General features: G+C 47.6%; 7 protein-coding genes and 1 pseudogene across 14 annotated transcripts; 6 read left to right on the forward strand and 2 right to left on the reverse strand.

Moving 5' to 3' along the window:
* The first annotated feature begins 13,769 nt into the window (after nt 1-13,769).
* On the forward strand, nt 13,770-14,497 carry LOC123933078 (annotated as a pseudogene).
* A 9,641-nt stretch (nt 14,498-24,138) lies between these two features.
* Nucleotides 24,139-36,716, forward strand: ZNF502 (zinc finger protein 502). The gene is made up of 2 exons (XM_045991207.1): nt 24,139-24,200; nt 33,496-36,716. The coding sequence occupies exon 2, from the start codon at nt 33,501-33,503 to the stop codon at nt 35,067-35,069; it is 1,569 nt and encodes a 522-aa protein (XP_045847163.1). The 5' UTR covers nt 24,139-24,200; nt 33,496-33,500; the 3' UTR covers nt 35,070-36,716.
* A 622-nt stretch (nt 36,717-37,338) lies between these two features.
* On the reverse strand, nt 37,339-56,310 carry KIAA1143 (KIAA1143 ortholog). 5 transcript variants are annotated; one of them, XM_045991208.1, is made up of 5 exons: nt 56,155-56,310; nt 52,169-52,313; nt 51,091-51,301; nt 48,267-48,349; nt 37,339-41,341 (listed from the first exon to the last, which is right to left on the reverse strand). In XM_045991208.1, exons 1-5 carry the CDS (start codon nt 56,260-56,262, stop codon nt 40,884-40,886), a joined length of 1,005 nt encoding a protein of 334 aa, XP_045847164.1. In that variant the 5' UTR covers nt 56,263-56,310; the 3' UTR covers nt 37,339-40,883. The 5 variants fall into 5 exon arrangements, with proteins under 5 accessions (XP_045847164.1, XP_045847165.1, XP_045847168.1 ...); XM_045991209.1 differs by lacking the exon at nt 48,267-48,349 and having other exon boundaries at nt 41,065-41,341; XM_045991212.1 differs by lacking the exons at nt 37,339-41,341; nt 48,267-48,349 and adding an exon at nt 43,077-43,365.
* Nucleotides 56,311-56,417: 107 nt separating this feature from the next.
* Nucleotides 56,418-129,079, forward strand: KIF15 (kinesin family member 15). 3 transcript variants are annotated; one of them, XM_045992018.1, is made up of 35 exons: nt 56,424-56,538; nt 67,894-67,936; nt 68,455-68,638; nt 70,554-70,630; nt 75,174-75,211; nt 78,372-78,469; nt 79,973-80,152; nt 82,898-83,107; nt 85,141-85,266; nt 85,432-85,554; nt 89,004-89,127; nt 91,455-91,531; nt 91,765-91,974; nt 93,112-93,289; nt 95,208-95,349; nt 96,775-96,916; nt 103,369-103,566; nt 104,624-104,731; nt 105,151-105,256; nt 106,363-106,528; nt 109,033-109,183; nt 109,391-109,476; nt 110,434-110,503; nt 110,904-110,990; nt 111,593-111,697; nt 112,964-113,086; nt 117,273-117,419; nt 117,965-118,066; nt 118,379-118,543; nt 120,340-120,446; nt 122,853-122,925; nt 123,595-123,632; nt 127,611-127,776; nt 127,999-128,130; nt 128,465-129,079. In XM_045992018.1, the coding sequence occupies exons 1-35, from the start codon at nt 56,520-56,522 to the stop codon at nt 128,525-128,527; spliced, it is 4,164 nt and encodes a 1,387-aa protein (XP_045847974.1). In that variant the 5' UTR covers nt 56,424-56,519; the 3' UTR covers nt 128,528-129,079. The 3 variants fall into 3 exon arrangements, with proteins under 3 accessions (XP_045847976.1, XP_045847974.1, XP_045847975.1); XM_045992019.1 differs by lacking the exons at nt 122,853-122,925; nt 123,595-123,632; XM_045992020.1 differs by lacking the exons at nt 122,853-122,925; nt 127,999-128,130; nt 128,465-129,079 and having other exon boundaries at nt 56,418-56,538; nt 127,611-127,745.
* Nucleotides 129,080-131,451: 2,372 nt separating this feature from the next.
* TMEM42 (transmembrane protein 42) lies at nt 131,452-135,705 on the forward strand. Its single transcript, XM_045989874.1, has 3 exons — nt 131,452-131,685; nt 134,207-134,353; nt 135,065-135,705. The coding sequence occupies exons 1-3, from the start codon at nt 131,494-131,496 to the stop codon at nt 135,203-135,205; spliced, it is 480 nt and encodes a 159-aa protein (XP_045845830.1). The 5' UTR covers nt 131,452-131,493; the 3' UTR covers nt 135,206-135,705.
* An 11,560-nt stretch (nt 135,706-147,265) lies between these two features.
* On the reverse strand, nt 147,266-201,602 carry ZDHHC3 (zinc finger DHHC-type palmitoyltransferase 3). 2 transcript variants are annotated; one of them, XM_045990519.1, is made up of 7 exons: nt 201,366-201,602; nt 183,870-184,199; nt 169,918-170,042; nt 164,259-164,355; nt 163,511-163,592; nt 159,488-159,618; nt 147,266-149,426 (listed from the first exon to the last, which is right to left on the reverse strand). In XM_045990519.1, exons 2-7 carry the CDS (start codon nt 184,173-184,175, stop codon nt 149,169-149,171), a joined length of 999 nt encoding a protein of 332 aa, XP_045846475.1. In that variant the 5' UTR covers nt 184,176-184,199; nt 201,366-201,602; the 3' UTR covers nt 147,266-149,168. The 2 variants fall into 2 exon arrangements, with proteins under 2 accessions (XP_045846475.1, XP_045846476.1); XM_045990520.1 differs by lacking the exon at nt 147,266-149,426 and adding an exon at nt 155,352-157,055.
* Nucleotides 201,603-201,693: 91 nt separating this feature from the next.
* EXOSC7 (exosome component 7) lies at nt 201,694-235,455 on the forward strand. The gene is made up of 8 exons (XM_045991703.1): nt 201,694-201,728; nt 212,733-212,834; nt 213,148-213,242; nt 221,171-221,336; nt 224,070-224,140; nt 230,404-230,527; nt 231,985-232,140; nt 235,210-235,455. Exons 1-8 carry the CDS (start codon nt 201,696-201,698, stop codon nt 235,312-235,314), a joined length of 852 nt encoding a protein of 283 aa, XP_045847659.1. The 5' UTR covers nt 201,694-201,695; the 3' UTR covers nt 235,315-235,455.
* Nucleotides 235,456-244,217: 8,762 nt separating this feature from the next.
* On the forward strand, nt 244,218-252,073 carry CLEC3B (C-type lectin domain family 3 member B). The gene is made up of 3 exons (XM_045991347.1): nt 244,218-244,485; nt 248,913-249,011; nt 251,509-252,073. The coding sequence occupies exons 1-3, from the start codon at nt 244,377-244,379 to the stop codon at nt 251,907-251,909; spliced, it is 609 nt and encodes a 202-aa protein (XP_045847303.1). The 5' UTR covers nt 244,218-244,376; the 3' UTR covers nt 251,910-252,073.
* Nucleotides 252,074-258,408: the final 6,335 nt, after the last annotated feature.

Genomic DNA, 258,408 nt, shown 5'->3' on the forward strand with positions numbered 1-258,408 from the left:
TCTGTCTGCAGTCCCCTAAGTCCTTCTCTGCATAAGCAGGACACAGTCCTGAGCGCACACTCTACCTCAACACGGAAGGAGGAGAGATGAAGCTGTCCAGAGTGCTGGAAAACACTAAGGTTGTCTGGAGCCCTGTCTAGCTGGAGGGACAGTGCCTTCTATGTCCTTTGGCACACAAGTGGGCGTCCCTGGTCTTAGAGCCTGAGCCAGATCCAAATGGATCTAGGGCGGCGCCACACAGGGTGGCCTTCACTCTCCTCTGCTTCATGTCGAAATCTTATGAGCTAGAAAGCAAATGTAGGGTGATGGCTTCCAGATAAGCTCTTGTATATTTAGAACTCACTTACTAGACTCAAGAGCCCCTTTATCCCAATCCTCTTTATTTAGATACAAACTAATTAGAACTTGCCTGAGGACACCCACTCACCCCTGAACTGCTGGGTCACACCTCTGCCCAGGGGATCTGCTACAGTGTGCTCCGGACCTCTGTCCTCTTAGGCACCAGAAACAGAAATTTCATTTAGGGTGAGATTGGAGCTTTTTCCAGAGTCACACTGCTTGGTAAGGTCTCTGAAGAGTTTTGGGATGGTCCTTAATTGAAAATTCTGTGGCGGTTTTTTTTTGGGCATGTCCTCTAGGTTGAGGTGCAACCCTTTGGCATAGGCTTTCTTGATTATCATAGTGCTTGGCAAGTAACAGTGCTCCACAAATAGCATTTTTGCCTTTTCCTGCAGGAGAGTTACAAAGAAAGGATTGCAGGGAAATTTTGGAAGGGAGGGAGAGACAATTAGGTACAACTGGGATGAGGATCAGGAATTGTTTTTGTTCTTTTTTTAAATTTTATTAATGTATTTGATAGAGATAGAGCCAGAGAGCATGAGCGGAGGGAATGGCAGAGGGAGAGGAAGAAGCAGGCTCCCCACTGAACAGGGAAGGCAATACGGGGCTCAAACCCAGGCTCCTGGGATCATGACCTGAGCCAAAGGCAGATGCTTAGCCGTCTGAGCCACCCAGGTGCCCCCAGGATCGGGAATATTTTGTGGATGAGGCAGATTTGAAGCTGAGGCCCGACCAGAACTCCTGGGACCCTGAGTCCTCATGTGAGGCGGGTCACAGATTCTTCTGAGGGCTGTCATTTCTCTTCCATGGCAGCTGCTGGTGCCAGTTCCTAGGCTGGCCGCTGGGGGAGGGCAGTTTTGAGTCTGTACACAACACAGATTCATTGGTGGCGGTTGCCTGGAGCCCTGGCTGAAAAGAATCCTGAAGTCAAGGTTAGGCTCAGCAGTAGAAGAGTACAATTTTTCAGGTACCTGTAATTACCTGTAATAGTTACAGTTCCTAGTACTGCCTTCATTGTGGCTTCCCTTGTAATGAGATGATGTTAAAGGACTCCGGGGCAGTTAGGAGGGTGAACATAACTGGTCAGTACAGGAGCTTCTGGGTCGGAGAGCTCTCTGATCACCGCTGCATATATCTGGGTATGCTATATTTGTCAGTGCGTGTTATTTATAGGCACTGCAATTGTGTTTTAGATTTGCACTCTGATCCGGGCATTAATTTATTAAAAGAGTATTTTAACATTTTCAAAGAGGTGAGCACCTTTAAATTCCCTATTTCTGTTATTTCTAATTTTATTGCACTAGGGCCCAGAAATGTAAGGTGTTAAAATTATTGTTTATATATATATATATATATATATATATATATATATATAATATAAATATATTTTAAATATTTATTTATTTGGCAGGATAGAGAGAGAGAGAGAGAGAGAGAGATCACAAGAAGGCTCCCTGCTGAGCAGAGAGCCCAATGCGGGACTCCATCCCAAGACACTGAGATCATGACCTGAGCCGAAGGCAGAGGCTTAATCCACTGAGCCACCCACCTTCCCCTGTCCTTTTATATTTACTAAAGATATCTTTTTGTTTTCAAAATATAATGAGAGGTATTTCTATTTCTTTATCAGTTCTCTTGGTTTGTTAAAAAAAAATTCACTTTGTTATTTGTTACTACGTTCTTTGGGGTAGGTACATACAGATCAGTTGTATTTTCATTGTTTTGCATATTTTTGTGTTTTTTAATCACTGAAACCTTCATTCTCTCAAGACTTTTCCTTCCGTGCCTCCCATGCTCTAGATTCTATGATTTAATATTTATTTCTCAGTTAAGACTGCTTTTAGTTCTACATACCTGAAAATCTGACACACAATAGTGTGAACAAGAAAGGATAAGAGATGAGGCCAAAAAAGTAGGGGCCAGGTTACCTGGTTATCCAAGCATTAATTTCATTTTATGTTCTCCCCACCCCTCTAAGCTTTTATTCTGCTGCAACAAGAAGCCAGTGGGAGGGTTTCACAGGGGTGGGAGGGAGTGAAGGGGGAATTGTGGGGGGTGCGGGGTTAAGATATATCATGTCTTTCATGTTTTCTATGGCACATTCTGGATGATGACTGGAGAATGGACTGTAGGAGAGTAAGAGGGGAAGCAGGGAGTTGGGTTGGGAGGCAGTCTTTGCAGAAGACCAGTAAGAGGGGGCAGTGGCTGAAACTGGTACAGAAGTGGAGACAGTGGGGAGAGGCTGCCATCAGGATGCGTGGCAACAGAACTTGCTGGAGGGCTGCATGTGGGATGAGAAGGGAAAAAGAGCCAATGATGACTCCTGAGTGCTCTCCTCAGAAAAGAGGACCCAGGCCTGGGGGTGCTCAGCAGATAGATGGTATTCAAAGCTGGGAGCCTCTGTAGGTTCGCCCTGAGAAGAGAGGACCCATAGGAAAGAGAAGGGGGCTGAGGATCTCAGAGAACTGGTGGAGGAGGAGGAGCAAGACGAGGAGGACAGAGTAAAGCGGGAGTGAATCTGGAGGGAGGCAAATCCAGAGAGTTTTGAGATGGAAGAAGTTCTCAATCGTGTTTCAAAGGCAGCTGAACAACTGAGAGAACAACTTAATCTTGAATTTAGTACAATGGCAATCATTGGTGACCCCCCTGAAAGCCATTTTGGTGAAGTGGTGTGGAGGGAAGCTGGACTGGAATGGGTTTAGGTGAGAAGCTGAGGAGAGGTAACTTGAACGGAGCAGAGAAAAATGGGAAATGGAGAGGACCAGGGGCGGGGGGTGGTCAAAGGAGGTCTGCGTTTAATACACAACATTAGGGCACGATTGTATGCTGAGGTTGGCAGAGGATCACTACTGACTCGGGACTGCAGAACTCTGGAGTCAGAATCTGAAAGGACTTCTCAGCCCCAACTCTTACTAAATCTTTAAAAATCAATGGGATTTTTGCCATCTATTTCATGATACAGGCATACCCACAGAATATATCCCCAAGTAATGTTTTCCTGGAAGAATGTTTTAATTTTTTAAAAGATTTTGTTTATTTATTTGAGGGAGAGAGAATAAGAGAGAGAGAGAGAGCATGAGGGGGAGGAGGGTGAGAGGGAGAAGCAGACTCCCCATTGAGCAGAGCGTCCAGGACTCCAGGATCACCACCTGAGCTGAAGGCAGTCGCTTAACCAAATGAGCCACCCAGGTGCCCCAAAGGTTTTAATTTTTAATACCCAAATTGTAAAGCAGTTATTTCTCTCTCAACATTTTTGGCATGATATATATATCAAGTTTACACTGAGTCTTCAAAATACACATTTTAAACAAGGAGAAGTTTCACGTTGCTTTCAAATGCAATCAGCAGACCATCAATCACACTAGTTACTTTGCAAATCTTTGGACTGACAGCAAGATGTACAGTATCTGTTGCTCCTGGTCTACAAAACCCACTGCTACTGCACAAAAAGCAACAGTATATGTTAACAACTTTTTAAATTTAATTTTTTAAGTATGATGTGGAGAACAAGAGCAAAAGAAATACAGAAAAAAAATTAATTTCCTTACAACTTACAGCCCATTGACAAATCCTTGAGACAGGCAGAGCAACCTTCCTTTAGAAACTTAACCCAATACTTTGCTAGAAGCAAAAGGCAATCTTAGCCTAATGTTAGCCCCACCTCGAAGATCTTGTAAGTCTTCTTTAACATATAAAAATTACTTTGGAAGTTTCCTGTATCTCTACTACCCACCCCCACCCGCCAAGATACATGTTTGCAATCATCCTCCAAGCATATGGCCCACTGATACACATCTGATGGGTCTCATGACTAAGGTTCCACTAGACAGTAGTAAATGTCCTTTTCTTAACAACAATTGACCCTTGGCTTCCAAATTCCTTAAAGACTTAAGCCCTCTTTAACTCCCTCGCAACTTGAAAGTATTTAACCGGCTACTACTCACCAGTGCAGTTCTGCCCAAGGATCCTGCCCCCTGTGCTTTAATAAAACCATCTTTTTTGCACCAAAGACACCTCAAGAATTGACTGTTCACTCTGAACCTCAAAATTTTCACATCAAGTAAACTCTACCCCCAACATGGGGTTCGAACTCATAACCCGCAAGAATTGCAAGCTCTTGTGACTGAGCCAGCCAGACACTGAGAAATTGGCAGGGTTTTTATTTGATGGACTTTGCTATGCCTTATAATTTTTTCTATTTAAAATAATGAGAAGTAAGATCTCCTTAGAATTTCTTCTCAGAGAAAGTCCTAACATTTCAGGCACAGACTATTAACTATCACTAATGGCATATGACTTCCCAGCTTCGCCTTAGTTTTAAGTTTTTAATTACTTACCTTGGAAATTACCTAACTTTATTTCTTCCAAAACTGGCGGTAGGATTGATGCTCCAGAAAGTCGTACCGTGGATATTTTGCTTTCTTTGCCTCCTCCCTGCACAGAATTGGGAGCTTTGCATAAGTGAGTTTGAGGCGTGTGTAGTGATGGAGTAATTGTAGTCAGAAAAACTAAATGGAAAAATGACTTGGGAAATTATCACTATAACCCCCAGCAGCAACAAACTGTTCAATTATTTGAAAGGATATTAAAGGTTCTGAAAGGATATTAAAAAAGGGATATTTAAAGGGGTTCCAAAGGAACGGGACGGTAGGGCAGAAGCTGTTGTTCTACCTTCCTCCACGAACTTCCCTGATCTTTTGGGAAGGAGCAAAGGGAGTCTGTGGTCCTGCTGGCCTGTGTGAATGAGGCTAAGAGGGCCACCATAGGTTAACCAGATGGGAGCGGGGAGTCAGAGACGTGGCCTGGGCGTGGTCCCCTACGGGGATTAGGTCACTGACCTGCCAGCCTAACTTTCCCAACTGTACCATGCAGCATTGGGCCTGTCCACGTCCTGTTTCTCCTTTTTCCAACACCGCATTGGGCAGTCCCCCTAAGAGGACTGACGAGATACGGTCTGCTCAGCCAGCCCAGGGGTACAAGGGGCACTCTGGGCAGCCACACCACGTAGGGTCCATGGGGACGATTATGGTAGCCCCGACGGACAGAAGTGACGGCGGGAAAGGTGGCTTTGAAAAGGCTAGGTTTCCAGGTACCGGTATTTACATCGTACCCGGCGCGTTTACGTTTCAAATACCGGCTTAGTAGTTTCCACGCGGGTTCCAAGAACCCTAAACAACCGCCAGGTGCGACGAGTCGTTAAGCCCCATCCCCACAAGGGGCGGTTTCAACGTGCGCGGCCCGGTGGTACTACGCATGCCCGAGGGGGCGTGGTTTGGAGGGCTTGGCGAGTGGAGGGAGGGAGAGAGGAGGTGGGAAGGGCGGGGCGTGCTGAGCCCGGGAGTCTGGGCTGCTCTCGGGGTGTCTGGTGCGCCGGCCTGCGAGAAATCCGGCTTCGGCCGCAAGAAGTGGCGCCATCGACAATTCGTGAAGATGCTCTGTCGCGATTACAACGCTAATCAGGCGGTCCGCTTTGTCTCTGGGGGCGGGGCTTGGGGAGCTCCGCGCTCCTCTGGGCGTGGCGGGACCGCCCCTGTACGCGGAGGGGCGGAGCAGAAGGAAAGGTCAGCCTCGGGCATTCTGGGAGCTGTAGTCTTTCAATTGCCCCCAGCCGGTTGCTTTCAGGGTTGCAGGACTACAACTCCCAAGATGTGCTGGGCGCTGGGTTTTCTTTGTGGTTTACTGTCTTCTGGTGAGATTTTGTGGCTCTCTTTCTTAACCCCATTCCCTTTTAGTTGCTTTGTTGTTGTTTCCTAGGCGCCGTTTGGTTGTTTCTATATCTTGCAGTGTTTTTAGGGAGTCTGCGCTCAGTACATGAGTCACTGTATAGTAAGAACAATAGCTACCTAGTTGGAGCTCTCATGTTTGTCCTCTCCAGTGGAGATGAGAAGAATCTTTGTGGCGCAGTTCTCATTCCCATGCAAATGGAACCACTTACAAACCTGGGCATTTCATCTTGGATCTCATGGATGTTATTCTTTTCATCAATTTTGAAATATACTTTTTTAATAACATGGATACTGACAGGCATTTTTACCTAACATCTTTATGAAGTAGGTCTATGATCCCCATTTTACAGCTGTGGAAACTGAGGCCCAGAACGGGTTAAGCAGCTGCCTGAACCTCACATAATTTCTCTGCACATTTTGAATCTTAAGGGAGCTCTGCCTCCCCAGTGTATACACTTCGTGTGAAAGAAGATGAGTGTCTGCAAAATTTTGGCAGAAGGAGCTGAAAGCAACTTAAATGATTTTAATTTGAATACAGCTTTTCACGAGTTCTTTCTGTCTTACTTCAACCTCCTGAATGCCTGTAACTCTCAAATATGCGTTGGGTGTTTCAGGAATTCACAAACTTTTTTTTTTTTTTTTTACAGTATTCAAATGGCCTTACATGGTGTGTTTTAAAGTGCAGGAGAATCAACGGTGATGTTATAATTTTTCAATTATCAAATTTAGGACCATCAGCCAACTTAGCACTTCACAGCTGGACCGATCTGCAGTGCCTAATGTTGCTGGGCAGTGAGCTCTGGGAAAGGGAGAGATGTCCTATAGCGCTGGCAGCTGCTCCTCTGGTTGGGCACTGTCTTCCGTCGGTAACACTGGCCTATGGGTATGTGTGCTCCTGGATCATCTTATATGGCTCTGGCTGGCTTCTTGGTTTTTTTTTTTTTTTTAATAATGTTTTCTTTCTTTCTTTTTTTTTTTAAGATTTTATTTATTTATTTGACAGAGAGAGAGATCACAAGTAGGCAGAGAGGCAGGCAGAGAGAGAGGAGGAAGCAGGCTCCCTGCGGAGCAGAGAGCCCGATGCGGGGCTCGATCCTAGGACCCTGAGATCATGACCTGAGCCGAAGGCAGCGGCTTAATCCACTGAGCCACTCAGGTGCCCCATAATGTTTTCTTTCTTTTTAAGATATTTATTTATTATTTGACGGGAGAGTGAGACAGCGAGAGAGAGAGAGAACACAGCAGGGAGAGTGGGAGAGGGAGAAGCAGGCTCTCTACTGAGCAGGGAGCTTGATGCAGGGCTTGATCCCGGGACCCCAGGATCATGACCTGAGCTGAAGGCAGATGCTTAATGACTGAACCACCCAGGTGTCCCTTGTTTTTTATTTTTATAAGGAAAGTGAAGTTTAGATATGTATTTATTTATTTGACAGAGCGAGAGAGCTCAGAGGGAGAGCAAGAAGCAGACTCCCTTGCTGAGCGGAGAGCCGGACATGGGACTTGATCTCAGGATCCTGAAACCATGACCTGAGCAGATGCTTAACTAACTGCGCAACCTAGGTGTCCTGGCTTCTTGTTTTTAATAACAGTTTAGTAGTTTGAAAGTGATCATGTGTGGATATGTGTTTTCTTTCACATATGTGTGTGGGTGAGAGAGAGAGAGAGAGAGAGACAAATAATGAGCCCAGTAATTTCATATGAACCCATGGCTGTTCTCAACCAAGGACAGTGGTGGAAAAGCTGATTTATGTATAATCACCACCTTCATACTTCATACAGAGACGACTTGTCTCCTACTGGAATAGCTGTGGTGAGAATTCTTTGCCATTTATATCTTGCTCGCCTGTGCCAATGTGCTATTTTAGGGGCTATTTTAGGAATCTAATGGTTCAGATTATAGAGTTCCCTCACATACATTTCCAGTTTTTCCCTTGTTTGGGCTTAAAATGTAATAACATTATTATCTTAAATGGCATAAGTATCTTTGTTGATGAAGAAATTCTATTGCTGGGGCGCCTGGGTGGCTTAGTGGGTTAAAGCCTCTGCCTTTGGCTCAGGTCATGATCCCAGGGACCTGGGATCGAGCCTCGTATTGGGGAGCCTGCTTCCCTTCCTTTCTCTCTGCCTGTCTCTCTGCCTACTTGTGATCTCTGTCAAATAAATACATAAAATCTTAAAAAAAATTCTATTGCCAAATACTTGTCCTTTTTAAAAAATATTATTTATTTATTTGACAGAGAGGGAGCACAAGCAGGGGGAGGAGCAGAGAGAGAGGGAGAAGCAGTCTTCCCTCTGAGCAGGGAGCCTGCTTTGGGGCTCGATCCCAGGACCCTGAGATCATGACCTGAGCTGAAGGCAGACGCTCAACCGACTGAGCACCCAGGCAGCCTCAAACACTTGTCCTTATGAAAAGAAAAAGCAGGGTCAGAGAATCTTGATGCAGTGTCCTGCATTCTGCATGACCAAACAGGCTTTATATACTGAAGGATGGTCCTAGCCTGGCCCTTTTATTTTTTTTTTAAAGATTTTTTTTTATTTATTTATTTGACAGAGAGAGAGGTCACAAGTAGGCAGAGAGGCAGGCAGAGAGAGAGGAGGGAGCAAGCTCCCTGCAGAGCAGAGAGCCCGATGCGGGGCTCAATCCCAGGACCCTGAGATCATGACCTGAGCCGAAGGCAGCGGCTTAATCCACTGAGCCACCCAGGCGCCCCTAGCCTGGCCCTTTTTGAAGACAGTTCTCTCCCTTCTATTTTCTCTGGGACCTTACAGCTTCCACTATCACTGTTTCTCTTATAACTTCATCCTCTCTGTTCACGGAGTAACAGAAACCTTTTTCAATGAATTCAGGTCTTTCCATTCCCTCAAAACTAGCCAAAAAAATTTTTTTTGTTGGGGAGGGGCAGTGGGGAGAGAGAATCCTAAGCAGGCTCCACACCCAGCTGAGAGCCTGATACAGGCTCCATCTGACAACCCTGAGATCATGACCCAAGTGAGCTGAAACCAAAGAGTCAGCTGCTTAACTGACTGAGTCACCCAGGTGCCCCTGGCCACATTTTCTAAATTTTATTCTACCTATTATATTTCTTCTCGATGCACTTCCAATATTTAAAAAAAAAAAAACAACTTTCTATAGATTACTGCCAGTTTCAGGACAAAGATTATTTATAAAGGGGCAAAAATGGGTGGTTTGGAACAAGGATAAAGAGAAATATTTTCGGGCTCTCTGCTCAGCAGGGGGCCTGCTTTCCCCTCTCTCTCTCTCTCTGCCTGCCTCTCTGCCTACTTGTGATCTCTCTCTGTCAAATAAATAAATAAAATATAAAAAAAAGAGAAATATTTTCTTTATATTTTTAGTTTTGCCAAATATTCAACTGTATTCTAAGAAAACAAAATTAAAATTGAAAAAAAAAATAAAAGCAAAACTGACTCTTTATTGTCCATTCAGGCCCAGTCCTTTATTTTTTTGAAAGATTTTATTTATTTATTTGACAGAGATCACAAGTAGGCAGAGAGGCAGGCAGAGAGAGAGAGGAGGAAGCAGGCTCCCTGCTGAGCAGAGAGCCTGACGCGGGGCTCGATTCCAAGACCCTGAGACCATGACCTGAGTCGAAGGCAGAGGCTTAACCCACTGAGCCACCCAGGCGCCCCAGGCCCTGTCCTTTAGAAGTGCCTCTCTTCCTCCTGCTCCCTCCATCCTGCACAGACTTCATAGCAGCACATGGAACCCTGGACTGACAGAACTCACCTGCCAATGCACCTGCCTGCCCAACTAGACCTTTAGTAATCTGCACTTACTCGTTCTTCCCACCTGTGTCCAAAACATGGCCTAGCTCACTGCAGTCAGAGATGTGGTTAAGGAGTCCATCATTTCTATATCAAGGCCATGATCTAGAGAGAAAATGTAACCTCTCATATTCCCTCCTTGCAAGCATAGCCTTCATGGAAACTGGGACACTTAGTACAAATGTTGGAAAGGAACTGATTTCCCCATCAGTCCCTGACCCAGTGCAATCATCACAGAGACATGGGACAATGACTGTAGCTCAGAGCCTTGGACACTTTCCAGATGCACTTAGAAGATGCACTTGATCCAAGTGGAGACACCTTCCTATCTACTGGAAACAAGTTTTCAATTCAGAAGAAAGAGAAAGGCCCTGCTGACCTGTAAGTGACAAGATATTTCATGGATAGAAGTAGAACTACAGATGAGTTGAAGAGCGAGACATCCCAAGGACAAGGGCTCTATCGGCTCAGTCTGTCACCGCCCTCAGGAAGCTCAGGCTCATCTTTTCTCTCTCTCATTAAGTCCATCTACTGGTGTCTCTGCTACTGTTACTGACCTCTCTTTCCATATGCAACTTTCCCCAGTCCATGCCCTTCTTGTCCTAAAGGCCCCTTGGGCTTCTGAAACTCTTCTCCCTCATTAACCCCAGGTTTGTGCCTCAGAAAAGGTGTGTGGGAAAGTATTTTTGAGCAGAGATTTTTCAGATGGCCTCAGGACAAGCAAGGTTAATCCTGCTTCAGAGGGAGAGACTTGGAGCAGGTGACAGTGATCCTTTGAGCACGTTAGGCCTCAGGGTAAAGCCCAGAACTTGATATTGGAGCAGATCTCTGACACTGAATGAGCCCATTCAACTTTATGTATGAGGAAACCGAGCCCAGAGAGGTCAGGGGAATTGCCCATCCTCACACAGCCTGTATATGACGTTGCACCCAGGAGTAAAGTGCCCTTCACACTCCATTGGCCTGTGTGCTTGTCTTCTTCCACACCTTTACCTGCTAAAATCAGATTGAGATGAAAACTGGCTAAGTTCTGGGGTATAACAGTGGTTCTGAAACTTTGTTGCAGATTAGAACCACTTGGAGAGTTTAAAATAATATTGACATCTGGCTGCATACAAGATCAGTTAAATCACAACTTCTGGGCTAAGTTCCAGGTGACTGGGTACTGGAACCAAGGCAAATAGCTCGACTTGTCTGTGCCTGGGAGTGGGGAAGGGTAGGAGAGGACAAGTGGCCTGGAGGTCCAGTGCCCTTCTGGTATCCTATGGACCTATCATTCTGGTAGGGGGAAGGAGTGAGGCAGGGGGATTGCTTGGGTCTACTGGGATTTAGGACTGTTTTCAAGTGGGACCTGAACCTACCAGAGAATTTTGATGGTCTACAAATTATTTCTGCATCGAGAGGAATTGGACCAGTCCACCAGGCTCTCTCAGTGCTGCCATTTAGAAATAAACACCCTCACTGCTTGGAGACAGGGGAAGGGCTGAGTATGTGACAGGAAATTTCTCCTTGACCTCTGGAGAGTATTCTGACAGTGTCTCTGAAGATGGAGACAAATGTCTTCTTTGGTTAAGAAGCCTTTGGATGATTTGAACATAGGTTTACAAGTACTTTTTTGGTAAGGTAGAAAACTGTAGTATTTAAAAATTAAGAGCCAATTTTACAATTTTAGAACCAAAGATACTTAGATTGATAAATTGTTAAATGCAGACACTGGTAAGAATAAAAGCTAAGGGATAAGGGGCTTTAACAGTAATTTCTATTTTTGTAAATTTTACATTCATTATCGTCTAAAACTGGAGCCTATATACCTCTATATATTTCTATGTATCTCTGTATCTCTATGTGGCTTTGAAATGTGTCACTATATGGTAGGTGCCAATTCTCCTGCCTCACCCATATTTTCTTCCCTTTGGAGAAGTTGTCACACTTGTTCATACTAGTGTAAGCAAAGAAATAATGTTTGGAGTGGGCTAGGGCCTCTGTAACATGGCCAAAGAAGAGAGGGAGTTGGCGAAGAGGGCTGATCCCCAGCTCTTTGGGCTTCTGCTTTGACACCTTATTCATTCTTGACCAAGTAATAGGGCACCTAAGGAGTGGGGTGAAACAGCCCTAGCCAGCCAGATGTCCTCCATGCAATTCTCTGAGCTTACATCATAGATGTGGAGTACCCTCAAAGATCTTCAAAGTTCTGGGTTCTTCTGATTTCTTTAGTTTTCCTGGGAGTCTTGCTAGGGATGTCACAAAATAACCAGTCTACCGTAAGATTTTATAGAATGATTATATATTTCTATGTCTGTCTGCCATGATCATCTGCCCCCTCAGTCTCTGAGATAGCTCTTTGCTTTTGGTGAGAAAATATGTTAAAGAATGGTTATATATTATTTTACAATGTACAATTTTATATAGTGATATTTTATAGTTATTAATCTCATTTTATTTTTTTAAAGATTTTATTTATTTATCAGACAGACAGAGATCACAAGTAGGCAGAGGCAGGCAGAGAGAGAAGGGGAAGCAGGCTCCCCACTGAGCAGATGGCCCGATGTAACCTGAGCCAAAGGCAGAGGCTTTAACCCACTGAGCCACCAAGGCGCCCCTTAATCTCATTTTATAGAGCAATTATGTACATATGTATTTTTGACAGAGAGAGCGAGAGCACATGAGTGCTTCCTGGGGGTGGGGAGGATGGGGCAGAAAGAGAGAGAGAGAGAAAGAGAGAGAGACAATCTGGGTGGGGCTGGATCCCATGATCCTGGGATCATGACCTGAGTCAAAATCAAGAGTGGCATGCTTAAACTGACTTAGCCAGCCAGCCACCCCAATTAATATTATATACTAATATTATAACATTATATTATAGTGTTACAGACTTTGCTGCAGGTCTCCTGCAAGGTCAGCTTCCATCCACAGGGCAGCTTCACCCAGGGATGGGGCCTTTCCTGGGGCTGCTGAATCCAATGGCCCAGTGTGGTGCGACAGTGGCCCAGTTGCAACAACTGTCAACTGTGATGGCCACAGGATTCAGCCTTCCATAGCCCGCACCACAATTTAACCTCACCCTCTGATCAATCCTGCTTCCTCCCTGCCCTGCCACAGAGGTCGAGAGCTAATCCATATCCTGCTTGCCAAAAATCAATCTCGAAATCTGCTTCCAGAGAAACTAACTCGAGACAGCTGAGAGTGGGAAGGAAGGCAATTTGGAGGGATTTTGGAGCTAGATTTCATCCCATCTGGCTGGCAACAAGAATGCCTTCATGGACTAGGTGGAACAACCATGGCCCAGATACAGCTGGCAGTCTAAGCATTAACACTGTCACGGGCAACGGGATAGTAATTGCTCATTGCCAGTGAAGCAAACAGAGATGCTTCGTGTAGCAAGAAAGCTGAGACCCAGACCCAGGATTAATTAGAGTGGTCAAGCTCTGGTAAGGTCAGTCAGCTACCCACAGGAGACCTATTAGGCTGTGTGTGGGGTGTGTGTGTGTGTGAGAGAGAGAGAGAGACCCTAAAACTTGCTCTGGGGGCTTCAGATGGATGCCAACCAGATTCCTCTGAGCCTGCAGCAATGGCCCCCCATGTCCCTATTAAAAACAAGTGCTGTCTCTCCATTTTCTTCCTACAACCAGAACGATTGCTCTAGCTCTTCTTTATTCTCAAGTCCTGCCCTTTGAGCTACCGGTTAGGGAGAGAAATTGGTACCCCCAAATAAGCAGGCAAAACGGGGTCGGATTCAGAGGAGCAGAAGTAGAGAGTTTTCGTTAGAGCCGTAAAGTGCGGCTGACTGTTTCCCTTTCTGGATAACAACATCTCCGACTCTCACTGTGGGGCTTTCCGGTGTCAGGGAGCTGCCCAACCCTTGCTAATTCAGTTTTTCCTATTCCAGCCTTTTCCCTATCGTCTCCCCCTTCGCCCTGGATCATGTTCAAGAAATTTGATGAGAAAGAAAATGTGTCTAACTGCATCCAGTTGAAAACTTCAATTATTAAGGTTATTAAGAATCATGGGGTGCCTGGGTGGCTCAGTGGGTTAAAGCCTCTGCCTTCTGCTCGGGTCATGATCCCAGAGTCCTGGGATCGAGACCCACATCAGGCTCTTTGCTCAGCAGGGAGCCTGCTTCCCCCCCCCCCCCCGCCTACCCCTCTGCCTACTTGTGATCTCTGTCTGTCAAATAAATAAATAAAATCTTTAGAAGAAAAAAAAAGAATCAATTGATAGAGCAATTTCCAGTTGTGGAACCATGGCTTAATCATAATGCCGAGGCTGTCAAAATAGTGTGGTGTCATGAACATATAGAAATCCTTACAGTGAATGGAGAGTTACTATTTTTTTAGACAAAGAGAAGGACCTTTTTATCCAACCTGAAACTTACTTCACAAATATCCTTTTATGCTGTGGCACCAGCAGGTTGATAAAGGAGCTTTCAGATTTGTACTCAGTGGAGCAAATATCATGTGTTTGGGCTTAACTCTTCTCCTGGAACAATAGCTGGGATTGTTGCAATCGTGGCAGAAGGAAAACAGCATGCTCTGTGGGTTGGAGTCATGAAGATGTCTGCAGAAGATACTGAGAAAGTCAACAAAGGAGTTGATATTGAAGATGACCATTGTTTAAACGATGGTCTGTGGCATGTAAAAATGCATAAATGAGCCTCAAAACAAATACAGTTGGGCAAAATGTGGATATGGTGCTTTATCCGTGTTTTTGTCTGTGTGTGACAGCATGAGGACAACACTCCTGTGGTTATGCTGAATAAATTTAATGGATGCTAAAAAAGAAAAAAGAAAAAAGAACTTGTTATCATCTTGCTTGGAGACAATGCAGGCATCTCTCTGCAAGGCAGCATCACTTTCCTAAGACCTGTATCCATCTTCTCTCCCAGCCATCAGGCTATACTCCCCCAGAAGAGCTGCATGACCCAGCTAGGAGAAGACATGTGGGACTGAATTCTCAGGGTGCTTGACCTATGAGCTATGGCCAGACCACAAAGATGGGAAGCTCTCCTGAAATACAAGATTTAACACCCTGGCAAATGCCCCAGAAAATAGTGTGATCTCACTATTGGGGATGGCTCCTGGAAGGAGAGGGCAGAGGAAGAGGGAGAGTGAATCTGAAGCGGATAGGGAGTGTGGAGCCTGATGTGGGGCTCGATCCCAATACCCTGAGATCAGACTGGGGCCAAAATAAAGTTTCAGCCACTTAGCCAACAGCGTCAGCCAGGCACCCCAAGATTATTGTATTTTTATTTTTGCCGGGAGTTACTTCACTTGAAACCAGCGGCTATTTCTGGAAGGGGTATGAATTAACCAGCACACTCTGGAATGAAAACCATCTTCCTTTTCAGAGGACTCAAACAGGCCATTCTGAAGTATGCCAGAATATGCCTGCAGAGAAATATATTTTGTTTAAAAGTAAAAATAACAGAGCGCCTGGGTGGTTCAGTCATCAAGTGTCTGCCTTCCACCTAGGTCATGATCCCAGGGTCTTGGCATCAGGCTCCCTGCTCTGCAGGGAAGCCAGCTTCTCCCTCTCCCACTCCCCCTGCTTGTGTTCCCTCTCTCACTGTGTCTCTCTCCGTCAAATAAATAAAAATCTTTTAAAAAATAATAAAAATAACCAAAATTCGTCAGGGAATTGCTTTTCTGTTTAGCGGAAACTTCTGCAGGGCCCAAAAGCCTTAGCCATCTGATCTGCAAATCAGGGTTCTATGCTACCAGAGACAGGGAGGCTGGAACTGCTTCAGGCCTGGGAATGAGCCTCTCAGGAATGCTGGGCATTCAAGGAGGACCTGTCCAAGGAAGGTAGGTTCATCCGGCTGGTTAAAATGGTACTATGTGTTTTAATCTTTGAAGACTTAAAAATAATATGTTTAATTTCTTGAAATTTCTGAAGAGTTTATAATTCAGATGCATGGTATACCAACTCCCCTCTTTGCCCAAGACCTCCTCCCCTTCATATTAGCCGCTGTGGTTGGTTTCCTGGGTACCCTTCCAGAATGTTGTATGTATATGCAAGCAGGTATGATATATTTTATATATCATATATATATGTGTGTGTGTATACATATACACACATATATTTTTATATATTATATATTATATCTATATACCTATGTCCTTCACCCCCTCCCATTTGAAGGCACAAATGGTAGTATACTAGGCACAGTTTTTTTTAATCTTGCTTCTATTCATTTAATAATATCTTGTAAATCTTTCAGCACATAGTTTATCATTTTCTTTTTTTAAAAAAGATTTTGTTTATTTATGTGACAGACAGAGATCACAAGTAGGCAGAGAGGCAGACAGAGAGAGAGGGGGAAGCAGGCTTCCTGCAGAGCAGAAAGCCCGAAAGCAGAAGGCTTGATCCCAGGACCTTGGGATCATGACCCGAGCCGAAGGTAGAGGCTTTAACCCACGGAGCCACCCAGGTGTCCCTCTTTATCATTTTCTAAGGCTGTGTGGCAGTCCAGTGAGTAGATTTACTGTGATTCATTTTAGATGCTCACATTGGAATTAAACACTCATACTCATAGCTTTTTGATATTACAGACAATGCTGCAAGATATAACCTTGGCTTATGTTATCCCACTGCTGGCAAATCTTTTTTTTTTAATGATTTTATTTAATAACTTTTCCACAAATTTTTTTCACAAAATCTATTTTTACAAATTTTATTTATTTCCTTGTGAGAGAGGGAGAGAGGGCGTGAGCATGAGCAGGGGGCAGGGGCCAAGGGAGAGGGAGAAGCAGACTCCCTGCTGAGCAAGGAGCCCGAAGTGGGGCTCAATCCCAGAGCCCCAGGATCATGCCCTGAGCTGAAGGCAGATGCTTAACTGACTGAGCCACCCAGGTGCCCCTTAAAAATTGCTTTTAAAAGTTATATTTATTTAACTAATCTCTACACCCAACATGGGGCTTAAACTCATGACCCCGAGATGAAGATTCACACTCTTCAGACTGAACCAGCCAGCCGCCCCTCTACATGAAAAAGTTCTAAAAGATTTGTAACTTGGGGTATTTCTAAATAAACGAGTAGTTGATATTACCAGTAAGATATGCTGATCCTGAATCCTTCTGAGGCTTCTAGCAACAATCCTTTCTCTCTTCAAGGTCAATCTCTCTTCTACCAGGTTGTTTCTCCATCTGTGTTTAGAAACATTGTCTAATCTCCTCTACCCTCAGAAGCCCTCTGTAATCTGCCCTTCTTCTCAGCTACTGCCTTTGTTCTCATACCCATCACCAACTCACCGGGTCCATGCTTTCTGTCTCTACTTTTCCCTCTGCCCATCATTCCTCAACCCACTCCTCTTGGAGCTAGAGTCAACATGGCCAGACAACTTCTTGAACCTAGGACAATAGATCATGGATGATTCTGAACCATTGAACCTGGGTACCCAGGAGAGAGGGGGCATCCACAGTGGAGTTTGAAGTAGCTGGTGGAGGAGGAGAGGGAGAGAAGTGTGCTTTATCCATGATGACCATTCATATGAAGATGCTACAGAGCCCGGATGTGAGGGCTGGAGAAATCAGGGTTGGAAGATAAGTACTTGGTGGTCGGGGCCTAGAGATAATGGTTGAACTGAAAGGTAGGACCTTCACAGGTACCAATACTTCTCTGTCCTCTAGAATGTTCTGATTCTAGGTCAATCACAACTCCCACACTCATTCCGTGTATAACCTTTGGCCTGAAGCCTGGCCTCCAGAAGCACATTTCTTCATCTGGGAAGTGTGAAAACTCTACCCATCTTATGAGGTCTCTGAGGATTTAGTGTCATAGTACCATCATCATTGTTACTGCCCTTTCCTCTCCATGTGGAACAGAGCAGAAAACTCAGCACATTTCTTTCCTCCCTTGAGCCTCATCTCCACTCTGTGAGGTTTGGTCCATAGGCATTAACTGTTTCTCATATGAAGAGACAGAGTCCCAAAGAGGGACAGTCTTGTTCAGGGGCCCACAGCACAGAGGCCATTTGCCCCTCCCTGCTAGAGATCATGCCCCAGATACCTTCACCCTATCCCCAGCCCTACCACTGATGAGAGTCCTGTTCATTGAGCTCTTTATGTGTGTCTTGAGCCAAGCCGTGTATGGAGTGAGATGGGGTGTCTTGGCAGGCTGGTTGAGTGGCACCTGCCTACCCCATCCCTACTGGAGTCTCTGGCCCCCAGGCTGGAACTGGGGCTATGTCAAAGTCTTCACCTCCCTGGAGAACTCCTTAAGCCATGCTCTGTCCAGTGGAGTGCCTCAGTTCACTCCAGAAAATTTCCAGATGAGTAGGTCTCTCCCTGTAGAAGAACCAGAGTGGATGAGGAAGAAATTCTTGAAGATTCGGCACTCCTGAGTTTGGGAAGAGAATGAGCTGTGTGCTGGGGAGCTGGAGCCTTATTTGTCCAAGCTTCAGTCCCCCTCAATTTAAATCATCTCTCCTGGATGCCCAGGGAGTCCCAGAAGGGCCTATTCAGGACCCAAAGAATAACACTCCCAGGCAGAAGGATTTAGCTCATGCCCAGGAAGGAGCCAAGTAGGAAGTGACCATCCCACTGCTGGGACATGCAAGTCAAGGTCAGGATGTCCCCCGAAGGAAGAGCCTAGAAACAGTGCAAGGGCTTACGCAAGAAGCTTTAATCTTGAGAGTCAATAAAGGAGAAGGGGGCAATTCCCAAGCCTCAGGAAAGCAACTTGGCTAGGTCTTCCGTAGCATACCCTGGTCACCTTTATCCAGTGCTCCATTGCCTTGGTGCTGTCCTTGCTTGGGTTGTCAAGGCAATTGGCCACACTCTTGAGCTGGGTTATGGTGACAGGGACTATGGGTTCCAGGTGTTCATTGCCAGGCTTATTCTTCTGGGATCAGATGGGGCCCAGGCACTGATGTGGGCACCACCTTGAACAGAACCTGGGGAACAAGGGGAATGTGACTCAGCTCTGCCATACCCCAGCTTAGTGTCCCAGGCAGGGGTCACAGGTCAAAGCTGGAACTCAGGAAGCTGAAGATGTAGCCTGAGCCTTTTGGGAGTCTCTGGGTTTAGCCCTCTTTTCACGGTAAGCACCCACTACAGGATGACCCAGGACACATTGCTGGCAAGGAAGGAAGAAAGACATTCGTATGCTGTCCATCCTCACTAACCCCAAGCTCCAGAAGGTGATTCAAGTCAGCTCTTCCCAAAGGGCCATCTCCCACTCCTCCTGATCACCTCTCTGGTCCTACCTCCCAGTCAGATGCATATTCCAGGGTGGCTGCTACAATCCTGGGTTGTTGTTGTTGTTTGTAGGTCTTCCTAGATGCCTAATAAGTGCTGAGGCTGTTGAGTGGGCAGATGCATGGGTGACCGTGTGGACCTGGCCGTGTGCAATGAGTTTTCCTCCCCCAACCAGCTTTCTATTTGTTCTTCCTCATTAAATCTGCACAGCCACTCTGTACAGTAGATTCTATGAGTGTCCATCTTTCCTGTCTGCAGGCGGACAGTAAAGGCTTCAAGGTTAAGAATGTTGCCCAGGTCACACAGTTGATAAGTGGTGAAGCGAGATTTGGACCCAGATCGTAACAGTCTAGATCAGGGAGAGACAGGTCTGGGGCAGCTTATAGCAGAAGGAAATCCTGCCCCAGCCCCTTCCCGAGAGCCCAGCTGCTCACGGCATCCATCAAGTCGACTACTCTGTCAACAGATGGGAGGGAAGTCCATGAGGTCAGAATTCCCTTTTAGCTGGTTCTTCCTGGTAACAAGCCAGGGGCAGAGAGGCCCTGGGGCTGCAGCTGGCTCTGGCTCTGTCTCTATTTTTGGAGCTAGAGATGGAATTCCCACTGCAGCTGGTATTTGAGATGGAGCTGACTCCATCTCCAGACCTGATACATCCATGCTGAAGAAGATGTTCGCACTTGCCCCAGTTCGAGAGAGCCTGATGTAGGGGACACTAGCTCTGACACGTGGGAGTCGTGGTAGAAACAGGTCTCGAGCTGCCTCTGGCTCCATGGTAGGCCCTGTTTCTGGCTCTACATCTGGAAGGAGCCCCCGGAACTGGTGCTGGAGCAGAATAAAGAGGAAGGTTTACCGACATAACTGACTTTCTATGTGTCCTTCCCCAAACAGGAATGATCCTACTCCCTTGAAAGGAATACCCACCCCGTGAACCCCACCCCAGGTGGCCTCTCCAGTTCACAATCCCCTTTACCCTGTGACTCTGCCTCAGTGGGCTCTAGAGGTTCCATAAAAGGAGCATGGTTCTTCAGGTCTTAGTTACGCAAATTGACATGCACAAAGGGCACCTTTAGCTTGAAACATGGATGGTCCAGGGACTGCTAGATATCCTGCAAATTCTGGTCAGGCCAGGTACTCAAGATGGGAGTGAGGGCACTGAAGAGAGTCATATGTAGGGCAGAGTCAGATGTCTGGCCTGGCACTCCTCACTAGGCTCTTTTAGCACATTTTTATCAGTATGGGTCCCAGAGGACAGAGTCAGCACACCTCCAACTCCTCTGAGGCTGTCCTTGTGATGGAAGTCTTGGTCATTCATCAGACCTGACAGAGTACGTGTGGACATCTGGTCTTCCCAATGACATTCTTCTCCCCATGGTCATGGAAGAACCTACCCCATCCTCCATGCAAATAGACATCAAGACAAAGGTTTGAGGCAGTTTTGTGAGCAGACCACTCACCGTATCTCTGTTCTGGGCCCCAGTTTTGGAGGCTAGGTGATGGAGAGGGGCAGCCAGATCAAGATGGGACTATGGAAAGGATGGGTCTCTCAGGAATCAACTCATCCCACCCTGCACTGTGCTTCCTGGGGTGGAGTGTTGAAACTACATTCATAGCTCTTTTTAATTCATTTCCTCATGCAGAGAAAGGCCCCAGACCTCAGCCCTCCCATGAAATCAATGAGATTTGATCCATGAGATCCAGGGTTCTGCCAGTCCCTCCCCAACTAGAACCCCTATACTCTCCCATCCTTCTCTGTGGAGACAGGAGGTCCCATCCCCTATCTGAAGCTCAAAAACCAGCTGCGGATATGACTACTTAGAATGCCTAGAGTAATTGTCTGACTCAGACTTTAACTGAGTCCCAGGGATTGTGTTGAATTATCTTAGCATCTAGGAAAGTGTCTTAAGTGCTGATTGCCACCTTTGTGTGAAAAAAGCAGCACGTGATGCTATAGTGATTATGTTATGCATTATATCCCCAGTACTGATGTAACTTACAACTGGAAATTTGTACTTTTGACTATCTTCCTCCAATTCCTCCTCCTGTAGGTGTGATTATTACTTTTTAATTGTGTGTTGAGTTTGGGGTATCTCACCATATCTTTTTATTTTATTTATTTATTTATTTATTTATTTATTTATTTATTTTTTAAAAGATTTTATTTATTTATTTGACAGAGAGAGATCACAAGTAGGCAGAGAGGCAGGCAGAGAGAGAGGAGGAAGCAGGCTCCCTGCTGAGCAGAGAGCCCGATGCGGGACTCGATCCCAGGACCCTGAGATCATGACCTGAGCCGAAGGCAGAGGCTTAAACCACTGAGCCACCCAGGCGCCCTCACCATATCTTTTTAATACTTAGTGCCTCAGAAGATCTAAAATCTAGCACTGACTATATTCTGTGTTGTCCTCTTGGGAAGAAGACCTGAGTTACTAGCATGGGTATCTCACTTAGATTTTACATATATGTACATAGTGTGTTGTTCATATTGCTTGCTTTGATGAAAACCAAAACCAAGCCCCACCCCGAGTTCTGAGTCATTGTATCCTACAGAGAAATTTCTCTCTGTGGACTATATATTTCCTGTAACCTGGCTGGGTTGAAAAACTGAATTACAAGTATTTTCTAGAGAAAAAAGTTTTAGGTGCACAGACCATACCTTTTCATATATTCTCCTTGTGGAAGTGAATCAGTTGGGAAAGCATTTGACTGCATATAAAGGAAACTCAACTAGGGCAGACAGTCCAAAATAGGTTAATTTTTTATCACTCAGTAGGGTGTCCAGGAGAGGCAGTTTGTGGCTGGCCATGCTCTTTTCCTTCAGTCATCCTATTCTTACAATGCGATTAACATCTTCATATTTGCATCTCATGGTTACAAGATGGCTGCTGCATCATCAGCCTCAAAACTGTGTTCCAAGAAGGGAAAAGTAAAGGAAAAAAAATTTCCAACTCAGTCTGTTCTTTTTAATTAGGAAAACAATGGTGTTCTGGAAGCTCCTATATATTTATCTCTTAGGCCAGAACTGTGTCACATGGCCAGCTCTAGCTGAGAAGAAACTTGAGAAATCTGGGCACAGTGCTACCATGAATAAAAATTTGGGTTGGTTAGTAAGGAGCATTATGAGAATGGATACTTTATGGGCAACATGCAGTGTTTGCCATGGTATCCTTGCTAAAATGGTGATCATTGGATCTAAAATTTTTGTACCTAGTTCTGGCCCCTTTAGAAATGGTATAAGGAAAAAGGAGAAGATCTAGACAAGGACAACTTAAATCATGGAAAGGGAAGGGGAATTGTCTGCTGTAACCTGCAAAGGGCATTGGATTTGGAGTTAGAAGTTCTAACCTTCTGATCTTATTCTTTAACTTACAATCTGTGTGATATTGGTTGCATCCACGTCTCTTAGCCTTTTTTCTTTGATGGTAAATTGGGCACAGAGTGTTACAGAGAGAGAAAGAGATATTGGGTAAGCAACTGTGAATGGTACTGGTGGTTGCATCTTGCATAGAAAAATGATATCTTTATGGCATATTCTTCATGTAATCTCTTTTGAAGGGTAGTTAAATATGATTTACCAGGAGTTTCTATTTCCCAAAGGGGTGTGACATTCAACTATTTAGAGTGTGTGCCTTAGGTAATCTGGGGGAAGAAAGATGATCTTTCCAGCAGTTTTCTCTCCCATGTACAAGAAATACACATCTACTTGGAGGAACTACTTCATGTAACTTGTTAGAACATCAACTGTAACCAGCTATCATATCTCCTATGAATCTGGTAATGATGCATTTGAAACTCTTTCTCATGTATTGTTGGTATTCCTCCAAAATTTCATGATTTTAGTGACCTACTTATGTTTAGAGATGAAACTCTAGATGGATCAGTATCAGTAATGGGAATGTAATTCCTCAGCTCAAGGAAGAATTCTCATTTTGGTGGTTTAGCCAGTCATTCATGACATATCTACTGAGTGCCTAGTATATGTCAGCCACTGTTCTAGATGTGGTTAGACAGTGTGAATAAGAGAAAGAAGGTCCCCACCTTCCTAGAGCTTATATTCTACTGAAGGATACAACAGATGTATAAAGAGGTGAGCTAGATGGTCCTTCCTTTTGGATGTTCAGAAACTTGTTTCCTGGATGTAATTAATGACATTTACATTTTTCAATTTCTCAAAAATGCAAATATCTGAACTTTACTTTTGTATTTGATTAACAGATTCAACACATATTTATTGAATACCTTCTTTGCCAGACACTGCTAAACACTATGTATCTGCTTAGAGTTGTATAGAGATGAATTGGGTCCTTTGTAGTCACCCTTGGGTGGTATAGCTCACAAATAATGTTTGAAAGTGGACAAGTGTGTGTGTTTAGGAGGCCAGCTAGAGCTGGAATTACTCGTAGGGGTGACAGTGGAGTGTAAACACTAATGAAGGCCAAATAAAGATTGGCCTAGGGTCTTGAAGAACCAGTATGACCTGAATGGCCAGCGTGGCAGACAGTAGGTAGAGGGGAGGGAGAATATTCCAGAAGGGCAAATCCTGGAAAGAAGATCCAGTGTCAAGAACAAACAAGAGATTTCAGGGGACCAATGGGAATTCACTTAGGATAGAATGTGAGTAATAGCAGAATAAGAGATATTGCCGGGTGAGGTCAGTGTGTGGGGGCCTAGAACGGGAATTTGCCCATCATTCCCACTAAATAGTGGATCCTTCAAGATTCTTTTTTAATCAGCGGCTATCCTTTAGCAGATGGCATACACTAGTGCCTCCATGAGACAGCAGATTCTGACTCCTATCAGCAGTCTCTCCAACCCTAACGCCCACCCCAACTACAGTTTTCCTGAGGGATGAGGTGGTCACCGTGTTCCGAGCAAAAGTAGTGTTTAATGGGCCCTCAGGCACTTGGCTGGGTGGGTTTGGAGGGAAACCAGGTGACCCCCCCACATCGACCGTCCTTGAGGACCCCATCGAGACTCTCCTCCCGCTTCCTGGAGAAGCGGCGGAAGGATGCGCGAGACAAGAAGCGAGGAGCCGCTGGTGACGCACTACCGGCCGCGCCACTGCTTTTCCGGCTTGGGGGGAGGGTAAGCCCGTGCCCTGGGCCTGCGCGCACCTGTGGGACCGTAGTCGCCACCCCGCGGGGAGCCCTCGGACCTCACGGTGAGCGGGCGGGGCCTCAGGGAGGGGAAAGGAGGGGCTCTAGGCGCCTTCAGCTGGGACGGCGGGCGGGATGCTTCTGTAGGAAGCCTGCCGCGGCCCCGCGCTCTTTCGGACTGCTGTCTGCGCGTGCGGCCCAGAACTCCCAGCGGCTGCCGCACAGGGCCGGTCCCGGAGCTGGCGTCTAAGAAGATGGTGGCGGGAATGAACGAATGAGTGATGACTGAGTGAGGGATAGATGAGCAAGAGCTAGGACCCGTGTTCGGAAACGAAGTCCCGGGGCTCAGAGTTCTCGGTTTGGATACCACCTACTCCCCCGCCATTAGTCCTGCTGCTCAGAAACTTTTTCAGGGACCGTCGTACTAGGACCCGGCAGTAGTGTAGAGCGCACTAGGTGGCGAGTCTCGAGTCTCTTGAGTTATAATTCCTGGGGACACAGAGGCTGTTGCTTCATTTCTAAAGTTGGACTGTCTAGTAGTCCTTGCCTGCCTTTCTTTACGAGGTTCAGTTGACAGCATGTCTGGGATAGCACGTATGGAAACGTGATTGTTTCGCAACGGAATTTTACGGTGCGTAACTTGCCAAATAGTACACAGAGCTCGGGGGCGGGGCTACAGAATGAGTGACGTTGGAACCTGCCAAGTGGGAAGATGCTTCCTTCCAGTCTAACAATGGACGTATATAGATAAGTATGTAAGAAGATTTTTGTGATAATTTAAACTTAGTGCAAAAGAGCACTGTTCGAAGCAGTTGGGCTCATCTATTTAACCTGCACAACTATTATCTGTAGTTTTTAATGAGAATATTGAGGTACGGAGAGAATAGATGACTGTCTAAGGGGGCATGGCCCCTTAGTGATCCAAGGCTGCAGAAGAGAGAGATCTAGTGCGCTGCTGCAGCCTGGATGAGTATGTACTTTTGGCCAACTGACAAACCCAAGAAGGGCTTCAGAGAGGAGTACGTTTGAGTTTGGTCTTATTGAAGGAATTGTGTTTTCAAATTCGTGAAATATTCCACCTGGCTTGTCCACAATCCTTTAGCTCATTATTGAGAGATAAGGAGGTGGCAGGGAGGAGAAGGCGTTTACAAGGCAAGAGGAGAGAGCTAGGTCCCTGTTAATCTTAACAGGATTAAGCTATTAAAAAGTTTCCATTTTTAACTTTTTTTAAAAAGATTTTATTTATTTATTTGACAGACAGAGATCACAAATAGGCAGAGAGGCAGAGAGAGAAAGAGGAGGAAGCAGGCTCCCCGCTGAGCAGAGAGCCGGATGTGGGGCTCGATCCCAGGACTCTGGGATCATGACCTGAGCCGAAGGCAGAGGCTTTAACCCACTGAGCCACCCAGGTGCCCCTCCATTTTTAACTTTTACCCTTCACCATAATACCTATCTCTCTCCTAAACCTGGGTTCGGACAGATCCTTTTATCATCTTAAAATCACTGACAATTAGAATATTCTACACTAGGCATTGGTGGAAAAACCTTCCTCTGTGCCTTCCTCTCTGGGGAATTTATAGACTAGGAGTCAGTACACTATGGCCCACAGGCGAAATTTGGTCTGTCACCTGTTTTTGTTTAAAAAAAAAAAAGTCTTACTAAACGCAGCCAAGTTCATTTGTGTATGTATTGTCTAGTTGTTTTCAGACTACAAAGGTGAAGTTGAATTGTTGTGACAGAGACCATATAGCCTATGAAGCCTAAATTATTTATTTTTTAGCCCATTACAGAAAAAGTTTCCAGTTTGACATAAACTGCTTACAGCTCAGATCATCCACAGTTGGAGGAGAGGGTTGTCACTAATATGTCTTTTCTTCTCCATAGATTTTAGTATCAAACATAATAATGCCTGACCCCTGTGGAATGCCTGCCATGGGGCGATATCTTTATAAATGCTTTACATGAATTAACTCATCAGTTAAGGAGTCAACGGAATGTTAAAGCTGAAAGGACTCATGGATACTCTCTCCACCCCAATTAGGATATTTTAAAATTTGTCAGCTTTTTGAGATAGATAGCTAGTCATGTAGGTCCATTCACATGGGCTATGACAGAGCAGTTTCCTGACTCCCATTTTAGTCCACTTTAATCTTACTTGAATAAGATCTTACTTGATTAAGATCCATATTCATTGGACCTAGCATTTTTTGTTGTATTTGCTTTTGTTTCTGGTTTTTTGTTGCTGAAACCCGTGAGCAAGGACTGTCATTTTTTTACATGTTTATTTCTTTAATTATAAAAGTAATATGTGTTTATTTTAGGGAAAGTGAAATATATAGACAAATATAAAGGACAAAGGAAAGTAACCCATTAAATGTTCTAGTCATCAATATGTTAACATTTTGGTGGATTTCTTCTGTTCTTTGTGTCTTGTATATATCCCTCTATTAATAATTGTTCCTGTTTATTGAATGTTTGCTTAGTGCTGATGTGTGTATGCATATTTTTTATTTTAGTGTTTTATATTCTGTTTTAACATCCTGTATTTTCTCATTGATATTCTTTGAAAGCATTTTTTTTTTTAAAGCTAAGGAACTCTAAGAGAAGGAAAAGGTGTAATTCATTCATTAAAAGGATGCTTATTTTTTATTTTTTAAAAGATTTTATTTATTTATTTACAGACAGAAATCACAAGTCAGCAGAGAGGCAGACAGAGGGGGGGGGGAGCAGGCTCCCTGCTGAGCAGAGAGCCTGATATGGGGCTCGATCCCAGGACCCTGAGATCATGACCTAGGCCGAAGGCAGAGGCTTTAACCCAGGCGCCCCTAAAAGGATGTTTAAAGAAGCAAATCCTCCCACAAAACTGCCTCTTGTATTAAGGATGTAAAAGACCCCAGTATATACATTTATCCTGTTGCCTCACACTGGAAGGCTGAGGGTTAGTTGTGCAGCTCACCAAAATGATCTTTTTAAGGTCTGTTCTTCCAGAGTATAGCTCTTATACTAACAACCTTTACATCTACATATCAAGACAGATTGTTCCAATTAGTCAGTGAGGTCCAAGTTTTTGAGGGCTGTTAATATGTACATGAGCCATCACTGTAGCAGAGTTAAAAGGTGTGCCTTTGGGAACTTTAGATTATTGGTTTCATTCACGAACTAAGGCAGGAGCCCTGAGAATTACGTGCTTCATTTCTCTGCAGATTCATTGACTAGAAGGTCCTCCAGTGCCCAGACACAAAAGTTTTGTGAAGAGTCCAGATTCCTCCGCTCTGCTCCAGCCTCATCCCGTCCTGGAGCAGTAATCATTGAGAATCAGTCTTCCTCTGTAAGCATTGAGAACCGGACATTTTGATAGCATTGGAAGTTTTGTGAACAAGACATACAAGTCCCTTAACTTCGTGATACCTAGGAGACCAAGAGAGTGAGTCTCAACCAGAATTTACATCAAAATCAAGCAGGCATTTAAATTTTCCAAAATCAAATTTACAGAATTTTCACTTGTTCCTTTTTATTTATGAGTCCAGTATTGTTAGCATTCAGTATTATATTCGTTTCAGGTGTACGATATAGTGATTCAGCAATTCTCTGCATGACTCCATGATCATCGCAAGCGTACACTTTAATTCCCCTCACCTTGTTTACCCATTCCCCCCATTCCCTCCCCTCTGGTAGCCATCAGTTCTCTGTAGTTAAGAATCTGTTTCTTGCTTTAGCGTTCTCTCTCTCTCTCTTTTTTTTTTGCTTGTTCCTTTTTTCTTAATCCCACATTGATTTCTTAAATCCCACATCTGAGTGAAATCATATGGTGTTTGTCTTTCCCTGACTTATTTCACTTAACATTATCCTTTCTAGGTCCATCCATGTCTTTGCAAATGGCAAGGTTTCATTCTTTTTTTACGGCCGAGTAATATTCCATTGTGTGTGTATATCACATCTGCTTTATCAGTTCATCTGTTGATGGACACAGGCTGTTTCCACAATTCGGTTATTGTAAATAATGCTGCAGTAAACAGGGGTGCATGTATCCCTTGGAATTAGTGTTTTTGTATTTTTTGGGTAAATACGCAGTAATGTGATTATCAGATGGTAAGGTAGTTCTATTTTTAACATTTTGAGGAACCTCCACACTGTTTTCTACAGTGACTGCATCAATTGGCATTCCCATCAACAGTGCACAAATGTTCCTTTGTCTTCATAGTCTTCAACATTTGTTTCTTGTGTTTTTGATTTTTGATTTTCTAATGAATATTTTTTGAAAACATGATTTTTAATAGTTACAAAAGCTATCATATTGCTGTGCTATCAATATTTATTTGCTTGTTGTTTTACAATTATAGTAACAGTGTGATCTTTGTACATACATTTCTGTGTTCATCTCTGATTGTATTTTTTCACTTTTTAAAAAAAAAAATCTGATTATAGAAGCTGTTTATTCCTACAGGAAAACTTTGAAACATTACACAAAGATAGGCCCTAACATAAAAGTTTGCCGTAATCCTTTTCTTCAGAGATGGTCATGGTCAACAATTTGATACATATTCTTGAGATTAGAGTTGGTTTTTAAAAAAGAAAGCATAAGGGCACCTGGGTGGCTCAGTGGGTTGAAGCTCTGTTTTCGGCTCGGGTCATGATCCCAGCGTCCTGGGATTGAGCCCCATGTCGGGCTCTCTGCTCAGCGGGGAGCCTGCTTCCCTTCCTCTCTCTCTGGCTGCCTCTCTGCCTACCTGTGATCTCTGTCTGTCAAATAAATAAAATCTTTAAAAAAAAAAAAAGAAAGCATAAAAAGAAAGCATGTTTTAACATGCATATATATGATGTACTTGAAGTCCTCCATTTTTTTCATTTACATAGAGATAAGTATTTTTCCAAATGATCTCATTTTCATTTTTAGTTATCTTAATGTCTGTGTAATTTCCACCAAGAGTCAGTACCATAATTTCCTAAGCCTCAGTGTCCACTGGTAGGAAGATTCTGTTTTCCAGCAACATTGCAGGGTAATTTTTTTACAGGTAACAAAGGAATTCAGCTTTTTTCTTCTGTGGGAAATTACTTTTTCTTTTTCTTTCTTTCTTTCTTTTTTTTAAAGTAGGCTCCACATTCAGCATGGAGTCCAGTCTGCGGTTTGTACTCAGGGCCTTGAGATCAAGATTCAAGCTGAGTTCAAAAGTCAGACACTTAACTGAGCCACCCAGATACCCTGGGAAGTTGCTTCTTTATGAAAAAGTTCTAATAGTAGAATTACTAGATCAAAGAATATAGACATTTTATAGGCATCCTGATGATTTTGAGAATCTTCTGAGATACACTGTAGGTGTTGTATATACTTAGTATTCTTTTCTGAGTTCCTGTACTTACAAAATGATGATCCCAGGATTCCAACTGCAACTCAACCTACAATTTTAAAACCTGATGTACATTGCCAAGTTATCTCTGGAAGGATTATACTAGTTTACATTCCCACTGCTTGTGTATGGGAAGCCCTCTTTCCCCATACCTTTGTCAGTGTTGACTTTTAACACTTAAAAAGAAAATTTCTAATTTGATATAAAAATAGATTCTTTATTCTTTTGGTTTCCATTTCTTTGATTACCACCAAGATGGAACTTTGTTTTGATGTTTATTGGCCTTTTGTAATTTTGCTGTATGCGTTGTATATCTCATTGTTTTATGAGTTTTTCTTTTTTCCTTACTCTTCATTTTATTTTTCAAAGATCTTATTTATTTATTTGAGAGAGAGAGTGAGTGACTACACAATCAGGTGGAGCTACAGGCAGAGAAAGAGGGAGAAGCAGACTCTCCACTGAGCAGGGAGCCTGACATGGGGCTCCATCCCAGGACTCTGGCATCACGACCTGAGCCAAAGACAGACGGTTAACTGATTAAGCCACCCAGGCGCCCCTTTCCTTACTCTTTAATAAGAAGTCTTTTATCCATTAGGTGCATCTACTTACTCCTTGATGTATAAATCAAAAATACTTTCCCTAGATTGTCTGTTATTTAATTTTATTTGTATTTTGGATAGAGAGATTGTTGTCTTTCTGTGACCAGATTTATCCAGTTTTGTCCTTTGTGGTTTGTGTTTTTTTGCATGTTACTTAGAAAAGCCTATCCTATCCCTAAAGTCAATTATTTCTTAGTATTTTATTTTGTGATTTCATTTTTTATATTTAAACCTTTAACTAGTTTAGATTTATTTTGGTATGTGGTGTGAGGTAGGAATCTCACTAAGTGTTTTTTCCAAGTAGTTAAGCAACAGTTCCAACATAATTTATAAATACTTAATTTTTTATGACTAGGGATGCCAATTTTATCACATATTAAATTCTTTTATTTATTTCTCTCAGGGGATTAGGAATCTCTAAAATCAAAATCCAGAGTTAAATTTCCTTTTAATATGTAAAGTTGAGGTTTTCCTAGCCACACTCCTTTGATGTTTTTATCTGTTACTTCCAGAATGGTAGTTACTTTCTTCATGACACCTCTCTCCTCTATTCCAGATATGTATGCCTACTTTCTCTTTGGATATTTGAAAACTAAATGTATCTTCTTTCTCCCTAAACCAGTGTTCCCATTCTCTCTAAAGGTTGCTGTCATCACTCAAGCCCCAAACCAGCAAATTATCTTGACTTCTCCCACTCCCTCATACCTCTACCCAGTATTCATCCAATCCTGTGGATTTTGTCTCTTAGTTGGTCTAATCTACTTACTGGACTGCTGAAACAACTTCCCAGCGGGGACTTCCAGCCTTCACCTTGCCTCCCCACATTCCACCATTCATACACAGTTTCCCTCTTTGCTATGGGCAGAAGGATGTGTTTTTTTGTTAACAGCAGATACGCTCATGTCACTTTTTCCCCCAAACCCTTTCATATTCCTTTTGTGGCTTTCTACTCACTTAGAATAGTTTACAGGTTGTATTTGATCTGGTTTTTGCTTGCTTCAGTCTTCATGTCTTATTTTTGGTGCTTAATACTTTGTCTAACTGGATCTTTTTCATTTTTCCAAAGTACTGAGCTTGTTTCCTTTTGTATATTGTTTCATATCTCTGGTCTATTCTTTTCTATCTTCACCTGTTTCCTATTTACCTTTTTTTTTCAGGAAGGATTTCTTGCTGAGACTACATTAGGTCCCATTTTCTCTACATTCCCGCATCCCATATTTCTACTTTTATAATTTCCATAATTGTAACTACACTTTAATGTCCAACTGTAATAGAAGTTCTAGGCAGGTGGGGGCGTGTCTGACTTTGTCTGCTAACTCTGATTATACTGAAACCCTACTCTACTAAATGGTTTTCTGTAGGATTGTGTGGTAGGTTCTTTTTACTCTTAGAGGTGGGGAGGGGCAGAGGGAGACAGAGACAGAGGATCTTAAGCAGCCTCCACTTTGGGCTGGATGTGGGACTCCATCCCACAACCCTGAGATCATGATCTGAATTGAAATCGAGTTGGATGCTTAACCCACTGAGCCACCCGGGAGCCTCCCAGATAGGATCCTCCTAAACCTTTAAAACTCAACACAGAGGCGCAGACTTTGATGAGAAGCCCATAGTACCAGCCTTATTACGTATGTACTTTAGCAGACTCATGCCATTCTAATTGCCTTCTGAGCTCTTGATTATGGTAAAATCATCTTTCTGTCTTCCTTTTTCCTTGAAATAATGCTGCTGATTCTGCTTCTCAATTCAGGGTTATATGGAGAGACATTTTTGGATGAACAGTTGTGATTTAACATTCCAAACTTCAGAAACTCTACTATTTTTTGTAACTTTCTTATAAGTCAAAAATTATTTCACAGTATAAGTGTTTTTTGTTTTGTTTTTTAAGTAGATTCCACACCTAGCATGGAGCCCAGTGTGGGGCTTGAACTCATGACCCTGAGATCAAGACCTGAGCTGAGATCAGGAGTCAGATACTTAACTGCCTGAGCCACTCGGGCACCTCTTTTTTCTTTTTTAAACTGCAGCCTGCACTCTTAATGTTGAGCTGTGCCTGAAGAAAAACTGTTTAGTTGATCTGACATCTAGAAGAATGGGCAGTCAGTGTATCTCTAAGTTGTACAAATAGTGTTCCCTAACTTGGCAGATAGAGAAGAAGGGTGGATCAAACTTATTGCATTAGCCTTGCTATGAGTCCACCTCCCCATGCAATTTCTTTCTTTCTTTCTTTTTTTTTTTTTTTAAGATTTTGTTTATTTGAGAGAGAGTAAAAACAGGGGAGGGGCAGAGAGAGAGAGAGAGAAGCAGACTCCGTGCTGAGCAGGGAGCCTGATGCAGGGCTTGATCCCAGGACCCAAGGATCATGACCTGAGCCGAAACTAAGGGGCAGATGCTTAACCAACTGAGCCACCCTTACGTCCCTACCATTGCAACTTTTGATTATGTTCATTGGCCTTTCATATTGATTGTTGTATAAAGACATGAATACTTGATAGATAGCTTTATCATTATAAATAGCATTCTGATTTATCCATCCAGCACTTGAGTGTTTGCTGATATATCACTCTGGCAATCATTTTTTACACCGCTGACAAATGGAATTTGTGAAGCCAGAAGGCTAGAAGTCAACCATGCGGTCACACGGCTATCTGAACAGATTTTGTGTGAATTTTTAGATAGTATCCCTAGGCAACAATTCTTTGTCCTTTTCCTGTTTACTGGGACAGTGATATCCCCTTCCCCACCTTTTTTTCCCCCTATGAGCAGGGCTCCCAGTTTTCCAACTCTGAAGTGTTTGCCAGTCAAAACAAAGAGAAGGTGTGTGGATGTTAAATATGCAAGGAGCTGAAGAGAGAGCACTTGGAAGATAGGTTTGTCCAGGTGAGTGAGTGAGTAAAAACCAGTGGGAGAAATAGCAGGGCTTTGGAAATTTTACAAGAGAAACTGATTGAAACTCAGGGAATGAAATTATCCTCCTTTTAGGGATGTTGGAGGGCAGATGTGGGTGAGCATCTCCAGGGGCCAACTTTCCCCCAGTATTCATTTTGTCTCATTTCCAGCATTTGGTTTTACATTTATTCTCCCACTGTCCACTCTGAATACAAACCATCCATGTTTCTTCTTTTGACCTAATCCTAGCTTTCTGTTGTTTGTTATTTTCCCTTTATTTGTATTGTCTCTGGTTCTGTGGCTTCCTAAATTTCTGTAGGTGCCCATTCCATGGGGTTCCTTATTAATGGTGAACTCCACTCTGATACAGATATCTTCTAGTACTTGTAATTGAGTTATGTGCTCTACTTGCTTTTATTGGGCCTTGTTTATATGCCAGTATTGAGATATGTTAGAGTTAGGCCCCTGTAACCTCAGGGGCTTCCATTCTGTCCTGCGTAAGAAATACTCACTCTGATGTTTTCTTTCAGGTTTGATGGAAAAGTCTGTTCCAGAGGAGGATGTCTCTGAAACTGATTCACCAGGGGTAGTAGCAAAGCGATTACCAAAGGATGCAAACCAGGGTTCTGTATTTGAAAAAAAATACACATGCAAAAGCATAAAGGAAAACCCTTCTGGAGAGGTTCCTGGACCATGCCTTTTCCAGGAAGGAGATTTTGGGGAAATAACTCTTATCCACAAGGAAGCATCTCCTGAAACAATTAGTCAAGAATATGATTTTGAGAGAAGCTTGCTCTTGACCTCCAGCTTTGTTACACATCTCAGGGTTTCTACAGAAGAGAGCCTACATCAGTGGGAGACAAGTAGTATACACACTGATGAGAGTTCAGACCAAAGTAAATGCCCAGTTCTCTCTACTCAGAAAAAGTCTTGGGAATGTAATGAATGTGGAAAAACTTTTACTCAGAGCTCATCCCTTACCCAGCATCAGAGGACTCATACTGGAGAGAGACCCTATGCCTGTGAGGAATGTGGGAAAGCCTTTAGTCGCAGTTCCTTCCTCGTTCAGCATCAAAGAATTCACACCGGCGTAAAACCATATGGATGTGAGCAGTGTGGGAAAACATTTCGATGTCGATCATTTCTTACTCAGCATCAGAGAATCCATACTGGAGAGAAACCTTACAAATGTAACGAATGTGGGAATTCCTTCCGCAATCATTCACATCTCGCTGAACATCAGAGAATTCACACTGGAGAGAAACCTTACAAATGTAATAGATGTGGGAAGGCATTCAATCAGAACACACACCTCATTCATCATCAGAGGATTCACACTGGTGAGAAACCTTATTTATGCAATGAATGTGGCTCTTCTTTTCGCAAATATTCAAATCTCACACAACATCAGAGAATTCACACTGGGGAAAAACCCCATAAATGTGATGAATGTGGGAAAACTTTCCAAACAAAGGCAAACCTCTCTCAGCATCAGAGAATTCATACTGGAGAGAAACCCTATAAATGTAAGGAGTGTGGCAAAGCCTTTTGTCAGAGCCCATCCCTTATTAAACACCAGAGAATTCATACTGGAGAAAAACCCTATAAATGTAAGGAATGTGGCAAAGCTTTTACTCAGAGTACCCCACTCACTAAGCATCAGAGAATTCATACAGGGGAGAGACCCTACAAATGCAGTGAATGTGGTAAAGCCTTCATTCAGAGCATTTGCCTTATTCGGCATCAGAGAAGTCACACTGGAGAGAAACCCTATAAATGCAATGAATGTGGGAAGGGCTTTAATCAGAATACCTGCCTCACTCAGCATATGAGAATTCATACTGGAGAGAAACCCTACAAATGTAAAGAATGTGGGAAGGCCTTTGCTCATAGCTCATCTCTTACTGAACATCACAGAACTCACACTGGTGAGAAGCTCTATAAATGTAGTGAATGTGAGAAAACTTTCCGCAAGTATGCACACCTTAGTGAACATTACAGGATTCATACTGGTGAGAAGCCTTATGAATGCATTGAATGTGGAAAATTCTTCAGACATAGTTCAGTCCTTTTCAGACACCAGAAACTTCACAATGGTGAATAACCCTGGCATTCAGGTTGTGATAGCTTCTCTAGAAAGAGTGGCTGGGAATCTGGCTGTGGGCAGTGGGGCAAGCAGAGTTCCTGGAGGGAAGGATGAAGGAACACTGACTATTACATTCGGAAGTATTTCCACTTACGGAGGTAGGAGCTTGGAGAATGCAGAGCCTACTCCAGCTGGGCATCTGGGAATATAGGGTAGAAAGGAAGTTCTTGCTTTTCGGATAAATCCTGCCTACCTACCACTCCTCCTTCCCCTTGTGACTCTCATGACTTTAGGGGCCATTTGTTAAGTTAGCACCTGTGTTTCCCTTTCTGCATTCCTGCCCCACCTTCCCAGCTTGTAACCTGTGTTCTCTGGCCAGTAGGCTGAGGTGCTTTTCCAAATATTCAGTGTGCATGTGGAAGCAATTCTGAGGTATTGCTAAGTAGCCTTCTGATATCTGAGAACCTGCCATCTGTTAGAAGCGGTCTCATGAAGGGGCATTGGAAATAAGGGAGAACGAAGAATCCTTACTCATTCATTCAACAAATAAGGGAATATATGGCAAGAACTGGGCTGATGTCTACAGATAGTTCGTGAAGAAGGCTTTTATCAGGGTAAGCGAGATCTTTCCTGATCCTTTCAAGCTGGAAGGCAATTTGGGGCCAAAAAGGAAGTAGGAGGTCAAGAGAAACTTAACCTTAAATGATGCCAGTTTGTGGGAAGAGAGTCAGATCTGCTCAGAGGGCCAGGAAGAGGAAGGGCCGACCTTTGTCCTGAGGAACACTCACCCATGAGGAAAATGGTTTGTGCTGGGAACACTCACCCATGAGGAAAATGGTTTGCGCTAGACTGCTGGTGCCGAGGCTCAGCGCAGGAAGTCTGTGAGCAGGTTACCTACATATCCCAGCCCTGGACTAAGGTGTACACCTGTCTCATAAGTTTGCCTGGGCCACTGGTTTGTAGGGTCCAGGGGAGAGAGACCCACCAGGGTTAACTATGTCCAAACAACTGTTAATTGATGTTTAGGGAGGAGAAACCATTAGTGAAGAGAGCAGTCAGCCTTTTAGGTTGGCCAGAGTTGGGGCTGCTGGACTAGTCCCTAGGAGAGTGTTGGTCATTGTAGCAGGGAGGTCTAGGTTTCATGTAATTATGCCATTGGAGGCTATAAACAGATTTTTTAGATTTCAGATATTTCTCTTTTTATTGGAACTATCTTAATTTAGTTTTTTTACCCTTGCATATTTACTTGGATATTTACCCTTCCTTGCAGGTTAGGAGTATCTAGGGAAAGAGTTTCATGGAATAAATTTGGAAATTTACCCTTCCTTGCAGGTTAGGAGTATCTAGGGAAAGACTTTCATGGAATAAATTTGTAAAGTATCCTACCTCTTTTTCAAGTCCCTGAGTATTGAGATAGTACAGTTTGCCACTGTGATGGTATTTTATTCTTTTAAGAAAAAGGGCATGGTTTCTCCCTTTATTTTCTTACTCCCTTTCATGTTCTTTACTGCTACCCAAAGTTTGAGCTCTGAGAGATTAGGTGAGGATTACCTTTCACTGCTATTTGGAATAGTTTCTATGCCCTGAAGCTTATATCGTTTTTAAAATAATGACTGTTTTTTTTTGTTTTTTTTTTTTTTTTAAAGATTTTATTTATTTACTTGACAGAGAGAGAGATCACAAGTAGGCAGAGAGGCAGGCAGAGAGAGAGGAGGAAGCAGTCTCCCTGCAGAGCAGAGAGCCCGATGCAGGGCTCGATCCCAGGACCCTGAGATCATGACCTGAGCCGAAGGCAGCGGCTTAATTCACTGAGCCACCCAGGCGCCCCTAAAATAATGACTGTTAAAAAAACAAAGTCAGTTGATTCTGGAATGGTTGGTTATTTAGAACTCAGCATTAATTTTTTTTTTCCAGAACAGCTATCTTGTAAGCAGTGGTTTGAGCTATTAATTACCCTTAATAGGAACATGGCAGAAGCAGCACTCTTTCCCTCAGAGCGTGAAGATTCTATTCCCAAAACCTGCCACAGGGCAGTTCATAACTGAGTAAATTAATACCCTGTGGACAAAAATAACCCTGTTAGAATTTTATGCTCCTGAAAAAATTATAGTATTCAAAGGAGATACTGATGTATTTGTACCTTTTTTTTAAGGTTTTATTTATTTATTTATTTATTTGAGAGAGAGAGAATATGAGAAGGGAGAGGGTCAGAGGGAGAAGTAGACTCCCTGCCAAGCAGGGAGCCCGATTCGGGACTCGATCCCGGGACTCCAGGATCATGACCTGAGCCAAAGGCAGTTGCTTAACCAACTGAGCCACCCCAGGCGCCCGTATTTGTACTCTCTAAATGAAAATGACACTAGAGAATTCATTGCTGGCACATAGGAAATATTCAATCAATATTTGTTGAATTAATATATTTTAATCAACCTGTGCCCACCAGAAACTTTAGCAACTTCCTGATATGTAGGTATTTAGCGTAATATTTATACAGTACTCTCTTTAGAGTTCTTGAGTTGAGATTAGAGAGAGTTGGAAGTTTTCTTAAGGAAGAAATGGGACCTCTAAGGATGAACGATCTCTCCAAGATCTTGTTAGGAGATTTTCTAAAAATCCAAAAATGTTTTAATCCTCAGTTTAAGAGTCTGATACCATTTTCACTTCCTGGGAAAACAGGAGGGAAGAGAATTTGTCATCTTGCTACTGTCCTCATCCCATAGCCTCATACTGGGAAATATTTGTTCTCGGTTTTCTCTCAATTACTGGACAGCCAAGTGCCCAGTCACTGTGGCGCCAAATCTTGGAATTGTTCTTGGTCAGTCTTTTACTCAGTCCTCATATCCAAGCAACCTCTGTATCCTGCTTATATCTCCCAAGTCTGGAAGCCATCTCCACCGCTGTTGCTTTAGTCCACATCCTAGTTTATTTCCTAGACCGTTTTCCTACTTTCCCGGCCAGTCTTCCAGTTGCCTGCCCCATGAGGCCATCTTCCACATTTCTTCTGGATGGTCTTTGCAAAGCACAACTGGCAGCTCTGTTATCTCCGAATATCTGAGCCCCTTAGAAGGCATCTAAAGCTCCTCCATATGTACAAAAAATTAAAATAAATAAATAGAGCTCTTCCAGTGGCCCATGCCTACAGCATCCCTCTCAGCTGCCTTCCCTGCATTGCACACATCCGTATCATTGCTGGCCTCAACTTTGGTACCTTTTGCACAGCCTCTTCCTGTTGCCTCGATTGCCTGCCTGCCTTCTGCTTGCCTGGAAACCTCCCATGAGTCACTTAGGAATATGTTCATGCAACATCGGCTTTGAAGCTGTCTCTGACCTCACATGTTTTTTATTTCTGTATTTTGATACCTTCATTTTATTTATGTTCCATTGTAGTGTCTAGTTTCCAAATCTTTCTCTTTCCACCGAACTGTCAGCTCTGTCAAAGCAGGGGCCCTGTGATATTTATTCATCTTTGTATCCACAGTCCCTGGCACTTCAGATTTGCTCAGTAAATATTTGTTGAGCTCAACTAAAATACCGAGTCAGACACTTCTCCACGCCTGCCTGCAGGTTGTGACTTTAGGTCCACAGCTGCCAGCAGAAGGGAGGCATGGAGAGGATATGAGTGTGCCCATGAGGTGTTTGCCAGGTGCAAGCATTCTGAATCTTTCCTCAAGGTACAGATTGTGTGGTTATATTAAGCAGAGGGCCCCTTAAGAAAAAGTAATATTTTGTACAAAACAAAACCTTGTGTTAAAAATGAGCTATTTAAATGTCCCATCACAGTTTAACAAAGTACTTTCGGGTATGTTGATGTCAGCATCACCAGGAGGAGGCAAATGGTTGCATCTGTAGAAGCAGAACCATGTCAGCTGGAATATCTCTGAAATAAGGAGCAGGAGCTGAATACGGATGCTGGTGTAGCAGGAGAGCTTTTGAGTTTAGCAGTCCCAGTGTGGAAGCACTACCTGAGCTCACAGCTTTCCTTGGCTCCAGATGATAAAGAACTGGAATGTGGTGCTCATTCTCAGTGTGCTGAAACTTATTAAATTTGTGGTTTCACAAGGACATGAGATGAGGCCACATCAGATCCTCAGAACAATAGTAGAGAAAACAGGTGGTTGTACTTGCCCAAGGTCTCACAGCTAGTAAGTGACATGTGAAATTTAAACTCCCGTGTCTTTTCTCACTTTCCCTTCAGATTTCTCTTTATTGGTCATACCTCTGCTCCATGATTCCTCTTTAGTTGTGTTTATTATAGATTTGACTGCATAGGACTCCAATCTTGCCCTGCTTGTGAGGATGGGAGGAGCTCATTTTAAGATTTTATTTTTAAGTAATTTCTACACTCAACATGGGGCTTGAACTCAAAACCCTTAAATCAAGAGTCCTGTGCTCTACCAACTGAGCCAGCCAGGCAACCCTGGGAGCTCATTTTAAATCAAAAAGCTTTTTTGCCCTCGGACTTTCCATTGTGTGAGTGTGAGAAATAAATTGGTTTCACATTTTCATTTCACCTTTCTGCCTACTTAATGCAGAAGTCTAGCTTTGACTCTAGGTGGCTTCAGTTTCACTCCCCTTTAGCTACTGGTCACTGCAGGGCTAAGGTCACTTTAGGTTTGTGGAATGTTTTTGGTGTCCACTCTTCCCCTGCCCACACCCCCACTGCCTCCCGACCCATTTTCCACCTCACTGAAAGAAGCTCAGCCCAAATTGTGTTAAGTCCCAGACTAATGTTTCTAGTAAATTGTTCTACTTAGGGTACGCCACTCTAGAGTTAGTTCCTACACAGCAGAGCCTGCTGATTTAGATTCTTTGAAGCTTAAAAGTTAGGGAAAAAATGATTAGGCCTAGGCTCTTTGGCCTGTGAGATGTTAGGGCTTGGGGTGGGGGGGCGTTGGACAGGACGAACTTGCTATCTGATTCCAAAGTAGGGCTGAGAATGTGACTCTTGGTAAAAAGCAAGGTGAGCTCAACATTATTGTTTCCTGTCATGTCAGCTGACAGTTCTATGAAGGGTCCTCTTTTAGCTGAACAAGGTTAATAATGGCCTTAGACTGGGGCATCTACACTCCTAATTTCAGCCTCCTAAAGGGACTTCATTTTGTTAAACTAGCCAGTCTGGAAGTTTAAGCAGATAACTTCTCTGCTGCATCTCATTCATTTTTTTCAAGGGTTTGCTGAGGGCTCCTTATTAATTGTACAGTGGGGATATGGTAAGCAGACAACCGTTATTTCCCACAGCGTGCACATCCGTAAGAATGCCTGGAAGTGGATCAGGTACCCTGCTACCCATGCCTTCATCCCGGGAACACAGTCAAAAGGATTCCGTATGTGCAAGTATTCCCTGCGTGAGTCTCAGCAAGATCTGAAGTTTTGCAGCCGTGGGAATGAGGGCCTTGAGGGCTGGCAAGGTCCCTTGAAGCCAATGCAGAGGACGAGCTGGAATTTGCGGAGCATGACAGAACAAATATTTACTGAACTTTTAAAAGATGTTGGAACGTCTTAGTAATTACACACATTAAGCCCATTTAATCTTTATGATAACCTTTGAAATTCGGTACCATTATTTATTTATGTTCTCTAAATCAGGAAACAGGTACAGAGAAATAACTTGCCCAAGTTTACACACTGATAATCTGGGACTTAAGCTGAAAACAGAGCTCTTATGTTCTCAGGGCCAGTTGTCGAACAAAAACCTAAAGCAGAGGGTGTTTGGGGTTCCTGTGAAGAAACCAGTTTCCTGGCAGGTGAGAATGTAAGGAAGGTTAATCCAGCTTTGTGAAACCTTTGGGAAGACCTCCAAAAGGCAGTGACGTGGAAGAGTTTTTAGAAAGATCAATGTGGCCAAATTGCAGAATGAATAGTAAGAGCGACTTGTGGTCGGCCACGAGTCTCCAGTTCGGTTTCCTTACTCTGGGAGCGCGGTGAGGTGGGTTTGCGGGCTGTTTCTGCAAGAGCGTCTGCGGCGTCGGGCTGAACCCCCAGCTCTGGGCTGGGGAGGAAACACCGAGACAAAGCCGCTCCCGCCTTCCTAGAGAGGAGACCAGTGTTCTGACCGCGGCGCGGGCTGCTGACGTCACGCCGGCGCGGCGGGGACTGGCTACGAGTTGTCCTGGGTCTCCCAGACGCCCGAGTGCAGCTAGGTGTGGCGGAAGGCCAGCGGGAAGCGCTCTGTGTGTCGAGGCGCTGTGCTAGGGTGCGACGGTCTGGTCTCGAAGACCGGTCTGGCCCGCGGCTGCTCCTCTTCCCGGCGCGCGGGAATCTTTGGAGCGAGGGGTCGGAGCCACCTGGCCCTGAAGAGGGAAGGGAGAAGCTTGTTGGAGAGCCGTGTTCGGGGAGTCGGGAGACCTGGGTTCCGTTTGTATGTACTTAACGGAGGAAGTGAACTTCTGATTGCTTCAGTTGTCTGATTTCCAGAAGCCAATGCTATTCCTTGCTTTGCCACTTGATAAAGTTGCGCGGGTTGAATGACTATATGTAAGAGTTATCAACTTCCTTTAAGCTCTTGTCGTAGCAACAGAATAAGTAATGTATGAAGACGTAGACTCAGTACTGTAATAGCAGATACTATTTATTGACGGCATTTTTCTAAATACTTCCCATGTATTATTTATGCATCATCACACCCTTATGAAATAGTTATTATCTACTCCATGTAACATTTGAAAAAGGGCCTCAGAAAGGTTAGGTCATTTACCCAAGATCACTTGGCAAATAAATCTGGAACAGGGATTCAAACGCAGGGAGTTCTGGTCCCAGAGCCCATGCCATACTTCAAGTTTACCGGAGGAAGACATGTAATCAGAGCATCAAAACAATGGGAAGGATGGAACTGGAGGGTATTACGCTGAGAGAAATAAATCAATCAGAGAAAGACAATTATAATACAATCATATCATATCCCTGATATGAGGGATTTGAGAGGTAGAGGGGCGTTTGGGGGGTGAGGAAGGAAAAAAATGAAACAAGATGGGATCGGGAGGGAGATAAACCTTAAGAGACAATCTCACAAAACAAACAGGGTTTCTGGGGGGTGAGGGGGTAGGGATAGGTTGGTTGGGTTATGGACATTGGGGAGGGTGAGTGCTGTGTAATGTGTAAGCCTGATGATTCACAGATCTGTATCTTGGGGCAAATAATACATTATATGTTAATTAAAAAAATGGGAAGTGCTACGGTAGAGCCATGTAAAATTCTTTGGGACTATAGAGGAGAAAGGGCCTTGGAAGTGAAGAATTATGCACCTATAAGATGTGTAGTGGTTCACATTTGAGCTGAATATTAAAGTTGAGTAGAAGTTTGAAAAGAAGTAGTTTGTTCAGTGAAAAACAGGGGTGCTAGTGGATTGGGATGGATTAGACTGGTGACCAGCCTTTTACTAGTATTCAGAGGGAGTTCTTAAAAGCTTTCCTCCTAGGAGGGGTCCTTAACATCTTCCAAAAGATTCCCTCATCCTTTCTTGGAGATTCTGCTTCACATAGATGTGGTTTTATTTTCTTGAAATTCCTCCACCTCTGGTTGTGGTAAGATTACTGTGGGGGAGTTTACTTGATGTTGACTCAGCCTATTCTCAGAAGAGCTGATCTCCTTGTTTGACACATAGTACCTGACCAGTTAGTATTTTTAAAATAAATGAATAACCATCCTCAATCAAAGACGGACTGAGGTTTTTGCTCTTTCCCCGTGTTTTTTTTTTTTTTTTTAAAGATTTTATATTTCTTTGACAGAGATCACAAGTAGGCAGAAAGGCAGGTGGGGCGGGAGTGGGGGAAGCAGGCTCCCTGCTGAGCAGAGAGCCCGGTGTGGGGTTCCATCCCAGGACGCTGGGATCATGACCTGAGCCAAAGGCAGAGGCTTTCACCCACTGAGCCACCCAGGCACCCCTCCCATGTGTTTTTAGAATCAAAGGATCACAGAATGTTGGTATTAGTTTTCCAGTTTCATTTCACAGATACGAAAACAAATCACAGATAAGACCAAGTGACTAGCTTTAGGTCATTGAACACATTCAGAGCCCAGACTCAAACCTAGACTTCTTGACTTAGGCCAATGTTTATTTTAATGCCCTCTACCATAACCCCAGTTTTTGACTTTTGAAGTCAATGGCTTTTCCAGTAGTTTTTTTGGGGGAGGGGGGCCCTTGGCTCCAACTTTCTCTCTTGTGGAGGAAATTTTACCCCAGGATAGTCCTTAGCAGCACCTGCCCCTTTTCTTTGTGCATTGTCAGGTCTCTTGGAAGACAGTCCACTTACTGACTTTTGTCGTTGGTGATACTACTTTTTTTTTTCTTCTTCTTCAGATTTACTTGAGAGAGTGCCTGTGGGGGTGGGGGGCAAAGGGAGAGGGATTGCGAGTCTTAAGCAAATGCCACACTGAGCTTGGAGGCCAATGCAAGGCCTCACCACCCTGAAGTTACAACCTGAGCTGAAACCAAGAGTCGACCACTCACCCAACGGTGCCACCTAGGCACCCCATGGGTGATAGTATTTTAAGAGAATAATGATATTCTTCATTCAGACTTAAAATAGTTATTTCGATAGGGATTGGCTATTCCTGAGTTCCTCTGAATTCCGAATAGGAAGGAAGTCGGCTGACAATTTATGGGTGCTTTTTTCTCCTCCCTCCATGCCTCAGATTCCTGCCCTTTCTCAAAAGAAGGCCCCAGGAGACAAACTAGTGTCGCTTGTGTTCCTCACAGCTTATCTCTGGGTAAGTGAAATCTAACTAGAGAGCCCAGGATGGGTTGTTACAGGGGTGCTCATTCCAAAATGGTGGCAAACCTGTAGTGGGACCCACCAGTGACTACTACACCTAAACCCTGCAGACTGAAAACACAGAACCACCGGAAATGGCCCCACCTTATTAAAATCAGAGTGAGTGTGGCCCATTGTGGAAGCAGGCAATGGAGTAATTGGTTATAGGACAGATCAGAGAATGTAATAATCTTATTTTTTTTTAAAGATTTTATTATTTGTCAGAAAGAGAGAGAGAAAGCACACAAGCAGGCAGAGGCGGAAAGAGAGGCAGGCTCCCTACCCAGCAAGAAGCCCAGTGCAGGACTCGATCTCGGGACTCCGGGATCATGACCTGAGCCGAAGGCAGCAGCTTAACCCTCTGAGCCACCCAGGTATCCTGAGAATGTACTGATTTTATATCACATGTACTTAAATTGTAGCAAGAACAGCTCCCCCTGTGCAGTTACCTGGCAGCTGCTCACTGAACTGCTAAAGGTAATGCCTTAATGGGGTAGCAGACAGACATGGGAAACCTGGTAGTAAATTACTAGAAGACTTATCGCAAAGGTGATTTAAATGTTTCCTCAGAGAATATGAATGGGCTCCTGGCTCTGTTTGGAATAAAAGCCCAAGTAATAGCAATTTACCAGAGATCAGAAGGCAACATGGAGCCTGCGGATCTGTTAAATTCAGTAAGAACAGTACTTTATGAACTGGATTCTTAGGCTATGGGAATTCTATGAATAGATTGTGACCATTTATGGCCTGAAGAATTCAGTCTAGTTTAATATGTATGCATAATATATGTACATGTGTGTCTGTGAATGTGTATGTGCACTGGGAGATGCCTTGAAGAAAAGATTGTCAAAAAACTAACAATTTTCACGTGGTGGTAGGATTTTAAGTAATCTCCTTTGTGGACTGTTTTTTAGAATGAGTATGCATTCTTTGTATGGCAAAAAAAAAAAAAAAAAAAAAAACCAAACCAAAAAACAATTTTGAGACACTAAAAATAAAGGAAATAAAAGCATGGTTAGAGTTTTGGTTTTATGTTTAGCTATTTAAACCACCTGGCATTAACTTTTGTATATACTATATCTACACTGGAAGTTTATACAGAAGATAAAGATAGATACGTTCTGGAAAAATATTCAATATATTTAACAATCAGTGCAGTACAGTACTGCCTAATCAGATTGGTCTTTGACTGTAAACAGTTTGTGCAGAAATACCAATGTGTAACAACTAAGTCTTAGCCAGGGTAGATCTGTATGTACCAACAAGAAATTATCTTGAAGACATATTCTTTAGTGGGGTGGGGGGGGGGGAAGCAAATAGCACAAAAGAACCTATAGAATAATTTTATTTATGTAGAGAGAGTCAAATAGTGTGTATAAAAATACGTAGAAAAAAGACTGAAAAGGGGCTTCTGGGTGGCTCTGCCTTTGGCTCAGGTCATGATCCCAGGGTCCTGGGATCGAGCCCCACATTGGGCTCTCTGCTCAACGGTGAGCCTTCTTCCCCCTCTCTGCCTACTTGTGATCTCTCTCTGTCAAATAAATAAATAAAATCTTTTAAAAAAAGACTGAATGAATATACTCCAAACTTAATGATAACTTCTGGGAGGGAAATGGGCTTTGTTTTGTTAGGGTGGGAAGGTGATAAAAAAATGACTAATCTATCCTATATCCTTCTGTAGTATCTAAATATTATAAAGTGAGGTTACATTTATGCATAACTTATATTAAAAAACTAAAATTAAAAGGGGCCTCAGAGAATCAGAATGTGTCAGTGTCTCCAGCACCATTCAGGGAAGACGTTGGTGATGTGTGGTACCTGAGTATCTGTTCTCAGATTCCGTGTGCCCTTTCTCAGAGCATCAGGGTTTCAAAGTCTGATGCCATTAAGATCATCTAAGTATTTCTCTTTCTCGAGTTCTAAGGCGTATCCTGATGACAGTGATTTGGTTCCTAATAGCTTTTTTTTTTTTTTTTGTAGTGGAGAGAGTGTGTCAAGGAGCCAGACATTGAGCATATAAATTTTTCATCATAGATCAGTAAAGTAACTGTTTTCTACATCGCTTTGTGAATTTGATTAGTGTGTATCAGATTCTGAAGCAATTCATTAGTGTCAAAGGTGAGGGCCAGATTCTGGGAATCTCTTCCCCAAGGACCAACCCAACCCTACTTTTCCTGTAAATAAAACAATGATATTTTACTTTCTTTCAGTAAGCAGGGCTCTAGTTTTCAAACTTAAAGATCTTCCAGTTGGAGGGGCGCCTGGGTGGCTCAGTGGATTAAGCCGCTGCCTTCGGCTCAGGTCATGATCTCAGGGTCCTGGGATCGAGCCCCGCATCAGGCTCTCTGCTCTGCGGGGGGCCTGCTTCCTCCTCTCTCTCTGCCTGCCTCTCTGCCTACTTGTGATCTCTGTCAAATAAATAAATTAAATCTTTAAAAAAAAAAAAAAGATCTTCCAGTTGGACATAGCGGGAGAGCTACAGATGCTGTATGTTTTGGAGAGAGAGGTCCAAAGAGACACCTGTCAAGGTGAGTGAATAGGAAGGACTGGTGTGATGGACCTAGTAAAAGTTACGGCCTGGATAGCCTTTAAAAAAAAATTATTTATTTTTAGAGAGAGGAGAGGGGAAAGGGGCAGAGGGAAAGAGAATCTGAAGCAAATTCCCATTCCCCACTGAGTGTGGAGCCCGATCCCAGAACCCTGAGCCAAAACCAAGAGTCAGACGCTTAATCGACTGAGCCTCCCAAGCGCCCCACCTTTGAAATCTTAAAGAGAAACTCTAATTGTCACTAGACAATGATGTAAATCTATAATTTTTCAAACAGCATGAGCAAAATACTGCTTATAGGCAACCTAAGGAAATGTAATTACTTTTCACCTATTCTTTGAACAGACGGTAGATAGGTAGTATTTTTCCGTTAACACTAATTTACCCAAGATTAGTGAACTTATCCTTTTTTTAAAAAAAAGATTTTATTTATTTATTTGACAGACAGAGATCACAACTAGGCAGAGAGGCAGGCAGAGAGAGAGGAGGAAGCAGGGTCCCTCTGAGCAGAGAGCCTGATGCAGGGCTCAATCCCAGGACCCTGGGATCATGACCTGTGCGGAAGGCAGAGGCTTTAACCCCCTGAGCCACCCAGGTGTCCCAGTATATTTACCCCTTTCATATTCTACTATTTATCACTCTGGATGATCCTCAATTACCTGGATCCATTTTTAGTACTTAAGTATTCCAGAATCAATCATAATAGGGAATTTTATAGATTTCCCAACATCTGTCACTACTTAAATCTCTTCTCCCTATTATCTAATCTTTTCTCCAGGTCACTGTGATCTATCTCAATTATTGAGAAGAGGATAAAGTAAAGATTCTACAATGCAGGTCCCCCATTCTGCACAGAGGACATTTTCCTTCGTGATATTTTTTTCAAACAAGAAGATGAAGCCTGATGCAAGTGTTAAGTGATTTTTGGAAGACATGCAGGGTCAGAAAACCTGGTTGTCCAGCATTTGCGTTTGGAGAAGGTGAAAACAAATCCTGAAGAAGGAAGGAGGGGTATCCAGTAGGAATGCCTGAAGGGACAATACATGCACACATAAACACCCAGAGCTTTCCCAGGACAGTGCTACTGTAACCATAATCATCTTTGAGAAAGTTCCTTGTAAGTGTCATGAATTTGAGAGACAGTTTCCTCTAAACCCGCACCTACTGGACAGACATTCCTTGTGTCACAAGCAGCATGAGTTCTAGCCAGATTTCACTGCAAATGAACCCTCAGAGACTTAACATGCAGAAGAAACCTTCAAAGTGTAGTGAATGTGGAAAATTCTTTACTCAGAGATCATCTCTTACCCAGCATCAGAGGATTCACACGGGAGAGAAGCCCTATGTGTGCAGTGAATGTGGAACTTGTTTCCGTAAACACTCAAATCTTACTCAACATTTGAGGATTCACACAGGAGAGAAACCGTATAAATGTAATGAATGTGAGAAAGCCTTTCAAACGAAAGCAATCCTTGTCCAGCATCTGAGAATTCATACTGGAGAGAAACCCTATAAATGCACCGAATGTGGCAAAGCCTTTTGTCAGAGTCCATCCCTTATCAAACACCTGCGAATTCATACTGGAGAGAAACCCTATAAATGCACCGAATGTGGCAAAGCCTTTAGTCAAAGCATTTGCCTTACCCGTCACCAGAGAAGTCACTCTGGAGATAAACCTTATAAGTGTAATGAATGTGGGAAAGCCTTTAACCAGAGCGCATGCCTCATGCAGCATCAGAGAATTCATTCAGGAGAGAAGCCTTACACGTGCGTGGAATGCGGTAAAGCCTTCACTCAGAACTCCTCCCTTGTTGAACATGAGAGAACTCACACTGGAGAGAAACTTTACAAGTGTAGCGAGTGTGAAAAAACTTTCCGCAAACAAGCACACCTTAGTGAACATTACAGAATTCATACCGGAGAAAAACCTTACGAATGTGCTGAATGTGGGAAATCCTTCAGGCACAGCTCGGCGCTTGTTCGACATCAGAGGCTTCATGCTGGAGAATAAAACTTGGCATATAACCAGTGTGGAAAGAGTTGTATGAAAATGCCATTCCTACCCGCCCCCAAATTCTTAGGACTTTAAGGCTCAGTCTTCAGCTGGGATGAATGTTCTGTATGTTGAACAAGACGCAAGGTGTTCTGAAAGTTAAGAAAGTAGACTCAGAACTAGACAGTCTTGAGTTTGATGACTTCTTTGCCACTTAATGGGTGTAAGACTGGATTCTTCTGAGCCTGTTTCCCCATCCTCCTCACAAGAATAATGAGGATACTTACTAGGGTTGTCTTGAGAATAAAATGAGTTGTATGTAATAAGTAACTACCATTCATTGGTTTTGAGCCATAGATGTTCCCAAGGTATATAAATCTGGCTACTGAAAACAAGCAAAGTACAGCATTAGTTTTTGGTTCTCAATGTGTTTTTTAAGAACTTTTTTTTTTTTTTAAAGATTTTATTTATTTGACAGAGAGAGACACAGAGAGAGGGAACACAAGCAGGGGGAGTGGGAGAAGGAGAAGCAGACCTCCCGCAGAGCAAGGAGCCCCATGCGGGGCTCGATCCCAGAACTCTGGGATCATGACCTGAGCCGAAGGCAGACACTTAAGGACTGAGCCACCCCGGTGCCCCAGAACTTTTTTTTTTTTTTTTTAAGAACATTCTTGAAATTGGGCTATGATTTCATGCTTACTCTACAGAAAGTTATTTAAACTATTTCGATGTAAATAGAACACAATTTAAGGCCAGTTTATCCTCGAGAAAATTAAGATTTAATCAGAGAAAAAAAATTATTGGGATTTGATTGGACACTGTGAGGTGTACTTCTGGGTACCCGGAAGAGCTTGCTAAGATCTGGATACCTCCGCTATTGAATCTTAGTTCATGTCAAGCTCTAGACCTGTCTTTCCCATGAACAGGGAAGCCTTGCTGACACTAACTAAATAAAAACTTGCGTTGTAGGACTTTTGTGTGTTTGTGGTGGGGGCAAGGGGAGTTGGTAAGGAGAAGTCATATACGAATAAAGAGAGGTGGAAATAGAAGAGAACATAAGCGTGTTGATTACTATGTGGCTGTATTTGTTTCGAATTTGTGAAACTAAATAAAGAAAATGTCACTTAAAATAGAGTTGGGAGGCCAGAAGGGGGATCTTAGACATACCATACCTTGCAGCCGTTTGCAGAACCAACAGAAAGAGCCACACCTTGCATTCCTAACTAGAAGCCTACTTTACTAACCCCAAGCAGGAAGAAGGAAGATTATCTCCTTGCCTGGCAATAGCCTAGCCAATGAGATGGTCACAGCTCAGCCAATGAAAAGCCATTACGTTTCAAACTCCCAGTGTACTCCAAAGGACATTTTATTTGTAACAACTCCTCCAATTCCCCCTTCCCTCTATAAAAGAGCAGTTCCCTCCTTTGTTTTTCTGACTTGCCTACAGTTTTGTTGTAGCCTGTATGTCCTGAATTGCAATTGTCCACTATTCTCAAATAAACCTATTATGCTGGTAAAATAATTGGCTTTTATTTTTGAGGTTGATTCTTGGAGCACAACACTAACGGTGGCCTCTTAAGGGAATAGGAGGGCAGGAGACATTGAATTCTCAGGTGTCAACAAGCAGTATTACTGACCACAGTTTTTGGTTTATTCTCATGTATCAAGTCCTGAGGTTGGCAGTCTGTGGCTGGTGCAGCAGCTCCTTGAAACATGCTATCAGGATCCAAGTGCCTTGAGTCTTTCCACTAAACCAGCCAGAGAAAGGATCGGCCTTCCTTAGGCCAAAAAATGGCTCCAGTACTCCTAGGTTTCATGTATGTGCTCCTGGATGTAGCAGGATGTAGAGAGGACAAAGGTTCATGCTTGCCAGATCTGCTTTCTTGTATCAAACACCTTGTAGCTTTATAAAGCAGACTTCTACTTGTATCTCTCTTTTCTACAGTGTATTAACTATAGTCTCCACGTTATACATTAGATCCTTTCTTCTGTCAAGATCACTTGTGTTAAAAGCTCACTTGTACAAGATCCACTTTTATCTCTAAAATTGCCAGAGCTGTGATATGGCTACCTTTAGCAGGAGCTGGGGAAGTATTTTTTTTTTTTTAAAGATTTTATTTATTTATTTGACAGACAGAGATCATAGGTAGGCAGAGAGTCAGCCAGAGAGAGAGGAGGGGAAGCAGGCTCCCTGCTGAGCAGAGAGCCTGATGTGGGGCTCGATCCCAGGACCCTGGGACCATGACCTGGGCTGAAGGCAGAGGCTTTAACCCACTGAGCCACCCAGGCGCCCCTGGGGAAGTATTCTTAACTAGGCATATTATCATCTTCCTCCAAAGTGGGCTTCTGCTAATGAAGATGCAATAGGTGCTCTGTTCAATGACAAAATCCTCTGTAGCAATTAAGTTTCTGAATTTTACCCATCTGGAAAAATGCTCAGAATGTAATGTCATGTGAGAAGCAGGACAGAAAACATACACAAAATAGTCTCAATTTTGTTTAAAAATATAATTTACATACATACATACCCCACACGTGGGAGTTCCAAAATGTTAATAATAGTTAGTAACTACAGAGTTAGCCTCAGGTCAAAGGGATATTGACAGACAAAATTTTTATCATACTCATTTTTTTCTGAATTTTCTATAATGAATTTGTGTCATCTTTAAATAGAAATAAAAAAGTGTCACTTTAGAAAACACCCCTTATACTCTAAAGGAAGACTAAGTCCAAAATATTTACACTTACTCAGTTTCATCCTCATTGTCAAAAGAAAGGAGGCAACTGTTTTTGACTTGCTTTTGTGAGTTCTTTTTAACCGAGTCCTGCTTATTTATTTCATCTTCATTTGCCTTCTTCTTTTTTGAGCTTGCTGTTAGACCTGAATATTTTTCATCTGAGGAACGCTTGACCGGTTTTCGATACATGATTCTTCCATCAACTATAGCCGGTTCTTCATCTGCAGCAAAAACAAAGTTAAGGAACTTTCTTCTCTCATTATTTTGTCTTTATTAGAGACTCTAATGGTGAGAAGATCTCACATGACATTTAAGGATGTCCTGAGTCAGTTCCGTCCGGTCTTCTCCACTGCTTCTATTTTCTAGCTACACCCTTAATAAAATTTCATTTCCTGGGGCACCTGGGTGGCTCAGTGGGTTAAAGCCTCTGCCTTCGGCTCGGGTCATGGTCCCAGGGTCCTGGGATCGAGCCCTGCATCAGGCTCTCTGCTCAGCGCAGAGCCTGCTTCCTTCCTCTCTCTCTGCCTGCCTCTCTGCCTACTCGTGATCTGTCTGTCAAATAAATAAATAAAAATATTAAAAAAAAATTCATTTCCTAAAGTAGTCCGTCATATTGCCAGTCCCCAATGAATGACAATCAGGCTGTATTTTTTTACGTATTATGAAAAGTGATTGGAACTCCAGCATTTTTCCTTAAAGCAATGTAATAAGTATTTAGTAAAAATGAAAACTATACCATGTAGCCTATCTCACCTCAGGCACTGATTAAATACACCTCTGTTAACTAATGTGTAAACCTAACCATCAATTTTTTTTTTTAAGAAAACAGGATATTTTAATTTAAGTTTGCACTTAATCCTCATAACAGCCCAGTAAGATAGGTACCATTATAAGTCCCCATTTTACTGATGAGGCAGCTGAGGTTGGGAGGCAAAATAACTCCTTGAGGATCACACACCTGGTGTGAGTTAAAGCCAAAGTTTGAACCTAGGACTCTCTCCTTCGAACATACTACACTATTACATATGACAATTTCATATTCCAGGCTCTCTACAATGTTAGTAAAACCAGACTACTTTCGGACATACCTGATTTGGCAGCCTTTATTTCTGCTTTAATCTTCATGACTTCTTCAACTGACAGGTCTCCCTTTTTTAAAACCACCACTTGGGGCTGTTCATCTTCTTTGTCACTGTGATCACCATCTTCCTCTGGGAGCTGAGGCTGGATTCTCTAGGAGAAAACACAAACACAATATGCAGGCAGCTGACCTTGAACCGAATACAACTGTTATCTCCGTGAGATACTGTGATGACTAAGTAACAAGGGTAACCTGAATCACTAAATATATCTGGCAAAGAATTTTCAAGTAATTCTTAAGGGCCTAACCTTGCCACACTCGGAAAGAGGTCTACTGGCCAGTTACCCTGCAGTGCCTGCCCAAAGGGATTAATTTCCTTCTCAGCAGGACCCCAGCATGCAGTTCCCAGTGGCAGGGGCCTTGGCTTCATCGACTGCCAGCATTCCCAGCCTCCTCAGGGCCTGCCGAACCACATCCGTTCTCTCTACTCTTATCGACTGTTTTCATTTTCATCTCTTCTCAAAGCCTGACAAAAAAAATAACCCCAAAGTAGAGAAAGCAGCAAGTAAAAGGTCGTCTTTCCCCCACCTCTGGTGATCTCTCCTCCCTTTCAAGAGCTTCGGTGGGCATTCTATCAGCTGTTTTCTAAGTGTATAAAAAATGAAGTAGAGAAAACATTCTGTATACAAACAGGATATTATACATAGTACTATGTGACTTGCTTGCTTTTCTTTATGAAATTTCCCAAACATAAAAAAGTACAGAGAATACCAACAGAAACCATGTATTCAGTATATACATGTAACAAGGGGTAACCTTTGGCCAGTTGATTCAGAATTTCAAAAAATGTCAGACACCATAAAAGCCCCCTCCAACTTTTTTACTCAAAAATATCTTTGTATAATGCCTAGGAATTATCTATTAACATGGAATTATCTATTTTAAATATATTCTTAAAAGATTTTATTTATCTGTCAGAGAGAACGAGCGAGTGAGTGTACAAACAGGAGAAGTGGCAGGCAGAGGGAGAAGCAAGCTTCCTGCTGAGCAACGAGCTTGCTGCCCGGCTTGATCCCAAGTCCTGGGATTATGACCTGACCAAAGGCAGATCTTAACCGACTGAGTCACCCAGGTGCCTCTGGAATTGTCTATTTTAAAAATCACTGCCTGGAAATCAGTGCCTCACTTCTCATTCACACTGTGCATAGCTCACAGGGAGCATGCGCCATACTGAGTTATCCACATCTTTCTATCTGGTTCCACCAGGTGAGCTCCTTTGAGGTACTATGTGCTTCATCTCTGTATCTAGAGGCACAGAGCCTGGCAAACAGCAGGGACTCAAGGAGTATTTGTTGATCTACTCATGAATGACTAATAGGATGAAAAATTACGAACCACCCAAAGCCGTGGATGGCAAGTCACTCACAGGCACATTCATTCATTCTGTCCACATCCCACGTCTGCTCAACCACTTGACACAAGTGCATTCTCTTTAATGTTAGTTCATTGATTTCTCATGAGTTTTGCCTATTTTTTTCCTGAAAGATTCCAATGGGTGACCACAAACTACTAGGTAATTAATAGGTATTTTTCACCAATGGAATGGGAAAGTGAAATAAAATAATTCCTAGGGTGCCTGCCCAGCTCAGTTGGTAAAGCATGCAACTCTTCATCTTGGGGTTGTGAGTTCAAACCCCACAGTGGGTACAGAGATTACTTAAAAACAGAATCTTTAAAAAAAAAAATTTCTCGGGTTCATTAGCTTGAGAATCACTAATTCTTCTCCTCTCCTTTTGTTTTTTATGACTGGCTGGAAAATAAGGGAAACGGTCAAAGAAATAGTGACTGTTCAAAGACACTCCTGAATTAACACTCAAGAAGGCGAAAAAGGTAATTTAATTCAATTATATAATCATTTCCCATGAAACTCTTCTTTTTGTTAGCACATCACTAGAACAATGCCTACACTGCCAACCTGATTAAGAGTACAGCTGGTTTCTCAAACACAGAAACAGGGGTTATCCCTCTATGGAAAAGTCCCTTAATTAAGTCAGTCAGTCTAAATCACTGATATGAATTGGAAAGTGTGTCCACCCCAAGTTCTCCTAAAATAGCATTCCAAGCTAGAATCTTCAAGTGTTAACTATGTACACACGATCATCAGAAGGACCTCATGCAAACGATAAAAAGGTCTCATATTCTCCTCATTGCTGTTAGACCTGAATATTCTCTTTTCTCAAACCTCATCCTCTTTGTCATTCTCACTGTTTTTGGGCCTGAGGAATCAGTCACTCCCCGATCATGTTATCTCTAACCAAAAATGGCTCCTTGTTGGCTACTGAATAGGCCATGTGGCCTCCCCTCCAACAGTTCCTCAATCACGTCTACACACAGTCCAAGACTGACCATCATTTTTTTCTTTTTAAGATTTTAGTTTTAAGCAATCTCTAACACCCAATGAATGGCTCCAACCTAGATCAAGAGTCACATGCTCCACTGACTGAGCCAGCCAGGTACCCCACTGACTCACTATCTTTATACCTTCATCCATGCTTCCTCCCATCTCTACCTGCTGTGCTACCCATTCTCAAAATTCAGTCTTAGTATCCCTTCCTCCGTGAGGTCTTGCCTGATAAGCACAGTCAATACAAATGGTCACCTACTACCTGGTGCCCGGCACTGTGCCAGGTGCTGGGAAAATACAGAAAGATTAAGATACTAACTTCGAGAGTTTGGTTTAGTGTTCGAGATACCCCAGAGAGCAAGTAGTTGCACTGCAAAATGATGAATACCCCAGATATGGGGCAAAGTGAAGAGAAACAGAGGAACAGTAACTGTTTGGAGGGGTTTTGAAGAGGTTCACAGAAGTGTAACCTGTGAAGGCAGAGAGGAGGCAGGCAGGGAGGTTTTAAAAGAATACAGTATTTTGGAGATCGATCTCTTTGTCCTTTCAGAGCCCGGCACAAAGTCTGGATTGAGCACATACTCACTGGCTTGGGTAATTTCACACAAGTCAATCTTGTTTCCTTTACTAAGCTCTAAGTGACTTGGGGAGTGGATATTAGTCAAAGTACTAGACACAGAGTGCTAAATAATTCTTTATTTAGCCACACAATCCCTAAGCCTAACAGTCTCTTCCCATTAAAAGAAGTAGGGCAGGTTTTGGTGTGAACCAGTTAGACCCTGGGAGGGCTCGGAAGTTGATTCCCACCGATCCTCATCCCTAAACTGTCCAGGTGTTGCTCCTTCCTGAAGCTCCTATTCTACTTAGATCCAGGATATTCTTTTTTTTTTTTTAATATTTTATTTATTTGACAGAGAGAGATCACAAGGAAGCAGGGAGAGAGAGAGAGAGAGAGAGAGAAGCAGGCTTCCTGCTGAGCAGAGAGCCCGATGCAGGACTCGACCCCAGGACCCTGAGATCATGACCCCAGCGGAAGGCAGTGGCTTAACCCACTGAGCCACCTAGGCGCTCCTAGACCCAGGACATTCTTAAATATGCTCTTTTGGGGGGGGGGGGGGCGGTAAACAACAAAGCATAAAAATAGATCCAAGGCAGTCTTCCAAAGATGCTCCAGACTTCAGGCCTAGGACATCAGATTATTTGATCGAGTGGCCTCTGTTTTTTTATCTGGAAAACAGGACTAAGTTACCACTCACCCTGCTAACTACAGGTTTGGGTTTAGTAAATAAGACGAGAGAGAAAAGTGATCCATTAACCATCTACCAGGGACGAAGCGCTTTACCGGGGTGAAGTCATTTCCAAGAACACAACAGCACTACGATAAACGACAAACAGCGTCCTGGGCATACGAAGCTATAGCTGTTTGACGAAGACCAGCCTGGGGACTGAGGCCCATCCAAATTCTGGGCTGGGCGCAGGTTGACAGGAGGGATCCCTCACTGCCCGGCCTCCAAGTCAAGACAGAAGCCGGAAGTGGAAGGGCAGCCCGCGTTTCTGAGGTAACGACTGAGCGACTGGCTTGGGCTCACCTTGGTTTCCACGGTAGGGCCCTCCCTGTAGCCGACCCGTTCCTTGAAGCGGGCCAGGAACGCCGGTTCGGCTGGCCGCACGTACGAAACCTGGTTCCGCTTGCTCATAGCTGCTCCGGGGAAAACAGGTTCCCGGAGCCGCCTGGTGATGGTACATTGGCGACGGCGCCTGCTCGTGACGTCACGTCGTCCCCGCCCCCTGGCCAGAGGCCGGGCATGGCGGCCTCCTTGCTGGCGTCAACGTCCGACCCGAGCGCCAAATTCAAATTTGCGGCCATCTTGAGCGGGCGGAAACCCCGCGCGCCGCGCGGTTGGAGGTGAGGGTATCCGGTGCGCTGGTCTTGGGATTGAGCGGTGAGGGCGCCATGGCGCCCGGCTGCAAAAGTAAGTAAGGATCCGCAGGCTTCATGACCCCGTCCCGGCCCCTAAATACAGCAGTGAAGGGCGGCCCTCCCCGCCTAGGGTTCCCGGCTGGGCGTGAAGGGCAGGAGCGGACTGAGCTGCGCGGGGCGTTTGGGATCTCTGTGTCCCTCAGACCGACAATGCTTGGCTGGAACACTTGTCTTCCCTTCCATCTGTGTATTGGGCCCGTGCCACGAGTGAGGCACAGTTGTAGACGCTTGGGCTGAGCGGTGAACCAGAGAGCCCTCCTGCAGGAGCTTGCGCCCGGGACCTGCGGGTTTCTTCCTTCCCGTTCACGGTTCTGCGCTTTCGCCGCTGCCCTATTCCCGTGTCCCGATTGGGGCTGCCTCTACGTACCCCTGCCTGAGGTTCTCGGCTCCTTCTGGCTCTCACCACCTTCTGCGCATCTCCACACTACTGACTATCCTGAAGGGGAGAACTTACTCCTGTTCCAAACACATCTTTGTCTTCTGGAGGGCTTGCTGTAGAATCTCTTTAGATAAGCCCAGGGTTATCACAAATCCCTATTTTCTTCTCAAGGGGCCCCGTCGGTTTCTTCCTGTTTTCTTGGAGGGGAGCATTGCCAGTTTTCGCTTTTGATAACCCCCCACTAAATTTAAACCCTTAATTTTCACTAAAATCTTGGTCTTTTGCCATTTTTGTTTATGTGCTCCGTCTCTTAGGTTTCCTAATCCTTTAAGGAATCTTGTTTTTTAAAGCCGATTTTGCGCTAATTCGGTGGATCTCGGTAATGGTACTATTTGGTAATGAGCAGAGGCCTATGTTAGAAGATTGGAGAAATTGTATTTTGGGGCTCAAAGGAGACTTTCAACAACGTTAATGCTTTAAGCTGTCAGTAGTAATTGTGTTCCGATGTCTTTGTTGTTTCATTAACTTTCTAGGTCATCACACTATTCACTGCCTACTCACCGTGCTCTCTTTTTCCGTCTAAAATGTTTCTCTTCTGTCGCCAGTTTCAGTATGCAGGGAATAGTAGCACACAAATTTTTACATTTTTGGACTGAAATGTGCACTGGGTTTCCTGCACAACCACAGTATTTGTTCTGCGAATCTGGACTCAAGAGAATTTTGATACCTGTGATATAATTAGAGCATCGGCTTACATAATGGAAAGTGATGTTTGTATGTCACTGTCTTATTAAAGGACTCTGTCCTGTCTGTGTACATCACTTTCTGGAAGTGATGAGAACAAGGGTATTGCTAACTCCCCTGTGTGAAAATGATCATTTCCATGGGGAACTCTTCTGTTCTTGCAGTCTGTAAGCAACGTTGAGGTTGATGACATCCCAGGTTCATGCCGCGTGCATTCCCAGCAGTCCAGAGATCTGGAGCCTGCATTGGGGAACTCACCTGGTGCTGTCCACAACTTTTACTTCTGTGCCAGTGAAGGTTGTTTCTTGTGACACCATTGGCACCATGGGATGCTGACTGTAAAATCAGAGAAATGAGAATGTGAAGTAGAATCCTATGAAATTAAGTTTAAGGTTCTGTTTCTGAATTTAATCATATTTTGTCAAATGGTCCATAGGTATTTGTCTAGACTGCAGAGTAAAACATTATGGTTGGTGTTTTGTTTTGTTTTGTTTTGTTTTTTTAAGATTTTATTTATTTATTTGTCAGAGAGAGAGACAGAGAGAGAAAGATCACAAGTAGGCAGAGAGGTAGGCAGAGGCAGAGGGAGAAGCAGGCTCCCTGCCGAGCAAGGAGCCCGATATGGGACTCGATTCCAGGACGCCAGGATCATGACCTGAGCCGAAGGCAGCTGCTCAACCAACTGAGCCACCCAGGTGTCCCTGGTGTTTTGTTTTGTTTTGCTTTTTTTTTTTAACAGCAGGAAGACTTTAAAAAAAATACTGCTTTTTGAGGATTAATATACATACAGCAAAGGACACAAATCTTAAAAGACTACTATGTGATGAATTTTTTTTTTTTAAAGATTTTGTTTATTTGTCAGAGAGAGAGAGCACAAGCAGGGGGAGGAGCAGGCAGAGGGAGAAGCATCCTCCCTGCTGAGCAAGGAGCTCCATCCCAGGACCCTGGGATCATGACCTGAGATGAAGGCAGCCGCTTAACCGGAAGGCAGCTGCTTTCCCACGAGGCGTCCTATGCTATGAATTTTACATATGAATACACACTCTTGTCACTGCCACCAAGAACATGAAATAGAATGATTTCTGTGCCCCAGAAAGTTCCCTGGGATCCTTCCTAGTTCATAACTATACTTATTTCCACCACTGTTGACTAGTTTTGCCTATTCTTGAACTTCATGTAAATGGTACAGTATTTATCTTTTTGTTCTGGCTTTTTACTGAACCTTACATCTGAGCACTGTTTATATGTCATCTGTAGCAGGTAATTCTTTTACATTGCTGTTTAGTGTTCCATCCTGGTAGTATGCCACAATTCGTTTGTTCTTTTGATGTACATTTGGGTTTCTAGATGGATTATTATGAATAAAGCTGCTGTAAATATTCCTCAACATATTTTAAGGTAGATGCCTTGAAGACCTCAGAACTAAAAGAATTTTACAATGAAGGACCCTTGTGTCAATCTTTGACGGCAGCCACATGATGAGTTTTTATATTCTGTTTATCCTTTGCTTAAGATACAGTGTACTGAGGTGGTTAAAAGTATGAGTTCTGGGGGCGCCTGTGTGGCTCAGTGGGTTAAACATCGGCCTTCGGCTCAGGTCGTGGTCTCACGGTTGTGGGATCGAGCCTACATCAGGCTCTCTGCTCAACGGGGAGCCTGCTTCCCCTCTCCCCTTTCTGCCTGCCTCTCTGCCTACTTGTGATCTCTCTCTCTCTGTCAAATAAATAAATAAATCTTTAAAAAAAGAGTGTGAGTTCTGGATCCTGAATGCCTGGATGCAAACCGTAACATTTCTCAGTGATAGCATTGCCTCAGAACTCAATTAGGCTTAATGCTAGAACTATCTACCTCTGTGTAATTTTTGGTTTCATTTTATCTCACTATTGGCTTACTAACTTGGCTTTTTTCTTTTCTTTAGTAAATATTTCATTTTGAAGTAATTTTAGGTTTACAGAAAAGTTGTAACACGTGTTCATCTGGTATCTCCTCCACTCCACTAGACCGCCAGGTGCTGTGTGGACTCCCCTCCCTCCACTTCAGACTGGAAACTCTAGGCAGTTGAGCTGGGGCAACTGAAAGGCTCACTGCCTTTGTTTCCCGCTCTCAGGGCCACTTTACTGTGCTGTCTGTTGTCCAGTGTCTGAAACTTACTGTGTGTTTTTTCCCAGTTTCCTAGTTACTTAAGACAGGGTAGTCAATCCAGTCTGTTACTCCATTGTGACCTTAAGTAGAAGTCTGGGTCTGTTTGTGGTCTGTTTGTGGTCTGTTTGGGCTGCTCTAACAAAATCTTTACACACCTACGGTGTGGCCTTTCAGCCTCTCTTTTGAAAGCATGAACATTTATTAGGACCCTGAACCCCAAATTTTGTTCTTCTAATCTGTGACTCTATTCAAAACTACTCGACATCTCAGCCTCTTAGCCCCAGCTTGCAGAATCAGTATCTCTTTGAAGGAAAGAACAGCCCCAGCTGCTATGCTCACACCTCTGCACTTCTGTCCTCTCTCTCGGGTTTTGGCTCTGTATTTGGTGATCACCTTAGCAGGTCTCCAGTGCCCCTAGGTAGATGTTTCGTATACTTTTTTTTTTTGCTTTTCTGCTTTCTTTTAGGCGGGAGGATTGGTCTGAAGTAAACTAGTCCTTTAGTTCTGGACTGTCCAAGTAAGGAAGGCCTTACTGTAATAAATTCAGTTTTATTCCAGAACAGAAAAAAATCTTTTATCTGAGGGAGCATAAAAAGTAGAAACAAGTTTAAATGGCATAAAAAGGGCCAACACTACAGTTTAGGGTAGTGTCATTCTTTCTCCCCACTATACTCCTGCCTAGCACCTCAAATCCTGATTTTATTACTAATGTTAACATGTACAGGTGGCTTGAACCTTTCAATTTTAAGTGGTTAAAAAAAATATATAAAAATGTGTCTTCTGCTGTCATCTTGAGGATTCATGGTTTCATGGTTATTGTAGCTGTCCGTTTTATTAGCCTGTTTGGGCTGCTCTAACAAAAATAATAAACTGGTGGCGTTTATTTTATTTTTTTTCAAAGATTTTATTCATTTATTTGAAAAACAGAGATCTCAAGTAGGCAGAGAGGAAGGCAGAGAGATAGAGGAGGAAGGAGGCTCCCTGCCGAACAGAGAGCCCAATGCGGGGCTCGATTCCAGGACCCTGTGATCATGACCTGAGCAGAAGGCAGAGGCTTAACCTGCTGAGCCACCCAGGTGCCCCAGGAAACACACTTTAGATTCAAAGATAAAAATACACTGGAAGTAAACAATGAAAAAAGATATCTCACTCCAAAGGCAACCACAAGAAAGCTGGAGTAGCTGCACTGGTATTAGACAAAACAAATTTTCAAAAACCACAAAAAAATGTTGATAAAGAGATGAAGGAGATAAAGAAGGACATTCTATAATGATACAAAGGCAATCCTTCAGGATGACAATACAGATGTAAACATATATTCACCCAATACCAGATCACCAAAATACATGAAGCAAAAATGGACAGAAGATTGGGGAGAAATAGACAATTGAACAATAACAGCCGGAGACTTTACTATGCCACTTTGAATAATGAAGAGAGAGGAGTTGTTACTTAGGGCTGGTGGGGCATAGGGAGGTGGGAAGGAAGAGGACTGAAGGTATAACATTCCTTTTGAGGCGAAGAAAATGTTCTAATGGACTGTGTTGATAGTTGCACATATCTGTGAATATACTAAAAACCATTTTACATTTTATGTGGGTGAATTACATGGTATCTGACTTACATCTCAACCAAGCTGTTAAAAAACTGAATGCAATGACAGATCTGGTTCTAGAGAGAAACAGCTATAGAAGATTATTGGGACCCTGGATAAAAGTGAAATATGGACTGTGGATTAGATAAGAGTATTATATCAATGTAAAATTTCTTTTTTTTTTAAAAAAAGATTTTATTTATTTATTTGACAGAGAGAGAGAGATCAGAAGTAGGCAGAGAGGGAGACAGAGACAGAGGGGGAAACAGGCTCCCTGCTGAGCAGAGAGCTGGATGGGGCCTCAATCCCAGGACCCTGAGATCATAACCTGAGCCAAAGGCAGAGAGAGGTTTAACCCACTGAGCCACCCAGGCACTCCAATGTAAAATTTCTTGATTTTGATCACTATAGTGTGATTAGCCAACAGAATACTCCTATTCACAGAAATTACTCACTGAAGTATTTTGTGGGAAATGTATCCATTTTACTCTCAAATTGCTAATAAAAAATAATATGTATAGAGGGAGGGAGGGTGAGGGAGGAGGGAGAGAGAATGATAAAGCAGATGTGGCAAAATACAAAGTGGTTAACATAGGTAAACAGTATTATGCATGGATTCTTCGTACTACTCTCACCATTTTTCTGTAACTTTAAATTACTGCAAAATGAAAAGCTATTAAAGTAAGTAAGGATATGATATGTGCATATCATAGCAAGTCACTCCTCTGTTCAAAACTCCACAGTGGTTGTCCATCTCAATCAGAGTTAAAAGGCAAAGTTCTTAGAGCCTGAAGGAACCTACATGATCTAGAGCCCCTGTGTCCCCCATGACCACCTCCACAACCCCTTGGAGTGTGGAGTAATTTCCTATTACACTCCTTGTTGCACTACTACAAAATTAGATTTCTTCTTATTTCTAGAACAAGTCACAGTTTGGGACCTTCATGCATGCTTCTGCCTGGAACACTTCTGCCATTTCCTTAAGTATTGTCTTCTCAATAAGGCATTCCGTGACCTCGCATTATGGGAAACACCAGTTTATCTCCCCACCCACCCACCTATCTATCACCCTAACTCCTTTCCCTGGCCCTATTTTCCTTCAAAGGACTTACTGCCACCATAATATATATTAGTCTACTCTCTTTCTCTTCCAAATTAACTGTAAAGCATTGTCTAGAGCTGTGCCTGCCACACAATGAACAGTCAGTAAATCTTTGAATTGAATGAATACTAAGAGATAAAAAAAAAAACCCTTAATTTCTACTCTTTCTATTATTTATTTCTATTCTTCATTGCATAGCACAGAAGCTCAAAGTAAATTTTCGCCACTGAACAACTGCTCTGGAAACTACCCTTTGCAGCTATACTCTCAAGCAAATGAAAGTCTGTGAAGTGAAACAGGTCAGATTGCCTAATTCCCCACCTGCCCTTCACAGTTGCTACAAGAGTTGGCAGCAGAGAAACAGTCCCTCTGTACTTTTAGCAAAAACAAAAACAAATAAGAATGCCCGAATACGAAAGGAAGGCTTTCATGTTAGGAAAGCTGAAGTCTGATCCATATGAAGAGTTGGGGAAAGAGGAAAATGGAGATTAGAACAGATGATGTGAGCAGGGGTCACATATCCTGACAAGAGAAGAGGTAAGCAAAAAGTACAAAGGCTTGAGTCAGACAAGTATTCGCATAGTTCTGGAGGTTGTAGGGGGAAGTTCAAAACAGACTTCTACACCTCAGCTATCTAAAGACAGTGTACCACGCTATGGGGCACCTGGGTGGCTCAGTTGGTCAGGCGTCTTCCTTTGGCTCAGATCATGATCTCAGGGCCCTGGGATCAAGCCCTGAATTGGACTCCCTTCTCAGTGGGGAGTCTGCTTCTCCCTCTGCCTCTGCCCGTTTCCCCAGCTCATGCTCACTTTATAATAAATGAAAGATTTTTAAATACGAAAGAAAAATAAAGGCATTGTGCCACACTAAAAGCAGTCAACCTTTAATTCTATACAAATGATGAATAAGTCATCTCTTTATCACTGCTGTGGTATGAATGTTTGTATCTCCCCAGAATTCATATGGTGATAGCCTAAAACCCAGGTTGTGGTATTAGGAGGTGGGGGTCCCTGGAAAGTGATTAGGTCTTGAAGTCAGGGCCCTCATGATTGACACTGGTATCCTTATAAAAGACAATCTCAGTAGCTCTTCCCATCCACTATGTGAGATGATAGCAAAAAGAGAGCCTCGGTGAGGAAGTGGGCTCTCACCAGAAACCAAATATGCAGACACCACGATCTCAGACTTTCCAGACTCCTGAACTGTGAGAAATAAATGTACACTGTTTAAAAGCCACCAGTTTATGGGGCACCTGGGTTCATCGGGCTCTCTGCTCAGCAGGGAGCCTGCTCCCCACCCCACCCCCACCTGCCTCTCTGCCTACTTGTGATCTCTAACTGTCAAATAAATAAATAAAATCTTTTTAAAAAAAAAGTGTGTGTCCTGTAGGTAGTATATAGTTGGAGCATGTTTTCTCAAGTAGTCGGACTGTTTCTGCCTTTTAATTGGGTTATGTAATCTGTTCACATGTTGGATTTTCGTGTGCCATTTTACTTTTTGTTTTCTAGGTGTCTCACATCGTTTATGTTCCTCTGTTCGTCCTTTAGTGCTTTCTTTTTGGGATTTTTTTTTTTTTATTATTAATTGTTGCTCTAGGGTTTAACTTGCTCATCTTATCAAAATTAGCTTCAGATATATTCCAGTGACATAAACATTACTCCTATATAGTTGTATTCCTTCTTACCCCCCCCCTTTTTTTTTAAAGATTTTATTTATTTATTTGACACACAGAGAGAGATCACAAGTAAGCAGAGCCACAGCAGAGAGAGAGGGGGAAGCAGGCTCCCCGCCAAGCAGAGAGCCCAATGCGGGGCTTGATCCCAGGACCCTGAGATCATGACCTGAGCCGAAGGCAGAGGCTTAACCCACTGAGCCACCCAGGTGCCCCTCACCCCCTTTTTTGATATATTGTTAAGCATATTACATTTAATAATGTTATAAACCTAACAGTGTATTGCTATAATCATTATTTTGCCAACTTCAGTCACTTTCGCTGGCTAGTACAGCTTTGCTCCTACCCACCTTGTGTATATATTGTATTCCTATATATGTAGACCAACAATACATTATGTACATTTTATTTTATTTGTTTTCTTTAAAGATTTTATTTTTTAAGTTATTTCTATAACCAGTTTGGAGCTCAGACTCACAGTCCTGAGATCACGAGTCACATGCTGTATCGACTGAGCCAGCCAGGCATCCCCATTGTGTACATTTTAAAGCAACAATACATTATATACATTCTAAAACTTTAAAAATCAATTACGAGAAGAAAGGAGGAAAAATAGGCATTTCTACTGTCTTATGGGCTATTATATCTTTGAAATTTTTTCTGCTATTTATCTTTTTTCTCCTTCTGGAGCTCCCCATTACATGTGTATTGGTGTGTTTGATGACATCCCATGTTTTCTCTGAGGTTTGCTTCACTTCCCTTCATCCTTTTTTCTATCTGTTCTTTGGCTTGTATAGTCTCTGTTGCTCTGTCTTTTGAGTTTGCTTATTTTTTCTTCTACCGGTTTACATATGCTTTTGAGTCCTAGTGAATTTTTATTTCAGTTATTGTACTCTTTGAACTGCAGAGTTTTAATTTTTCAAAATAATGTCTATCTCTATTCTCTATTTGATGGGACATTGTCATCATACCTCCCTTTAATGCTTTAATTATGATTTCCTTCAGTTCCATGACCATGTTTATAATGGTAACTTTGAAGTCTCCCAACATCTGGATCCTATGACAGGCAGTTTCTATTGCTAGCTTTTTTTCTTCTTTTCCTGCTTCATGGCTCGTACTTTCCTATTTCTTTGAATGCCTTGCATTTTTTGTTGTTGTTGTTGTTGGATACTCGACATCTTAGATAATAAATTATAGCAACTTCGAATACTGGTCTCTCTATCCTCTGGGGGTTGTTATTTGCTTGTTTGTTTAATGACTGACTGGATCATTTTAGTGGCATCTCTTTTCCTCTCACAATGTTGAGCCACTGATGTTGCTCCTCAGAGAAGCCCAGCTTCGGGTATGCCCACAGTAACCCTGATGACACTGGTTTTGGTGGGGATTTTTTCCCTCTCTCCCTGACCACATTTAGTTCTTAAACTTCAGGAATACCAGCTGACTGCTCTGTTTTGAACAATGCCTGGAACACAGCCCTACAAATTTGTCTAATTAGAGTCTTCCCCACCCCCCTTTTTTGAGGGGGATAGAGAGGAGAAAAGAGAATTTTTTTAAAATTTTTTATTTATTTATTTGAGAGAGAGAGAGAAAACACAAGCAGGGAAGCAGCAGGCAGAGGGAGAAGCAGGCTCCCGGCTGAGCAAGGAGCCTGATGCAGGACTCAATCCTGGGACCCTGGGACCATGACCTGAGCGGATGGTAGATGCTTAACTGACTGAGCCACCCAGTCATCTGGAAAAAAGAGAATCTTAAGCAGGGTCCATACTCAGCCAGGGCTCGATCTTACAACCCTGAGATCATGACCTGAACCAAAACCAAGAATCAGACACTTAACCAACTGAGCCATGCAAGCACCCCTGATTCTTGCCCCTTTGAAGGAAAAGTTCGTGAAGTCTGTCATGCTTGTTTTGATACCAGTAAAGCTGCTCCCAGCTGTCTGATGCCCCAGTTCTCTCCTGTAAATTAATGGGCCTGTGGTTTTGTTTGTACCTCCTAATGGCCTCTCACCACAACCTTCACTGTTCTTGAGTATGTGATTAGACTTGAACTTCTCCATGCTCTGTTGGAAATGAGGTCAGCTCCTTTGGAGCTATCTGCTTTATGATCTGTTTCTCCCCTGAGGCAAAATCTCTGAGCCTAGACTCTGGAGCTAGAGAGAAGGTAGCCTTCTTTAAGAGTGACACCTCTGCTCTAGTTGCTGAGTATTTGATGGGGAGGGAAGTGTGTGTGTGTGTTGGGGGGGCAGCTGGGGTCCCTTTGACTTGCCTCTCCTAGTGTAGAACCACTGCCTTGTGAGTCAGACCGAGGGTGATCAGGGTCCCAATGTTCTCAGTACACTATGTCCAAGGTATAGCCTCATTCCATGAGTGGAGGCTGAGTGGGAGAAGGAAACCGCCACCTCTCAACCACATTTATCTGGGATTTAGCTTCAGCAACAGGCAGCTGGCTAGAGGCAGGATGAGGTTATCAAACCTACCTGCTCCTGCAAGAAAGCCCTCCAAATGGAAGCTGAAGGGAGGGGAGGAAGATCCTTATGTTCTTGGCTGTGCAGTCTGGAGTAGAGTCACCAGCGTGCTGGGCTGGAAGGGAGGGACCTTGGTTGAACTGCCATAGACTCTCACCTTTATTGTGGAATTTTCGTAGATCTTCTTGGCTAGATGTTTTTTCATTTATCTCTTTACCTTTATGGCTGTTTCTAGAGACCGTAAGTGTTTTTTTGTTTTGTTTTGTTCTCTGTTTTTTATTTCACCAGTTTTACTGGGCAGTGGGTCAGTGGAGTTCCTCATGCAGCCATGCTGAAAGTTGATCTCTGGGTTCTTTTTTAGCAATCATTCTGCCTTCTGGGTTGAGAATAGGTGGGAATCTAGGGATAAGGGAATGAAGAAGAGAAGCAGGGAAACTGTTGTAATAACTCAAATGAGGGATGTTGCTGGCTTGTAACCAGAAGTTACAGAATTCTGGATGCATTTTGATGGTAGAACCAAAGATTGGCTAACAGTTTGGATATGAAGTATGAGAAAGAAAGGGGTCAGGGATGACTCCAAGATTTTTGGCCTGAGCAACTAGAAAGATGGAGTTTTTGGGGTTCCTGGGGTGCACAGTCAGTTAAGCGTCCAGCTCTTGGTTTCAGCTCATGTTGTGATCTCAGGGTCCTGTGACTGGACCCTACGTTGGGCTCTGTGCTCAGTGAGAAGTCAGTCTGTTTAAAACTTTCTCTCCCTCTCCCTCAGTCCCTCCCCACTGCGTGCTCTTTCTTTTTCTCTTGCTCTCACAATAAAATAAATCTTTAAAAAGAAAGAAAGAAAGATGGAGTTGTCATTGAGATGGAGAGGCATGTTTGGGATGGGTGTAGGGTAATCAGGAGTTCAGTTTTGTACACATTAAATTTGAGACATTGCCCATTGGGATCCAGCTGGAGATGTCAAGCAGGCAATTAGATGTGAGAGTCTGCTGCTTAGGAAAGTGGTGTAGAGTTGGTAATCATCAACATATACGTAGCGTTTAAACCCATGACCTTGGGTGTCATCACCAATGGAGTGGATGCAGATAGAATAGAAGGAAGATCAATCCTGGGCCCTGGAAGTCCTGTTGTCAGGAGGTGAGGGAGCTGAGGAGACTGGGGAGTGTCAGCAACAGAAGCCTGGGCTCGATAAGAATAAGATTTTTATAGTACAGTTTAAATGCCTGTAATGACTTCTTGTCTTTTTTTCCTAGCTGAGTTACGCAACGTGACAAATTGTCAGTCTAGCCAACCAAGGTAAGGAAAAAAATCTCGTTGATGAGACCAAAAGAATTAGGGATGTAGTGTTCCTAAAACAACCATTTAGCATAGGTAGGGGTACTTGTTTCAGAATTAAGCTTGGTCCTCAGCCACGTAGAAATCTGGAAAAATCAGACTTCCTCCCCAACCCTCCTGCACATCCTCTCAACCTTCCGGCTAAAAGATGGAATCAGTAACATAATTCTCCCTTGGGGTGACTTATTTTATTAATGCTACTAAGAGGGAAATCAGAGACAAGCAGTGCTTGGAGCTCCATAGAATCAACTCTCTTTGAGTTGATTTCAAATAAAAGCTTATGAAGATGAGTAGCATGAAGCAAATCAGTGAAGGGTGTGAGTCATGTGAGACTCTTTTAGAAGAGGTAAATGTATGTGGGTAGATTTGGGGAATCTTCGTTGGGGAAACTCAGTATGGAAACATTAGAGGCAATGTGAGACTCAAATCCCTTTTTAGTTTTCCCAGTAAACTCAGGCTGGTACATTTCTTGTCTTCAGTAACGAAGGTGATGCCATCAAAGTTTTTGTGCGAATTCGTCCACCTACAGAAGGTTCTGGATCAGCTGATGGAGAGCAAAACTTATGCTTATCTGTGCTCTCCTCTACCACTCTCCGGCTTCACTCCAACCCTGAGCCCAAGACCTTCACATTTGATCATGTTGCAGACATGCACACCACTCAGGTAATGATAGTTTTGGAAACTTAACTTTCCATTTGGATAAGATTCTGTTAATGAAGTTTTCATTTCTGGTCTCTTTAGTTTGATAGATTTCAGATAAGGACACTCAAAGATGTAAATATTTTAGATTTAACATATTTTAAAATATTTTAATTTAAAATTTTAAATTTAATTGCATTATTTTTCTTCTTTCATCAAACTTTGTACCAGAGTGACAGGCTCGCTTTACTTTCACTCACCATCCCGTGATGGAGGTTAGTGGAGGTATATTTTTCAGGGCCACTTGGATGGGTGATAAGTCTAGTTGAACTTCCTAGTTTAGGGAGAGGATCTTAATTGTAGCTGCTATAACACAGTATCAAAAACTGGGTGGCTTAAAGAGCGAATATTTATTTCTCACTGTTCTGGAGGTTGGGAATTCTAAGATCCAGGCCAGGAGATCCAGTGTTTGGTAAGGATGTGCTTCCTGGCTTGTAGACAGCTGCCTTCTCCCTGTGCAGAGAGAGAGAAAGCAAATTCTCTTGTGTCTCTTAGAAGGGCACTCCTCCCATCACAAGGTCTCTACCCTCATGACGTAATTATCTTCCCAAAGCCCGGTCTCCAAATACCATCCCACTGGGGATTAGGGTTTCAGCATAGGAATTTTGGGGAGGACACAAACATTCAGTCCATGGTAGAGAGTAACAGGATTAAGATTACTATGATGTTAGTAACTTTTTCTAATTAAGGACAATTTAGTTAAGATCTAGTCAGTACTTCCCCTTCCATGCTTTCTCTCTCTCACTCACTCTCTCTCTCAAATAAAGATCTAGTCAGTACTATCCATTAGAACTTTCTGTAATAAGACAATGTTCTAGATCTGTGCTGTCCATTACAGTAGCCTCTATCCACATGTAGCTATTTAAGTTTAAATTTATTAAGATTAAATAAAATCTCAAGTTTAGTGTCTCAGATACACTAACTGCATACGACAATGGAGCCCTTGAAATGTAGCTAAGTGGATCTAAGGAACTGACTTTTTTACATTTTATTTAATTTTAATTAGTTTGAATTTAAATAGCCACATATGGTTAATGGCTACTGTATTGGATATCAGAGATCTTGATTATTCCCTTACACACATGGATGTTTTTGGTGAGACATTCAGATATTTAGATCTTTTTTTATCTAGGACATGGCTGGTCAGTGGAAATATAAAGTTAGTCCCATATATAATTTAAAATTTTTTCTAGTAGCCATGTTGACAAAAAGTAAAAAAGAAACAGGTTAACTTAATTTTAATCCTATATTTTATTTAATCCAGTGTATCCAAAATATCACTTCCACATATAATTGATATAAAAAAAACTATTAATGAAATATTTTCCATTCTTTTTATTCATGTTCAGTCTTCTAAATCTGGTGTATATTTTACAATTAAAATATATCTCAAGTTGGGCAACATTTTAGGTACTCAGTAGCTACATGTGGTTCATGGCTATGGTGTTTGACAATGCAAGCTTAGTAATTCTTGCAGTATTGGTAAGATTGCATCTATTTATGTACAAAAATGAAAATAAAAATCAGGTATTGATTATTTAGTATAAGCTGGTACGAAAAGTACCGAAGAACATATAGGGCCATGTATTTGATGCTAGGAGCAGTATAATATTTGCATGCAGCTTGCTGAACAAAATTCTGTATCAGTTGTAGATGTAAGCTTTAAATCTATATTTGTATATGAGATTAGTAGACATACTTGTCTAATGTTTTATCATTTTAGGTGTTGTAGCCTTTTTTCTATAGTGACTGCAATTTTCATGTTATCACTAGTGTTGAAAAATCTAAACACATTTTTTTATTCTGTTTTCAAATATAGTTTAGGAAAAATGTTTTCATTTCTATGAAATGTTAAAATGTTTGGTGCTTACATTTGTAGGAGTCCGTGTTCTCTGCTGTGGCCAAGGGCATTGTGGAATCTTGCATGAGCGGTTACAATGGAACCATCTTTGCCTAGTAAGTTCCTGGCTCTGTCCTTATACAAGGGTACAGTAATAGTGCTACTTACTATAGCTGCTGAAATCAATCACCACAAACTTTCGTGGCTTGAAACAATAAAAATTTATTATCTTTCAGTTCTGTAAGTCTGAAGTCTCACTGAGCTATAATAAAAGTATTGGCAGGGCTGTGTTCCTTTCTAGAGGCTCTAGGGGACGATTCCATTTCCTTGCCTTTTCCAGCTTTTAGAGGCCACTCAAACTGCTTGGGCACAGCCCCCTTTCTCTATCTTTGAAGCCAACAACATGCAATCCTCCAACTCTTCTTCCTCAGTCACATCTCCCTCTGACTATGGCTGGGCCAGTTTGCCTGCTTTTATAGATTCATGTGATTGGATTGGCCCCACCAGGATCATTAAGGTGGAGGGGATTAAACTCCACCTCCGGGAGAGGAGAACACCTACTTATATTATTTGGAATTCTTCTTTGAGGAATATTTGTCTCCCCTCTACTCCCATTTATTTAATTCTACTTGAAGTTATAATCCAATATGTTGTTTTTATCTTACTGCTCATATCGTCCTCGCTTTGCCATTGGGAGCTATTTGAGGTTGGTTTCCATGTCCCTTTGACATGTCATGTTCTTTTGCTTGAGCACTTCCTTACTTTATGATGCTACAGGTTGCTTGTGGCTTATCTGTACTTTCCCCATCCTAGGCCTAAACTCAGCCATTTTGCCAAGGAGCCCTGGTTCCTTTTATTGGAGAATGGTATTTAGAAACCAAGATGTGGGCACTAGGTGTATTTGTTGCTACTGGAGTATCATTGCTTCTAGAGTATAATTGCTTCTAGGTCTTCTCAGCAGACATAGGTAATAAATGTATATAGGCCTATCCATAATTGTTTGTTTATATCCATTTGTATATACATTCAGCTAAGCATGAGTTCATGCTTATGTCTCTAATCCAAGGGTTTAGAATCCACATGGGTTCCTTCTAATTTTTCTTTTTTGTGATTCTGTAACTTCCCTTGCTGGCAGTGAGAAGCCCGGCTCCCACCTTCTATCATCCCTTTACTTATTTGTTCAACCCCAGTATACACATAAAACACTTTAAGAATTGTTATCCTGTATCCCTATGAGAAACAAATTTATTGAGTATAGTGTTGAGGTACAGTTGTTTTTTTTTTTCTTGTTTTGTTTTTTTTAAGCCTTACAATTTCTAGTCAAACTTCCTTTTTTAAAGTTTCTTAAGGGCGTCTGGGTGGCTTAGTGGGTTAAGGCTCTGCCTTCGGCTTGGCTCATGATCTCGGGGTCTGGATCTGGGATCGAGCCCCACATCAGGCTCTCTGCTCAGCAGGGAGCCTGCTTCCCCCCCCCTCTCTGCCTACCTCTATGCCTACTTGTGATCTGTCAAATAAATAATACCTTAAAAAAAAAATAAAGTTTCTTAGGTCATCTCCTTTATTATCCACTCACTCCAGTGCAGTTATGTCGTGCACCTGTCGTGCACTCCATCCTGGGACCGCCGGCATGCTGTTTGATGTGTTTTGCTTGTTTTTTTAGTTTGCGTGCCTTATAGTTCACCCTTTGGGATATACAGAGTCAGAGGGTCATGTATTTACCACTCCAGCACTGAAGAGGACGGTTCTTCACCTTAAAAGTTTCCCATTTGTCCCCCTTATAGTTAGCCACTCCCTCTTCCCCCATCCCCTGACACCCAGGGTACACTGACATATTTTCTGTTCCTATAGTTCTGCCTTTTCCAGGTTGCCATGTGAATGGAATCATACAATATGTAACCTTTTGGATCTGGCCTCTTCCTCTTAGTAAAAATGCATTTAGATTCGCCTGTGTTGTTGCATGCATCAATAACTTACTCCTTTTTTTTTTTTTGTCAATAGTATTTTATTATATGGATGAATCGTGATTTGTTTACCTATTTCCTTGTGAAGGGATAACTTAGTTGCTTCTAGTTTTTAGTGATTATGAATAAATTGCTCCAAATATTTGAATATTGATTTTTGTGTGAACATAAGTTTTCAAATCATTTGAGTAAATCTGTAGGAATGCAATTGCCGGACCATATGGTAAGTCTATGAATAACCTCATGAGAAACTGCCAAATTGTTTTCCAAATGTCGGTTTAAAGTGATTCATGATCCTGAATTTCTAAATGTTGGCAGCCTTAAAATATCGCTGTAGATTTCTGTAGATTTAATGTTGGAATGTAAGATGGCGGTCCAGAAAACACTGTGACCTTGGCAATTATACAAGGTGAATATTAGTATCATTTCAGATTTATTTCGTAAATAGGAATATAACTTGTAATCTTTTTTCTTAGCAGTAGACTTTTAAATTTTATTTAGAAGTAGAGCCTTTTAACAGCGTGGTGAATTACATGAGACATTTGAGCAGCTGCTGCTTTGTGTGCATGTGACCTTGTTCATCTATAATTGGTTCAACGCACAAGAAAATAGAAAACACATTACAAAGTTTAAGTTTTAGACTCATATTGCATATACTTCCTTGAAAATTCACCTTTGCTTTTCATGCTTGCTTCTCAGTTGTGTTCAGGAAAACTGAATATTGTCTAGGAGTGAGACAGATACGTATTTTCTCATCTGTCTTCCCAAGAGAAAAAAGATTTTTTTTTCATAGAATATTTTGTGTGGTAAAGTTCAAAAATGAATTTGAAATAAGAGTCACAGTTGCAGAGATTTTATTATATATAGAACTGTTATTTTTGAAGACCTTGTAGGCATACTAATTATGTTTAATTTGTGATATATTAATAACTTAATGAAACTTGCTTTTGCTAGAAGGTAGAAATGAGAAACACTTGGAGAGAAATGAATGTTTGATTTATTGGTTTGGGAGCATACTTTCTGGTTTACATAAGACAGTCCCAATTCTAGGGTAGTTATTATTTTTTTTTAAAGATTTTATTTATTTATTTGAGAGAGATTACAAGTAGGCAGAGAGGCAGGCAGACAGAGAGAAAGGGGGAAGCAGATTCCCCCGTGAGCAGAGAGCCCGATATGGGGCTCGATTCCAGGACCCTGGGATCCTGACCTGAGCTGAAGGCAGAGGCTTTAACCCACTGAGCCACCCAGAAGCCCATCTTTTGGCATTTAACAAAAAATGAACTTAAAAAAATTTTAAGATTTTTATTTATTCATTTGACAGAGAGAGAGTGTGTGTGTACAAGTTGGGGGAGGGGTAGAGGGAGAAGAAGCAGATTATGGCTGAGCAGGGAGCCCGATGCAGGGAGCCCGATGCAGGGCTCAATCCGAGGACCGTGGGATCATCACCTGAGCTGAAGGCAGATGCTTATCCTACTGAGCCACCCAGGCGCACCTCAAAATTTCTTAATATTTGTGCTATGAAATCCAAGCTAAAGACCCTGATTGACATCTATCTTTAACATAAGCATTTTTAGTTTTAGTTTTTGTTACTCTTGTTTTTTGGGGTAATGGAGAAAATAAGACACTACATACTAAAGCAGGCCTCTAGCATAAGGAATTTTAAAATTGCTATATTTTTAAAAGAAGACATTTTAATATCTTTAAAGGCAGAATTTAGGAAAGGAATTGCTAACTAGAATGGAAAAAGTTGGAAATAAAAGTCCAGTTTCTGGTTAAATCAATTATATATGCATAGAACATCCAATGTAGCTATTACAAATAATGAGGTAGGTCTCTATTTACTGGCTTAGAAACATCTGAGATAAAATTAAAGGACAAAACAGATTACAGAGCAGTATGAGGAGCGTTTCAGTTTTGTAATTAAAAATTGACTGCAAATTCTGATGTCTGTGTTTGTATAATCCTGAAGCATTACCAGATAATGAACAGTGTATTTCCTAGTGGTAGAATAGGAAAGAAAGAAAATGAATCATTCACTTGTCACCTAGTATAATTTTTTTTTTATTAAAGATTTTATCTATTTGGAAGAGACAGAGCTCGCATGAGCAAGAGAAGGGGCAGAGGGGAGAGTGAGAGGCAGACTCCTCACTGAGCATGGAACCTGACATGAGGCTCAATCCCAGAACCCTGAGACCATCACCTGAGCCAAAGTCCATTGCTTTACCGACTGAGCCACCCAGGTGGCTCCAATTTTTTTTTTAATTTTTAAGATTTTATTTATTTATTTGTCAGAGAGAGAGAGAGAGTGTACACAAGGAGAGGGGAGCAGCAGGCAGAGGGAGAAGCAGGCTTCTGAAGGAGCAGGGAGCCCAATGTGGGACTTGATCCCAGGATCCTGGGATCATGACCTGAGCCGAAGATGGGCGCTTAACTGGCTGAGCCACCCAGCCGTGCCCCCAGTTTATTATTTTTTTTAAGGTCTGTGCTCAACATGGACTTGGAATTCACGACCCTGAGATCAAGAGTTGCATGATCTACCAACAGCCTGGCAGGCTCCTCTACCTAATAATATTTTTAAAAAAGAAATAAAATAAGTTTTTGTGGGAAAAATGTATAAACTGTAGACCATATTAAAGTAGGAGGGTATTCTTTTAAGTTTCATGTGTAAAAATAACGTGTAAAACATTTATTTTTACAGTGGACAGACGGGCTCTGGAAAAACATTTACAATGATGGGTAAGTGAGTTAAGATGATCGTTTCCTGGCTTAATCCACACTTTCTCTGATGACAGCACCGAGGCACCTAGTACATTCTGGGGGAAGCCATACTTTCTATATACGATATTGACCTCATAAAGGTAGGGCTGTTTCCCAGGCTTCTGTCAGATTGTGCGTTCCATGATAGCAAAGTCTGTGTTTGCAGCTATGTTCCCAGTCAACGCTCAGTACGGAGTAGGTGCTCCGTAGACAGTTTTTGAATTGGGTTTACTTTTGATTTTTTTTTTTTTTTTAAGATTTTATTTATTTATTTGAGAGATGGAGAATGAAAGAGAGAGCCTGGGAAGGATCAGAGGGAGAAGTAGACTCCCTGCTGAGCAGGATCATGACCTGAGCCGAATGCAATCATTGAACCAACTGAGCCACCAAAGCGCCCTGAACTGGGTTTAGTGACTTTTTATATATTTATAAATCTGTACGATCACCCAGATCAAGATTCCCAATCAGTAACTACCTCACCTCTTCCCCTGAAATATGTATTATTCTGACTTCTCTGTTACCATCAATTTTGCTTGTTTTTAAGGTTCTACAGGAGGAATTTTACTGTGTGTACTCTTATGTCTGGCTTTTTCATCGCAGCATTAAGTTTCTAAGATTCACCCATGTTGTTGGATTTCCTAGTAGTTTATTCTCTTACCCTGTAATGTATCATTGTACGGATATGCCACCTTTTCCATTCTACTGCTGATGGACGTTTGGATTATTTCCAACTTTAGACTATATGTATAATGTGGCCATGACTGCTTTTTCCTGTATGTGGGTTTTTTTTTTTTTTTTTTAAGATTTTACTTATTTATTTGACAGAGATCACAAGTAGGAAGAGAGGCAGGCAGAAGGGTGGGGGGAAGCAGGCTCCCCGCTGAGCAGAGAGCCCAATGCAGGGCTCGATCCCAGGACCCCACGACCCCAGGACCATGACCTGAGCCAAAGGCAGAGGCTTTAACCCATTGAGCCACCCAGGCACCCTTGTATGTGTTTTTTAAAGTTCATTTCTAGGAGTGGAATTGCTGGGTCATAGTTACATGTGTATCAGCTCCAGCAGATAATGGTCATGATAGATATGAAAGTTCTAGGAATTCCACATCCTTGTCTATATGTGGTATTGTCAGTTTTTAAAATTTTAGCCATTCTGGGGGCGCCTGGGTGGCTCAGTGGATTAAGCCGCTGCCTTCGGCTCGGGTCATGATCTCAGGGTCCTGGGATCGAGCCCCGCATTGGGCTCTCTGCTCCGCAGGGAGCCTGCTTCCTCCTCTCTCTCTGCCTGCCTCTCTGCCTACTTGTGATCTCTCTCTCTGTCAAATAAATAAATAAAATCTTTAAAAAAAAAAAAAATTTTAGCCATTCTGGAGTATGCATAGTATTATCTCATTGTGTTTTGGTTTGCAGCTCCCTGATGTCTGCAGACAGCTAAATACCTTTCGCATGTTTATTGGACATTTGAACAGCCTCTCTGTAAAATGCCCATTTAAGCTTTTTTCCCATTTAAAAAATTAGCTTGTCTTTTTCCTACTCATTTGTGGGGATTTTTATAAAATAGAGAGGTTAGTCCATTGTCTACAATATAGGTAGCAGATTTTCTTTAGGTTTCTTATTTGTCTTTGCAGTTAAGGTTTTTTCCTTTGGTCAAGTTTTTAATTTTCTTGTGGTTGAATTTTGGTTGTGTGGTTTTTTTTGTTTTTTTTTTTTTAATGCTTTCTGAACTGTGAGTTGTAGTAGGAAAGAGGATTACTGAGTGAAATGAGAAGGAACCATGAGCCCCTCTGGGAGAAGCACCTTCCGGGCATTAGACTGTGAGTTGGAAGCGTGTTCAAAAGTGTTCATAGAGGGCACCTGGGTGGCTCAGTGGGTTAAAGCCTCTGCCTTCGGCTCAGGTCATGATCTCAGGGTCCTGGGATCAAGCCCCACATCGGGCTCCCTGCTCAGTGGGGAACCTGCTTCCTCCTCTCTCTGCCTACCTCTCTGCCTGCTTGTGATCTCTGTCTGTCAAATAAATAAATAAAATCTTTAAAAAAAAAAAAAAAAGTGTTTCTAGAACAGCTGGAAGACCCATGGGGTTAGAGGGGAGTTTTCCAGAATAAGGGGCCAGCAGGGATGCAAGGTCATGTAGAACATGGTAAGGATTTGGTGGTAAGGATTTAGGATTTTGTTGAGTGGGATGTGAAGTCATTGGAAGGTTTTTTTAAAAAAGAGAACTACATGATCTGATGTATAATTAAAAAGATTTCTGAGGCAGATGAATGGACTAGACTAGGAGGGGCTAGAGTGGAAGCTAAGGAGCTAAGGCATAGAGGAGGCAGGTGATGATGAAGGTAACTAGAGAATATATTGATTATATTAAGTAACAGGAAAGTGTTATAAAGTTATCTGCACACATATTATTTGTCCTCTTTGATTACTTGCTTGCATTTTTCTACCTCCTATATGTGTGTGTGTGTGTATGTATATACACACACATGGTACACTTTACAAGGGCCATTTTTTTGGAAAGCTTTATTATTTTAGAGAGAGCGCAGGGGTGAGGGGCATGGGCAGAGGGAGAGAATCTCGAGCAGCCTCACCACTGAGTGGCTGGGCTCCATCTCAAGAGTCTGAGATCGTGACCTGAGCTGAAACCAAGAGTTGGATGCTCACCTGACTGCGTCACCAGGTCCCCCTACAAGGGCCATTTAAAATATTCCAGGTTAGGGGTGCCCAGGTGGCTCAGTGGGTTAAGCCTCTGCCTTCCGCTCAGGTTATGATCTCAGGGTCCTGGGATCGAGCCCTGCATCAGACTCTGCTTGGCGGGGAGCCTGCTTCGCCCTTTCTCTTTGCCTGCCTCTCTGCCTACTTGTGATCTCCCTCTCTCTGTCAAATAAATAAATAAAATCTTAAAAAAAAATAAAATATTCTAGGTTATAGCAACCAAGACAGTGTTAAGTGGCTCTCATGGGCCCTTCCTTCAGGCCCACTATTCAATCTCTCAGACTAAAATTTAACTTCTGTGGGGCACAAAGAAGGAACTGATTATACAGTGTGTCATCTTATTTCTAAAAATTACCTTCCAGTATTGTCATTTTGAAGGACTACTGTAGAATAAAGATGAATAGCTACTTATGTATGTTTTTTTACATTTCTTTAGGACCATCTGAATCTGATCATTTTTCTCATAACCTGAGAGGAGTAATCCCACGAAGTTTCGAATATTTGTTTTCCTTAATTGATCGTGAAAAAGAGAAGGTAAAACGTAAAAATAAAATGGTTCTATGAAATTCTGGTTTCAAGCAGTTAGCTACTAATAATTAGTTCATAACACACGGAGGGTCGTAGGTGGTACTCTACAATATGGATAAGCTAGTGTGGCATAGAAAAACCTCTCAGTTCTTAAGAAAAATGAAGGATTCTGAGTTTTTAATTTTCTAAAAATTTTTAGTTTCTAAGCCATGCATCCTCCATGAACTCAGAATAAAAGACAGAAAAATGTACTGCTTCTTAGGCCCTTAGGTTTTTGCAAGAGCGAAAGTGTAAAGAAAATCTTAACTGAGGAAAACAGATTTGTTAAGCCCCACCACCTCCCTGCACATAGGCTCACAGTTGAACGCAGGTGTCTCTAGACCCTCAGCGTGCCCTGGAGCGATGGGCCCATCCTTGCCTCCTTTGTGGCACCTTCTGCCACTTGATCATAATTTAGTTTTTATACGACGTGGTATGACTCCATCATCCTGGCGAAGTGAGCTTCCCTCTTCCAATGGCTCTCAGGGTGGGCATTTCTCATGATTCTGCTTCTTTAGCTTGATGGATTCCATGTTTAGGAGCCCTTAGTGGAACATTTTCTCTTGCATGTTCCGCCAAGGAGTCGGATGCACAACATTGGCTTACCATTTGTTCCTTTGCAGAAATGATCCCTAACCTTTTTTTTTTTTTTTAAAGGTTTTATTTATTTATTTGACAGAGATTTCAAGTAGGCAGAGAGGCAGGCAGAGAGAGAGGAGGAAGCAGGCTCCCTGCTGAGCAGAGAGCCCGATGCGGGGCTCGATCCCAGGACCCAGGGATCATGACCTGAGCCGAAGGCAGAGGCTTTAACCCACTGAGCCACCCAGGCGCCCCATGATCCCTAACCTTTACAGTTAGCCATGTACCTTGGGTGCCAGTGAAAGAGCTTCAGCGCACCGCATTCCTGTGGTTAAAAATCCTAGAGAGAGGCTTTTGAGATCAATTATTTTCAGTCTTTTCAAGAACATAACACTTGATGCAAGTAAAACTTTCTGAGTATATGACAAATAAAAAAGGTCTTGCTTTTTCTCATCACTAGGAAAAAAATTTGTAACTGTACAGTGATGGATATTAACTAGATTTGCTGTGGTGATTTTTTTTCTCAACAGATATAAATTCTGAATTAATATGTTGCACCCCTGAAGCTAATATGTTGTTGTATGTCAGTGATCCCTCAGTTTAAGAAGGTGGACTTGCCCGTCTGGATTGCTCAAGTCCCACCTCCCTGTCTTGCTTCTGAGTCACTTCTGGAGACCTAGGCCTCCTGGGATCACAGTTTGATGCTACCTGAAGATGTCACGATATGTTAAAACTAGTAACCTAGATTTGTAACTGGCTTTTATGTACCTTGTATTGTGTAAAGGATAGCATGGAAGGAAATGTAGGCCTTGCGAAGCATGAGAGAGGGTGATGCTCATGAAGGATAGGGATGAACTCAAGAAAAAGTCTAAACGAGGCTTCGCTTTCCAGGCTGGAGCTGGGAAGAGTTTCCTCTGTAAGTGCTCCTTTATTGAAATCTACAACGAGCAGATCTACGACCTACTGGACTCTGCCTCAGCCGGACTGTACTTAAGAGAGCACATCAAGAAGGGAGTCTTCGTTGTTGGTGCCGTGGAACAGGTGGTGACCTCGGCTGCTGAAGCCTATCAGGTACCCGACACCTTGAGCACTTTGATCCTTAGGCAATGTCGCATGCTGTGAAAGCACTTTGATTTAAAAAAAAAAGCAAGAATTAAGATACTAAAAATAATTCCATAAAGGCGTGACTCAGAATGTTCATGAGAAGAAAAAAGAATATGACTGTTACTGATCTCCCCTTAGTTAGAATAGGACTTTGAGCCTCTTGATTTTGCATTATTTTGGCGCTATTCGCTCCAGTCAGGCACCCTGCAGGGCCCACCCGGACAGTTTGTTAGTGTTATATTTCTCCAGTGATTCTCCCTGGGAGCTGCCCCTTTGAGGAACTTATGGGATTGCTGCTTTTTAAACCAGTGGGCTGTTCTCTTCCCTTTATTTTCTACCCTTGTTTAGTTGTTAGGTGTCAAAAGCCAACGTCTTTGGAGCACTTGGCTCAGGGCAAATAAACCTCTTTTTTTTTTTTTTTTTTTTTAAGATTTTATTTATTTCTTTGACAGACAGAGATCACAAGTAGGCAAGAGAGGCAGGCAGAGAGAAGAGGAAGCAGGCTCCCTGCTGAGCAGAGAGCCCGATGCGGGGTTCGATCCCAGGACCCTGGGATCATGACCTGAGCTGAAGGCAGAGGCTTTAACCCAGTGAGCCACCCAGGTGCCCAGGACAAATAAACCTCTTGAAAGGAATTTACAAAATATGGCATTTTTATGCCATCTAATCTGTCCAGTTGATTTTAAACGTTTTTTTATCGTGTGATATTTGACACATATGAAATACTACCACATGCATAGAAGTTACTAGCTTAATGTTAAAATGAACTCAGAGGACCTTAAGAATTCAAGACCCAGATATCATCAATACTATCCTGTCTACCTGTGTGCCCCTCCCTTCCTCATGTCCCTGGCTCCTCCCTAAAAATCAACATTGTGCTGAATGTCATGATCATTTCCTTCCACTTTTTTTTTTTTTTTAAGATTTTATTTATTTACTTGAGAGCGAGAGAGACAGTGAGAGGGAGCATAAGAGGGGAGAAGGTCAGATGGAGAAGCAGACTCCATGCTGAACAGGGAGCCCAATGTGGGATGTGAGACTCAATCCCTGGACTCTGGGATCATGACCCGAGCCAAAGGCGGCAGCCCAACCAACTGAGCCACCCGGGCGCCCTCCTTCCACTTTTAAACCACCTACATACGTATTTCTGAAAATGTTGGTTTTGCCTGTTTTTGAGTTTTAATAAATTGTGTGTATTTAGCCTTCTATAACTTTTTAAAACTCAACGTTTATGAAATTTATCCATATTACATATCACTTATCTTCACTGCTGTATAGTTCATTGTATGAATATTTGTGTATCCGTGTTCTGTGTGTGTGTGTATATGTATATGTGTCACAGTTCAGTAATTTATTCTTCTATCTTCAAACAAGTCTCCTGATTCAAACTTTTTAAACTGTGACTCTCATAGTAAGCAATAGGTTTTACCTATGACCCAGTGTGTGTGTGTGTGTGTGTGTGTGTGTGTGTGTGTTTGTGTGTATATACGTAGCAAAAAAAATTGTGTTGAGATTTTGGTTGGAATTCCATTGCAGTTTTGGCTAAAATCAAGGGTAAAAATTCTGTGTTAGAGCCATGCAGGCATTTTACAAACTCTTCTTAGGTCAGAAGTTTTGGGAAGTTTTTTGTTTCTAGAAAATTTCAGTTTCCAAATATATTCACATAAATCTGTTCTCAGTATTCTCATTTTTAAAATACTTTGCTGTAACTGTAATTTCGTTTTCTTTTTTTACATAGTTGATATTGTTTATGTGGCTTTGCTCTTTTAATGTTTTCTTTGTTTTTCCTTGGGTTCATCCTGCTGTCCTTGTTCCAACTTCTTAAGCTGGGTGCTTAGGTTACTAGGCCCTTTCTTTTGTGGTGGAAGTGTTTAATGCTATTAAATGTTAAATGTTACTACTTATTATTGCTTAAACTTCACACACAAGTTTTATAAAGCTTTTTTTTAAATTTTACTTACTTATTTGACAGAGAGAAGTAGGCAGAGAGGCAGGCAGAGAGAGAGGGGGAGGAGGCTCCCTGCCGAGCAGAGAGCCGGATGTGAGGCTCGATCCCAGGACCCTGAGATCATGACCCGAGCCAAAGGCAGAGTCTTAACCCACCGAGCCACCCAGGCATCCCCACCCACAAGTTTTAATATCTTTTTTTTTTTTTTAAGATTTTATTTATTTATTTGACAGAGAGAGATCACAAGTAGACAGAGAGGCAGGCAGAGAGAGAGAGAGAGGGAAGCAGGCTCCCCGCTTAGCAGAGAGCCTGATGCGGGACTCGATCCCAGGACCCTGAGATCATGACCTGAGCCGAAGGCAGCGGCTTAACCCACTGAGCCACCCAGGCGCCCCAAGTTTTAATATCTTAATTGTCTTATGGATCTAAGTATTTTTCCATTATAATTTTATTTTTTGACCCATGAATCACTTAGAAATGTGATTTGAAATTCCAAACTTATGGTAATTTAAAATTTATTTATCATGTTGATTCTTAATTGCCATGGGATCAGAGAATATGGTCTTATGTGATGCTTTGAAATTTATTGAGAAATGATTTATGAATTAAAACAGTGCCCAGTTTTGTTAGTTTGTGCATGAGAAGAATGTATATCCTTGGATACAGGTTTTTACGCTTTTACTAATATTTTTGTCTGTATACTCTGTCAGTATGAAAATGGCTGTTGTGTCACTTATAAGTTGTGGCAATTTTCCCTTTGCTAGGTGCTGTCTGGAGGATGGAGAAACAGACGTGTGGCATCAACGTCAATGAATAGAGAATCTTCTCGGTCTCATGCAGTCTTTACAATTACAATAGAGTCAATGGAGAAAAGCAATGAAACTGTGAATATACGGACCTCCCTACTCAATCTGGTGGACTTAGCAGGATCTGAAAGGCAAAAAGACACCCATGCAGAAGGGATGAGGTTAAAGGTAAGAATGGAGTTGTGATCTTCAATTCGTGTGTGAATTAATTACTGGAAGTCAGTACCAACGTGAGTGTGTGGAGGTTACAAAGGAATCAGAACGTGCTCCCATTCTAAAGATGCGGAAATTTTTGTTGTGGGGTTGGGACATTAAACATACGTGGGCTAGAATAAGTCTGTCGGTAGCCAGAGTATTTGAATTCATGCCAGAAAGGATGACAGTACGAATATCAGCCAGGGTCAGAGGAAGAAGGGACTGGACTGCTTGGGGGAAGCATGGAAAAGAAGTAGTTCTTGAGTTGGGTTCTCCAAGGGGGCAGGATTTGGATTGGGAGAGAAGAACAGGGCATACATGCCTGGCAGGGGGGCACCTCAAGGGTCATTATGGATGCAGAAGGAGTATGGCATTTGGCATTTCAGCACGGATCAATGAATGGGTTGGATCCTAGGTGCAAGCAGGCCCAGATCACTGAGGACCAGGAGTGCCAGGCCAGGTTTGCATTCAGTTCTCCACACGCTGGGAAACACTGAAAAGTTTTGAGTAATTTCATGCAAAAGTCCGTTTTATAGAAGTTTAGCCATCCAGCCCACCACTACCAGATTCGTGAGGGGAGGGTCTAGAGAGAAAGGAGGGCAGCTGTGGTGGTTAGTATTTTAGGGGGAGGGCAAGGACCTAGTCCTAGGCTGGGGATTGGCAGTGGGACCTGAGGTTCTCAATACATTTTACTACTCTGTATATGTGTGTGGTGATCTGTTTTGTCAGTAAAGGGTGTGGATGTTGTAGGTGAAGGTGTATGAGGGCTGGTGCAGAGAATCAGAAATGGTGAAGGACTGTCTACTGTTTGCATTGAAAGTGAGGATTTGAGCTTCCTGAGCTCTCAGGCAGTTTCAGGTAGACTTAGGCTCATGTTTCTACGGAGACATGAAGCAAAGAGAAATAGCCAGTTTTTACAAAAGGACATATGCTGGGCTTGTTTCAAGTGCTTCATATGTATTAACTTATATAATCTTCCCAGCGTCTCTGGAAAGTAGGTACTGTGATCCTTTCCGTTTTGGAGAAACGGGAGTGAAATTGTCCAGGGCCTCATAGCTAGGAGTAGATCCGGAATTCAAGCAGAAGTAGCCCAGCTCACAGACAGTGCTGTCAACACTTTTCTGATTTACTGACTGCTAAAACAGCTGCACTTGAACTCCACGCATCTTGCTTGAGAATACGCACTTTCTCTCTCCTGTACTCCCAACACTGCAGATCTAGTTATTGAAGTATGATAACTACAATAAAAATCCAGTGTAACATATTCAACCACAACATTTTGCCCTCCCCAAACCACTTTTTTTTTAAAAAAGATTTTAAATTTATTTGACCGAGAGAGATCACAAGTAGGCAGAGAGGCAGGCAGAGAGAGGGGGGAAGCAAGCTCCCTGCTGAGCAGAGAGCCCAATGCAGGGCTTGATCCTAGGACCCTGGGATCATGACTTGAGCCGAAGGCAGAGGCTTTAACCCACTGAGCCACCCAGGCGTCCCCCAAACCACTTTTTAAAAGGGTCTTATTACACTTTACAGAATTAGACTGAATAATCTCTTCTAATAAGTTCATCAGTGACCTTGTGGGATGTGGAGTGGGTTATTATCACACTATTTTAATGTAGCAAACATTTTAACATGAAAGGATTGAAAAATATGCCTATTACTGCACTACTGCCGCCTTTTTCCCCCTGTTCTTTCTTAGCTTTCATCCCTACCTGTAGGTCAATTTAAAACTCTTAGAATCATGAGGTGGCTTTTTTTCCTTTACATAATTTCTGTGTTTGTCTTTGAATACGAAAATTGCAGAGTGGGTCAAATAGGAAAAGGTTAGGGAGTAGTTGAGGACATCTGGTGGAAAGTCAGTTGTCCTTAGTAATATTGTCCATGACCAACAAAAATAATAATATTGTCTATGACTTGATGTTCCATTCAGTATTCACTGCTGGGCTTATTTTAATTCAAAATACTAAAACGAAACCAGTGCATCTCGATTTTTATTCTTTTCCCCTTAGGAGGCAGGGAACATAAACCGGTCGTTAAGCTGCCTGGGCCAAGTGATTACAGCGCTTGTCGACGTGGGTAATGGAAAACAGAGGCACGTTTGCTACAGAGACTCCAAACTTACCTTCTTACTTCGGGTAAGTAGACCTTTGGCTTCCTCGGCCCTTTTTTGGGTTATGTTCACCGTGGTCGACAGACATGCACTCTCTCAGCCTTAGTGGTAAAAATATCCATTTTCTTTCCTTAACAAAGTTCTTGTGGTTTCTTCCCTGGAAATGTGTACCATTCATATCATTTTACAGGATTCCCTTGGAGGCAATGCCAAAACAGCCATAATCGCAAATGTTCATCCTGGATCCAGGTGTTTTGGGGAAACCCTGTCAACACTTAATTTTGCTCAGAGAGCCAAGCTGATTAAAAATAAGGTAAAATACTGAGTACAATTAAGTAAATTAGAAAAATACTTAAGCTTGTAATTGCCCTAATATAAATACTAGCTTCTATTTATTTCTTTTTGAAAGCTTAATTCTGAGCAAGATTTGTTTCATCTTTCCTAGTTTTCTATATTGCTCAAGGAATTTGAGATCTAGATTCGGTCTTATGGTTGGTATTGTTTGGCTTGATTTTTCTTAAAGGAAAGCAGAGTTTTTCCTTTCTAACTGGGTTGGAGACTAAATTTATTTACCCAAACCATTGCTAACAGAGGTGGGTGTGTGTGTGTCTGTGTGTGCTGGGGCTTCCCTATGAAGACGGTTTGATGTTGACAAGCTTTGCCTTTTAAGTTGTTTGTATCTCCAAGGATTCCCCATTTTTCTTTTCTTTCTTTTCTTTTTTTTTTTTTTTTTAAGATTTTTGTTTATTTGACAGACAGAGATCACAAGTAGGCAGAAAGGCAGGCAGAGAGAGGGGATGGGGGAAGCAGGGTCCCGGCTGAGCAGAGAGCCAGACTCGGGGCTCGATCCCAGGACCCTGAGATTATGACCTGAGCCAAAGGCAGAGGCTTTAACCCACTGAGCCACCCAGGCGCCCCTCCCCATTTTTCTTATCTATAAGAAGCTTCCTTGATATTTGTGTACACCAGTGGTCAAAGAAGTTTTCTGTAAAGGTAAATAATTGAGGCTTCTTGGATAGCGTCTGTCGCAGCTACTCAGCTCTGCCTCGGTGGTGAGAAAGCAGCTGTCAGCAGTACGCAAACACAAGGGCATGGCTGTGTTCTAGTGAGCAGTACTTACAAAAACAGATGGCAGACGTATCTGGCACATGAGCAAGCAGCTCTTTAACAGCCCCTGGAGCAGGGGTCCCCCACTTCTTTTGGAAAGGCTGGAGGCCCCTTTGGTTCTAGACAAAAGAATCACAGTGCCATGAATTGGCAGATTAATTTTCTCTTTCTGTCAAAGGAGAAGTTGATCATTTCTGTCCCCCAAGTAGACTCCGTGATCATCTTAGCGTGTAAAAGTAAAGAGGTCCATGTTGCCTCTTGTTCTGGATAAGTCAGAAGAGTATAGGTCTAGTTGTTGATTTATTTTATTGGATTATGACTCTGTAGTGGGGTATTCATAATATAAGGAGGAAAAATCACTAGGGCTTACTAGGAGTTTTTGGAGAGTGGAGAACAGCAGGGATAATTAGGATTATGATGTCACTGATGGGGCAGTGATGTCAGAATGTACAGGGAGTGCCTTGAAATGAGACTGGCAGTAAGCATCAGAAGCAACTAGAAATGGCTGCTGAATACATCAAATGGTAAAACCAGGAGGAGCCTTAGTACTAATTATTAGCAATGGTAAGTCCTATTCTGCAGCCTGCCGGTGGGAAGTGACTAGGATATCTGGGACTCATTTAAAGATGTGCTGTTTAGATTTTTCCCAGTGGGCAGACCTAGCTTAAGACAAGAACACGGGGACCTCGGGACTGTGTCAGAAAGTTTTCCTCCCTTTGTAGGATATTGTGTATTTCACAGCTGGGTCCCTTTGAGCTGATTGGTAGTTAAACTGTTAGCTCTTATTATCACCCTGTAGTTTTTATGGGCCTTTTTGAACCTCTTAGAAGTTGTCTTAACGAGGGGCACTTGGGTGGCTCAGTGGGTTAGGCATTTGCCTTCAGCTCAGGTCATGATCCCAGGGTCCTGGGACTGAGTCCCACATCGCCTGCCTGCAGCTCCCCCTGCTGGTACACTCACACGTGTGCACGCGCACTGACTTTATCTCAAATAAAATCTTTAATAAAAAAAAGTTATGGGGCGTCTGGGTGGCTCAGTGGCTTAAGCCTCTGTCTTTGGCTCAGGCCATGATCTCAGGGTCCTGGGATAGAGCCCCACATAGGGCTCTCTGCTTAGCGGGGAGCCTGCTTCCCCCTCTCTCTCTGCCTGCCTCTCTACCTACTTGTGATCTCTGTCAAATAAATAAAATCTTTTTTTTTTTTTTTTAAAGATTTTATTTATTTATTTGACAGAGAGAGAGATCACAAGTAGGCAGAGAGGCAGGCAGAGAGAGAGGAGGAAGCAGGCTCCCCGCGGAGCAGAGAGCCTGATGCGGGGCTCGATCCCAGGACCCTGAGATCATGACCTGAGCCGAAGGCAGCGGCTTAATCCACTGAGCCACCCAGGCGCCCCAATAAATAAAATCTTTTTAAAAAAAAGTTATCTTTGAGAGCACCTGGGTGGCTCAGTGGGTTAAAGCCTCTGCCTTCAGCTCAGGTCATGATCCCAGGGTCCTGGGATCAAGCCCTGTATCGGGCTCTCTGCTCAGCAGGAAGCCTGCTTCTTCCCCTCTCTGTGCCTGCCTCTCTGCCTACTTGCGATCTGTCTGTCAAATAAATAAATAAAATCTTAAATAAAAAAAAAGTCATCTTAAGTCATTTCTTTTTTTTTTTTTTAATATTTTATTTATTTGACAGAGAGAAATCACAACTAGGCAGAGAGGCAGGCAGAGAGAGAGGAGGAAGCAGGCTCCCTGCGGAGCAGAGAGCCCGATGTGGGGCTCGATCCCAGGACCTTGGGATCATGACCCGAGCCGAAGGCAGAGGCTTTAACCCACTGAGCCACCCAGGCGCCCCTTAAGTCATTTCTTTAAGATAATTTCTTCAAGAAACTTTTCTGTAAAATAACATTTAGTGTGGTAATAAAACAGAAATAGAGCTGTCCAACCAACTCCTCTCCTCAGGAGAGCTGTTAGGAGGTACAGGGGTGGATTCTTTTGGAGAAGGGGGTTTCTGCTAAGCTGATGGAGCTCAGGCCAGCTCTGCTGTTCTTCGTCTCCTTAGAGTGGGCCAAGACAGAGGGGAGGGGATACTCTTTCCAGAGGGGAAGAGCTATTTGCTCTTCTCCATGGGGGTGGGGCTGTCCTAAGAAGAAGGCAGTGTTAAGTGTACACACCCAGATCCCTGGGTGGCCCAGCCCAACAGGGTGGAACCCTAAGTGGGAGCATCCAGGAGGGGTGGTGAGAGGGGAGAGCCCCTGGCTGTAGGTATGAGGCAAAGGGAAGGGAGGCTTCCTCCCCTCTCTAGCACTGTGATTCTAGGGGCCTTGCGACTGTTTGTGGGATGGGAGTGCGGTTTTGTTTGGTGTTTGTCACTCTAGATCCTATACCAAATAGATCCTATAACAAATAGAAACACAAGATTGTATGACTCAAGAGTATTCTTTTTTTTTTTTTTAAGATTTATTTATTTATTTGACAGATCACAAGTAGGCAGAGAGGCAGGCGGAGAGAGAGGAGGAAGCAGGCTCCCCGCTGAGCAGAGAGCCCGATGTGGGGTTCAATCCCAGGACCCTGGGGTCATGACCTGAGCTGAAGGCAGAGGTTTTAACCCACTGAGCCACCCAGGCGCCCCTCAAGAGTATTCTTTTAACGCTTTTTTAAAAATTCCTGAACAGGCAGTGGTAAATGAAGACACCCAAGGAAATGTGAGCCAGCTCCAGGCTGAAGTGAAGAGGCTCAAAGATCAGCTGGCCCAGTTGACTTCAGGGCAGCTACTACCGGAAGGCTTTCTGACCAAAGGTGAGACGAACACAGCGTCCTTCATCCTGAGGAAGAGCACATGCGGATATTAGTTTGAGAACCCTCTGATGACAGGCACAGTACAATAAAGCTACCCCCATTTTTGAACAAGCGTATTTGTTTTACCCACGTAGAAACACAGTACAGGCGTCTCTCAGGGATTCTGCAGGTTTGGTGCCAGACCGTTGCGGTAAAGCTGATATTGCGGTAAAGCCGATACTGCGGTAAAGCCAGTCAGATAAATAAAAGTTATGTTTGCACTATACTGTAGTATATCGTGTACAGTAGCGTTATGTCTAAAAACACAACGTACACATGTAATTTAAAAATACTCAGTTGCTGAAAAATGGTAGCCACCATCTGAGCCTTCAGCAACTGTAACCTCTCTGCTGCCGGAGGGTCTTGCTTGCACGATGATGGCTGCTGACTGATCAGGCTGGTGGCCGCTGCGGGCTGGGGCAGTTGTAGCAATTTCTTAAAATAAGACAAGAGTGAAGTTTGCTGTATCAATTGCCTCTTCCTTTCCTGAATGCTTCCTCTGTAGCATGAAATTCTGTTTGATAGCACCTTACCCACCACAGGACTTCTTTCGGAATGGGAGTCGGTCCTCTCAAGCTCTGCTGCTGCCCTGTCAGCTCAGTTCATGTGACGCCCTAAACCCTTTATGGTCATCTCAGCAGTCTTCACAGCACTTGTCTTCTTCCGCACAAGTAGATTCTAGCTCAGGAAACCTTATGTTCCTTGTTGGTCCATTAGAAGCAACTGCTCATCCGTTCATGTTTTATCATGAGCTTGGAGCAATTCAGTCCCATCATCAGGCTCCACTTGTGGTTCTAGTTCTCAGGCCGTTTTTCCCACATCTGCGGTTATTCCCTCCACTGAAAATTCGAATCCCTCAAAGTCCTCCGTGAGGGCTAGAATCCACTTCTCCCAAATTCCATGTTGACATTTTGACCTCTTCCTCTGAATCACGGTTACTCTTAATGGCATCTAGAAGAGTGAATCGTTTCCAGATTTTCAGTTGACTTTGCCTAGATCCAGTAGAGGAACATTAGCACTTGATGCTTTGCCTTGTACTTTGACATTAGGGAGACGGCTTCTTTCCTTGAACCTCATGAGCCAACCTCTGCTGGCTTCAGACTCTCTTTCTGCAACGTCCTCACTTTTCTGTGCCTTCACAGAATTGAAGAGAGTCAGGGCTTTGCTCTGGACTAGGCTTTGGCTTGTGGCTGGTGTGATCTTCTATCCAGACCCCACTAAAAGTTCTCCCTAAGAGCAATAAGGCTGTTTTGCTTTCTTATCATTCATGGATTCGCTTGAGTAGCACTTTCCATTTCCTTCCAGAACTTTTCCTTCACATTCGCAGCCTGGCTAGCTGTTTGGAGCAAGAGGCCTCGCTTTCAGCCTGTCTTGACTTTCAGTGTGCCTTCCTCACTAAGCGTAATCATTTCTAGCTTTAGGTTTACAGTGAGACATGTGCGACTGTTTTTGTTTTTTTTCTTTTTTCACTTGAACACTTGGAGGCTATCGTAGGGTTATTAAAGGGCCTAATTTCCGTATTGTTGTGTCTCAGAATAGGGAGGCCTAGGAGAGGGAGAGAGATGGGAAGACCCAGGCAGTCAAGCATTCAGAAAACACATTTATTGATTAAGTTCACCATGGTTTGTGGTGCCCAAAGTAATTACAGTGGTAACATCAAAGATCACTGATCCCAGACAGATAACTGTAACAAATATAATAACAATACTGAAAAATGTTGAAATGTTGCAAGAATTACCAGAATATGACACAGAGACCCAAAGTGAGCAAATGCTATTGGAAAAATGGTACCAGTAGACTTGCTCCATGCAGGGTTGCCACAAACTCTCCACTGCTAAAGAATGCAGTATCTGCAAAGCATGTTAGAGCAAAGCACAGTAAAACGAGAGATACCCATACTTTGTAATCAGTTAACAGATACCATATGTCCATGATATCCCCGTATCTGTGGATGTGATGGGAAGGGGGAGTAGAAATAATCTTGAATAATTCATTCCTCACAGGTGCTGAAAAATGATACTAATTTCTTTTAGATCCACTTCCGCGATTCAGTGATATGTAACATGTATATGTTTACTAACCAGGATGAAAGAACTTATTTTTCTTCAAAGAATCGCTAATGTCTAGATAAGATTGATTTGAAATCTGTGATCTGGGAATGACAGTTGGATTCTTTTAGATTGAGAACAGTCTCAAATTGAGCTACAACAGCTCAATACTTGGTCCTAAAATTTGAGAGATAAACATTTTTTTCCATTTTCTTTTCTTTCTTACTGGATCAATTACAGACAAAGATCAGACTAATTACATGAAGTATTTTCAAGAGGCGATGTTGTTCTTTAAGAAATCCGAACAGGAAAAGAAGGTAGGAAACCGAGTCGGTATAAACAGCATTCTGGGTATTTTAGGCTTTTGCTCCATGGCACCTTTCTGAGTGAAATAAAGGGCACAAGTAAATAAAGAAAATGAAGAAAAACTGTGGAAAGTTTAATTTTGCCCTTGGGATTAAGTGTCAAGTTAGTGTTTATTGCTTGGTTTGTGGAAATTCAGGGAGGCTGAATTCCTTTTCATGCTTAACCAAATTATGAATTTCTTAAGTCTCTGGTAGAGAAAGTTACCCAGTTAGAAGACCTCACCCTCAAAAAAGAGAAATTTATTCAATCTAATAAAATGATTGTGAAATTCCGAGAGGATCAAATAATGCGCCTGGAGAAGCTCCTCAAGGAATCCCGGGGAAGTTTTCTGCCTGCGGAGCAGGATCGCCTGTTGTCGGAATTAAGGGATGAAATCCAAACTCTGCGGGAACAAGTAAGTGTATGACATTTGCGGTATTTCTAAAAAGAAGGGAGGTTCGGGGCAAATATGTGTTTGCCACCAAATTCATGTGAGTTAATACAACAGAAAAGTGTTTTTGAATGAATTTAGCTGACTTGTATGATTCCATAACTTCTTCCCCCCATTTTCCATAATGGTAAAATTAAGAGGGAGGGGAGGAACTGTGAGATACTGCATTAGCGTCCCACCCAGCAGGCAAGTGTCCTTTGTCCCTTGTCCTGGTGAGCAGTTGTGGCTGTCTGAATCAGCGGTCTCTTTACATTGGGGTCCTTCCAACTTCTTCCCCACCCCCCACCTTGGGGCCCTTCCAACTTGTTGATGCTGGTTTTCCTTTTCCCTGGGGAGGATGGGTAGTTAATACAGGCACATCATTAGGAAAAAAAAATCAAATCTGTTTCTGGCTTTCGTACTTTTCTGAGGCTTTTTAATGCATATTCAAACTAATATGGATATTTTTACTTTTTTTTTTTTAAAGATTTTGTTTTTATTTATTTGACAGAGAGAGCTGTCTTGTAAGTAGACAGAGAGGCAGATAGAGAGAGAGAGGAGGGAAGCTGGCTCCCTGCTGAGCAGAGAGCCCGATGTGGGGCTCGATCCCAGGAACCTGGGATCATGACCTGAGCCGAAAGCAGAGGCTTTAACCCACTGAGCAACCCAGGCGCCCCTGGATATTTTTACTTTTATAATCATTTTCAACACAAAAGGCAACTTTGTGTACATACTTTTCTGCTGTCCCTTTCACTTAGTATATTTTGGAGGAGGTGGCATCCTGGTCGATAGAGCGTATCCTTCTCACTATAGTGTGTTAATGTCCACAGCCCCCATTGCATGAAGAGTCGGCCACAGTGTACACCCTTGCATGTTTCTTCCTATGAGTCCACGCCTGGGTGAAAATTTCAAGGCACAGGCCCAGACACAGAATAATAGCGTCGTAGGCTACGCACATGCTCGGTGTGGTCACAAATGCCAGGTTGCTGTCCACAGCCCTTGTAGCCGACCACTGCCCGCAGAGCGTGCAGCGTTCCTAATGTTTCCAAATGGCTTGGCGGCAAGACTGGTTATTGAGAAATGTCTGTCTGTCTGTTAGTCTGTAATTGTTCTATGTCACAGATAGAACACCATCCCAGAGTTGCAAAATATGCTATGGAAAACCATTCCCTCAGGGAGGAGAACAGAAGATTGAGATTATTAGAGCCTGTGAAAAGAGCCCAAGAAATGGATGCCCAGACCATTGCTGTACTGGAAAAAGCTTTCTCTGAACTATCTGGCACAGAGAAAAAGGACAAGGGTAAGAAATGATTGTTGTCTGCATGTCTTCTAGGGACACGGTGGCGGAGGGGCGCTGTTGAAAAGGCATTTTATTGCCTCGCTGGTAGGGTCTTCATTTTGGCCTCAAGACCTAGTATGCTAATTTCTTTCTTTCTTTTTTTTTTTTTTCTTTAAGATTTTATTTATTCATTTGACAGAGAGAGAGAGAGCACAAGCAGGAGAAGCAGCAAAGGGAGATGGAGAAGCAGGCTTCCTGCTGAGCAGGGAGCCGGATGCAGGGCTAGATCCCCAGACCCTGGGATCATGACCTGAACTGAAGGCAGATGCTTAATCAACTGAGTCACTCAGGCCCCCGCGAGTGTGCTAATTTTTATGTACATACTTAGGCTTTTATGTTACCAAAAGGCGTTTTCCAAACTTTTTTCTCATAAATCTCGTAGTAGTGAGTTATGTGTATGCAGGCCAAGAGACTTATCAACGAAACTCTTGTTATGGTTCTGTTTTGTTGCTAAAAGTTTGATTCAGATATTTCTCTTAATTTTTATTAAGTGAAATTTTTCCTGCCTTAACTCTCTGAAATGAAAAGTGTTTAACTAATGAACACCGATGAATGTCAAGTGGACGATGTTTACCTGTCTGTGTGACACTGTGTGACAGTGTGAGAGGCGTCTGTAGGTCAGACTCCTGATCCCAGCTCGGTGTTTGCGTCCTGAGGTGGTGGGTGCCGACCAGACCCTGTTAGTTTTACAGGCCAGCATGTGCTGTTAGTAATACATTATTTCTGTCTGCTTTTGCTCTGTGAAAAGTGATTTTAGTTGGCATCACATCTCACTTACACTTTGGGCAGCTACTGGTGTTATTGCCCTGGGACTTGGCAACAAAGTCTATGTTTGCCCCACTCTCAGAGTGAATATTTTCGTGGGCTTTTATCAGATCCCATCTCAGCCTTTGTCATTGCAGATCGAAATTGAGAACACTCTAATCTCATTCTGCAGTCGTAGCAAAGCCTGTTTGTGTCCATTTTAAATTTTTAATTTTTCAAGTCTTCTTCCACTCTGTTATGACTCAATAAAAGAAAAAATATTCGTTGTGGAGAGACTGATTTTTAGATGCAGAGTTAAGGTTGGGGTTTTTGTATAATTTAGCTATTTTTCCCTACAGTGGTCTATATTTTGTTGGACATTTTGACCTCAAATAATTCCTTGACTTACTGCCTTAGAAAGATACTAATAGTCGTTTCTTGATCCCATCATCTTTTTTAAAAATTAATTTATTTTTAAAATTTTATTTTATTTCAATTCAATTAACTAACACATAATATATTATTAGTTTCAGAGGTGGAGTTCAGTGATTCATCAGTTGCACAGAACACCCAGAACCCACCATCTTCTAAACAAAGATCATTCTGTAAACAACTTTTACATGATGTTTTCCCACAGTGGAACTTGTCAGAACTCTCTTCAACATACCCATCTGCTCCTAAGCAATCCCTGAAAATATTTCCTACCAGTTAGATGACCCCCAAGCTCTTTCAACTTGTAGCCTTTGCTCTTTGGTTCCTTTCCTGAGTAATTTATTGACTGTTCACTTTATCTGTTAGCACGAATTTCTGCAGTACTGGCCTGCTGACGTCTCACCGGCCTGATGCGTGCTGTTCTTCATGGTTTGCCCTTTCTCCTGATGGAAAAGGTGTTGCCTTCAATATGCCCCTACATCCTGGGGCTTCTCAGCTTCTCAGAAACAACTTCCAGCACTCTTTGACACGCTGCATTGTGTCTTGTCTTCAGTTGAGTTACAGGCTCTTGTTTTTTGGGGTCCACTTTCCAATCCATCTCTCATTTTCCCTTCTTTGCTTCAAAATTAATACCTGGCAGAGAACTTAGAAAACGGGTTCTGTTCTTTCTCTTTCAAAGACCAAGTTGTTTCCTTATTACCAGGTCAACAAGGATTTTCTCCTAAAGCTCCGAAGGAGCCATGTTCATTAGTGAACACCGAAAAGCTGAAGGCACAACTCTTGCAAATTCAGACAGAGCTGAATAATTCAAAGCAAGAATATGAAGAATACAAAGAACTAACGAGGTAAAGTATAAATCCACATTCATGCTTCCCTGTCTCAGTATTTTTTTTTAAAGATTTTATTTTATTTATTTGACAGAGATCACAAGTAGGCAGAGAGGCAGGCAGAGGGAGAGGGAGAAGCAGGCTCCCTGCTGAGTGGAGAGCCCAATGCGGGGCTTGATCCCAGGACTCTGGGATCATGACCTGAGTTGAAGGCAGAGGCTTAACCCACTGAGCCACCCAGGTGCCTCCTTGTCTCAGTATTTTTGAGTGTGGATTTGTTTTAGCGTTTAACACCGACTATTTATTTTTAAAGGTTTTATTTATTGACAGAGACACAGCAAGAGAGGGAACACAAGCAAAGGAGTGGGAGAGGGAAAAGCAGGCTTCCTGCAGAGCAGGGAGCCCGACGCGGGGCTCGATCCCAGGACCCTGGGGTCATGACCTGAGCTGAAGGCAGACACTTAACGACTGAGCCACCGAGGCGCCCCTAACACTTTACCATTTGATTGAGCATTTTACGTTAAATATTAATTCTCATATAGCAACTACCTTGTTTTGACATGAAGAAAAAGCACCTTAATATATTTAATGAATTAGATGATACAGATGTTTTCTTTTTTTTGAGTCTTTTCTTTTTAAAGATTTTATTTATTTTTTTGACAGAGATCACAAGTAGGCAAGAGAGGCAGGCAGGGAGTGGAGGGAAGCAGGCTCCCTGCTGAGCAGAGAGCCTGATGGAGGGCTCGATCCCAGGACCCTGAGATCATGACCTGAGCCGAAGGTAGAGGCTCAGGTCAAATTTAAATCAATGTTGTTATGAATTAAATCAGAATTTATAGAAATTACAGGTTTGTTAATATTCTTAATGTTCCTTGTGTTAAAAAAAACCAAAGATAAGCCACATTCATAGTATAATTAAGATTATGCTATCCTAAAATAGAAAGAAGTGTTTATTTTATTTTTTACATTTTTTAAAAGATTTATTTATTTTAGAGAGAAACAGAGCACACATGGGGGTAAAGGGCAGAGGAAGAGAGAGAATTGTAAGCAGGGAGCATGAGTATGGAGCCCAGTTCAGGGCTCGATCTCATGACTGAGTTCATGACCTGAGCTGAAAGCAAGAGTTGGACACTCACTTGACTGAGACACCCAGGCACCGCAGAAAGTGTTTATTTTAAAAATAACATGTCATGTGTGGTATCATCACAGACTATTAGCGCTTTTGAATTGGAGCTCTACCATTTATTAGTCAAATACTTTATAATGTAGTTAATTCTCATAGCCAAATATTACCCAAATGGAAATTGAGGGTAATAATCTGAGAATATCTCAGATTTAGAGGGATAAATATCAAGTTATGTGAGAGTATAAAGTGTAAAGTACTCTACAAGTGTATGACATTACTTATTACCTGAAATACTCAATTTTTAAAATATCCCTTAGGAAAAAGCAGCTAGAATTGGAATCAGAACTTCAGTCTTTGCAAAAAGCAAACCTTAATCTTGAAAACCTTTTGGAAGCAACAAAAGCCTACAAGCGACAAGAAGTTTCTCAGCTGAATAAAATTCATGCTGAAACACTTAAGGTAGGTGGTCTGAAGCAATTCTTCAATACTAAGTCTGGTCTTATTTTGTTAATAATGGAGAGACTCTGCACAGATGGTCCCCAGATATGCTACCCTTGCAGGCAGTGCTCCCAGGTTGACTCTCCTAGTGTTCTAATGTCTGCCTCCAGTGGCGGGGTGGGATGGGAAAGAATGCAGCAATTAGAGTCAGACCTGGGTGCAGATTTTAATCTGTCACTAACCTTAGGCAGGGTTTGCTAACTTCTGAACCTCCTATTTATGGTCTCCGAATTGGGGATGAGGAGAATGTGATTGTGGGTTTTCTAGAGTGTTGAGTGAAATAGTAGAGCGCCTGGTAGCGGGGGGATCTCGGCAGCTGTTGCTGTAAAGTGCCGTGTGCTCCCAGCTTGTGGTGCAAGAATGGAAATCCTAGAGCCAGAGACCACTAAAGGATCCAGGGTATCAGCAGTCATCATAGGAGGGTGTTTTTTCCCTAAACAACCATTGCCTTCCTAAAAGAAAAACAAAGTGTGTGGACATGTGAGAATGAGGAGAGAAAAGCCAAAGATGAAGGAGGTGGTGATGCTGATGCTGGGGATTGAGCTTTTCTACCAGATTCTCTGAAGGCTGAAAAATCCTTCCTTATACAGCTTAAACTTAAAAATAGATGTTTCTCTCTAATGCTTATTTTTATTTTTATTGTTTTGTTATTTTTTAAAGATTTTACTTGACAGAGAGAGAAATCACAAGTAGGCAGAGAGGCAGGCAGAGAGAGAGGGGGAAGCAGGCTCCCTGCTGAGGAGAGAGCCCGCCTGATGCGAGGCTCGATCCAAGGGCCCTGAGATCCTGACCTGAGCTGAAGGCAGAGGCTTAACCCACTGAGCCACCCAGGCGCCTTTCTAATGCTTACTGTTCAGAAGTGATATTTTTGGTGTCACTTTTTAGGAGACTGCTTTTAAAAGAAACTCTGTTCATCCGTCTGAATAGGCAATTCACTTGGCCAGAATTTTTAAAGGTACAAAGAATATATAGTGACACATTCCTCTCTGTCTGCTGTCCTTCCTGCCAACCAGCCAAGCCCCTTTTTGGAGGCAGTCACTGTCATCAAGTCTTTCAGGGTTTTATTTTCCATCTTTTAATTTTTCTTCTTTTTTTAAAATTTTAACTGATGTACAGTCGGCACACGATATTACTTTAGTTTCGGGTGTGCAGCATAGTGATTCGACGATTCGGTACATTGTACAGTGCTCCCCAGTGGGTGTAGACACCACCGCTCACCGCAGAGTCATCACAGGATTGTTGACTCTCATCCCTATGCTGAGCATTACCTCCCTGTGGCTTATTTATTTTTTAACTGGGAGTTTGTACCCCTAATCCCCTTCGTCCATCTCACCCATCCTCCACAGCCCTCTCTCTCCCTTCTGATAACTACCAGTTCATTCTCTGTATCTATGAATCTCTTTCTGGTTTGTTTTGTTTTTTAGATTGTACATAGAAGTGAAATCAGTTAGTATTTATCTTTTTCTATCTGACTTATCTCACCTAGCACACTACCCTCTAGATCCATCCATGTTGTCACCAGTGGCAAGACCTTGTTCTTTTTTATGGCAGAGTAACATTCCAACATGTGTGAATGGGGGTGTGTCTGAATACACATATACACACACACGTGTATAAATATGGCACATTTTTATGCATTCATTTGTTGATGGACGCTTGAGTTGCTTACGTATCCTGGCTATTATAAATAATGCTACAAAAAACATAGGGCTGCATGTTTCTTTTCAAATTAGTGTTTCCAGTTTCTTTGGGTCAATACCTAGTAGTAGAATTTTGCTGGGCCATATTATACTTCTATTTTAATTTTTTGAGGAAACTTTGTACTGTTTTCACAGTGGCTGTGCCATTTACCTTCCTGCCAGTATCGCTCTGGGGTTTCCTTTTCACCACATCCTTGCCCACATTCATCATCTCTTGTCTTTTTGATACCATTCTAGAAGGAATGAGGGGATATCTCACCATAGTTTTGATTTGCATTTCCCCGATGATGAGTGATGTTGAGCATTTTTTCATGTGTCTGTTGGCCATCTGGATGTTTTCTTTAGAAAAAGGTCTATTCAGGTCCTCTGCCCATTTTTTATTGGATTATTTGGGGGTTTTTTGGTGTTGCATTGTAGGAATTCTTTTTTTTTTTTTTTTTTTAAGATTTTATTTATTTACTTGACAGAGAGAGATCACAAGTAGGCAGAGAGGCAGGCAGAGAGAGTGAGAGGGAAGCAGGCTCCCTGCCGAGCAGAGAGCCCGATGCGGGACTCAATTCCAGGACCCTGAGATCATGACCTGAGCCGAAGGCAGCGGCTTAAACCGCTGAGCCACCCAGGCGCCCACATTGTGGGAATTCTTTATATATTTTAGATATTAAAGTCTTACTTGATGTATCATTTGCAGGTATCTTCCCTATTCAGTAGGTTTCCTTTTTATTTTGTTGATCTTGATCGTTTCCTTTGCTGTGCAGAAACCTTTTACTTTGGTGTAGTCCCACTTGTTTATACCTTTTTTTCTTATTTTACACAGTGGTAGTATGTTATACAAAACATTCTACACCTGGGTTTTTCTGTTTTTGTCTTTTGTCCCATGACTACAGGGGAAAAGAAAAAGAACTTTCCCTCCTTTTTTTTCTTTTCCCCGTTTTCTGACAGCTGCACAGGAATCTGTTGTATGGATGTATTACCATTTATTTAACCTGGAAAATGCAGTTCTTTTTAAATAAAAGAATTTTTTTCTTGCTCTCTAAAAATTATGGCCTTTTAAAAATCTGTGTAGGAAATTATTTTAAATTGACTGTGGAACGTGGCCAAATGTTTTCTCATCCTGTGTCTGTAACCCCTTAGCACAGTGGAATTGGAGAGCTTGAAGCGTGCGTGGCAGGCTGGTCCTGCTGCTTCCACTTATAGGTCAGCAAATAAGACCGAAGTGATTAAAAGTTTTACCAAGAGCAGCATAGCATTTGAGAGCTTTTGTTGATGCTCATTCTCAGTTACATGAGCGTACTTTATGAATACATTTTTCTTGTTTAAAAGAGATATACATACATATGCAAGTTCCAGTTCAAGGTCATTTTGAACACTGCTGCCAATCTGGTTCTAATGTAGTCCTTCACGCCCCAACTGTGGGGGGTAATTTGTTCTCAGTTTGGGAATATTTTTACTTAGTAGTTTTTTTTTTTTAATTTTAAGATTTTATTTATTTATCAGCAGGAGAGAGAGAGAGCACAAGTTGGGGGGGCAGCAGGCAGAGGGAGGAACAGTAAGAGGAGGAAGAAGGCTCCCTGCTGAGCAAGGAACCCGATGCGGGATTAGATCCCAGGACCCTGGGATCGTGACCTCAGCCAAAGGCAGATGCTTAACCGACTGAACCACCCAGGCATCCTTGCTGGGCAGTTTTGTATATATGTAGGGACTGGGAAAATATGGAGAGTTATTTCATAGATTTTTAGCTGAGCTTTTGTAAATGTAAATGGAATCATCCTACAAATCAACAAAATTTGTAGGATGATCCCAATCATTTTGTTAACTCTGGGATATGCCTTGGGTCTTCCCATATTACATAGTACATAGAACTCTACCTCATTTTAAATCTAGACTTCCATGTTTTGGACAACCCCAGGCTTGTATAGGTGGTTGCCAGTGCGAATGTTCTTTGGGGAGAGTCTGTGAAGGCGTGGTCATCTTCCGATGTCTCAGCGCTGGTGTCCTGCCCGCCAGGTGTCTGCGCTATGCGCTCTCCCAGGAAGTGTGGGAGCACTCACTGCCCAGTGCCAGGCCCCGGAACTGGTGTTGTCTGCCTCTTTAATGTATGACAGTCTGATGGGTGGAAATGGTGTCTTTTGAAGATTTTAATTCTCATTTCCTTTATTTCTGATGAGGTCACACATCTATGATCACTGTCCATTTGTGTATATCCTTTTCTATGAGAAAAAAAAAAGAGTCCATTTTCTTACTGGTTGTTTTGTCTTCTGATCGTAGTTTTTAACATGTTACTCTCTTGTCTGTCATATACTACTGCCAACATATGCTGCCGTGCTACTGCCCTAATGTTGCTTGTCTTTTATCTTTGTATGTGATACTTTTGTTATACAGAGGTTTTAAAATTTTGATAGAGCCAGGTTTATTTCTCTTCTACCTTTGTGACTTACGTATTTTTTTCCTGAGTACAGTAGACTTCACTGATGGTACAAGATAGAGCTCCCCAAGACCCTCCCCTTCTCAGTTAGTCTGGGGTGGAAATTGGGTAGAGGTTGGGAGATTCTCAGTGTGTTGGGGGATGAGTTGGGGCAAGGATTCACCAGCAGCTGAGGGCCTCTCTTCCTCTTGTCTCTCGGGCTGGTTGGCTCTTACTCCTTGGAGGCCCATCTGGACCATAAGATCCACCACCCAGTTGTTGTAGCCAAATTCATTGTCATACCAGGAAATGAGCTTGACAAAGAGGTCATGACTATGCCAGCCCCAGCATTAAAGATGATAGATTGGGTGTCACTGTTAATGTCGCAGGGCAAACATGATCCTCATTGGAGCCCAGGATGCCCTTGAGGGGGCCCTCTGATGCCTGCATCACCACCGTCTTGATGTCATTGTATTTGGCAGCTTTCTCCAGGCAGCAGGTCAGATCCTGACACGTTGCGGGTAGGGACATGGAAGGCCATGCCAGTGAGCTTCGTATTCAGCTCAGGGATGACCTTGCCTACAGCCTTGGCAGTGCCAGTAGAAGCAGGGATGATGCTCTGGGCAGCCCCTCGGCCATCACACCACAGCTATCCATAGACATTGTGGTGACAGTGATGGCATGGACTGAGGTCATGAGTTCCTCTACCATGCCACGGTTGTCATGGATGACCTTGGCCAGTGGAGCCAAGCATATGGTGGTACAGGAGGCATTGCCACCCATCTTGAGGGTGGTTTCATACTTTTCATGGTTCACATCCATCACAAACATGGGGGCATCATCAGAAGGGGCAGAGATGATCACCGTCCCCCCGTCCCTACCCTCCAAGTGAACCCCAGGCTTCTCCATGGTGGTGAAGACCCCAGTGGACTCCACAATATGCTCAGCACCGGCATCACCCCATTTGATGTTGGCAGGATCTCACTCTTGGAAGATGGAGATGGACTTTCCATTGATGACAAGTTTCCTGTTCTCAGCCTTGACTGTGCTGTGGAATTTGCCATGGGTGGAATCATACTGGAACTTGTAGACCATGTAGTTCAGGTCAATGAAGGTCAATGAAGGGGTCATTAATGGCAACAGTATCCACTTTGCCAGAGTTAAAAGCAGTCCTGGTGACCAGGTGCCCAATACACTGAATCTGTTTACTCCGACCTCTGCCATCATGTCATCATGTCTTGGGGACGCGGCTGGAACTGCACCAGAGATGCAGACTGTCTGTCGAATGGGGAGGAGCAGAGAGCCTCTTTTATGTGTTTTTAAAGACAATCTCAAGATCATCAATATATTCTACTTAAACTACTTTTAGGGGCGCCTGGGTGGCTCAGTGGATTAAGCCGCTGCCTTCGGCTCAGGTCATGATCTCAGGGTCCTGGGATCGAGCCCCGCATCGGGTTCTCTGCTCCGCAGGGAGCCTGCTTCCTCCTCTCTCTCTGCCTGCCTCTCTGCCTACTTGTGATCTCTCTCTCTGTCAAATAAATAAATAAATAAAAACTTTTAAAAAAAAATAAATAAATAAACTACTTTTATAATTTTCTTTTTACATTGAGATGTTTAGTTCATCTGCCTTTTTACTTATTTATTAGAATAAGTAAAAAAATATTTTACTTATTTATTAGAGAGAGAGGGAACAGAAGCAGGGGGAGTGGGAGAGGGAGAGACAAACTCCCCACCAAGCAGGGAGCCAAATGCAGGGTTCGATCCCAGGACCCTGGGATCATGACCTGAGCTGAAGGCAGAGGTTTTAACAACTGAGCCACCCTGATGCCCCTGCCTTTTTATTTCTGAATGGTATTACATAGGGATTTAACTTTGAATAGTCCTTGTTTTTCTCACTAATTTGAACTTTCCACATATAAATCACCTTTTCTATGTATTTTCTTCGAGTGTCCTATTTAACTATTTGTATACTGATCACTGTTTTAACGACTGTACCCTTATAATGTATTTTTATGTGGGTCAGGGATGTCTTCCTAAATTTTTAATTGTCTTTCCTTGAACTTTTATTCTTTGTTTGAACTTTGGTATCAGCTTATTAAGTTTCAGTTTTAACAATCTTACTAGAATTTTGCTTGAGACCACATTAAATTGCTATATTTGTTTCTACTTAGGCATTTCTCAGCTGCCTCTTGAGGATACTCTTTTGATGATTAGAATTTCAATTTTATCCTTTCCGTTCACACAATTAGTAAATACTTTTGCTCTTTTGTTCATGTGTGCTAATGCTGTTTCATAATCGCTTTTTGCTACAGATTATAACTACACCAACCAAGGCTTATCAACTTTGGTCTCGACCGGTATCGAAATTAAGCCCTGAAGTGGGGAACTTTGGCCCTGCGAGCACTCAGAGTTCCAGTGAGTTAGATGATAATATCTTGAACGAGCCAGTCCCACCTGAGATGAATGAACAAGCTTTTGAGGCCATTTCTGAAGAGCTTAGAATGGTGCAGGTAATGTTTGGTTTTTTTGGTTTGCGAAAACATAAGTCATTAGACGTTCATTGAAAACAGACTTCCCTTACCATTTCAACTCTGTAATTTGTAGTGTTCAAAGCTATGTAGTATTAAAACTGTGTTTCCAAGACGGGTGTGTGAAAGCCCCTGGCCTCGCAATCAGTCTGCTTTTGCTCTCGTCGTTTGCAGGATCTAGCAAGTCCCACACTATAGCCTCCTCAGGCTTTGGGTCTCTAACATGTGAGGAGACCAGTCTGCCACCAGCTTCAGGTTCCAGAACTGGTTGATATAGCACAGTACTGTATGTGCTAAAGAAAATTAAAATAATGGAGAGAATCTTATAGATCAAATTTCCAACAGTTTTTGGTATATTTGAAAGAACATTTGAAATGTGCTTATCCCAGAGTTCTCGTGACTTATTTATTTATTTGGTGACTTACTTATTTATTTGGATTTCTTTCTTTCTTTCTTTCTCTTAAATGTTTTTCTGCTGTCTAGTGAAACTTAGAGTGAGCCAGACCACCCTCAAATTCTAAAACTTTGTCCCTTCCAAGGCCTGGAGAGCATTCTGGTGAAGTCACTCACATGCAGCCTTAGAAGTCTCAGGATGGCTCTATGACTGAACCCATTTAATTTTAATCACCTTTTCCCTTTGTGTTTCAAGTTCTCCACTTTGACGGACCACAAGCGTAATTCTGAGACATAAGAAGTCTTTTGAAATTGTTTTCTAACTCCAGAGTGGCCTTTGATATCTTTATCCATGTGAGGTTTAAAATTTTTTTTTTTTAAGATTTATTTATTTGACAGAGAGACTCAGCCAGAGAGGGAACACAGGCAGGGGGAGTGGCAGAGGGGGAAGCAGGGTTCCTGCTGAGCTGGGAGCCCAATGCGGGGCTTGATCCCAGGATCCTGAGATCATGACCTGAGCCAAAGGCAGACGCTTAACCGACTGAGCCACCCAGGCGCCCCTGTTTTTTTTTTTTTTTTTCTTCTAATGCAGAAGAGACAGTGGAATGTTTGAGAGTTCCATTAAGAAGTGTTTGTGTTGCTGCAGGAACAGATGAGTGCCCTTCAAGCAAAGCTGGATGAGGAAGAGCATAAGAACGTCAAGCTTCAGCAGCATATTGACAAACTGGAACACCATTCCTTGCAGTCGCAGGAGGTGAGACCGAGAGCACGGCCCCAGGAAATACATGAGCCAAACCCTCAAAGCGACAGTATCGTGAGACGAAAGCGACTTCGCAGAGCCTTTGTCAATGCTTATTTGAGTTGTATTCTTTATTGTTACTTCACACACTGCTCCAAGGATAACACACACACCCCTAGTCTGAATTCTAGCTCCCGTCGTCGATAGTGCAGAGGCGCCTTGTCGTTAGCTCGGAATGAGACAAGATGGACGGCCCAGGTGCTTACAGTGGGCCTTCCCTTTGTTGGTCATCCTCACTGTAATTCATGGCAATGGCCAGTTTTCTCCTATCAGAGACCTTAAATTAGATTTTTAAAACAGACCCAGGTAATGATTTGGAGTGTACCTTAACACGCCAGCGTTCCTTTTCCAGTAACTTTATCTCTTTCTCAAAGCTTTTCTCATCAGAAAGAACTGACTGGGTCAGACAGCAGCAAGAGCATCTCTCACAGTTGAATGCCCTTGAAATGCAGCTTCGGGACACTCAGACTAAGAATGACTGTAAGTTCGAACAACTGGGAGCTTTGGGATCTGAATACTGTTAACTCAGTATCTTTTGATTCCTATGAGTAAATCTTGCCCCTGTGTTTTTGGTGGGTTTTTTGTTTTTGTTTCTGTTTTTAAGATTTTATTTATTTGACAAAGAGAGAAATCACAAGTAGGCAGAGAGGCAGGCAGAGAGAGAGAGGGAAGCAGGCTCCCTGCTGAGCAGAGAGCCCGAAGCGGGACTCGATCCCAGGACCCTGAGCCGAAGGCAGAGGCTTAACCTACTGAGCCACCCAGGCACCCCAGTACTTTTGTTTTTTTTTAATTAGGTGACCAAACTTGAGTCTGCATGACCGTGGTAAGTAATTGTCATGTATCATAAAGGGGAATTTGCACCAGGACAGCTCACAAACAAGTGATCGAACTATTGGCTGAAAGTTTTAATACTGCTTTGGAAATGAAGTATCTTGAAATCATAAGATGAATAATGTTCTGATAGTAACAAAATAGAGCTTAAATTAGATATTTATATATATCCATAAAGGTGGGAGTGTCACTCGATTCCCAGTTATTTCAGTGTATTTCTTCTTTCATCAGTGTTCGCAGCGGTCTATAATAAAGCTGACAGAAGACAGCTGTTGTGTTTCCTTTGCTCTAAAGAGTTACCTAATTTTACCTCCAGTTGGCCTTTCCTTAGAAGACCAGAAGCATTTAACCCATTCTGAGACGTTCTGGTATATTACCAAGGAGTTTTCAATAAGTAAGATCAGGTCACTTAAAATATGCTAAGTCTTTTGATTTCTTTCCCTTATATTAAGTTTTCATGCACGTGCCACAGGAGAAACATAGAACAGTCAGGTGACCTGCAAATCAGGGACATGTTAACTCTTCCCTTTTTCATAGAAATAGATCAAAAATCCTAAGAGGGAGGGAAAAAAATAATCTCCATGCTCCTAGGAACCAGCCACTTGGTTGTTTAACATCTTAACTTAAAATTGGTCTCTTCAACTTGTTTTTGCTGTTTGTGTGAAGATACCCATCAAACTTATTTGCCTACTCTGATTGAAAAAAAAAATCAATGTAAAGAAACCTGTTGAGCATTTGTTTTGTTTGTTTTTTAGTCTTGAAAAGTGAGGTGCATGACCTGCGAGTCGTTCTTCATTCCGCAGACAAGGAGCTGTCTTCCGTGAAACTGGAGTATAGTTCATTCAGAGAGAGTCAGGAGAAGGAACTGAGTAGCCTTTCTGACCGACACACACATGCGCAGCTACAACTGGACAGTGTCAGGTAGAGTTGTTCTGTGACGGTGTCCCCTTGCCTGGTTGGCCTGCAGCCCAGGCCTGCTTGCTGTGCAGGTGCTGCAAGCCCAACCCAAACTAGTTGACAAAAAAGTAAATTACTGGCTCACAATACTGAGGAGACCTAGAGGTGATTTTGGTTTCGGGAACAAACTAGATTGAGTCTCAAAAGATATTGTCAGTGCACGTTCTCTCTGTCTCTGTCTGTCTCTGTCTCTATCTCTCCCTCTCTCAGTCCCTGTTCTGCCTGCCTCAGTATGTTGCCCTTATTCTGTCCTACTGTTGAGGGCCCGCCTTTACATGACAGGGAACAGATTCTCTCACCCAGCAATGAAATTCTCTCTCCCAGAAGCCGTGTATCAATCCCGGGGAAGATCAGAATTGATCTTGCTGGAGTCATCTGCTTATGGACCACGTCACTCATCAAGGGTTTGAGGTGGCGTAGGCCCAACATAGGTGATGAGCCTTTTCCAGAGGGAAAGGTACGCTCTTCCTGGAGGTAGGGGCAGTACAAGGCCGACCAGATCAGTAGCTGTCACTGTTGTCTACAGTGACTGACTCGCCAGAGGCTGGTGGGAGTCAGTGCTGGTAATCTTGAAACACAGGGGTGAAAGATTTCAGTTGTTTGTTTTTACTGTTCTTTTTCTTGCTCATTTCAACTTTTTGTAAAACCATTTTGTGTTTTTAATGCCATCTCATGGGTCTGGCAGTAATTTAATAGTGGATATCTGGGATGTGATACTGTGAGCGTGAGATACGTGGCAAAGATTTCAATCTGCATATATAAGGAGTTAAAATAGAGGAAGAAAACTTGAGATCTGCAGACCATATCCATCCATTGACATGTTTTTGCTGGGCCTGCCCGGCGTGGCTTTAAAAAGTGGAGCATGGGGGCACCTGGGTGGCTCAGTGGGTTAAAGCCTCTGCCTTCGGCTCAGGTCATGATCCCATGGTCCTGGGATCAAGCCCTGCATCGGGCTCTCTGCTCAGCAGGGAGCCTGCTTCCTCCTCTCTCTCTGCCTGCCTCTCTGCCTACTTGTGGTCTCTGTCTGTCAAATAAATAGAATCTTAAAAAAAAAAAAAAAAAGTTGAGCATAACATTCTCAAAATTGAGAGCTTTCTTATAAAAAATCTGTTCGCATCCTCTGAAAATTCCATCCCTGCCACGCGAATGACTCCTTCCCCATAGGACAGCGGTGTGTGCCAAGGTAGCATGCCCTCCACTGCCCCGCGCTCTTTCTCCAACACCACGGCTCTGGCCAGTGGCCATTTGTCACCCGTGATGTGCTGTCATTTTTTCTGACACATGGCATTTGTTTTTAACATCCGAATCTCTGACTCTCATCTTGGCTCTGTTGTAAATTAATTTTTTGTGATTTTTTTTGAAAGGTCACTAATCTCACTGGATTTTCATTTCCTCATGTTTCTATGTCACTTGAACTAGATTTAAAATGTTAAGAAGCCACTGTATCTGAACTGTGTAATTAAATTCTGTCTTAAAAATTGGGAGCATTTCCACACTGTTTAAATTAAATATAACTTAATTTTTCTCGGTGTCTCAGGCTTGACACTGAGTGTGTCACTCTGTGGGCAGCTTATACTCCGTGGCCCTCCAGGCGTTGAGAAGGCCTCTGCATGAAATAGCACGATGCCACTGTGTGTTTCTTGAATCATTTGGCTGCTTTATGTATACAGTTTGTATTGTAAACACAGACATCCCCCCTCCCTCCCATCTCTTGTCTGTATGTCTGTCTTAGCAGCTGATTTATACCACTTTGTAACTTGCTGCTTCTGCCCTGCTTCCATCAGTAAAGCAGATAGATCCCCGTCTAATGACCTGTGTGTAAGCTGGGACACCTGTTTGGATGGTGCAAAGTCAGGTTCATTGTTTATGGGTTCTTGGCTGAGCTCTGGCTGTTTGCGTGCATCACGGCCTGTGCAGAGAGGAACGAGGGGATGAGAACCTAGAAAGCAGGAAATAATATCTGATTTAAGAGATTGTTCTGTCTGAGGGCATTTACTCTCTTACTCAAATCAAAGCCACATTTGCCATCTTAAAATCTTCCTAGAGTTGAGAGAATATGTGATAAATAGATGGAGATGAGCTATCAGCTTAACGGCCAGTCCCCAGTTTACATGAGGGAGGGTTCGGTCCGGAACCCCCTAAAATGAATGCGTGATCCTAACCTGCCCATCATTTCTGCCTGTCCATTCGAGACCACGGGAGGAGGAATGAGGAGGTAGACAGCTACAGGCTAACGTGCCCACCCTGTCTCTTCCATCCCCGTCACACTGCTCTGTGGTTCCGGTGTGTCTTCCGTGTTTGTGCACTGTGGACATTCCACACAAGTTCACGAGGAATTTACACCTGTCAGGGCTTCTGTAAGTTGGGAATGGTCTGTAGATGGGAGAACTGGAACTGCTGATAATCTGACTAGCAGAGCTGCATTTACTGTTTATATTTACCATTGTAAAAATGTTTCCCTGATAAAGATTAGAAAATGAAAAGCTTCTTGAGAGCAAAGCCTGCCTACAGGATTCCTATGACAACTTACAAGAAGTAATGAAGTTTGAAATTGACCAACTTTCAAAAAACCTCCAAAACTGCAAAAAAGAAAATGAAACTCTGAAATCTGATCTGAATGTAAGTTAAGAAGGGTATTGGTTATTGGTGCTTTTGTCCTGGATGTGTGACTCTTGCCTGGAGTGCAGGGCAAGGCCTGTTTTGACCTCTTCTTAACTTCCTGTCCTGGCCCCTCACGCCTGCCAACGTAGAAGGTACTTGATGTGTTTGCTGACTACATGTTGCTAGTAACGATTATTTAAAATCTGATATGACATTGTCTTTTAGAATTTGGTGGAGCTTTTTGAGGCAGAAAAAGAACGCAATAACAAATTATTATTGCAATTTGAAGAAGATAAAGAAAACAGTTCTAAGTGAGTGTTATTTATCTTTTCTGTTAGTTGACTGGAGTATCGTTTATTACAACATTAATTTGAGTTATTTTTTTTATTGCTACTACCCTGTAAAGTTATCTTTTTAACCATTCTAAAATGAATATCAGATTCTTTTGTGTAAGAGGGTATATAGAGAAACTTTACTCAGTAAGCTTGAAACGAGTAGCAGTTGGTGGTGATCAGAACTTAAGGCCTTCTCTAAATAAACCACAGTAATTTTATAACTGGAATGGGGGGACTGATTTTTATTTCTGTCTCTACTATTCTTTTTCTAGCTCTTCTGTTTCTCCTGGTCTCTTAATATGAATGCCATTGTCTTTCTTCCCACTCTCTCTTCAGTTCCTTCCCTTGGTGATATCTGTCAGTCTCTTGGCCTCAGCCAACAGGATGATCATTACTCGAGTGCGAAGAAATTGCATTTGCTTATTCAACAGATACTTGTAGAGTTCTTAATATGACTCAGATTCTCCTCTAGGCCTGGGGATACAGGGGTTTATACATCTAGTGAGCATACAACCTAGTTGGGAGACAGCTAACATTTAGTCTTTGCTCATATACTAGGTGATCTCCCAATAAGCCAGGCACTATTCTGTAAATGCCAGAACATTTCTTTAGAGGTAAGACAGTAAGCAATATATCCCTGTCCACATGAGTTTTGCATTCTAGCAGAGAGAGAGATAGGTAATAAACAAGTGCTGAGGTGCACAAGTCGTAAGTGCTCTAAAGAAAAAGAAGCTCACGGCACAAAATGGGGTCTCCCTTAATAGTCGCTGAAATGGGTAGACGCTTGACTCCTGCTGGAACAGATCATCTCACGCCAAGTGTGTGCCACACAGAGTTCCCTTGCAGTTCATCAAATCTCTTCTGTACAAACACACGGGTTCCTGTTTCCCTTGGAAGAAGTCATGAATGAAAAAGAGCATTCTTTCCTTCCAGAGAAATCTTAGAAGTCCTTGAGGTCGTGCGTCAGGAGAAACAGAAAGAGATGGCCAAGTGTGAACGGCAGGTGAGTGACCTGTGCTCTAAGTCCAGCATTGGAGGTCTGTAACTTCTTCTCTTCCTGGTGTCAGAAGAGGTGTGTTAGAAGCGTGATTTCAGCTGTCAGGAGTCGAAAATTGGTAATAAAAAGGACTTGTCGCTTGGCTGTATTATTTTTGAACTCTTGTTTTCCTAATTCCTAAATGGCTATAATCATACGTTGTTGGTGGTTCCCTAGAGGAAACCCACAAAATCATTGCCTTTTAACTAAGCTTCTCCTTTTCGAGTATTATCCTAGTGAACATTGTATAATGTGAAAAGCAGATTGCATCTCCTTTTTTTTTCTTTGCTCTATGTGTGTGTGGTTAACTTTGTGATTTAATTCTTTTTCTAAAAATATAAAAAAATAAAATTTTTTCCCCCCACAGATGGCAAAAGTACAGAATCTGGAAGAGAGTTTATGTGCTACGGAGAAACTAATACGTTCTCTGGAGAAGTCTAGAGATGCTGACAAGGTTGGCAGAGGCCCAAGCTGCGTCCCTGTGCATTGTCTTTATGAGTGATGCCATAATGGTCCAGACTCCTGCCTCCGGGGTGCCTGGCAGCTAGCTTTTCGTAGACACTTAGGCCTTGTTCATCTTCTGAGATTGCCATAGAAGGAGGTCTTCTATTTAAATTAATTAATTCTCCATGTCACTGCAAGAGCAAACCATTCTGTCCCTTCTGATGGTGCTGTCTGTGTTTGAAATACATTCTTCTCCTTTTAACTAGGATGCTGTTAGTAGGACCATTACTTGTTGGTTCTGAGTCCTGTAATGCAAACTGTCAAATCCCTGCTGTTGATTTTCACCAGAATAGTAAACAAAATATGTAGGTCCAAGTGTAGAATTAGGTGTAAATTCATTATATACCTTCCTCTAATTCATTCAGAAAAAAACAAAATGATTCAGTAAAATAGAATAAAGCTATTAAAATACAAAATTATAATAACATAAGGTGACGTATTTTGCTAAAATAAATTTGATTTCTCTTATTGTCATTAGGAAAGACAAACTATTTGTTGTTTTAATGTCCTTAATGTTTTTGGATATGAAGATACTGTGTCTGTCCTTGTCAGGAAGTTGTAGCTGACCTCATGATCCAGGTCCAGGAGCTGAGAGCAGCGGTCTGTGAGAAAACAGAAACCATAGACACCCTGAAGCAAGAACTGAAGGACTTAAGTGTAAGTTCTGCGGCCAATGAGATGCCACACTTCACAGATTCCTCAAGAGTTTAACAAACACTCCACCAGAAAACAGAGTTCTGTGGTCAAATTGGTTCAGAGCTACTTAAGTTCTGCAGGGTTTTGGCTTTGCAGCCCTGAATAGAGCCCTTACTATGGCCCTGTGCGCCTCTGGGAGGCAGCATGGGCTGCTGTGCTGCCTGGATTGCCCTGACCCAGGAGCGGTGTGTACTGGGTGGGAACCGTTCATGAGGAACAGACTGACCCTGGTCTGTGGGAGTTAAGGGTATGTGGTGTTCCTTAATTGCTTCAAGAAAAAACAATGACATTTTGTTTAAGTTCAGAGACATTCATACATAGTGACTTTTTTCCACTGTTGGACTTTTTGACCCCCTCAAGTAACTACTTTCCTCAAGTAACTACTTTCCCTCCTGCATATCTAGGGGGATTGTTGGTGCTTCCTCCTCAGGTCGGGTCAAGGTGAAGATTATTTGTTTGCAAAAGGCAGTGTCCTGATAAAAATGTGATGGCTGGCTCAGTCAGTGGAGCGTGGGACTCTTGATCCTGGGGTGGTGAGTTCGAGCTTCATGTTGGGTGTAGAGATTACCAAAAAAACAAAAACAAAACCAAAAACCTGGATGTGTTTTCACTGGTATCTATGGGACTTTTTGATGTCTTTTCACCTTTCAAGTGCTTACTTTTCCATCCCTTCATCCAACAAGTACTTATTGAATGATTTGTGGTAATCTCAATCACCTTGGAGCTCTGACTCCTTCTTGTTATTATTATTATTATTATTATTAAGATTTTATCCATTTATTTGACACAGAGAGAGATCACATAGGTGGAGAGGCAGGCAGAGAGAGAGAGGAGGAAGCAGGCTTCCCGCTGAGCAGAGAGCCCGTCGCGGGGCTTGATCCCAGGACACTGAGATCATGACCAGAGCCGAAGGCAGAGCCTTTAAGCCACTGAGCCACCCAGGCACCCCCTTCTTGTTATTTTCATCTAAAAATAAGCACAGTAGTGGCGCCTGGGTGGCTCAGTCAACCATCTGCCTTCTGCCTTTGGGGGTGATCTCAGGGTCCTGGGATGGAGCCCCGTGTCTGGCTCCCTGCTCAGCCAGGAGTCTGTTTGTTCCTCTTGTTCACCTCCTCCCGCTGCTTCTGCTCTTCCTTTCTCTCAAATAAATAAATAAAATCTTAAAATATATATATATAAACATAGTAAAGCAGATAGCTCTTTGTATCATAAGTTTCTCTTTTGCAGTGCAAATACAACTCTGCTTTGGCTGAAAAGGACGAGTTCAAAGTGTTGATTAAGAAACAGGAAGTGGAGATTCTGGATCTGAAAGAAGCTCTCAGACTGAGAATCCTCTCTGAGGACATAGAGGTAGATGTTAACACACCTTAACTCTTTTTTGCTTCTTCCCTTGTTGATGTCTGTATGTGCATGTTGGGGGGAGGTTATTTGTAAAGAACTAGAGGGCTTTTTAAAGGACTAAGTCATAATTAGAGACATTTTCCCTAGGGTTAGGCCATTAACAGGTAACATTAAAATTGTTCTATTTTATCCAGTTGATTGATTTTCATTCATTTGTGCTGACACCTGGGAAGCTCCTAGAACTGACCCTCTTCCCGAAGGGGAGCAAAGCTGTGTGTCCTTGGTAGGGGTGGCGGCAGCAGGGAGCAGAGACAGAGCTGGGTAACAGGTTCACCTCAGGCTTGCCTCCTGTGTTTTTGTTAAAGTAGGTTTTATTTTTGTTGTTGTAAGCATAAATTTTTCTTTTTTAGTATTAAGCCGTACTGTCACATGGTTCAGAATTCAAATTATGTAAAGCAGCATATCCTTCATGTATATTTTAGGCAAGTCTCATATACATTTAGTTTTTCTTTTTTTACATGGATGGTAACCCACTGAGTATATTGCTCTGTGGTTGCTTGATAAGTTTTCGGGGCGCCTGGGTGGCTCAGTCCTTAAGCGGCTGCCTTCAGCTCAGGTCATGATCCCAGCGTCCTGGGATCGAGCCCCACACACATTAGGCTCCTTGCTCAGCGGGCTGTCTTCTCCCTCTCCTTTTTTCCTGCCCCCCCCCCCCCGGCTTGTGCTCACTCGCTCTCTCTGTCAAATAAATAAAATCTTTAAAAAACAAAAAAAGAAAAGAAAAATAAAGTTTTCTTGCTAAATTATGCTATCCATGAAAAAAACCTCACCAAATATCTATTGAGCCCACCTACCGTACATCCTGGCCTGGCTTGGCATTTGGGAACAGAGGAATGATAGAAACACTGTTACTTACCTCCAAATATGCCATCTAGCTTAAGAATTAGATGTAATCAATGATCTGGGAGCACAGGAAGGGAAGGAAGGGAGTGTTGATGCTCGGAGAATTCCAGAGCACTTCCCAGAGGAGATAAGATTTTTTTGCAAAACTTAGCTGGGGGAGGGAAGCTTGGCAGCTGTGGGAATATGTGGAGTTGGAGCATCTCCAGCAAGGGGGGCGGTGGGGCATGTCCGGCTGGAGGCGGGGAGCGTATCACGGAGGGTCTCAAATGTCGGCTGTATCTTTTAGGAAACTAGGGTGGCACAGAATTTAGGTCAGGCCAAAGGGGATAAGGCCCAGGCCAGGGCAGTATAGACTTTAGCCCAGACCAAAGCGGTAAGAATCGGATCCAGAAGTGCTGGTGGGGATAGAGGGCCGAGCTAGAAGTGAGCAGTGCCTCCTAAGTACTGCTGACAGTTGCTGGTGTCTGTAGGAAGGGTGCTGTGGCGGCAGGAGCTATCAGAGTGGGCACCGAGGGCTCCAGCCACCGTGACCGAAGATGGTTCTGTGTACCCCTGGGATGGACAGATAGAGGCCTGGGGCAAGTTAGTGAAATACATTTTGTACACACTAGTTTTGAGCTTTGAGGACCAGTGGGGGTAGATATCCAAAGCCCATACACCCAATAACTTGTACTTACATCCTCCTGTACCCCAGAAGGGACTTGCAGCTGCTAATGCACATACAATGCAAGGAGGTTGAAACGGCAGGTTGGGGCGCCTGAGTGGCTCAGTCCGTTAAGCCGCTGCCTTCGGCTCAGGTCATGATCCCAGGGTCCTGGGATCGAGCCCCGCATTGTGCTCCCTGAGCAGGGAGCCTGCTTCTCCCTCTCCCTCTGTCTCCCTGCTTATGCTCTCACTCTCTCTCTGTAAATAAACAAATTAAATCTTTAAAAGAATAAATACAGTGAAACAGGCAGGTGAAATCCAGGTCAAAGGAAGATAAGACAAGTAATAAGCTGGTGAGGGCACGGCTGTGGAGTTGGACTGCTTGGGAGTCTGCGTCCTGGCTCTGTGACCCTGTGAAAGTTACATTTCCCTCTGTGCCTCATTCATCACATCCCTGGAGCAGAGATACCAAATACTGCCTCGTGCGTAAGAGAAGATGAGACGGGGTCATACGCGGAGAGCGCTGAGGCCACTGCCAGGCAGCTCGTGAGTGCTCAGTCCGCGGGAGCTGGCAGTGGTTTGAAGAGGCTAATTGAAAAGTTCATACCCAAGGTCAACTCTAATTTAAAAAAAAGAAAAAATTTTAAAAGAAAAGGAGAAAAGTGGGCACACAAAAGCCACACCCTAAGGTCTTGTACAGAGTAGAAATTGGGAACTAGATCTTTAGTTGGCCACTGCCTGTCACCAGAGCGAGAAGGGGAACCCAGCTGTGTGAGTGGGGGTAGCTGCATGATGCACGCTCAGTATGACTCACCGAAAAGCCCTTCCTTACTCCCTTTGGCTCCTCATGTCTCTCTTTCTCTTCCTTCCTTCCTTCCTTAAAGAAAGGGTGACTCTGCATATTGAAGTATCTTAGACTCGAGTGGAACTTGCCCCACAGTCAGTTCACATCCCCTTTTTCCGAATCTCCCGGCTTCATTAGCTGAAGTATTTACAGCTGAGGACAAAGGGGTCCTTGCCCTGATCCATACAAGAGCTCTTAGGAGTCCAAAGACGCACAAAAAGATAAACACACCCTCGGGGGGAAGGGGAGATGGGAAGGTGCATGACACACTCCCCCGGAAGGAATAAACCATGCTAAAGTCAAAAAAGCTCGAGTTACAAACAGAGCTTACAACAGCGCCTGGGTGGCTCAGTTGGTTAAGCGACTGCCTTCAGCTCAGGTCATGATCCCAGAGTCCTGGGATCGAGTCCCGCATCGGGCTCCCTGCTCCTTGGAGAGTCTGCTTCTCACTCTGCCTTTCTCCCCTCTCATGCTCTCTCTCAAATAAATAAATAAAATCTTTAAAAAACAAACAAACAAACAAAAAAAACAGCTTGCAGGGGCGCCTGGGAGGCTCAGTGGGTTGAGCCTCTGCCTTCGGCTCGGGTCATGATCTCAGGGATCAAGTCCCACATCGGGCTCTCCGCTCGGTGGGGACCCTGCTTTCCCCTCTCTACCTGCTTGTGATCTCTCTCTCTGTCAAATAAATAAACAAAAATCTTAAAAAAAAAAAAATAGAAGAGTGAATACATGGAAAAGTGTTTGTAGTACATCAGGTGTCTGTGTTTGTGCACATGTACCTGATACATCCACATTCTCCCATGTACTCTTGTCATATCGTTTACATACGTACACAAATCATTTACATAATGTATACATTACTCTCGTATGTGACATGTACATAACATATATCCTATACATGTATTCTCTAAATCGTACATGTTAATTCATATGTAGTTATATAAGCTAATATACATATGTACACATAACACACACATTTGGAAAGTTAGAGTAAGCAGATCTGCTCTCACCTGGAAGGGATTGCATGTTGTGTACGTAGGAGTTATGTATGCAACCTACAGGACTCCTAATTCTCCCTGCTCCTTCCCATCAAGCTACTCCCCTGAAACTGTGATGGCCTATGACCATGTCTCAGTGTCTGGGGACTGCCCAGGCCCTCCCCCAACTGGCGGAGGGGCACTCTTTTTTTTTTTTTTTTAAGATTTTCTTTTATTTTTATTTATTTTTTTGAGAGAGAGAGAGAGAATGAGATGGAAAGGGAGAGCATGGGAAGGGGGAGGGTCAGAGCGAGAAGGAGACTCCCCACCGAGCAGGGAGCCCAATTGGGGACTCGATCCCAGGACTTCAGAATCATGACCTGAGCTGAAGGCAGACGCTTAACCAACTGAGCCACTCATGTGCCCCTCATCTTTACAGCTCTTACCTTCCAGTGTATAAACGACTACTCAGTTGGTCAGTCAGCAGGTAAGGTAGAGACCTGTGGAGTCCTCCTAAGGGAAGAGTGATCAACTTTTGAGATCCTGGGGGTGAGGGGAAAGGTTCGATGTCAGGGGAAAGGGGTAGAATGCAATCAAAGCCCAACAGGGACACCTGTATGAATCTCCTGTACTGTTTCTCTTCAGACCCGTTCCCTTCAATATTAACTGCTTGGTTTGCCTTGGAATGGATTCGCACATAAGCCCCCTCAAAAAAGTATAAGTTCTTAAAACTTTCTTAACCTGTAAAACTGCCCGTTGGGTAGTTCCTCAGTGGAGCACCCAGTTAAGAGAGGACTCTTCCTTTGTGGGGATTGTCCCCTGACAGAGGGATATGCTCTGCGAGGACCTGGCCCACGCCACCGAGCAGCTCAACATGCTCACGGAAGCCTCGAAGAAGCACTCGGAGCTGCTGCAGTCCGCGCAGGAGGAGATGAGCAGGAAGGAGGCCCTGATCCAAGAACTTCAGCACGAGGTGAGATCCGGGGCCTCGGCGCCTTGGCCCGGTAAACAGAAAGGGGGGCCCAGTCAGGCGCTGAGGAGGGCCAGCTGCGCCGCGGGCTCTGAACGATGCAGCTGCTTCCGTGGGTCCTGACTCAGTTGGCTGCCTCTCTGGCTGCCCCCGGCCCCCTGACCTGCGCCAGCGCGTTCTGACCTCTGGGGCAAGGCTATGGCTGACTCTTGTTTTGTATTTTATTTTCCTCGATGACCCTTTGATTACCTGTGAAGCTTCCAGTTTTTTAAAACACTATAAAGTCTGTGAGAGAGGAGGGGATGAGAGGGTCAGAGCAGCAACCAAGGCCCACGGGCACGAGTGGCAGGTGCAAACGCTGCTGCAAACGCTGCTGTGGTCTGGGTTGCTTTTAACACCTTACTGCGTTTCAGATTGTTATGGAAGTCCTGACAAAGTTACACGACCTCTCTACCCTCCTACCTCGGGCAGCTCGTCTGTTCTTAACAGGACCGTGGGCACCATGGGATTTTCTAACACATCATCTCACCTCTGTTCAATTCTCCCAGCTGAACCAGAAGAAGGAGGAAGTAGAACAGAAAAAGAATGAATATAACTTCAAAATGAGACAGCTCGAACACGTGATGGATTCTGCTGCCGAGTATCCGCAGGTGCTTGTCAGAGAAAGGGTGTGCTGTGGGAAGAATGAAGGTTCGTGAGTGATAAACGTTTAGAAATTATGAAGACCACAGCTTCATTTTTTTTTTTTTTTTTTTTAAATAGGAAGATTTTCACCAACACCTTTTGTGCTTTTTACCTGATAAAAAAGCACCGGTGTTTTTATTTGTTTTACTTGGACAGGAATTAGAATAGCAAGCTAAACAGCTGAGTGTTTTCTGTGTGGTTGGCGTATACATTTACAATGAAATCTTTATCAAACCTCACTTAATTGAGTATTCGGATGGAATTTAATTTTTTCGTAGAGCCCTAAAACACCACCTCACTTTCAAACACATTTGGCAAAACTCCTGGAAACACAAGAACAAGAGATAGAAGACGGAAGAGCCTCTAAGATTTCCCTGCAACACCTCGTAACAAAGCTAAACGAAGACAGAGAAGTCAAAAATGCTGAAATCCTCAGAATAAAGGTAACTGCATAATTTTTCCCCATAAACCCAATCTTTTAAAAATAAACAGTATCCAAAATAAATAAGTAAAATAATATCTTTGTGTTTCCTGATGATACAAAATTCAAAAGTCGCAGAACTGAAGGGTACACAGAAAAGCCTGCCTCCCCCTGCTGCCTTGACCCTGCCAAAGTGACTGTCCCTGGCGGCTGCCACTGTAGCCAGATTCCCATGTGTCACCACGACTGGAACCATTGTGTCCCTGCCCATTTGGTTTTTAGGACGGTATCCTACTCGGGCCTCACCAGCTCCTCAGATCCCAGTGCTGCCTGATTCAGATCCTTGCCAGGTTCATGGCTAAGGCATGCTCTCTCAGTAGTTTTAAATTCGTATTTTTCTTATTAGGAGTAAGATGGAGCATCTTCGGATGGCCTTTGCCCCTCTTTCTACTGTCGCCCTTCTCCTTAATGATTCGTAGGCATTCTTTCTGTATTAGATTTGCTTTTGTCTGTGATAGTGAAAAAGACTCTCTTCTTGTTTGCTCTTCCTTTAAACTTCCTTCTGGTTTTGTTTTGGTTTGGGTTCTACCCAGGGACTTGGGGGTGTGGGGGGATTATGTGTGGGGCGAGTGTGTTTAGAGGAGTGTTGAGGGGCGGGAGATGTGTGGAGGAGCGCCTGGGTGGGGGGTGTGTAGCTGCGGGGCGGTGTGGGTAGAGCAGATACGGTGCTTCATACGAGATCACAGTTAGCCTGTGAGGCCATTGCTCCGTAGTGAGTTTTTGTTCAGGAACAAAATTAGCTTACTGTAACCAAGTGACAGAATGTGCACGAAGACAGCATCTCTCTTGAGCTTTGCTGCTCATGGAGGGGATCATTCCTGGCTTTTTTATTTAGGGCAGCTCTCAGTGAGCCGCTATCCTAGGAATGTGGCTGTTGCCCAGATTGGCATGATGTTGGGACTCAAAAGACATTGGGTCAGGTTAAAAGAAATCAAATAAAAGGGGCACCTGGGCGGCTCTGTTGTTAAGCGTCTGCCTTCCGCTCAGGTCATGATCCCAGGGTCCTGGGTTCGAGCCCCAAATCGGGCTCCCTGCTCTGCGGGAAGCCTGTTTCTCCCTCTCCCACTGTCCCTGCTTGTGTTCCCTCTCTTGCTGTCTCTCTCTTTCTGTCAAATAAATAAATAAAATCTTAAAAAAAAAAAAAGAAAAGAAAAGAAATCAAACAGTGGACAAGTAGAAGCAGAGGAGAAAGGGCACTCCCTGCAGACAAGTATTTATTTCTTCTGGATGGTTACGCTCCTGATTTCAACCTAGTGTTCACTAAGGATGTTGAGTGACGGGCTGTGGACACATCAGTCGGATGCTCCGTGCAGCATAGCGATTTGACATTTCCATCCACTACGCTGTGCTCACCACAGGTGTAGCTGACATCTGTCACCAGACAACGTTATTACCGTATTATTGACTATAATCCCTACATCAGGTTTTTTTTTTAAATTAGGATTTATTAAGTAGAATCAAGTAGAACATTTACCAAAGTAGACTAGACTTTTGAACTTGTTTTCTCATTAAGGGATTTTAATGAATTATGTGATACTGATAAGAGACTATATTTAACACACTGTGGGTATGAAAATGAGTCACCGTTCCAGGTCCCTAAGAGCTCGTCCCAGTCTCCTTTTCATCCAGCGACATCCGGTGCAGCGTTCTGTGTGTAGGGCGAGGTTCGCTTAGGTTTGTGTCTCGTGTGTGGCCTTGGGGAGCAAAATCAAGCCGCCTGCGTGTTTTCTGAAAGGACGGGATTTACTGTCTTCCCAGGAGCAGTTGTGTGAAATGGACAGCCTCCGCGCAGAAGCCGAGCAGTTGCGAGAGAGGAACTGGCTCCTGCAGAGTCAGCTGGATGATCTCGAAAGGGAAAAGAACAGGTGAGAAAGAGCGGCTGGAACACCGTGAGCTAAATCTTGGCCTGCCTGGGTGTGGCTATGGGAAAGCGGCTGCGCTTGGTTTCCTGGTTTCTTGGTTTCTGATGAGGGCACTGCTTTTTCCAGAATAGGGGATTAAGGCCTTCATGATCTCGCCTACTCTGTTAACCTTTGTGTTGTTGTGGAGCTATTAAAATGAATTTCAGACATGTGAAGCATTTGAACCCAACTGTCTGCTGCGGTTAGACAGGAAAGGGGGGTGGGGTGAGGAAGCTATGACCTCGACAGGACAAGGTTCCAAAGGTCCAGCAGGAAAAGGGAGGATTTCCTACCAGGTGATTTTGCTTCATGACCCATGGTCCAGGGAGTGCTCCTGCGCAGAAAGGAGCTTTCCAGAGGAGTGCTCCCTTGGGCTTGGGTATCTGTGCACATGGTTTGCCTTTAGCTATGGCAGTTTTCTAGTTGTATTTGCTAATGGCACGACATAGTGTCACGGGCAGTCACATCTGGGCTCTGTCCTGTCTCTGACCCTTGAAAGTCCTATGACTTTGAACACAGTTTTTAACTTCTAGTGCCTCAGTTTCCTGAGGCATAAAAGGAAGAAAATGATGGCTCTCTCTCACAAGGTGTTTTAAAGACCAAAAATAACGTGGGTAAAGTGCTGGTTACGGTGCTTGGCTGAGGGGTGTCATCCAAGAAGTGGCAGATATTACGTATACAGGGTAGACTTATGATCTTGACCTTTTGTGAACTTGCCAGAGGGATTCGAGCTGAGGGTGGTCTGGAAAATTATGCAGCAAATTGAAGTGAATCAAAGCGGGGGACTCCATGTGGGATGAAGGCCCTGACTGAATTCAACTTCCCAGATTAGGGGTGTCTGCTGTTCCTACCGTTGCCAGCGGGTCTTGAGCAGACACGCTCCCTTTCCCCATCCAGAAGCAGCCCTGAGATGCACTGTCTGTGCCTTAACTAAGACAGCAGACGCTCGAGGATGGTGATGGTGGCTGTGCTGACAGGCTGTTCCTGAACCCGTCTCTCTAGGTGGCCGGGGGCGCTGGACATGCTCAGTTTAGTAGCCACGGTTCCTTCTAGCCCATTCCGATGTGGCCTGTCTGCAGTCCGTGCACCTGTTCACACGCTCCCCCCGCCGTGCAGAGAACAGCTGTGTACTCGTACACTGCCTTTTGTCAAGAGCTGGTTCGAACATGGAACATAGAACGTTTCTAGCTCATTTATAAAATCACAACTAAAAATGCTCACAGAGCCACGTGTCCCTTATGAGGAGCCATACAGAGCCTCCTTCCTGAAAGGTCAGAGTGGGGGAAACTGACTCGGGGATCAGATCAGGCCCTCAGCCTGTCTGGTCAATAAGGTCTTACTAGAGCTGAGCCGCATGCTTTCATTTAGCTACTGTGTTGGCGTTATAACAGCAAGCGAAATAGCTGTGACCGGGACACCCATGGCTCCCAAAGCCTAGAACATGTTCTGTCTGGTTCTTGACGGAAAAAGTTTACCCACTTTTGGGCTAGAGCATAGACAACACTTCTCTAATGGTTTTGGACGTTTTCCTCACTGAGGTCTCATTACCGTTTCTATCTAGGCTGCCAGATTCATTAAGTGAAAGAAACTACTGGACCTCCTGTTTTCCTTCAAGAAACGATTTTTTGCTCATCAGTGAGAGATATTTCTAGAGGAGTCTGTGCGTTCAGGCAGGTTCTCCTGGGGGATGTCCCCTTGGTGCAGGGGCTGCCCGCAGAAACTCAGTGTATGCTCCTGCCCTGGTCAAGCTCACAGAGATGGACTCCCATTAATCAGACTCACGTGACAGTGATGCAACGTCCAGAATGTAATTTCCTTTATGTAGAGGAACATTCCTCTTCCACGAAAAGATTCATGTCCGGTGCCCAGGGAATCCACTTCCTCGTGTCGGCATACATGGGATGCCAGAGTGCCATCAGAAAATTGGCAGCTGACGCTGAAATCCCAGCAAAGGGGGTGCTGGGGCTCCATGTGCGAGGCTGGCCTGAGGAGCCCTTCCCACTCCCAGAGATGCGCCCTCCCAGCTGATCACCAGGCGTCTGGACCGCCTGTCCCAGCCCCCTTCGCTTACATTTGATCTTCGTATGGTTCCACTCTTGGTTCCATTTCTGCTTTGCTTTCCACCAGGCCTCGATTGGATTTCCCAGCTCTGTTCATCTCAGTTTTGTATGGGAGGCGTCCTGAGTTCCGGGGAGGTGCCTTATTTCACCCCCACACATCAATCACATGTGTGACCTGTGCTAACGTGACCTAATCACCAGAGTTAGCTTTGCATTGCATAACTTGGCATTGCTGCCTACAGCAGATAGGAAGGTGATGCTTGGATATGCCTAACCACATTTCCCCAGCCTCCCTTTCTCATCTCTGCAGTGAACAGAATCATCCAGATCATCAACAGCTGAAGAATGAACAAGAAGAAATGATCAAAGAAAGACTTGCTAAAGTACGACTTTTTTTTATGTAGTAGTTAGGTTTCTTGTCTGAGAAATGCTTTTCTACTTAGCATTTGTGGTTGTAGATTCTAGAAACCATTTTACTCTTGAAATTTCTGTCTCCTGTATTCTCACTGTTGAGTTTGATATTTACCATCAATATTGAGACCTTGTTGATGAAATAAGAGTGAATTTGTCTTCGTGTTTCAGTGGATAGCCTCCTGCCGGCATCCCCACACAGTTTTCCATGTAGAATAGAAGCAGGTATAGGGTGCCCGTGGGAGGCCTCAGAGGGCGTGGTGCGTGAAGTCTTAAGAGACAGGAACCCCCTTTAAGGGGTACACTGTTGGGATGTGGAAGAGGATGTTGGGTTAAGTGATCTCATAACTATGAGAGAGAGTGGACTGCTTACTATCAATTTTTTTCTTAGCACTGGTAAAAACTTAAGCCATCTTTTTTTTTTTTAAGATTTTATTTATTTGACAGACAGAGATCACAAGTAGGCAGAGAGGCACGCAGAGAGAGAGAGGAAGGGAAGCAGGCTCTCTGCTGAGCAGAGAGCCCAATGCGGGGCTGGATCCAGGACCCTCGGATCATGACCCGAGCCGAAGGCAGAGGCTTTAACCCACTGGGCAACCCAGGCGCCCCATTAAGCCATCTTTCTTTTTATCTTATTACAGAATAAATTGGTTGAAGAAATGCTGAAAATGAAAGCAGAGTAAGTGCATGGTTTTGTTATTCAAGTTCTTGTAGGTCTTTAGTTTCTTCTCCTCTAAGGGAAGAAATACTATATCCACAAGGTAAGTAACTCCTTTCCTTCTTCTGGTTTCCTCCAATTTAAAATTGGATCTCTTTCCTACATGTGTTGGATCCAATTGGATCTCTTTCCTACATGGGTTCTGTAAAGAGGATTTTAATTTTTTCATCTAGTTTTCATATGAATTTATGGAATCTTATAAACTCGCCTCATTCTTAGATGAACAAGATATACTCTGTCCTATTGAGTTCAAAATATGTAAACTGGTTGGTATTAACAAATAAAATGGTAAAACATTAGGAAGAGAGTACACTCTGAATATTCATCCAAAGAAGAGGGCCTCAAACATTTTCACTTGTTAAACCTCCTAAAAGAATGATTGATTGATTTGGCAGAGAGAGAGACAGCAAGAGTGGGAACACAAGCATGGGGAGAGGGAGAATCAGGCCTCCTGCTGAGCAGGGAGCCCGATGTGGGGCCTGATCCTAGGACCCTAGGATCATGACCTGAGCCGAAGGCAGACGCCTAACAACTGGGCCACCCAAACACTCCAAACCACCAAGGAGAATTTTGAAACACCATGTACCCTTGTGCACATTTTTGGAGTCAACTTTATGTCTAAAATTTCTCACTGAAAGTTTAAATTGAAGCAAAGGGTAGAAGTTCCCACATACTGAAAATAGTGCCGTGTAGTAATAAAGTTCTTGGTGTCAGGGTGGCCAAATGGTCTTAGTCACAGACTAAGAAGCTCCTGCTTCTCATGGTCCGGCTTTCTGGTCTCTGCACGAAGGTGTGGGTTCAGATCCCACTTCTGACACGTCTCTAGTTTTGTTCCGGCCATTGTCCTGTAGAGAGCCTCTCCTTGAACTGGCCATAGAAATAAAGCTCCGGTAGTGTTCTCTTCAAAGTATCCAACTGACCTGCTACTTTCTATCCATTTAACAATACAGGAACAAATTCCTAAATCAAAAATTGTACATTGTTCCTTTTTCCTTCCAAATCGAATTTCCGTTCCATACCTACACAAAATTATATCCTAATTAATTATCCTAATTAATATATTGTTTGTGAAATTTTTTGTTGATTATCCTACCATATAACTAGGCAGCAAATATATATATACAAATGGGAAGTAATTTGTAAGTTTCTTGTGTTGTGAAAGTAATTTGTATTTGTATGGCTGGCTCTAGTGCTGTATTTTCTTCTGGATTAAGTTTTCATTTCAATTATTATTAATCATGGTGTTCTTTATTTATTATAAGGTGTTTTTTTTTTTGGTTTTTTTTTTTTGTTTTATATTTTATTTATTTGATAGAGAGAGATATCACAAGTAGGCAGAGAGGCAGGCAGAGAGAGGGAAGAAGCAGGCTCCCTGCTGAGCAGAGAGCCCAACGCGGGGCTCGATCCCAGGACCCCGAGATCATGACCTGAGCCGAAGGCAGAGGCTTTAACCTACTGAGCCACCCAGGTGCCCCTATAAATAGGTTTTTTTTTTTAAGATTTATTTATTTATTTATTTGACAGACATCACAAGTAGGCAGAGAGGCAGGCAGAGAGAGAGGGGGAAGCAGGCTCCCCACTGAGCAGAGAACCCAATATAGGGCTCGATCCCAGGACCATGAGATCATGACCTGAGCCGAAGGCAGAGGCTTTAACCCACTGAGTCACCCAGGCGCCCCTATTTATTATAAGTTTTTATAAATTATTGTATGTAGTAATAGTTAAGTGGAAATTCATCTCCCAGTGCATTTTAGCTTCATGCTTTTGCTTCAGTTACTCATTATTCTGTTATACTTCATTCTGGAATGAGTATTCAGTATCCCCTCTGTTCCTACTTTCTGTTTTTATAGCTGTTAAGTGCTGAGAAATCCCATTCACATAGTAAGTAAATGGCAGCAGCTGGAATTTTGTTTAGAGTCCTGTCATGCAATTACTTGAACTCCCTTCAAGTTAGTGTGTCACAAATTCCATAGTGATCTGTCATCAAAGATTCTTTTTTTTTTTTAAGATTTTATTTATTTATTTGACACAGAGAGAGAGTTACAAGCAAGGGGAACAGCAAACGGAGGGAGAAGCAGGCCTCCCACTGAGCAGGGAGCCCCATGTGGGGCTCGACCCAGGACCCTGAGATCATGACCTGAGCCAGAGGCACATGCTCAACCCACTGAGCCACCCAGGCACCCCAGTCACAAATTCTTTTTAACGATCAGCTGATAAAGACCACCCATTTTGTGTAAAGATTTGTTACCCAGTTATTGGCTTTATAGCATCAGAGAGTATCGATGTGGACCAGAGTCGTTCCATGGTTTGCTCTACGTAGGAGCAGTTCAGGGACTGGCTCCCAGACAGTTAGTCATTGTAGAGCTAGGGTGGAAATGTGGCTCACTTACAGGATCTCTGAGAATCCCGCTGCTCACTTACAGGATCTCTGAGAATCCCGCTGTGCAGTTTGTAGAATTGCAGCTCTTTCAGAAATAATAGCTATTTTAGACATTCTTGCAAAAAGAATAAAAGCTCTCTCAGTTGGCATGTAATTTATTTCATAATCTAGGAACCAAGGGTCTCCAGTGACACACTGTCCCTAGAAGATACAGGACCTCATGCTGTGGCCAAGGGAAGCACACACTAGAAAGTGGCACACCCAGTTTTATCGGTCCCAACCTACAGCAGTGATTCTCACAATAATGTTATCTCTTTATGGGTGCCTGGGTGGCTCAGTGGTTAAGCCTCTGCTTACCACTGAAGCCTCTGCCTTCGGCATGACCTGAGTCATGATCTCAGGGTCCTGGGTTCGAGTCCCGCATCGGGCTCTCTGCTGGGCAGGGAGTCTGTTCCTCCCCCAACTCTGCCTGCCTCTGCTTACTTGTGATCTCTCTCTGTCAAAGAAATAAATAAAATCTTTTAAAAAGTTATCTAGGGGCGCCTGGGTGGCTCAGGGGATTAAGCCGCTGCCTTCGGCTCAGGTCATGATCTCAGGGTCCTGGGATCGAGCCCCGCGTCAGGCTCTCTGCTCTGCGGGGAGCCTGCTTCCTCCTCTCTCTCTGCCTGCCTCTCTGCCTACTTGTGATCTCTCTGTCAAATAAATAAATAAAATCTTTAAAAAAAAATAAATAAATAAAAAAAAATAAAAAGTTATCTATTTGTGTATGTGAGGATGCTTAAAAAGCTACAAGGAACTGAATTCCACACTAACTGGTATAGGCAGGAGATGCTTAATTTCATATCACAAGAGGTCTGGAGGTGCATTGACTGAGTGATGCCATCAGGGACCCATACCCTTCCCATTCTTCGGGTTTGCTTGCTTATGGCCTCTTGGCAGAGAGGCAGGGAGAGAGAGGGAGAAGCAGGCTCCCTGCCAAGCAGAGAGCCCAAATCGGGGCTCGATCCCAGGACCCTGAGATCATGACCCAAGCCAAAGACAGAGGTCTAACCTACTGAGCCACCCAGGCACCCTAAAGCAGTGCAGTTCTATGTAATTCCATGGTAACTTTGTTCCTCGTTTTTCTATTCAATTGATAGTTGTATAGTGTATGAATTCTGAATAGCACGTCCTTGAAAAAATGGTGTTCTATGGTTTAAGAACCAGTTTTTTTTTTAATCCAAAAGAATTAAGATACAGACATTGAATAAACCATGCAGACTATAATAATACTTAAATTACATTTGTTCCAAAGGGGCCAGATCCAGAAGTTTCCATTTTAAATTTTTATTATTTAGAAAATGGTTTGAGTTGTTTTCCAGAATGAAAGTCTTGGGTAAGATAACCCAAAAAAGCCTATCTGCATCCTTTGTTATCTCCCTATGCCGTCACTAGGGGAGGGCCGAATATTTGTGACACTTTCAAATCAAAATTCTGGGCTTGGGTGAAACCTGTCTCATTTGAATACTGTTGCAGTTATTTGCCTTTGGAATCCCACAAGCTGCTGTTTGTTGTTACAGCCTAGAAGAAGTCCAGAGTGCTCTCCTGAACAAAGAGATGGACTGCCTTAGAATGGCCGAGGAAGTCAAGCGAACCCGGACTTTGGAATCTAAAGCGTTCCAAGAGAAGGAGCAACTGAGGTCAAAGCTGGAAGAGCTGTATGAGGAAAAGGAGAGAATATTCCAGGTGCATTTGTGTGTTGCTCGTTTTCATGTGCTCAGGGCATGTCCGGGAGGGGGCGTCGGTGGTTCAGAGTCGCTCTGGCGTGTGCAGGGATGACTGGCTGGGAGTGCCGGGAACCTGGGCCCTCTGGCGCCCTGTGCTCTGCAGAGGCAGGAAACAATGTGATTGTAAAAGCAGAATTAAGAGCAGCTCATTTTCCCCCTCCCTGGATTGATTTGCCTGCAGGAGATGGAAATGTTAAGGAAGCAGGTGGAGTGTCTTGCTGAGGAAAACGGGAAGTTGGTCGGTCACCAAAACCTGCATCAGAAGATTCAGTACGTGGTGCGGCTGAAGAAGGAGAACGTCAGGCTCGCTGAGGTAAGCTCTCACAAGTACCTTAAGTAAACTCAGCCTACTCTTAGAATGATTGTTTTACTAAAGTTTAATCATCGAATCGCTTAAATGCTTCCTTCGGGGAACTTACTGAATTAAAAAACAACATCAGTCCTTATTATTCCAAGCCTAATTCAGTCTTTTGTCAGACTCCCACATAATCAGGTTCTTGTGTAATGTTAAGAGTCTACAAATTGAACGTTGTAGTCTTAATTTTTAATGGAAGCGTAATGAACGCAAAGAGTAACTTCCTGTAAGCGTTTGAGTCTTAATTTTTTTTCTTTTCCTTTTTTTCTTTTTTCTTTAATTTGCTTCTCAGGAGACAGAAAAGTTGCGTGCTGAAAATGTGTTTTTAAAAGAAAAGAAAAGGAATGAATCTTAAAGATCTTGGTCAACTACCTACCTAGGCATCACCTTTCTGGAGACTTTCCTCTTGCAGAAGTAAGCCCTACCCCAGCGCGTTTAACAGCTGAGCCACGGAGTGTAATTACTAGCTGCGCATGCGGCACTGGGGGCTGACCTTCAGGTTTCCGATGCGTGGCCTGCATCCGTCCTCACCTTGTGGCAGTTGGCAGTCTGCTGTTTCAACGTTACCATCCCATTTCAAAACTTTCAGTCAACTGTAAATACTGGGGAAACCTTTTGCCATTTTAAAATAAAAAGCCGTAGTTAAGATTTACAGTGGTTGTTGGCCAGGTTATTTTTTCCTTAGATACTACTCACCAGAATCTTCGAGTCTTGCAGCGGAAGCTCTAATGGTATGTGGTGGCTTCAAAACTTGCCATGATGTTTAGTCCTGTTGTGTAGCATATAGGAAAGGCAAATTTGTTAATATAGATTATTTTTGTATTCTTAACTTTTTACGTCTTCTCTTGAGCATTTTTTCATGACTGTAAATATGGCCATTTTTCAAAATGTAATAAAATCTCTTAAAAATTAACCATTTAATGAAGTGCTTTATTCTCACTTGGGAGCGCCAGATTAAAGACATGTCCATTCACCATGGACTTAATGAGCACCTGTTACCTGCCCTGGTCATCCGTGAACACAGCAAACAAACCCTCCTGCCCTCAAGGAACTTCCGTGTGTCACCACTTCATTCCTTTTCATTGTGAATCATACCCTGTTGTGCGGAGATGCCGCGTTGGCTTTACTGACATTTGAGCTTGTTGGCAATTTGGAGCTCTGATGAATAATGCTGCTGTAAATATTTGTGTACCCGTCTTTCTGGGGACCTGCGTTTCCTGTGGCTTGAGCAGACAGATATCCCAGAGTGGAATTGCTGGTTAAGCTTGTCTAATTTTTATTTAAGACCCTGGCTCTTAAATTTTATTTAAGAGTCCCTGTTTGCTTGCACCGCGCACTCCAACCAGCAGGGGGCTCCGTTTCTCCGCATCCTCCTCAGCTCCTGTTACTGCCAGATGTTTTACTGGGGCCATCCCGGTGCTTGCTCTTGGCCCATCGCTGACATTCTCCTAAGGCCTAATGATACCGAGCATTCTTTACACAGAATAGAACACTACACTCGGCAGTAAAAAGAGGCAAAATGGATGAAGCTCAACAAAGAAAGTGAAAGATGCCAGACCCCAAAGACCACATACTGAGTAATTCCATTTATGTGACATGTCCAGGCAGGGCAGATTGGAGAGGAGCTTGTGGCTGGGGATGGGAGCGACTGACCGGATGGGCACAATGGGAACGTTTTCGATGTGGAAATGTGCTGGCTTGTGATGACTGCACACATGTAGCTCTCTAAATTTACTAAAAATTAAACTTCAAAATGGCTTCATTTTATGGGTTGTCAATTATACCTCCCTAAAGCTGAGGAGAAATGATTTTAAAAATAAATGCACAGTTGAATTCCCAAAGAGTCAGTCCCTAAGAGCCAGAAACAGAAAAAGGATCTAAAATTCAGTGTAGGGGGCACCTGGTGGGCTTGATGGTGGAGCATGGGACTCCTGGGCTCAGGGTTGTGAGTTCAAGCCCCATGTTGGGAGTAGAGATTACTTAAAAATAAATATTTTTTATAAAAAATAAAATTCAGCATAAAGTGGAACACAGAAACTGAGATCACCCTGGAGGTGGGAGAAGGTTGGAACACTGAAGCTGGTACTGAAGAGGCTTGGATCTTACCCACCTATGGGGGTGTCTGGGGGCTGCTGGCGCAAATGACCACAAATTGGGAGGCTAAAAACAAACGTATTCTCTCACCGTTTCTGGAGGCTAGAAGTCCAGAACCAAGGTGTTGGCAAGGCCATTCTCTCTGAGGGCTCCAGGGAGTGTCCATTCATTGCCTTTCTCTTAGCTTGCGGTACTGACATAAGTCCCTGAAACGTATCTTTTCAGGGGGACACAATTCAACCTATAAACTGCAGTTATCAGGGCTCTCCAGGCTTTAACTTGAGCCACAAAACCACCCCGTGAGAGAGAGTGGCAAGGAAGGACTTCCCACGAAAACTTCCTGAATGGAAAAAAAGTGCTGCTCACCAGTTCAGTGTGAGATCATGCTAAATCAAAAAGCCTCAGACAGGTTACTTGAACTATTTTTTAACGTGTGCTGTATATAAAACTGTGCCTAGACAGAAAGTAGTAATGGTCTCCCTGGAGAGTGGAAGTAGCCCTTAATACGCCCCAACATTTCTCTCCCAAAGACATGTACTACTTTTTACACACAAACATTTTAAAAATTTAAGTGCACAGGAAATGGGAAGTCAGGTCAGTCCTTGTTATCTGAGTAAGTGGTTATGGGCGATTTACTCTAATTACGTTTTTTAAATCCTACAAGGAGCGCGCATCTATCTAGGCCTTCTGATTTGTCAGAATCAAATCAGAGGCCTTCTGATTTGTTGGAGCCCGCCTCCACGCTGAGTGAGGAGGGCTCCAGCGCCCTCTGCTGACGCGTCTTTCCACTTTGCGCCTCCCGAACCGGAAGGTGCCGGTGAATCGCCTGGGGCTCTTGTTGAAGTGCACAGTCTGATCAACAGGTCTTGGGCGGGCCCGGGACTCCGCATTTTTAACCAATTCCTGGGGAAAGCGGATGCTGGGCCACACCCAGTGCCAAAGAATGAAACTGCCCGGTCACGGAGTGTTATTCTACAGCATCAACCACAGCTGCTTCCGACCGCAGCCACGGACAGCTCCAGGGTAAACCTACAGAGGCCGCCCTTCGCCCCCCCGGAGGCCCCCGGGGCTCGGCCCCGCCCCTGCCCCGCCCCTCGGAGGCCCGTGCGGAGGCCGAATTTGCCTCCATACGCACGTGGGCGCCGCGTCACGTGAGGCCGCCGCCCAATCGCGGCGCGCGCTCGGTCCCGCTGGTGGCGGGCGCGGGGAGAGGTGGCTGCGGGTACCATGGCCGAGGGGCCGCAGTCCCCCGGCGGCGCCGTGTGCCCGACCGCGTACCCCGACGCCCCCGCGGAATTCCCCCCTCACCTCCAGGCCGGCGCGATGCGGCGCCGCTTCTGGGGAGTGTTCAACTGCCTGTGCGCCGGCGCGTTCGGGGCCCTGGCCGCCGCCTCCGCCAAGCTGGCCTTCCGCAGCGAGGTCGAGCCCGGGGCGCTGCTGCGGCCCGCGGGCGGGTGGGCGCGGGCGGAGGAGGGGCGCTGCGGGGCCTGCGAGGCTCCGGGGAGGGAGGAGAATTGGGGCTGGGGGCTCAGGGCGAAGCCTCACGCCCGCAGGTCTGTTCGCCCTGTCCGCAGCCAGGCGCTGCAGTCAGCTCGGGGGCGGGAGAGCATCCCTGCGTTCTAAACCCGTCAAATCCTCGTCCAGTGTAGGCGGTAAGAGACCTGAGCCTCTTCGCTACCAGGGACCTGCAGTCTGTCCCCCGATTGGACTAGTTCGCTTTCCTACATCCACTCTCTGCCTCTCATTTTAAGCCCTTTGTGCCTGAACATTTCTCTCCACGTGACCCTTAGGTGAGAAGCCTGTTGCCCAGCTCTTCGGTCCGTAATTAACAAGTGTTTTGACCGGTATTACCCCGCTGCCAGGAAAATTGGGAGTTTGGGACATGTAGGCCTAAGAGAGGGCAGAGGAGCATTCTGGACACCACCTCCCTCAACCCACCTCCTTCCTGAGAACCCTTAAACTGCTTCCCCATGTCTGCTGAAGTGGACCTCTGCCCCTCCCATTCCGAGTGGTAGGCCAGTGTCTGCTGCTGGAGGGGTTTCTCTGCCCCAGCACCCCAGGGTTAGGTCCTGACCTGGACAGTGGATGGCCCATGCTGGTCAGCCTGTTTAGGGCGGAACCACCATGCAGTGTCCTGTTGGATATAATTCCTGAAGACCAAAGGAGGATGAGTACCTGAACCATGAGGTTTCCTAGTCTGTTTAGTTGTGTGCCGGGTCTTCATAACTACCTAAGCGAGTTGCACTGGTGCATACAAGGCTTTTGTGGAAATTCTGCAGAGACCCTTTCCTTTCCTTTTTTTTTTTTTTTTTTTTAAAGATCTTATTTATTAGACAGGGATCACAAACAGGCAAGAGAGGCAGGTAGAGGGAGGAAGGGAAGCAGGCTCCCTGCTGAGCAGAGAGCCTGATGTGGGGCTGGATCCCAGGACCCTGAGATCATGACCTGAGCTGAAGGCAGAGTTTAACCCACTGAGCCACCCAGGTGCCCCGCCCCTTTTTATAAAAAAGATTTTATTTATTTACTTGACACAGATCCCAAGTAGGCAGAGCAGCAGACCGGGAGAGGGGGAAGGTGGCTCCCTGCTGAGTAGAAAGCCTGATGCCTTGCGGGGCCTGATCCCAGGACGCTGGGATCACTACCAGAGCTGAAGGCAGACACTTAACAACGGACTGAGCCACTCAGGCGCCCTAAGACATCCTTTCCTTAAGACCCTATATAGTGAACAGCTAGAAAACTGTTACAAGAAATAAGAGTATGAGGGTCATCTAGGTGGCTCAGTCAGTGGAGCATGCACTGCTTGGTCTTGGGGTTGTGAGTTTGAGTCCCCCGTTGGGTGTAGAGAGTACTCAAAAACAAAATCCTTGAAAAAAAGAAACAAGAGTATGATATTTAGATGGGCACCCCCGTGGAGGCAGCTCTGTAAGCAGGTTTCTTTTTTTTTTTTTTTAATATTTTATCCATTCATTTGACAGACAGAGATCACAAGTAGGCAGAGAGGCAGGCAAAGGAAGAGGGAGAAGCAGGCTCCCTGCTGAGCAGCGAGCCCGATGTGGGGCTCGATCCCAAGACCCCGAGACCACAGCCCAAGCCGAAGGCAGAGGCTTAAGCCACTGAGCCACGCAGGCACCCCTGTAAGCAGGTTTCTAACTGAAAACCAAGCAAGGGGTCTGCATGTTCTTTATATAGGAGGCTTAAGATCCTTTCCTTTCTAGGCTCTCACCTTTAAAAAAGAAAAAGGCTGCAAGGACTCCAAGTGATGTCTGGGTTCGCTAGTTGAGTAGCGGGGTTTTTCCCTGAGCAGGGCTGTGTCCTGGTTAAGAGCATGGAGCTACTGCCTGGTTTTCAATCCCGGAGGCTTCCATGGGCTGGAGGCACTTGAGGCAAGTTACTAATGCCTTAGGTTCCTTAGCTGTAAAGCGAAGCTAAGGAGTAAATGAGAATGCACTTAAAACACTGGCCACAGGGCTTGGTCCAGAGTGAAAGCTCCCAAATGCCCAGAAGGACTGGCCTGAGTGTCCTGTAGCCTGCACGGGGGTGAATTCACGCTTTATCTGATCCCGGGAAGTGAGAACTCTGCCCCCCCCCCCCCCGATTTGCTCTCACTATATACTGACTAATAACTGCTTGCCCTCTGTTCCGGTCCTCAACACCAGCAAGGGACTGGTGTTCAAAACAAAGGACTGGTTACCGATTAGCATTTGCTCTGCCCCAGGGCACCTGGCCAGCAAGACGGCCAGGTAAGTCTCAGTTTATTTCAGCTATAAAATGGGTGCGCTGAGCCCAGCGTTAGGTGGAGCGCTGTGCAGGAAAGCTCTGAGGACCACCTACCCTGGCCGTGGCAGGATCTCAGTAGGGGCCCAGCTGCCTGGGAATGCTGTGAGGGGGGCCGCAGGTCCACTGTGGCTGGGCGTGGCCACAGTGACACTTTGTCCCGCAGGTGAACATGGCCTTCTGCATCTTAGGCGTCATCATGATGGCGACCACCAATTCTCTGATGTGGACGTTCTTTAGCCGGGGTCTCAGTTTCTCCATGTCTTCGGCCATTGCATCTGTCACGGTGACGTTTTCAAACATCCTCAGCTCGGTGAGTAGCCCTGGAGGTGGGTCCCCCTGTCCCAAAGCTGGGTTCCGGGGGAGTTGGGGAACTCCCGCCCTCCCAGACAGGAGCCGACTTGAGATTGGGCTGCGGCTTGACCCCGATGGCTGCTCCTCTCATCTCAAACTTGGGCCGAATTCTCAAGCTAGCTGGGTATGAAGTCCAACTTTAAGAAAGGCCTCCCTGCGTGCCGCCCTTCCAGGCTGCAGCCCTCATTCTGGTCTCGGCCGCCTCTGGGCAAACTGATGCCTAGGGCTCTGTGAACTTGAACATGAGACGGGGAGGGCAGACGCTCTTTCCTCTGATAGCCTGATGTCAGTCGGGTGGGTCTGAGCCCAGTCGGTCCTGCTGTTGGGGGAGGGAGGACTTGGCCTGCTGGTTTAGATCAGCAAACACCAGGCGCCTGCTGTATGCTGGGCCTTAGCGGCTGGCCTCTTGCTGGTCTTTCTTGTGCACTTGGCTGGGGGCCGGGGCTGGGAGGAGGGCACCCTCCCCCGCCCCTCCAGGTGAGCCAACCATGAATAGTGACTTGTGGAAGGTGACAGCTGGGCTTCAAACCCCCGACTTCCAGCTCCAGATCTTTCCTTCTGCCCCCAGGAGGGCAGTCGGCCCCAGGGGGAGTGAGGCGGTGCCTACTCACCACGGTCAAGTCCTGCGGGCACTTGTGGCCGTGACCTCACCACGGTCTCTGTCCCGCAGGCCTTCCTGGGCTTTGTGTTGTATGGAGAGTGCCAGGAAGTCTTGTGGTGGGGAGGCGTGTTCCTCATCCTCTGCGGACTCAGCCTGATCCACAGGCAGCTGCCCCCCAGCGGGAAGGCCGCCGAACGCAAGCAGCAGTAGCTGCACGTGCCGGGGGGACCTGCCGGAGAGACAGCACAGCGGCCCAGGCGTGGGATGGCGTGTGGGGACCACTTCCCGGGCCTTCTGACCGTTGGCCAGATGGAGATGTTCCTGAGGGACATGGGTCCCTGACCCAGCAGCCTCGAGGGTGGCCAGCCGCAGCTTCTGGAAGGGGAAGGACAGGCGCACGCGTGTTCGGCCTGAAGCCTTCTCGATGCACATGCATGGTGCTTTCGATGCTCACACCTCTGGGCCCCCCCAGCGCCCCGTGGCAGACGCGGGAGACCCTGGGGTCGGTCTGCGGGGTGTCGGGCCTCGAGACCGCGCTGTACTTGCAGTCCTGTGGCCGGACAGAGGGCCGGCACGTGACACTGGGCGCGTTCCGGGGGAGCTTCCCGACACCTCCACGTGGCTGGACCGGGGTACCTGCGTCATGCTTCTGTAGTTCAGTGGGGGAAGGGAAGCTGGATTAATAAATCTTTTGGTTTGTAAGTGAAAAGTAGCCGGTGTGGAATCTTAATGCTTTCCTACGCGCCCCCCCCCCCCCTTTTCTTTCTTTTCCTTATTTTTTGGAATAAGAGGAAGCAACCAGGGTGAGCTTCAGCCCTTGGAGTTGGGATCTGCCCTTGGGGCCTGGGGCTCAGCTGCCCGCCCAGCTCGAGCTCAAGCACACGGTCCCTTCCTGATGCCACCAGGCTGGATAGCACTCTTCAGTTTCAGCAGCACCTGTCCGTTTTCTTGGTGCGCCAAGAGAAAGGCGTGACCTCACTTTGGGGACCTAGTTTTGTTTTACTTGGTGGGAAAGGAAGCCGGCCCAGAGGCTGCTCTTGCCTCCTCATTTTCCCTGTAGGCCTCTCTGCCCTTTGATTGTCTTTCCCGGATCCCTGTGACTTTATGATTTTATTTTACACAGTGTGAGTGTAATTCCTAGTTCCAGACGGTCTGTATGCTGCTTGTTCCCTCGTGTGGAGCTTCAGGTTCCTTGTGTGGGGTGGGGAGGCTTCCCCTGGATGTCCCAGGGCCCTCGCAGCTCTCTCCAAGGCTGCCTGCCTCCTTGTCGTTTTCAGACACTCCCTGCGGGAGGGAGGGACTTGGTGGCCAGGACGCAGTTGGGGAGGGGTAGGGACAAGGGACACCTCCAGGCTACCCCTCCTCCCCACCCATGTAGGCCCTTGGCCCTCCTTGGCCCTCTAGGACTCAACGGACAGCTGACAGATGAACTTCCAAAAACCGTCCTGTGGCTCCTAGTGAGGGGGATCCGGCCTTAGCGCACCTCTCCAGCCTTCACACCCCCCTCACCACGCTTGAGTTACCCCCAACACTTGCATCTCAACAGTTCTCGAGTCTAGCATGTCCATTCCCACCTCCGTGCTTGGTGTTTTTCTTGCAGGAATAGGAAAGCCCATCCTAAGATTCATAGGCATCCTCGAGGAGCCCCTGAATAGCCAAACCAATCTTGAGAAAGAAAAACAATGTCGGAGGACTTACCCACCCTGATTCCAAACCTTACTGTAAAGCTACATAATGAAAACGGTATAGTACCAACATCTAGACATGAACCAGTGGTAAGGAGTCAAGAACCCAAGCCCGTTAAGAAGGGCATCGAGACCATTCAGTGGGAAAGGGCAGTCTTTTAGCAGCTGGTGCTGGAGAAACTGGATATCTCTATGCAAAAGAATGAAGTTGGACCCTTTCACCATATAGAAAATGGAACTCAAAATGAATCAAAGATGTAAAATTAAGATTTATTTATTTGTCAGAGAGCACAAGCAGGCAAAGTGGCAGGCAGAGGGGGAAGTAGCCTCCCCGCTGAGCAGGGAGCCTGATTTAGGACCTGATTTAGGACCTGAGCCAAAGGCAGTGGCTTCACCGACTGAGCCGCCCAGGCGCCCCTTGAAGACCTAAAATTATAAGAGCTAGAACTATGAGCTCTTAAAAGGAAACCAAGGAAAAGCTTCATGACATTGGATTTGGCAATGATTTTTTGACACCTAAGGCACAGGCAGCACAAAAGAGAAATAAATTGGGCCTCATCAAAATAAAGAATTTTTGTGCATCACAGGACACCATCAAGAGAGTGAATACGAACAGACATTTCTGCAAAGAAAAGACATCCAGATGGCCAACAGACACATGAAAAAGTGCTCCATATCACTCGGCATCAGGGAAATACAAATCAAAACCGCAATGAGATACCACCTCACACCAGTCAGAATGGCTAAAATTAACAAGTCGGGAAATGACAGATGCTGGCGAGGATGCGGAGAAAGGGGAACCCTCCTACACTGTTGGTGGGAATGCAAGCTGGTGCAACCACTCTGGAAAACAGCATGGAGGTTCCTCAAAATGTTGAAAATAGAGCTACCCTATGACCCAGTAATTGCACTACTGGGTATTTACCCTAAAGATAAAAACGTAGTGATCCGAAGGGGCAGGTGCACCCGAATGTTTATAGCAGCAATGTCTATAATAGCCAAACTATGGAAAGAACCTAGATGTCCATCAACAGATGAATGGATAAAGAAGATGTGGTATATATACACAATGGAATACTATGCAGCCATCAAAAGAAATGAAATCTTGCCATTAGTGACGACGTGGATGGAACTAGAGGGTATCATGCTGAGCGAAATAAGTCAATCGGAGAAAGACAACTATCATATGATCTCCCTGATATGAGGATGTGGAGATGCAACATGGGGGGTTAGGGGGATAGGAGAAGAATAAATGAAACAAGATGGGATCGGGAGGGAGACAAACCATAAGTGACTCTTAATCTCACAAAACAAACTGAGGGTTGCTGGGGGGAGGGGGGCTGGGAGAGGGGGGTGGGGTTATGGACATTGGGGAGGGTATGTGCTATGGAGAGTGCTGTGAAGTGTGTAAACCTGGCGACTCACAGACCTGTACCCCTGGGGATAAAAATACATTATATGTTTATAAAAAAACAAGAAATAAGTAAAAAATTTTTAAAAAAGAGTGAATACATGGGCACCTGGGTGGCTCAGTGGGTTAAGCACCTGCCTTCGGCTCGGATCATGATTCCAGGGTCCTGGGATAGAGCCCCACATTGGGCTCTCTGCTCACTGTGGAGCCTGCTTCCTCCTCTCTCTCTGCCTGCCTCTCTGCCGCCTTGTGATCTCTGTCAAATAAATAAATAAGATCTTAAAAAAAAAAGAAGAAGAAGAACTTGTCTCCAGAAGATGTCCCACCAGTGCTGGGGTGTTGGTGGGAGCGGGTTGGTGCTGCTGGGCTCACCTAGGTAACATCACCACCTGCCTTGCGGCGGCCCCGTGTATCATGCTGCCTACACTGTGTTCCCATGAGCCGCCCTGCATTTATTTTCCCCACGCCTCCAGGACATCAGGACATTTCAGGGACCCAGGCAATAGTGGGAGGTGTGGTTAAAGGTTCATAAAAGAGATCGTGCAATTCACCATGCTGAGATAACCTGTTGGCTTTTAGAGAAAAGTAAGCCTGGGTCACTACCTCATGCTGCTGTCCATGATAAATTCTAGAAAGGTCCAAGACGAAACTGTAAAGCAGAGAAGAAAACGAAGGCAGTGTGAAGAACCATCTTGGAGGGAAGATGTTTCCCAGGAAACCAGAAACCTAGAAACAAAGAGGAAAATAGAGAAATTGACTACATAAAAGTTAAAAAAATGTGTAGCAGAAGTTGGAGGGGGAAGGTGATGAATAAGCAGAAGCTACTCTGAAGCCTCAGAAGAGCTCCTGTGGGGCGCCTGGTGGCTCAGTGGGTTAAGCCATTGTCTTCGGCTCAGGTCATGATCCCGGAGTCCGGAGATCAAGGCCCTCATTGGACTCCCAGCTCCATGGGAAGTCTGCTTCTCCCTCAGACCTTCTCCCCTCTCATGCTCTCTCTCACTGTGTCTCAAATAAATAAATAAAATCTTAAAAAAAAAAAAGTGCTCCTGTGGGTCCAAAGAAAATGACCCACATCCGAGCAGTGAGTGGGCAGTATTCTGTAGCCGAGAGTGGTCAGATAAGATACTCAGTCTTACTTGTAATAGGGGTTGTCATGAAATAGCATCGAAACAGTAATGAGAGAGCCTTTTTTTATCCCCCTCATCAGATTGACCGAGATGAACAGTTTAGTAGGAGCAGAGTTTGGTTGGCTGGTTGGCTGGCTGGTTGGTTTTGAAAGGCATCTTCCCGTCTTTCTATGGGAGTCCTGGATGCAGTCTCTGGAAGGTTCTCTGGCAACATTTATGGAAATTCAAGAGGCACATACCCTGTGACACAGCAGTTCGACTTTGGAAGATTTATGTTCTAAATCTTGTCCCTAGTAAGTGCAAAGACATGGGTGCAAGGAAGTTGTCTCATATCAGAAGATTTGAACAATGTCAGTGCCTGGCCGGGGGGCAGTAGTGACCACCGAGGATAAAGAGAACTACCTGGGGGCGCCTGGGTGGCTCAGTGGGTTAAAGCCTCTGCCTTCGGCTCAGGTCATGATCCCAGGGTCCTGGGATCGAGCCCCGCGTCGGGCTCTCTGTTCAGCAGGGAGCCTGCTTCCCTTCCTCTCTGCTTGCCTCTCTGCCTACTTGTGATCTCTGTCTGTCAAATAAATAAATAAAATCTTAAAAAAAAAAAAAAGAGAACTACCTGGATGGTTAAGTAATAAACTCCAAGGTATGTTTTAGAAGGAAAAAAAATGCAAGGTACAGAATGGTAAGTTGAGAAAGTTCCCCCTGGTGTGAGCGAATGTTTATGTTTATGTTTATGGCAGAGAAAACTGGAAAGATACTTCCTAGTGGTTGCCTCTGGAGAGAGGGTCTGAGAGTCTGGGGGGGGGGGTGGGGGAGATATTTAATTTTTACTGGGGGTATTTATTACTTTCCATTCTGTTCGGAGTCTTTGATTCCTGCATCAGAGGATTCACGTCTTTCATCTGTTCCGGAAAGTTCTCAGCATCATCGCTTTGATGCCGCTGTTCCCTTACGCTGGATGTTTCTCCTCCTGGAATTCCTACTGTGTGTGTTTTGGACTTTCTCATCCAAGCCTGCCCGTCTCAGCTGGACCATACGCATGGGGTGAGAACAGCCCTCAGGGTTGATCTCCCTGATGGCCTTTCTGGGGCCTGGGGTTAACCAGTTAAAACCCAGCTCGTGAGCCACGAAGATCTGTCACTGAGAGGCCAGGTGGCTTCCGCAAGTTTCAACTGGGCCCCAGGCATCAATCCAGGAACAGCACAACTCTGGCCAGAAAACTGAAGCTGATCTGAAAGCCTCCCAGGGCAGAGTCCGTGTCATGGGAGGCGGGGTGCCCACATGGGAGGTACGTTCCCCGAGGACCCACATGGTCCCCCTGGACACAGAGCCTGTAGCTGTTCGGGCACCCCAGGGAGGACCTCCACCGGGCAGGATAGGCTGGCAGGCCCCAGTGTGGCCGCCCGCCTGCCCGCCCGCCTGCCTGCCGTGGGGCCTCCTGTCCTAGAGAACTCGGCCCAGACCCGGGACTCCAGGCCAGTCCTCGGTTTCTGAGGGGCCGCCTGCGGTGGTCAGCACCGGCATGGAAGCATTCAGCGTGGAGGGTGCAGATGGCCTGCTCAGTCTGGATGCAGAGCCCTTGCAGCAGCTTGGAAAGGCAGAAAGAAGCTTCCAGAAAGAGGTCCGAAAGCCAAGATCTGGAATGCCTTCCTGCGGCTGGGCTTTCGTTCTTTTTCTGTCGTGACCAAGTCCGTGTATCCCATCCTGAGGTCGTACTTCACATGGATTCAGTTATTCCTGACGCCCTCCCCCCGACTCTTCCTCTGCAAGGGCTGCGTGCGTGAGGGACGGAAGCCTTCTGAACGCAGTTTAACCAGAATGACGCCCCACGCTCGGGAACTGGTCAGGAGGAGGGCGCCTGGCTGGCTTAGGCGGCTAAGCCTTCAGCTTGGGTCCTGGGTTCTGGGTCCTGGGATCGAGGCCTGCTCAGCGGGGAGCCTGCGCCTCCCTCTTCCTCTACCCCTCCCTCCTGCTTGTGCTTTTCTCTCTCTCAAAGAAATAAATAAAATCTTAAAAAAAAAAAAAAAAAGGAATTGGTCAGGAAGAAATCTCACATATTTCTGACGTGGTTTACATCATCTCGCACTCTGTTCCTACCATTGATGCACTGAGCAGCCTAGACAGTTGCACGTAATAATCAAACAGTCTTCCTAATGTGTGAGGACCAGGAGGAAGAGGAGGGATATAGGGGCAGGCTGTCAGTGCGCTGTTGCAAACTGCAACGAATCCAGAAGGCCGATCGTACCCCAACACCCCTCAGGGGTCCCGAGTAGTCTGAGCTGGCAGGAGCACGTGGGGTCCCTGTGATGTGCCCTCCCCAGCTGCTGGCAGGGACACAGCATCAGGACACAGAGCCTCTCAGCAGCTGGATTCCAGGGGTCCCATCAGAGGCCAGGCTCTCCTCTGTGGGCATCTGTTCATGACCCAGAAGTTCCAGCCAGCATCTGGGACGTTTCCATAGCCCAGGGGCTACACAGAGCACCCTCCAAAATCTGCAACAGGCCTGAACCCAAGTCCCATTTGCTGAGCCTGAGCCGTGTTTCGGATAGGTTGGAAGGTTCTAGGCACAGACTTCCTGAAAAAGGAGCTCGCCACCTCTCCCCTCACTTTGGCGTTCCAGACCATGGAACACAAGTGTTTCACCTGGGGCTGCCGCTTGGACCGGCCCTGCGCTCCTGGGACAGCCTGACCCTGCCCTTCCGCAGAGGTGCGGCCTGGAACCCTGCTGAGGGGCGCTGGGGGGTGCCCAGAGCACGTGGGCTCCCATTCCAGAGTGGCCCTTCCAAACCAGGGTGCCCTCGCCTCCTTGATCCTGTCTCCCGGTCTGTCATGAGGGAGTGATGTGGGCACGAGGATGGAATGGGAGACCGAGGCAGGGCCTGGCTCCGGGTCGGGGGTGGGGGGGGCAGCTTCCGGGTCCTTAGAGAGGGGCAGGGTGTGGCTGGGAGGGGCCAGAGCAGAGAGAGGAGACAGCGGGGCAGCCCCCGCAGAGGGGTCTGGATGAATCATGGGGCTGAGGTTGCTGACACGTTAGCTGCGTGGGCTGGAGGCAAGCCAGAAAGAGTGATTAGAAGTCCCGCACCTCGGATGCAAAGATAATAGGAAATGGCTCATCCTCCGCTCCTGGTTAGGTAAGTACGCGTGCGCGAGTACCGTCGGGGGTTGGGTGGGGAACAGACAGGAAATCGAGTAGATCTGGTGACAGGCAGTGGGGTAACGGGGACGGTCTTGCTTCTTGAATGTTGTTTTTGAGTTTAAAAAAAAAAAATAGATCTATACAAGAGGATACATTTTGCCCTGGCCTGGGAGAGAGCTCCTTTCGCTCCTTCTAGGAGGGAGGCGTAGGGTCTCCTGCAATGGGCGGGTGGAGATTACAGTCGGAAGCGTCTAGGTTCCCTGTGCCCACAATGAAACAAGCACCTGCTGTGTGCCATGCGGGGGGCCACCTGCTCAGCCTAGAGCACCAGGAACTCACTGCTCCTGACTTCAGGGGCTATACAATGTCCCCGGGTACGGTGCATTCCACCCGTAAATATTTACTGAGCACCTACTATGTAACCTTGTATCACTCACTCAGCAAACACCTGCTGTCTGTCTACTGCATCCTGGGAGCCCCCCAGGCTCTGGGAACACGTCCTGCTTTCCTCCACTTGCCTGTTCTAACAGAGGGAGTGGGACGTAAGCCAACAAGAGTACAAGAAAATTTCAGACAAGGACTCATGTGCTGAAGAGACCACAGCCCGAGGGTCCCCAGGTGGGAGGACAGCAGCGGGTCAGGTGGGGGCTGGATCAGCTGGGGTGGGGAGGGCTTCCCTGGGGACCCCCCTGCCTGGCCCCAGCCCAGGCAGACCTGAGAGCAGGGGTCCTGGCCGGGAACGCAGCGAGTGCAAAGGCCCCCAGGGAGGGGACGCTGGCCACCCAGTGGTGTCCTCTGAGGACCAGAGACCTGGTCGTTGCTGGGAGGTGGGGGGAGGGTGGGCAGGCTGGAGACGCCCCACAAGAGCCCTATGCAACAGGAAGGGGGTGGATTTGATTCTAGGAGAAACAGGGAGTCCCCGGAGGTCATGATAGAGCCGAATGAATTTTTTTTTTTTTTTTTAAGATTTTAAGTGATCTCCATACGCAAAGTGGGCTCAAACTCACAACCCCGAGATCAGAGTTACATGCTCTACTGACTGAACCGGCCAGGCGCCCCGAACCAATGGTTTTAAAAAGGGCCTCTAAGGGGCACCTGGGTGGCTCAGTCTGTTAAAGCATCTGCCCTTGGCTCAGGTCATGATCTCCGGATCCTTGGAGCAAGCCCCGTGTCGGGCTCCCCACTCTGCAGGGAGTCTGCTTCTCCCTCTCCCTCTGACCCCAAACCATACTCTCTTTTTCAAATAAATAAAACCTTAAAAATTAAAAAAATAATTAAAAAGGGGCTCTGATCGCTGGCAAGGTTGGCAGGGGCGTCACCCAGGGCGGATGCCACAGGCTTCTTGTAACCTCATCTCAGAAGTGACATTGCAGCACATTTCCTGCTTTCTTTTCTAGAAGTGAGCCACCAGGCACAGCCCACACTCTAGGAGAGGGGGTTCCGCAAGACAGGAGGTGGCCATCACTGGGGCCCATGTGAGAGGCTGCCCAGCACCCCTGAAGAGGAATTTGCTTTGTTCCGTGGGACCTAGAATTGCCCATTAGGATTTTTTGCAAGTTTCCTTGGGGCTCAGCGTCCCTCCACCTTCCTTTCCCCGAACTGCTCTATAGTCAGCATGGGTCCCGAAGCACGCATGGGCTGGGGCCACAACGAGGCGGGAGAGGAGGACACCTGCAGCCTGCGGTGTGGGGGGGCGGGGTTATGACGGTGTATGCATCCCTCTTCAGTCAGAGCCTTCGCTGGTCTCTCTTCTAGGCATTTGCCTCCCTTCTGGCCACTCCAGGCTGTGGGTTGGCCTTTCCTCCTTCTTTCTCTCTTTTTAAAAAATATTTTATTTATTTATTTATTTTTGAAAGAGACACAGAGAGCACTAGCAAGGGGGAGGAGCAGAGGGAGAGGGAGAAGCAGACTCCATGCTGAGCTGGGAGCCCGATGTGGGACTCGATCCCAGCACCCTGGGATCATGACCCGAGCCGAAGACAGAGGCTTAACCCACTGAACCACCCAGGCGCACCAGCCTTTGCTCCCTCTGATTGGAGAGGTGGAAAGCGCCGTCCAGCCACACCACCTGAGAGGTCGCTGGAGGCCCAGGCCACACTCTGTTTTGAGACTCCTTGTAAATTCAAACCCAGCAACTGGGGCGTCTGGGTGGCTCAGTGGGTTAAAGCCTCTGCCTTCACTTCAGGGTCCTGGGATCGAGCCCCGCATCAGGCTCTCTGCTCAGCAGGGAGCCTGCTTCCCCCTCTCACTCTCTGCCAGCCTCTTTGCCTGCATGTGATCTCTGTCAAATAAAAAACAAACAAACAAAAAACTTTAAAACCCAGCAGCCTCTAGAAAGGTCTTCGGAAACTGTGGCATATTGCAAAACCCCAATTTAACAAACCAAGAGCTTTGATATTCGGGAAGCAGGAGGGAGTGTGACTGGGCTTTTCACCAGGCCTAATGGAGTTTGCAAAGAACATTTGTGTGCCGGCCAGCAGGGGAGGCATGTGGTTCTAAGACTGCTTACTTATTTTCGCATGACTTACCTAGCTCTTACTATGTGTCAAGCACTGTCGTAAATGCTTTAAAAGAGGAACTTAATGGCTTTGCCCTTTCTCTGGCTTCGGTAAAGTGGAAGGACTGTCCAGCTGGGGCTCGTCGGAGGGTGAGAGAGATGGAGGTCACTTCCAGCTAATTTCAAAACAGAAGATGCCCCAACAGGCATCAACACGTCCTCTGTGAAATAAGCCCAGAGGGAGGGAGGTGTTCTAAAGATCACTGTTTCACAGAGGTGGAAACTGAGGCACAGACAGGTGGGCATCCGTCCCAGGTCACACAGTGGGTACATGCACTGGCTTCTGGGAGCCCATCCAGACAGGCCGTGGACCCCGTGTGTTCTGCAATGCTCTGGGGTGGGGTGGGGTTCTTGGGGGGTGGGCCAGGCTGGGCTGTGCCACCAACACTCTCTTTCCCTGTGGGTGGACACGGTCGCCGACCCCCAACGTGTGTGTCAGACAAACGTGCAGGGTAAGCACGGTGCGCTCGCCTGGAATTGGGTCTGGGGGCTCCCAGAAGGGCATGACCCGCACCTATGGATGGCAAGAGGCCCCCCACCGGTCGCTGCTCGCCCTGCCTGGCATCGTTTCTGTGCCAGTACCGTGGGGCACCCCAGCGCGCAGTGAGACCGTGTGTGATTCAGAGCGTGATATGAGAACCTCGCAGTGGGCGTCCAGCTGCGAGAGATGGCAGAGACCCGTATGGTAGGGCCCTCGCTGCCTGCCTGCCTCGCCCAGGAATTTTCTAGCACAAGCCCAGTCTCCAGACCCTCCCCAGCCCCAAGGCTCCACTCTGGGGACTCCCCAGCCTTTCAGGGACTGATCCAAGTTGCCGGCAGGCAAGTGTACCCTGCTCCTGAAATTCAGTATTTGTCAAAATGTGGCCCCGGGCCCTCAGGACCTGTATCAGCCGCGGGCGTGTGTAAATGCGGAGCCCTGGGCTGGTGCCCCCGCCCTGAGGAGCACGGGCACTCAGGTAAGGGCCACTTGCCTCCCTTTGCAGGAAGGTCTCACCGGGGAGATGCCAGGGATGGGACCCTTGGCCTGTTTACGAATTTGCTGGATCTGCCACTCCCGTCCCGTCTCCTCCATTCCAGCTCTCTCAGGGCCACGCGGGTACCATGTACCCCAGCACCTCCCCCTGCCCTGCTCCCCAGGAATGAAGTTGCTTTTGGGGCCCTGGAGCCTCCACAGCACGGCACAGATAGACCGGGTCAGCCAAGGGGATTTTGACATGGACCAGCCCAGGAGGAGCAGCATTTTAAATAAGGGTGCCCTTTCCTGACGTTTGGAGTAATGACGACACCCCCCAAGGGGCACCCCACTTGAAACCTCCCACCTTGCCCACCACCTCATTTCTCCAGCGCTGGTGGTCCCCACGGGCACAGGACCAGGGGGCTGCTTAGGAAACCCCCACCCCCACCCCAAGACGCCCCTGGCCTGGAGACACTCTGGCAGGGACGCAGCCTGCCCCAGGGTAAAGGCCAGCCCAGCCCGGGAGGGATGGCTTCCTGTGCACGGCAGTCCTAGGCAGGTGCAGGCGAGGGAGACCTGAGGCCCGCAGCTCCCCACTCCCTTGAGTAGGGGTCTGTTGTGCGGAGGTGGCCTTCCTGGGGGGAGGTGCCTCCTCGAGCCCACTGAAAGCCCTGCTTTGTGAACCGAAGCTGTTCCTTCTTGCTCTGCCCTCCAGAGGCTTGCTCCAGTGATCGATAAATGCTTTTAATTAAACTCCAACTGCTTCAAGAGGACTGTGTGGTCCCCTGGGTCATTGCTTTTTCTTTCTGCAAACAAGCTTCTTCTGGTCTCTCGTGCTGGGGATCACATGGGCCCTGGGGGAGCCATCGGCCCTCTGAACTTCCCAGGTCAAGGGCCTCTCTTGACGGGTGGGCCTTCTTTATTGGGCCCTACTCAGGATGCCCAGGGTCGGGGGATGGGGGTGGGGGATGGGCTCTTCTCAAAGGCAGTAACCCCAGCCCGAGGCAGAGGCCTGGGTTGAAGGGGAGTTATTCTGTGTGTAACGTGCATGACATTCGGGACCGATGGCCTGTTTTCTAAAGTCAAAACCCCTCAATGCCTGGCTCTCTTGCCCCCGGTGCCCAGCGCCCTGGCATACAGTAGGTGTTCAATAAATGCTCGTTGCCTGAAAGGTGAGTTTTCCTTCTGCTAGAAATCATCCCCCGGAGGGATGACCCAAAGAAGGTGGGTGAGTAACTCTCCATCCACAGCTCCTCCCTGTGTGGGATCACATGTCTCCGGCGCGGGGAATGGAGGAGAGAGACTTTCTCAGAGGTCCCCTCGAGGTGACTAAGAGGAAGGGCTCCACCGCCCAGGGGTCCGGGTAGGGATCTCCTGCTGAAGACAGGAGACTCCAGCCACTGTGGTCAAGCAAAAAGCCTTTTATTCAGAGCACAAGGTGGGGGTTTGCACCCAGCCTCCCCCGCTGTGGCCCTTGTCGTTTTGACAACAGCTGCGATCCTGTCAGTTCGAAGTAAGCACAGTGTTAGGCTGTCGGCAGCCGCCGCGCGTGGAGGGAAGGCCACTGTGTCAGTGGTGACGGGAGGACAGTGAGGACAGGAAGCTCGGGGTTGGGCGGGTCACAGCTCCCGCGTGGCCCCCCGAACCGGGTTTCCTGCCCCCGAGCTCCAGCGCAAGATGAGCTCGGTGGGCCGGGGGCCCGTCTGACCGCGGGTGACAGGCCTCCCGTAGCCATCGGGCACTCAGAGCTGGTTCCGGGGCCGCTGGAGCCTCAGCAGCCGTCTGACCACCGGTCTGAAGTCACTGGAGACCGACACTGCCCGCGGTGACCAGGGGACCCCCTTCCCTTATTACAATGGCCACCTCCTCGGGGGCTCCGGGGGTGGCATTGCCTTTCTCCACGGGGTATAATCTTTGGTATCCAGTCGGCTGTGTGCCCCCCACCTCCCAACCCCAGGCTGCCTTCCAGGGTAGGACAACAAAGGACAGGCCTCCGTGATGGGACAACGGCTCTCCCAGAGTGGCTAGTGGGCTTGGCCTGCCCAGATGGCAAGGGCATGGCCTTCAGAGCCGACGAGGGCTCCCAGCATTATCATGAGTAAATAAAGCTGATGCGGACTGGGAAGACAGGCCTGCGGCCTGGGGGCTCTAGGGGTCTGCCGTCACCCCTTGTGGGATGTCTCTCGAGGGCCCTGTGCTGGGGTCAGGACAGGTGACTCTGGGAACACCGGCCCCTCTGAGTAGGTAACCCTGGGCTTCAACCAGGCTCACCCTGACAGAGTGGGGTGTGTGTGTGTGTTTGTGTGTGTGTGTGTCCGTCTGTCTGTCTTCCTGGTTCATCGGTCTGCCGTCCGTGGTCACCCCATCTCCTCAGAGAGATGAAATGGACCTTTTCTTGTGAGAAGTGGCTTAAAACCCAGGCCCGAGAGATTTCTGGTCAGTTCTGCCCACGTGGGTTGTGAGACTCTGTCCAGGCGGAGGTCAGTCCCCGTCCCCACAGGTCCTCTCCCTGACCCCGACCCTGACCGCTGGATGGCTCCCAGCTGTCCGCCTCTGTGACGGGTCTAATGTCTGTGGAACGGAATGGGGGCTGAGTTTGGCACTGCTCTCAAGACACAGTTACTGTCCTTTGGGCGCGGCCTGCATGTATGTGTGTGACTAGCCCGGTGTGGGGTCCTCCTCAGACGGAGCCGGACCCGCGCGTGTTGCTGTGGCAGCCGCCCCGTCTCCTAGTTATCACAGGCTTGGGGTTGCCTCTCCGGGGAGCAGCTGGGACGCGGCACCCTTTCCGGGCTGATCTGCTCTGATGTTGCTGTCCTGTCCTGGGTCCCGAAGGCCAGCCCTGCTCTGCCCTTTCATCCTAACATCATGGCCTTCGTCTCAAAAGCCAGGAGCCAGGGCCCCGACCATCCCAAAAGAAGACAGACATCCCGAGAAAAGCCAAAGGCAAGTTCTTTTCTGCCCCTGGGCTGCCCCGTTCAGAGCTTTCATTGCTGATGGGGCCGTGCCAGGTGCGGGGGGCGCCCTGTCTCAGAAGGACACCCTGTCCCGCTCCAGGCACACTCTTCTTGGATGGCCTCTGGGAGCCTCTCGTCCTCCTGTTGCCCCAGTCCGCCCCCCACCAAGACCTGGCCCAACTTGGGGAGAGGAGGAGGGTGTACAGGGGACGGCAGTGGCCGCAAGCAGCCTGCGGGGATGGGTGGGGGGCAGGGGTGCAGGGCGGTGCGTCCCAGCCACTCTGGGGCCACGACGCCTGCGTCCAGGCTGCCAGCGGCTTTCCAGGTTCTGGCCCTCCCCCAACGGCAGCTTCACTCATCGGTCACCTCCACGGAGTCCTCGTCCTTCCTCTCCTCCGACGGCTCCTCTGCAGTCTCCGTGTTGTCTGTTTCGGACAGCGAGGCCGCCTGCCGCACCCAGTCCCTGTCACTGAGAGGCTCTGGGTCGCATGGCCCAGAGAAGGGGTTGAACCAGTTCAGGGAGAAGTCCCCACCAAAGGTCTCTTTCACCGACTTCCAGCTGCCCCTGCGCTCCCTGGGCTGGTGCTTTCTCTTGAGGCGCTCGATGCCCTGGGGGGGACAATGGGATACAGAGGGTCAGCAGGGGTGAGGAGGGCGCGGTAGGGGCACAGCCGGACCAGGCCAGGTCAGGGTTGCGGGGCCCTGAGGGCTAGTGGGGCACGGGCAGGGTTGGGGGGGGCGGTGGGGAGCGGCACAGCAAGCGGGGGCCGGGGTCTGCCCAGCCTTGCCCAAATCAGGCCAGGCTGCTGCGGGGCCCAGGGCCGAGGACTAACTGCCCGTGAGAACACTAAGAAGACGAGCCCTCCCTGGGCATTCTGGGCCACGCCCCCCAGCAGGTGCAGCGGACTCAGCATGAAGAAGGGGTGCAGGCAGTCAGGGGAGAGCGCGGAGTACAAACACGGGGGGCCGCGGAAGCAGACTGTTGTGTGCCCAGCATGCGGCGGGCAGCCGAGGCGGGCACAGGGTCGCTGTGGGGGGGCCCTGCTCCGGCGGCAGACGCGCGCCTGCTCCCAAGCTGCCCACTCACCTGTCTCTGGGCGTCTCAGCTGCCAGGCCACAGAAAGAGAGTGAGGGGAAAGGGGAGAAGCCCGCAGGAGTGAAAGGCATAGTCAGGTCAGCTCTCCAGACCACAGTCCCCTCCACAAAGGCTTCCAGCCCCACCAGGGCCTCTGCCTTCCTCCACCTCCGCTGGAAGCCAGAAGCTGAGGGAAATCGCGGGGTTTGTGAGGCACGGCCACTGCTCATTCACACGACCCATTCCACCTCAGAACAACCTCTGAGGACCTCGTTCTGGGTTCTCTCTTCTTTGCCACACAAGAGCCTCCCGTAACCGGTACGATCCCTTCTGTTATGCAGAAAGAGAAACTGAGGCACACCCACACACTGAGGCCTGCCCCATCCTCCGGGCCAGTTCGTCTCCAGCACTCTCTCTTCCCACTTCATCTCAGAGATTTAAGTTTCTCGGTCCTTGAAAAAACCTGTCGTTTGAAGAAGCTGATCTCAGGGCATCTCCCTGGAAGACACTAGTGACAGAGGGCAGACCAGGGAGGGAACCGGGCGGGTGTCCCCTGAGCCGAATCACAGGTAACCTCACCTCCGTGCTTTTCTCGCCCCGAACACACATTTTTTTTTTTTTTTTTTAAAGATTTTATTTATTTATTTGACAGAGATCACAAGTAGGGAGAGAGGCAGGCAGAGAGGGAGAGGAGGAAGCAGGCTCCCCGCCAAGCAGAGAGCCCGACGCGGGACTCGATCCCAGGACCCCGAGAGCCACCCAGGCGCCCCCCGAACACACACTCTTGATCTAATCGTGAGAAAACATCAGCCAAACACAAATTGGAGTTTACCGGGTACCTGGCCTCTGATCTTCGAGAGGGTCAAAGTCTGACAAAAATGCTTCGGGGGGCGCCTGGGTGGCTCAGTGGGTTAAAGCCTCTGCCTTCGGCTCAGGTCATGATCCCAGGGTCCTGGGATTGAGCCCTGCATCGGGCTCTGCTCCGTGGGGAGCCTGCTTCCTCCTCTCTCTCTCTCTGCCTGCCTCTCTGCCTACTTGTGATTTCTCTCTGTCAAATAAATAAAACATTTAAAAAAAAAATGCTTCGGAAGCAGACACAGGTGATGGCTGTATAGCAACTGCAGGCGCTAAAGTGGTTGATTTTACGTTGTGTGAATTTCATCTCAGTTAAAAAAAGGCGGGGGGGCGAAGTTCATGAAAGACAAAGACCTAGGTTGTCACAGATTGGAGCAGACGACACAGATGGGACAAGCGAGGCAACAGGACAGACAAGGGTCTCGGTGGGGCACGTGGAGAAGCCTGTAGGTCTGTTAAGGGTCTCGCACCCATAGTTTCCCAGGTTTTTGTATTTGTATTGTGTTTATATGAAATGGTTCCATGTTGAAAGGCTGACGGAGGCGTACACAGGAGCTCTCTGTGCGATTTCTGCCACGTTTTTTGGTAAGTTGGAAATTATGTCACAATAACAGGTAAAAAAACTAATCGGAGACACACAGATGTGAGCAAGAGAGTCTTGAACACTGAGTGACAACATGACAAGCTGGGAACAGCCGAGACACCCGCTCAGGATGGCTGAGTCTGCCCTTCTACAAAGTTTAACACAACTCAGCTCCGAAAAACGGTGTTGATATAGTTCTACGTTACCCTGGAAAATCCTGCCCACTGGTGACAAGGCGAGGAAGCCAGGGTAGTTGGACATGACATCACGGGACCTGCGGGTACCTTTGGGGATAGGGTCGGAGGTGATTTGTACTAATTTCTGTGGACTTCTCACACGTCCCAAGCTTTCACCAATGAGCAGGTGTTATTGTCATGATCAGAACAGAAGAGCTGTTTCAGAAAACAGACCTTGCTGGCAACTCCCTGAGGGAGCCTCGCCTAGGTCAAGGGCACCCGATGCTGTTGGTGCCCACGGATGGGCCCTTCGCCAGGCTTCCCTGCTTAGTGGAAGCCACAGGGGCCACTGAGGACACTTGCTTTGGGGGATACTGTGTTCCCTGCCCCGGGCAATGCTTTGCAGCCTCTCCAGACAGGCATCTGAAGCATGATTTCAGGGAAGCTGGGACATCCTCAGGAGGCAGGGCAGGCGACAGAGGGGACACCCAGATTGACTGTGTGCACGCTGGCTCAAAGCCATGATTGTGGGGTCTGCACAACCGCCCTGAGAGGAGGTGGCTGTTGGTACCGACAACTTGGCAAGCGGGAAAACAGAGAATCTGAAAGGCCATTACGGTGGCCAAAACTTGTCTTGCTGGGCGCTGGAACCTGGATGAGAACCCGTCTCTGCCTTCTGCCCAGGGCGTTTTCAGTCCTCCTACGAGTTCTCACTCTACCTGTGCTGATCACCAAGGCAGAGGAAAAAGCCGGTGAGGGAGATGAAGCAGAAGAGCCCTCAAGACGACGGTGCTCCATGGCGAGCACTCACGGCGACACTCAGCCTCTTCACCAAGCTCGTAAGAACATTCTAGATCAGAGCCCGGCCTGTCCACCAGAGGGAAGTTCCTGAGCAGGTTAAGTGGACAAACATCCAGGTCAACTCTGAGTCTGGACAGAAGACAATATTCCAAACGCATCTGCAGCCTAAGAGAGGCGTGAGGGTCTGAGCCCGTGTGTTCAGAACAGACAACAGGGTCTCTTTCTCCTGGTACGACTCAATTCTGAGTCGAAGGCGTGCGGGAGGCAAAGTCCTTCGGCGGGAGTTTGCAGGGGCACCAGTAATACCCACGCCAGGCCCAAGTGAGCAAGATGGTTGACTCCTCGGGAGGACGGCACGGCCAGAGCCGACAGCTCTTGTAAGGGAGGGTGTGGCTGGGGGCTTCTGGACCTCCCTCTGCCACAATGACACACGAGCTTTCATTTGCACAGGAACACACCAGAGTCCCCAGAATGAACGTACCAGGACGAAAGCTCCCGAGGGAGGCAGAGACCCCGAGCATAGGCTTCGTAAGGACTCCTCTGAGAACCCACGGAGCAAGCGTTCATTGTCCCCCCTGCTCCCCTCGACTCCCCACCTCATCGGATGGCGACAATCGGAGACGCTGCTGCCCATGCCGCGTCCCTCCTCCTCGGACAGCCAGAGAACATTCTCTCTTCATCTGTCGTTTCACATCCTTTTACTCGACCCGCAACAGGCAACACTTTTCCGTACAACCGTGCACCGCCGCCGACAAAGTCTCATGAGACGATACTTACTCCACAACTGTCACGGATTTTTATTTATTTATTTATTTTTTAAAGGCCGCTGCTCACTGACGAGCTGGTCTCACGGATCAGGAGCCCTTGTGACTGTGGTTGGAAGAGCAGAGGTCCGGCAGCACTAAGGTTCATGGAAGCCACGCCGGGTGCCAGACGGCTTTGTCACAGCTACGGTCTTGACTCTCACTTGACCCTCGCTATGACCTTGTGATTCAGACGGCCTCCCTGGTTTGACATGTGAGATCACAGAGGCTTTAAGTCAGCGACTGCGCCAAGTCACACGCGAAGGAAGTTGCCGAGCAGGGACTTGAACCCGAGTCTGAGGGGGGCCAGAGCCTTGATGCCCGGTCGCCAAGTTGCGTAAGGTCAGTAGCAGAGAGGTTCGGGGCACCCTTATGTCCACGTGTCGGAGCATGGGGCAAACACTCCTTCCTCCTTAGCTCCCGTGTGCGCGCGGATGGACCCCTGGGGTGACTCTGACTTGCTGGGGTGCTCAAGGCGGTCGTGCCACCGAGAACTTGTTTTCCGAGGGAGAGGGCAGGGGAACGAAGCTTCCACTTGGGGACACAGCAGACCGGCCAGGGGCTGGTTTCCGTGTCACGGCGGAAGGTGGCTTGTGACTTTCTTGGCAGCCGAGCCCGGATGAGCAAAACTGGTCATTCCAGGTGTGTCACTTGGGTTCTTTGGAGACGAAGTGTTCCCAAGAGGAAATAGCGTGACTAACAGGAGATGGAACACCCGCATTCCTACCCAAACTCACTCTGGGGGCACGAAGTCACCAAGCCTGGGCACCGAGGCGGACATCTGCCCGGAGGGTGCGAACTTTTGCATGTTTGGCCCGGTTGCTAGAAGCATCGCCTGAAGTCGATGGCTGGGAAGGAGTCACGTAGTCCGGCTTGCCATGTCGCCTTCCCTTCTCTTTCCCTGCCACGCTCCAGGGCCCGCGCTCTGAAACACCACGGCTGCCACGGGCTCACTGCCCAGGGGTGTAACCCCCCAGCACCACCGGAGCCCCTGTGCCAAAGCCGAAAGCCTGGGCCGCCCTTGTGCAGAGACACGTCCTCTCTCCTCAGCCGTCTGGGAAGACTGGGGGCCCTCAGGGATGCCCGCTTCTTTCTGTGTGGATGGCAGGTCACCCCACTGCCGACGACAGCCCCATCCCTGGTCCCTGAGCTCCCGCCAAAACGTCTCCCATTCCAGTGAGGGAGCGAGGAAAACCCCAGGTTCCCTGGGGTTTTCCTATCTTCAGAGGGCATTTCCCTCTGGCTGAACAGAGGGAGACCCACACAGGATGTCAAAAACAGCCTTGTTCTCTGGGAAAGATAGATCTAGGACGCCAGGTTTAAATGATGAATTTCCAGGTTTAAATGATGAATTTCTATGTTTAGGCCTCAATAATAATAATAATAAATCAATACATTTTCAGCACCATCTACTGCCTTCCTCAGACATCCCATGGGAAAAAGAACCAACCTGGATCACTTAAAAAAAGAAAAATGCCTTGAGGACAGAGTGTTTGGAGGGCATCCAAATAAATAAAATATTCCCCCTGCCAGGAGGACCCAAGGGATGGCTTCCTGAGGGGCGGGAGCAGGCCAGAGCCTTCGAAACTGCGCTAGTCACTGAACAGCCACACTTCTTTGCACACCTCAGCGAACTGTAAAAAGGGTGGGGGGAGCCTGTGGGAAACAAACGCTATAAACTAGATTTAAATACAGCATTAAAAAACAAACAAAAAAAACAACAGCAAACAAACACTCCAGACCTCAGCCTTGACTTAGGGCATCAAGGGCACAGGAGAGGCGAGCCGGGGCTGACTGCCTTGGGGAGGGTCATGGAGATCTCTGGTGACATGGGAGGGATGAGGACGAGCTCCTCAGAGCACTGGGGTGGGTCTGTGCAGGTTTCCAGTGCCTTCTTCCAGCTAGACACCGCTTTCTGCTGGGGTGCGCAGAGGGAAACAGGTCCCTCCCTCCCAGGGCCCCGCGCTCCAGCAAACTCTGCCGACTGGAAGGCTTTTCTGTAACCTGGGATTCAGGCAGCAGAAGCCAGCAGAGGCCGGGGGTGGGTGGGGAAGGCTTGGTCAAGAGCGGGCGGCTAACGGATCCTTTAAAGACAGCGCAGCGGCCACCTCGGACACCTCGTTCAAGAGGAGGAGCAGAAACAGATAGCCTTTAGGAGCAACGGAACAGAGGCCCCATGGCAGCCAGCGCGGCTCGGCCTGAAGGCAGCGCTGTGAGAGAGCACGGCTCAGTGACAACAGGTTTTGGAAAAATTTTATTGCATTTTGTTTCCATGTGGAAGCACGGACAGAAGTGAAAAGAGGCAGCATGTTCCACTGAATAGTTCATGGAAAACCACATGGCGGCTCTCGACGAGCTTCCTCCCTGTCCCGGACTGGGTTCATAGACCTTACCCCCCACCCCGACCACCCCCAGCACAAGCTCAAAAAGGAGGTTTGTGGTGATCACTTATAAAAAACCAAATCCACGTGTACGGAGTCACAGATGGTCAGTCCTCCGACTTCTGTGATTTCTGCACTGGCTGGGCCCTCCCTGTCCCCGGGCCCCCTCATCTCCCACTCTCTTCAGGCTTTCCTCTTGGAAGTGGGATTTCATTCGGGAAATGCCAGGGTGGATGGGGCAAGGCCACTCAGCCCCACTGGTTCCGGGAGGGGAGGCATTTGCCAGCTTTCAGAAATCTGGGGGCCGTGAGGTCGACCCCTCACATCCCCGTCAGCCCCAGGCAGGGACAACGGCCTTCTGGGTTAAAATACAGAGAAGACGTGGCTACGTGCACATTCAGGTGTCCAAGACATCAGAGGGACCCACTTTAGGGATTTACAAAAGGGGGCGGAGGGGGTTGAGGACAGGACGGCTGTGCGCTGGGGGCTGTGGGCCGTGTCACTCAGCATCAGCGCAGCTCACCGGCCACATGGTGGGGAGCGGGAGGGGGTCAGGGGAGGGGAAGTGGTGCCAAGAGGAAGCAGACCTGACAGAGGAAACCTGAAACCACATCATTTGTTTTCTCCTTTGACTGTGTAAGGCATTTTGAGCTGGAAAAACGTCTCTCCTTCACACTCTTCCAAATAATCCGCAGGAATATAATTGGTGATTCAGAATACAAATAAGACCCCTTTGATCCCAACCTCCCAAAAGTCACTCTGCACACCTCAAGCCCATGGAGTACGAGGAGGCAAACTGTGTCCACACCGGGGGATGAGGCCGCTGTGCCAAGGGCCCTCCTTAGGGCTCCGGCCGGTCCTGCCCCTCTCGGCCACAAGCGGTAAGCATCCGTCTTCGGTGAAAACGTTTTAAGTCCTGTGGGGGCGCCTGCCACTGCCTCCTGGGCAGCGGGAGGTGGGGGGGGGCTCCCCTGCCTCTCCTAAGTATCCCCCACCAGGCGTCGGGGCTGGTGATCCGTCCGTGCCCCAGCCCACGGCTCCCTCAGTTAGTAGAGGCAGGCCACCCGGAGACAGCGCCCTCCACGTTAGTCAGGCCAGAAAGACGGCAGAGAGGAAACCAGAGGCCAGAGAAGTGATTTTAAAAAAAGGAAAAAAAAAAAAAAAAAAAAAAAAAAAGAAGAGCAGCTTCAGTCACCAAAAAAATAGAAAGGATGATCTCTTAAAAATAAAACATGGGGACATTTTTTTTTTCTCTGCAATGCTCAGCCATTTTACTTGGGACATAAAAAAAAAAGTTTTAGAGTGGTTGTTCTGCTTTTTTTCGATTTAAACATTCATGAGAACGGATGGGACGGTAGTGCTGTGATGTGGTTTGTGTCTGGGTGGCAATGCTGGTCAGGGGCCTTCAGACCACATACTGGTACGGGTCTGCCTTCCCTTGGTCTGGCGTGGCAAAGGGGCTGGCCCAGCCTAGAGAGAAGGGGTGGCCAAAAACGGCTTTCATGTTCATCCATTTTGTTTTTTTAGCCCATCTTCTCTCTTCCTTTTTCAATTGTTCTATTCCCTGAAAACAAGAACAATCATACTTTCAGTCAAGCACTTTACTGCTGTGGTTTTTGGGGAAGGGCTGTCCATTAGCCTGAGGTGAATGGTGTCAGTGCTCCCTTTTAAAGCCACAAACCTACCTACATCCTACATTTTCCTTCTCTTTCTCTCATAAAAAGTGTCAAAGGAAAAAAAATTGCATTTTTTGGGGGGGGGGCGGGGGGTGGGGGATGTGGGCCTATATTTACAAGCCCCTCCAGAGAGGGAGGGGGGGAAATGAGTACATCCAGAGGCTGCCGAGCCTGGATTCCCACAGGCATGTCGGTCTGGGGTTTTTGCTAAGTTTGAAGGAGCGACATGTACGCACACTGGGCGGTACAGAGGCGCTCCGGGCCTGGCGCTGGGCCTGGCTATGGTCCGGGGATGCTGTGAGGGCTTTGGTGCCAGAAGCCTCAGAACCGGCAGGGGCTTATGTTCGTGACAGCCAATGCTGGCCTTTAATTTGGGTAGGTTCAAGTTTGACACGACTATGACCACTTTGCAGACAAAAAAAAAAAGGAACAAATGAAAGGACGCGCTCGGGCGCTGTTCGTCCCCCCAGCCCGGGAGGTCAAGAAGCACCCAGCTCAGCGGGGTGGGCAAGGCAGACCTGAGAAGGTCCGACAGGAGTCAGAGACCGTGGGGGAGGAGAACAGCCCCCGCAGAGGAGGAAGGAAAGGGATTAGTATAGGTTAGAGGGGCTGCCTGGACAGACAGCCAGCCCCGGGCATGGCAGAGGTCTTCCTAGTGCCTCTCCGGGAAAAAGCAGGCCCAGGGCCATGTTGGTGGTTGCCCGGAGCCTGGGCTGCTCCCCACACTGAGTCTCACAGGAAAAGTAGGCTGGTGAGGAAGCCTGTTCCCTCCCTCCTCGCCTCTTCTGATGGAGCTGGACAGCGGGCAGGGCCTGAGGATGTGTTTTTGCTCGGTGAACAGGAGAGAAGTGGCCTGGCAGGCGTCTGGTCGGGGGTCTGCCTGCCCTGTCTCCGGGGAGGAGGAGGAACGGGGACGAGTAGGAGGGCTCAGCCTAACTCAAATCTCTGCTCAGGCCAGGAGCTGGGAGGGTCCAGGCAGAGGGGAAGACGCGCTTTCTCCAGACGCACCTTCCTTCTTTTCTGCTTTCCTTTCCAGTACAACTCCCTTTAGGAAGGGGCCGGAAGGGGAAGAAGAGCGAGGGCCAAGGGTGTGTGAACTTTCCTTCTGGCTCCCCCAGACTGCAGGCTGCGTGGGGGCGCCGCAGGCAACAGTGGGCAGGGGGGCAGGGGGGAAATGACAGTCACCTCTGGGTTCCCTGTGGGTCTTAGGGAGAGAAGCTGGTCACACTTACTGCTTGGACACACAGCCGGGTCTATACCATTGGCTACCGTTTTTACAGAAACTCTTATGATGATGTTATTTCTTATAGAAGATAAAGTTGCTGAGAGCCCCCCAAAACATTCTAAACCACCGGGAATCCCCACAGATCCAAGAGATGGTGTCCCGGCAGCAGTAGCAAGGAGTCTGTCTCCCTGCGAGCCTCCGTCTGATGCGGACTGATCCGCAGGCCCCTTTGATGCAGCCACCTGCCACCGGAGGGGAGCTTGGGAAGCCAGGAGGAGTGCCGCGAAGGGCCTGGGACCTCATGCCTCTGCTCCTCACAGGGCGCTCAGTGCTGCCCCTTCCTCCTGGCGTCCCTCACCAGGGACCCAGAGCCAAAAAGGAAGACAGGCCCATGTGACAGCAACAGACTGACCACCTGGAGGCTTTTGGACACTTAGGACAGACAGGTGGCCGTGGCACCAGGGGAGTGGGCTCCAGTCCTGCCCCCGCCAGCAGCCAGAGAAGGAGCTGTGGGGAGGATGGAGGTAGGGATGGGGGGTTGAGGGGGAAGAAATGGACGAGAACCAGAGCCGGAACAAGCGGCAGTACTTAGCGGGCAGATGGGCAGGTGGCGCCAGGGGCCCAGAGCTCGGGGATGCTTAAGGCAGACTGTCTCCTGACTCTGCCCTTGCGACCTACTCATGGAGTCACCTCCTCCAGGAAGTTGACCCTGCCCATTCCAGCTGGATTCAGGCATCGTTTGTCCATCATCCCCTCCCTAGGACTGTAGTTCTCAGATGGGAAGCGTGGCCGTGTGCCCAGCAGAGCGCCTGACACAGCAGAGTGTGTAATACGGAACCATCATGGGAGGACGGAAGGACTTTTGGCAAAGGGTACCCTTCACCGAGGCTGTTAGACCCCAAGGAAAGACGTGTGTGTGTGTGTGTGTGTTTAAGTCCAGAGTCACTGCAAATGGGGGGACGCAGCCGGCACACCTCCCTCCTGGGCCCGGCTGGCTGGGCTCCCAGGTCCGGCCTGCACGCAGCCCTCCCCGCAGCATCCACCCTGGGACTCCCCAAGCCGCAGAGTGGAGGTGGGGGCAGGCCGCCCGCTTACCGTTTCGTCCGTACAGATGGAATGCACCTGCGTCCCAAACATCACGGAGGTGAAGATGAGGAAGAGCAGCCCCTCGAAACACAGCAGGATGAGGAGGATCACTGTGGTCGGCGGCGAGAAGGAGCTGCACTCTGCAAGAAGGGTCGTGTGGGACTTGGGGCTGCTGCCCCCTGCCCGCCACTCGACATCCCCAGAGCCCCACTCGGCCTCCTGCCCCACAGGACCTGGTTCCTCCCACGTGTGCCACGTGTCCTTGGCCCCGGGCCCTGGCAGGCACCATCCGGCTGCGCCAGCACTCCCTCAGGGAGGCCCTTCTCCACAGGCCAGGCCCTTGCCGGGGCTTCCCCTCCTGACACCCCTTCACCCCTGCTCTTTGCCCGGCCAGTGTCTGTGCCCTGCTGCCAAGCACGCTGCCTGCGCACGGCAGAGCTGTGATGACAGGGAGAGCCCCTCCCCGCAGAGAGCACAACACAGGCTGCAGAGGCCGGGCGGCCTCAGGCGGGCTTTGGTTCGGCCACGAATTTGCTGGACATTCCTGCAGCTCTGTCTGCTTCTGGGGGACAGGAAAGAGCAGATCTGGAGGCTCACTCAGGGGTTTTAGGATTCGAAGCCTACAAGGGGCAGTCCCTGGCCCTGAGCTAGGGGGTGAAACAAGCCCCCAGGGAAACGTCCTCCGCCAGGAGCGGCCGAGTCCGCTCTCCCCACCTCTCTCTGAGCCCAGGCTGCCGGGGGCGTGTGAGACCTCAGACAAGTTCTTGTCCCTGTCCAGGCCTCTACCCCCTCCTCACAGGGCAGCGAAGTTTGACCAGATGTGTGGTTCTATTTTCAGCAGCAGCAGAAGCCTGTCTGGACCGAGTCTGAATTAGAAGGGCCCCGACGGGAGAGGGAAGCTGAGGTGCCACAGGAGATGGTGGGGTGGGGGAGCCTGGGGGAAAGGGGACGACACTGGGAGACCCGGCCGGCTTGTGGTACACGTTTCTCGTTGCCCCAGGGCCCAGGCCCTGCTGCCGTGGCCGGAGGGGTCTGATCTGGGAGAGCAGGGCCAGGCTTCCCTGGGCTTTGGAAACTCGGGGAATCTGGGGCTTCCTTGCTGCTTCCCTCGCGGACCTTCAGAATGGGCCGGAGACACAGTGCTGTCGCTGTCCGGGTGGTGGGGTGAGCAACAGCTCATCCAAATGCCTTCATCTCCTCACGCTCCGCTCAGGGCTCAACATCATCCACAGAGCTGTCCCCTCTGGTTTCCTTGGGCGCAGGGCCTGGCTGGGCTGGCCCCCTGGAGGCTCAGGTGTGGCAGCCGCCTGCCTGGGCGCAGGGCCGGGTGGCGGGCAGGACAAGGGTTCCACAGTCAGGCAGACACAGCAGCGTGAGGATCCCGAAGCCAACTCCCCACCACGAGCTCTTGCTAAGACGCCCCCACTAATATTCCGTGGCCCCTGCATCTTTCCTGTGCCGCACCCTGTGGAGTCCCGTTTGCTCCTGTCCTGGCTTGTTGTCTGCCTTGCCCACCTCACCTCTAGCCCTGGGAGGCCGGGGCTTTGCTCCCTGCTGTACAAGCCGTCTTGGAGCAGAGCCAGACAACACGGGAGTGTGGGCACATGGCTGGGGCTCTCCAAGCTGTAGTTTTCCCTTTGGCTGGGCAGCGCAGTTGACCAAGCGTGAGAACATCCGCACAGGTTGGCCTGGGCCCAGCATAAGCACGCAGGGGGTGCCCATGGGATGGAGGTGCCTTGCTCCTTCCTTCCCCACCTCGACTGCCCCGGGGCAAGAGCAGGAGGCAGAGCCTGGCACCAGGGCCCACTCTCCGTCCTCACCCAGCCACTCGGATCCTTCCCGTCCTGGGCTGGCCCCGGGAGCTACAAACGGAGGTAAGAGAGGCAGGAACCCGACCCAGGGGATGGAAACGACCTAACTCCACCCTTCGTTACACCTCAAATCAAAGTGCCCTCCTTCTGGGGACACCCCTTCCCCTTCTCACACAAGCTGGATGCGAGGCTGCTCGTCCACGGCTGAGCAGTGATGGTGGTCACTGTCGCACTGGGCCAATCTCAGGCTTCCGTGCTGGGGACTGTCCTCCTAGCCTAGCGGCCACAGGCACTGCTGCCTCAAGCCTCTTCTTTCAGGAATCTTGACTGAAGAAAACCCACAGCCCACAGGGAGGACCCTAGGCCCCGGGGTCACTGAGGCAGGGCTGGAAGAGCCCACTCCAGACCGGGGCTTGAATCACGGCCCTCCTCTTAGACACGTGAGCTTGGGGACTGGCTGGACCCCTGTGCGCCCCAGCTGGCTCTCAGCGGGCAGTAATGACATGGCCCCTGCCAGCTGTGCTCCACAGACACTTCTGCCTCACAGGCAGTCCAGGGCATTCTCCTCACTGCCTGAGTCTGTTACCCTGACAGTGGCGGGTGGGGGGAGCAACGGGCTTAGTAAACGTCCCGGTCAGACTGCGTTGCCAAGTTGCCAAGGCCCCATCTGGAGTTGGACTGGATCCCGGGGCCCTAGCAGGGTGTGTGCCCTCGCAGAACTGTCACCAAGGAACGTGCTGGGGCCCCGCCCGGCTCTGCAGAATGGTCCGAATGCAGAAATCCACCTGCCCCCTGCCTTCTCCCTACTCCCTGCCAGCTTGATCCTCCCCCTGGCTGGCCGCACCCAGAACTGCAGGCGTCACGAAAACTGGGAGACACGGTGACACCGACCAAACTGTGTGTCACCTGCAAAACTCATACGTGGGAGCCCCACCCACCATGTGATGTTATTTGGAGATGGGGCCTTTGGGTGGCGATGAGGGTTCTGTGAGGTCAGGAGCTGGTGGGGGAGGGGGTGGCCCGTGATGTGGTTAGTGCCACAGGAGCCCACGAGGAGAAGCTGGCCGTCTGCGAGCCAGGCCGAGAGGCGGCCCCAGGGACTGAATTGGCTGGCACCGTGTTCCTGGATCCCCAGGCCTCCGGAACGGTGAGAGACCCACCTAGTCTGTGGTATTGACACGGCAGCGCAGGCTGACTGAGACTTGTGGTGGGCCGGGCCAGCCTCTCCACGCCCAGTTGGGGCCCAAAGACCCCAACCTTCCCACGGCCTGCCCAGTTCTGGGGAACAAGAACAGCAAGCTAGTGCCTGAGAAGACAGGAGGCACGGGAGGAGGCATGGAAGATGGTGCGATGGAGAAGGGGCCCATCTGACGCTTTGGCTCGAGACACTTGTCTCACGGACGGAGTGTGTGTGTGTGAGATTCTCGTCCGGCCCGTGGCCTCTCTTAATTCCTCCAGCATCTGTTAAAAGCTTTTTTTCTTCCTTCTTATTTTTATTCTTCTTTAAAATCGTCAGGCGGCATCGGTTTGCCCCGCATCTATTTTTTCCCCCAGGATTCGGTGGTGTTTGCGCACGAAAGGGACACCGCGGAAGCAGAAAGGGCTGCTCTGTGATCTTAGCGTGGATTGGTAATGGAGCGGTTAAAAAACACCCACAGAAAATGAAAGTTCAGAATGGATTTCTGTGAGATTGGAATGAAATGACTTTTGATTAAAGTGCCTCCTTCTCCTCTTCTTCTTTTTTTTTTTAAAGTAGGCTCCATGCCCAGCATGGAACGCAATGTGGGGCTTGAACTCATGACCCTGAGATCAAGACCTGAGCTGAAATCAAGAGCCAGACACTCAACCGGATGAGCCGCCCAGATGCCCCTAAAGTGCCTTTTCTTAAAGACCAGGAGACAAAGGTTCTCTCCCTGGCAAGGCTCCCCTGCCTGCAGGAGGAACGCACTTCCTGTGGGGGCCTGCCTTTCCCCTGGGCACGCTCAGGCTAGAGGGCCTGTCCAACTCACTACTTTTCCTGTGGAACTGACTTTAGGGGGCTGCTTTTCTTCATGAAGAGAGATTTGGGCCTCTGCTGTCCCTTCCCTGGTCAGTCCGTAGGCTTGCAACAGATCTAATAAAATGGGGTTGGCCCCTGGCACCATGACACCAACCAAGAGCCCACCCGCCTGGGTCGCACACCGCCCCCTGGAGCAGGAGGGGGGCCCTGGCACATACTCACTTGTCCAGTCTTCTTCAAAGCAGTGCAGAAAGTGGAATCCCACCATGATGAGGGCGTGCAGGGAAATGAGAGCTATGTACATCTGAAACAGGAAAGCAGTGCACACACCATTGTCGTGAGAACCTTCTGACCCTGCAGGCTCCCGAGACAGGGGTGTCAGGAGCCCCCTGCCGGAACACTCACGCAGGCTGAGGGCTGACTGGGAGAGCCAGACAGGCCTCCGGTGATTCCCCTCCTGGTCTCCCGCCCCGGCTTGGGGACCAAGGTGAGAGTGTGTGGCAGAAGACACTAGACAGAAACAAGCGCCCGCCGCCAGGTGCGACCTGGGCTCTAGGTGGGCTGGGTGTGCTCCGGGCCGGTGGCTTCCCTGCACCTGAAAACTCAGGGTGCGGACTGCCAAGGGCTCTTGCGCCTCTCTAACTAAATCTTCCTAGCTACCCGCAGCGGAGGGAGGGAGGCCACCAAAGCTGGCTTCTGGAGCTGCTTATACTGGACACTTGGGGTGGGAGCCCCGCACATGGCCCTAGCTTAGAGCCGATGGACTAGAGCCGGTTTTCTAGATGCTCAAACAGAGAGCTTAGGAGCAGCTGCTTGTTGAGCCCAGGGGCGCTCTGACCAGAAGGCGGAGGTCTCCGTGGCCAGGCAGGATTCCGAACTGCAGCACAAAACAGAGTGCCGAGAATTTTCGAAGGACGGAAGGGCTCGGCTACTTCACAGAGGGTGGGGCAGGACTGGGAAGAGGACTTACTGTAAACAGGACGAAGTACTTCTGGTTGTTCTCGCCGACACAGTTATTGACCCAGGGACAGTGGTGGTCCATCTTCCGAATACACCGCTTACAAACGCTGAAAGGCCCACAAGGCAGGCCCTCAGGTACTGTCCTCAGGCAGGAGGGGCCCAGCCGAGCAGAGAACCCAGCCCCCCGGCTCTGCTCCGCGCATGGGGCCTCCCTGGGCACTGCCCCACAACGGATAGGGGTGTGGCAAGGGGTTTGGAAGGCAGGGTCAGGACCCCCAGGGTCCCACTCAACAGGGGACAGTCACTGGCCCACAAGGCCCCTTCTCTTGTTGGACAGGAAACAAGGTGGCACTGAGGGGCTGAACAGGAGGCTGGTCTCTGGCGGGGATGGTAAGCCGAGAGCTGGTTTACTGCGAGGACAGAGCGCAGGGGCAGTTTACAGAGAACAGCTTTCTCCAAACACCCAGAACCCGAGGGTGGGTGCCAGGTGGAAGGGCGGGGGCTGACCACGGAGGGTGCTGGGAGAGTCGGAGAGGGCTCAAGGGCAGGATGTCCCAGAAGCAAGACTTTTCAGCTGGAAGGTAACAACCACTTAGCAGCAAAAGCAGAATGTATTTAAGTGTTGATCAGAAATCCCATGAATTTGCAGATTGCTAACTTGTAATTGGGCTCCTTTTGGGACTGAGGCTGTTTCAAGTTTACCTGACAGCAAATATCCCTGTTTGAAAGAAAGAATCTGAAATAGGAGCGCAGACTCCTGGGGACTTGAAAGCACCTACTCCCAAAACGCGGGTTTAGAAACACCCCTTTGCCAACCGATGGGCTCCCCAGAAATGGGTCCTGTCTCCGTTTGTTAACGCAGGCTCCTTGACACGATCCTGGGGCATCACTTGTTCAAAACAGTTTGAAATACTGTAAATAAAGGGTTTTCTGTTTTGAAAGCATCTTCGTTCACACCAGGTTTTCTTTCCACTAGTTTCCACAGCTAACTTTATCCTAGGCCCTGGCGGGGGGACCCTGGCAGAAATGGCTGTGTCGCGTTCCCGCGTGGGGAGCTCATGCCTGTGGAGCTCTGGCAGGCTGCCAGTCTGGGCAGGGAAGGCGTGGGAGGAGCTCTTCGGGGAGTGGAGGCGAGCTGCTCCCAGACCGCCGGCCAGGAAGCACAGACCACTGTGCAGGAGGGCCCCGCGGCGAGGCCACGGACGACTCGGAGCTGCGGGCTCATCTGCACCCCGAGGAGGACGTGAGACCTATTCTGAGCAGGGTCTGAGCTTGAGTGACAAGGTCGGCCTGGACCTGCTGAGCCACCTCGGTCAGACTGGCCAGACTTGAGGCCTCGGGTTCCCCGTCCACAGCAAGTAAGTGTTGTAAGGACAAGGTGAGAACCGACTGTGGGGGCCTGGCCAGTCTCCACCCTGGTTCTCCTCCACGACTCTGAAGGTCCTCACTAGCATGGGGGGGGGGGGGAATGGGCACATCTCAGAGAGGCTGGCCCCGCTCTAGGATCTCCTGGGGAGCCAGGAGGGCAGGGGAGGAAAGAGGCATGAAAGGGACACAGAGGGCTATAAAGACAAAGTCGGATACCCGTCTCTCTCTCCGTGTGCATGTGTTACTAATTAAAAACATACATATGATTATGTAGAATAGAGATTTCAACTGATAACACTTGTTCCCAGGATACAGCTTTCGGAGTACAGACAAGCAGAGGGTGAAGATGGGGCGGCTCCCTGCATCCTGGGCCTCAGCCCCCAGGCCCCACATTCCCACCACAGAACCACCTTGCACGGGCTACCAACCCGTATGGTTGCTCCCTCCCAACCAGGGGACCAAACTCCCAGGGGTAACACCCTCCTTGCCCCTGGTCCCTGAGCCCTTTCTCCTCCATCCATGCCTCCTCTGCGCGGGGTTCCTAGTGGACGCCCTGAGGCAGCGTGCTCAGCAGTAGAGAGCACCCAAGTGGCCTGACAGCCTCTGAAAGCTGCCTGAGTTTCAAGTTCTCAGGCAAATCCATTCTTTGTTCTCCTCCCAGCCTCTAAAGAGCTCTGGCGTGCACCCCGGGAAGAAAGTTTCACGATGGGTTATGTGCTGCTGGGCGGCCACATCAGGACACGCCTCTTCCTCTTCCTCCAGGGAGCAGGGACAAGTGAGCACAGCCATAGAGTAGCTGAAGTTGGCCCACAGTGCCCGGCTCTGAGCTTCCTGTCTGCAAAGACACGGAATGCCGAGGCCGACCCTCTCCCCCAGCACGCAGGATTGTTCAGCAGCTCCAGGGGCAGGCGGGGGTGTGTGTGGGTGCGGAGTCCACCCGTGAAGCGTGGCAAGAGACCCTGATCTGAGGTGTCTTGCCCATGACTCACAAAATCACCAGCCTGAAAGGTTCGGCATTTGGGGTTTGGAGAACACCAAGGGCAAGGCCTGTCTGTGTCCCGCCCAGCTGCTTCGCCTCAGGCCCTATCCATCCCCAGGAAGGAAAAATGTGGGCCTCCAACAACCCCAGATACCCCAGAGGGGTTCTTAGTCACCTCAGAGGCAGCCCTCTTCCCAACGCCCATGGCTGGGGACACAGCAGGCAGAGGGAGGGCCCTTTCGCTCTCTCCTCTCTGGGGCTCCTTGCTGCTCTTTCCTTCCTGTGCACACCAGCCCTCTCCTGGAACTCCTCTCAGGCACCCCTCGCTGCCCCTCATGCGAGCTGCTGTGCGCAGGCGCACTGCTGGGTGCAGGCACCCGCGGGCCTGGCAGCGCGTCCCAAGCCTGTGGGAATAGTCACTGCAAAGACCGAACGTCTTCCATGTAAGCATCTTTTGATGTCCCTGCCTTAGGGTTTCCTGAGCCCCTTCTGTGTTTTAAATCAATGCTCGAGAGGAAGGCAATGCCCCTCTTCTCTATTCCTCCAGGTTCCCTGCAATTTTTCAGGCCCCAAAGCACTTCCTTCAAAAGCTGGGTAGAGCCCAACAAGCTCCTCGGCTCACGTGCACTGAGGCTCCTGGTTCTCAGCCCCAAAGTCGCTGGCTGAGGCCCTTGCCCAAGCCTGGGTGATGGCCAAAGTGCAGGCACTGAAGCTACAGATAGGGGAAGAGCAGGCCTGGGCTGTGGCTCCAGCGTATCAGACCGGGACGCCTGGCAGGGCGTGAGCGGAGAACAAAGCAAGAGGACACTAGGTGGACCATGTCCAGGTTTTCAGCCCATACCTCCTGCAAAAAAGGGTCTACCACATCCTGGTCCCAGCTCAGCAAGAATGTTGGGTAGGGAAGTCCGGTGTGGCAGAAAGAACACTGCTCTTGGATCCCCATGTTGGGCCCTGGGCAAAGCAACTTAGCTTCTCCAAACCATCCTCTGCAGAACTGGTCCCCATCTCCCAGTTAGAGATGATGTAGGTAAAATGCTTTAAAAATAATATTAGCACTACATAAATTTTATTGGTGGTCATGACCATGAAAGAGAAAACATAAGAATCAGGCAGGGGCCCTAAGCAGTCTGTGATGGTCTCAGCCTCAGCGTGCATGTGTTTGCGGGGGTGGGGGGGCAAGGGGAGGGTGCGAGGCTTTGCCAGGAGCACGGGTCTCCACCTCCTTGTGCAAGAGGAACCTAACTCTTAAGCCTAACACCTTGGCTGTCCACTTCAGCATGAATGGCTCCCTCTCTAGTGTTTCCACAGGCCTCCGTGGTCCTCAACTGCCAGGATGAAAGCAGCCTGGGGTTCTGGAATGCCTCTCTGTGGGGAGAAGATCCACGACACACCACTGGGCTGGAAGAAATACCCACGCGTCCAGGGTCAGGGAGCATCTGTGGTACCCATCAGAGCTCAGGGAGTGGGGATGGACTTAAATTCCATGGGGCTCCGTCGGGAGGCCAGGATCCCAAGAGCCGGGGGCGTGCTCACGCACACAGACACATGCCTTCACTCGAGCAGGGACATTGACACCGACTCTCTTGAGCCAGTCTGCTCAAGCAGTCGTCAGCCCGGCTCCGTCTGCTGCGCCGGGAACTGTGCTTACCCCAAACTGCGGGTCCCCAGATGGCCTGGGTGGCCGTGGGCCCTCACAGAGGAGCAGCTGTCAGCACACGCCTGACGCGGAAGCAGGCGACACACAGGCATCCTCACTCAACTTCGTCTGAATCAGCAGTTCTTGTTTTGCTCAAGCTGATTTGTTTACTAGCACTCAAGAATACCTCCCTCGGATCATCCCGGGGAGAAAGGCGAGGAGGAGGCGGTGAGCAAAATGCCAGGCAGTGGAGGCAGCCGAGGGCTCAGGGAGGGAAGAGAAAGAACCATTGTGACCACCCAAAAGTTCTTTCCTGCAAAACTCGCGCCTCCCTGTTGCTGTTCCAGCCTCTAAATCCAACGCGCCCTGCCGCTCGCACACGCCTCCACTAACCAGTGGCTTCTGGAGGGGGGCCAGCGACACCTGTTGTTTAATGCTCACGGCAAGCCGCCGGGCAACAACTGCCTTTGCAGAGGATAGAGCTGAGCTCAGAGAGACGTGCTGCTGCCTGGTCCGAGGTCCCACAGTGTGGTGGGGGCTCTGCTGGCCTTCTAGTGCTGAACTCGCCAACTTCCAGGCAGGAGCCCACTCATCGTACTGGGCTGCCCAGAGTCGGGGACTGGGGAACCACATAAGCACATGGGGCCTCTTCACTTAGGCGATGAGAACGGGTGGCAGAAAAGGCTAGACAGGTGCCTCCACCCCAGGCATGAGCAGCAAGCCCTGAATTCGTCTGTAACACAGATCTCAGAAGTGAACTGGCCCCGCGCTGGGCTGAGCTTCTCCAAACTGCTGGAAACCCCACAGGAGACAGCAATTAGCACAGGCCCCGTCCAAGGCTCCTCAGCTGTCACCCTCAAGAGAGGCCAACTAGCTGGGGAGGTTGCCATCTTTCTTTCTGACAGAAAGACATACAATTCCATCAGGACACACAAGTCACCCCCAAACTGGAGTTCTAGTGGAGAGAGCCCTGGACTGGAGCCACAAACACTGGGCCCCACGCCTGTCTGTGGCACTCACCAGCCGTGTGAGCTCAGGGTGCCCCTCCTGGCCTGCCCTCCCCCTGCCCGAGTTTGAGAAAAAGACCAAGGGGCATCAAGGGTAATTTAGCATTTAAAGTCCCCTTTGGTGATAAAATGCAGTTTTTAGCTAGATGTCTTCTTGCTGAGAAGACTCAAAACAATGAAGAAATCTGAAAATCAAAGGGAAAAATCACCAGAGATGAGAGGAGGAAAAGGCTTTTTTGGCCGAACCCACAACTGTCACAACCTCTAGAAGTTCTGTTTTAAAGAAACATTGCCCTTTAGGCACAGCCCCTTTGTTTCCCTCTGAAAGTCAAGTGAGTAGGGCCCACCTCTTAAATGGGTCAAGTGCCAGACACTCAGAACGATTTTCTAAAGCTCTGTCTCCTGTGCCCTTAAAAGGTACTAAAGCTTTGAGGCAGGATGAGCAGGAACCCCTCAATTTTACAGACAGACGAACAAAGTCCAGGGCCTGGCAGGGTCCTTCGTGAGGGGTGGCAGAGTCAAGTCTTAGGACAGGTGTCCTGAGCTCAAACCAGATTGGAAGGGGCAATCTGGGGAGCTCACGAGAGGGAGTCATAGTGGTCAGGTGCCCAGAGCAGGGGTGGGGCACTGCCCCAGAGCATGTGAGAGGTGGGGGTTGGGGGGCGGGGGGGCAGGGTACCTGCAGTGGTGGGCTCGGTCGGGCTTGATGCTGCAGCATTTGGGACACTTGTACACCACCTGTCCGGGCTTCAGCTGTAAACTCTCGATGAATTCTTTAGTGGCATTTCCTTTGGGCACTGCTCCCTGTCAGAAAGAGGAAAGGCGTTCAGGGCTGGTCTAGGGCTTCCGGGAGTTCTGATGCGCCACGGTGGGGATGGTCACTTGGAAGCAACAACTGCACACACGGACAGGACATTTTCACCCCAACGACATGTGTGTTCAGGGTTACGCCAACACTGATGGACACTTATGGACCAAAAAATTTCCCTGAGGAAAATTAGTGTTTAAACTAGAATCAAGTTTTATTTATTTATTTATTTATTTTTTAACCAATCCTATTGTTGTGAAGCATCAGTTATCTGTATTTGGTTCTTAAGAATCCAAAAACAGCTGTGAGCCACTGCCCTCAGATTTCTGACTTGCTTTTTGACCGGAACTGCCCTTCAATTCGCTAACCCATCCTTTCCGTACTTTTCTTAAAAAAAGATTTTATTTATTTGACACAGAAAGACACAGTGAGACGGGGAACACAGGCAGCGGCAGAGGGAGAGGGAGAAGCAGGATTCCCACTGAGCAGGGAGTCTGATGCGGGGCTCCATCCCAGGACCCTGGGATCATGACCTGAGCCAAAGGCAGACGCTTAACCGACTGAGCCACCCAGGCGCCCCTCCTTTTCATATGGTTGTGAATACTGCGCATTTTTTTTCTAACTCTCAACACCTTTGCGTGGCAGACCCCAAATGCCACGAGACTCTACCGGGGCTGTGTGCCCATCTGTGCAGAAGGTAAACAGGCCGTGTCTGGGCCTAAGCCAGGTCGCAATAATCCATCTTCACCAGGAACCTACTTGGTGCTCAACCCGCGCTCCTGCGCTCAGTGCTGTGGATTCAGGAATCGAACAAGGTCTCCGTCCCAGGAGGCTCCCGGTCTTTTGGGGAGTAACAACAGTTCTAGAAGACAGCTGTGCTGCACGAGCACAGGGCAGCAGCTGCCAATTAGCCAACGCAACCACAGAAGTTTTAAGAGGTGAGTGTTTTTCATTTGCTCCTTTTTTAAGTAGGCTCCATGCCCAGCGTGGAGCCCGACGCAGGACTTGAACTCACAACCTTGAGATCAAGACCTGAGGTGAGATCAAGAGTTGGACACTTAACGACTGAGCCACCCAGACGCCCCTCAAGAGGAAGGTCCTGAGGCATGCACAGAGGTTTGAGAAGTGGACCTGAGGGAGAAAAGGGATTGTGGCCGGCGGAGGGGCGTAGGGAAAGACGAGAAGGTGAGAGCACGGCACATCTGGGGGACGGTGAGGAAATTGGCACAGTGGAGACCGGGTACGCAGTGGCAGCAGAGAGGCAGGGCTGATGGGCAAGGGCCGGCTTGAGTAGAACGAACGCCAGGCCTAAAGGCTGGGACAGGCATCCTCTTTGTGGGCCACCTAGAGCCCTCAGGGAGCATCTAGAGGACGGGAACTCAGTTGCCTGTGCTACGTGGATCAGATAAGAAGACGGAGAGAAGAAAATCTCACAGACCAGTTAGGAGGGTACTGCCAATGGCCCAGGAAGTGAACACCGAGGGACGAGGGCAGGGGAGAAATGTGGAGGAAATTCAGATCTAAACAAAAGGGGCAGGGAACCAGAGGAATCCTGCAGTGGTGGAGAGGGTGTGAGGAGAGAGACAGAGAATGTGAACAGGTCTCTAGCTAGGACAGCTGGTCCACGGCAGTGCCTGCGAGGGTCTGACCAGACGCAGGTGCGGATAACCTGCAGAAAGGGCTCAGGTGATGCTCGCCACAGAAACAGTGCTCAGCACATGGCAGGGCAGTGGACTGAACGTTTGCATCTCCTCCAGATTCACAGGCTAAATACCCCAGTGTGTGGTATTAGGAGGTGGGGCCTCTAGGAGGTGATGCTCTGGGAGGGGTTCCACAAGGCGATTAGGTCACGGCTTAGCACCTTATAACCAGTCCTCTGAGAGCTCCCTCCTGCTTTCTGCCCCCTTAGGACAGAAGATGGCTGTTTATGACCCAGGAAGTGGGCCCAGGCCAGACACGGAAGCTGCCAGACCTTGATCTTGGACTTCCCAGCCTCCCGAGCTGCAGGAAATAAACTCCTGCTGGTGAGAAGCCTGCCCATCTCTGGCAGTCCCAAACAGACCAAGTCAGGTAGCCTGTACCCTTGGCCGTGTGTGGGAGACAACGTGCAGCTTTAACAAGCTGTGGGTGCCCAGACTCTGAGGCAGAGCTGCCGTACAAGAATCGTCAGCCATGGGGCCCAGACACCTGCATTTTTAAAAAAACTCTTAGCAGGGCTGAGAACTACTATGACCAGGAGCTCCATGACTGGCTCTGCCTGGCTCGGCACCAGAGCCCCTAGCCTGGAAAAGGTCTATCGGTTTCCAGCATGGGGTGAAAGCAGCAAAACAAGGAAGAAGGGAGCCAAGGGTGCCAGCCGCGTGGCCCAGCTCCCTAGCAAGAACTGGGCCTAACACTGGGTCAAGTCACAGCCGTGGCGTGGGACTGTTCCACACCCCCCATCCAAGGCTGAGGTGACACCAGGCTGCTCCATCAGTGGCTGCCATGAGCCACCACCATCGGTGAAGCTCATCAGTGAAGCCGAACGACAGAACCGGGCCCACACCCAGGTCCCGAAGGGGCCCCCGGGGGGGGTGGGGGGGACAGTGTTGTCTACTAGGGTGGGGAAGGTGGCCATCTCAGGGCTGAAGGAGCATCTCTGGCCTTCCCAGAGTGGGGCTGATGGACTAGAACATGGCAAGGGAGAAGGGTAGAAGAGATGAAAACTGAGTGGCAGAACCTTTCCCGTAAAGGAGAAATTCTGGGATAGGAGGAGCCACTGAAGAACCAGCAAGAACTCGAAATGCTAACAATGCAAAGGAGCTGGAGTTTCATCTTTTGCTAAGAAAATGACTCACAGGGGACAAAGATTCTAGCTATGGAAACTGCAAAGACAAATCAGTGAACTCTTGCTGAGGATCTACACCACACCACGCACTGTGCAAGCGCGAGGAAGCGACGGGGGCCTGGGTCACAAACAGCGGGAGGGGCGAGCCCCCAGGCACCCCGACACAGCAAGGAGGCTGAGCACCTAGTGGAAGGCATGGCCGCCAGTGCAACAGGAGCTGGGGGAGGCAGGAGGGCTGTGGGGACCCGGGAAGGCCAGGAGGATCCCGGCGGCTGCAGCAGGAGAGAGGCAGCTGGGAAGGGAGACAGTCCAAGCACTGGCCAGAGGTGCAGGGGGTGCCAGGTAGCACAGGAGAGCCGGAGTAAGAGGACCTGTGGGAGGGGGGTGTCTTCCTGGCAGCGGAAAAAAGATTCAGTATCCCAGTTTGATTATGGGAAGATTTTCAATTTATCTCAAAGTGACCCTGGGGTGCCTCTCTGGGGAAGCAAAGATTGCTCCCCTCTCCTCCCCGTCACCCCATCCCTTCTGTGGCTCTCTGCTGGGCTCCCCAACTTTCCCCTGCTGACCCCTGTCACCAGCTCTTTATCTGCTATCACCGGCGCTTTCCTGTCTCATCAAGGACCTGCTCACGCCTGAGATGGGCAGCATGGGGCTGATTTCACTAGGAACAGTGCCGTGCTTCTCACTGGTCCACCTGTGGGTGACGGGGCAACAAACAGGACACGAGAAAATCCAAAAGATTGCTTGTCCACAGGAATGCTCTTCTCATTGGTGGAGGCTCAGGATTTTGAGTGGGACAGAGATGCAGTTCTGAGAAGAAACGTCTAGAAACGTGGATCCTGGCACCTGGGCACTGTGCGCACCAAAGATGCTGAAAACTACACATGATTCAGGGTAATGGTGCCATGGTGGCGGGGAGGCTGGGAGAGGAATGAAGTGGGGTGAGGTTGGGGGGGATACAAAGAGGTTAAACTGTCTTTATGATGTTTATTTATGAGGTTGGAGGGGAATGAAGACATCGTATCATCATATCATCGTGTTATCTTTTACACCCTTTAACCATCATTAACATTTTTTCTAAACATTCAAAAAAGTAGAAAAAAAATCTGGTCTGCAAAATGCAGTCAGGTAGTGGAAAAGCCCAAGATAAAAATTTTCTTTCTTTTCTTTTTTTTTTTTTTAAGATTTTATTTATTTATTGGAGTGGGGAGAGCATAAGCAGGGGGCAGGGCAGAGGGAGAAGCAGACTCCCTGCTGAGCAAGGAACCTGATGCAGGATTCGATCTGGAGACCCTGGGATCGTGACCTGAACCGAAGGCAGATGCTTAACCGACGGAGCTACCCAGGGGTCCCTGAGATAAAAATTTTAAAAGCAAACAAACTTTGGTAGGCAAGGACTCTGTGGTATGTATAACGCCTTTCAGGATACATCTCCTGACATTAAACATGCTATAAAAGTATACAGCTATTAATGCAGAGAACGTCTGTGACAGATTGTTGAAGGCAAATGGAGATTTCTCAACAGTATATGGCATGTAAGACCTGCTGGTACAGAGCTGACACATGGTCAGACACTTGAACAATGGAGGGGTTAGGGGCCCTTGCAGACACATCCACATTTAGCTTATGACTCCCCCCAAACTTAACTACTAATAGGCCACCGCTGACCAGAATATCAATAATGTAAGTAGCCAACTCACAAGTATGTTATACGTATTATATACTGTATGATAAAGTATTGACTTAAAATAAAGTAAGCTAGAGGAAAGAAAATGGGGCGCCTGGGTGGCTCAGTGGTTTAGGCCACTGCCTTCGGCTCGGGTCATGATCTCAGGGTCCTGGGATCGAGTCCCGCATCGGGCTCTCTGCTCGGCAGGGAGCCTGCTTCCCTCTCACTCTCTCTGCTTGCCTCTCTGCCTACTTGTGATCTCTCTCTGTCAAATAAATAAATAAAATCTTTAAAAAAAAAAAAAAGAAAAGAAAATGTTAAGAAAATCATAAGGAAAGCAAACTTATAGTACTGGACTGCATTTATCAAAAAAAAAGATTTGTGTATATGTGGACCTGTGTAACTCAAACTCACGTTGTTCAAGGGTCAACGGTGTGTATAAAACACAAAGACACCTGCAAAATTATTAATAGTTATCTCAAAGAGTAGGATCACAGGTAATATGTGCTTTCTGAACCATATTTCTTAAAATGTCCTAATAAGAACACATGGCATTTGCAATTAGAAACTCACTAAAAATACAAGCGAAAAAATACAACCCGGGAAGGAGCTACCCAGAGCAGGAATATGACCAGCTTTCCTGAATTTTATAATTAAAAGGCTATGACCATCTCATCTGAGAATATCTGGGGCCCCGCCCAGAGGCACCAAAGAAGGGCAGGGTCTGGAAGTCTTTCCAAAGGCAAGGCAGGGCCCTGACCATCCAGAGGAGCAGATTTTTAAGGCAGACTGGGAAGGGTACTGGCCCAGGCAGAGAAGGACCCACAGAAGCCCAGAAGGCCACATTAATTCCTTTTAATGTAAAAAGTCACTGAGTATGGGCAATCGTGTGACCTTTTATGAATCCTGAGGCCATAAAACCGCAGCTGGACGTCACTCTTGTCTTACCTACAAAGGCAAAGCCCTGAGGAACAGGGAGCCACTGGCCCAAGGAGATAAAGCAAGGGGGCCGAGTTATCCTAAATGAAGGTCCACGTTGTCCCCTCACCATGTCCAATTTTTTTTTTAAAATATTTTATTTATTTGACAGAGAGAAATCACAAGCAGGCAGAGAGGCAGGCAGAGAGGCAGGCAGAGAGAAAGGAGGAAGCAGGCTCCCTGCGGAGCAGAGAGCCCGATGCGGGGCTCGATCCCAGGACCCTGAGATCATGACCTGAGCCGAAGGCAGAGGCTTTAACCCACTGAGCCACCCAGGCGCCCTCACCACATCCAATTTTTAAGGTCCCAGCCACCAGAGCTTGCTGTAAACTTTGGGAGGCCGCACAGAAAGGGCTACAAGAGGGAATCCCAACACTGCAAAGGGCCACTGGAGCCCTCATTTGGTACCCTCATTATTGCCTGCTGTTCCAGACCACGAGGGAAGACATCATTCAGCAGTGCACCTGTCTGCCTTGTGAATCCGTCTCTCAGAGCCAGAGGCCAGCTGGGCCAGTCCCTGAGACTAACCAGACTGTGACACGGGCCCTTCCCTGCCTCTGGTTCAAAAGTCTCGTCTCTTTCTTTCTTCCTCTTTCTAAAAAGCATATTCTCTTCTCTGCTTATCTCCAAAGATTCCAGAATTTCCTGTTATTAGTTCACGGTCAGGAATTTTGTTCGGTACAGTTCTGGACAGACGGCAGGGAGTCGGAAGCCCTGCTGAGACGTTCCTGCCAGTGCTGTCGCGCTGGCACCACTGAGAACCGCCTACCCCCCATTCTTACGCATCTTGTGGGGAGGCCTTGAAGCTTCTGTGTCACTGTAGCCCGGCAGACCACAGCCTCGCAATGCTTCTTTCCTCATTGCCACGGTAATCCTTGCTCGTGACTTACAAAAATACAGAGATGAGGAAATTGAAAAGGAAAACCCACCCTTTGACTTCACCGCCCGTAGATCCGTGTAAGTAACATGCTGGAGGATATTCTTCCAGTCTTTTCTCTGTGCACAGCAAGCTGAAAACACTAAAGAATTTGCAAGGGCATAATGCTCCTATGTTGAACCTTCCTTGACCCCTACCCAGTTCCTTTCCTGTTTCAGAGAAACCAAGTCTGCTTGGGTAAACCACCAGCTGGGAAGGTGAGGGTCCCAGCTAATCCTGGTCTTCTGGAGCCGCAGACTTTTACCTCAAAGCTTCTCGCGTGTGTTGTGTGCACACTCCAGGCTCTCCCTCCCCTCACATCTGAGCTTCCCGAGGTCATGCGCACTTTCGTCTCTGCTACCTCTCCCTTACTATAGTTCACTGCTCTCCAGCACTGGGCATCTCCACACCAGGGACACCTCTCGCCAGGTCACTGTGCAATTCCCCGTGACCAACCCCAGAGGTCAGTTCTAAGCCCTCATCTTCCTCGGATCTCCTGTGACCATCCAGTCCCTTCCGTCATTCTTTCCTAAGGCTGCTCTGCTACCTCTGGGTGTCTACCTGCCTCTGGGCCTGGGCCCCTTGCCTTCCCTTGGGATGCTGCCCACCTTGGACCCCAGTGCTCCTCAGGGACCCCTTCTGGCCCTCTCCCTGCCCATTCTGCACCTCCCCCACGCCCTGTCACCGACAGTCCTCCCTGTCACCCCCAGTGGTGATGCTCAAGCTCGGGTTCTAACTCAGGCCTCTTTTCAAGTTGTAGACATCTCCACCTGGTTGTTCAAGAGGCTTTAAAGCCAAAGAAAACCAATCCTCCAAATTCACCATGTAAGAACTGAATCTGTTCCTTTCTCCCTGAACCCCTGCTTCTATTCTCCCTTCCCTGGCCTATGGGACATCTGGTTACCGTGCATTCAGTGTAGAAATCCGCAGCCATCCCCAGCTCTCTGAACCCTCTGCCCTACATACTGGCCCCAAACTCTGCCTCAAATCCCAGTCCTCCCCTCCACGCTGCTGTTGTGGTCTTCATTCTGACCCATGCTCACACGCCCCAGATGTTAGAGCATCTCCCACCTCTGTCCATTCTCCTTTACTATTTCCCAGAGTAAACTTTCTAAAATGGGAATCCGGCCATGTTATTTTCCCTGCCTGGGCACCTTCCCAGGCTTCGCAGAGCCTCCCCTGGGGCCCAGCGTCCGAGCTCCTGGGTGAGGCCTGTTCAGGGCTGCCTCAAGCCAGCCCTGGACCACGGATCCAGTGGCGCACATCCCCCCCCCACCCCCCCACGGACTACCTGCAGTTTCCCAAAGGCACTGCATCCTCCAAGTCTTTCTCCTGGGCCCCCAGGGACCCCACGTCAGCACCTCCCCCCAGCCTGCCGGGCACCTGCTTGCCTCTTGCACTGGAACCAAAGCTCACCCTGGGATCTTCCTCTGCTTTTTCCTCACAGCCCTGGGCCACACCCAAGCAAGACAGAAGCCCTCACTTGGCCTTTGCTGCCTGGGCCTGTTTTTGTCTTGTAACACCTATCATTTAAGTACACACTGATCATGCGTGGCTGTAAATTCCTGGATGACAGAGACAATGTCTTTCAATTTGCAGCCCAGTGCCTGGCCCAGGGCCTGGCAAGGAGCATGTTTTCAATAAACCTAAGCTGAAGGATAACGACGATACAACAGACATCTGAGTGCTCCTTTCCAGGCATAGTTCCAAGTGCTTTATTGTATCCTCTTGGTTAATTCTGCCAATAAACTTATGAGGCAGAGACTATGTTATTCCCCATTTTACAGATGAGGTAATTAAAGCAGAGAAATCAAGTGACTTCCCAAGATTATATGGCTAACAGGTGGCAGAATCAGGATTTGGACCCAGAAAATCCCCGTCTAGAACCCTCGTCTCTATCAGAAGACAACTTAGGTATTTATGAGATGCTGATTGAAGAGGTTTTTTTTATAGTTGCCTTGATGTGATGATATCGTTCTCCTGCCAGCAACTGTATCAGCACACTAACATTAAGACTGAAATGGGGGCGCCTGGGTGGCTCAGTCGTTAAGCGTCTGCCTTTGGCTCGAGTCATGATCCCAGGGTCCTGGGATCAAGCCCTGCATCAGGCTCTCTGCTCCTGGGATTGAGGAATGAGTGCACCTGCTGTCCGGGCAGAAACCCTCCCTTAATCAGCTCTGCCAGGGACACAGTGACCAGCCCCAGGCCTGTGTCACAGGCCACCTGTCTCCTCTGCAGAAAGATGGGAAGTAGGTAATCCCCAAATGGGTCACTCTCCTCTCTCTGGAGCCAGAATGATTTTTCAGTTGGTGTTTCTAAGTTGCTCAGTGGCAGGTATGAGAAGCTGCCTGGCACGAGGGAGAATGACCTCCGAGGCAACTCACCTGACCTGACCTGGGGAAACAGGGTAGGAACCTCTGGCTGCATCCAGCGCTGGCCTCTCACCTGGCATTCTGCGGGAGGCCCCAGGGCCATCCCGCCTCTGTGTTCTGGGGGCCTGCCGCCATGCTGCCAGCCCGAGTAAATACTTGCTAACCGACTCTGTGCAAGCGTGTAATCGATGAGGTCACAGCGGCTCCAGAAGGGAACGCCAGCTGCACGTGGATGAGTTTTGGCAGGCGAAACTGAGAGAGAGGCCTGCAGTGGTCTGAGACCGTCGTGTAAAGTCCATGTAGGGCAAGGTGTTCACAAGATGGGATTCATAGGGAGGGAAGGGCAGTGGGGCAGGCAGACAGATGGATTTTCTTTTCCTTAACAATGCGGTTAAATTGATTTATATGCCTCCTTTTGTCAAATCTCAGATCTGGGATCATTTCCGGTCATGAGTTAGTAAGTGATTGGTCAGTAAGTGATCAGAAGGGTTTATACGATTATTATGACTGCACAGCGGCTTGGCTTTGAGCTTCCTGGCAGCCAGGGCAAAATGGGACAAGGTAGGCCTCTCAGCTTTAAGCAGCTTCCGGGAGACAGACAGATGTCCCAAATCTAAATTTTAGATTTAAAATTTCAGATTTAAATTTTAAATTCCCGAGGAAGCTCACAGGATGAGGAATTAAAGTGTGTCTGTAAAGGGAAAGGAAGAAGGGGTGGCGCTGCGGCTGGGGTGGGGAGGGAGATGGGTACCAAGATAAGAGTATTGAAGCCTGGTTTGTTTTCAAGAGGCTGCCTCCTCTGGGCGGTCAGAGCCCCCTCCAGAGCTCTGAGGTGTTTCGGGAACACAGAGAAGTCCCTGACATGACACACCCTCCGTGTAAGCAAGGTGAACGCACCCCAGACCTGACTGTGGTCTGCCTTGGGGTCTGCCCACACTGTGCTGCCTCTAGGCCAGACGTCCCCCCCCCCCACTTCCCCCCACCCCCCCTCCAAGTGAGGCCCTTTTGGCTCCCTTCCCTCTCCTTCCAGGCCCGTCCCTTTGAGCCCGCTTCCCATGGGAGCTTCATCTCCATTTGTGAGCCATTTCCCTCTTCCCTTCCCTGCTCAAGCTCTGCACAGACCGGTTTCCCACTGCGGTGGGGGAATGACTGCTAACCGGTCCAGAAAGCTGCGGGCGGTTACAGTTGTCCTGATGGTCCAATGGCGGTAAGATTTCAAAGCTGGAAGGGGTCTAGCAACTGTGTGGGGGAGACTAGAAGAGATTCTTCTTCTTTTTTTTTTTTTAAAATATAACCTAGTAATACCAACAAACCCAAATGACAAACAATGCATACATTGTTATATGTTGTTTATAACCCACAGAGATAGTTTGAGAAGAACATGAATTCCTGAGCTACAAAACATTATAATCCTGCTAGGGAGCTCCTTAGGACCCTGTGTTGGCACCTTCCTAAAAACACACCCATCCTGCACTGTTAATAAGGAACCCCAATGTGATCTGTTTTCAGTGTGAGTTTGAGGCTCCCCATGCTGCCCCAGGGCCTCCCACCTCTTTCTGAACGGGCTTGGTTTTGCATAGAACTGGGTTTTGCATAACACATCAGTGTGCTGGGAAAGAGGAAAAACAGGTAGCTGGAGAGCCTGAGGCGGGGCACGCCTTTAGGACAAGTCTGGAGTTGCTCCCCCTACTAGTAATGCTAGATATCTGACAGATGCTTCATTTGGGGGCCCAGTTTTCTTTGGGGCCACCAGCAAAACACACCGATGGGAAGCTGGCTGGTGTCTGGGGTACAGTCTATGGTTTACTCACTAGCGATGGGAAGCCGTGAGAATCATCCAAATCATCCAAATACAGGAGACCCCCAGAGAGGCCACTCGAGTCAACATAGGGGAAAAGGACGCGTGGTGTGAGGGCAGCTGGAATGCCAGGCCAGAGCCTTCCCACTGTTGTCCTCCTGATATCCAGTGCCCTGACTCATGCGCCTTCTAGACGCCAATGACGCCGCACGAAGCTGTCTGATCCTGACCCTCCACCAGCCCCAAACCTGGCTCTCTACTGTCCACCTGTCATCTCTGCTTACGTATAATACAGACACAGTTGGCCAGAACAGAAGCCTTGATTTCCCTCTAAAATCCGTTCTCCTCGACTCTCCCACTTAATAAACGGCATGAGCAATGCCCCAGCTGCTCAGGCCAAGACACTGGAAGGCACACTCTCCAGTCCCTCTCCGTTCTGTCAGCCCTTCGGAAGAGTGGTTCTCAGACCTCGCTGAACACAGAGGACGCCTGGGAGTTTAGAACACCCCCATACCCAGGGCCCTGTCCCAAACCAATCAGAGCAGAATCTCTGGGGATGGGGCCCAGACATCTGTACTTCTTCAAAGCTCCCTAAGGGAGTCCAGTGTGCAGCCAGGTTTGAGAATTAGTGGCTTAAAATACACTCCAAATCCAATAGCTCTGTCCAGCTTCACTGCTCCCACTTTGGTCTTAGCCACCAACCATGCCGTGTGTGGACCACCACCATCCCTCCAGTCCTCTTGGGTCTCTGCTCCACCTCAAACCCTCGTTATAAGCACAAGGCACTGTCTTTTTAAAAATCAGGTCATGGGGGCACCTGGGTGGCTCAGTGGGTTAAGCCTCTCTGCCTTCAGCTTAGGTCATGATCTCAGGGTCCTGGGATGGAGCCCCGCATCCGGCTCTCTGCTCGGCGGGAAGCCTGCTTCCCCTCCTCTCTCTCTGCCTGCCTCTTTGCCTACTTGTGATCTCTGTCAAATAAATAAATTAAAAAAATTAAAAAAAAAATCAGGTCATGTCATGCCTCTTTGATGGCTTCCCACTGCGTGAGAATGAAGAGCCCAGCTCTCATGAGGTCCTCAAGGCCCTGCACGATTCGGCTTCTGCTGTCCTATCCACCTCTTCTAACTAACCCCTCTTGCTCCCACTCACCATGTGGCAATCACCCTGGTTTTAGTCTTGTTCCCCAAATATGCCAAGTGCGTGCCCACCTCTGGGCCTTTGCACCTACTCTCTCCCCTTCTGGGAAGGCTGTGCCTTTAGAGCTTCATTGGCCTGACTCACACCTCCATGCTATTTAGGCCTTAGCTTCAAGGGCTCCGCTCATTGCCCTTCTCAGATCCCTAAGGTAGGCTCCCCCGTACCCCAGAAAAGTCACCACCACATCACCTGATCGCACTCTTCAACTATCCTTAAAATACTTATCGATGTTTGAAATCACCTTGTTCATTGGCTCCCGTCTTCGCTGTCTGACCCTCTGCGCTAACGTGTGAACTCCAAGGAGGCAGGGATTCTGGTCTGTCTTGCTCACAGCTGTCACCACTGTCCAGAAAGGCCCTCTCATGGCGAAGGCCGTCAATGAGCACGCCATTCACTTTGTTCCGCTCATCAGGGCCCCCGGGGCTCTTCCTCAGGGCTGCCAGCATGATCCCCGTAAAATGACACTCTTTTACTCAAAATCCTCAGGGACTCTAGACTGCCTCTCCTCAGCCAGCTGCCATCCAAACCCATTCTCCTCCTTAGGTCCCCGCATCCCACAAAGCTCCAGGGTGCTGGCCACACGCCTGTGTGCCCACTGCTCTCTCCGCCCGGCCCACCGTCCGTGTCTTCCTGGCCCACCACCCGCCACTTCCCCGGCCAGCAGATGCTGCTCTCGCAACAGCTGGCCGGCCGTGCCAGCCAGCAGCCATCCTCGTCGTCTACACTGGTTCGTCCCCCCTCTCCCTTGTTTTGCCCCAGCAACCCAGGCTTGCCCCTGCCACAGCCTCTGTCGCACGGGGCTGGCCTCACTTGTCTTCTCCAGACAGAGGGCACGCTGGTTGGAACCACGTATGGGTCCCCCCTGTCCCCGACGTTCATGTTACATCACTTTGCTTTGACGAAAGACCCACTTCAGTATCTGTTTTAGCCAACAGAAGGACATCTGAAGAGGATGTTTGCTTTTACAAAATGTGAATTGCTTGTTTGCTTGTAGCCGTTTATAGCTTAGGAAAGGTTTCACAGGAACGCTCTCCTTTTCAGAGAGTTGGGGGGGAGCCTGTACGCCTGGCCCTTCAGGGCCCGGCTGATCGAGGACCCCATTAATGGTGCCAGCATGTGCAGGAGAAGAGGTACTATCTGGACCGGCTGCTGAGGTGGACTCGAGCCAGGAAAGCGGCTCTCTCTCGGGATGCCTGAACTGGCAGGAAATGGAGCCCGTTGAGGAGGGAATGAGCAGGACCCAGGTTCTCTGTTTTGCTCTCCCTGGGGCTCACAGAAACAGGGTCTGGGTGGCCAATGCCACGGCCAGTAGCAGGACTTTCCCTCTCTTAATTTAAACATACTTGTCCTACGCACTCAAACAAATAGAGCCACAGGAGGTCTTTGTCAAATCACGCACTCTCGCTTCTCCCATGGGAGACAATGACCAGGACTGGAGAGCCTACTACCGGGACGCAGGACACCCAAGGGCCTTTGGCACAGCCTGCTGTATTCAACTAAGGCATCAGGCAGAACACGACCACTTTACCCACAGACATGCACCAAGAGGCACTTGCTGCCGCCTGAAACAGGCTGGTCCAGCTTTTCAGGAAAAGATGAGCCTTGCCCAAAGTGAAGGCCGTTTCCGTGCAGGTTCCTGGAATTGCATATGGCTTTAATTTCCAGAGTACCACGCTGCAGTCCTGTCTTCCCGGGGAAGCCCTGCCCTCACCCACTGCCCCTCCCCCCTCACCATGCTTTCCACTCTGCTAATCTGTCCCCAGTCTCCACTTATCTGACTGTGTCTTTCCAACGAACGAGAGGCTAGGTATCCCTGGGGCCAAACCCCTCCTGTAGCAGGCTCCATGCACGAATACACCAGTGTATATACAGGATCCTCCTACCAAGACGGAGAGGCTGTGGCACAGATGGTGTCCCCTTGGGGGGCCTGAGTTCACTCTCCCACCCCAGCCCTGACCCTCCTGTTCTCCACACTCCCAAGGTCCGGGGGAACATGCGGGCTGTGGCCATGCCAGGGCCAGAGGAGGAGAGTGTGGGCTGGTTAAAACAGGCCCAGACATACTCACGGGGTCCGTCAGCATGGCCCGGCAGTGGGAAGCCAGGGCCAAGAAGGCCAGCAAGTTGAACACGATTCCGTTGATGACGCTGTACACGTAGTCTCGGGATGGAATCAGCATGACAAAGAGGACCACAAATTCCGCATAGAGGACCAGAAACCAGGTGACAATGGCACAGGCGATGCCACAGCCGTCGCGGATAAACCACATGGTTCCCACAGGACCGGGGTGGGGAGGTGGGACACACTTCTCCGGCTGGAGGTATTCTGGCTTCCGCTCAATGTCTCGGAAGTGGTGGGTGGGGAGAAGCATCATAAGCTATTCTGTCCATACTGGCATCTGGAAGAGAGAAGAAAGGACCCAGAAAATTGGTGGTGTCTTGTTATCAAGGAGACTTGATAAAATCACCTTTCTAAAGTGGGCCATGAGGGACACCCGGGTGGCTCAGTGGGTTAAGCCTCTGCCTTCGGCTCAGGTCATGATCCCAGGGTCCTGGGATCGAGCCCCGCATCGGGCTCTCTGCTCAGCGGGGAGCCTGCTTCCCCCTCTCCCTCTGCCCCTTCCCCCCCAACTCAAGCTTGCTCTCTCTCAAATAAAGAAATAATAAAAAATAAAATGTGAGCTCTTGGGACACCTGACTGGCTTAGTTGGAAGAACACGTGACTCTTGATCTTGGGGTCATGAGTTCGAGCCCCACATTGGGTGTAGAGTTTCCTTAAAAAAAAAAAAAAAAAGTAAGTTCTCTTTCTTACTTCCTTCCGAGAGCTAACTTAGCCTTTGCAAAATAGGGCCACCTTGCCCAAAGCCTTCACATGACAGATACGTAAAGGGAGCCTTCCAAGGGCAAATGCCTTCCCCAAGGTCAGCTGGAGCTGTAGCTGCACACACAAGATACCAACTCAGAAGTGGGGCTAGAAAGAACTCACGTCTCTGTTTACAAGGGATCGATCTACCGGGAGGACGGTGTCAAAAAACATGTTCCAGTTGTGACTTAAAAGACAAGACGGGGCACAGAGCACCAAACCCTCTGGGAAAACTCTCTTCAGCATGAACACTGCTGCCTCTGTGCCAAGGACAAACCCAGAGGCTGGTGGTGAAGGCTGTCTGGGGTAAACAGGGATGAGGAGGAGGAAAGGACCTGGCGACCTAGGACCAGGGTTAAGCAGCAACCATGAAGACGTTCTCACTTACCACTGCATTAGCTAATGGTAACGGCAAAACAATCACCAGGAGAGGGAAGGTTCTTGAAACCAACCAGGTTTTTCAGTCCCATGGCCCAACGAGTTGATTTTCCAGCAATCAGAGACTCCCTGAGTTCTGCCCTCCTCACAGGTGATGGGGTCAAGTGCCGAACATTGGACAATGAGTCCAAAGGTGTTTCTGCACCCGACTATGAGGCGTTGTGAGGTTTCATGTCCTCACCTGAGGAGACACCCCCCTTGCAGCCCCAGCACCCCTGCCCCCAGGGCTGGCGTGAGGCCCAAGGGAGCTGCAGGTGCTCCTGACGAACGTCGCAGACAGTAAGGGCCCACACACCACGGGCCCCACACACGTGGCACATTCTCTCTAGGAAAGACAGCAGTTCCTTCCAAAACAAGAGCTAAGCAACACACCCCTTCTTCCCAACGCTGCAGCCCGCGTCTCTGGAGACATTATTTAATGAAATAACTCAGGATCGATAATAAAGTCGATCTGTCCACAGCGTGTGCCGCAAGACGCAGCAATTACCCATTTCCCTCCTCTGATTCCTTATGGAAGGTGTGGCGGCCCGTTGCTTCACCAGGCCGGTTTCTCACTCAGAAACTGCGCCGGCCTCGCCCCAGATGCCGGCGCCACCGAGAGGCCACTGACGTGGTCTGTGGCACCGCAAGTGACATCTCTGGGCCCCTGAGAACTCCAGGCACTTCGTCGCAGCGGAAACCATTCACAGGCGGCACTGGCTCTGCGTGTTTTCTGGAGGCCGGGGCTCTACAGGGCACGAGCAAACCTTCAGTGATTGTGCCGGGCTTTCCTTACCATTTGGCCTTCTTCCTCCCCTGCCCTCAGCCCCAGCATGGAGTGAGCCTCTGGACTGAATATGCTGCAGTCATGACGAGGCAGGACGTGTCCAGAAAGCTGAGTGGGCAGAGCAGTCACCGCTCCTCAAAATGACGGACACTCGGGGTCCACAGTTGCAGAGGCTAATAACAAGGCCGGGGCCTCCCCTCCCCAGGATGGCGGAGAATTAATAGCTGAAAGGCAGTATGACTCCACAAAGAAAGAGCGTGACTATCACACGCTGGGTACACCATGCTGGGAGCCAACGGACGGGGAGTCATGACGTATGGAATAACCACCCCAAGTAGGGTAAAAGCCGTGGTTTCGCACAGGCTGTCAACCAGAATCTTCGAATAAAGCAACTTTGTGTTCACCACGAGAGAACGGCAATTGGTGCCGCCGGCAACAACCTAGAGGCTTGAAGGTACATGGATGCCCTTGTGAGGCACCGAATGGAAGGACAGCAGGAGCCTGCAGACAGGGGTGTCTGCGACTGGACCCGGGCCCAGCAGATCCTAACATCCTAAGCTCCATTCAACCAAAAGTCAACAAATGAAAAGCTGAAATCCCATGAAATCCCACAACGATTCCAGAGCTGATGAAAGCTCAGCATTTTGACAACTTCCACAGGCAAGCATTCTCTAAGGTTTTCCTGCTGCCATACAGGTCTGTGGGTACTAACCACATAGTTTCCCTGGACGACAGTCACGAGATTCGAAGACATATGGGCTCTGTCTGCTTTTTGCATTACAATGGCACAGCTGAGCCTTCTGCTGAGGCCCTATGACCAGCAAGCCTAAAAAGCCTAGTCTCTAGTGTTTTTTCCTTTAAGATTTATTTTTTTTTAATTTAAGTGATCTCTACATCCAACGTGGGGCTCAAACTCATGACCCTGAGATCAGGAGTCGCCTGCTCCACTGACTGAGCCAGCCAGGCGCCCCCACTCTCTAGCTTTATACAGAAGTTCGCTGACCCGCAGTTCGAGGTGGCTGTTATCCACCAGATAAGTGAGATCTGTTTTGGCTCCAGCTTTCTTTGCAGAACAGCTCAGTGCGACAGAGATGGGTGGTTACAACTCACCCCGCCCCACCCATGTCTGTGGCAGCATAACCCCCTGTCGTCTACAGCCCAACGGTCATCTCCCTGAAACATGGGTACTCCATCAAAGGGTTCTGTGTGGTTTTCTGAAACGGATCATCACTGAAAATAAATTTCAGAGCACTGCTCCCGCCGAGATATTTGCAGTGATTTCATTAGGCTCGTAGTATATTCAGACCAGCTGATTGTATCCTCTCGTCAATTACTCATTCTTGATTGTACACATGGCAACAACTTGAGGAACAGACCCTTCCACGTAAGTAAATTTCCCAGGAACTGTGGCTTGTCCCTGAGCAGATACGCATTTTAACCATTAGGATGGTTAAGGTGGATATGAAAAATAAAACACTATACCTGCTCCTGTCTTAAGTACAATAACCATTCATTTCTTTGGAATGATTTAGTTATTTCCGGAACATCAATTACTGGAGTGGGTCAGGGAATGATGTCCTCAGGAGTCGTGGAGACTCACTGAGCTCTTGGCCTCACACCAGCTGGCCTGTTCAGACTACTAGAATTCCAATTCCAACATCTCCTTTGTCTGGTTCTTTGTCTTCCTCTTCCATTCCTGGCTACTATCATTTCTGTGTCGACAGTTTACCAATCCCCCTGACAAACTCTATTTATGACCACTAATTGGCTATGGGCTGGAAAACAAATAAAACTAAACCAGGTTTAGTTTTATTTGTTTGTAAAAGAAGGGTATTCATTTTAGGTAATAGGCCTTTAGGGAACACCTGCTATGCTTTCCCAGCATAAGGTTCCTGTGGGCTGGAAGCCCTGTCTTTTCGTTAGCCCCAGGCCTGGCACATAGCAGCCATTTACTGTGTGTTCATTACACAAATGCTTGAGTACAATGCCAGAGCGTTGTGATTCCAGGCCCACCTCTAGAGGCCCTGTCTGCTTCCTTTCAGGGGTACAGACATATCCTAGATGTTGGAGGGAGCACCAAGTAGGACTGTGAAGTAAGTGGACTGTGACTCTTATTTAAGCAAACAGAATGTTCCATCTTCAAACAATGTGGACCAAAGAGCGTATACAGGAGCTCTGTTCTCCCCTCACTGGTGAGGGAGAACCTGTGATCCGGGCCAGTACTCAGACAAGGGCACCCTTGGCAGAGTCAGACACCAAGTACTGAACTCAAGTTCACATTCCAACCCACACTTCAGAGTTTCAAAATATCCTGCTCAAAACCAATCAAGGCACACTGCGATAAAGAGTTTGCTTAACCCCAAGGCCACTCGAGCAATGGAAGTAGCTTTCCAATAAGGATCTGTTCCTTAAATTAGCTAACTGGAAATCTGACAAGTATGGGGAAAACCTCACCTTGAACAAACAGTGCACCTTCCCTTCACTCTGCCCCTAATGACCACATTAGGATAAGCAAATGTTGACCTTTTTTCCCTTTTCTATTTTGAATCAGGGAAACTCCAAGCACTGGGGTTGAGGAGTGGCTCTTTGCCTATGTCCGACTCCCCACGAGTCCCTTGCTTGGAGCGTTGGGCAGTACTGTTTGCTCAGGCCTTTGGGTTGTGCATACAAGGAGGCTGGAGGATCCGGGGACCTTTAATCCTGCCTACCAGCTCACACCCTGAGAGGGGTGGCCTTCTCCAGTCCTCCCTGTGTCCCACACCTTTCACTCCATTCCCTTGCCCTGTTGACCCTCTGAATTCTCCAGTCTTCAGTTCAGTTCAATTCAAAAACATACTTCTGGAGCAGCCACTAAGTGTAAGGAACTGTGCGGGGGGGCTCACTCACAAGGGAAGGCATGTGTGCTGCCCAGTACAGGCCCTGCCGTTCCCTCTCCCAGCTCCCAATCTGCTCAGACTAGTCTTACTTGCTTTGTTCTACTAACCGGCAAGTCCCATTTTGTTTGGCCTTGGAGCCTGGTATCTGGCAGGAGTATGTGCTCACATCTTTATTTCTTGAATGAAAGGATGTAGAAATCAGACAGACCTATCCCACAATGACCCTAACACATAGGTTTTAATGAACAGCACAATGGAGAGACAAACAGTAACCGCCCCCCCCAAACCCCAAAGTCCAGAAGTGAGATCAACAGACTTCCTCAGGGCCAGGGCATTTAAAGGGAGAGGATCTGAGCAGGGCACAGGGCCAGGTGAAGTGTTCCACTCTAAGGCAGGGACAGTGGTGACACAGGTTGTGGGGGCTGGATGTCCGGGGCTGTGTGCGTGAGCATGCGCATACACAGGTTGTGCTGGGAACAGGAGGTGGGGGGGCTCTAAGTGGAAATGAAGTTTAAGGTAGGGTTATGTTATGAAGGCTATGTTTTACAAGGCCTTGAGCTTCGAGGTGTTGGGACTTCACCCTGCAGGTACCAGGGAGGCCCCCAGTTTCTGAGGAAACGAGCTGGGCCTTAGTCATGCTATGGTAAGACCGCTCTGGCACTGATAGGACAAGAGGAGACACACGGGAGGTCTTGGAGTCCACCAGAGGTCAACAAGCTGGGGAGACACTGAGGCAACAGGCCAGAGTTCCAGCTGGGTGGAACTGGGTTTTCTGTTCCTCTTCTATATTTTGTTTCCAAAGATAGATCGAAAACAATGATTGCTTGGCAAATTTAATTACAGTTATCTATGTCGTACTGTTTTGGCCAACAGTTCTAGAGCATTAAGAAGAGTTGGCTTGGGGATGCCTGGGTGGCTCAGTCATTAAGTGTCTGCCTTTGGCTCAGGTCATGATCCCAGGGTTCTGGAATCAAGTCCCACACTGGGCTCCCTGCTCAGCAGGAAGCCTGCTTCTCCCTCTCCCACTCCCCTTGCTTGTTTTCCCTCTCTCACTGTCTATCTCTGTCAAATAAATAAATAAAATCTTAGAAAAAAAAAAGAGTTGGCTTTTCCATATGTGACTAATCCGTGCCCAAAGTCATTATTCTTTTACCTCATAGAGGAGCACACTGAGGCCCAGAAAGGTGAAGGGACTAAGCCCTGGGGGTAAGGAAGTCATAGGAGGATTCTTGGTACGGGAGGAGTTCTGGGGCTCGTCCTGAGCGATCCAGATGATAAGGAGCATGCAGCGTGGTGTCAGAATGACCTTCTGAGCTCTGGGCTATCCCAGCATGTGGGAATTCTAAGGAAATCATCTAGTCCTCCCCTCTAGAGTTTCAGAAGCAAAAAACTGAGAAGTGACTGAAAGTGGTGATAATTTTCTAAAACAAAAGCAAAAACAACCCCCCCCCCCCGAATTGCCTCCAGATCTATAACTCACATGCTTCATCATACCTGACCACAAGTGTGCTCCTCCAGTAACCCAGACAGGTGGACACAAATGCTTCCAGTGAAATGCAGTCTGCGGTCCTATAAGCCCAGGATGTGGGGTACTGGGCTGGCTCTGTGGTACACACTCGTGACTCAATTTCCACACTGCCTATCCACGGCTGAGCAATACAAAGGGGTCTGAAAGGGCGATGCTACCATCAAGCTCCCAGGTCCCATCCCACTGTGGCCCATCAGCAGTTTGGCTAGGCTGGATGCCCAGTCAAGTGCCGGCCATTGGTGATGGCAAGAGTCCAGATGCAGTGCCTGTAGTTACTCATCTTTGTTGAATGAGGAGGCAAAACCTTATAAATCCATCACCTGCCTCAAAAAAACTGACCCGAAGCCCAGGCTTTATGTGTAAGGGTCAAAGCCATTCCATAAAACATACAAATTCTGTATTCGATGCATCCTCCCCCCAAGCTATCCACCCAGCAAGTGTCCCAGGAGCCACAGGTCTTCTCAGACTGCCAACTTCACTGACTTTCATGAGATAAGATGTTATCTCCAAGTCTCGGATTAGTTCAGCTAGATCTAAAATCCGTAAAAGCGTCTCAAAGTACTTTCTGAGGATTACCTTCCTGAGACACCACACCCACTCACATTCTCACATCCACACACGCATTCACACACCGCACAGAAGTAGGTTTTGGGGACTGTACAGATTAAAGTAGCATTAACACACCCAACCTGTATGAAATATCTGTTTACAGACGGGCTGAATAAAGTCAAATCGAGCGTATTTTCCCTTGACTTAGAGACAACGGTCATCCAAATACTCCAAAGTAATTTATTTTAAGGATTCAACTTTTTGGGTCCCTCCCTACTTGGAGGAACGTATTGTTCATCTACAGTTCAACTCAATTTCATCAACTTCTTAGCCGATGTCATGAACCTCAACAAGGCAGTAGAAACCCTTAAATCGGAGGCTTTTAACATAGGTCAGCATCTGTTTCAGGTGAGTAGCTAACATTGCAATAAATCTAGTACTGTGTTGAATTGCTGTTGGGGGCGGGGTGGTGGGGAGGGCATCTGGTATCTTCTTGAACTTGCCCTAAACATTGAATTCTCACCTAAACTAATTTTTACTACGGTTAAAGAACTCAGTCTACCCATATATAATCACTTAAAAGGTCCCCTGAAAGAAGGCAGGATCTTTTCTGGTCCTTGCATCCTTTTTCTCAATTGAAATTCATCTTAACGAGTATATCAATAACCCTCTATGGTTTAACAGAGGAGACGGGGAGATGGAGAGAAGTGACGTGGGGGAAATTGGAGGGGGAGATGAACCCCGAGAGACTGTGGGCTCTGAGAAACAAACTGAGGATTTTGGAAGGGAGGGGAATGGGGGGGTTGAGTGAGACTGGTGGTGGGTATTATGGAGGGCACGTATTGCATGGAGCACTGGGTGTGGTGCATAACAATGAATTCTGGAACACTGAAAGGAAATAAAGAATAAAAGAAAAAAAATAACCTTCTATGGTTTAAATCCTACTGTCTCAAAAATACAACGTTTGCCACTTTTAGAACTTCTCACATTGCAGAGCGATAGACTTAAAAGCATTCAAAAGGCAGCCCTACAACTTCAAAGATAAATAAATGGTCCATGCCCTAGAAGCTTTAGAAAGGTATCTGAAGTAGAAAACCAATCTATCTGAGTTACAATTCTCTTAATTTAATTTGTGTAAGTATCCAAAAGGATTGTAAATTTTATACACATTTTTAGAGGGTTCTCAGAGAAAGAAAGAATGAACCATGAATCACTGTGTTTGAAATATTTCATTAAAAAAAATAATAATAAAAAAAAAAGAATGAGTCACTGAACCTTCTCTTCTAAAAGGTAAGGGTGTGGTCCAAAGGAAAGGTGCCTTATCATCTGCATCACGACCTGCCAGCCAAGGAAGGCGTCCAGGCAGGCAGAATGCCCTGGCCTGTTCTAGAAGATTTTTACCGACAAGTCTACACCACTCTCTGCGGGAGGATCCTGTCCTGCTCTGCCTGTCTCTTGTCTTCTGACATACTCAACCTTCAATAAAACACTAAAAAAAGGGGCACCTGGGTGGCTCAGTGGGTTAAAGCCTCTGCCTTCGGCTCAGGTCATGATCTCAGGGTCTTGGGATCGAGCCCTGCATCGGGCTCTCTGCTCAGCAGACAGCCTGCTTCCTCCCTCTCTCTGCCTGCTTCTCTGCCTACTTGTGATCTCTGTCTGTCAAATAAATAAATAAAATCTTAAAACAAAAAAAAAAAACACTAAAAAAAAAAAAAGTAAAAAAGTAAAACATCACACTCCCAAACCAAACCCTATAAACAATAAGGTTCACCGAGAAGACCAGATAGGGATCGTAAGTTAAATTTTCCTTGGCCTCCTAACCTTCGTATAAAACAGACTCATGTGCACGCTCAGACTTCTTAATACTAGGCCTGCATTTCAGAACGAAGTCTGGGATTTGGACAGCTAACGGATGCTAACAGTTCTCTTACTTATCACAATGGACTATTGTACCACAAGTGGCCAGATCACCACCTCCTGACTTTCTAAATCTACTTAAAAAAAAAAAATACACACCTGACGCGGGACACAAAGGCAGAATAGGAATTACTAATTCCTTACTGCCTACAGCCCACTGACAAGTCCTTGAAACAGGCAGAGTGACCTTCCTCCAGGGACCCAACTGCCTCAATACTGATACTCTGCAAAGCGCAAAAGGCATCTTGATCTTAGCCCTATCCCCAGCATTCCTAAGTTTACTTTAACATAAAAATTCCTTTGGAAATGTCCTTTATCAGATACATGCTGGCAATCATCCCAAGCATATGACCTACCCATTATACACCTGAAGGGTCTGTGACGGAGTTTCTACTAAACAGCAATAAATGACCTCTCCTAACAATACCTAGGCCCCTGAGGAGCCTGGAAACCTTGTTTCCAAAATACCTGGGAGGTTTACACTATCCCTAACCCCCTCCCACCTTGAAGTATATGATGGGCCACTCCTCACAACCCCCCACGGTCTGTCCCCTTGCTTTAAATAAAACCACCTGTTTGCACCAAAGATGTCTTAGAATTCTTTCTTGGCCCTCAGCTTGGAACCCTAACGTCTTTCCTACATCACATCCACACGGAGTATGCCATAATACAGGTCACAAACATTGGGGACCTGTAGAAACTACACTCGTTTGGGTAACACAGTCCACTTTCCCCTTTTATAGGTGTACTTTATGATCCGTTGTAACAATGAGGAAAATTAATGAGACTTTAAAAAAGGACCATGTGTACCATGAACTGGTTAAAAAAAAAAATCACCATCTGGGTCAGAATTTTAGAGCTGGAAGAAGACGATCTATTAGATTTGAGCCAAACTCCTTCTGTTCCATAGATGAAGAAATCCAAGTCTGTCTGAGACTCTGTCTAAAAGTTTTAGACAAAACATCCAGGAATGGAGATGGGCACCAGCATGAACCAAATGCCTATGATGACTGAGGACTTAGATAAAGCAGCTCATTGTAATTCTTACAAAAACCTAGCACCTCAACCTTCTTACACCTCAACCCAGTAAGATGCAGAAGTCCTGGGTAATATTCCCAAGGTCATACAGAGCAAGGGAGTGGTAAGGCCAGGTCTCAAAACCAGCTCTGCCTGTCACTATAGACCACAGTCTGAGCAGAGCACATGACTTTCTTTTTTTTCCCAGAGTGGGAGGGGAGGAATGACCAAGCAGGAAACACGAGTTCTGCTTCCTACTCCCTCACACAGTTCATGGATCCCAGGAAAAGTCACTTCAGCTTCGCTTTGATGGCTTCATCTCTAAAGTGACTGGGAAGGACTAGATCTCTAAGATTCGTGACTTCTTTTGAAAAAACCCAAGAAATGGACTCGAGACAGACATTCCTTCCACTAGCTCCTGGAAGCCTACTGTACCTGTTCTTTAAAAAATTTTTTTTTCTTTCTTCTCTGTGCTATTTGACTGACTTCCGGCAGCTGTCTCTTCAACGGATCTCCACATCGCCCCCCCCAGACTACCTTACACACTCTGGGCCTTAAACACTCAGCCTTTGAGAAAGAGACTAGCAAGATTACCTGCCCTCATCCAAACTAGCTGAGTAAAGAAACGAAGCTCTAGGAGTGAGCTGAAGGTCCATAAAACGGTTAGAGAGGTGACTACCCCCCCCCTCAGTTTATCAGGCCCTACTTGCCCCAGGCTTGTGCAGCCATCTCCCTGCATTCCAGAAGTCTGCAACCCAGCAACAAAATCTTTCCAAGGGCAACAATGTATCACCAACCCAGCTGCCTTCCACAACACTGCTTGTCAGTGTGTTACTCTCACAGTATGTGAACCTGTCCTAATCAGGTCCACTGGCCTCTGGCAGGGTAGGTTCCCAGCTGGGCCTTCTGCCTGGCTCCTGCCACAGTGCGGGGCACGCTGAATCTAAGAGTGGGGCCTCAATTCTTCCTGGGTGTCTACTACCCCGTAGCCACTGGGCTGTGCGCTAGACAGGTCTTCTCTTTGCTCTTCACATCTGCTCTACCTTGTAGATATAAACCCTGGCTTTCCCATGCCCTTTGGGAGAAGGGAAACTGAGGCATGGAGAGATTTGCCTAAGCTCATACTCTAAAGAAGCAGTGGAGAGGGTACATTCCCCAGACTGCTCTCATTCCAGAGCCTGCTTTTTACTCCTTACTGCAACCACTAATTTTGCCCCGTAACCAGAAAACAAAGGGAAAGGTGGGCTGGTGCCTCCGCCATGACCTTGGGTTACTTACTGTCTGGCTCTCTTGCCCACACATGGTTATATGGAGATGGTGCTAGTGGATGACTCATATGTGGCAGCGTTCACAGGCCACAGGCCTGAACTTAAGCATTCTGTCCTCTTAGGTGGTGCCCTGGCTGAACACCAGCCAACATTTGGAATGACTGATCCTGCCTTAACCTAGGAAGCAGGAGGTATGTGAAACTTCAGCAGGGACAGTCACCCTAGGACTGAGTCCCTAAAATCTGCTTCTTTTGGAGAATGCTTCTTGGGGGGCTAAGTTCCAGCACGCTGCTTTTTCGGAGAGAGAGCCCACCCATGCTAGGCAGAGACCAACCAGCAAAGGGTCCCACCCGAGGTGCTGAAAATGGCACCTGCCCCCACATTGTGCCATGGGCAGACATGCAGCCACTGTGACATCACCCAGGCAAGCACTTGGCTTTTTTAGGGACCAAAAGCAGAAGGCCCTTGGAAGGATCTAAGATCTAGGGGAGAGCAAGAGAACCGGTTACTGCAAAGGCACTGGGAGCAAGAAGGGAAGCCATACAGCGTTAGATTCCTGCTGATGCCTTTCATTCCTGCACCCATAGGTGCCACACCAGAACGGAGCCTTGGGAAGACCTTGGGACCAAGGAATGGGCTGTCCACATCCACGGCCTGTGGACAGGCTCTCTCGCATCTATCGAGGGTTTCGGAGACAGAAAGGAGGCTAGTGCTAAGTTAAAACATTCTGGCTTGGGGTCAGGAGGCCACAGTTCTACTCCCCTTCCTGCGGCCACTACCACCTGATTTCTGGCTAAAGAGTTGCCCTCCCTGGGCCTCGGTGGCCTCACCTCTAAAACGAGGGAAGACTGAGCTGCATGCCGAGATCCCCTGCAGGGTAGAGATTCTGAATCCTCTGTTCTCAGGAACAAATTCAATATTTTGTTAATTTCTTGGATTTTTATATGTTTACCAAAAGCATCCCTTAACTTCCTTTCCCTGTTCTTTCTTCATATAAAGAAATCCACCAATAACTGTTAGCTATTTTCCTGAGCATGCTCAGTTTTCCAAACAATTATCATTTCCTTTTGTTAATTTACTTATTTTTTTTTTCCAGAGTGGAAAAAGCACGACTAAAATGCATCAACTATTACAAAGTGGTAAGAGAGAGAAATCTTTAAAAGTGAAGCAGGACGTGTATCCATGATTGGTTCTGAGCTTTACCATCTTGGTAAGATACACATTTTAGGGTAAGATGAGGCTTAGAACAGTTAAGAGATTTGCTCTTAAAAAAATCACAGAAAGTGATCTGTGGCAAAGCCCAGATCACCGGAATAGACACCCAGTAGTCTTTGTACCAAAAGATCAGTATCTTCCTAATCATCTTGCCTTTCTAGATTTTTTTGCTGCTATTTCTCAGTTTAGAAATGTACGCTTTGTCCACCGCCACGTTAGAAGTTGCTGCAACAGAACTGTGGCCAGAATTGCATCTGTCCCACTAGGCTTATTTTTCTAAGGCGAGATATTTATCCCACCCAAAGGAATTCTGTCCCCACAGACCCTGACCAGGAGAAATTCATGTCTCAGGTAGCCCGGAAACATCCAGAGTTCAATTGCCAAGTTTCTACATACCAGGAAGCTTACAGTTTGGAGAAGACTATGAAAAGATGAAGTTTTCCTGGTATTTCCTGGCATTTCTTGGATGGATAACTGAATTAGGTGGGACAGGGAACTGAAGCCTTCTTACCTTCACAGTTAAGAGCTAGGAATAACCTGGCCATTTGTCTCTGGAAATCTGTTTCCAAAGAGGAAAGCAAGTCATTAAAAACATGCAAACACAAGAAGAAACTAGAGGCAGTGTGGCATTTGCTTCTCCCCTTCCCCCCCAAGCAGGTCAATATCCTGACTTCACTCCTCCATTTCTATCCAGATTCTGGGGCTATTAGCATGGGTACACGTGTTTAAGTATTTCCAGACTTGCTAATTAGAATATGTGACCCCCCCCACCCTTTGTTCACACATGCCCTAATGAAAGATGTGAGAAGCACCCTGCTACCTTCTCAAAAGGAAAACACACACGAAGACCATTCCTCTATATGAGAATAAGCTGTACCGATGGAGTCCTATCAGTTTTTCTGCCACTGTAATTAAGAGTTGTAATTTCTGGAAAAGCAACACAGCCACAGACCTGCCTGTATGACTGACAGGTTATTTATATCGAGTGTTTCTTCAGACACGGCACAGGCAGCACAAATCAAAGTGTTTAAAGGAAACAGATCCATAGGGAAAATAAGTTACTCGCATTTGCTTTTCTGCAGTTCTGAGCTAATTGTGAAAATGCAAAGGTAAAGGCCTGGCACTCGGCTGCCTCTCTTTGAGCCTGGGAAGATGTTCCCCTGCTGGTCTTTTAAGAAATCCCTGCAACTTCAGCACGGCGGACTCAGTGTTGCCCCAAGCTCTTCTGTAACTGGCTTTTACTGCTTTAATTAACCAAGGTTAGGTGGGACAGATTTATTCCACCTCTGTAATGTCATTGTTGTCTGCTAGTGGCTAATAGCAGCTCTTTCCCTCTCATCCTTGATGCCTGGCCTGCACAATTAGCACCTTATTACAGGTCGGCCTCACGTCTAATTACCACACTGGCTCAATTGGGCACTTTATTTCACTGTCTTGTTTATGCACTAGTTTGAGTGCCTGGGCTCTCCAGCTATAGCAAATCCTCAACTCCTTTTAGGCAGGTGTGTTTTCAGCTTCCCATCTCTCTGAGTCCACAAGAACACTAGACGCTCACAGGCACGCAAACAAATACTTCCTGTTTGAAGAGCGCCTAGACGTCTATTCTGGGAGTAAGGCACATGGTTGGCATCGGGGTCTCCATGCCTCGCTCCATCATCCGTCCCAGATCCAACAGCCTTCTCTGTTGTTGAGGGCTCTTCTCAGCTACTCTGAGTTAAGCTCCACTTAGCTTGTATGTAACCTTTTCCCTTATCCGAAAGGGGAGGCTGAAACAGACATAGCGAGCGTCCCCTCTGCACCATGTTTGACATTCCTTTAGAAGAAGGAGTCAAGGGATGTGAATTTATGGTTGAACAGACTCCCTGCTTTTGGAATCAAAACTAACTACAGCCTACAGAGCAGTTAACAAGTCCATAACTAAACAGGCCTCCTTCACCGAATACTCAGGCAAATGAAGTGTAGTCTGGTGGGGAGAACGCATAAGGGGATGGTTAGGAGTGCAGGTATGGGAGTTATTGCCTGGTCTCAAATCCCAGCTCGGGCACTTTTTAGTCATGTGACCTGTGACGTTGATCAAGACAATCAACCTCTCCGCACCTCAGCTTCCCAATCTGTAAAATAGGGATAATAGTACTTGCCTCATAGGGCTCTTGTGAGGACTGAATCAGTTAATCATTGTAAAGCGCTTTAGAACAGTGCTCGGCACCTAATAAGCACTACGGAAGTTAATGTTAAATAAAATTTACATAGTAAGAGGTTCAGAATGGACAGATTTACAAAACATAGCCCCCCCCCCGCCCCCAAAAATCTGACGATAGAAAAACATGCTGGTTTTATAGACTAAGGTGTTATTATTCTTGGCTTCTTGATTTTCTGGCTAACATGCCTTCTTTGACTTGCTTCAATAAACCAAAAAAGAACTCTGAATTTATGAGTTTTAAAAATGTGTAATGCATTATCACAACAAACATGATAAAAAATGTTCTGGCAGCATTGATATGTAACAGTTACTGAAAGTGTCATTGTTTTAGTAGAGAACTGAAAATAAACATTCCGCTGTTTACACCTCTCAGACCTACTTAGCCTAACATGTCAGACATCATTCATACAATTATTTAGCAAATACTGCCAACTCTTCTCCAGCAAGGAACCTTTAGTTAGTTGTCAGGGGAATGGTTCAAGTTTGTGTTCTACATTTTCAAAGACATATTCAAAGATCTTTATATAAAGATGATATCCAACTCAGACTCTTTCTGTCTTTTCTGATCTGTCCATTTGCTGCTACTTTTTAAATCTACAATTCTCTTAGTTATCTAGCTACTAAGACTCCATGTTCAGGGTCTTTACTTTCTGAGCAATCTCCAGAACAGAATATCATTTCTAACATCAGCAGTGCCTTATTATCTCATCACAAAGCTCCTCACATAGAAACCAGGTGTCTGACCACACAAAGATTCCTATGTGCCCCAACAGGTGGGGCCCCTGTGCTTTCATTCGGAAGAAAAGCTTCCGGCTTCACCTCTCCATCTCCCTGGAGGGCCAAGTCCAACCCTGCAGGATGTTTTCCCTGTAGGTCACCTATAAGAGGACCATGGAGACATAAGAAGCAACTAATGTCCAGTCTACTAAGTGGTCATTTATTTTGGAACTCAGCAGTATACAGCTTAAGAATATGGGCAGGGGGCGCCTGGGTGGCTCAGTGGGTTAAGCCACTGCCTTCGGCTCAGGTCATGATCTCAGGGTCCTGGGATCGAGTCCCGCATCGGGCTCTCTGCTTGGCAGGGAGCCTGCTTCTCTCTCTCTCTCTCTCTGCCTGCCTCTCTGCCTACTTGTGATCTCTCTATGTCAAATAAATAAATAAAATCTTAAAAAAAAAAAAAAAAGAATATGGGCAGGTATTTCTTCCCTGTACCCTCCTCTGACCCACCTTCTTTTTTTTTTTTCCCTTTTTATTTATTTATTTTTTTTCAGCGTAACAGTATTCATTCTTTTTGCACAACACCCAGTGCTCCATGCAAAACGTGCCCTCCCCATCACCCACCACCTGTTCCCCCAACCTCCCACCCCTGACCCTTCAAAACCCTCAGGTTGTTTTTCAGAGTCCATAGTCTCTTATGGTTCGCCTCCCCTCCCCAATGTCCATAGCCCGCTCCCCCTCTCCCAATCCCACCTCCCCCCAGCAACCCCCAGTTTGTTTTGTGAGATTAAGAGTCATTGATGGTTTGTCTCCCTCCCAATCCCATCTTGTTTCATTTATTCTTCTCCTATCCCCCTACCCCCCCATGTTGCTTCTCCATGTCCTCATATCAGGGAGATCATATGATAGTTGTCTTTCTCCGATTGACTTATTTCACTAAGCATGATACGCTCTAGTTCCATCCACGTCGTCGCAAATGGCAAGATTTCATTTCTTTTGATTGACCCACCTTCTTAATCCCACTGTATTCATGGGTGCCACCATTGTAGTTCTTAACCATGTTCTGTGGTTATGTTGACCCTAGAGACTTTCCCTCTGCCTGGGGAGCTACTCTGGGCAGAAGTCGTGTTTTATTTGTCTTAGTGTTCCAAAGTTGGCCCAAAGCCTATCCACAGTAAGCTCTCAACAGTCACCCATGAGACAGTATCGAAGCTACTAGCAAAGAAATACATTCTTCAGATGATTGAGCTGTCAAGGGTTACTGTATTTTCACTTTACAGAACAGGGAGTCATCAGACACCCTTGCTTCAGTCACTCTGGGTTAACTTTCCCCCGTTTATTCACATGACTTCTTCAAAATCTGTACCATACCTTATCTTGCCTTGCCTTATTGGGCTCCTGCAGTGACCCTATATTCACCTTGTGGGTATCCCTTCTGGATATCCAAGGCCCATACTCCAACTTGGCCACGGCCAGGGCTGGGATTTTTTTTTTTTTTTTTTTTTCTGGCAGCTGTCTACAGCTCTCAGCGACCACACCATCAAGCCGAGGCTTCCAGCCATCGCTGGGAAGCACTGGGGGACGCTTGGACACTGTGCCCCTGGCCAGCACCAGCCACCAAGACTCTGCCCCCTCCTCTCTTTGGGATAATGCTCCAGCGACCACCTGGGGCAAGGGGGAATCCTGCAAGGTTCTGGGTCAGCGTCTGGTCAGCCCCTGAGAGTGGGCAGGGGTGGAATCCTTGGGGTGGAGTGAGGACGCCCCGGGACTACTGGGCACTCACTCCCCGCCCAGAAGGAAGTATAGAGGGCTTCACCGCCTCTTCTTTTCACGCATCCTAGGGACTAGGGAAATGCGGGACGGAGGGATGGGGGTGGGGGGGAGAAGGGAGGAGAGCAAGGAGACAGCCCCTCAGGCCAATCATGACATCCGCCTCCCCTCGCTCGGGGTCGGTCGGTCTCTCTTTCAGGTCCTTTCTCTCTCTCTCAGGTCTCTCCTCTCTCTCTCTCTCTCTCTCTCTCTCTCACACACACACACACGCGCACACACACACACACACACACACACACTCGCTCTGCTACTTCAACTCCAGCTCTGAGCAAACTGCGACGCGCGCCTCTCCCACTACAAGTCCTAAGCTCCCGCCCCGGCCCGCGCCTCTGGCCTCACCCCAGCCTTTTCACTCAACCCCAGTTCCCCCTCCCAACTGACCGTGAAGCCGGAGGCAGTTCCCCAGTCCCAGGCCCCGGGTGGGGCTCTCGCCGCCGCCGCCGTCGCCTCCCTTTGCAGCCCCCGACCCGGGACCCGGCCTCGGGCTGCAGCGATGGCTCCCCGGCACGAGGCGCCGCGGCTTCCTGGACTCGTCCAGACACGGGGCGGCGCGCAGGAGAAGCCCATCGAGCTGCCGGCGGTGGCGGCAGCGGCGGTGGCTGCAGGAGCGGCCGTCGCGCAGGTTGATGACGTAGAGCGCGTGGGGGGGGCGCTGTCGACGCGGGGGCGACGCGAGCAGATGACGTGCGACGAGCGGAGCGGCTCGGCAGCATGGCGTCCGTGGCGCTGAGCGAGGCTGAGAAGGTGTATATCATGCACGGCGTTCAGGTAGCTGAGCCGCGGCGTTAGCCACCGGGGCCCCCTGGCGTTGCGGGTGGCGGCGCGCCCTCGGTTCCCTCGGGAGGAGGCGGCCGGGCGGCGTGCTGGGTTTACCTGGTCATTAGAGAGCTCTGCGGCCGGCATTTGCAGCCCGAAGCCGCAACTGGAGTCTCTTTAGGATCCCACGGCGAGGGTGCAGTTAGGGCTGTCTGCGTACTTGAAACCTGCCGCGTCTACAAGGTTCCAAACCCGGGTGGGAAGGCAGTCCCTGAGACCTTTTCTTAGCGAGGGAGCACCGCCCCCAGAGCCGTCTTTCAGCTTTCGGGAGTCGCATCACTCACTGGGCCGAGCCTCACTTTTCTGTGCTAGGAAACGGGGGTTGGCGGGAGGCTTCTGGCCCGCTGTTCCTTACCTCATGGTTGGGAAGCACAGGGAGAGAAGGCAGTGAGGGGAAAGCACTTTGGAAATATAAATAAATATGTTACATATATTCCCCCTTACAAATTAAGGGGGAAGAATGTTTAAAAAGCAGCTCTACAGCCAGTGGCACTTAGTTCTGCAGTGGATTATTAAGATCCTTAGAGGCAGCTATGACTATATTCAGATCTTCTGTGGTCAGTTTTCAGCCGTTGGAATCAAGACCACTCCCGAGCGAGATTGGAGAATGTTGGGTGTAATAAGCTACCAAGGAAAGCCAAGTGTGTCCTTCTTGTTTGTAACCTACCGAGGTTAGAGACATCCCCAGACGTCTTGGTAAAGCCTGGCCAGAATCCTGTTCTTGCCCATAGAGGCCTAATCATTTTGTGTTTTACTTTTCACATACAGTGGAGTATGGTCAAATTCAGCTTTTGGCATCCCCTTTCCATCAGCCATTGATTTCTGTATTATTTCAAAGATGAATAAAGTAAAGGCAATGGAATGTAACATATATGCTAAGGGAGTGGTATAGTTAGTGGAGGTCAAAGGAGCTATACAATATTGGGGACTGTGATGCTCCGAAGTCTTCCCTAAGGAGGTGGAATTGCTCCCTTAAATCCATGTCAAGTGTCCCTCCTTTGTGTTTTCAGGACTCCGTATTTGTTCATTCGACCTAGAACTAAGCTAGACTCAAGGGATGAGAAGGCTCCTGCCCTTATATAGTTCCCATGCTAGAAGGAGGAGACAGAAATTGTAGATCTCTTTGTGTGCTTGTATGTAAAATTGTTTTCCTGATGGCTGTGAACGAAGAAGTAGTCAGGGACCTGATCTAGTCCAGGAAGTCAGGGGAAGTGTCCCTAAGGAAATAACATTTGAAATGAGCTCTCAGCATGCTTAAGCATTAAATAGGCTTGAGCCTTCCTGGAGGAAGAGTTGCTGAATCTGCAGGCTCTCAGGTGGAGGAGGTGTGAAGCCACAGGGTGGGCTGGGGGTGGTGGTGGGAGATCAGGTTGTTGAGGTGGGTAGATGCCTGATCCTAGAGGGTTTGGAGGTTTGGAGGCTCAGTCACTCCTTCCTCATGGGTCTTGGGAGTAATAATCTGTCATTTGGTCCCTTTAAAACCTAGCCAGTGTCCAGCGATTAGTAGGTACTCAGTGAGATTGACTGAGTAAGGCAGGTCTTAAAAGGGAGGTCAGTTGGGCACTCTTTTTTATTTTTAAAGTTAAATCTCTATCTGATCCGTACCATGAACCTAATATTAGGGCCACAGTTGTTGGTAAATGCTCTGCTCTGTGTATCATGGAGCCATGCAGAGTACCTGACTTTTTTTTTTTTTTTTTTAAGATTTTATTTATTTATCTGACAGAGAAAGAGAGCACAAGCATAGGAGCAGCAGGCAGAGAGAGAGGGAGAAGCAGGCTTCCCACCGAGCAGGGAGCCTGATGCGGGACTCTTTCCCAGGAACCTGGGATCATGGCATGAGCCCAAGGCAGACACTTAACCAACTGAGCTACACAGGAAACCCCAGAGTAACTGATTTTAAAGAAATCTCTTTGTAAGGACTATTAGTGTTGGCTACAAATTTGCTATATTTATGGAGGAGGGAAATAGCATTGACACCATCTGAATAAAGGTCAGAAGACAGGTGATTAAGCTTCCCATGGGGTTTCCACTGACTCAGTTCTAAAATCACCTCAACTTTTGTTTTGTTGGTCTTTGAGTACCGGCAGTGCACCTTATACAGTACCTCCCCAGAATTCTGTTCTTTCTTGTATCTGTAGACCTACTTGTGTGTTTTTGTTTGTTTGTTTTACTTTTCACCTTTGTGCAGTATGGTCAGTCTTAGCTTCTGTCATCCCTTTCCTTTCAGCCTTTGGTTCCTTTACTATTTCAGGGATATTTCGTCTTGGTTTGGTGGTCGTTAGAAGCAGTTGAAATTATTATTAATTTTTAAAGATTTTACTTATTTGTCGGGGAGAGAGCAAGAGAGAGAGAGTGCACGTGCACAAGCAGGGGGAGCGGCAGGCAGAGGGAGAAGCAGGCTCTCTGCTGAGCAAGGAGCCTGATGGGGGACTTGTAAGGCAGGTCTTTCTTAAAAGGGATCATGACCTGAGCCAAAGGCAGACGCTTAACCAGTTGAGCCACAGAGGTGACCTGGAAGCAGTTGAAATTAACCTCACAATGTGTGTTGAGGACTCAATTGCCAGTAATGGTAACCAACAAACTCACTCAAGCAGAAAAAGTGTGCTTTAGAAGGTTGTGAGCGTTACTCCAGGGACTCAGGGTCATCTTCAGACTCTCCCTTGCTCATCTCTGCTGCTTTTTACGCCTCTGCTTTTTCTTACCTCTCTTCAGACTGGCCTGTGGTTTCTCAGGCCATGTGGTAGGAAGAATGTGGTTACCTCTCAGCTCCTGGAATTATGGTTCCTCTGTACATAAGAAGCCATCCCTTCTAGTTCAGTTCCAGCGTCATCAGGAGAAAAATGTCTTTGCTTCAGCTTGGGTCAGATGAAAGGACGGACAGAATCATTAGGCTCAAAAATGGCCACTGGGAGCATGGGGCACACTTGAGAGAAAGCAGTTTGTCAGCAAGGAGGATGAATCATATTAGGTTCTGGCAGAATATGGAATCCCATTCAGATAATTCAGGAGATTTGTATGATGTGACTGTTTATAGTGGTGTGGGTGGATTTCAGGTAATTGACAAGAGATACTGAGGAGCCCAGAGATGAGCAACCGCAGGGACGAGCTGTTACCCCTGGGCTGAAGGGGCCGAGGGAGGCAGTTGTGTTACTAGATGCCAGTGATAGCTACAACTGTGGAGGAAGAGCTGCTCAACAGAAACTGTAGGCTTGGCCAGATGAAAGCGCTGTCAGAAATGTGGCCCCAGTTACGGGTAGGGAGGGGGGACGGGGAGCATTGTCTCATCTCCTTTTGGACCTTTCATTGGCCAGACCCAACCACAAGACAGTGAAGGGAGTACAGGTGATGTAGTTGAGAAGGAGATAACCTGGTGCACAGATGAGGCCAGAGAAGGATGGAGAATGGATCTAAGGGAGCGGATCAGAGGGATCCGTGGACAGAATAAATGGAAAGGTTGATCCATCAGTATTCTTAGTATATGATTGGATTGGTTTCTGTTAGGTTCCCTGTCACCCTTTTGAAGGCTGAGGTGTCCCACCCTGGTTAGGTACATATTATAATTTTTATGTCACCGAATCTTTGAAACTGGCTTGAAGGTGAGTATTATTATCTCTATATTACAGATGAAGAACTGAGCTCAGAGAGGGTCTGAGGTCACACAGAGAGTACGTGGTGGAGTGGGGACAGAAATCCAGATCTGTGTGATCGCAAGAGCCCGTGCCTGACTTTCATACTGCTTTCCTGCTGCAGTGAAAGCCTTGATCGTCTGGTCCTTAAATAGGGTTCCCAAAGCAAAGGCCAGAGAGAATCCCCGTTTCTACTTCTCTTTCTTTCTCTTTCCATCTGGAAATGTGTGAGCAACAGGAAGGAAGAGGGGACATTCGGACACTGCCCCCTCCCACACTCCATTTTTCTAGACTTTAAATAGTTCATGGTGTATACTGTATTGTTATCTTTCCAATTAGGATCTTTCCCACTTTTGTTATAAGTTCCTTTAGAGTGTGTTTGCCTTTCTTCGTACAGCTTTTGTTTTACCGACTCGTATCTCAAACTGTTTTTTTCTCTATTTACAATACTCAGGAATTCTGGGGGGCATTTTTTGGAATTTGCAGAATCTAGGGTTTACCCTCTTTTGGGTTTGAGCAACTGGCTAGGTGTGTGTTTTCTTCCTGAGGAGACACAGCTGACCTCTGTCTCAGCCCCGTGATTCTGAAGTCTTGAAGTATCTTTCATTCACCTGCAAAGTGCAGATTCCCAGGCTTTGCCCAGACTTTCTGAATCTCTACCTTTGGGATTGGAGCCTGGGAACAGACATGTTCATAAAGTGTCAGGAGATTTTGATGCCACCAGCAGACATTGGCCTACGGGTGGACCACTGGCCTGGTCCAGCTGAGAGTCCACTGCCGAGTTCCTGCTCCTGCCGGCCTGAGGTCCCGTGGTCTCCTACTGCGTTAGCAGGAGGACGTGGGAGCCAGACCAAGCAGAGCTCTTTTCCCAGCCGTGCCATTCACAGTGAGAATGATTTTACCTGAGTTTCTGAGCCAGCTCCCTCTGGTAAAATGAGACTGTATCCATCTAGGGGGGAGGTGGGCAGAATGGGGTTGTGAGAAATGTTGAGATGGGAAAATAAAGCGTGCCTGACAGGTGGTCAACACCGAAGAGACATTGGGTCCTTTTCAAGTTTGTTTTTTCCATCAGAAGTGTGGCTTTGTGTTGAACTATGCACACTGTATTCCCAGCCTTCACAGTGACCCCGTCAGCGGTTCAACCTGTGGCATTTGAGGGCTAGAGATTATTAAATCATCTCCAGAAAAAGTGGATTTGTGGCAAGGGCTAGAAAGTCCCGAGGCAGCTCCACCATGGATCACGTGGTCCGTGTGACTCTCCGCTCGTGTTTATGTCGGTGGTGACACCTCCACTCGGCTCTCCTGGAGTGTGTCTCTCCTCTACAGCACTTGCTGTCCAGCTTCCCTTCATCTTGGCAAAAATCCATCATCGCCTCCCCGCCCCCCATCCTGGCCTTTCTTTCGTGTGGTCGCTCCAGCCACCCTCCGTACCTGACCTGTCAGTTCTTGAGCTCCCTTCTTCTCGAGTATTTCCCGGGTCAGAGATCAGATTCCAAGGAGAGAGTCAGTTTCATGCTGGAGGAGCAGGTTGCTCTTTGGATTGTATGTGAGGTCAGACCCCCACCTCTGGCTCTGGCTGTTGGATGTGGACCGTGGGTCAGTCATGTGGCCTCAGTGGAACCAGAGGCAGGGTAGGCTTCCCACAGCCTTGCTTCTTGGTGCTGTGGCCGTGACCGGGACATAAAACTGGCCTTCAAAGCTTCAGACCGGGCCCTATCGATGGATGAGCCCCACCAAGAGGCATTCCTCTCGGGACCTTTTTATGGAATTTTTCCTGGCAGTTGAAGGGAGCTGTAGCTCAGCTGATGATTTTCATTTCTATTCTGTGGCTCTAGTTTTCATTGTAAGCATCGTTGGCAGAACAGCACAAAAAAGGGGGAACAGGGCTGACACTGGGGTCCTTAGCTGTAAGGCGGAACAGTCAGTATTCAGCTTTTCAACCCGGCCATGCAAAGCTGAAGCCAGCCCTCAGGACTCTTAATTTTGAGTCCCGTGCCCTTCCATTTGCGGGCCCATGGCATGAAAAGCCTGCACCCAGGCACTCTGTGAAGTGAACAGAATCACATCCTTGAACTGCAGACTACTCAGTACACTTGGAAGGTGAACGAGGACTGACATCTGGTTTTGCCTGCTGTGACTTGGGCCATGGCCTGCAGAGCTGGATTTGATGTGGTCCTTCTCCTAAGTTGCATTCTAGTAGGAGAAGTGTTCTAGTCTCTGTTCTGTAGCAGGTCCAAGGTGTTGGACAGGTCAGAACAAGGTAATGGGGGTTAACCTCACTGCCAAGGCCACAGTCTAAGTTCTCCCAAGCATGTTAGGTTAGTAGAGCTGACTTGTCAGCTTCCTTTAACAAGTGATAGAACTGGGTTACTTGGGTCTGAGACAAGTGTTTCTGGGTGGAGTCCCTTGTCCTTCCACTCTGCCACGGACAGCGAAATGGGTGCCTCAGTTGACCTTCCTCATGCATAAGCTCCTGGCAGGCTTGTTTTTGAGGATTTGGTGAGCTGATAGCGGATAGGTGGGAAGCGGGAGAAGGGAACTGTGCAGGAGGCACTTGTGTGTGCTCCAGTGTGCTGAGGGTCCTCTAAATGATTCCTGGCTTTTGGATTCTCCTCTCACTCTGTAAGGCTGGGGTGATTCCTGCTTTCCAGATGAAGAGACAGACTCCAGGCTGTTGAAGAGTTAACTTGTGCAAGGTCACAAAGCTGGTATGTGACAGGAGAGATTTAAATATAGGTTGGGGGGGCACGTGGGTGGCTCTGTCGGTTGAGGATCCAAAGCTTGGTTTTGGCTCGGGTCGTGATCCCAGGGTTGTGGGAGGGAGCCCCACGTCGGGCTCCACGTTCAGTGGGGAGTCTGCTTGGGATTCTCTCTCTCTTTTCCTCTGTCCCTCTCCCCAGCATGCTCTTTCTCTCTCTTTGTTTCAAATAAATACATAAACCTCTAAAATATATATATATATATATATATGGGCTGGAGAGGACTCCACCACACCCAGTCGGCAGACATATTGTGACTGGGTGAGAAACAACTGGAAAGTCACCGGGAGCTGTCCCAGCCCCCTTGGGCTCCAGCCCCCTCTGCGGAGAAGGATGGCCCTGTCCCATCACTCCATGGTGGTGTCCAGCATTTGTTGACATTTCTGTTGGGTTTTTGGATGGAGCTTTTGCTGTGGGGCAGCCCCTGTTTAAATGGTCACACATGGATTAATTCCTTTGCTTCCGAGTACTACTGGTGAATAAACATTTTGGTAGGGAGTCTGGCTCTGAGCCAGAACAAGCAGGTTTGAGTAATTTTTAAGCCTTTTATGAGGAAAGCTGGATTTAAAAAAAAAATAGTCCTGAGTGCAGTGATTTGTGGACTAATTTGTTTGTTTGTTTGTTTTTGGTTTATTTTTCTCCTATCCTCTTCGGTGCTTTTTTTCTATGAAAAAAAATATATATACTGTGTGCATCCTTGGGAAGAAAAATTTATAGCTTTTTCTTTATCTCTTACTTGTCACCTGAGCCTTTCCCAGCGAGCCTCCCCCAGGGAGCAGAGAGTGATTTTTTTTTTTTTTAAGATTTTATTTATTTATTTGACAGACAGAGATCACAAGGTAGACAGAGAGGAGGCAGAGAGAGAGGAGGAAGCAGGCTCCCTGCTGAGCAGAGAGCCCGATGTGGGGCTCGATCCCAGGACACTGGGATCATGACCTGAGCCGAAGGCAGAAGCTTTAACCCACTGAGCCACCCACGCACCCCGCAGCAGAGAGTGATTTTAAAAAAAAATTTTTAAAAATTTTTTTATAAACATACAATTTATTTTTAGCCCCAGGGGTACAGGTGTGTGAATCGCCAGGTTTACACACTTCACAGCACTCACCACAGCACATATCCCCCGCAATGTCCGTAACCCCACCACCCTCTCCCGACCCCCCTCCCCCCAGCAACCCTCAATTTGTTATTTGAGATTAAGAGTGCAGAGAGTTATTTAAAGGCTGGAAAGGCAGTACCTGGTGAGGCGTGGTTTTCCATCCTGGAACAGGGGCATTGTCACTACAAAGGGTAGTGACTAGATCTTTCCAGAGAAGTGATATTTTAAAGCCATAGTTGGAAGCCCTGTCACCTGTGGCTTCCTTGCATTCAGAGTTGTTTTCTCCATTGTTGTGACCAGCTGGTAGAGCCAGCAGTTCACCCTTTGAGGGAGGCTGTCTCCTGTTGCCCAGTGGAGAGACCCTCCAGAATGCAGAGGACCTGGTGGAATTGTGGGTTAAGAGCTCTGGCTTAGAGTTCACGTGCTTCTTACTGGCCATGTGACCTGGGGCCAGACATTTAGCATCATTTCATCCCCTTTCCTCATCTGTAAAAGGGATGAAAAAAGCTATCTTACAGGGTTGTTGTGAGAGCTAAATGTGTCAGCTGTGTAGCATTCCTATCGTGTTATCCCAAATATAGTAAATGTCCATTAGAGAACAGCTCCTATTAGTTTTTGCAAGTAATTGTGGCAGTTTTAATTTATGGATCTGTAGAATTAGAGAAGTACCTTTGAGGCCTTCTGATTCAATGTCCATCTTTTACAAAGGAGGTACTAGTCTCAAGCATCATGTCCTAGATCAGGCAGCTAGTTATGTGACACCAGACCTGGAGCCCATGACTGATAGTCCTCGTCACTGCTCACACTTGCACGTGACCTGCAGCTCAGGCAGGGGTAGCCTTCGTAAATCACGTTTCTGGGCCTGTTTTCACTTTCCTCACAGGACACACCTGGAGGATGGGGCATCAGAGGTTAACCTAGGAAGCGTTTCCTGCTCTCCTAGGGGGGTCGTCAAGAGTCAGTTATTACGTAGTTTTGGGATCCTCCAGGGAAGAGGAATCACTTTATGGAGTTCCTCCCTGGAGGTTCATTTCCTAGACTTGAACTTCTGTTGCTTTTCAAGTACTGGTCTCCCCAGACTCACGATGGGGACTCCTTCCAGGAAAGGGATGGCCTGGAGAGCGGACGAGCCTCAGAGGGTCTTCAGGCTGACTTGTGATGTGTATTTTCTCTGCATTAACAGGAGTGGGATAGGGCAAGAGTAGAAACAGGGTGGAAGGTTAGAGCTGGGTGAGTACAGTGCTTCGCTGGATTTCAGTGTCTCCAAATAAAAATGTCAGTCATTTATGCAGTTAGCCAGGCAGTTTAAAGGTAAATTTGTTACAGTTACATACTTTAGGACAGTGTTTTTAAACGTTTTGAGGAGATGGGGCGCCTGGGTGGCTCAGTGGGATAAGCCTCTGCCTTCAGCTCAGGTCATGATCTCAGGGTCCTGGGATCGAGTCCCACGTCGGGCTCTCTGCTCAGCAGGGAGCCTGGTCCTCCCCACCCCCGCTGCCTCTATGCCTACTTGTGGTCTCTCTCTCTCTGTCAAATAAATAAAGAAAATCTTAAAAAATAATAAACATTTTGAGGAGCATTAACCCCTTTGAGAATCTGATGATGCTAATGAGTCCTTTTCTGAAAGAGTGCTTTCAGAAAATGTTTACAAAGAACGAGGAAGATCTCCATGAGCTGATGTGTAGTGATTGCCTGCATATGTATTATTAGATGTTTAAAAAAAAAGAAGCAAAGTATAAAAGAGTGTCTATAGCATGTTACTCTTCATATAAGGAAGAAAGGGATATAAATTCATGTATCTGCTCATTTGTGCAGAGGAGATACAGGAACAATGAACCAGCAATTAAACAGACTGCCTGGGGTGGGTGGGAAAGAGCTAGAAAGAAGGGGGCATGAAAATAGGGCTGAGGGGAGGGCGGCCTTTCCCTGAGTATACTTTTCCTGATAACTTTGACTCCTAGAGTCGTGGTGATAGTCCGCATACTGGAAAAGTCCATGAGTAATTAAAAACAGCCGGGATATGAGGGAGCCGCCCTGGAGCACAGTTACAGATGAACCTCACGGGTGCGGGGGAGTAGCAGAGCCACACTGAAAGATGGGGAAGACCACTGGGAAACAGGATTCTGGGTGGGCACTCTAAGGCTGGAGACGAAAAGAATGGTACTCCATGTAAATTTGGTTCTCAGGAGTTAACAAATACATAAATACATTGCGGATAATGAGAGCCAGGTTTCTCACTTTCTGAGAAAGAAGTTACAAATAAGACAAGGAGGAAGGTTAGAACCAACTATCGGCGTGAACATGTGGCCTTTCGTTAGTTCGTGGCCAGACTCAGAAATAAATGCCACTGTGTGGGTTAGCATACACAGATGTCTTCTAGCTCTGTCTGCAGAGAAGTTCGGGAAGCAGTCGTACCCCGACAGCAGTGAACTTACTTAGCAGCCAGATCCTGGTTTATAAAGCACCGTTCCTCAGTGAAAGGAACCAGGACTCCTTGGAGAAAGGGTTGATCCCAGGGCTGGGGCAGGGAGAAATACCAGAGGCTGGAATATCTTGTCTTGTCAGAAGTAAAGATGTGCTTGAAAAAGATTTCAGGCATGTTGAAAGAATGCAGGAACCAACCCAGGGGAACCCCCAGTGGCCAAACCGGGAACACTTGGAGCAGCGGCGTGAGTATTGACAGTATTGGATTATAGCCGCAGCTTAGAGCAGATATCCCGGAGTTATGCTGATGGACGTAGATCGCGGAAGAAGTAAATACTCGGAGATGGCGGTAGGCAGTACGCAGACCGCTCTGAAGGCCATCTTCGGTAGCAGGGGTTGGCACACTTTTCCTATAAAGGGCTGGATAGTGAAGATTTGGGGCTCGCAGGTTAGGAGATCTGCGTCACAACCACTCAGCTCTGCCACTGCAGCATGAAAGCGGGCGTGGCAGTGTTCCAGTACAGTGTTTCACAGAAGCAGGTGGCCCTCGGGCCGAAGCGTTCCTGCTGTCCCTGTTCTCGGCAATGCCTGCTTTAGAAGAGAAGCGCTGGATGTCTTTGGCTGTCCACGGCGTAGATCTTGCTAAGTTTGGGGGGGGCACAGCTGGGGCAGATGTAACTCTTATTTTGTCTCTCATTCAGATTTTGTCCGTTCCATGTGCCTGTTCGGGGTCGTGAGATATAGTATGGACTTTGCCCTCGTTCGGGCCTGGATGGAAACCTAGCTTTGCTCTCACCAGTTGTGGGACCTCAGATACATGGCTTTACTTCTCTGAGTCTTCATTCCCTCATGTGAAAAACAGTAATATTGTTCCTTGCTACAAGGACAGAATTCTGGGTGATTTGCTAAGAGAGGAGGCGATGTTGTACTGCCTAGTTCTCCTGGGGGAGATGGCGTGCATGACTTCCGATGTCTGTTGGTGGTTGGGTTGTGGTTGTATTAGGGTTGTGTTTATTGCCCTTAGGAGGACCTCCGTGTGGATGGCCGTGGCTGTGAGGACTACCGATGTGTCGAAGTAGAAACCGATGTGGTATCTAACACCAGTGGGTCTGCCAGGGTCAAGCTGGTGAGTACCCTGTGGCCAGAGGCCGTGCCCCGGGGGAGGACAGGCAGGCCCTAGGGAGCCAGCTGCGGGCCCCTCTGGGCTTCGGGAATGCATATTTTTCCAGGGAATCCAAGACCCAAGCCAGACTCTGGGAGGGCATCTGTATAGATCTGTAGGACCCCTTACCTCTTTAAAGGGCCACTTCCCAGGTTGCTTTGCAGTGCTCCTAAAAGAGTCCCCCAGGGACCTAGTCTGGGAGAGGAGGTTGGTGTTTGGGTATCTGGCTGCCTGCCCTGAGTGAGGACTCTTCTCCCCTTCTTGCATGTGTCCACAGGGTCACACAGACATCTTGGTGGGAGTGAAAGCAGAAATGGGGACACCGAAGCTAGAGAAACCAAATGAAGGTTACTTGGAGTTCTTCGTTGACTGGTCAGTACTATGCATTTTTTTTTAAATTTTATTTATTTATTTGAGAGAGAGAGCACAAACAGAGGGAGCTGCAGGCAAAGGGAGAAGCAGGCTCCCCGCTGAGGAAGGAACCTGACAAGGGACTTGATCCCAGGACCCTGGGATCATGACCTGAGCCAAAGGCAGGCACTCAACCGACTGAGCCACCCAGGCATCCCACATTTTTTTTTTTTTTTAAGTAGGCTTCATACTGGGCGTGGAGCTCAATATGGGGCTTGAACTCATGACCCCAAGATCAAGACCTGGGTGGGTCCAAAAGTCGGATACCTAAGCCACCCAGGCATCCTTGTACATATGTTTGGAAAGAAAAATGATGTATATTTTTAAAAAGATAACATTTATTTATTTGCGAGAGAGAGAGATCACATATGTGTGCATGAGCTGGGCAGGAAGGGCAGAGGGAGCGGGAGAAAAAAATCCTTGAACAAACGCCCTGCTGAGCGTGGAGCCGCAATCAGGGCTTCATCCCACAACACCAAGAACGTGACCTGAGCTGAAGTCAAGAGTCAGGCACTTAGCCAACTGAGCCTCCCATGCTCCCTAAAGGAAAAAAACGATTTAAAAGAAAATTCAGAGACAAGACCTCTGGTTTCCTGTTGAACCTACTTTTATTTTGTATTCAGTCATCATTCCTGCAGCCAGCAGGTATTTCCTGCATCCCTCCTGGGTGCCGGACACTGGGATATGTGGAAGAAGGCCTTGGCTTGAGTCCTGCCCTTGTCCTAGTCACCCGGTCTGTGCTGGGCCTCATTGTCCCTGTCCGAGAAAGGAGGGCATTGCCTGGCAGCCCGGCACATGGTGGTTCTGAGAGTCAAATGAAATGGTGGGTTTTGTGACGCTTTGAAAAATATCAAACATAGATGATAAGGGTCATTTGGTCTCAGATGCCCTGTTTCTCTTCCTGCTCTAGTTTTGCAGAAAACATTTCATGACTTGCTTGGCAGAGAGAGGACGAGGGCCAGCCAAATAGCCTGATGGAGGGAGTGGCAGCGAGACAGGCAGTGTGGGTGCTGGGAAGAGCCAGGACTCTGCACTTTCTGCAGCCAGCCAGACTCTTCTGGTCAGCTGTGTGACCTCGGGCTAGTTACTCAGTCTCTCTGTGCCTGAATTTCTTTATCTAAAAAATAGGAATAATGATACTATTGCAATGATGAGGAAAGGAAATTAGGAAGACAGAGGCACCACCACAGTGATTGGCTCCCAGCGGGCTTTTGGAAAGTGTTCCCTGCCCCCTCCTCCCCCATCTATTGCCTCCCCTTTCTTGGGCTTGGGGCCCAGTCCCATCTTCTGTCTGTAACTTTGCTTCTAATTGGGTGATGACAGCAGGCTTTCTTGAGTTGGTAAAGATCTCTGTTAGCTCATGCTAGGTGCAGGTTTAAAATACCAATTCTGTATTAGAGTCCCCAAGACCACCCCCATGTTTGGAGATTAGCTGGAAGGACCCACAGGACCCAGCATATAGTTGAACTCATGGCTGAGATTTATCATAGCAATGGAAACGCAGCAACATGTGTGTGATGATTCTGCCCAAGAAAGCCCATTAGAGACTCAGCACCCAAGATTTTTATCAGGGCCGGTCACATAGGCACCCTCTGCTTAACACGTACCAAAATTCCAGACTCCTAGAAAGAAAGCACATATTCACCTTATCACATTATTTGCACAAATAGTCCAGGCACAGCAGACCACAGTTCACTGTTGACTGGGAAAGGTCTTACTGTCAAGTTTCCAGATGGCAAATGAGAGCCCACCTTGCAAGCAGGTGCTTCTAAAGATAGCAGCCTTGGGCCTGCTGCGTGCACCTTTTCGGCATAGATGCTAACCCCCCATTTATATAATGAGTTCGAGTCTTCCGGTCTTCTTTCACACTCAAAGGTTGGCCCTTGGGGGCCTGGGTGGCTGAGTTGGTTGAGTGTCTACTCTTGATCTCAGCTCAAGTCATGATCTCAGGATCGTGGGATCAAGTGTCGCATTGGGCTCCACACTGGGCATGGAACCTTAAGATTCTCTCCCTCTCCCTCTCCCCCCACAAATAAATAAATAAAATAAAATAAAATAAAAAGAAGTTGGTCCTCACAACATTGCTATAAGAGAGACGATCAGTTTGAGAGAGGGTCAGGAATTCCCCAGGGTCGTAGAGCTGGTCATGCCAGCTCAGGCTTCTCCCAGTCTGGGCCTTGTCTTGTTCTACTCCATGCAGCCCGCAGAAGCCAACTTTCCAGGGATGTTGTGCTCAGAGTTCTGAGAACATACCAGCATTCAGCTTTCTGGCCAGTTTTCTTTCCAGTCCATTCCTGCACTCTGCCCTGAAAGACCCCCCACCCCCCACCCCCTGAGGCAGTCTCCTCCCCTTGGTTGGACCCGGCTGCTCTCACCAGCCTGAGTCATCCAGTGGGACTGGCCCATCCTTTAAGTTGCAGTGACCTTGTTCAAGTCTCCAACTTACCCCTTTGCTCTTGGTGGAAGAAAATGTCTCTCCTGGCCTTGATCTGCCTGATTCAGTGCAGTAAACAGTCACTGAGAAGCAGGCACCGTGTGCGAAGCACTGTAATTTGCTTTTCTTTTTCACCTCTTTATTATCTTCTACCTCCTTCATCTTCGGCCAACCGCAGACGGTCAGCCCAGCCACACCAAAGGGAAGGTGTTGCCCTTGGATGCTTGGCGTAGGGGACACATTTCACTGTGGCTCTGTGTCTGAACATGACTCCAGGTTAGCCTGCTGCTCTTGTCCCTTTCTTGTCCCAGCTGTACAGGGAGGGTGGCTCCAGAGGGGGAGGACGCTTGGACCTGCCTCTTCCCAAGATCCGGATTCTAGGAGGAGCCTCTCCCTCCTGGCCAAGCAGGGCTGCCTGCTCCTCTCCTTTCTCCCTTTGCAAGACTCAGGAGACCCTCTGCAGGCCCAGAAGCTCCATTTCCCAGGGAGTTCTCTGGACTCTCTATCAAGATGGATAATTGCAAGGTGGCACACTGTAGTGTCTTCATATGGCTGGATTAGTGCTCATTCTAGCAGGGGGAGTCACCGTGAGACATTTGCAAAACCTTGTGTTCCTCCAGAGAAGGGAGGTGCTGATTTGCCAAACCCTGCCGGTTCAGAACCTCACCTGGGTCTTCAAAGAGCAACTCGTAATTCCGTCAACAAACCCCTTTATTCCCATCCAGTGAATAGGAATGGTTCCTGGCCTTCTGTAGCTATGCCCAGCCCCAAGGGTGCCCCCACCGAGCCCTCTGCTGGAGAGCCCCAGGCTCGCATCCATCCTCAGACCAAAGCAGAGGTGTTGTTCGGGAGCTTGGGGTGGGGCGGGTTGTCAGTCTGAGCCGAGCTTGACTTGACTGATCAGCAACTTACAGGGTTTCATTATTTAAATTCCCAGTGGTTCAAGAAGTCTCAGAAAACTACTTTTCCGCTGCCTCATTCTACTTCAGTTTTGTCTACTTGGAAGAATACGTGGCACCTGAGGCAGACATTGCCTCCCACCCCATAATTTCCCCTGTGTCTTGGGAATGCTGCCCTTTGGGGAGGGTACCCGGCTGCACTGACTCTGACCCCATCCCTACAGAGTAGCAAAGACTTGGGGTTCCTGAGCACTGCGCTGGAGACGCCTGGCATCACTAAAACGGGAGCACACTCGGACCTCCTGATTCCTGTCTCATGTCTTTGGTGTGTTAGCTATAACTTGGGAACGATCTGTTTTAAATCAGAACTTGGAAACTTAGGGAGAGAATGGTTTCCCTCTATCTGAAGCCCAGAGGAGGGTAAGAATTTAGGGAGCTGGTATGTGACTCCAGGCTACCACTAGGTGGCGGTCCATCTAGTCTCTTCGTAGCTCTGACACTAGGGGGTATCCAGAAGCCTGGTTTAGCCTCTCGGAGAGGCTTCGGTTCTTCACTGGGGGAAGTTGAGGAGGACACTTTGCATTCATTGACATTTCAGGGTGCCTAACACCTGCCACTGCCCTGTGAGATCGTAACTACTTTTCATTGTGATCGCTTGTATTCATCACTAATGTTGAACCAGAAGCTTCAGCCCTGAATTGATGGATGGAGCCACTTGATCTCTGCTCCTCACTGCTTAGTGCTGCTCGAGGGAGGTCACTGTTAGTGCCTGACGGGAGGGGGTGGCGGGGGACAAAGCAGACAGGCAACCTTCCAAAAAAATAAGTCGAAGCTAGCTGTACTCTGGAAGTCTCCAGAGCTGATAACTCTCCCGGAAACCTCAGTCAGGGGCTTACCACAAAGAGCTCCGAATGTGCTCTGTCCCCATTTCCACTCATGGGGAAGCTTCTGCAGGTTCAGGAATGAGCACCTGTGCACACAGGGGAATGGGAGGAATTGGGGCCTGCCGCAGGGCTGGACGGGTAAGGGCCAGAGTTGGCCCTGCCCCACGGACCCACTAAATCGCTTTTTTCTGCCTGGCTGTAAGATTCCATTGATTTGCAGGCCAGATTGATCACCAGGGAAACAATGGGCCTAATGTCTGAAGTCCTGTCTCAGGTAGACATGGCCTTGATCTCACCCTACCTCAGTTAAACCAGTGATGGCCCAAGCAGGGGGAGCAGAGTAGAGGTGATGAGTCAGGAGGGGTGGAGAACTGGGAGCGGCAGCGTTCCCAGGAATTTTATTAGTTTATTGGCTTGGTAAGCAGTTTCCCCACAGCGCGGGAAGAGGGGCTGGCTCACGCTCTATGAAGGATCTGAGTTGGTTTTGGCAGTTGTGGACGCAGAAAGCACTTGGTTTTATGCCCCAAGCCCCAAGTGTATACTCGGCTACTGAAAGAACGTATTGTGATACCTACGAGCGGGGAGGTGGGGGGGGTGGGTTAACAGCCTGCGTGCGCTCTCTCCCTTTTAACTTTGCACTTAATAGGGAAGTTTTTTATCTAGGACTCCTTTTGCCTGCATTTCTTGATTCCAGTATTTGTGGTCTAGTAATAAGTCCCAAGACCAGAGCATCCATTCACTACCTTGACTCACGTTAGGCTACACGCCAGGCACGGCAGATGACACATTCAGTGGGAGCCCAGTGCCGCCTAGCAGGTAAGGGCCGGGATGCCGGGTTGGAATCTGAGCTCCCCAGTCACGAGTTGTGTGAGCTTGGACAAATTATGTAACCCTTCTGGGACTCAGTTCCGTTTTCTCTAAAATGGGGTCAGAAGTAGTACCTAGCCTGTCCGCCGGGTTGTGAGAACACAGTGAGCTGGTATGTCTGACGCACTCACAGTGGTTTCCAGTGCTTCCAAAAGAACATTCAAGTTTTCCTCGTGGTGGAATGAGAGAGTCGGCCCATCTGAGGTCTTGCCGGGCCCACCCGTGAGATTTTGGTTTCACTACCGGAGTTTGTTTTCAAAGCTGAGTTAAAATGCCTTTAGATGGGCTGGAAGGTTTGTCAGAGTCTCCATCCCCACCTGCGGGTCACCGGTAGCTCTTCGTTCACGGGGTTCCCTGGCCAGGCCCTGTGGGCATCCTTGTCCTCTGACAGGGTCTCTGAGGTCCTTTTCTGGGTCTGTATCACTGTCTACCTCTACCAAGAAGTGGTCTGGTGCTAGGAGCACCCCTCGTGATGAGAGGGGACCCTCCATTCTCTACCCCAACCCTACTCTTCATCCTTTGTTAGAATATGGGTTCTCTGGCTTTTCTCACGTCACCTGAAATATTATGTCCCCACCCCTGCCCCAACAATTTCCTTCCGTTTTTCTAGCCTCTTTCCCCGAGTCCCTCCAGGGCCCAGGCACCAGCCAGATGCAGGAGCTTTCTGTGGTCTCATAAGCTTCTAAACCTTCTTCTCTGCCTGGCTACCAGCTGTGCTGAAAGAATAATGTGTTTAAAGAAAAGGGGGGAAAAAAGGCTTTTAGAATAGGAAAAGTTCCCACTTTAAATTAGTTCAGTATCCAGAAAACTCCCAGTGGGGCGTGGTTTTGTGGGTGGGTTAGTTCAACCAGTTGCACCTGGGAAGATCTGTAAGCCATCCCTTAGGGTCATAAAAGAACAGATGCATCAAAACCTGAGTAATTAATCCCCCCCAGGGTGTGGCCCACTGTAGTCAAGAAAGTGTACATTTTAAGCATACGTACCTCTGGCTGGATTTGTCCGCTCAGATCTGTATGGATGTGTTTTTAAACCCTTACAAGATGGGTCTTAATATTGATTGCTTAGTGTGTAAATTAGAAACAGCTTTTGTTTTGCTGGCTGTACAAAATTATTCAGTTGGTCCCTGGGAACTTGATTATTTCACTGTAAATGAGCTGCTTTTCATGGCTCAGTGCCTATGTCCAGCAGAAGCAGTTAGGGAACAGTGAGGCTGATTCAAGTTTCTCTTGGAGACTTTCAGCTGGGCCTCTGCTGGCTCGTAGTGGTAGGGGAAGGCTGTAGAGTCCGAGAAGCACAGTTACTATATGGTGATACACTCTCATTGTTTCAGGGGTCATTCTTCTGCCTATATTCGAATGGACTAGACAAAAGGGATATTTAAATATATCAGGTGAGATTTCTTTTAGCATTGTGCGGATGGGGTGGGCATAGCCTTGAGCCTTCACATGGGTGTCACTTTGCCTGGAATGCCCCCCGCCTGTCTGCAGCCTGACTGACTTCTGCCCGCGTTCTGGTGTGGGGTCCCCTGTGACCCCCAGCACTGGTCGACATCCTCCCCAGCCCCACTCCTGCTGTTTGCTTCCTGTCATGAAGTTCCCCGACTTCGTGAGATTGCCGCCCTGGGGCCTTCATCCGCCTTGCTCAGGCTCTCCCTCCAGTGCCCAGCGGGGAGCTGGTACTTTCTAGACGGATAAGCGCATGGACTAGAAAGCTTCAGTATGTGATTTTGTGGAGACCATTGTGAAGCAGCTGGGTCTTACCTTTCTGGAATCTGTTCGATACAGTAAAGTGGTTTCTGGAATGTTTACTTATTGCACTGATTTTTTTTTTTAAGATTTTCTTTATTTATTTGAGAGAGAGAGAGTGGGAGAGAACATGAGAAGGGAGAAGGTCAGAGGGAGAAGCAGACTCCCCATGGAGCTGGGAGCCAACGTGGGACTCAATCCCGGGACTCCGGAATCATGACCTGAGCCAAAGGCAGTCACCCAACCAGCTGAGCCACCCAGGCACCCTGATGTTTTGAGGGTTTGTTTTTATTATGCCAAAACCCTCAGAAATTGCCTGTTCAAGACTTGTGAGTGATGCTTGCGGCAGTAAATGTTGATGCCTGTTCCTTCTTCATTGAGGTCATTGGGCTTAAGGTTCAAGAGGCCAAAGTGGAAAAGTTTTTCCTCATGAAAAAATAGCAGATCAAGTAAAAGGGATAATCTAATATTGAATCAGCCTCCAGTCTTTCTCTCTCCCTTTCCTCCTGTTCAGTACAGTGATAAGAGATGTTGTGTGACTTGCTGTCACACAGACCTGAGTCATCCCAGGAAGGTCCCTCACTGTACTTAGGTTGTGGGTTCTGCTGTGAGAGTTTCATGGTGCGTTCCAGGCCATGGAAACTCGGGATAGTGTCCGTGAAATGACCCCTCTGTGACCAGACTGCTTGAGTCCCCAGGCCTCCTGGCTTCCTGGGCCTGCCCGAGGGCCGTACTCTACTCTTCGGAGAGTTAATTATGACTGGCCAAGGTTCACTTTACTATTGTTCTCTTGTTTCTCTTTGGATAAAGATGGCTTCTGTTGGGGGCAGGGGGACGCCCGTCATGCCCCCTGACAGACAGAGCGCGGTACCCATCTGGCTCCCCACGTACACGTCTGGAGGCCAGAAACGGGGCAGGTGCCATCCTTTCCCACTGAGGCGACTTTCCTGATAGCGCTCGTCCTTCCAGCATTCCACAGAGCAACTGGAACAAAGTCCCATGCCTTTGCTCTTTGTTTCTGAAGAGACTCACTCAGCTTTTCCGTTACCTCTCTATGTAGTTCAGCCAATGCTACCCCTGAATTTGAAGGTCGAGGAGGTGATGACCTTGGCACGGAGATCACTAACACCCTCTACCGGATATTTAACAACAAGAGCAGCGTCGACCTGAAGTCCCTCTGCATCAGCCCCCGGGAGCACTGCTGGGTCCTCTACGTGGATGTGCTGGTACGTGTCACGTGGTGTACTGGCCGCACTGTCTGCATCTGCTGGAGACCAGTCGGCCTGCTTTCCTGCCGGCGCTGTTTCCCTCTTTAAGTGGCTGCTTTCAACTTCCAGGGTGAGACTAGATGGAAAACGTGTGATGTCCTGTAATAAGTTTTTTATGTTAAATACAATGCATGTGTCATAGTATGCAGAGAGTACCATCCTACAGGAAAAGTCACACAACAGTCCTATCATGGTAGCACCTAAAATTAGCACTGGCCTGTCGGGGAAGTAGACACAAAAACAAGAGATGCTCTGGAGGTGGCATCCGATGGAGGTGATGGGCAGAAGGTGGACAAGTTGGCGCATCTGCGTGGGATGAGGATGAGCTCGCCTTTTTTTTTTTTTTTAAGGTTTATTGATTTATTTGAGAGAGAGCGAGCGAGCACACAGGGAGATGGAGAGGCAGAGGGAGAGGGAGAGAGAAACTCAAGCATGCCCTTTGCTTAGCCTGGAGCCCAGTGCGGGGCCCGATCTCACGACCCTGAGATCATGACCTGAGCAGAAACCAGGAGTTGAGTGCCACCCAGGCACCTGGAGGATGAACTCCTTATATACATTTCCTTGTAGGCCCTATGGCTTTGGCAAGCAGACACTGCTGTCTGCCCCATTTACAGGTGAAGTAAGGCTTGGAGAGGTGCAGCAACCAGTCCCAGAGTCAGCTTGTGAGGAGTGGGGTTGGGTCTCGTCGGGGCTGCCTCTCTTTAATGCCGGTGCCTGCTCTTGACCTCACTAAGCCATTGGGTGTCCGTATCGCACCTGCTGTCCCCTGCCTCCTGGGATGTCCCACTGTGTGTAGCAGAAAGATTTTTACTAAGCTGCACCTGCTTGGCCGCAAGAGAGGAGGCTAGGGTCTTTGAGCCCGTTACGTGCCAGGAGTGGTAAGGGTGTGATCTCGTTTTATCCTTGCCGTCATTCTACAGAGAAGCAGGGCTTTGCTGTACCGAGGGGGATCCTGGCGCTCAGAGGACACAAGGCCAGCAAGCGGCAGAGGAGAGCATCAGACCCGCACTGCCTGACCTGGGTTATCCTGTGGTGTGGCGCACAGAGAGGAGCCTGAGCAGGCAGCCCTGAGGCCTGGAGTGGACTCATCCTCTGCACCCCGGGGAGGAGGGCGGGCAGGCTGGTACCTGCCCTTTGGGGGGACCCCCAGGCCGATCAGGTTTAGCATTCTGCTCTCTTGATTTCCTCTCTTGCTGATGAGCCAGAGTTTGTGGCAGGCCACTGTGACACCAGCAGGAGGGCTTCTATGTCCCCAGCTGCCAAGGGGGGTGATGTGCTCCTTAGGGTCCCTTCCAGCGGGGAGACCCCACAGCCACCAGAGCGGATGTCAGCATTTCCCTAGTACCTTCTTGGCATGAGGTGAGCACAGGGATATCGGAGTGGGAGACAGTGGTCTTCAGTCCTGACTGCCCGTCAGGACCGCCTTGGGTTTGGAGTGGAACACACCGGCCAGTGTGTCACCCTGCACTTCCCTGAGCTCCCCAGGTGCTTGTGACGCACAGCCAGGCTCAGAGCGCGCAGCTGTCGGTGGCGCAGACGGACCTGCAGCACACGTGCTTGGTCTGGGAGGCCGGCCGCGGGGAGACCAAGGCGCGGAGCAGTGCTCTCTAGAAGCACTTAGCTCACGCTTACCGTGTGCTGGACACGCTTCTGAGGGCTCTCCAAACATGAGCTCGTGGGAGCCTGTGGAACAGCTCTGTGGGACCATTGGGACTTTCATCCTCCGCGAGGCCTGGAGACGTGAAGTGGCCCCCAGCTGAGTGGCAGAGACAGGAGTCCTAGCCGATGGTCTGACTCAGAAGTCCCGCTGGAGCTCTTCCCTGGGCGGCGGTCTGTGTCTGAGCCCTGGTGGGGAAGAGGTAGTCCTCTGCTGGGCCAGAGCCGGCGCTGACAACAGTGGGGTGGGGGGGTTTCAGGAAGCAGTAATCCTGCCGTGCTGCGGCCAGGCCAGCGTCCACCCTGGAGGTGGAGGTCCGATGAGTAGGTACAGACTCGCCTCCCCTTCCTTTCTTGGGGCCTCAGGCCAAGGCGTCACTGAAATGAGGACAGAAGGATGTGTTGCCTTCCGCTGAATACTGTGCTCTGACCTTTCCGGCAGAGTGAGCACACCTAAGCGTGGTCGATGCTCTTGGGCAGGAACTTAGTCTTTGTGGCACCGAATGTGCAGCGTGATGTGTTTGTTCTGTGTTTCTTCGGGCAGCAGCTGTACGATGGGGATTACATACAGGAGGCCTCCGCGCTGCTAACCGTGAACTGGTGGTGGCTGCTGCATCAAGTGGCCACCGTGATTTCCCGGTTTGGAGGCCGGGTTTATGTGGGCACAGAGGCGAGTCACACTCGGGAGCCACTGGGGACAAAACAAAGGTGATCATTTCCTCCTTGAGCGCAGACCCAGCTGGCTGGGGGGCCAGTTAGAGGAGACCTGCCACAAGGTGGGCCCGAGTGGTGGCCCCACAGCCGGGGCCAGCAGTGCCCTCACCCGCGGGGTGCAGGCCGGCATGGTCGGCAAGGGGCCTCTGGCAATGAGGGTGAATGTGCCCGGCATCCGCCGGGAGAGCGTCCACACGTTCTTCTCTTTATCTTGTGAACAGGGAGCGCTTTGTGGGAACCAGTGTCCTTTAACTGGTATGGTACTTAGAGCAAGAAATGATGTTTGCTTTTCCTCCCCACCCTGCTCCCTGCCTCCCTTAGCTGCTGGAATGTGACGGGAATCTGTTCGACACCATCTGCATTGCTGTGAAGGCTGCTCTCTTCAACACAAGGTGGGTCTTCCTGGAAACAGCCCCAGGGGCCTGCGCAGAGCCCGAGCAGACACTGGCGATGGGCCACTCGGGACATTTCTACCAAAGCTGACAGGGGAAGGTGACCAGGGGCCTTTAGCATTAAACGTAGTGGCACTTCATGACAAGCTCCGGATTTCACCAGGTAAAACTCAATATATACATATATTTCCGTATTTTTCTTTGTGCTGTTATTTTCATAAGTAAGCACGTCCCATGTAAAAAAATACTAGGAAACCACAAAGAAGCGAAAAGAGTGGAAAACAACCACAGGTCAGCTGTCCAAACACTGTAAGTGGATAAAACTGCTCGGGCGCCTGGATTTGGCCTGTTGTGTGCTCTGCTCTGTCCCCAGCACCACGAGCAATGCCGGCCACATAGTGGGTACGCACAGATTCCTGGACTGGACCCAGGAATGTTCTAAAAGCAGGGCGGCAGCCTGCCCTGGGGTTCAAGAGCAAGAAATGGTTCTGCCACTGTGGTTCAGCTTCCCAGCCAGCTGTGCAGCAAGGGACACAGCACCACGCCCTCTTGGAGCTGCCACTTCCTCTGAATGATCACACAGCTTTCTCCCCCACCATTGCCAGGTTCTTGCTGGAAGGTCTGTGGCATTTGAAAACAAACACGCGGGTAGGGATGTTCATGCCGTGAGAACTTCCATTAAGGGACTGGGGGTCCTGGGATAGAGAACATGAGGGTTAGGGAGTTCTAGGGATATAGGCTGAGCAGTTACTTGGATAAATGAGCAAGGGTGTTATTCTAGGATGTTCATCGCAGCTTCTTGGTAATGGTGAGACCCCCGGAACAACTTGAGTGTCCCAGGGCAGGGGCTGGCAGTCGGCTCAGCGGCCTGTTGAGAGGTTTGTTAACACAGAAAACCAGGCACTAAACACAGTCCTCTCATCTCGCTTGTTTCGTTGTTTTTTACTTTTGGTAACTCTTATATTGTGACTATGTCTGGGGAGAGAGAGAGAGGTGTATATCCTAAAATGGGCATTGTGATGATCTTCCAAGGCTCTTCTTATCAGCGACTTAACATTTTTCTGTGTTTTAGAGGTTTTCAGATTATGAGACTGATGCGCTGCCTACTGCGCTAAGGAGGCACCCTTTAGAGGTTTTCTATGGTGAATTTAGACTCCCTGTGTAATTCACAAGAAAACAGAAGGCTAAATAAATTTCAGTTAGCCATTGCAGGATGGAATATTTGCTGACATCGAAAGCTGTAGAGTGTCCCAGCCCGAGCTGTGCCGCTAGGCTCCTGGCTGCGATCAGGCAAGAGGTCAAGAGGACCCTGGCACTGGTGGCCACAGAGGGGTCCGAGGACCACTGCCATTGTAGCAGCCTGTGCTGGGGCTCTCTTGGAGAAGAAAGAAAGTCGCCATCTGTTGTACCTTGAGCTTCAGAAATAACTACCCATCTGCCAGCTGGTTTCCATGGGCACCAGGGCAAAAAGAGAGTAGAACCAGACGAGGCTGTTCGGCTGTGGGGGAAGTGTTGGGCAAACTGTACATCGGGATGGTGAAACCCAGCTGCTCAGATTGGCGAGGACACCTGTCGTGGCCATAGCTCTAAGTCTCGTCCCCTAGAACAGCGAACAGTCCAGCGGGTAGCAAGGAATGTGGACTGTGTCAGGCGTCAGGTCCCCAGTACATGGAAAAACCTTTTGTAGAGTCCACGTCCTTTAGAGAGAGAGGCCATTCTCTAGCCCTTCAGCTCACCCAGCTTGTGGCCCAAGTGTGGGGAAGATACGTGCACGTGCACGCATGGTGTGTGTTTGTACAGGCTCATTTAACGTACCGGTCAGACTTCAAACTGGTTACCTGACTTGCTCAAATAAGATGTTACTTAATACATCTTGGAGAAATAAAATACTTGACATCTTGGGTGCCGACATGGAGGCTTTGAGCAGACCCCAGCAGGACCCCTTGGTTCCTGCAGACATTTTCCTCGCTGCAGCTCATCTGCTGTGGGTGTATGGCCTTGCCTTGGGATGACCCGTCGGGATGGAATCCTAGAGGGCCTTTGTTAGAGCGGGGCAGAGCACCAACGCAGTTTCCGTCATGTAGCTGAATGGACCACCTCTTCCTTCCTGGCTCCTCCACCCGAGATGGGAATGGATGGACCCTATGGGTTAAATGTGTTTCCCCGCACCCAGCTCAAGAAACAATGTTGCCGGCTGCCCCCAGAAACCCTCTTCACCCTCCACCCCCGTGCGATCCCTACAGCCACTGAGGATAACCATTGTCCTGCAACAGTAGACCGGTTTTGTACTTGATGTAAATGAAATCACACAGTATTGTTTTCTTGCGTGTGTGTTTCATTCCTTGAGCATTATGTTTCGAGACGTCTGGATTGGCCTGTAGTCGTCGTCCGCTTGCTGCTGCAGGGCAGCCCCCGTTTGGCTGTGTCACAGTCTATTTAAGCATTCCACTGGTGATGAGCATCTCGGTAGTTTCCTGGTTTGTGCTATCCCAAACATGAACGTTTTTGTTTTTTTTCTTGCACGTATTACCCACTTCTGCTGGGTACGGGTGAAAATTTTGGGTCATAAGGCACGGCTATGTTTGGTTTTAGTAAATACAGCAAAACCATTTCCCAACGAGCTTTTCCTAGATGATACTCCCACCAGCATTGTGTAAAGCGTTCTGGGTTGCTTCGCATCTTTGCCAATTCGTTGTTGTTGTTGTCTTTTTAATATCTGCCATTCTGGCATGTGTTTTGGTATCATATTGTAGTTTTTATTTGCATTTCCTTAATGGATATTTAAGTTGAAAACCTTTTATGTCTTTATTGGCTATTTGAATAGCCTCCTTTTTTTTTTTAAGATTTTATTTATTTGACAGAGAGAGACACAGCAAGAGAGGGAACATAAGCAGCAGGAGTGGGAGAGGTAGAAGTAGGCCCCCTGCTGAGCAGGGATCCCGATGCGGGGCTTGGCCCCAGGACCCTGGGATCATGACCCAAGCCGAAGGCAGATACTTAACAACTGAGCCACCCAGGCTCCCCTTGAGTAGCCTCTTTTATGAAGTCTGTTCAAGTCTTTTGCCTATTTTTCTATTAGGTTGTCAGTCTTCTATGTTTGGTGGAGATTCTTTTTTTTTAAGCTGCAGTAGGAATTCTTTATGTAATATGTCAGCTCATATGTACACACACGTGTGCACACACACACATTTACAAATATTTTGTGTGTTCCGGAATATCTTTTTAGCTTTTGAGATTTTTATTTGTTTATTTGAGAGGGACAAAGCACGTGAGAGCATGAGTGGTGGGGAGGGCCAGAGGAAGAGGGAGAAGCATTCTCCCCACTGAGCAGGGAGCCCCATATGGAGCTCGATCCCCGAGATCATGACCTGAGCCAAATGCAGAAACTTAACCAACTGAGCCACCCAGGCATCCCATCTTTTAGACTTCTTCTTCTTCTTTTTTTTTTTTTTTAAAGATTTTATTTATTTATTTGACAGAGAGGGAGATCACAGTAGGTGGAGAGGCAGGTAGAGGGAGGGAAAGGAGGAAGCAGGCTCCCCGATGAGCAGAGGGCCTGATGTGGGGCTCGATTGCAGGACCCCGGGATCATGTCCTGAGCCGAAGGCAGAGGCTTTAACCCACTGAGCCACCCAGGTGCCCCTAGACTTCTAAATGATGTTTTTTGACAAACAGAAGTTCATATATATTTTTTTAATTTTGAAATATTCGGGGCATCTGGATGGCTCAGTCAGTAAGCGTCTGCCTTCGACTCAGGTCATGATCCCAGGGCCCTGGGATCAAGCCCCACATCAGGCTCCCTGCTCAGCAGGGGGCCTGCTTCTCCCTCTCCCACTCCCCCTGCTTCTTCCTCTCCCATTCCCTCTGCTTCTCCCTCTCCCACTCCCTCTGCTTGTGTTCCCTTTCTTGCTGGCTCTCTCTCTGTCAAATAAATAAAATCTTAAAAATAATTTTTTTTTGAAACATTGTACAGAGGGCCATTGAGAAAACGTTTCATTCTGCCTAATGGTAATTATGCTCTTCTGAAAGTATAGAACATCCGCCTGACATGGGAAGATCATTCCATTTCTAAAATCCATTTAATCAAGATGAAAAATAGTGTAGCTTGTGTTCTGAGGCCCCGGCCAGTGAAATTACACAGGTCAGGTTTATCCCTTTAGACCACACTAGAGCACTTGCCGCTCTGGGAGCTCCTCGAGCTCTTTCCAGAATAAAGAAACATTAGCTCTTCATGTTCTCTTCACCCTGACGCTTTCTCATCAGCCTTCAGCAGCACTTTCTAATACCTTTCAGAACATGTTCTGCACTTATGTGGGTCTTAATACGTTAATTTTGACAAATGTGTATGTAAATACGAAGCAGATGGACACCTTGGCAGTATTCATGGGATGGGACTTCTCAGCACTCACCTTCTTTGGCTTCCCATACGTTATCTTCGTCATCTGTTTACCTGCCAACACATCCAAAGTGGAAAGGTTGGTGGGTTTGGAAGAAGATACACACACACACGTCCATTCTTCTCTGGTTTTCTGGCTTCTCTGCCCTCCTATAGGCAGGTGCCATTGGGCTAGCAGGTGGTGCGAAGCAAACACTGCTGCGGGGGCCAGAGGGCCTGTGTCCCGTCATTGCCCCAGCAGTCGGTAGTGTCATGACCTTGAACAAGTAATTAAATCTCGTTCAACAAATGAGTCCTTCCTTGTGTCAGATAGTGTGTTAGACTTGAACGATGGGGACATGAGTACAACATTGACCGTAGTTTCATTCGTCTTTTCTGTCTTTTGGGGAACATAACTGAGTAATAGGCAATTAAAATGTACAACTCTATTTCATTGCTTTTTTCCCCCAGTGAAATAATAAAGGGAAAGTATCCCAGTAAACATTAGAGGGTTATCCAACTGTATGGTAGTATTTTACGATAGTGGATTCCACAGGCACGCTTAATTTTCCAAAATCAGAGTATCTTGGATACAAAGGCTTCAAATGTCAAACGAGTTTCTGATGAACAAATGAGTTTCTGCATGAAAGTAACAAAGACCAAAAAGAATCTCATGTAACAACTCATCGTATTCACTAACAAGTCCCTCATCGCCTATGTAATTTTAGCATGAAGGGATTCACTTTTAGGTTAAGATTCATTGCCTTATTCACGAATGGCACCATATAAAAATTTGTGCAGTAGATTTCATAATTCTTCGTAATCCTCAATGCAATTGAATCTATTGTTTTTTTCTCCCTTTATGGCAAGACTTTTTTGGGGTCTGTTAAAGAAATCTTTGTTCACACCAAGGTCAGGAAGATGTTTTTAGTTTTTTGGTTATTTTTTTAGTATTTATTTATTCAAGAGAGGGAGAGCACACACAAGAAGCAAGGAAGGGCAGTGGGAAAGGAATAAGCAGACCCCCCACTGAGCAGGGAGCCCAACGTGGGGCTTGATCCCAGGACCTTGGGATCATGACCTGAGCTGAAGGTTGACACTTAACCGACTGAGCCACCCAGGCGCCCCTTAGCTTTTCTTCTAAAAGCTTTATTGTTGGGGCGCCTGGGTGGCTCAGTTGGTTAAGCGTCTGCCTTTGGCTCGGGTCATGATCCCAGGGTTCTGGGATCGAGCCCTGCATTGGGCTCCCTGCTCAGTGGGGGGTCTGCTTCTCCCTCTGCCCCTCACCCTGCTCCTGCTCGTTCTCTGTCTCTCAACTAAATAAATAAAATCTTTATCAAAAAAAAAAACAAAAGCTTTATTGTTTTATCTTTCCCCTCTATCTCTAGTCCATGTGGTATGGACTTTTTAAGATTTTATTTATTTATTTGAGAGGTAGTGAAAATGAGAGAGATCACGGAGCTCTGGAGAGGGAGAAGCAGACTCCCCGCTGAGCAGAGAGCCCGATGTGGGACTCGATCATAGAACCCCAAGATCATGACCTGAGCCAGAGGCTGTCACTTAACCGACTGAGCCACCCAGGCACCCTTGGTATGGACTTTTGTATATGGTGTGAGGTAGAGATCAAGATTGGTTTTTTTTTTTTTTTTTCCATGTGCATATCTGATTGACCAAGCATCATTTTTGAAAAGACCTTTTCCTTCAGTGCTCTGCAGTTTGCCTGGGCTCTTCTGACAGAGACAATAGGGACGAGGATGATAAAGTACAGTGGAGTGTGACTTTACTTGTGACGTGCGGGAACTCTGACTGCTGTTCTCAGTCTCGGGAGAAAGAAGTTCTCTTTTTTCCTCACAGTAAGTGGGAATTGTAACTGTGCTTCTCTTTCTAGGATACCGAGAGTTCGTGTTCTAGAGGATGAAGAGGGGTCCAAGGACATTGAACTCTCAGATGACCCTTATGACTGCATCCGGCTAAGTGTGGAGAATGTCCCCTGCATTGTCACCCTATGCAAGGTACTCGGTTGTATCTCATTTTTTTTTTTTAAGATTTTATTTATTTATTTTGACAGAGAGAGAGATCACGAGCAGGCAGAGAGAAGGGGGGAGGCAGGCTCCCTGCCGAGCAGAGAGCCGGATGCGGGGCTTGATCCCAGGACCCTGAGATCATGACCTGAGTCAGAGGCAGAGGCTTAACCCACTGAGCCATACAGGCGCCCCATATCTGATGGTTTTTGAATTCCCTGTGGGTCTTCTTCAACCCCAACCCATTAAGGTTACTTAATGGGTTGAGAAGTTATCAGTTTCACAAACCATGTACAGGTAGCTTTAATCCAAATCCACTCATTTGGTTATATTAGAAACTGCTCTTTGAGCAGCTCTTTTTGTTTGTTTGTTTGTTTAGAAGACATGAGGGGGTCCCAGGAATACACACATGGGTTCATGGTGCTAGCAGCCGAGTTTGTTAAGCTCCTCCCTACCAGGCGTTTTACTCAAGCACCGTGTGCGCACATTTCCCTTAAGTCCCTCAATTCTGTGGGTCTAGGGAGGTTAGAAGTGAACTCTGTCCTCTCTGTGGGCCCCAGTGTCCACATCTATGAAATGAGGGGTTGGAGCAGCATCTGGGGATCTATTGTGTCATGTGTGGGTTTTTTTTTTTTTTTAAGATTTTATTTATTTATTTTGACAGAGATCACAAGTAGGCAGAGAGGCAGGCAGAGAGAGAGGGGGAAGCAGGCTCCCTGCTGAGCAGAGAGCCCGATGTGGGGCTCGATCCCAGTGGGATCATGACCTGAGCTGAAGGCAGAGGGTTAACCCACTGAGCCACCCAGGCTTCCTGTCACGTGTGGTCTTTACATGTGCACAGAGGCCTGTGGAGCCTACAGTCCGGTCATGCTGTCGTGTACCTGGCACGCCCAGGTCTGTGCACCGAAGCCTGGATTGGCTGAGACTGTCCCTTATTCCACACAGGATCCATAAAAATAGGACCGAGTGGGCCAGGTTTAATTTTCCTGAAATTACTTCCTGAACCTGGGGTATGGTGAAGCACTCGGACCAACCAAGGCCACCGGCACTTGACTCATTCTTGAGCATGTCTCTTAGCTTGTACCTTCTTGATTCATCTTTGTCAAAAGTGAAACGTCCCTCTGGCTTCACGTGTCACTTTCTCCCTGCGCCCTTCTGTTGGAGACTCTTGGTAGCCTGTGACTTGGATGGTCTCTGACTTACAGCTCTAACCCCACCCCCCCATATTTCCTTCTCATGCTTTTATAATTCTGCTTCCATAGTGGCCTGTGATAGAATCGTTGAACATGGCTTTAGGTGTTTTCTATGTGAGCAGAATCTAAAATAAGACCTTGGATGGGCAGTGTGGGTTCTTTGCTGGTGTAGCTACTCCTTCCACGAGGCTGTCAAGGGTGGGGGTCGGGAATGCATGTTACCCACCCATGTGCTCTGCTGCCCCGACTTTGCAGATCGGCTATCGGCATGTCGTGGACGCTACTCTTCAGGAGGAGGCCTGCTCCTTGGCCAGCTTGCTGGTGTCTGTGACCAGCACGGGAGTCGTGACGTGCATGAGAAAAGTGGGGAAGGGCAGCCTGGACCCAGAGAGCATCTTCGAGATGATGGAGGTGAGGCTCTGCCTCTGAGGCAGGTGCAGGCACCTGACGGGGAAGTCTTGCTGCCTCTTGGCCCCTAAGTCCCACCGTGGGAATTCTCCCTTCATACCCTTGACCCCAGACTTAGAACTTGGAGGATAGCCGGTGTGAGCTGGTTGTCTGCGGACCTAGCCAAGGGTGGAGGCGATGGGGGCTGTGGATTGGGAGGTAAGGAACCGGTCAGTCATTGTCCCTTGTCCTCACCCTCTGTGATCCAATGTCTCTGGATGAGAGTGTTGGACTGATAACGTGGAGTTGCTTGTGACTCCCAAATCCCAGGCTTTTGCGATCTGATGAGGGAACTGGTTTCCTGCCTGACCACTTCCTGTCCTTCAAAGAAGGTGAGGAAAGGTGGAGGCAGGGGGTTGAAGGTCAGCCGTCTCCCCATATTTTCATGGGCCTAGAAGTATTCAAATGGAGGTGACTGGGAAATCCTTCCTGCTGCCTGGGGGTGGATCGCTCCCACTGGTCTCAGGCTGTATGGTGGCCCCACCCAGTAGGGCGCTCTCCAGCCCAGTGCTGACTGATCAATGTGTGTGTGTCCCTGACTGGCCTGAAAGCCCCCCTGTGGCAGGGACCATGTGTGTCTTCTCAGACTCACCTTTGTCTGTGTCCCCTTGACTTTCCAGAAGTCTTGGAGGACTCTGACTCAGACCATCTGAATCGCCAGGACCAGAGTGAGCCGGACCTGGGTGTTTGGCCTTAAATAACTAGCTCAGGCCCAGGGGTCATGCTTCACTGCAGGCTAGGTTGCCGTGCGTGCTCTTCCTTCATTCCTAGAAACAGTGACTTTTCACTGAAGACACGAAGTGTTCAATGTCCATTTACTCTTTTATCGTCTTATTTGAAAGCAAAGCTGGGCAGTGTATATGGTGTCCAGAACTCAGTCCCCACTGTCAGTCCTGGCTCTGGGCCACAGCTCGCGCATCTCAGGTGGAGGCTGGCAGCAGCAGTGCGCCTATGTCTCGAGGAGCCAGTGAGGACGTGGAGGCGGGAGCGGATGGCACAGGGCCCTACCCCAGGAGATGCCAGCCCTTATCTGCGCGCTCGCTTGGGCGCCCAGAGCTCAGTTGTGTAGCCCCGCGTGGCAGTGTGTATCCTTTGTGGCCCATTGGTTAGTTGGCTAGTTTTTTTGTTTTTTTTTTTTAGGATTTTATTTATTTATTTGACAGAGAGATCACAAGTAGGCAGAGAGGCAGGCAGAGAGAGAGGAGGAAGCAGGCTCCCTGCCGAGCAGAGAGCCTGATACAGGGCTCAATCCCAGGACCCTGGGATTATGATCCAGCCAGAGACAGAGGCTTTAACCCACTGAGCCACTCAGGTGCCCCTTTTTTCTTTCTTTCTTTCTTTTTTTTTTTTTAAACACACTTTAAAAACTTGTTAAGTTCTGCCAAATGTCTCTCTAGACAACTGTGGCTTGTCTTAGAGGGAACTCTTCCCCACCCCCTGGAGACTTTTATGAGAATTCCAGTATGTAAAACAATGAAAGTAGTAAGTAATAGTGAAAATTTATTGTGCCCTTATCGTGTGTCTGGCCCCTTGGTTTTTAGTGTTTTGAATGTATTGTGTCATTTAGTCCTCAGCCATCCTGTGAGACAGCTACTGTGGTCATCCTTCGTTTTCCAGACGTGGGAATTGAGACGCGTAGCAGATAAAGTCACTCGCCTATAGGGTTCCCAGCTCATAAATGCTGGCGCTAAGATTCAGACCCAGAACACAGGTCTGCTGTGGTTGCCAGAGCTCCGGCTCACCGTGCTGCATTCTCCTCTGGGGCACGGCGAATGTGGTCTGCAGACCCCTGGGGGGACAGTGGCCCCGTGGCCCCATCTCACTGCTTGGGTCTCACCAAGGATGTGGCCACAGGGAAGTGCCGCTGTGACACGCAGCACATCAGGCCGCTGCCGCCAGTCTCTGTCGTTCACATTCCAACCTCCCAAGTCCTGGTGTCCTGCCTATCTCCTCCCACCTGTCCTCGGTTCTGCCTTCATTTATATGGACAGTCAGCACCCCTGTCTGATTGACTGACATCTGTTCTTTCTCATGTTGTGGTAAAAATCTTTCCACAGTCACTTTGGACCTTAGTCCTGACTTTGCGTTTCATACAGTTGATCACTTCCCGCTTTTAGACTGAGATCTTCCCGTGTAAGTTTCCAGTGATCCCTGGACTCTCACCCTGTGTTACGGTGAGGGGCTGAGTTAGAAGGTCCGTGGAACCGGGAGGGTTGGCGGGGGTCTGGGCCCCAGTGGCTTTCTCCCTGACGTTGTCGAGAGTGGAGCGCAGCACAGTGGAGTGGAAAAGGCTGGGGAACATGGCAGGCTCGACCAGATGGGGGACTGCTGGTTGGTTCCTCAGAGTCTTAAAATGATCCGTGAGTCTTTCCTTATGAAAGACTTTTGTATATGAGTCTGAGGGGTCCCTGTGTGGCTTCTGCGTAGGGGCTCATTAGGAACTCGGTGGGTTGTCTGACCTCTTGACGCGTCCTGTTCCAGCCATTCCGTGCCTTTAGTGTCTCTGCATGGCGTCCGAGGCTGATGCGGGGCTCAGCTCAGGCCCACCCGAGCCGCTCTGCATAGAGAGATTTGGTGGCGGGTGAATGGGAAACTGCTTGTTCAGACATGTCCCCAGAACCATCTGTTCCTTCATTAGCCACACTCTTGATTCCCTGTGACCTCCCTCTGCCTCCTCGCCACGCTACAGTGGGACGTGGCATTCAGGGGACAGATCTGGTTGACAGTTTTGCGTGTTGTCAGGGCAGCGGCAGTGCCTCAGGCCGCCTGGGCTGCTTCCTGCTGACCGCCTGGGGGTTGGTTGGTTGGTTTTTTTCTTTGTTTTTGTTTTTAGTACGGAGATCTTTCCAGAGTGTAACTGCTCTGTTGTTGTAGTTGGGGGTTTGCTTTTCTATTGATTTGCTTCACAAGTAAAAAGCCCTGGAAGGCAGATGAAACGGGTACAGTTTGGACCGGCCAGCAGGCAGAGAGGGGGGCTTCCCTGGTGCGGGCACATGCCTCACTGGTGGGTGTGTGCTGTCTTCTGTCCCGCAGACCGGCAAGCGAGTGGGCAAGGTGCTGCACGCCTCCCTGCAGAGCGTCCTACACAAGGAGGAGAGCCTGGGGCCCAAGAGACAGAAAGTCGGCTTCCTGGGATGATTTGGACATCAGTGCAAATGCGGGGTGTTTGGGTTTTTTTTGCTTTTCCTTTTAAGCCACAGTTTGTATATATTTTTCTTATCTGTTATAAATTTGAGGCAACATTTGTACATGTAAAATAAAGTATATTTTCTAGTCTGGTTTGGTACAGCTAGAGTTCTTTGGCAGCAATCCAAGATGCCATTTGGTGAACCCCCCGGAAAGTCTGGCCCTGGTCCAATGAGTGGCGACCAGATCCAGAGATCTGCTCCCAGGGAGAATTCTCTGGTCGTGCCTCTCCAGGGAGAGTTACTTACCTCCTACAAAAGGAGTTCAAAACAGTAAACAAAAACACTAGAGTAAGGACCTACCAGAAGTATGGTTTAAAGGAAATGCTTATATGTATTTTGTGAAAAAATTTTCACTTGCACAGCTTTCAGAATAAGAAATACACACACACACAGTTCGTTCTCCTTGTGGGTTTGGTGCTTCTCAGGAAGGAGGAAGGAGGCACATGCCCCAGGTACACACCACGGCTTCCACCTGGCTGGTGAACCTTCCTGAGTCCCGGGGAAGCCCAGTTCTTGCTTCCTGCCCTCCATGAAATCCACACTGAGCTCCCTAGGGTCCAGGGCTTAGCAGCCACTTTGGTCCTTAGCCACGCATTCTTATCACTCTTGTTTTGAAATTGCTCTGGATTTTATAACCACTCCCTGATGTTTCATAAGATTTTTCCCTTTTTCATCAACACGAAGACGGCTGCTGTAGAGATGTTGTCATTTGATTACTCAGCCTGCCTTCATACTCCGGGGACAAAGGGAAGGCCATTCTCGATGGCCCCAGAAGGGTCCTCAGAAGCCTGTATTCTACTCGGAGTGCAGTGTGTTGGAATGAAGTCTCTTCACAGGTTGAGCAACCTTTAGTTTTTTCCAAACGGAAACTCCCCAGTCAATCTTAAAGAGCCCCAGGGAAGGAGCTGATTCATGAAGGGCAAGTATCTCAGCCACGGCATTAGCTCTCTGCATTTCAGCTAGACGGATAGAGTGAGGAGTTCAGAATGCATTGCCTAATGGAAGGAACATAATGTGAGTTGAAGCTTGGTTCCAGAGGCCCTGGCACCGGCACCTTCTGCTGGCATGGCCAGGTCCAGCCCTGTGGAGACAAACAGCTACCTCGACTTGGACTCGGAGCTGCTGCCCTCCTGAGAACACAACCTGGGTTTTCATTTTTTTAAAAAATGTTTTCACAGCAATTGTCCCTCCAGGCGCTGTGACAGTGCTCCCAGCAAGGCCCCAGTGAGCCTGATGCCCCATCCCTCAACTCCTGGCTGACTGCCGGTGATGGGACATTGACAGGGTCAAGATACAGCTGGAGTTTGAGTCAAGTTTAGAAGCTTCAGTCCTGGGGCGCCTGGGTGGCTCAGTCATTAACATCTGCCTTCGGCTCTGGTCATGATCCCAGGGTCCTGGGATGGAGCCCTAAAGCAGGCTCCCTACTCGGCAGAAAGCCTGCTTCTCTCTTTCCCCTCTGCCTGCTGCTCCCCCTGTTTGTACTCTCTCTCTCTGTGTCAAATAAATAAATGAAATCTTAAAAAAAAAAAAGCTTCAGTCCTGATGATTAAAGACATCAGACCGATGTGTCTTTGCCAGGCTGAGTGCCTGACCGCTACCCCACGGGGCTGACCGGTGGAGCAGTTACAGTGAGAATGGAGGTGAGAAATCAGTTAGCATCTGTCTCTGCCACCGCCTTTCCCAGGCCACCCGTACCGGTCAGGAGGGAACATCACACGTGAAAGGGAGCCCCCGATGATCAGGCTCTGTCCGGGAGAGGCATTCATGGGCCATGTGTGACGACTGCAGCTCTCAGAGTAAGGGAAGAGAAAACTGATGATGGAGACTTGGGGAAAGACTGTCCTGGAGAGATCCATGCTTCATCCAGCAGAAGTAGCGCTGTCCGTAGTGGCCAGTAAAACATCAGGGAATGCAGGGGGCGCCTGGGTGGCTCAGCGGGTTAAGCCTCTGCCTTCAGCTCAGGTCATGATCTCGGGGTCCTGGGATCGAGCCCCCGCATGGGGCTCTCTGCTCAGCAGGGAGCCTACTTCCTCCTGTCTCTCTACCTGCCTCTCTGCCTACTTGTGATCTCTCTCTTTCTGTCAAATAAATAAAATCTTTTTGAAAAAAAAAAAATCAGGGAATGCAATGTACAGAATATTCAAGTTGGTTCTGTTGTTTCTGTTGAGTTCTTGGTCTCCTAAGTCATGTCTATCCAAGCCTGAGAATACATCAGTTTAGAATATTAGCTCACTCAGCCTGGGAGTGTGTGCAGCCCCGAAGTGCTGGGGACTTGGCGCCTCCTGAGGCAACCAGTGGGGGGCAGCAACCGGTGGGGAAAGGCTGCTCCATCCGATCCGTGGGTGGACAGTTCCCGGAGGTGTTTGGTACGTCCAACACACCATGCCGCTGGTGCCCATGACCCTGGTCAATCCTTTCCTTCATGGTTTACCCTCCCCAGTCCTTCCTTCCTGTTCCTTGTGGGACCACTTCGCAGATAAACTACCAAAACGTGAGTCCTTGTCTCAGGCTTTGATTTGGGGAGTGACTCCGACTAAGCATCTGGTACTATAAGTGGCCTTAAAAAGCAGGACTTGAAAATGGGAGCAGTCATCGGCCGATGGTTGCAAAGTCCCCGTTGGTGGTGACAGGTGGGTCGGCTACAAACTAGGCCATCCTATAGCGTCATCATTACCAAGACTTGCCTGCGGAGGGTTGGGATGAGGTCCAGGAGAGGAGGTGTTGGGTCATGTGAAAGCTCTACCACACGGACGCATGGAGCCCGCAGTACTTGTAAGAGTTGTTTCATTAACTGGCTTCTAGTAACGATGAAAGGTCTTTGAAAAAAAAAAATGAAACCACCTACTTGGGATGTGCTGTAAAAACCAGAGGGCCTTCACAGAACAGCTTAAAGAGATGGACCTGCAGTTACTGGGTAGAATGTGCTGACATTTGTCCCTTGGATTTGCTTGTGCCAGAGTGGCAAAGCCCCAGAGGAGATAAGCTGCCTCCTGGGCTGGTTTCCCTTGTCAAAATCAGGGCTTTTGTCAGGAAAGAAAAGGACTTGGACCTGGGATAAATATTCCCCAGTATTCCCCTGAATGCTTTAAGCAGGCAGAAGCCCCAGTCCCCTCACTGAAGGAGAGTAGCCATTTCCTGAGAGAAGCACCAGACCGCTTCCGTGCAGAGACTGTACATGAGGCAGAGATAATATTTGCCAACCTTTGCCCCACCTTCCCTCGATGTTTCCAGACCAATGACTAGAGTCCTGTTACAGCCCAGCCTGAGCTGGGAATTGCAGTCTCTGGTGTGGGAAGGAATAGATTCCTTATGGAAATAATTGCAAGACCTGACTTGGCATGGATCAGGGAAATAGGAGTGGGAGGGAACCTTGGGGCCATGGACATTGTGGCTGAAAAAGACCTTAAATGTCTTGGTAAGGAGGTCCGAGTTTTCCTAACTCACTTCTGGGATAGCCCCCTGAAGTCGGGACCTGGCGATCACCTGAAGTAAAAGGAGGAGATATCAGAACTGAACACACAGAAAAAGTAACAACTCTTGGGGCGCCTATGGGGCTCAAGTGGGTTAAGAGTCTGCCTTCAGATCAGGTCATGATCCCAGGGTCCTGGAATCGAGCCTGCTTGGTGGGGAGCCTGCTTCTCCTCCTGCCCCTGCTGCTCCCCTTTGTTGTGCTCTCTCTCTCAAATAAATAAATAATCTTAAAAAAAAAAAAAGGCAACAACTCTTCTTAGCGATCCATAAGAGAAGTGAGGTCACAGAGCCAACCACTACTCCCCAAATTGGAGAGACCAACAAACATATACAGAGTGCCACAAGTTACTGAGAACCCAACCGGGGAAGGGAGACCTGAACTCTAACTGGCAAATGGCTAGAGGGTCAATGTGGATGACTCTGAGAGTTAACACCTCCAGGGAAACCCAGCCATCAAGGGCCCCCGACACTGCTGTGAGCTTTCTCTCTAGGAGCTCAACCTGCTTCTCAGTGAATTTCAGAGAGAAATCCTCTCATGGCTCTAGCAGGTGGTGGGAGGAGGAGGGGAGAGGCCATTTTGAAATACACAGAGCACCCCGTTCTTCACAAGGCCTGCCCCTGGGAGAAACTACTTAACCAGAGCCTACCTGACCTGGAGGAGGGAAGATACCTACCTCAAGCCCATTCTAGCCATCCTGTCCCGCCTAGGGGTGTGTGTGTGAGGTGGAGGGTGTGGTGGTGGGAGTCAGATTTGGGGAGCTGAGACGCAATGTGAGGTTCTGGGGCATAGGTGCACTGAAAGACTTGGCCTACCACAGATCACTTCCCCTCCCCCACACCTCATCAGCACCTTACTAAAGGCCTATGTACAGCACTTCCTTTTACTCAGTCATTGTGTTTGGCCACCAAGTGTAACAAGTTATGAGGCACACTAAGAAGCAAAAAACACACTTTGGAAAAAAAGAGCAAGCACCAGAAACCAGACCTGGCAGGGATACTGGAATTAACAGACTGGGAATTTAAAACTCAAATTAAACTCTGGTTAATATGTAAGGGCTCTAATGGATAAACTAGACAGCATGCAAGAACAGATGGGAAATGTGTAAGCATAGAGATGGGAATCCTACAAAAGAACCAAAAAGAATTGCTAGGGAGGAAAACACTGTAACAGAAATGAAGAACGCCTACGGGTTGACCAGTGGATTGCACGTGGCAGAGGAAATCTCTGAGCTTGAGGGTCTATCAATAGAAACCACCCCAAATGAAAGGCAAAGGGAACCAAGACTGAGAAGTAGAACAGAATATGCAAGGATTGTGGGACAATGATAAAATGTGTACCATATGTATGATGGAAATTCCAGAAAAGGTGAGAAAGGAACAGTAGAAATATTTGAGATGATAATGACTGAAAATTTCTCCCAAATTAATGTCAGACACTAAATCATAAATCTATCAGTCGACTGGGTACAATGGACTTCTATAGACTACTTCATCAACAGCTGGATACAAACTTTTCTCAAGCTCACATGGAATATTCACCAACATAGACCACATTCTGGGCCATAAAACACACCTTAACAAATTTAAAAGAGCAGAAATCACACAAGAGTTTGCTCTCAGATCACAACAGAATTAAACTAGAAGTCAGTTACAGAAGGATAGCTGGGAGATCCCCCAAATACTTAGAGATTGAACAACACACTTCTAAGTAACACCTAGGCCAAAGCAGATGTCTCAAGTGAAATTAGAAAATATTGTGAACTAAATGAAGATGAGAACACAACTTATCAAAATTTGTGGGATGCAGCTAAAGCAGTTCCTAGAGGGAAAGTTATAGCAATGGAATGTGTATATTAGAAAAGAAGAAAGATCTGGGGTGCCTGGGTGGGTCAGTGGGTTAAAGCCTCTGCCTTCAGCTCAGATCATGATCCCAGGGTCCTGGGATTGAGCCCTGCATCGGGCTCTCTGCTCAGCAGGGAGCCTGCTTCCTCCTCTCTCTCTCTCTCTCTCTCTCTCTCTCTGCCTGCCTCTCTGCCTACTTGTGATCTCTGTCAAATAAATAAATAAATAAAATCTTTGAAAAAAAAAAGAAGAAAGATCTGAAATCAGTCTGTGAAGCTTCCACCCTAGGAAACTAGAAAAGGAAAAATAAATTAAACCCCAAATAAGCAGAAGAAGAGAGATATCAAGAATGAGAGCCAAAAGCAATGAAATCGAAAACAGAAAATCAATAGAGAAAATCAATGAAACCAAAAACTGGTTCTTTGAAAAAAATCCCACAGAAGGGAGAGATCTTCAGAAGCCAGCAGGCTGTCACCAGCCATTTCCTTCCCTGGGGCCATTTGCCAATTCTAGTCATAGGCTGAGAATCAGATTTGGTGCACCTAGAAGGATCCCATGGGGGCAAAAGAGAAACCAGCAAAATGTCTGGCAAGATGGCACAGGGCTAGGGGGATGATTTGGAAACTTCAGGATCCCTAAAGGCACAGCTGGGTTTATAGTTGTTGAGTTCTTGGGCTGTCTGGGGTGGGGAGACAGGGAGTTCTAGTAAGGTAGATGGAAATGTGTAGTATCCTATAGAGCCAATGGGGTGTTCTGTTTTCTTGTGTGTGTCGTTAGAGTTGAAGACACCAGGTAAGTGCAGAACTGGGCTGAGCATGCCATCACAAATCTACAGATCAGGTCATGTCTTGGCCCTGGAGTGGAGGGGACAGAGGGGCTGAAGGAGGCCATTGAGCCATGAAGTCCATGTGGCTTCTCAGAGCAGTCCTCCCCCTCCTCTCACACTTTTGCATGTTGCCCAGCTGCCTCATACATAGGATCTCCATGTCTTCCTTGCAAGGATCCCATTGCGTAGGCAGGGTCGAGATTATTACCCCTCTTCATGGATGGGGAATCTGGGTCTTGAATAACTTGTCCCAAAGGATGCAAATGCCAGGTGTCTGAGCTGGGTTGGAAATCCAGGACTCCAGTTCTCTCTCCATGGGGACACTGCTCACCTTTAGGGACAGAACAAACAAGGAATGCGAACCCCAATGAGAGCCGAGAATGGTATCTTGCCTCTCCCGCCATCATGTGCCCCAGGTCCTGGCACGCAAGGACAGAAGCAATACTTGTTGAATGAATGACAGCCCCAGAACAACAAGCTTTGCAAAGGAACAAAGGACTTTTCTAATGAGGGTCACCGAGGCCAAGGTTGTGTGCCATTTGGCTTTGGCTTTGATTAAGGGCTGAGACTGCCTTTGCCATATTTTTTGGAGATGTGTACCCAGGACACTCTCACCCTTGAGGAGAGTGTGGAAAGTTCTCTGCCTCCACAGGCGGGCCACATTCCTGTTGACGCTCGGCTAGCAGGACTAAAAGGAAACAGCTGTGCAGGGCGAGGGGACGGGGTGGGGCGTGGCTCCACGTTGGGCCAGAAGTTTGCATGTCCTTTGGGCTGACATGGGTGGGGTGGCCAGAGATCGTTTTATATAACTCGGACTTCCAATGGCTTTGGAGAGAGAAGAAAAACAGAACGTGCTTAGAAACTGAAATATGCCTGTTAGAGCTCTCTTCTGATTTTTCTGCCTCTGGGCTTTGTCATTAAGACCATCTCTGTGCAGGAAAATTGGCAAAAAAGACTGACCCCTGGAACCCTCCTTCCACTTCCTTGGTGCCCCAAGAGCCAAGGTGAGAAAACCAGGAAACCAAACGAGTTAGTGAAAGAAAAATACAGCACGTTTTCTCTTGCCATGCGCTGCCCCCCTCCACCTGCTCCCCACTCCCGGCACTAAAGAGCTGGGGTGCTTGTTCGTGACCCAGATCCCTCCCCAAATCCAAGGGTGGGCTCGACAGAGGGCTCTACGGCAGGCTTCTTGGAAGAAAAGCCCAAGTTACAGAGTACTCTATTTTCTTTGCGAATAATCCTATGCTCATGGAAAATTGACAATTCCCATGTTGAGGGCATTGGTCCCCCGAAACATTTGTGAGTAAGGCATCAGCGGCTCAGTCGTCTGTGTGACGTTTCTTTGGCAGGAATCTCATGGATGGATGGACGGACATGGTGGTGCGTTCCCATCAGGAGCGCGGGGGCTGCAGGCTTTCCCCCTGCCCTGCGAGCCGGGATGCTTACTTGGGTCACTGGATGAAGTAGTGTCTGCCAGTCTTCCTTCCTTATTCTTTTTCTCTTTTTAAGGGATAAGCGTTCTGTGGACAAGTTATCTGGATCTCTGAAAATACCCATTTCCTCGTCAGATAGTCAGCGTGTCCACTTACTTACACCTGGGCGTGCTGTGGTTTCCTCCTTCACTGTTGCCACCGCCGTTGCTGACTGTCGGGCCCTGGGAGCTCCCCCAAGCTGGCTCCGAGTGCTCCCAGCATGTTCCCGTCATCCCTTGAGCACTCACTTGCCTGCTTTCTGGCAAAACAACTTGTTCATTTTTGGCTTTCCTTGTCCAGACCCTGGCATCGGGCCTCTCACCCAGGTGCTCTTGTTCCTTTTCCTGGGAAGCTGGGTTGAGAAGCCAGTGCTTGGAGGCTAGGGGTGCTGGGGCCTTGGAGGGGCTGCTGCTCCACGGCCCTCCCAGTGACAGCTAGGGACCCGATGTGCACATTTCCATCTAAATGCGTGCGCTCATCTTTATGTGTTGAAGTCCACAATCGCACAGCGATGGCTCTAATTGTTATCCTCCGCTGTGGGATATCCACCACCATTCTCGTTTCCGGTCTCTCCAAGTTGTCCCCTCCCTTCTCAGATGAGGAGAAAACCGGCTCCCTTGTTCTGTAACAGATTTGCTGATTTGCTGGATGGAGCCCTGTACGTAACCTACCTCTTATCCCGTCCATGCCCCCGCACCCGACCTCCCATGCAGGATGGTCTCCTCCTCTCCTCGCGTGGACCCCAGCTCTCTATGCAGGGTCCCTGTCCCTGCATCCCACTCCCCCACCCCCGCCCCCGATGCCCTTCTCCACCCTGTTGGGCCAGGACGGTCTTTTCTTCCTGCTCCACCCCGTCCCGTGGCTTCCCTCTCTCCCCCTGTGGTCACCTCTGCTTCAGGATAGGATGGTGGAGAGACAGAAACGTGAAGCAAGGAGAAGATTCCCTGGTATTTTTACCCAAAGATGCACCAAATGTATAAAGACATTTACCACAAAATTATCTATGCAGTCAGGCACTGAGTCCCGGGTCACGGAGTGTACCGGTTTTGAGCTAATGCTGGGGAAGGGTGCACCTCTACTCCTGCCCAACGAAACTGCTCAAGAGATGTGCGCTCGGACAACAACCGTGTATATTTCAGAATTCTAGAAAACAGTGAGTCTGCTTTAGAAGGCAGGGCCAGATCGCTGGGTGGGTGTTCCCCGGCCTGCCTCTTTTGCAGGCTTTTCTTTCTTTCTTTCTTCTTTTTTTTGGCACACCACGCAACCCCGTCTGGGAGGGTTTCCTGGACAGAGGTCCCTGCGGCTGCTGCCTTAAGACGTTCGGGCTGGGCGGTGGCCGCCACTCCTCTCCGGACCCAGGCCAAAGCAGGCAGCAGCCGCAGCCTCAGCCGGTGCAGCAGCATGGAGCTTTGGGGGGCCTACCTTCTCCTCTGCCTCTTCTCGCTCCTGACTCAGGTCACCGCTGAGCAGCCAACCCCCAAGGTCAAGAAGGCTGCAAATGTCAAGAAAGGTAAGGAGGGGGGCAGGGCTCCCCCCCGTCTTCCAAGGGGCTGATCACCCTCTTTGTCACGGCTTCTTATGCCCCTTCCCTTCATTTTCCTTCTTGATAAGTCCAGGGAACTTTTGTGAACGACCCCTGGACCCTGGGCAAATTCTTCAGTATCAGGGGTGGTTGTCAGACTTGGAAGGATCCCTGACTCTTAGAATGAGACAGAACCTTCCAGATCTTCTAAACCGACACCCACTCCCCCCATCTCCACCCTCCTATATGATAAAGAAGTCAAACTTGGGGTATGGCAATGCCAATGGGCTCTGCTTTGTAATCTCCAAACCTGGGGTTACTCCACTATAAAATGGGGATGGTGGCATTTGCCGAATGCCGTCTGGTTAGGATTTAATGCTATAAAGCCCAGTGCTTGGCCCCTATGATCTACTTCATGCACAGGGAAGAAAAGGACCGAGTTAATTCTCCATGGGACAGTGTATCTGCCTTGAGAAAACAAAAATGTGGGAACCCAAACTAGGATGCCAGGAGCAGGTTTGCACTCCCTCTGTTGCCTCTGGGTTTGGGGTGTCCTTGGGTTGCCTTGGCTGCTGCAGGGCTTGCCCTTGGAGCCCTACGTGCCTGTGGTGAGGTCACCCCAGGCTGTGTTGAGACAACATTAGCAAAACGCCATGGCAATGAACCGGCCTGTCACCCCCACAGGGCTCTGAGGCTCCGAGAGAGAGTTCCAGGGGATGAGAATGTGGATTTAGGCATAGAAAGGGGCAGCCAGAGCCAAGAGCCTGGAAGAGGCAAGGCGAGGGGCTGTGGGCCATCCTCAGGCCGCTCTCTGAGCCTCCTCTGTAGATGGACAGCTGCCCGTTGGCTGTGGCCTAGTGGAATGTGGAAAGGTCCCTCGGGACAGTGGAGACATCCCCCCACCCCAGGGCTGTGACAGAGAATGGAGCAGATGTGTGGATGACAGATAATGACCTCCAAGTTTCAGTTTATAAAGTTAAGAACAGAAAGTTCAAAACAAATGGATACCATGCCGACATTTATTTTGAAATGTGGGTTTATATACAAATACACATTTCCTTTTATTTATTTATTTTTAAGGTTTTATTTATTTATTTGAAAGAGAGAGATACAGCGAGAGAGGGAACACAAGCAGGGGGAGCGGGAGAGGGAGAAGCAGGCTTCCTGCAGAGCAGGGAGCCTGATGCAAGGTGCGATCCCAGGATTCAGGGATCATGACTGGAGCCGAAGGTAGACGCTTAAGGACTGAGCCACCCAGGCGCCCCCACATTTCCTTTTATACGAGTCAGATATTTTCTGGAAGGATCCACAAGAGTTAGTGACAGTGATTACCTCCGGGATGAAAAACTGGGGAGCTGAAGGCAATGTCAGTCAGAAGGGAGACTGTAATGTTTTGAACTGTTTGGGTTTCTAAAAAGGTATATGCAGGTATTACCTCCTGCAAAATTTTCATGAAAAAGCAAAGAGTCGGGGCGCCTGGGTGGCTCAGTGGGTTAAAGCCTCTGCCTTCAGCTCAGGTCATGATCCCAGGGTCCTGGGATCGAGCCCCACATCGGGCTCTCTGCTTGGCGGGGAGCCTGCTTCCTCCTCTCTCTCTCTCTCTCTCTCTAACTGCTTTTCTGCCTACTTGTGGTCTCTGTCTGTCATATAAATTAAAAAAAAAAAAAAGCAAAGAGTCAATATCACACACGACCGTGTCCATGAGCATTAGCTAAAATTACCACCCAGGGATGGTCTTCTAAAGGAGGCGCAGTTCCAAAGGCAGATAATAGAATTTTTGAATGTGGAAAATAGTTGCTAATGTCTCAACTCCCAGAGATGTCGTATTTAGTTATTCCATCATGCAAATCATGTATCATGTGAAAAAGGAGAAGGCCAGACCAGAAAAGGACCTGGTCCTTTCCTGCCCGGTCACATGCAAACCTGGCCCCAGGAGTTCTCCACGGAAGGGGGCGTCCCAGAGGCCTGCGGGACACTGGTGGAATGTTCTGTCCAGCCCTGGCCTCTTGCGGGAACCCGCTTCGGTGTGCTCTGACTCACCTGGTTTGCTTCCTTCCACCAGCAAATGCTTCCTGAGCGCTTTTCCGCAGAGGCGCCAATATATGGGCTGAGCACCCTAGGGAAGGGTCACCACCCTGCTTGTTAAGGTGCAAATTGGCCCAGGAACTTTGGTGGCTCTCACTTGGGTGCCAGCACCATCTCGGAATCTGTTACAATCCAGGAGCCTTCACGCCCCACCCCTGGAGATGCTGGATCTGGGGCTCAGAGTATGGGGCAGCGTCTGCCTTTCCCACAAATCTCCAGTGATTCCAAAGAGCCACCAGGATTGAGAATACTAGAAACAAACTAGCTGTAGGTGCCCTGTGCAAAAGTGGGGGAGGGAGTCCAGAGGAGGAGCAACATGGTGCCTGGGATGGGGATGGGGGGGTGAAAAGATAGGGGAGGCTGGCAAAGCGAAGAGAGGATGGCTGTGTGGCAAGCTCCCCCCTTCCCCAGCCTCCAGGGTCAGGGGAGAGCCCTGCGTGCTTATGGGAGCTCATCTGCTCCTAGGTGGGTGGTGTCTCCCTAGCCGGCTATATGAGGTCAGCTGGGGGTAAAGCATGCTGGGAAGGCTCAGGTGACTGGAGCTCTAGTGGCCGTGTGGCCACACCTGGCAGGGAGGCTCAGGCGCGCAGGATGGCTGCAGGGGACTCACAGGCCCTCAGAACAGGGACTGGGGGACCAGGAGGGTGTCCATTTCAATCACAGGCATCAGGAATCTGAGGAATCTGAGGCTCAAAAATAGAGAGGGGTAGCACAGGGCCTCCTGATTCCTCGCTCAGAGCTGTAGACATTCCCTACTCCTGCACCTTCCTCGGGTGGAGCACTGTTGGTGCCTTCCTCCTTGACCAGTTCCTGGAGGGCCCCTTGCACACACGGGCACCTGGGTGCAAATTACAAAGGTACCCCTCTGAGCTGCCAAATTGTAGAAAGACACCCCTTTCTCTGATCTGACCCAGCATAGCCAAGGCAAGGCTAGGGACTAGACATGAGCCCCCACTAGTCCCCTCAGCTGAGTGCCTTTGTGCAGTGTCCAAATTGCACCACCTCACTTGGCACCCTATGCTGATACATTATGTGACTGGTACAGAGCTGCGATAAACTTGCCAAGACAGAGGCCCAGCACGAGGCCCACATAATCCTGTCAGGCTAGTTTGCCAGCCCTAAATCCTCCTTTTTTCCCCCCCTTTGCTCATCTGGGTGCTATTTTCCTCATATTTGGTAAATTACATCACTAATTTCTGTATATACAAGTATGTTTCTTGCTTGCAATTGTTTGCTGAATTCCTGAGATGCAAAAGCGTCTTATGGGTGGACAAAAGCTCTGACTTCATCGCTCATGACCTTGGACTCCATACAGGCACAGCTAAATGGACCACGGAAGTGATTCCCTGCCTTCCACCCCAAGCCACACAGCCTTTTCTGAAGCCCCTGGGATTTCAGGAAGACAGGGTTCTGCCCACAGAGTCTTCCGCGTACACACACATACACAGAGACGCTTCCCACCTTCCCCTGCTGGCTCCCGCCAAACCAGCTCCCAACAGGCCTTTGTGCTCAGGATGGCTCACGTTAGGACTCTGGTCCTGGGCTGTCACAAGGGGGTGTGGGGGATCAAGCCCAGAACCATACGTGCCCTGGGTTCAGCCAGCCCTGCCCCCTGCTGGCTCTGCACTCTTCGATCTTCATCTGGCTCTGGTTTCCTGTTTGTGAAGCAGGACTCTGAGAGAGATGCTTACATGGGTCCCAGGGTCCGTTGTGAGCCAAGTGCTGCTCACGTGCTTTCTCACTCTTAGTCTCTGTCTTATTCAGAGTCCCCTAAGGTGGGGCCACTATCAGCCCCTTTCACAGATGAGCAACTTGCCCAGGTTACTCACATCCTCGTGGCCTCAGCACCCTTGCATGTGTGCACCTGTTCCGCCACGCTCAGTCCCGGGCTGGAGCGCCGCCTTGCTGGTCCGTGTTCCGTTGCTCCAGCCTTGGGAAGTGAACTTGGCAGGTCTCAAGGGCATCTGGTTCTGCTTCCTATGTTTTGCTCTCCTCGGGAGCTGGAAGGGTGGTTGGGGATGCCCCCCTCCCCGGCCCCTGCCAGTCCCAACTCCAAAGGACCCCAGCCACACTCCTCAACAAACCACGGGTCTCTCTTGAATGGAAGCAGATGAAGGGTGGGTCTCCGGGCAGGTGGAGAATGACAAGCAATTCCTCAGACTATCATCAGCAGGGACCGGGAGAAAGCAGGGCAAAGTGTCAAGGTCTAGGGCCCTCCTTTCCCTTGTCCCCCTTGTGATCAACAGAGCGAGGGCTTCTCCCAGCCTGTCCTTGCCCCGCCCCCATCTCTCACTGCCTTCTTCACCGCTTTGTGATTGTCTCCATCCTAGATGCTGTGACCCCGAAGATGTTTGAGGAGCTCAAAAACCAGCTGGACAACCTGGCCCAGGAGGTGGCGCTGTTGAAGGAGCAGCAGGCCCTGCAGACAGGTGAACGTAGATGTGTGGGGCAGGTGGGGGTGGGGAGGGGATCGCAGCCGAGAAGGGCTCTGGCAAGGGCAGCCAGGCACGTGTCTGGAAGTCTCCAGCTGGGACCGGGGCCCCAGCTGTCAGGGTCCAGGGAGCCCCCTCCTCCACCTGCTCCTCTGTGGCCGATCCCCCTACACGAGTGCCTATGGGAATTCTCTGGAAGGACAAAAAGCCTCCCCATTACCGCCCACTGGAAGCGTGGCCCCAGGAGCGCTGTGTGGAGCAGGGACAGCAGCCTTCCTCATGAGCCCCCAGAGGACCCTCCACTCAGCCCGCTCCCCCCACAGCCCTAAGGGGCACCTTAGCGTCACTCCCCTGTGCATCACTGCGTTTGCTGGTGCTGCCGCTCTTCATCATCCTAATTATGTCAAGGTGGGGTTTATCCTACCCATTTGAAATGGGGGAAACCGAGGCACAGAGAGGTCATGTTCCTCACCCACGCTCACCTGGTTGGTTAGTAGGCGAGGATCTGGATGGGAGCAGCCTGCCCGGTGCGCCCCGGTGTGAGGAAAGGTGGGTTTGGGGCTTCCTGGCTCTGTGCTCATCAGACAAGTAAGGGTGGACACAGGCACAGAGATGCAGAGCCGAGGGGCAAGGTCGGGTCCCCTCCCGGGCCATCTCATCTTTCTCTCTCCGCCCCCCACCCCCATCATGTTCCTTTCATAGCTTCTCGATCCCATCTTCTCCTTTGTAAGTGTGCCCTGGGGAGCACAGAGAATACAGACTAGCAGTAGTAGGTAACACTCACACGTGAGGGTCTGCGGGCCTGGCACTGCTCCAAGTACTCTACGTACAGAAAACCCCTGCAGGGGCTTATTACCATAACCCGCCTCCATTTCCCACCAAGCCGCGGAGTGTCTTGCAAGCCGCGGAGTGTCTTGCTAACAGCTGGAAGGAACAGTGTTGCTCTTAGCTCTGCTATGCTGCCTTTCCAGTTATCACCTGGATTGCCCATTCTTGGGCAATCTGCAAATCTCCCTGTGGTCACAGCTACCCTCTTACCTGATGCTTCTCTGACAGCGTGTCCCGAACTTTGGGCCCTCTGCTCCCCTCGTGCCTTCTCAGAGACCTCCAGATCCTTCTCACTGGGCAGTTTGCACCCACTTCCTCCCCCCAGGTCTCTCCTTTCAGCATGCACACTGACCAGCTTTCTGTCCCTCTAAAGTCCTTCCACCCCAGGACCTTTGTACCTGCTGTTCCGGCAGCCTGAGTTGCTCCTCCAATATCCACCTACTATGTGGCATCCCTGTCTGAGAACTCTGTAATCCCTCATCTCAGTCAGGCTCCTCAGTTATAACTCTCACAAAATGATGTTCCTTCCTTCATTGTATTTGTTGCAGTTTGTAATGATCTATTCATTTGCTGATTTAAATCTGCCGTCCCCGCTAGATGGTAAGCCCCAGAAACAAAGGTGCCATGTTTGATTGCCTTGTCTCTTCCACCACCTTGCCCACCATAGTGCCTGTCACATATCGACACTCAGGAAATTGTTGTTGAAGGGTGGACAAACACGTGATTTTGTACAACCTGCTTAACATAGCAGGTAGGGTGAAGGGGCTCTAGAAGGGGAGGGTCTACCATGCTTTGGCTTCCAGTAAACAGAACACCTAACAGTAGCTTAAACAAAAATTGAGTCTGAGAGTGGGTAGCTGTAAGTTTTTGCTCAGAAGCTTTGCCTCATGGTGCCAAAATAGCTGCCCCAGCTCCAGGGATCCTGCCAGTATTCAAGGCAAGATGTAGAAAAGGTGGTCCAGCTATTCTCAGGAGAGTGAAGGTCTTCCATTCCCACCTTATTGATCAGAGGTCTATCATGTGACCACCTGTAGCTTCGATGCAAGAAGGAAGCTTTCCTAGCCTCTGTAGTGGAGGCAGACAAGGGAGAAGGGTGTTGAGAATGGATGTTGGTTGAGTTGACCAACAGTATCTGCCCCAGAGGGAAAGTTTAGAAGCACGGTGCCATTCTGGGTGACAGTCTCCTCATCTGTAGAGTGGAAGGTGTAGGGGGAGATTACTAGGGGGGCTCTAACGTCTCTCTCATGTCTAACCTTTGTACTTGGCCAAAGTCCATGTAACCTAGCCAGCACTAGCCCCTGTCTGCTGATTCCCTGGAGGTTCACAGCCTCCATGCTGACTGGGCTCCTCAGAATTCCCCCACCTTGAGCAGAGCTGATCCTGTCTCTACCCTGGCACACCCCCCAGGCACTGGATGTGGTGCCCAGGGAAGGGCGGTGACCTTGAGCTAGGGGCTGTCGTCTGGCACGGGGATCCCGGCTCTGCCTCAGTGTCTTGTCCGTCACAGCTCTAGCCTGGGGTGGGAGTGGGCTGTCCAGGGTCGACACAACGGGGTCGCAGAGGCGGGGACTGCAGGAGGGTGGACCGGGCTCTGGGGATTGGCCTGGGGCTGGGGATCCTGGAGACCTTGGCTGATTGCCCTCTCTTGTCCCTTCCCCCCTCGCAGTCTGCCTGAAGGGTACCAAGGTGCACAGGAAATGCTTTCTGGCCTTCACCCAGGCCAAGACCTTCCACGAGGCGAGCGAGGACTGCATCTCGCGCGGGGGCACGCTGGGCACCCCGCAGACGGGCTCGGAGAACGACGCCCTGTACGAGTACCTGCGCCAGAGCGTGGGCGCCGAGGCCGAGATCTGGCTGGGCCTCAACGACATGGCGTCCGAGGGTGTCTGGGTGGACATGACCGGCGGCCACATCGCCTACAAGAACTGGGAGACGGAGATCACCGCGCAGCCCGACGGCGGCAAGGCCGAGAACTGCGCCGCCCTGGCCGGCGCGGCCAACGGCAAATGGTTCGACAAGCGCTGCCGCGACAAGCTGCCCTACATCTGCCAGTTCGCCATCGTGTAGCCGCCCGGCCGGCGGGGGAGGGGGAGGGAGCGGAGGAGGGGGCGGGGGGGGGCGGGGGGCGCGCAGCCCGGATCCCAGCTCGGCCCGCACCCCGCCCGCCCGCGCTCGCGCAAATAAAGCTGGTGCCACTGGGCCGCGAGTGGCTGCGCCTGTGCTGGGCCGGCGGGGCCCAGAACTCCGGGGAGGAGGAAGGGAGGAGGGGAGAAGGGGGTTGGGCGAAGAGGGGGAAGGAGAGAGTGGAGGAGGGGATGGAAGGAGAAGGGGGAGGGGGAGGAGGGGCGGAAGAGGTGGAGGGGAGCATAGGGAGGGGGAAATGGAAGAGGTGGAGAAGAGAGGAGGAGGGGAGAAGGGGGGAGGAGGAGAGAGGAGAGGGAAAGCGAGCTGGACACACACATTGCACACCACCCACGGATTCTCAGCAGGAGGACAGAAAAGAATAAGGGGAAACAGAGAACCCCTGACAGCTGCTGTCTTTCCTTTGTATAACTTCTTATCATCGCAGAATTTCCAACTTAGAGAAAAGTTGCAAGAATTCCTGGATACCCTTCATCCAGATCTTCAAAATATGAACATTTCCCCATATTTGCTTTATCCTTTTATTCCCCCCCAAGCCATTTGATAGTAAATTGTAGACATGATTCCCCCTTTACCCCAAAATGCTTCAGTGTATTTACTTACGAGAGCAAGGACATTCTCTTCCATAAGCACTATTATCAAAGTGGGGAACTTGACAGGGACACAGTAATTGTCAAAGTCACAGCCCTGATTCCCATGTCCAGGTTTCCTTTTGTAAACTCCACTTCCACGTGCTGGAATCCAGTATCCCCTCCCCAATTCCAGGGAAAGGGTGACACCCTCATCCCCAGCCCCTCCTGTTGTGTGGATCCATTTCTGGGATGCACTGATATCTGAGTCCTGCTGGGGGCTGAGGGTTGGGGATAGGAGCAGAGGCCATCTGTGGGAGAATTTGCATCCCCATCCTCCCACAGCACGTCTAGGAGCCCCATAGGACCATTGCCAACACTGCCTGACTGGCCAGCCCCCTCCTTCCCACTCCTTACGGAGAGCTCCGTGCTAGCCATAACGGCTACCTCTTGTTGAGCTCACCAGAGTGCAGGAACTTCCAGTATGTTGTTCTAGTAAAATCTTATGCACCCAGGACAGGATGTGTTATTATCCGCATTTTGTAGGAAAGGAGGCTGAGACTCAGGGAGGTTAAGCGACTTCCCTCCAGATCACACAGCTAGTAAGCGGCAGAGCCTCGATTTTATCCCAGGGCTGATCCCAAGGGCCTTGGGCTTTCCACCACCACTGTGATGCTTGCCTCACATACTGGAGCTTTCCTGAAATAAAACATTGGAAAAGTGGCGTGGTGACCCCAGGAGACTCCTGGCCATCTTGTGGCATGCCCTGGCTAGTGACACCTCCTACGGGAAGTCTTCCTTGTCCCATCAGCCGTGGTATCACTCCACCATCTGCACCTTCTTCTCCCTGGTGTTTTTTTTTTAGTGTGTTTTGCCTTCAGTAATAATTGATGACAGTTTGATTCGATCCGTGGCCGTGAGGTGGGCTCGGGGAGGTCGCTTACTGTGAAATGTGTCAGGCAGTCTGCTGGGCTTTGTCCCAGAAAGCCTCTCATGTAATCCAATAATTATGGGAAGAAGTAAAAAGATCCACGTGAGTTGCAGAAACAGGCTCAGAGGGAGCCTGGGTGGCTCAGTTGGCTGAGCGACAGCCTTTGGCTCAGGTCATGATCCTGGAGTCCTGGGATGGACTCCAGCATCAAGCTCCCAGCCCCTTGGGGAGTCTGCTTTTCCCTTTGACCTTCTCCCCTCTCTTGCTCTCTAAGGAAATAAATAAAATCTTAAAGAAAGGAAGAAAGAAGCTCAGAAGGTTGATGCAATTTGTTTAAGACAACTCAGAGGCAAAGCTGAGACAAATCCAGGTCTTGCCACCCTCAGTTTGGGTACCCCCTTCCCCCCCACCTGCAGGTATAATCTAGCTGGATGCAGGTGACCACGGCCTTTTGAAAGTTCCTGAAGTGGGCGGCTTTCCGCAAGAGGGCACCATGTCTCTGCGGGAGAGCAAAGGTCCCGGTGGAGAAGTGCCACGGCGGTGGCTCCCGGGCAGGCAGCGAGCACTTCCCGCTTCCAGCAGCAGGGGGCAGTATAGGCCAGAGAATCGTTAGGCATCGCTAATCGTCCGCCGACGCTCTGGCTCTTCCGTTTGGAACAGAGACCAGTGGCCTGCAAACTTGGGGTACCCCTGTCCTGGGATCTTGTTTTTATTTTAGCCTTCGACACTTTGTTCCTCATGGATTTACTTGCACTCATTTTTATTTTTAAACATCTCACGTTCAATTATTATTTATCACGATTACTGAGATTGTTTTCATTTGTATTTTTAATTTTTTTTTTCATGCTTCCTTAAATTTTATAGCCCGGGCAAGTGCTTCACACAGTGCTGCACTCACCTCACTGGCCCTGGCCCTGGCTCCCAGGTACCAGCTTTGGAGAAGTTTCCAAACCAATGGAGGCAATGATAGGAAGCCGGATTCTAGAGGTTCAACTTCTCCTGGAAAGATGGTCTCTTCGTATTCTCCTGGAACTAATGTGGAGGCCTCTTTCATAATCATTACCCTTTTCTCTCTTTCCCATGGTGTGTTGCCCGGTGTGTCAAAAGCTTTGGGGATGCCAATCAAAGGGAAGATTTGAAATATCGGTGTAGGAGTTGAGGTTAGGTCCGTCATTCTCAACTTTGGGCAGACATTAGAATCACCTGAGGTACCTGAAAAGCCCAATGCCCAGGCTGCACGTTAGACCAATTAAACTGAGTCTCTGGGGAGAGGGATTGGGCACTGAGAGGGTTTGAAGCTCTCTAGGTGATTCTAAGCAATAGTGGTTGAGAACAACTGGGCTACTGGGTTAGGATTTTTTTTTTTAAAGATTTTATTTATTTGACAGACAGAGATCACAAGTAGGCAGAGAGGCAGGCAGAGAGAGTGAGAGGGAAGCAGGCTCCCTGCTGAGCAGGGAGCCCGATGCGATGCAGATGCGGGACTCAATCCTAGGACCCTGAGATCATGACCTGAGCCGAAGGCAGTGGCTTAAACCACTGAGCCACCCAGGCGCCCCCCGGGTTAGGATTTTTGAAGAAACCTATCAGCCCCAGAATATCTTCCTCATTGGTCTGCCTCATTCTGAATTTCCTACTACTCTAAGCCTTGAGCAGTGATACCATGCCCACTAATCAGGATTGGTGAAAATAAGTTTGGTTACTGTTTTATATTGATTTTGACAAGAAGTAGAGGCTCAACTGGAAGCGCTTGTTGTAAGTTAATTTCAGTAGGAGATAGGCATGTTTATCCAGTTAGGATTAGCTTTGGTTGCATATAATGAAAAATCCCAAATAACAGGGCCTTAAGATAGATATCTGAAGGTAGATAGTCCAATGCTGGTATGGCATCTTTATGGTCGTAGGGGGTTCAAATTCCTTTAATTTTCCCATTCTACCATTCTAGTGTGTGTTTCCTGTCTTTGAGGTCACATCATGGCCCATGATGGCTGCTGGAGCACCAGCCATTATAATTTGCTTTCCAGGCATGAAGTAAAAGAAAACGGGAGAATGGGAAAGAAAGTGCCAGTCGGCTTCCTTTAAGGAGCCTTCTCTTTTCTTTATATTTCATAGGCCATAACTTTGTCAAATGCCTATATGCATGGAAGGTTTTGGTAGGTACCTTTGCTCCCCAAATAAAAATCAAACCTCTTTAAAGAAGAAGGGGCAGGGGTGCCTGGGTGGCTCAGTGGATTAAAGCCTCTGCCTTCCGCTCAGGTCATGATTCCAGGGTCCGGGGATGGAGCCCTGCCTTGGGCTCTCCTCAGCAGGGAGCATACTTCCCCCTCTCTCTGTCTCTGCTGCCTCTCTGCCTACTTGTGATCTCTGTCTGTCAAATAAATAAAATGTTAAAAAAAAAAAGAAGAAGAAGAAGAAGAAGGGGCAAATGGTAGGTAACTAGCAGTTTGTAGTTGTAGCATGGAGCTACTACATGACTGTGGGAGGGAATAAAGGCTTGGAAGCAGAATTAAGTCATTTTGAAGAAGAAATGATTCGTTCATCTGGTTCCCAAAAACTTGCTCCTGTGGGTCTTTCAATGGGAGAAGCATGTTTTCAATTGAGCAGCTGGGTCAGGCCCTAGTTCCTGTTTGAACAAATTCCTAGTTCCTAAGCACAGCGAACTCAGCCTTACTTTTGGGTTAGTCATCTCCCAGGGCAGCCCTCTTCTTCAAGTGCCCAGATCTAGAAGGTTGTGACACCCCAGGGGCTTTCTGCCCGTCCTCGTCTGGAGGGTAGAATAAGTCATTGCTAGGCTGGAGGCAGAAGACACAGGGCGTATCTTGGCGGACCCTGGCTGCATTCTGTGAAGCTTCCTTTTTCATTCCCTTGGAGAGTTAGTCACACACTGTATCAGTTATGGTCTTGGCAGGAAGCGGACTCCAACTTGGTTCAAAGGGCTCTAAGGACTATAGGCAGCCCTCATTTTGCATGGTTCTGATATAGGTGAATTTCAATTACTGTTAATGTCAACGATTTTAGATGACGCCAGACCCCCAACAAGACGGTCACAATTTGACACTGGTATATTAACTGCGAGCAAGTGTGTACAGCTTCCATTGCAAAGATACAGTTGGGCTGCTAGCTCTTCCGTGCAGAAATCACTAGGTGAACAGCAGACACGCGATGTGATTGGTGGCCGGCCATGTCACCTCTTTCCTAGACGGTGGGTGACTGGCCTCTGCCCACGGGTTACTCCATTCATGCACAGACAGCAAAGCCAGCAGTTGTGGTGCCTCCTGGTCTCCCGCCGATGAACTCGGGGGACATTTTACAAAGATGGGTAACAAGCAGGGAACTGGCCAATAACGATGAAAATGCAGCAAATCAATGAAACGTGACATTTGAGTATAGGTGGGGCGTTAGGAATAGGCAAGGTGCTCTTCCAACTCCTCCTGGCAAGACTTTTCCAAAGAAATTGATTCTGAATGTCTGCGATGTTTCAAGGTAGTGTATTTAGTATTGGGACTACTTTTCCTCTTAGCAACAGTAAGAGGGTTTTAATGTTTTCACAAACCTTTAGAAAGATCAGTCGTAATTTTCCCCATGGATTGTTAAGGTTATTTTGCATAGTTGCAGCTTGCTTGGTCCTTTTTACAGTCCCCAAAACCATGGTGAGGACCCCCATATTTAGAGAGATATGGGGAGCCTGTGTGGCTCAGTTGGTTAAGCATCTGCCTTTGGCTCAGGTCGTGATCCCTGTGGTCCTGGGATTGAGCACCCCATGGGCTCCTTGCTCCATGGGGAGCCTGCTTCTCTCTCTCCCTCTGCCTCACCCCCTGCTTGGACTCTCTTGTTCTCTCTCAAATAGATAAAATCTTTAAAAAAAAAATAAAAGATATGGGCATTCTCAGCAAGTGAGCAAGGGGTAGCGGGCATTCAGGAGATCGCCACAGCAGGGAGCACTCTGTAGGGCAGGACTAGTCGCTGGGGTGGGGGGCGCAAATGGTGCTAGGGGAACCTCACAGCAGAAACACATGAGAGCTCTGTGCAGAGGGATAGAGCCACAGGCAGAAAATGCAGCCCAGCACATAAAGGGGGACTGGGAGAAATACCCAAACACCTGCCTCTGTGCCCCCCTCCCCCAGCGTGGCAGGTGCTTCCTTCCCAGTGGGTGAACCCAGCTGAAAGGCAGTTAGTGATTCTGGGTCCGGGCCATGCAGTCTGGTCAGACTCCCGCTGCAACTGACAGGGCAGAGGTGGGCAGAACCTGGATGGGGGCTGAAGTAAACTTAACACGTGTTGACATTTTTATGTCCATGCCCTGCAGTCGGAGGGCAAAGTCACCTGCATCTCTGGGGCTCAATGCTAACACATTCCCTTAATAAAGGCTAAGTGAACACACATCAGAATGTGGGCTTCCATTCTCCCAATGGCAAGGTTCCTAAGAACTGCTGACCCCTGGAGTTTCCCTGGTGCTGCTTGTCCTATTGGCTGGGACAAAAAACACAAACACTTGGGGTCAACTGGAAGGAGAAAAAGGGAACTCCATGTTTTCCAGCCAGCGTTTACAGGAAAAATTTCTAGTGAGAGTCCCCCAGACTTGGTTGATTTCCAGCAAGATGGGCTGGGCAAATTTCTAATTCCATTCTAAAGGCAACTGACAGAACGTCAAGGCAGGCGTGGGTGCGTCTCAGATGTGACAGCAAAGAAAGCATATTGCTTGGGATCAAGGGCTCAAGCATCTTACTTTCTGCCATGAGTTTCCGTAACTCATATAAGGCGTCTCACATGCTTTAGTTACATCTTTGGGAATCTTTAAAGGGTCTGGGAACTTCATTAAACAAAACTTGTTATTGAAATAGAAAGCAAGCGCTGGTTAGCTTTCTGCAGGTTGCTCGCGCTCTCTTGTGCAGTCTCCTGGTAGGTCTCTGGCTGTCTGCAGCTC

The sequence above is a fragment of the Meles meles genome, chromosome 20, assembly GCF_922984935.1.
Source record: "Meles meles chromosome 20, mMelMel3.1 paternal haplotype, whole genome shotgun sequence".
Taxonomy (NCBI): domain Eukaryota; kingdom Metazoa; phylum Chordata; class Mammalia; order Carnivora; family Mustelidae; genus Meles; species Meles meles.

Coding starts and splice junctions, on each gene's coding strand:
- ZDHHC3 (XM_045990519.1), bottom strand. CDS start 184,175: ATGATGCTTCTCCCCACCCACCACTTCCGAGACATTGAGCGGAAGCCA. Junction 163,593..164,258: donor AGTACTTCGTCCTGTTTACA/GTAAGTCCTCTT, acceptor TTCCTGTTTCAG/ATGTACATAGCTCTCATTTC. Junction 149,427..159,487: donor CCATCTGTACGGACGAAACG/GTAAGCGGGCGG, acceptor TGTCCCCCCCAG/GGCATCGAGCGCCTCAAGAG.
- CLEC3B (XM_045991347.1), top strand. CDS start 244,377: ATGGAGCTTTGGGGGGCCTACCTTCTCCTCTGCCTCTTCTCGCTCCTG. Junction 244,486..248,912: donor GGCTGCAAATGTCAAGAAAG/GTAAGGAGGGGG, acceptor TCTCCATCCTAG/ATGCTGTGACCCCGAAGATG. Junction 249,012..251,508: donor GCAGCAGGCCCTGCAGACAG/GTGAACGTAGAT, acceptor CCCCCCTCGCAG/TCTGCCTGAAGGGTACCAAG.
- TMEM42 (XM_045989874.1), top strand. CDS start 131,494: ATGGCCGAGGGGCCGCAGTCCCCCGGCGGCGCCGTGTGCCCGACCGCG. Junction 131,686..134,206: donor AGCTGGCCTTCCGCAGCGAG/GTCGAGCCCGGG, acceptor TTTGTCCCGCAG/GTGAACATGGCCTTCTGCAT. Junction 134,354..135,064: donor TTTCAAACATCCTCAGCTCG/GTGAGTAGCCCT, acceptor TCTGTCCCGCAG/GCCTTCCTGGGCTTTGTGTT.
- KIAA1143 (XM_045991208.1), bottom strand. CDS start 56,262: ATGAGCAAGCGGAACCAGGTTTCGTACGTGCGGCCAGCCGAACCGGCG. Junction 51,302..52,168: donor AATAAAGGCTGCCAAATCAG/GTATGTCCGAAA, acceptor TTTTTGCTGCAG/ATGAAGAACCGGCTATAGTT. Junction 48,350..51,090: donor GACAATGAGGATGAAACTGA/GTAAGTGTAAAT, acceptor TTTATTCTCCAG/CATGAAGCCTCTGATGTCGA.
- ZNF502 (XM_045991207.1), top strand. CDS start 33,501: ATGGAAAAGTCTGTTCCAGAGGAGGATGTCTCTGAAACTGATTCACCA.
- KIF15 (XM_045992018.1), top strand. Junction 111,698..112,963: donor AAGAACTGAAGGACTTAAGT/GTAAGTTCTGCG, acceptor TCTCTTTTGCAG/TGCAAATACAACTCTGCTTT. Junction 113,087..117,272: donor TCCTCTCTGAGGACATAGAG/GTAGATGTTAAC, acceptor GTCCCCTGACAG/AGGGATATGCTCTGCGAGGA.
- EXOSC7 (XM_045991703.1), top strand. CDS start 201,696: ATGGCGTCCGTGGCGCTGAGCGAGGCTGAGAAG. Junction 201,729..212,732: donor CGCTGAGCGAGGCTGAGAAG/GTGTATATCATG, acceptor TATTGCCCTTAG/GAGGACCTCCGTGTGGATGG. Junction 224,141..230,403: donor GCTGCTCTCTTCAACACAAG/GTGGGTCTTCCT, acceptor TTCTCTTTCTAG/GATACCGAGAGTTCGTGTTC.